Source organism: Oncorhynchus mykiss, chromosome 21, assembly GCF_013265735.2.
Source record: "Oncorhynchus mykiss isolate Arlee chromosome 21, USDA_OmykA_1.1, whole genome shotgun sequence".
Taxonomy (NCBI): domain Eukaryota; kingdom Metazoa; phylum Chordata; class Actinopteri; order Salmoniformes; family Salmonidae; genus Oncorhynchus; species Oncorhynchus mykiss.
Window position 1 is genome coordinate 31,202,387 of NC_048585.1, and position 248,883 is coordinate 31,451,269.

At 43.2% G+C, this 248,883-nt stretch overlaps 3 protein-coding genes across 21 annotated transcripts; 1 reads left to right on the forward strand and 2 right to left on the reverse strand.

Moving 5' to 3' along the window:
• Positions 1 to 45,634: 45,634 nt before the first annotated feature.
• LOC110500238 (myoD family inhibitor domain-containing protein) lies at positions 45,635 to 73,893 on the reverse strand. The gene is made up of 5 exons (XM_021577487.2): positions 73,620 to 73,893; positions 73,174 to 73,336; positions 71,199 to 71,327; positions 54,603 to 54,905; positions 45,635 to 48,391 (listed from the first exon to the last, which is right to left on the reverse strand). The coding sequence occupies exons 2-5, from the start codon at positions 73,265 to 73,267 to the stop codon at positions 48,138 to 48,140; spliced, it is 780 nt and encodes a 259-aa protein (XP_021433162.1). The 5' UTR covers positions 73,268 to 73,336; positions 73,620 to 73,893; the 3' UTR covers positions 45,635 to 48,137.
• Positions 73,894 to 106,634: 32,741 nt separating this feature from the next.
• LOC110501061 (forkhead box protein P2) lies at positions 106,635 to 222,935 on the reverse strand. 18 transcript variants are annotated; one of them, XM_036957644.1, is made up of 20 exons: positions 222,509 to 222,935; positions 212,951 to 213,030; positions 209,309 to 209,362; positions 172,738 to 172,924; positions 154,713 to 154,802; positions 143,663 to 143,800; positions 142,719 to 142,778; positions 142,149 to 142,238; positions 139,357 to 139,540; positions 138,226 to 138,478; positions 136,086 to 136,190; positions 127,630 to 127,717; positions 126,002 to 126,085; positions 122,015 to 122,225; positions 121,324 to 121,400; positions 121,087 to 121,188; positions 118,371 to 118,492; positions 117,894 to 117,963; positions 116,272 to 116,597; positions 106,635 to 110,426 (listed from the first exon to the last, which is right to left on the reverse strand). In XM_036957644.1, the coding sequence occupies exons 4-20, from the start codon at positions 172,912 to 172,914 to the stop codon at positions 110,282 to 110,284; spliced, it is 2,322 nt and encodes a 773-aa protein (XP_036813539.1). In that variant the 5' UTR covers positions 172,915 to 172,924; positions 209,309 to 209,362; positions 212,951 to 213,030; positions 222,509 to 222,935; the 3' UTR covers positions 106,635 to 110,281. The 18 variants fall into 18 exon arrangements, with proteins under 18 accessions (XP_036813539.1, XP_036813533.1, XP_036813535.1 ...); XM_036957638.1 differs by having other exon boundaries at positions 117,894 to 117,969; positions 121,324 to 121,427; positions 138,217 to 138,478; positions 139,357 to 139,534; positions 222,509 to 222,934; XM_036957640.1 differs by having other exon boundaries at positions 117,894 to 117,969; positions 121,324 to 121,427; positions 222,509 to 222,934.
• A 2,505-nt stretch (positions 222,936 to 225,440) lies between these two features.
• LOC110500239 lies at positions 225,441 to 234,453 on the forward strand. 2 transcript variants are annotated; one of them, XM_036957653.1, is made up of 5 exons: positions 225,441 to 225,796; positions 227,580 to 228,591; positions 229,154 to 229,206; positions 229,287 to 229,390; positions 229,929 to 234,453. In XM_036957653.1, exons 2-5 carry the CDS (start codon positions 227,822 to 227,824, stop codon positions 232,968 to 232,970), a joined length of 3,969 nt encoding a protein of 1,322 aa, XP_036813548.1. In that variant the 5' UTR covers positions 225,441 to 225,796; positions 227,580 to 227,821; the 3' UTR covers positions 232,971 to 234,453. The 2 variants fall into 2 exon arrangements, with proteins under 2 accessions (XP_036813548.1, XP_021433163.2); XM_021577488.2 differs by having other exon boundaries at positions 227,761 to 228,591.
• The last annotated feature ends 14,430 nt before the right edge of the window (positions 234,454 to 248,883 follow it).

The following is a 248,883-nucleotide window of genomic DNA, read 5'->3' on the forward strand; positions in this document are numbered from 1 at the left end:
CAATATCCACTTCACAGATGAGTGCACTATTACAATGGAGAGAGAAATAGAGTCTCTCTTACAGTATGTGTCCCCTAGCAGAGAAACTGGCCATAGGGCAATTCTTGCAAATTCCAGATGGGCTGGTCCATCTTTAGCCCAGTGGGCCTGACTAAATTGTGCAAAATGATCATTAATCAGTCCGGGCCATGAGAGGAAAAAAATTGGCCGCTGTGGGGGTCTCTAGGAAAAATATGGGCCGGTGTCTTAGAAATGCCCAGACAGATTTCTGGTTTCAGTCCGTCCCAGGCCCCTAGTATCACTGAGACGTCTGGGATATTCACAGAAGCTAAACTAACATATAAGCTTGAACTCCAGTAAAACTCGACCATCATATTATTCATACAATAACTCCAAAACCACAATATTACATACAGTGCTGAGCAACACGATTTCCCTCTTTTAGTTGGTGAGAAAGCCTTCCTATGAATTCTCAGTTTGACTACCTAACTCTTAGAAACACATCAGAAACAGCACCCTTGATCTCTAGTCTAGACTAAAGTAACACAGGGTCTCTTGCTTCTAGTAACATCTATGTCCATAGGCTCCTCAGGCAATACCCTATTGGTCTTAACTCAATGTCATTCTCATAAATAATTACTTTATTACCCCAGGTAGACCAAAAGAACCCGAGGCGACACATCACACCAAACCACACATACCCATTACATATGACCTGTTGATCAGCTTATACATTCCGAATATACATCTTCTACATCGCAATACTCATTGAGGGACTCATCTTAAAGCGAGATTGAATGAGCTCTCAGTTCACCTCCTGTGTAACTGTGAGAGAGGCGTGTCAGCTCAGCGCTGGACCAGAGAGTGGACATACACAGGGAACACAGACCGGTATAGTACTGTAGTAGCAACTCCTGCTGCTCTATGAAAATACCAATTAACTATAGGAACCATGCTGTGAGGTGTAGATGGATATCCTGTATGAGAACATTTGCATACACTAAGGCCTTAACTATTCCATTAATTGATCATGCAAATACCCTTGAGGGTGCCAAATCGCAGACATAATCTGGCAGAGTTGCTAGCTAGATCGCACTACCCTAGAGTTGTCCTTTCATATGTGACAGAGGAGACACAGAAACCTTACATCCATTCTGTTTCCTCTCCCCGCGACCCCCAGAATGTGAGTGTACACATTTTGGCGTTTCATATGAAACCTCTTTTCTACATTTTCCCATGTTGCATCTGTGACATGCTCGTGAACAGGGTTTATATGAACAGAGGTCACCCTCCCTCTAGGTTATATGCTTCCCCGAACCCCATTGGTCCTATGAAAGCTGGGGAATATGGGGAATATAGGACGGAGCACAGGTGGGTGGATGGTGATATAATCGAAAGAGGACAGGGAGACAGTGTGGTTGACCATCTGCCAATGTCCTATAAGCTAGTCAGTGTATCTCATCTTTATGAATCCCCAGCAATCAAAAGTACCATAACCGTTGTGAACGACATCAACAGTAGTAGTCGATTTCAGGGGCAGTGTAACCTGTCTGTGTTCTAAGTCTGAACTCCCATTTCTCACACCCTTTTAATTGGAAATGTCTTGAGATTTGAAGAATGAAAAACGACATACATCTGAGATTACCTTCAGACTAAAGAAGTGTCAAATCCACAAATGCAATTAGAAACAGACGATTATTTAAGAAACAAAGAGTACACCTGCCAACGGCAGATTTCAAAGACCTTTCTACATACACCCCACAGTGTGCCAGGGCCACATTTTATTTATTTAAGAAACACTGCTACTGAAGAGGATCAAGACGTGGAAAAACAAATCATAGTTTAATAATGCAACTCTTTGCATTTGTACATAATTGTATAAGACTTAATTATTTAGTAAACGAACTGACAAAAAAGTCCATTAGTGTTTTTCAACAAGAAACAAGAAATTACTCCGAGCATATGGGTTAGCTTAGGGGTGATATTTTATTGGTGACGAGTTAAAAAATGTATGAAATAAAAATATTTATATTTTTTTTCAAAGTCGGGGAGAATGCAAATCTTTGATGATGAGGCCTAAATGGATGGTGTCTTTTTAAAAATGGATGTGCTGCACAAAGCATTCCCTTAGCAAGCCTTTGAGAGCTTTTTGTCATGAATTTGTTATGAAAATGTTGGTTGACAAATAGGAAAACATAAATATTAAAAGCATTTACAACATTTTACTTTATGAGTTGACACATTTAATATGCTGACTAAAAGCTTGCCACGATTCTCAATTACTCTCCCTCCCTCGCTGTGTGTTAGCTAGAATCTTAAAGATGCATTCCGCGTGCACAGACTCACTCACTTTGAAAAACATTCTTGTAGCTTAAGGGTTCATAAATACGCTTGCATTACGTAGATAAGATGCTGCTGCTTTGCATAGAATACAGACTCCAAACATGCACTCACTGCGTTCATCAAACTGCACGGCTTATTAGCATGGAAGTAGCATTAAGCTTTAATACAGAAAACCCCTAAGAGGCCTAAACACAAACCAACGTCTAATTCCTCACAAACAGGCACAAAGCAAGACAGCACACAAAAGGCAGCCGACACACAAGATTACCATTCATATGCTCTCAAATGCTACACACACACACATGCTACGCTTCTAACGGAAGAATAAGAAGAAATAAAGAAACTAAGCAGATGTTGACTGAAAATATTGATATGCAAATGTTGGTCTATTATTCTTCTGTACGTGCAATAATAAAAGAAAAACAGACTGAATCTAGAACATTCTACAGTAAAATATGACAAACGTGTTATTTTCTAAGTGTGTACACAAAATTGCTGGGAAGTTCAGCATTATTGTATTATGTCTGAATTAAAATGTTCACTACGTTGCTCGTGTTATACTGGGAATACAGGAGCTTACATCTGAAACAGCAGGGAATTCCACCACCTGACTTTACTCTTTTACATTCTCCACACACTCAAAAACAAGCTACCACTTTACAGAAACAGAGGGCTTGTCAAAAAAGAGAACGGGAACGATAAATAGCGGTGCGACCGCGGTGATTGAACATTGTTTTCTGAAGATCATAGTCCCAAAATCACACCTGACATTTCAAACACTGAAAGCTACCCACATATAGTCAGTCTCTCTCTCTCCTCCATCTCTCTCTCTCCAGGGTGCTGGGTTATTAATGAGTCAGGCACATAAAAAGCATCTGTGTGACTGGGAGTGTCAGCCATCAAAAAGTCTGTTTTGAACCATCTCTGTGCATGTTAGAGAATTATTCTCTTTTATAAGGACAAGAGACAATCAGTGATTGCCAGGGCTTTCAAATGACCAGACCTTGAAGCCTCATTCGCAGACACACTGTATGAATATTGTATGCAAAGTGTAGGAAGTTTGGTTGTCTACTGGGAGAGGCATGAAGACTGGAAGACGTTGGTGCTCGTAATGACTGTTTGCTAAGAAAAGAGTGTGTGTTTTGTGGTACAGAGTGTGTGTGTGTGACATATTTCCTGTAATTAATTGGATAGACTGATACAACAGCCACAGGTGAATTCTTTTTTACGGTTGTTATCATATGCTTACCACCAGATTATACAGTTAAGGAGCTGTCCTTTTCAACGGAGGCCCACACAATAGTAACAGAACCTTACCACAACAGGTGAGACTTTCCCTGCCACCGACACAAACAGAGACACACATTACATTATACACAGAGACCTCTCGCTATGTGATCTTCCCAGTGCCTCCCTGGACTGGTAACAAATAATTGGGGAACTCTGAAAAGGGTTTTGATGCACCTCTCCTGTCAGAGCAACAGTGACAGTGGCAGCCCAGCATCATCTCCCCTCCACCAAACACACAGACCTTTTCACCTCCAACACTCTAAAACAGCATACAGGAAACCCTTTGAATAAGTAATACTCCAGAGTTTCACACAACTTCCAGCAAGGTGTGCCAGCGGAAAAACCCATTGAGCAAACAATGTTGATGTGGGAGAGGATAGATACTATATGTGGAGGATGCCTTAGTGAATAACAGATGGAGCACATCGGCTTCAAGAAGAGAATATGCTGAGGCCTGCAACTCTAGCAGGTCAAATCTGTGTACAGTACTGTCAAGAGGGGTGTCTGCCTATTACACAAACAATGTGAGATGTCCAGGCGGTGGTACAAGTGCCTCAAATTAAATCCAACACCATTTAGTTTCTGTCTTTCCCACTGAACCAATGATAAATCCTCTGTAAGGCCATGCTATCATCTCTAGTCTACAATGACAAAGTAGATCCCACCTTGTCTCGATATATGCATGTTGCCAGAAATCCTCTTTCCCATCGTTAACATTAACATTATACCCTCTTGGAGGATGACCAATGACCAGAATGCGCCAAAAGTACACGAGACGTAGCGCAGGGGAGCAGATATTTCACTCCACTCCGAGACAGCTGTGGGCTTGATGGGCGCCGGGAATGGGGCCATTTTAGTAGTTGATGTGTCCATCGCTGGCCGATATGTAATCCTCGGCTACAGTCGGGGCCCGAACATGACAGAAAATCATTAGCCTCTATAGGCTGTTAACTGTCACATGAATGATTGAAGAAGCAACGAGGCATCCAGTTTTGTGTGGCAGTTAAACGTCTGTCCTTCCAAAAGGGACCCCGCCGAGACCTATGACGAAGCAGCTTGGAGGAGGGCCACTCTCACCTTCAGACAGGGAAACCTGGTCTGCCATACTGCATGGTGATCAGGGGGATCGAGAGGGTCAAGTAGAGCATATGGCATCTGGTTTATACATGAGCTTGAGTCTCTTTAAATACAAGCTGATGGGTAAAGCAAAAGGCCAGCCTGACACAGTGAGACCAGACACCAGTGTCTGTTCAGTGATCAGAAAGCCTGGCCGGGTTGGTTTCTATGTACCATAACTGACATACATAGAACAGTGATTCACCAAACAAACATTTGACTCAATCTGATACCAACTGAACTGTAAAAAAAATATTATAATAAAAAAAGGGGCCCTCAACAGGAAAAACAGAATGTCTCATTTTCCACCTGGAAGGAGATAATAGGTTTGAATCAACGCTAAAAAGCAGAGCCTGTTTTTCTGCACTTGTCTCTATGTCTGAGATGGCAGGGCCAGGTTCCTGGGGTTCCAACCAGATTAAAATCTCCTCTGACATTGAGCACAGCCAGCTATCATTTTAATGCAGTCTCGGCCCTCAATCCAGATGAGCTCCTCTGCTCTCAATGGTTTTATAAACCCCTTCAACTGAGATGACATTCATCACCTTGTTTAGCCACTATGTAACATATACTGTGGCGGACTGGCGGTGGGGCTATTTTCCACAGAGCAGAGTGAAGCACAATCTCCATTGGATTCCCCAGTGTCCTCTCAGCTCTCTGTGAGAAGGGCCTAGCTGCTTCTCAGACATGCAGACTGAGGGTCTCTTGGGGAGGCCCAGCCTGTCAAAGAGGACTGACTACAGAGACCATTATTTAAGATAACTCTGCCTTTCCCTTTTCACCAGGCTCTCTCCATTCATTAAGGTCGTTACTGTTAAATGTTTTTTTTTTCTCACCCAAAGACTAAAAAATACAAGGAAGGGGAAAAGGTAGGAAATTGTCAAATTATAAATTAAGCCTCTGCTGCTTCAATTATTTGCTTCATTTCATAATAACATGTGGTTAATTATTCAAGGAGGTTAATTATAACTAGGTTAATGGCATTCTAATAAAATGGACTGAGACATTTTGCTCTAGTTTATATTACACTTAGATAAATTAACTAAATATTTTCTGCAATTAAATCTCTAATTGTTATAAATATCTTACAACCGTGAAACTTGACAGCATGCATGCTGAAGCCACATGCCTGAAGCCATTTGAAATGCCAATTTAAAAAAAAGATATGTCTCTCAGGCATCTTCTAAAAGCCAACAACAATAGTAACAACAGATGCCTCTCTGGGAGTACAGTATACTCAGTCCCGCTCCCTCTGGTGTGTGGCCAATTCATTTATAGAAGTGGATCTGAAATTACACACAATGCACTTGGGGTGGGTGTGTGTATGTATCTCTGTCTGTGTTACAAACAAGCGCTCGTTCGTTCAGTGTATCCGCTGCAGCCCTACGGGGCATGATTACCAGACCCAGAGTGATCCTTCAGCTCTCTGCCTGACACACTCCTGCCACCCCCCCCTTCCTTCCCAGTTTTTATTTTATTTTATATTGCCAGTATGTTTTATTTACTCCTAGTGGCGCGTCCGTCTCTGTAATGTATCTGCCTGCCAGGCAGATAAATAAAGCTGTTTTTCTTTTTACAGTGCCCGTGCCGTTTACAGCTAATGTGTCTTCATCCCCACTGCTATTTATCAGCATCTCTAGACGTCCGCTGACTGGATGAGAGGAGGCCCAATGCTCTATTTCATCACAACTATTTCTGCACTGAGAATATAGTGGATGTAGTGTTGTAGTGTCAGGGCAGTTTTCACTCTAGATCAGTACCTTCACAACAACGGACCAGGTTTGGAGCATTGGCTGTCAAAGCTTCGGTGGCAAAAAGTTTGGCTTCTCCGCTGTGATAGTGGCTGAAGTTATGAACCAACTTGCTAAATTCAAACGTCTGTCTAAGTCGTATTACGTTATACTGTAAAGTCTAACTTCGTTTCCCCTGATAGAGGCACAGGAGACTAACCACACTGGGTAGAATATTCATAATATATCCCCTCCTGCTGGAGTTCACGCAGACCTGGTTTCAACCACCTTATTAAAACAAAAAATGAGAGAGAGAAAACGTTACGTTGTAATTCATGACACTTGTGCGCGTCCTCGAATTTCTTCTTCAAACACTTGTCTTTCCTTGCCATAATGGATGTCAGATCCTCTGATGTAGCTCGAGTAGGAGCCTCTCACACCGAATAAGGTCTCACTCTTTCCCGCATTTGAAGCTATCACTCAATGCGATTCTGTGTTGTTCGACATCAAAAGGGGGAAGGAAGACACAGTCATCACCTGCCGAGAGCTCCAAACGGTTGAAGCTAAAATATCTTCAAATCACTTGTCCAAGACATTTCCCCCCTATTAAAGCTGACTCCATGCAGGCTTAAAGACTGAGACAGGCCCTTTAGATGAGCTAACCAAGACGCAGTGTTACAGATGGGAGATCATACAGTAGGCCAGGCAATGCTTTAGAACAGCCTGCAGTGGCATGATGCCATTTAAAGAGAAACAGTTACAATGTCAAGAAGAGGACCTGATGCTGTCGATACACAAGATGACAACAGAGCTCCTCATAAAATGCCCCATCACTGGAAAGCTGGGAGATGTCAAACTTAAAGTCAGGGAAATCACTGGCAATCAGGCTAAACCTGGGATAGAGAATTCCTGCTGTGAAATACCACTCTGTCAACCAAAGAGTGTAGATTGTTTGAGAACACAGGCAGATTGAAATATGTTATTGATGTCCAGTACATGGACATTGTGTGATAAGATTAAACAAAATCGTTCTTGGTTTTATCAAGTAGTTCCACAGGAGAGATCAGAGAGATACTGTAGCACCACATACATACACGTACCAGTATTATATCATGTATCACACAGCTCCCAGTAAAAGGATGTGAACGATGATAACCAAGAGAACTCCTGTATATTTTAGTCTTTGTCTCATCTCTTCCCTGAGGTTCCCTCACCACCGTCTACCATGGGACACTGCCTGCTCTGCTCTGTCTCTAGCTCTCCTAATGGAAGAATTAACACTTCTTGTTAAGATTGGCTGTTAACATAACCAGCCGAGGTATTGTCATCTTGTTCCCGAATTAGAGTCAGACAGAAATGCTTCAACATCCCAGCACTCTGAAGAGAGAGAGTGTGTATCTGTGTGTGTGTTATTCCTAACGATGCGGCTGTGGGACCCGGCAGGGGGATGCTGGAGTGCTTGCTAGGTGTTTTTTGGGGGTGAGTTTGTAATCTCGGCAGATCATGTTTTCCACCCCTCAGATGAAGCAAAGCATCTTTGGCAGCCGCGCGTTTCATCTCAGACACTGGGGTCCAAAACAAAGAGAAAGTGATTGATTGGATGATGAATTATTTAGAGACAGAGGGCTGTGGAATGAACAGGCAGGAGTGTAGAGCAGGCAGGCAGACCGGTTCATCTCTCCTTAAAGATTGGATTACAACCAAAAGTTGGCCCTAATTGTACTAATGTGTGTCATCCCAAATTTGCAGAAATCAAATATTGATGTGGACGTGGGGACACAGCTGTGGCTGTGCGGCACTGGGCTGTGACAGGACTAGAGAAGCGTTGTCATAAGGATATGATGTACCACAGAAATAGTGACACGCATGCACACGCACACACCATCTTCTACCAGATATGCACACCTGCCGTCCCTCACTTTCACAACAGCACATAGATACACATATAAACAAATATTTGCCTGTAAACTTTTAGAAAGTGGAACGGAATATAAACCTCAACATTGTTGATGTGGTTTAATAACAGTAGAAAACAACTGACATCAAGCAAACATGAGAAAAGTACCATATCCCCACCACTGTTAATTCCTCGTTCAACCACAGGGGGCGCTGATGTAATGTGTTTGCTAAGAGAGAGAGAGGGAACAAGGACTATGAGGCATGGCTACTGAGATGAGCACAGCTTCCCTTTTTTTCAATATCCTCTCCTCATGAAATTTCATTTTGGATTGTAAATGTACAGTAATTTACTATCATAAATGTGTAATGGGCCCCTGAATCCAATGACATTGTGCTGGCTAATCAACTCATTTGAAAATGAATATAGATCTATTAAGTGGGAAGCTCAGCATTTCTGCGTAGTTAGAGAGAGTGGCGTGCCGTCAAACATGGGCACATTTTTAACTCTAATCTGTGGCCCCAATTCCATTCCTACAGATTTTTTTATACAGATGATGAATGAGATTAAATGTGTTTTAAATACTGATTTGTTTTGTCATTCCGATCTGATCTGTAATTGACTTTAAGAATAGAGGAATTAGATGAGAGTGTAGATGAGGCTCATTTCAGCTCATTTCCACAATATGAATGCAAGGGAAGTTAATGACACTTTTAGGAAAATTCATGTAGAAACAAGCAAGGGGAGGAAATAAATTAAATTGCGCCATGAAATTCAAACAATCTGAACCCGCTGAGCTTCTGAAATCCACAAAAACATACAACACATCACGATGTCTGCGTTTTATCTGTGAGAGACAGGGCCTGAGGCGCTACCTACAAACACTTAATCAAAGTTCAACTCATGTCAGAAAGTGACTCTAAGGGTGGGAAATGGATAGAATACAGCATGCAAATGACAAATGCTGACACTGACTGTGTGTGCTCGCACTTGCCTGAGCACTTGCCTATGTGCGTATGTGTGTGTGTGCTGTGTGTGCACCTGTACTGTCTCCACCTTCTAGATGGTAGCGGGGTGAACATGCCGTGGCTCGGGTGGCTGAGGTCCTTGATGATCTTCTTGGCCCTTGATGATCTTCTTGCCTTCCAGTGACACCGGGTGCTGTAGATGTCCTGGAGGGCAGACAGTGTGGCCCCGGTGATGCGTTCGGCTGACTGCACCACCCTCTGGAGAACCCTGCGGTTGCGGACGGTGCAATTGCCCTACCAGGCGGTGATGCAGCCCAACAGGATGCTCTCAATGGTGCATCTGTAGAAATTTCTGAGGGTCTTAGGGGCCAAGTTGAATTTCTTTAACCTCTTGAGGTAGAAGAGTCGCTGTTGTACCTCCACACTGTCTGTGTGAAGGGACCATTTCATGTTTCGATGTGGATGGACGCATGCTCTCTCTGCTGTCTCCTGTAGTCCACGATCAGCTCCTTCGTTTTGAGGATGTTGAGAAAGAGGTTATTTTCCTGGCACCACTCCGCCAGGGCTCTCACCTCCTCCCTGTAGGGTGTCTCGTCTTTGTTGGTAATCAGACCTACCACTGTTGCGTCGTCAGCTAACTTGATTGAGTTGGAGACGTGTGTGGCCACGCAGTCATGGGTGAACAGGGAGTACAGAAGGGGGCTGACCTCACACCACACACACAGTGGCCTGAGCAGCGTGCTTCGGCTCTGAGAATCACAAGTTCGCACCCAGTGCTGGGCAATCGCTTTATTTCTTCTCTTCTCTACTTCTGCTGCACTCCCCTACATATGTATTTGGACAGTGAAGCTAAAACTTTTAATTTGGCTCTATACTCCGGCATTTTGGATTTGAGAGGGTTTCCATACATATGTTTTACTGTTTAGAAATGAATGCCCTTTATGTATCTAGTCCACCCATTTGAAGGTGTCTTGAGTACTGTATCATTACATTTAGTCAAAAGTGTAGTATTTCGTCCCATATTCGTAGCACACCATTAGGTAACAGTATTTACATGCGAATGTTCTAAAATTCGCATAAAGAAAATATGTGCATTTTCCAACCAGTGGTGTGTTTCCACACGGATAAAACAAAATCAGTCAATGATGAAGTAGTGCACGCAACATTTCCTTTTCCATTGTATTTTCTACTCTACCGATAGTTTTATCACAAAAATGGTTGTGTTAAATAGCAAACGTGCCTACACGTGCGCTTTAGCCAACAGCTCGCAGATACAGTGCAGGTAGGATGCGTGGGTAGGCTAGTTTACATGATGAGCCTATTATGGGTAAGAGTGAGTATATTTGTATTTGTTAAACGGCAGTCAAGCATCGATCACCATGTCACCAGAATAAGACCCTCAATATTTATTGGAAAGGAGCATCAAGACCACAGTGCACTTTCACCACCCTGTAATGTTCATCATAAAGTGCCTTCAGAAAGTATTCACACACCTTGACTTTTACCACATTTTGTTGTGTTACATGGATTCAATTGAGATTGTGTGTAGGCCAGTGACAATACCCCATAATCCCAAAGTCAAATTGTTTTAAGATTTTTTTCTTAAAAATTAATCAAAATGAAAAGTCACATAATAAATTGCATGGACTCACTCTGCACAACATGATTTTTGAAAGACAACTTCATCTCTGTACCCCACACACTTACACCTGTAAAGTCCCTCAGTTGAGCAGCACATTTCAAACACAGATTCAAGCACAAAGACCAGGGAGGTTTCCCAATGCCTCAAAGGGCACCTATTGGTAGATGAAAAAAATAAATAAGCAGACATTGAATATCCCTTTGTACGTGGTGAAGTTATTAATTACACTTTGGATGGTGTATCAAGACCCCAGGTCACTACAAAGATACAAGTGTCCTTCCTAACTCGTTGCCTGACAGGAAGGAATCCCATCAGGGATTTCACCATGAGGCTAATGGTGACTTTAAAACAGTTACATAGTTTAATGGCTGTGATATGAAAAAACTGAGAATGAATCAACAACATTGTAGTTACTCCACAATACTAACCTAAAAGAAGGAAGCCTGTACAGAATCCAAATGTTTCAAAACATACATCCTGTTTGCAATAAGGCACTAAAGTGGAACTGAAACAAATGTGTCAAACTTTATGTCCTGAATACAAAGTGTTATGTTTGGGGCCAAACCAACACAACACATCACTGAGTACCATTCTTCATCATTTCAAGCATGGTGGTGGCTGCATCATAATAATTGTATGCTTTCATCGGCAACGACTAGGACATTTTTTTTTAGAAGAAAAAGAAATGGAATAGAGCTGAGCACAGGCAAAATCCTTGAGGAAAACCTTGTTCTGTCTGCTTTTCCAACAGACACTGAGAGAAAATTCACCTTTACGCAGGACAAAAACCTAAAACACAAGGCTGAGTGACCAAACATTAGAAACGGCTCTTTCCATGACATACTGTAGACTGATCAGGTGAATCCAGGTCAAAGCTATGATCCTGTATTGATGTCACAATCCAAGTGAAGGAGACAGGTTAAAGAAGGATTAAGCCTGGAGACAATAATTGAAACATGGATTGTGTACTGTATGTGTGCCATTCAGAGGGTGAATGGGCAAGCCAAAATCTTGAAGTGCCTTTAAACAGGGTATGGCAGTAGGTGCCAGGCGTACAGGTATGAGTGTGTCAAGAACTGCAACGCTGCAGGGTTTTTCACGCTCAACAGTTTCCTGTGTGTATAAAGAATGGTCTATGACCCCAAAAAACATCCAGTCACAAACACCCACTCAAACTACTCTGCACCTAGAACACCACCAACCCCAGCCCCTAGAACCGAAACACGCGCTGCTTCAGGCTTTGGAGGGACCAAGAGAAGATAGATGTTGAAGATGGCCAGGAAGCTATTGGCAGCTTTCCACAACCCAAAGAACATCCAGCCAACTTGACATGGGCCAGCATCCCTGTGGAATGCTTCGACACCTGTAGAGTCCATGCCTCGACAAATTGAGGCTGTTCTAAGGGAAAAGAGGGGTACAACTCAATATTAGGAAGGTGTTCCTAATATTTTGTACCCTCAGTGTACACTGGAGATGCTTACCAAGACGACATTGAATTACCCCGAGTGACTGAAAATCGGCTTGAAAATCTAGGGCAAGACTTGAAAATGGCTGTCTAGCAATGATCAACAATCAATTTGACAGAGCTTGAAGAATTAAAAAAAGAATCATGTGCAAATATTGTACAATCCAGGTGTGCAAAGCTTTTAAGAGACCTCCCCAGAAAGATGCACAAAGATCACGCCCCAAAAACATGTTAACCACTCACCATTACCAATAACAGGGAGATTAGGATTTTCTTGGGGTGATGATATTTATGCATCTGTAACTTTCTCACGCATCATTATTCACGATTCATTCAGTATTATCCGTAATCATGGTAGCTTCCAAATTAATGTAGACGTGTTCAGAAAATCGTATTTACAATAAAAGTGACTCTAAAATGACATAGTACATTCTTTACCATTCATTTCTATTGGGCACAACATAATCCGAAACACAACCAAAGCAAATGCTTCCAAACCAGTTTGAAGAGTCACAAGCTTTATGTAGTCATTGCATGCTAGGAATATGGCACTAAATACAAAAAAACTTTTGACTAAATTGAATAAACTATAAGTGAATTTTTCCAAACAGTTATGATGCCTTCAAATGGGAAAACGAGATACATAAAGTGCTTTAATTTATAAACGGTAAGACAAATATGTAAAAGGTGACAGTCTGTACTGTCGCCTAATCAAACATTTGATTTCAAATTCAAAACCCTGGAGTATAGAGCAAAATGAAAGGGTTTAGCTTCACTGTCCACATAAATACGTAGGGGAGTGTATGTAATGTGCTGTTGCATGCAGTGGTGGCACTATACATGTCTCTATCTGTCCATCTCTCTCTCTCTGACTGAGGATGAGAGAGAAGTCATTTATCAGGACGAGTGGCAGTGGGGACAGGGAAGGGGCGGAGTGGGTTGCTTGGCAGGGGGGCTGGCTGGCTCTGCCTGAATGGATGGGAGGGAGAGAGGGAGGGAGGCTCAAGTCAAGCTGGATGATGTAAAGTCATTGTAATTAAGTCCAAGCTCCAAGACAAACGTGCCTTTAAGGTTAGAATGTCTTTCCCCGCTTTCTTCAAAAGTCCCTTTCAACTTGATTTGCTTGTGAAATCACATTCTACACCAAATATTAGCCTAGAACTATGAATATGGATTTAACAGTAGACTTAGACACCGGGCAAAGTGTGCTTGCTTCCTGTATAATCTGATCAGTTAAATTCCTTTACGCAAACAAAAAAAGCATTACATTCATAATTGAAGTCCCATCATTTTCGCTCTCTCTCTTCCTCCGTCCCTCCCTCTCTCCCACATGGTATTCCTCTCTGGCCATGATATGAGGTTGAGGTGTTGCGATAGCCTCCACATCGGCCCTTCCACAGAGCTGGAGCAGGCTGGAGGCCCCTCCTCATGGAAACTCTGTCCAGCGCAGGGCGGCCTGGCTTCTGTTGTGTGCGTCATTGTGCTGAGCATTCCCAGGTGTGTGGGGAATTTATACATCTCAACCCTGCTGTGCCCCATCTCTACTGTTCCCCTGCACCTTGTTTCACACTCATGTATTTATTTCTTTATGTTTAATTCGATAGGGACATAACGTCCAACACATTGACACATTGAATAAACAAGAATCTGATGTGTTGCGCTTGCACCATAGTGCATAATCCCCGTGGGTGGAGTTTTTCCTGACCACACTATAGTCACTCAAGTTCTAGGGCCTGTCGTTTCTCCTGGTCTGGTGATGTGTTCAGGGAAAACTCTAGGCTTTGTCCATAAGAAGTGATGTAGCAGGGAAAGAAAAAGAGCGTAGGCACCAGTGAAGATGAACTACAGGAGTTAACCTTCCACTGCAGTGTGAATGACATGTCATCTACTCACCCAGACTGGAATACCGCTGGCCAGATGCGGCAGGGTAGAGTCCCCCATGATCACGCTTGTTAGGAAGTCACTGGTCCCACAGGGAACAAAGACCAACAGATGATACTTGAGGGATGGAAAGCAGCAACCTCTGGGAACGTGTATGGTTCGACAAGCCAGTTGGTAATGGCTAAAGACAGTTTATGTACATGTCACGTAGCCAACATGTTTATGTAATGTTGAATCAATAAAGCTCCTGTTTGAAATGCATATTGCATTGTTTGTTCTCATGACCAGATGTTGATGTTCTCACTGTAGTTATGTGTGCCCTTTGGGTGGCCAGGACTCCTATTGTTTATTAGCTGGTCCAAGTGGAAGGAAACACAAGTAAATGATTAGATGGAAGAAGAGGGAGTGTGTTTGTGTGTGTGTGTGTGTGTGTGTGTGTGTGTGTGTGTGTGTGTGTGTGTGTGTGAGAGTGAGTGAGTGAGTGAGTGAGTGAGTGAGTGAGTGAGTGAGTGAGTGAGTGAGTGAGTGAGTGAGTGAGTGAGTGTTCAGTGAATGAGTGGAGTGAGTGAGTGTTCAGTGAATGAGTGGAGTAAGTGAGTGAGTGTTCAGTAAATGAGTGGAGTGAGTGAGTGAGTGTCTCCGTGTGAGAGAGAGCACGTACAGCTATGTTACAAATGAAAACATTTCAGATATGCCTGTATATCATAAATATAGTAAATATAGCCAGCCTATAAATATGCTTACATAAGAGTAAACCATAGATTTATTTTTTGCTTCAAAATGTTCCTCACAATTGTTACAGCGAAGACTGCATTTCAACTAGGAGGGTACTGTACCATATCTTTGAACAACCAAACAAGTCAAGTGAAGTGCCTGCAGTATTTTAAGTACTTTATCCTTAGAGCTTCATTGGCCTCGAATACAAAAAAAAGCCCTGACGAGAATACAAATGAACTCTTCAACATGCCATTCAAATCACCTCAGAAAAGCAAAATACATTTAGCGGCCTTTTCAAAATGCCAGTCTGGCAGCTGGTGGTTTATAACACTGTTAAAAGATGAAAAAATAATAATAATTTAAAGACAAGAGGGGAGATGTATTTTTTAAGCTCCTTGCCAAGGCACCACGTTGGGATTCCGTGCGCACATCATATTGTTTAGAGTACATTAGCAGCCAGTGACACAGCCTCCTCGCTCTAGTTTTCTTGTTGTCGTGTGGAATGTCCTGAGGCGATAACAGCAGCGATCCCCCCACTCCTCTTCATTCAGCGATACGCGGGGGCCTAATTTTCCATCAGCAAAGCATGAAATCAGGGGAGAATGCCACACGCACACACAACAAGCCGCCTTTCGCAAGAGCCACTTCGCCTTCCTGACACGCACGCACACGCCGTACTCTCTAAATAAACTTGAATTTTTACGTGTGGAAGTCAAGTGGGTGCGCGGCTGACAATCACAGTCTTACTACTGAAGAGCCATGTGTCGGGTCATGAAACAGTCTCTCCAGACTTTCTGTGTAATAGGCAATGCTGTCTCTACTGTATGTCTGTCTGTCGCTAGGTCTAAACAGACACAGTGAAACTACTGTACAACTATAGCATGAAACCTGTGAGTAGATATGATAAGGCCTCATCTGGGGTTTTGAAGATGATAATGTCAGTCAAACAGACGGAATCTGAGGGACTAGCATCTATGGCTTTAATGCACAAACACGCACGCAAGCACACACACTTCTCTTCAATCTAATGACAAACAAGACCTTTTGAGGACAGTTACTCATAACCGACAAACACTGCTGCAAAGAGTTTGGCAAGCACACACACACACACACACACACACAGATCTTACTGCATTGACTGACAAAGACACTCTGCAATATGGATGACAAGAACAAAGCACACATAACAAAACTCACGCCATGGTAAGACGATTTCCTGTTCAATAATGAATCGCCATCAGCATCAACACTCACTGCTGTGTGAAAAAAGAACCACCACGCTCTCTCTCTCTCCGAGAACAAAACTTCTATATTTAATCTGCACTGCGAACAGCACGCATGCAAAGTCAAAACAAAATGGTTGGCCAAGTTCTGTGGCATGCAAATCATCCAGCATCCGGACGACAGATACAAAAAGCTTATCCTCCTAGTCTTTCGTTTTATGATTGACAGGATTTTTAAAATGTGTAGATTATAAATATTTATAATTGAGTTGATATCTGCTGTATTTCTTCTTTTTTGTATTTCTTGTTTGATTGAACATGGAAGAAAAGGCATAGGAAAGCGCTTTAATTTATGGAGCACAATACTGATGCATGCAGTCTGTACTGTCCATCAGCACATAAATAAAACCATCCCTGAGTGCAGCCGTAGCTTAGTTCTTCACCACAGCTAATAAGGGATAGTTTATTTTTAGTTGGTGGAGTTTGGAGTCTTCCCCCCTCCTCCTCCTCTCTCTCTCCATCCCAACAGCCTCCCTCTGTGGTAGTGTCCTGTACACTGAGGAGGTCACAGTGAAGTCACCAGGGGCACTCAAAGTCCCTTTTATGGAAGGAGACAGTTGGGAACACTGGCCGGATCTCAGAGAATTACCCAGGAACACCAGTGAACCCAATCATGTTTGGGACTGCGGCCCAGATACTAAATGGCAAACATGGACAGGACTGTAAAGTATTGTACGGTGAGCTAACTTAGCTATTCAATACCACACACACAGCGAGGCATATTAAACCACCAAGCTGTCCCCTTGGCCAGATGTGTTGCATAACTGGTGTGATTTAACAAGAAAACACACACACACACCATCCAACAACCGTTTCCAGTATCAGCCCCTACGTCCTCTCGCGCTCTACTTCCATTACAGGGGCGTTATTCCCCAACAGTGGGCTCCATTCGTCTGAGAATGCTGCTGTGGGGTGAGGAATTTGGACGTGACCACAATGGCTTCATTATTCTGCTGCTGTGCATTTGGAGGTAGGAGAGGAGAGGCAGGAGTAGAGAGTTAGGAGAGTTGAGGGAGGAGAGGCATGAGCAGGTCTCATGTCAGCTGCTCTGTCTTGTTATACACACCAAGACAGACCTCCAGATTGGGGATAAAATGGTGCCGCATGTCAGATGGAGAGCGTATGTGTGTGTTCGGGGGTGAGAGAGGCACATCCTTGTCTCTTTGCTCAGATGAACAAATGTCACCACAAAAGTGCCCTCCACTTCTAAAAGCCACTACTTTGGGAAATGTCACATTTTGCAGTTATTGGCTTTATTCTGACTACCAGGTAACTATAGAAACTATAGAAATGAAAATAGCACTAACAAAAGACAAAACTATGGTATACTGTTGACTTTTGCTTTTGATCAATCTGTAAGGCTGTGGAGACTGTCATACTGAGACTGTCATACTGAGAGTGCCATACTGAGAGTGCCATACTGAGAGTGCCATACTGAGAGTGCCATACTGAGATTGCCATACTGAGACTGTCATACTGAGAGTGCCATACTGAGAGTGCCATACTGAGAGTGCCATACTGAGAGTGCCATACTGAGACTGCCATACTGAGACTGCCATACTGAGAGTGCCATACTGAGATTGCCATACTGAGATTGCCATACTGAGACTGTCATACTGAGAGTGCCATACTGAGACTGTCATACTGAGAGTGTCATACTGAGAGTGCCATACTGAGACTGTCATACTGAGAGTGCCATACTGAGTGTCATACTGAGAGTGCCATACTGAGAGTGTCATACTGAGAGTGCCATACTGAGAGTGCCATACTGAGAGTGCCATACTGAGACTGTCATACTGAGACTGTCATACTGAGACTGCCATACTGAGACTGTCATACTGAGACTGTCATACTGAGACTGCCATACTGAGACTGCCATACTGAGACTGTCATACTGAGACTGTCATACTGAGATTGCCATACTGAGACTGCCATACTGAGACTGTCATACTGAGACTGTCATACTGAGACTGCCATACTGAGACTGCCATACTGAGACTGTCATACTGAGACTGTCATACTGAGACTGCCATACTGAGAGTGCCATACTGAGAGTGCCATACTGAGATTGCCATACTGAGACTGTCATACTGAGAGTGCCATACTGAGACTGCCATACTGAGAGTGCCATACTGAGAGTGCCATACTGAGACTGCCATACTGAGAGTGCCATACTGAGATTGCCATACTGAGACTGTCATACTGAGAGTGCCATACTGAGACTGTCATACTGAGAGTGCCATACTGAGAGTGTCATACTGAGAGTGTCATACTGAGAGTGCCATATTGAGATTGCCATACTGAGACTGCCATACTGAGACTGCCGTACTGAGACTGCCATACTGAGACTGCCATACTGAGATTGCCATACTGAGACTGCCGTACTGAGACTGCCATACTGAGACTGCCGTACTGAGATTGCCATACTGAGACTGCCATACTGAGACTGCCATACTGAGACTGTCATACTGAGACTGCCATACTGAGGCTGTTTAAGAGACCGTGTGTAGAGTCTAGGACCAACTGGAACCTCTCAGAATGTGAAATAACTTTATTTGGCCTTTGATTGCATTGCAACACATGAGCTCACCTCATTCTGTATCAATGCTGTCCCGTAACCTTCACATCAAAAAGGCCATCTAGAAAGATCAAGCCAGGCGGGCAACATACCATGTGATGCCTTCTAACTCCAAAAAGTCCCTAAAACCTAACCAAGACCAGACCTCCAACACCATCTCATCAATTTTACTCTTTGATATTTCATCGCGGGGCAAAACTGGAGTTGACTACAGACAAAACAAAAAGCATTACAATTGATTGAAGTTCAGTCAGGCATTGTCAACATCATAAACTGCACTCTGATAGTAAAACAAAACAATAAAACAGATCTAGCTTGTGATGCTGACAAGAAGAAGAAAAAATACCATATGATAAACCATGGAAATATAGCACTGCAGGATTTATTTCATAGCCATACTGTAAACTCAATGCAATCCCACAGAGCATTAGAATTTAAAGCAAGCATGAAATACAAACCCTTCAAGCTGATGAAATTCTACAATCAAGCAGGCCAAGTAAATGATGTGGCGACAGGGGGCCCACAGCAATTAGCATGCAAGCTAGTGTTAGTGCAATTATGGAAAACAGACGGTTGGATCACAAGGGCCAGGGACAGGAAGGAAAGGACCACTATTTCCATATTATTCCAGGGGCCACAGTATGTGTAGGGATGTGCGTGTGTGTGTGCGTGTGCGTGTGTGCGTGTGTGTGTGTCTATACGAGGTGGCGGTCATGGAGGTGTCTAGGTGTGTTTTTTACATTCATTTGTAAGTGGGCTTCATGGGATTTCAAGGTTAATAAGAACTCAACTTTGTATTTTGAGAGTGAGCCGTGGTGAGAAGGCTGGTGAGCTAGCCAAACCATTGAGAAGAAAATAAAAAGAAAAACTGCAATGTTCCTCATAAAAACACTCGAGTTGCTTGGGGGAATCACAAAACATTTACGGGTAAACAACCCCAGAGCGAAAACACTTCTGGGAAAATATGAGACGAGACACATTTGGGCAAATCTCTCAGGTGTAGCCAAGCCATCAAAGCCTCCATGCCTGTATGTATGTTAGACATGGCAGAAGGACCACCTGGAGACGAGAAATGACACTCATTTGAGAGTAAATTACCCAAACAAGCATGCCAGGGACTGGCATTTAGTCTCTTGATGTTTCCCAGGGGGGTTAAATGTGAACGCCTCTAATTCAAAACAGGGAGGGAGGCAATACCAACACAGCACAACACAAATACATCAGCAGTACACACCAAGACAAGAAGAGAGGCCTATTGGGATACAGCAGAGAAAACAGCCTTGACTGTCAACTGGCTGCATGCCACACTGCCCTTATATAAAACAGGTATTTTGACATTACACTACAGTAGCTCTATATCAAGCCTAATCCACTTGTCCAGTATGAGTCTCTCCACTTGTACAGAGCTGACAAGGCTTGGGTGACTTCCCCAATAGTAGTACACAACAGCCTACAACCCTGCACTGTTCATACTCATTGTGTCCAGCACATTAAGGTGGACAGGTGGCACATCTAAACTCTACACCCCCAGTTTGCCTGTTACTTGTTCCTTTGTCAGATCTCCCATCTGGCCGTGCGGGTTTAGACCTAGGGCTTCACACACTGTTCGTCTTTCAGCATCCAGCAGCAGCTGGTAGATAGAGGTCTTGTACACTCACACACACTGGCTTTAATGGCATAAGCTGTTACAGAGAAAGGGCCCTACGCATCTAATGTCTAATCTTGTCACTCCTACTGTAGGAAGCCACTCATTTATCAGCTCTCTCACACACACGACAAGACTAGCTCATTGTTATAAAAAGGAACTCATAGAAGGCAGAGCAACAGAGAGGAGGCAAAGCAGGACTGACACCTTGGCATTTTGTCACAGGATCAAATAGAGGAGAGAGATGTGACTGAGTCAGTGGCTCTGTCTGCTTTGAAAAGCTCCCATCAGACACACACAAACACAAGACTACAGTAGATCATTGTTATAAACAGATACCCTGGCAGGGCCACAAAGAAGAGACAGGGGCAAAGCAGGAGTGACACCTTGGCATTCTGTCATAAGATCAAATGGAGGAGAAGGATGGGACTGTGCCTCTTTGAAGACCTCCCATCAGTATTTGAGCACGTAGTCAAGCACGCGCGCACGCACGCACACACACACACAGGTGCGTGCACGCAAACACATACACACTGGAACAGCTTAAGGTGTGTCATCTCGCCTGAACCTCTCCTATTGTCTCCGTTCACAAAAAAAGCAGCAGGCTCTCTGTGTGGAGAACAAACCCAGACAGATGCTTCTCTGTTAGGGTGGATGAGCAATGGTGTCAAGTGGAAGAGAAGGGGAGATTCAGAGAAGTGTAAAAAATAGATGCAGATGCATCATAAATGTACACTCATGTACAGTGCAGAAATAAATACATTACTGTTTTAAAAGCAATTTATTGTCATATGAATGGATTTGCATATCCCTGTCAGATTTGCTAATTGTATCCATTTACATGTATTTCTGGTTTGAGCAACACCTTGTTAAATTGCTCACTTATCAATATTCTGAACACTGAAATCACTGAATTACTGGGTTCAAATTCCAAATCACCATATCAAATGCCTGTATTGGTATGTAATGGTACATACGGACACACCATCACACCACCTCCTCCATGCTTCACGGTGGGAACTACACATGTGGAGATCATCCATTGACCTACTCTGCGTCTCACAAAGATATGCCGGTTGAAACCAAAAAACTCACATTTGGACTCATCAGACCAAAGGAAATATTTCCACCGGTCTAATATCCATTGCTCGTGTTTATGGTCCAAGCAAATCTCTTCTTATTATTGGTTCTCCTTTAGTAGTGGTTTCTTTGCAGCAATTCGACCATGAAGGCCTGATTGACGTAGTCTATTCTGAACAGTTGATGTTGAGATGTGTCTGTTACTTGAACTTTGTGAAGCATTTATTTGGGCTGCAATCTGAGGTGCAGTTAATTCTAATGAACTTATTCTCTGCAGCAGAGGTAACTCTGGGTCTTCATTTCCTGTGGCGGTCCTCATTAGAGACAGTTTCATCATAGCGCTTGATGATTTTTGCGACTGCACTTGAAGAAACTTTCAAAGTTCTTAAAATGTTCCGCATTGACTTAAAGTAATCTTAAAGTAATGATGGACTGTTGTTTCTCTTTGCTTATTTGAGCTGTTCTTGACATAATATGGACTTGGTCTTTTGCAAAATAGGGCTATCTTCTGGCTCCAACGCATTAAGAAATAAATAAATTCCCTAAATGAACTTTTAAAAAGGCTCAAATACATTCCAGGTGGCTACCTCATGAAGCTGGTTGAGAGAATGCTAAGAGTGTGCAAAGCTGTAAAGGCAAAGGGTGGCTACTTTGAAGAATCTCAAATAGAAAATTCATTTGGAATTGTTTAACACTTTTTTGGTTACTACATGATTCCATATGTGTTACTTCATAGTTTTGATGGCTTCACTATTATTCTACAAAGTAGAAAATAGTAAAACTGAGTGAGTAGGTGTGTCCAAACTTTTGACTGGTACTGTATATACACACAGAGACAGAGACACAGAGAGAGAAAAGAGAGAGAGGAGAGAGAGAAGGGGGGAATGGGAGGGTTATTGAGGAAGGACAGGAGGTTCATTAGCCGTAACCTCTCAGAGCCCCTCAGACAGAGATAAGGAAGGAGAGAACAGATGAAGTGTCACAAGATGAAAGAGCCTCCATGTCTCCTCTGACTGAAATAACACTCTTCAAAGTGACACGTTCCAGGGAGAGAGAGCGCGAGTGAGAGAGATGAGCTACAGTACCCACCCCACTGTTCTATTGAGCAATACAATTAAATTAAATTCAAAGGGCTTTATTGGTATGGGAAACATATGTTTACATTGCCAAAGCAAGTGAAATAGATAAACAAAAGTGAAATAAACAATAAACATTACACTCACAAAATTCTCAAAGGAATAGAGACATTTAAAATGTCATTATGTCTATATACAGTGCCGTAACGATGTGCAAATAGTTAAAGTACTGTACAAAAGGGAAAATAAATAAACAAATATGGGTTGTATTTACAATGTTTGTTCTTCACTGGTTGCCCTTTTCTTGTGGCAACAGGTCAGAAATCTTGCTGCTGTGATGGCACACTGTGCTATTTCACTAAATAGATATGGGAGTTTAGCAAAATTGGATTTGTTTTCGAATTTCTTGTGGGTCTGTGTAATCTGAGGGAAATATGTGTCTCTAATATGGTCATACATTTGGCAGGAGGTTAGGAAGTGCAGCTCAGCTTTCACCTCATTTTGTGGGCAGTGTGCACAGCCGGTCTTCTCTTGGGAGCCAGGTCTGCCTACGGCGGCCTCTCTCAATAGCTCACCGAGTCTGTACATAGACAAAGCTTTCCTTAATTTTGGGTCAGTCACAGTGGTCAGCTATTCCGCCACTGTGTACTGTCTGTTTAGGGCCAAATAGCATTCCAGTTTGCTCTGTTTTTTGGTAATTTCTTTCCAATGTGTCAAATAATTATCTTTTTGTTTTCTCATGATTGTTGGGTCTAATTCTGTTGCTGTCCTGGGCTCTGTGGGGTCTGTGTGTTTGTGACAGAGCACCTGGACCAGCTTGGTTAGGGGACTCTTCCCCAGGTTCATCTCTATGTCGGTAATGGCATTGTTAAGGAAGGTTGTAAATCACTTCCTTTTAGGTGGTTGTAGAATTTAACGGCTCTTTTCTGGATTTTAATCATTTAGCCAGCAGCATACCACCCTGCTTGCTTCTGAAGCTAAGCAGGGTTGGTCCTGGTCAGTCCCTGGATGGGAGACCAGATGCTGCTGGAAGTGGTGTTGGAGGGCCAGTAGGAGGCACTCTTTCTTCTGGTCTAAAAAATGACCCTGGCCAGTGATTGGGGACACTGCCCTGTGTAGGGTGCCGTCTTTTGGATGGGATGTTAAACGGGTGTCCTGACTCTCTGCGGTCATTAAAGATCCCATGGCACTTATCGTAAGAGTAGGGGTGTTAACCTCGGTGTCCTGGCTAAATTCCCAATCTGGCCATCAGAGGCTACCCGGTCACCTAATAATCCCCAGTTTACAATTGGCTCATTCGTCCCCTGTAACTATTCCCCAGGTTGTTGCTGCAAATGAGAATGTGTCGTCAGTCAACTTACCTGGTAAAATAATGGATAAATAAAGTGGGTGTTGGCCTAATTCTGCTCCGCATGCATTATTTTGTGTTTTACTGACCATATTGGGGTGGCAGGTAGCCTAGTGGTTAGAGCTTTGGGTCAGTAACCGAAAGGTTGCTAGATTGAATCCCCGAGCTAACAAGGTAAAAATCTGTCTTTCTGCTCCTGAACAAGGCAGTTAAGCCATGGTCCTAGGCCGTCATTAACTGATTTTTTTCCCCTCATCCATCTACACACAAGAACCCATAATGACAAAGCAAACAGGTTGGTAGAAATATTAGCAAATGTATAAAAAACAAAAAACTGAAATAGCACATTTAAATAAGTACACAGACCCTTTACTCAGTACTTTGTTTGAAGCAACTTTGGCAGAGATTACAGCCTTGAGTCTTGGGTATGACACTACAAGCTCGGCACACCTGTATTTGGGGAGTTTCTTCCATTCTTCTCTGCAGATCCCCTCAAGCTCTGTCAGGTATTTTCAGGTCTCTGCAGAGATGTTTGATCAGGTTCAAGTCGGGGCTCTGGCTGGGCCACTGAAGGACATTGAGACTTGTTCCGAAGCCACTCCTGCGTTCTCATGGCTGTGTGTTTAGGGTTGTTGTCCTGTTGGAAGGTGAACCTTCGCCCCAGTCTGAGGTCCTGAGCACACTGGAGCAGGTTTTTATCAAGGATCTCTCTGTATTTGCTCCGTTCATCTTTCCCTCGATCCTGCCGCTGAAAAACATCCCCACAGCATGATGCTGCCCTCACTATGCAACACCATAGGGGTGGTGCCAGGTTTACTCCAGATGTGACGCGTGGCATTCAGGTCAAATAGTTCAATCTTGGTTTTATCAGACCAGAGAATCTTGTTTCTCATGGTCAGAGTCCTTTAGCTGCCTATTGGCAAACTCTTTTACTGAGGAGTGCCTTCCATCTGGCCACTCTACCATAAAGGCATGATTGGTGGAGTGCTGCAAAGATGGTTGTCATTCAGGAAGGTTCTCCCATCTCCACAGAGGAACTCTGGAGCTCTGTCAGAGTGACCATTGGGTTCTTGGTCACCCCTCTGACTCAGACCCTTCTCCCCCGATTGCTCAGTTTGCCAGGGCGGCCAGCTCTAAGAAGAGTCTTGGTGGTTCCACATTTCTTCAATTTAAGAATAATTGAGGCCTCTATGTTCTTGGGGACCTTTAATTTAACACAGGTGGACTCCAATAAAGTTGTAGAAACATCTCAAGGATGATCAATGGAAACAGGATGCAATTGAGCTCAATTTCAATTCTCATAGCAAAGGGTCTGAATACTTATGTAAATAAGGAACCTTTTTTTGCTAACATTTCTAAAAACCTGGTTTGCTTTGTCATTATGTGGAATGAGGAAAAACTATTATTTAATATAGTTTAGAATAAGGCTGTGTCGTGTCTTTACTATCATTAACTGAAGACTTTTTATCAAAGATTCTCTGTAATTAAGTATTACGCGATTAGACTGATTAATCATGTAACTGTAATTACTAGGAAGTCAGGGCACCAAGGAAAAATATTCAGATTACAAAGTTATCATTTCCTAAAATAACTTTTCAGATATTTTATCTGATCAATTAGTCTTCGAATAATGAATTATTTACTTTACCTCACGTTAGTCTCATTCCAAACGTCGTAAATTGTTGGTTATCTGCACGAACCCAGTCATCACTATGAGTCATGCATACATCAATTGTCTTAAATCATTTATTTATTACTAACTAAGTAATTCACAGAAATGCATAAACAAACAAACAAACAAACAAGGTAACTGTGGTTACATGAAATGCTAGGAGAATGTGCCGTAGTGGGCTAAATCGGCATGGCGGCTTGTTAGACAAAAGGGGAAGTGGGGGTCGACTAAGAAGTCACTACAGAGTTAATAATTATAACAATTGAAATGCTAATCCTTTACACATGAACGCTCACTCATTCGAGAACAATTGCAATCAATCAATATATTTATGCTCAGTGTGTCGTCTTGATCGCTGGTGAAAAGTTTGTTTATTTTGTAGAATTGTCCGTCTCTCTCCCTCTCTCTCTCTCGGTTGTGGTTAGAGGGGATTGTTCAGAGTGACATTCGTTATAGAATGGATGTTTCGGCGGTTGTCGTTCTTCGCGTTCAATGACACCGAATTCCTAGCTGCAGACTAGTAATTAATATCAAAGACTTGTTCTTATTCTGTCGTTATCGATAGTCTAAGAGTTTAACCACGTGGTATGGTTAAAAGATTCAGCAATGGTCTACAACCTTTGTCCTCCTCATGGAGAAAAACATGGTCTGCAACCTTTAGCCATCTCATAATTGAGGTAAGCTCAGTCTGCTGATAATATCTCAAAGTTGGCTTTTATTCGGAATGGCAGAAAAGGGGCTGTCCCAGGATGTCTGACCCTAACTGGGCTCAGGGGCGGTCCTCTGATTTAGTTCAAATCAAAAGGGAATTGTATTATTCTTCATTAAACAGTCCAAAATCATATTACACAATTATACAAACAGTATCATACTCACTCATTCATCTTATACTAGATGTAAACCTCATATCTGAGGCTATTATGTAAACAGCGTTATGGTAATGTGGCCACACAGTCTCCCATGAGCTTTCCCAAGTTGTGACAAACGGACCAGTTCGTAGCTGGATTCTTCACCGATCTTTTATACTTTCTCCGGAACATGAAATTTGTTCGTACCTCAAGTTCTGTGAGGTGGAAGGATTTCCTTTGTTCTCCATGAAAATCTACTCTCTCTCTCTACTGTGTGGCCATGTGGCAGGGTCTTCTCAGGAATTTACGACATCTCTCTGACCACAGCAACCTAGTTGAAGGAGGCAAAGGGGGAGCATGGAGAGGGGGATGGGCTTGCTATACCCAAAGAGGCCAACGTCATTACAGCTGTAATGTAACAAAATGTAGAAAAAGTGAATAGGTCTGAATACTTTCCGAATGCACTTTACATAAGTATTCAGGCACTACATGCTAGTTTTTTATGTGCTCTAGGGCAACGGTGGAATTTGTATTTGTGGTCCGGGCAACTGGACCATTTTGTGGAACACCATAGGTTTTGTCTTCCTGAGATTTACTTGGGAGCTTCCGAGTGGTGCAGCGGTCTAAGGCACTGCATCTCAATGCAAGAGGCGTCACTACCATCCCTGGTTTGAATCTAGGCTGAATCACATCCGGCCGTGATTGGGAGTCCCATAGGACGGCGCACGTCCGGGTTGAGGCCAGGGTAAGCCGTCATTGTAAATAAGAATTTGTTCTTAACCAACTTTCTTCGTTAAATAAAAGGTTAAATAAATAAATAAATGTACTGTCAGGGCCCAGGTCTGATATAATCTGTGCAGAAGACCCCACAGGAAAGATTACATTGACCATAAAACTCATCATCACAGAGATAGTCAGTGACCAGGCACAGGGCCTGCTGTTGTAGCATGTATCAAGCAGTCTATTCTCCACTAAAGGAAAGACAACATGTGCAGTACTGTTGGCAGGCAAGGTCTTTGTATCTGGGCTGTATCATACTGTATTGAGGATCTTATTGTTTCAAGTGTTACGTAATATCATTGACAACTCTGTACTGCTTTTTCCAAAATAGGAAACAATTCCCCATGTACACGCATGGGGAAAAACAAAAAAGTTGGTTTGGAGTCGACAACGGCACATGGCTGGTGTATGGATTATTTTGGAGAAATTCAATTGGACTTTGAGCATGAGAAGTCCTATGAAGGTTGTAAACATTAGCGCTTTGGGACGGTAAAGTACATGAGTGTAAACAGATGATCAACTGAAAGCTAATAGGGATTATTTTGTGCCTTGTATCACTGCTTAACTACATGAACTTCCCTTCTTAAAAATGACTTTTTCCGTTTCAGGTTTTGGCCGAGGAAGCAAAGCGGTGAACTGCTCTCGCACATATTCTTCTCCCAGCTAGGATGAAGAAAGCAGCCCATTCACCCACACAGAGTATTTTAATTAGACTAGAGTGCATGTGAACTGGAAAACGTCTAAGGTTACACCACAAACACAATACAGCGGAGTAAACACGGAGACAGGGCCGGACCACAGGGTGCTATTGTCAAATATAATTTGTATGAAATTAAACTATAATCAATATTGGATCAGGTACAGTGGGGTAGACTACTAGACAGTCATAATATGGCTATGTCCTTGAGTCCACATAACAACCCTTGTTTTCTTCCATCCAGACCAGCGTATCATAAACAACGCATGGGCATAGAAACAAAGGGTTTTCCACTAACAAATCTTTCCACCGAGACCTGACACTAGTGTTAGTAGCTATTTACATACTGAGAAAGCACTGGCGGAGATTTGCATAATGTTTTTTGTAGCCGGGTGCTCAGGGGAGCAGCATTGTAACATATTGGTGCTTAATGAACTCTGAATTATTTTTTTCTTCCACAGAGTAAATTAAGAAATGCATTATAGCTGTTAAAGCAATCTGGAGGGAAATCGGAAGCCTTCCACTGCTAAACTACGCTTGATCAGTAATAAATTACATTACACTTATTTGCTTTAATTCATGCTAATTTCACCCAATTAATGTATCACAGTGGTTCTGAGAGAAGGCCGCCACAAGAGGTTTAATTATTTATCCGATTTCTGTATGTTCATGTGTGTGTTTTCCTGTTTGCATATCTGTGTGTGTCTGTATGGCGGCTTCTTTCACTGAGTTTATGCATGACTGTCAGTGTGCTATTATAAATGTATATGTAGAAGTGAGTTTTATCCGTGCACAGGGCGTTTCTAGGATCAGAAGACATTGGGGATTTAGCCCAAAGCCAGTAGGGGGGTCCTGGGGCATTCTCCCACAGTATTTCTACTGCATGAATTTGGTGCACTTTGAGATGAACATTGAGAGACAATATCTACAAAGTTTTTTATCATCATATCTTCAGTTTCAGTTCATATTTCCACAAATATTATAATACAATACATTAAGGTCACTTACACCTTCCACAGCAGACACTACCTGTATGTAATTACAGTAGCTACTGTGGGATACCTAGTCAGTTGTCAACTGAATGTATTCAACTGAATGAAATGTGTCTTCCGCATTTAACCCAACCCCTCTGAATCAGAGAGGTGAGGGGGCTGCCTTAATCGACATCTTCGGCACCCGGGGAACAGTGGGTTAACTGCCTTGCTCAGGGGCAGAACGACAGATTTTTACCTTGTCAGCTTTGGGATTTGATCCAGCAACCTTCCAGTTTCCGGCCCAACGCTCTAACCACTAGGATACCTACCAGGGTCTCTACTCTAAAACACTCCATACTTCTGGAACACATAAATGCAGCAGAAAAAGAAACAGCCCTTTTTCAGGACCCTGTCTTTCAAAGATAATTCGTAAATATCCAAATAACTTCACAGATCTTCATTGTAAAGGGTTTAAACACTGTTTCCCATGCTTGTTCAATGAACCATAAACAATTAATGAACATGCACCTGTGGAACGGTTGTTAAGACACTAACAGCTTACAGACGGTAGGCAATTAAGGTCACAGTTATGAGAACTTAGGACACTGAAGAGGCCTTTCTACTGACTCTGAAAAACACCAAAAGAAAGATGTCCAGGGTCCTTGCTCATCTGCGTGAATGTGCCTTAGGCATGCTGCAAGGAAGCATGAGGACTGAAGATGTGGCCAGGGCAATAAATTGCAATGTCTGTACTGTGAGACGCTGAAGACAGCGCTACAGGGAGACAGGACGGACAGCTGATCGTCCTCGCAGTGGCAGACCACATGTAACAACACCTGCACAGGATTGGTACATCCGAACATCACAACTGCGGGACAGGTACAGGATGGCAAAAACAACTGCCTGAGTTACACCAGGAACGCACAATCCCTCCATCAGTGCTCAGACTGTCTGCAATAGGCTGAGAGAGGCTGGACTGAGGGTTTGAAGGCCTGTTGTTATGCAGGTCCTCACCAGACATCACCGGCACCGGCAACAACGTTGCCTATGGGCATCAACTAACCGTCGCTGGACCAGACAGGACTGGCAAAAAGTGCTCTTCACTGATGAGTCACGGTTTTGTCTCACCAGGTGTGATGGTCAGATTTGTGTTTATCGTCAAAGGAATGAGCATTACACCGAAACCTGTACTCTGGAGCGGAATCGATTTGGAGGAGGGTCCATCATGGTCTGGGGCGGTGTGTCACAGCATCATCGGACTGAGCTTGTTGTCATTGCAGGCAATCTCAACGCTGTGCGTTACAGGGAAGACATCCTCCTCCCTCATGTGTTACCCTTCCTGCAGGCTCATCCTGACATGACTCCAGCATGACAATGCCACCAGCCATACGGCTCGTTCTGTGCGTGATTTCCAGCCAGACAGGAATGTCAGTGTTTTGCCATGGCCAGAGAAGAGCCCGGATCTCAATCCCATTGAGCACGTCTGGGACCTGTTGGATCGGAGGGTGAGGGCTAAGGCCATTCCCCTCCAGTAATGTCCAGGAACTTGCAGGTGCCTTGGTGGAAGAGCGGGGTAACATCCCACATCAAGAACTGGCAAATCTGCTGCAGTTCATGAGCAGGAGATGCACTGCAGTACTTAACGCAGCTGGTGGCCACACTGACTGTTGCTTTTGACGCCCCCCCTTGCTCAGGAACACATTATTCCATTTCTGTTAGTCTGTGGAACTTGTTCAGTTTATGTCTCAGTTGTTGAATCTTATGTTCATACAAATATTTACATGTTAAGTATGCTGAAAATAAACACAGTTGACAGTGAGAGGTTGTTTCTTTTTTTGCTGAGTTTACATCTACAGTGTATTGCCAAAACCCCCCAAACCATTCCACTGCCACTCTACATCACTTTGTGTCGTCTGTTGCGGTCTCTCGTCTGCCTTCTTCTGTTGCGGTCTTTGTTTACCCTCCTCTCTTGTCCTGTCATTGTTGTGCAGTGTAAAAGTAAACAATTGGTTTAATAGCTAATTCACCTCACCTGCAAATTCTATAATTCATTTAATTTCGTCAGTTCTACCAGCTAATGTGAGACTCTGAGATTACATTTGAATGACCAACGTGTTTTCAATGTATTGTTCACCTACAATCTAACCACAAATCCGGCCACTCTCTTTCTGGCTATAGAAAAGAAAACAGCATGACTTATCAAGAACATCCTTAGCTTGCCCTTTCATTAAATATACTGTTAAGTACCTCTGACTGACCCAATAGCTTATGGATGCTGACCGCTAATGCTAGCTTATAATCATTAGCCAACCCTTATGCTGAGGGAGACTAGCTAGCTAGTAAGCTACCACCAACCCTGCACAAACATGTGGTTAAATCTGCTGCTGTTCTGCCCTCTCCACCTCATTCCCTGGTCAACCTGCTCACTTTTTCAGAATATCCATATTTGCTCTGTGGTACCAATATGGAAAAGTAATATATGGCCTTATATATATATATATATATCAAAGAACGTGACATACAGTACAAGTCAAAAGTTTGGACACACCTACTCATTCAAGGGGTTTTCTTTATTTTTACTGTTTTCTACATTGTACAATAATAGTGAAGCCATCAAAACTATGAAATAAAACATATGGAATCATGTAGTAACCAAAAAAATTAACAAACAAATCAAAAAATATTTTAGATTTTAGAATCTTCATGATGAACGTGTATGTCACGTTCTTTGATATATATATATATAAGGCCACAATTTCCCACTGGTCTAATGTCCATTGCTCGTGTTTCTTGGCCCAAGCAAGTCTCTTTTTATTATTGGTGTCCTTTAGTAGTGGTTTCTTTGCAGCAATACGACCACGAGGGCCTGATTCAAGCAGTCGACTCTGAACAGTTGATCTTGAGATGTGTCTGTTACTTGAACTCTGCGAAGCATTTATTTGGCCTGCAATTTCTGAGGCTGGTAACTCTAATGAACTTATCCTCTGTAGCAGAGGTAACTCTGGGTCTTCCTTTCCTGTGGCGGTCCTCATGAGATCCAGTTTAATCATAGTGCTTGATGGTTTTTGCAACTGCATTTGCAGACATTTTCCGGATTGACTGACCTTCATGTCTTAAAGTAATGACGGACTGTCATTTCTCTTTGCTTATTTGAGCTGTTCTTGCCATAATATGTACTTGGTCTTCTACCAAATATAAATATTCTGTATACCTTCCCTACCTTGTCACAACACAACTGATTGGCTCAAATGCAATAAGAAGGAAAGAATTCCACAAATTAACTTTTAACAAGGCACAAGTGTTAATTCAAATGCATTCCAGATGACTACCTCGTGAAGCTGGTTGAGAGAATGCCAAGAGTGTGCAAAGCTGTCATCAAGGCAAAGGGTGGCTATTTGAAGAATCACAAATATAAAATATATTATGATTTGTTTAACACTTTTTTGGTTCCTACATGATTCCATATGTCTTATTTCATAGTTTTGATGTCTTCACTACTATTCTACAATGTAGAAAATAAGTATTATGCATGCACTAGATTACCAAAAGTATGTGGAAACCTGCTCGTCGAACATCTCATTTCAAAATGATGGGCATTAATAAGGAGTTGGTCCCCCTTTGTAGCTATGACAGTCTCCACTTTTCTGGGAAGGCTTTCCACTAGATGTTGGAATATTGTTGCGGGGACTTTCTTCCATTCAGCCACAAGAGCCTTAGTGAGGTCAGGCACTGATGTTGGGCGATCAGGCCTGGCTCGCAGTTGATGTTCCAATTAATCCCAAAGGTGTTCGGTGGGGTTGAGTTCAGGGCTCTGTTCAGGCTCGTCAAGTTCTTCCACATCGATCTCGACAAACCATTTCTGTATGGATCTCGCTTTGTATACTTTTCGAATGCACTGTATGTAGTTATATGTACTTGCACTTAACAAAAATATAAAACGCAAGATGTAAAGTGTTGGTCTCATGTTTCATGAAGTGAAATAAAATATCCCAGAAATGTTCCATATGCACAAAAAGTTGGCATCCAATTGGTTGCGAGCCTGGTTGGACATATTGACAAATTCTCTAAAACAATGTTGGAGGCGGCTTATGGTAGACAAAATACCATAACATTTTCTGGCAACAGCTCTGGAGAACATTCCTGCTGTCAGCATGCCAATTCCACACTCCCTCAAAACTTGAGACATCTGCGGCATTGTTGTGACAAATTGCACATTTTAGAATGGCCTTTTATTGTCCCCAGCATGAGGTGCAACTGTGTAATGCTCTTTAATCAGCTTCTTGATATGCCACACCTGTCAGGCGGACAAATTATCCTGGCAAAGGAGAAATGCTCACTGACAGGGATGTAAATACATTTGTGCCATTTTTAGAAATTAGCATATGGAACATTTCTGGGATCTTTTATTTCCGCTCATGAAACCAACCCTGCGTTTATATTTTCTTCCAGTGTAAATACTGCATTGCATAAGTGATGTGCATGTATGGAAGCTTGCATCAACCTGAAATAAAAACAACTATAATAACTATTGGACCATCAAAACATTCGGGGCTGGACCCGGGAAAGCTTCGGGAAAGCCCAGGCCTAACGACGCCACTGTCAGTGTATGAAAGTGTGTTCATGTGAATGTGTGTGTATGTGTGTGTGAAAGAGACAGCTCAATCCCCTGGGTGACGGAGCCTTGTAAATAGAGTCCTGATTGTCTTTGTGTGGCCTGGCTTTGCTCTCCTGTACTCTTGTGTGAGGACTGGAGGCTGCAGCAGCACAGACAGGAGATCTTCCTTCCTTCCTTCCCCAGCTAGGAGCAGCAGGATGAGTCATTGTTTACAGGCCTTTCCATTCTGCTATCCTATCAAACAACGGTGACGCCACTTTTCCATTGAATCACAACCTTTGCATGTCGCAACATGACACTAAGCCGGACCTACATTTCCTCTATAAAAGGAGACTGTCTCGCTCTCTCACGGGCCTCTCGACAATCCTGCTGTCCGCAGGAATCTGTCATTGGTATATTTACCAGCTGCTGTATAATACAGTAGAAATGTCAATAAAAGGGGAACATGTCAAGCACTTTAGAAGGTGAAGAAGAATATCAACAAAGTGTAAACAATTTTTATTTGACCTTTATTTAACTAGGCAAGTTAGTTAAGATTTTTTTTTTTTCAATGACGGTCTAGGAACAGTGGGTTAACTGCCTTGTTCAGGGGCAGAATGACAGATTTTTACCTTGTCAGCTCGGGGATTTGATCTTGCAACCTTTCGGTTACTAGTCCAACACTCTAACCACTAGGCTACCTGCCGCCCCATAATATTTCAAACGGACAAAAAACATTCAGAAATCAAAACATAGAGCAAAATGTTACAGTTCTTTCAGGACAAAACATTTTTTACCACTTCAAAATGTATCAAGTAAATGAAAACATACACCTCACTGGAACGTTAAATGGAATCGCAGGTTGCCGGGTAATGTTCTCAGAGAATGTTGGCAACACCCCTGGAAAAAGTTACTATTGAATTAGCCTTTTGTTTCACTACCGGCCACAGAGAATACACTTCTACCTCTAAATGCAATCTATGGCCTAATAGACTACAGACATACATAGATAACTGGTAGGGGTAGGGATTTCTTTATTTAAAAAAAAACATTTTTCCTTTTGTTGTAATAGTTATGGGGGAGGGGGAATTGTGGGTGAAAAATGTAAAGTTTGTTTCCTTTTCTATCTTTGTGTGTGAGGTGCGTTTGGGGGGTGTTCCCTCCCCTCACCCCCTGACTTTTTCCGCATTTTGTTGCATTGCAGCCTTGTTCTTGAATGGATTAGGTTGTTTTCTTGGAGTGGGGCTGTGGCGTGGCGAGGTGCAGGCGGGCAGGGAGTCTGGGTGCTTTCCGGGTGCTCTGTATACTCATGTCTGTCAAGTTATTGTTTAATGCCAAATGTAATTCAATTGCATTGTTGTTAAATCGTAAAAGGAAACAAAAACTATAATAAAAACATTTAAATGCAATCCAACAAGGAACTGTATGGCTTAGTAGTGTATATCAGATTTTTGACAAAACCACAACAACAGTGCAATATCAAGAATCTCAAGCACTGCATAGAACATGAAGCTTTTGTTATTAAAAACTGCACAGGCATTTAAGAAAAGATGCCCAACAATCACACCTAGGCCTTGTTAGCGGTCTGTGTCAGAACCAAGAGAGTTTGATAAGGAATTAACTGTACTTTGTTTTCCCCCTGCTACAGTAGGCCTTCCCCTTTGGAGAGGCACCGGTAAGTATCCGTTCCCGTCATGCAGATATTAAAAAGCTTAACCAGAGATAGTTTTCAAGTAAATTAGAAAAAACAAAATCTCCTGATTAGTCAATTAAGTGGCACATTAGCCAGAGAGTTAATTAAAAGATAGGGCCATAGTCTTTAAGGATACGTCGCTATGGCAAGAGGAATGTTTAAACAGGAGATTGAACAAATGCTGCTTATTAAAAACTTACAGTGAATCACTTGACATCTAACACATCTTGCACCTAGAGCTACACAAACAGATTGTCACACGGTGCCAGTCCCTGGATTCCACTATGTAAATCTTTGGGATGGGAGAAAGCGAGGAGATGTAGAAGAGAAGTGCCATGCGTCACACCATGCTGGCACGTCAAAATGTTAAAGCTTCCTACAATCAGGGGCTTAGTGTGGCTGCCACAGCAACCGATGAGGGAAAAACACCCAGCTCTTACTGTTCACTATGCGTTGACTCTTCTAATTGCTGAAATTTACGCTTGTAACGTTAAGGAACACACAAACATATCTCTGGACTGGCAACAAATCTCAGCTGCAGATCCACAAAAGTATTTTGCTTTGCATAAAGGCATAGCTTGTGCATAAACAAGGCTGTGGGATGCTGTTTGTAACCAGACACAAGCATTCATAAGAACATTCAGAGAAAGGGGAATATTACACTCTCATACCTTCTTAAGCAATTCTTAATGCAAAAAGGCAGGAGTTGAGGCAGAGAGCCCCGAGAGTTAACAGTAAGGTACACTAAAACATCACAGTTCAGTGGGTGTGCGTGTCTGTCAGAAAGACTGAGCCCTGAGAGTTAAGAGTTAGGTACACTAAAACATCACAGTTCACTGCACTGTGTTGCCGCCTCAGCATCACGTTCAATCCGGAACAATGCGACAGCTGACAGCTTGCGCCGAGGAGCATCACGCTAAAACTGAATTATTTCTGCCACGTGTTAATTTATTAACAACCACACATGCTCTAATGTAGGCACATTTGAATATACTTTTTAACCTGGAAGTCGAATCATGAATATTCTTGCCAGACAGACATGAGGAATATTTCTCTTTGTTATGTGCGTTTGAATTTTGAAGGATGGGGTGAGGGAAAAAAGGGGAGACAGACACACATTTGTGTGAATGTCCGCAGGGCACATCTTCTTTAAGGGCACATCTTCTTTAAGGGCAGATATCAACACTTCATCACCTGGAACATATCTGAAACCTTCTCTTCCCCACAATACGGTCTCCGTAGCTGCAGCTTGTCATCTAAAAGAAGCATGCACCAGGTTTTAAACTAACTGGTTAGTTTTGAAGGGTCAAGGACTTGACAGCAAACATATAGAATACTTTAAGATGAGGTACTGATTAACAGATGATAAAATACACAATTGAAAAAGAGATGACGGCATGAAAGACCAATATTTGAAGTATCTTGAACGCAGAAATTAGTTTTAACGCTTGCAGAGCACTGACAAACAATCAAGCAAGAGGCTGGGTCACAGAGTTCAGATCAACATAATTTTGACACAGTACTACTAATGGGACCATAGAACACTGTATATATTCATCAAGTATGTTGTGACAAAAAGGTCTGTCCCAAGTGTGAAGGCAGCAGGTGTTTCGATACACATACACCTGCAAAGTATCTCACATATTATTATTCCCCTAGGTTACACATGCATGAAACCTGCAGATTCCTTCTTCAGGTTATGGGGCTGACTTCACCATCACCAACAAAGCCATTGTGTGTAACAGTGACAGGTTGTTACTGAATGGTTGGTAAACAAGGATGTAAACAGAGATAGTTGTTGACTTCGGATGAGACAATTAAGAGGTTGACAAGGAAACAAACACATCAAGGCTATGCATCTGTGAGTTGAGAAAGAGTCTCAGGTGTAGAATGCTACCTGTGTGCCTACAGTAGGTGGTATCTCTGTTACAGCGAGACTGAAAGACTTGAAATGCATTGTTAAAAGTGCTGTACGAAACGACTCAATAGGTATACGCAGATTGATCAATTATCACAATGAATCTCAACTAAAACCATAATAGGCATTTATTCATCTCTGTGTGAATAAATGCAATGTGCAGCCACATTGCTGCGTGTGTGTGTGCTTTCCTCTGTGTATATGAGACTTCACTTGTCAGTCATGTTAACTCAATGCGAAGAGGGCTGCTCCAAGCGGAAATTTGAGTCCTATAGCAGCACAGAGCTGGTAGTATTAAGACCTTCTATCCATCCGGCCATGTTTGTTTCTGCATGGAAGGAGGTAAACTACGCTCTCTTAACTACCAGCCTGTGTATAGTAGCTCCGCTGGGCTTATTCGGGGGGGGGTAACGCCAACCAGGTGTGTATCTACGCAAGCACACACAAATGTTTTTGTTATTATACACCATTAAATATGTTCCACCTCCTATCAGGATAGTCATAGTCATATATGGTAGAAGACATAATTAACATTAATGTTACTATGTAGATTATTCGTAGAATCTACATAGTAACATGAACCTTTAATAATTTCTACATTCTGCCTGTTTACTATTGAATAAAAACGGGAGCAAAGTAATGCGTGATCTGAATAGGCTACGTAATAAAGTGAAGATTGTATTTTTAAGAACAATCTTAAAAAGAAGCCATTGTCTGTGTTTAGTTTAGTTTATTAGGCTCCCCATTAGCTACTGCACATGGAGCAGCTACTTTTCCTCGGGTCCACATAAAATATACAAATACGTGACAAAGTACAGAACAGTTACAGACAAGAACATCGTAAGATATTAAATTCAAAATAAAAAATACGAGTTCTATATTGGAAGGTCACCAAGAAAAACTACTATTTTTTTTACACAATATGCATACACTACATGACCAAAAGTATGTGGACATCTCATTCCAAAATCATGGGCATTAATATGGACTTTGTCCATCCTTTGCTGCTATAACATTCCTCCACTCTTCTGGGAAGGCTTTCCACTAGATGTTGGAACATTGCTGCCGGGACTTGCTTCCATTCAGCCACAAGAGCATTAGTGAGGTCGGGCACTGATGTTGGGCGATTAGGCCTTGCTCGCAGTCAGCGTTCCAATTCATCCCAAAGGTGTTCGATGGGGTTGAAGTCAGGGATCTGTGCAGGCCAGTCAACTTCTTCCACACCTCTCTTGACAACCCATTTTTGTATGGACCTCGCTTTGTACACGAGGGCATTGTCATGAAACAAGAAAGGGCCTTCCCCCGTTGCCACAAAGTTGGAAGCACAGAATCGTCTAGAATGTCATTGTATGCTGTAGCGTTAAATTTCCCTTCACGGGAACTAAGGGGCCTAGCCCGAACCACAAAAAACAGCCCCAGACCATTATTCCTCCTCCGCCAAACGTTACAGTTGCCACTATGCATTGCGGCAGGTAGCGTTCTCCTGGAATCCCCCGGATTAAAAAAAATAAAAAATCATCAGCAATCTACACACAATACAGCATAATGACAAAGCAAAACCAGAAATACCTAAGTATTCAGACCCTTTGCTATGAGACTTACATTGATCATCCTTGAGATGTCTACACAACTTGATTGGAGTCACCTGTGGTAAATTCAATTGATTGGACATGATTTGGAAAGGCACAGAGTGTGTCTATATTAAAGGTGCCCACAGTTGACAGTGCATGTCAGAACAAAAAAACAAGCCATGAGGTTGAAGGAATTGTCTGTAGATCTCAGAGACAGGATTGTTGAGGCACAGATCTGTGGAAGGTACCAAAAAATGTCTGCTGCATTGAAGGTCCCCAAGAACACAGTGGCCTCCATCATTCTTAAATTGAAGAAGTTTGGAACCACCAAGACTCTTCCTAGAGCCAAACTGAGCAATCGGGGGAGAAGGGACTTGGTCAGGGAGGTGACCAAGAAGCCAAAGGCTCTGACAGAGCTCTAGAGGTCCTTTGTGGAGATGGGAGAACCTTCCAGAAAGACAACCATCTCTGTAGCACTCTACCAATCAGGCCTTTATGGTTGAGTGGCCAGATGGAAGCCACTCCTCAGTAAAAGGCACATGACAGCCCGCTTGGAGTTTGCCAAAGTATATATTTAATTACACATTTGCAAAAAAAGTTCAGCTTCTTCAACTTGTTCAATGGTCACACCCTTTACTCAAACCTCCAGGTGAGGTTTAGGTCTAAGAGAATGCATTGAACCAAATACAATGCTTTTGGTTTTAAATGTATTTAAGACCAGTTTATTGTTAATTACCCATTCGGACACTGACTGTAACTCCTTGCTAAGAGTCTCAATGAATTCACTGGCTGTAGGTGCTGATGTGTAGAGTGTGCAATCAGCAGCATCCATACTGTAAAACTTCCATTAATAGCCAAGACATGTATTTGCTTAAATCACTGAACACAACAGGCGCTTAGAGACAGGCTTCTATTTAAGCCAGGCGTCTATTTCCTTAATGCACAAAGCTGTTGCTTATTTGCATAGTTCATTGTTGAATTCCAGCAGTTTTATTTTACCAGGTAAATTGACTGAGAACACAATTTACAGCAACAACCTGGGGCATAGTTACAGCAGAGAGGGGGGAGGGGGGGGGGAGATTAATGAGCCAATTGGAAGCTTAGGTGGCCATTATGGTATGAGGGCTAGATTGGGAATTTAGCCAGGACACTGGGGTTAACATCCCTACTCTTATGTTAAGTGCCATGGGATCGTTAGTGACCACAGTGTCAGGACACCCGTTGAACGTCCTATCCGAAAGATGGCACCTTACAAAGGACAATGTCCCTAATCACACTGTCGTGGGGTATTGGGATATTATTTTAGGAGTAATATCCCACTGGCCAGTAGGAGTGCCTCCTACTGGCCCCCCAACACCACTTCCTGGTCTCCCATCCAGGTACCAACCAGGACCTACCCTGCTTACCTTCAGAGGAAAGCCAGCAGTGGGATGCAGGGTGGTATGCTGCTGACCTGACATCTTTGACTGTGCATTTAAGTTCTTACTTTCGCCACTAGAGGGAGATCTGATGATTTCTAGGAGTCTGTACTCCCCAATTGTTGACTGTTTTTGTGCTTGCCAGTTAGCTAGCAGTTCTCAGCTGTTAGCAGCCAATGGCTAGCAGTTTCTCACTGGCGAGAAACTGATTATTGCTGTCATTACTGAATTATTTAATGTAACAAATCATGGTAACAAATCATGGTAACATCGTAAACAATTCATTTAAACCCAGCGTTTATTTAAAAGTAATTTATTAGCTCAAACGTGGGGCAATACCGAGCTATTAGAAAGGGACTGGCAGCTATTTGAGACTGCGTTTAATTTACGTTTTACAGGTGTCATTTGTAAAAATAGAGAACAGAAACGGCCCAAGGCAACTGTCCTGAGGGATACCGCACTGTACATATCTGATATTAGTGTCTGCATTAGTTACGTACCTTTGACAAGCATGGCAGCATTACCTGGTTGTAAATAACCGGAGTATAATGAAGCAAGCACTCAGCGTTCCAAACAAACTGTCAATCCCAACGAGATGACTGGAGGCCAGTTGGAGCCGTTCATTTAAGTAATGTTAAGAGCAACAAAAAAAAATCTAACCAGCGACCCGGGGAGAAAATACAACACATCCACATCAGTAAATGACAGGTAACAATGGTGACATCTAATTTATAGTTCAAGGACCGTGTACAAGCAAACAAACAGGCAGTTCTGTTCCACACGTCCTTCTCAATTTGCCTCTCCCACGGTCCATTACCTTTGGAAAGGAAAAAAAGTTGAAAGTGTACAACTTTAGTATGATGTCTCACTTGCAGTGCAGAGGCCTGAGCCCGCAGCCCAGTCTTAAACATCCCCCAAACAAAGGAAACAAGCTGACAGGTCTTGATACAAATGGTCCATTTACATGCATGCTTACTTACAGATACAACTCACAGAGGGTGGTGTGGGGGGCTAGAAGGCTGTAACGGGTGGGGAACACTTTGTGCAATCGACCGGAAATTATTTGAAAACATCTCATTGTGTCTACCCTATTTCCTTCCATCCCTCCTTGCTTTCTTTCCTTCATTTCCTCCTTTCAATCTCTCAGGCAGGTGTTGTCAGTCCCCACTTCACAGAGTCAAGTGGCAGAAACTTTGAACCTCTGCTCCCCATTCCTCTGGCAGGTTTGGGCTCAGCTCGTGATCTTCGTAAGCGCATGGCACTTGCTGTCTTTACATGTTGTCTTCAGCGCCTCCAGGTAACATAAAGATTAAGCACAGTGAGATGCCCTCATACAGCAGCAAAGCTTTAGTGAAGGGGATCTTCAAATATTTAGGGTATGAGTAGAACGACACGTTGCTGTGCAAAAGGGGGAAAAAAATACAAATCTAACCATTTACATTTAATTCCTGGGTGTCTGTTTTGTAGTTAACTGTGGTTTAGAAAAAGAGCAAAAATTGCATTTTTGTAAAAGATAATACATTTATTTGTAAACGTGTGATATCCTATGTGAGGTGATGGTGGAATATTTCATGTTAAATATAAGTGTTCATACATCATTAAATGCACATACATCAAATCGCTACTAAAAAATACATCTATTAAAGGTTCAGATATCTAGCCATTTCTATAAATGATCATCCATCAAAATGATAATAAAAAAACAGCAAATTTTCTAATTTAAAATATCCCTTTAACGCGACTTCTCCACAATATTTTCATCAATATAATTTTCATGTGTGCAGACTCAAGCCATATTCTCAAGCATTTTCATAACAAGCAAATAAACATCACATGGTTTCACCATTCTGGCCCTGTGTCAGAGTCAATTAACTTCTCCAGGTAATGACCCCATTTGCATAGTAAACCGGGCCCGTGTGTGAACCCTAATGGGGCCACTACCTGAGGAGATTAATTTAGAGTGACATGACTTGAACTCCATTCCTTTTCCCCCTCCATCTTGCTTACCCCCTCTGAAAGATCTGCCTCATATTATTTTTATACCGCGCTACAAGCCTAAATAGCGGGAGTCCTTCAAACTTTGACACAGGCTCTGAGAAGAAAGGACGTTGCTTGCATTATGCATCATCACATGTGATGTTCGGAGCAGGTGCATCACTGGGCTGCATGGTGTTCCTAGCCATGGCAGAGCATAAAATAATACCCAAGCTTCATAAGTGAAATGGAACATGAGATGTGTCTTTTTACCAAACATGCTGCGTCTCTGTTCTAATTACCAGGTAAAGAGGTTTCATTTGCACGGGCTGAAAGGACAGCAGTACAAAAGCACAAACACACTAACGCTAAACATAATGACGAGTACTATAACTGGACCATTTGGAAGACACGGTCCTATGCGGTAAATTGCCATGTAATGCAACCACCCTCTTGTTCCTATCAAATTACTTGTATTAGTTATAATTATCAGTATGGTTAATCTTATCAATATGTGACTGAAGCCTACCTCTAATGTGAAAATGAGGCAACTAAACACCATTAAAAGCCCCATCCCTTTATGCAATAAAAAGTGACAGTATAAATTTGTTCTCATGGCTAAGGGCAGCAGACATTCATTTTCTGAGTGACAATTCCATCCCACCCAGAAAGAAGAGAGAAAGGAGACAGCGCAAGAGAGAGAGGAAGAGAAAGGAGGGGTGGTAAGGCACTTTTATTTAATATTGAGAGATGACCCCAGGTCCAAGAAGCACCAAATTTCAAGACCGAAAACAGAAACAATGGATGTGTCTTAATTGTGACATTACAGGCACTCGCACAGCCAGGAACAGAGGGGGACTGATTAAAAGGATGGGAAAGGTGGGTGACTTTGTGAAAAGGTCATCGCACACTTACACACCTGGGGTTTTCACATATTTTCCTCTCAAAAAAGAGAGAGGAAAAAAAGAGTGAAAAAAGAACTCCTATGTGATTATAGAGAAAGGAAAGGCGTTTCGGGGGCCGGGGACAATATTTTACAATGCATTAGTGAAATAAGATGGTAATTTCCTGGGCAGTGTGTATCCAGGCAGAAAATGACAAAAGGGAAGGATCCTCCCTATCTCTGTTAGCTTGCAGCAGGTTCGCCTGCCATCATCACCCAATCGCCAGGTGGGCTAGGCGCAGGGGTTAATTGAGAGGTTAACAGGAGGTTGTGTCAGTCAAAGGTCAGGGCATTGCTCTCCATGGTCCCTGCTGACCTCGCCGAGTGTTGGTGGCCGTGTTTCCATGTTCCTCCGCTGCGTCTACGTGAGAAGCTCTCTAATAGAGAGTAGAGCAGAGGGGAACCACACTGAGCCGTACTACATAGACAACCCATTGTCTATGAGTGATGAATTGTGGTGAAGATAAAAGAGGACGGTAGCGTAACAGGCAGTGTATCATTGACCAGAGAACCTGTGCTGTAGTCACACTACTGACCCCCCACATTACACACCGGTGTCATTGTTACACTAAACATTGATAAAAAAATATTATAAAAAAATATGCCATTTGAGGGATTATAGTACCTGCCAATTCATAACTATTTTGGAAAGCGGACAGTACAATTACAGTACACAAGCTAATAGAGTTGGTCAGAGAGCACACACAAAGAGACCACCACACATTGACTGCTGCCCACCAAATAAGGATGTACATATGCCATACAGTACATTCGGAAAGTATTCAGACCTCTTGACTTTTTCCACATTTTGTTACAGCCTTATTCTAAAATGGATTCAATTGTATTTTTCCTCAATCTACACACAATACCACAAAATGGACGTTTTTTTAATGCAAATGTATTTTAAAAATGAAACGCCACATTTACATATGTATTCCGACCCTTTACTCAGTACTTTCTTGAAGCACCTTTGGCAGCGATTACAGCTTCGAGTCTTCTTGGGTATGACGCTACTAGCTGGTACACCTTTATTAGGGGATTTCCCCATTCATCTCTACAGATCCTCTCAAGCTCTGTCAGGTTGGATGGGGAGCGTCGATGCATAGCTATTTTCAGGTCTCTGCAGAGATGTTCAATTGGTTCAAGTCTGGGCTTTGGCTCGGCCACTTCAAGGACATTCAGATACTTGTCCCGAAGTCCCTCCTGCGTTGTCTTGGCTGTGTGCTTAGAATCATTGTCCTGTTGGAAGGTGAACCGTCGCCCCAGTCTGAGGTCCTGAGCGCTCTGAAGCAGGTTTTCATCAAGGATCTCTCTGTACTTTGCTCTGTTCATCTTTGCCTTAATCCTGACTAGTCTCCCAGTCCCTGCTGCTGAAAAACATCCCCACAGCATGATGCTGCCACCATCATGCTTCACCTTAAGGATGGTGCCAGGTTTCCTCCAGATGTGACACTTGGCATTCAGGCCAAAGAGCTCAATCTTGGTTTCATCAGACCAGAGAATCTTGTTTCTCATGGTCCGTGAGTCCTTTAGGTGTCTTTTGGCAAACTCCAAGCAGGCTGTCATGTGCCTTTTAGTGAGGCTTCCTTCTGGTCACTCTACCATAAAGGCCTGCTTGGTGGAATTCTGCAGATATGGTTGTCCTTCTGAAAGGTTCACCCACTGACAGGAACTCTGTAGCTCTGTCAGTGACCATCGGGTTCTTGGTCACCTCCCTGACCAAGGGCCTTCTCCCCCAATTGCTCAGTTTGGCCGGGCGGTTAGTCGTCTTGGTGGCTCCAAAGTCCTTTCATTTAATAATGGAGGTCAATGTAGTCTTGGGGACCTTCAATTCTGCATACATTTCTGTGACAACACACTCCTGTCTCGGAGCTTTACGGACAATGCCTTCGACCTCATGGCTTGGTTTTTGCTCTGACATGCACTGTAAACTGTGGGACCTTATATAGACTGGTGTGTGCCTTTCCAGATCATGTCCAATCAATTGACCATAGGTGAACTCTAATCAAGTTGTAGAAACATCAAGGATAATGGAAACAGGATGCACCTGAGCTCAATTGAAAGTCTCATAGGAAAGGGTCTGAATACGTACGTAAATAAGGTGTTTTGTATTTTTAATACATTTGCAAAAAATTCTAAAACCTGTTTTCGCTTTGTCATTATGAAGTGTTGTGTGTAGATTGATGAGGAACAACATTTAATCAATTTTAGAATAAGGCTATAAAGTAACAAAATGTTAAAAAGTGAAGGTGTCTGAATACTTTCTAAATGCACTGTATGTATAACATACTGGTAGCTTACGAGCAGATCGTTTCGTGCTGTAGCCATGTGTTCATCCTGTTAATCTCATGCCAATGCTATGTATGGCATGAAAAGGAGTGACAAAACAGTTGGCTAAAGTGCCAAGGGATCTGCTTCCATGCCAGGAATTGTTGCAAAATGGCTCAAAGCAAATCTGAAGACAAGCGATAAAAAGTCAAATTTACAATGTTCATTCTTATTTTTATATTTTTTATTATTTCAGACATGATTCTGAATTAATGTACAATAACCTACAAACTGTGTTGTATGCTAAATGCAGTGAAAAGAGGTATTCTAGAAGATGGAAAAGGTGAAGACGGTACAGTATATCATATACACAACTAGTGGACAGAATATAAAAACATACTACAGTTAGAGGGAAAAAAAAGATAAATACATGTAAATACTATGTCTTCACATTATCTAGTGTTGTTCCTGTTCATAGGCCTGTATAGCCAGAAGAAAATATCCAGAGAAAGACCGCGTTAGTTAATCATACAAATGTTAAGAGGTCTGCGGCTTAGTTTCATACAGAGTGCGACTGAACACTATCTGCTGCGGTGGTGTCCTTCCAACTCCTTTAAACATAATGACAATCCACCATTAGAGAAGCAAGCCTAAGATCTGACAGCACATGATCTTTGATGGTGTGAAGTGAAGGAACTTTGCCATTTAGAAAAGCAACACACTAATGAGTCCCTGTGTTAAGTATCACTAAAACAACATCAAAGCAAATCTTTGAGACTGAGAAAGTGATTCACCAAACTCAACTTGATACACAGAAGAAAAAAAAAAATCTGCTGAAAAAAAAATGTTGTTCATTAGTTTAGGATTCTCTTCTCTGAATCTGACAGTCCAGAATATTTTCTTATTGTGTTGCGAGTCATTCACTTGTAATCCAAAAGCCGCTTATGGCAAACAGGGTCAGCCATGTTTTAATTCCTTATCACTTTCTGTTACTAAAGAGTGCATTTGAACAAGTAATACTGAGGCAGTATCCCAAATACATGCTAAATAACATCACAGAACTAACAGTCGTACCGTACAGTATGTAATCAAAGTGGAGCGTAAGACTGAGCAAATAATTGATTGACAACAATATAAAACAATGATTGTAGGGAACAAAATGTTATGACAATGATAAAATGTTGCGCAATTCACCAGTCGTAAAAATTTCTCATCCCTTGTATATTCCAGGAAGCCAGTATTTCCAATGTATATCCAGTAAATTCACGGCTTGAAAGACTGACAGGTGAAAACCATGGTGATGGTCTTCAGGATAGACTAAAACCATTATTTCCAACAATATGGCTTTAACATTGCGTGAGGGCACACGCTACAGTATAACTCAAATGTGCATTAATCATTAGTTATATCAGGCCAACAATCAGACAAGAATACTACTACTCATATCTGGAGTGAACTGCTGACGGTAGGCCTAAATCAAAATCTCCTCTGATCTAATAACAGCAATGGCAGCATACTCCAAAGCCTGACAACCCAGATGTCCTTGAACTCCATGTTAACCCTATGGTTAACCCTGCCTGTCATCCATCAATCCTTCTCAAAAGAGATTTGTTGATACAGGTAGATATTAGCAGAAGTCTCTCGTGGACAGACTACGTAACAGAAATGGTTTCGTAACATCTTCCAAAAGACTCTGGGATGCGACGACAAGCAACAGAGATTTTAGTTGTGGGTGTCGGAGATTAGCATTGGTTATACATAATGGAGCTCCCCATTTGTGCAGTTTTGTAAGTAACTCAAGCACACTTGAATCCGAAAGACAACTAAAACGTGCCCTACAAAGCACGTACATTATTTACATAGTTGAAATGTTACAGAACAAAAACTGATATCTGGATTAAATACATTAACAGAAAAGGTATACACTAATCTACCCGATTTAGTGCTGATCTTCAAACTTTCTTTACATGAAGCTTTCCAATATTTCTTTACATGGAGCTTTTCAATACGTATAATTTTGCACACTACAGTAGATATGGACTATAACTACGGCTGTTCTGTTGTTACACATTGTTCACGAATGTGTCTCGTAGTTTGTATACCTCTAATTGAAGGTGTATTAATATGAGTAGGAAAAACACATCCCAAAAAACAAAAAGTTATTACAGTGTCATACAGTACTGACTAAACACACTAAAAGGCTGCTAAATATCAAGGTAGAACATGTATTCCTTTGGTTTAGTGTCAGGAATTTACATTTTGGTAGTGAAAAAAGAAGAAAACTTTCAAGGCAAAGATGTCAGTCGGACAGTATTCCTGAAATGATAGAGATGATCTTCCTATCCAATAAGGCATCTAAGGTAATACTTTTTAAAGAGCTGATTAACATATTGGTCAAAATTAAACACACACTTTGGTAAATATTTTTTTTTTTCATAAAGCATGTTTATACTTGTGGTACGTAACAAAAAGCATTTATAAAACTATTTTTGGCCCCTGCTTGGCCATGTTGGCAGAGAGGCCCAGTGTAGATTAATAGATCTCTCTGTGTGGGCTTAAATCAAAGGCACGCACTTGTACACACACACATATGCTAAACACACACACCTAATTAGCCCACACACACACACTTTTCCTCTCCCTCCCTCCCTCTCTGCTGGAGCGTAAAGTACAGGTAGCAGTAGCACTACGGCCAACATTCCCAATCCCATCGCCATCATGGTCCTTCCTATGTGGGGAAGCAGATGCCACAGCACTCCATGCAGATCTCCAGGCAGTCGGAGGACTCGCAGCAGGCGTCCATGATGCCACAGTCCATGTCGTCGCAGGGGCAGTTGCAGTCATCTCCCATGTCCTCAGCGCAGCAGCAGCAGCAGCAGGCCTCCGAGGTGCAGGTGCCACAGCTAGCCTGGGCCACCACCATGTTGCACAGGGTCAGGAACTCACAGAACAGACAGGCCAGGATGCAGTGGACACAGCAGTCTGGGTCCAACACACACCATGTCCATAGAGACGGGTGGAGGATTATGAAAAAGGATGAAGGATGGATGAAAAACACAGAAAACCACACAAAGCATGATCAAATACAAAGAAAACAAAAACAAATGTCTTAAAAGCCAGTGGGGGAAAAAAATCTGATTAAAACCCCTGCCTGGAACAGAGCGAGTTAATCCCTGGTCTTTTGTAATCAGAAGCCTTGAGCAGGGCTCAGGCAGTTATACAGTCACAAATCAGACTGGCCAATTACTTTGACACGTACAGTATAATAACGTCCTTACAGTAAATAAGTCAAGATAAGACTATCACTATTGACTGACAAAACAGATGAAACCACAGAATGAACTGGAACAACAGTAGTATATTGTAGTATATAGTGTGTGTGTGTGTGTGTGTGTGTGTATTCAGGTGCATAACAGAGAGTGCAAGCTGAGTAGAAGTTGCTGACTAAGCAGGGAGGAGGAAGTAGAGCCAAATGGAATCAGGGAAAATTCCAAAGGGACTGAATTCCACTTTTGGGTTTTGATTAGCAGCTTTCTAAATAATTGGGGCATTATCATGCAAATGCACAGACTTGATTACGTAAAGCTGATTAGCAAAGTCCGAATTCTTCTCCCTGGCAAATTGTTGTGCTAATGCTGCCGTTTCTCTCATCACTGATTAACATTTAACCTCTGTAGACCTTTTACGTGTCTGGTGATCACTGTTGTTTTCCAATGAACGGATGGAAAACCCTCTTCTCTATTTCACCAATAAAACAGCCGTTTTATTTTGTGGAATTTATTATTCCGTTTTTTTGTTCAGTGGTGTTAAAACATTTTACAGAATGTAAGTGATGTCATGCACTAACATCCGTTACATGAAAGTCAGATGGTACACAGTTAAAAAAAAAATAAAAAGACGGATGGATGGACAGATTTAGGCAAAACAATAAGTAAAGAACAGGTAGAATTCAAATAATCAAAGCACATGCAAGCATTTTAAACAATGTTAGTTGAAATGGAGAGACATCTTTGTAATAAGTCATGGGTACTAAATCACAGATCTACTCTGACATGCTGTTTTCTGTGCCATGCAAGGAGCCGTGAAGGTTCTCCCCGCCACACTAGAGGTGGACCGATTATGACCTTTCAACGAAGATTATTGGAGGACCAAAAAAAGCCGATACCGATTAAATCGGACGATTTCTACATATATATTTGTAATACTGAATGAACAATGAACACTTATTTTAACTTAATATAATACATAAATAAAATCTATTTAGTCTCAAATAAATAATGAAACGCGTTCAATTTGGTTTAAATAATGCAAAAACAGTGTTGGAGAAGTGCAATATGTGCCATGTGTGCCATGTAAAAAAGCTAAACATTAAGTTCCGTGCTCAGAACATATGAAAGCTGGTGGTTCCTTTTAACGTGAGTCTTCAATATTCCCAGTTAAGAAGTTTTAGGTTGTAGTTATTATTGGACTCTCTCTCTCTCTCTATACCATTTGTATTTCATATACCTTTGACTATTGGATGTTCTTATAGGCACTATAGTATTGCCAGCCTAATCTCAGGTGTTGATAGGCTTGATGACATAAACAGAGCTGTGCTTCAAGCATTGCGAAAAGCTGCTGGAAAACAGAGGACAGTGCGGTTTGAATGAATGCTTGAGCCTGCTGCTGCCTACCACCGCTCAGTCAGACTGCTCTATCAAATATAAAATCATAGACTTAATTATAATATAATAAACACACAGAAATACGAGCCTTAAGTCATTAATATGGTCAAATCCGGAAATGATCATTTCGAAAAACAAAACGTTTATTCTTTCAGTGAAGTACAGAACCGTTACGTATTTTATTGAACGGGTGGCAACCCTAAGTCTAAATATTGCCATACTCTGCGTCCAAAAATGCTGATTATCGATTGCTATGAAAATTTGAAAAATCGTCCCTAAATAAAATCGTCCAGAGCATGCACCTCTACCCACACTGTAGTCAAGGCCCAGCAGAGCTTTGGAGATGCAAGACATTGATATGGATAGAAAAATGCCAGTACAATCAGTGTCTTTGCATAACTTTCATCAGACGTTCTCAGCCTGTCAGAAAGACAGGGCTCCTTTTTGACTGCCACAAAGCTTGACCAGTAGCGCTGTACTGGACACAAATCAGAGAATGCCAACATGAAACGATACAAACGGGTTCACCAAGATGTTTGAACGCTGATTATCATAGGCAACTACAACAGAGACACTTTAGAACAAAAGTATCATATTTCCGCATTTGAAATGATTGTTATTGAAAAAAACATTCATAATTATTGTGCACCGTATTCTAGAACTTAAAACTCTGTACTACTAGAGAAAGCGAAAAGCAGAACTTTGCCAATGTCAAATGATGAAACCTCAAAGCATCTAAAACCTTGAAAGACGCTTTACGATAATTAAGCTAGTACCAGCACAGTACACTATGTTCTGATACAAAATGATCTAAATAATGTCCATAGCATCAAGCAGTTGGGGCATCTTAGTTAGCAATTCACTTGGATGTATAATTCAACAGCAGCGATTAGTGAAAACCTTACAGAAGGGGGCGAGGGGGGCTGGGTCATGTACACAAGAACGCCAGACATCTCTCCTACCACAAAGAAAAATACGGCACAAATTGACACCGCCTCAGTGAGAGAGCGTTCATGTTTAATGTCAGGCCGCGGCGAAGATGCCCAGATTCTGGAGGGCCAAAAACAGCGGCGAGCGCCTCAGAGGAAATAGTTTGAGACATCTGGAAAAAACTCCAAAGGGAGCAGCATGACATAAAACAAGCTGGAATGGGTGCACACCATCGAGCCAAGCGAAAACATTCAAATGAAGAGAGACTGTTGGGTGGAGGGCCAGTATACTGCCTAGCTGCCTGCCAGGCACAGGGAGGGAGAGAGGGAGGGTGAGAGATAGCAATTGAGAGGAGAAGCCCACCCCATGCAGTAGTCTTTAGAGTGCAAGTCCATAATGCATGAATGAGGGTCAAACTTGTGGCTACGGGGAATATACAGACAAACCAAGATGTGAACTTGGCGCAAAGAAAGCATTCCAAATTAGTCACCACAAAGGCCTTAAAAAGTATTGAATGTGACTTAAAAAGGAGTTCAAATCATAATTGATTACACAACAAATAAAAACCACACAAGGCCCCAACCGAACCCCGGCCTGACTAAAAGACGAGCGGTAAACGACTCTTCAGTCAGTAGCGTACACAGAACTGTTATCACAGCTTCATTTCAGTGCCAGAGAACATGTGCCAAGAATGCTCTGCTCTAGAATCCCCTGAGCTAGGTTCTCTTCCAGTGGAGCTTTATTCTTCTAGTGTTCATAGGGGCTGTTTAGTAGCTAATTTCACAGGCAAACAGATTATGGTAATCCATGTAAACATTAAAACACAACAGCTTGCTGTTATACGCCGGGAAATAAATACTTGAGTGTGAACATATTGATTTAGAAAACACAAGTCGAAGAATAACCAACACAAAAGCTGTAATGAGACTTATTGAACTGTTGCTGCTATTTTTCTTTGCCAATTAAGACATGGAAGAAAAACATGACGCCTGTGGAATACATCATTGGTGAATATTTAACTTGTATCATACCTTTTATTTATAGGGAACTCTATAACTTGTTAGCCTGCTGCATATTTCAAATAGCTTAACCTTGGTGAAGACAAACGATCTCAAATTCCCCAATTCATTTAAAACAGACTTTACAGTGAGCTCCAAAAGTATTTTGTTGTTTTGGCTCTGTACTCCAGCACTTTGGATTTGAAATTATACAATGACTACAAGGTTAAAGTGCAGACTGTCAACTTTCATTTGAGGGTATCATCCTGGACTATCTATAATCATGGTAGCCTCCACACTAATGAAGACGTGTTTAGAAACATCATAGTCTTATTTACAATAAAAGTGACTCCAAAATGACAAAATCCATTATTTACCATTAATTTCTATTGGGCACAAAACAATCTGAAACACAACCAAAAACAAACAGCAAATGCATCCAGCAAGTCTGTAGGAGTCACAAGCTTGATGTAATCATTGCATGCTATGAATATGGGACCAAATAATAAACTTTTGATTACTTTAATACAGATAGCTGAATTTTGTCCCAATACTTTTGGCCCCCTGTACAAAAGTGCTGTAATTTCTAAACGGTTCACCCAATATGGACGAAAATACCCTAAAATTAAAGCTGGCAGTCTGCACTTTAACCTCTTGAAGCTAGGGGGCACTATTTTTATGTTTGGAAAAATAACGTTCCCAAAGTAAACAGCCTATTTCTCAATACCAGATGCTAGAATATGCATATAATTGACAGATTATGATAGAAAACACTCTAAAAAGTTTCCAAAACTGTCAAAATATTGTATAAAATATTGTATAACAGAACTGATATTGCAAGCGAAACCCTGCGGAAAATCCAATCAGGAAGTGCCTCTTATTTTGAAACCCTTCTGTTCTTATGCATGCCTATCCTCCATTTAAAGGGATATCAACCAGATTCCTTTTTCTCTGGCTTCCCTAAGGTGTCAACAGTCTTTAGACATAGTTTCAGGCTTTTATTTTGAAAAATGAGCGTGAAAGATCACATTGCGTAAGTGGATAGGTGGGGGCTCTCAGAGTGAGTTTTTGCGCTACAGAGTAAAGCCGCCATTGTCCCTCCCGCTGTTATTGAAAAACCTACACACTCGGTTAATATATTATCAAATATATATTTTAAAAACTACCTGAGGAATGATTATAAAAAACGTTTGACATGTTTCTGTGGCCATTATGGAGACTATTTGGAATTTCCGTCTGCGTTGTCGTGACCGCTCTTTCCTGTGGATTTCTGAACACAACGCGACAAACAAACGTCGGCATTTTGGGTATAAAAATCATCTTTATGGAACAAAAGGAACATTTGTTGTGTAACTGGGAGTCTCGTGAGTGAAAACATCCGAAGATCAAAGGTAAACGGTTCATTTGATTGCTTTTCTGATTTTTGTGACCAAGCTTCCTGATGCTAAGTGTACATAATGCTATGCTAGGCTATCGATAAATTTACACAAACACTTGGATTGCTTTCGCTGTAAAGCTTAATTTAAAAATCTGAGACGACAGGTGGATTAACAAAAGGCTAAGCTGTGTTTTGCAATATTGCACTTGTGATTTCATGAATATTAATATTTTTTTGTAATATTATTTGACTGTTGCGCTATGCTATTCAACAGTTGCTGACGAAAATGATCCTGTGAAAGGGATGGGTAGCGTCAAGAAGTTAACCCCAGTCATTATATCATTTGAAATCCAAAGTGCTGGAGTACAGAGCCAACATAATAAAAAATGTGTCACTGTCCCAATACTTTTAGAGCACACTGTATCACATATTTCACCCTTATCTATTATTTTTTCTCCCTCTTCCTCTATAAGACAAAGTAAAAGACAAAGCGAGAGGAGTCAGAGACGAGGCGATGATAAGCAAGGAGCAGCAGGCAGGTTAGATAATGGATAGCAGATAACAGATAGCAGACAGCTGTTACAAGGTAAAAAGAGGATGCGTGTGTGACTCCCAGACAGAGCCAATGTTAATGAGGAGCCACAGTAAGGCTGGAGACTGGAGGACAGACATAGGCCCATGCAGAGGGAGGGAGGGAGGTATGGAAGGAGGGATGACACTTAGCAGGCACCCTGGGCGGCTCATCCTCATTAGAAGGTCACACCTTACTGACCATTAGTCATTCAGAACACCAATTCATTACTGCACTCACCGCCGCACAACACCTGAGAAAATGATGGCTCCCCCTGAATTCTAAAATACATCCTTTCGGTTGTTGTTGAGGAAAATAAAGCCATACGAAGCAGGTCTTGACCAAATGAAAGTACACTTTCATCATTAAAATAAGAGAACCGAGAGAATCTGTCCATTTTTGACCGTCTTTTCTGTCCTCTCGAACAAATGGAATGTTAATGGTGGAAGACCTGCACTAAAGGTGTTGATGAAGTGCTAGCGGAAAGTCAAGCCAAGCAGATGAGGGATGTGTGTTCATTGTGTGATTATTAGTCTGTGAGTGACTCTAATGACCTTAAGTTGGAGCACAGTACTTACCTCCTAGTGAGAGAGTGTGTTCTATATAAGACAGAGTGTGTGTGTACAGTCGGCGCCCAGCACTTATAACTCACCCTCTGGTAACGTCCCAGGCTTGTGAGATCCGGTGGAGCTTCCCTTACTCCGTCTGCTGCTGTCGCTGTTGACCGACAGGCTGGAACGAAGCTGGCTCTGCATCTTCTGGGAGACGCCGGGCGATGGGTGCTGCTTCCTGTGCTGCTCCGCCCCACAGGAACATTGCCGGCGGATTCCATTGCCGTTACTCAGGCCGGTGGAGGATTGGTGGCCATTTTGACTTCTGTCAGAAGCAGCATCTTCTCCCTCGTCGGGCTCTCCCTGCGCAGAGGCGGTTGGCTGGGGCAGCGGCTGAGGTTGAGCTGGATGGGGAAAGTTATTTAAAATGTCACACTCCTCTCTTTTCAGTTAGAGAGCACTTATTGTGCTTTCAGCATGTTTGACTGAGAACATGCCATTTATTCTCTACTAAGGTTTTACAGCTAGATTCTGAGTATGAGAAGGATGTTTAGAACGTTCAAGGTACTGACTGTCTTTGTTATGTTGGGTGCTCATGACAAGTATCAAATAAGTCACTTAAGAACCATTTTTTTGTAACCCTCAAGATTTCTTGTTTTGATACCATCAGAACGGATACCGGAATCCCGAGGGTAAACCTTCAATAACTGTCCTTTTTTTGTACTGCCATCATGGAACCTTAACAAATAAAGGAGAACTGAAGAGGATTTACAACCCTCACACACCCAAATGATCACACAGTACAGTATCCCTGTAGGTGAACAGTGAGTGAACAAGCATTTTCTTGGAGAAGCACCCAGGTGAGTTAAAAGAAAGACTGATCCTGCATTCCTGCCCCTGCTACAGTAGAGTAGTGATTTCCCTTCCCCATTCTCAAAGCTCTGGCTCTTTACATTCTTACAGTCGCTCCACGTGTGACAGGCAGCAGCCAGCCATGAAGAGTCAACCACCGAACGAATGAATGTCGGGCCATCTGATAAAATAAAGGGAGCGGTGACATTTCCAGGGGAAGAAGGAGAAGAGACTCCTGCACATCCAGCTCTACAGGGAGATAACTCCTGCATTACCTTCCATCTGCATCAGAAAGGAGAGAGAAGTAGCAGCACGGTGACTTATTGATCTCTGTTGAATTATTCATCTCTTTTTTTTATTTTTCACTAACTCTGCATTTTAGGGTGCGAGTGCTGCACAAGCGGCGGCCCGTACGGCAATACGACACTCTTAGGGGAACTTTGTTGGTGACAGCCACACGATGTAGTGTTGATTTGTAGAGTGCTACTACTGTACCTGAACTTCTCCAAGTCAAAGTGGATGCGCCAAACAGCGATCTGCATACGCCTGTTCTTTCTTTCCTGTCTGCTCACCAACTAGTGCAATTATTGTTAACAAGAGAAAGGAAAATCGAGTTCTAGCCCACCTCTTTTTTACAACACACTCAGCACCCAGGGAGACCTCTCTGACGAGAATGTAGATGTAAAACAATGCAATTAAAAACAGACACTGCTTTGTCTCCTCATACAGCGGTCCGCACGCCGCCTCTATAAACAAATATAGACTTTTGGGATCAGATTTCTATGCAATTTGAATTAGACAACTGGTTGGCACAAAGGAGAATTCATTATGCTCCGATTTAAACCCAGGTTGATGGATTTGACAGCTTTTTACGTGACATTGTTAGTAAACTACGGATGGCTAACAAGAAGATTCAACAATTGCTTGTTTTCTTTCACAAATATCCACATGGAACTTGTGAGATATCAACTTTGTTTTTATATAGTGAACATCAACAATCTATTCTGTAATAAGACACATTTTAACAATGGAATTCATAATCAGCAACGAACAAACCATACTATAACTAGTACAAAAGTTATCTTAAGCTGGCCTCCCGAGTGGCGCAGCGGTCTAAGGCACTGCACCGCGTCACGACAGCCTCGGGTTCGATCCCAGGCTGTGTCACAGCCAGCCGTGACCGGGAGACCCATGAGGCAGCGCATATTTGGCCCAGCTTCGTCCAGTTTAGGGGTGGGTTTGGCCGGCCGGGATTTCCTTGTCTCATTGTGCTCTAGCAACTCCTTGTGTCAGGCCGGGGGCCTGTAAGCTGACCTCGGTCGTCAGTTGGACGGTGTTTCCTCCGACACATTGGTGCGGCTGGCTTCCGGGTTAAGCGAGCAGTGTGTCAAGAAGCAGTGGGGCTTGGCAGGGTCATGTTTCGGAGGACTCATGGCTCTCGACCTTCGCATCTCCCAAGTCCGTAGGGGAGTTGCAGCAAAGAGACAAGACTAACTAACCATTTTTTTAATCATTAAAAAATATATAATAAGTTCTCTTAAGCTCAATACCCTTTACTGATGTAGCCTACTGGGTAGGTACAAACACAGTATGTAGGCAGGACTATGTGACGCCACACTCTGGTCTAAAAGACGACACTTGCCTATGAAATAAATTACCCATAGCAGCTTGTGTAATAAAGCAGTCTCTTTTCTCATACAGAGGTCATGGAGGCATCCACAAACGACCAACCCACAGTCTGTCTATTCTCTGCCTCAGCCAGCATAATTACCTTTCCCTTTGAAGAAAGTCAAGCTTTCAATTTACAAAGTATAAATAGTTATTAGGAAACCACCACATAAAAAAGCAGCGGTTCGGGTTTCCGACACACTAGAAAGCCTAGAAAGTGGTTCAAGTGCGAGCCTACGAAGACACATTTCCAAGGACAGGTTCCCAGTCTCGTGGAGACCAAGTTTTATTTTTATCCAGTGAAAGCAATGGGAGACAAAGATGAATGGACAGGAACAGGGTAATATTCATAATCATTGATCACGGTAACGATGATCCTGCCAAAGATGATGGCATGATGAACCATGTAACCACACTGAACCAAGCCAGCTAGTAGAATATACTGTAGAACTACTTCTGGTAATAATAGAGAAATAGAACTAGCAGCAATAGATAATAACAGTTAAACATCAACTTGGATAAGAACTGTATACTCTATAGACTGGGTATACAATATAAATGCCTATGTAATATAAATGCACTGCAAAGTCAGTGTTCCTATCCGGACAAGGAAACATATCCCCCATAAAAAAAAAAGGAACAACTCCCGCTAGTTGAAATAATCATAAGCGATTAAAATTGAACAGTTGTGTGGTTTACCACAAAAACTTGTTCGGAGCTGGTGGACATACACAACCTGACAGATCGCATTAAAACACCATGTTTAGGAAAGGAGGGGGGGGAAACACTTCCAATTGGACTTCTAACCACCCTATTTCTAACACATCAACAACTGTTGAGAGTGTACATCTGTAGTTGAATAATACATGGAGTAGTCCTCTACACAGGCTGTCAAACATATCAGATGGAACTGGGGGGTGAGTGGTTCTTGACTGTCTAAGCAGCATCCCAATTTGGTCCCTTGTATCTGACAGGCTCAAATATCTCGGGAGCATTTTTAAAAAGGCCAGTGTTTGATGGATTCATGAAGAACACACAAATATAATTGCCATTTGTCACCAAGTCTTCAGTGAGTAGTACACGACGCCATGGGGACCGCAGCGCCATTGCGCCTAGAGAGCGCTACGGTCTGTGTGCGGGATCACTCTGTATGTAAAACTGTGTATAAACACCTACTTTTTTTTATGTGGCAAAAAAAAAGAGGTCCTATAGGAAGAATTCAAAATTGCACCCAGAAGACAAGGAGCATATCACACAGACCCAACAGGAAGACAGAGGAATATGTATGAACATCAACTCAAATGTGCTGCATAAACAAGAATTCTAAAATAGTTCAGGTACCGGAAATATAACTAAGGAGGTCAAAACAGGGCAGCTTGGAAATTCTAATTTGCACATCACTACACTATAAGTCATAGGTAAGGCAGGAGCTGGATAGGAGTGCAAAAACTAGAGCGGTGTTTCTATGGCTCAATCCTTTTTAATATTAATGGGGGGAGAGAGAACAAGTTCTGTTTGCAGAGACCTATTAGGATGCCTATCATAAGTAACATACAGTTAGTTATTCAAATGTCACATGTCAGCAGGCTAAACAGATCCATCCAGCCCCATCTCCTAATAGCTAGCTAGCTACACCATGCTTGTGGTTAGCGAGTCAAAATGCACTGTGGAAAGTGGAATACTCACAGGAAAAATAATACAAATATGATAAACAAGATGTAAACTAATCCAATTCAAAAACACGAAAGACATTTAAAATGGTAATTCTTCCAGTAACGTGTTTGTTTATCTTTGTACTCTTTACATATGTACATATTATAAACATGTCTTCTGTACATGTTCTGGCCTTATACCTGGTTGATCGAAATGCTAATTTGTGAATGTGCCAATGACCTAGCAGCGGTCTCATCATCCCCTAAACAGCCTGGGGTGGCGTTTCCCCTCCTAACAAACACCCCTGTAATGTCTGGCTAGCTGGGCTGCTCAATCCAAAGGGATATATTTTCTCATTTGAAATTATACATCTCCCATTCCCATATTTATAGACGCAAAACCAGGGGAATTATATGTAGAGAAGGGGGGGGGGACAGCACCATGAACGTTATTACAAAGGCTCCGCTTTAAATTTTCCTTTGGAATATCAAAGCTCATTTACAGTTTGACCTTCCAACTCTGTGACAAGGACTTCCTTTATTGTGTCGAAGGACAGGTTGCTGGAAGGGACAAGCAATGGCAGAATCATCATGATTTGTCCTTTCGACTACCCCAACTCAACACAACCCAGGCTGTGATCAATGTACTTGCGAGTATCTGGCGTAAAATAAAAAGCATTTTAATTGCATTCAAATTGATGAAATAAAACAAAATCTAGCGTGAAAATGTTGGGAGTGTTAGGGTGCTGTAGCTTAGAATAGCCTGGATAAGCTAGTCCAACTAGCCTAGTCAAACTGTAATTAATGGAGACTGACCAGCATTCACCAAAAAAATGTAGTATAGCAGGAAGACATTCAGGCTGTGATCGGCTTGTGTGAACGCATCCGTAGTCGTCACAGCCCAAAGCTTGTAGACTGGATGTGTCTTTTTGAGTGTATTTATATCAGGGACTTCATTGGTTGATTATAATATAATATTTATAAAACAAAAAAACTAAATGAGAAACAATGACAATACTTTTTAGCTAAGAACTAATTAGGGGAAATGTATCTTGCTTCAACAGAATAAAACATGTGACAATCTCAGGATGACTCTGTGGTGGTTGTCGTGGTAATGTCAGATCCCTCCTATACTAAAAAAAAAAGTAACCTTCCAACTGATCACAGCTCTATTCATCTTAGCCTAGTGGCGATGGGCCATCTGTGCCTGTTGAGGGAACTAAATTACCTTCTCTGATAGGATACTCTATCAGCAGGATGTGACATGTGATGTGACAGAAGTATTAACTCTATTAGCCCCCCTATCCTCTATTCTGATGGTATTGTATAATATAGAATCTAATTCCTGGAGAAACACCCATATCTACACTCATGTCTTATTTTCCTGCCGTTTTGAATGAGGAATAAGTCACTATTACTCAGCTCTTTTTCACCGTGGCACACTTAATTCTCTGTGACAAATTATCATTCAAATTTAGGTCTTCAAATGTAACCTGCTGTCGTGATCTGACACTTGGGTGTTTTAATATTCTGAGCCATCCTCTCTTTCCCTTGTTTCCACTCTCTTTCCTTCCTCATTTTAGACTGCCTCGCTCTCACGCTCTTGATAACAATGACAAGAAAGCAGGGCGTCTGGGATTTACTAATTTCAAATTTGGTAATTTCGCCGCTGATTGAGGGGTAAAAAAAATAACCCCTTCGGACCTTGTTCTGCTTAATTACATTTTACAGTGGAGAAGGCAACTTGAAAGACAAGAGCTTGATTCGACGACCTGAACCTTTCAGGCGCTCTTGGGGAAGGTGGAGCCGATCATCAATTATCCTTCGATTTCAAAACGGAACATTTGGTGAGATGAATGTCTGGCTGCTATCTAAATCATTAAAAACACCCAATGAGCTGCCTTTTTCTCTTAAATTAATCACATTCAGAGGAAAATCATTCACATTGTGCAAATGCCAAAAGCGTTGAAGTTCTTCTCTTTCCCCCTCTTGTGTTGTGTAGAATTTAGTGTGCTGCTAATTTGAGTGGTGCTAATGTAGCATAACAGAACAGATCAAGGGCATCCACCACAGCCTTAAAACCTGAGTGCAGCAGAATGACACTTTTCTCCCTCCTTTTCATCTAAGATAGAATCACAGCGCAGGTCTTTTTTTTCTATCTTAAGCTTTATCAAATCCCCATTTTTTTCCCCCAATCTGTTTCCATCTGAGAGCAAAAGAGGAATGTAGTAAAATCAAATGTAAAAATGTCTTCACAAGTTTGAGAAAGTGCACATCTTGCACAGATTTAGGCTTTACACAGGCAGCGACCACATTTTCTAGAAAGAACAATGATGACGTGACTCAGAGCAGGCCTAGGGGAGCTACCAGACTCTATACTCGCAGAATGCTCCACCCTCTCTCTGACGACTCAAAACCAAAACTAAGCAACAGAGAAGTTGAGTGAAGAGAGGGGGGGGGGGGGCATGGGTAAGGAAGTATTTTCAATTTCAGTTGAAATCGATGACTCACAGATTCCACCAATTTCAAAATCTCTTTGCTGAAGTTAGCCACAAGTTCCACAGGAAACTGACTTGTTTGAAATTCAAAACGGGGCACAATGCATCTGGAGGGAGGACATTACTGTACTAACAGCACCTGAGGAGGACAAATCATTTCCAAATTAACACACAGCAACAACAAAAAACGACAAAAGAAACTAGGCAAAACTGAGCCGTCCAAAACAGCCAGCAGGTATAGGGTCTGTATGGGGCAGTCAGTCTATAAAAAATATCTATAGACATGGTTCCTTTATTTGCTCAGTATCAATCTGAGCATTAACCAGAGCTAATGGGACAGCTGTGGGTCAATGGTCTTTGTCTTCATAGGTGCCAATCAGGGCCTTAAGCTGTGTGATCAGACTAGGGGACAGAGGTGCTAGTCTGCCTCTGAGTGGGTTTTTAACGGAGACGGCCGTATTGATTTCAGCTCTAGCCGGAGAGCGCCGTCTGCACTGTGTCTGAATGGAGCCAGCCCAGCCAGGTCCCCAGTCACAGTCCAGTGATCAGAGCCCTGACAGAATGACCTACCAGAGAGGTGGTGAACCTGCAAACACCGTGGGGGCAACATCACTCGAGATCTCTGTAATAGAAAAGGGTTTTAACCTTAATGTCGGAGCCAAAACCCTGTTAGAGGCCAAGTAATCCCCCCTGCACCGCTCTCATTTGAAGTGGGCCCCTATGTGTGTGTGTGTGTGTGTGTGAGAGAGCGAGAGATCTTTCCCTCTCTCTGCTCCAAGGCACTACCCCTGTGCTGTGTTGTGGGGTTGGTTTGGGAGCCAACAGAGTGGAGCTGCACTAGGGCATTACTGTTCAGGGAATGCAGCAGAGCCTTTGTAGTAGAGTTGATACAATGGAGCTCTGTGTACACCTGCTCTGACTGCTCCAAGAAGACAGGTAAACTAGGGAATGCGATCTAGGCCTGTATGTTTTACTATTATTAGAAAAACTGACAATAATTTGAATTTGTTTGAGTTCTCAAATCCTCCCTCCAACAGTGCAAAACAATCGATCTTTGGTTCTCCATAGTCTTTGTTTCTTTTGTTCTCCATAGCCAAAAACCTTGTGTGTTTGAATTATGACAGTGATATCTGATATCCACATATTAGAAATACTTGTGTATGAGATTTCAGTACATAAATGGAGGTGTGCATACACTGCCTTCGGAAAGTATTCAGACCCCTTGACTTTTTCCACTTTGTTACATTACAGCCTTAATCTAAAATGGATTAAATAAAAATCCTCAGCAATCTACACACAATAGCCCATGACGACAAAGCAAAAAGAGGTTGGTAGTATATTTTGATAATTTATTACAAATAAAAACAGAAATAGCTTATTTACATAAGTATTCAGACCCTGTGCTATGAGACTCGAAATTGAGCTCAGGTGCATCCTGTTTACATTGATCATCCTTGAGATGTGTCTACAACTTGGGAGTCCACCTGTGGTAAATTCAATTGATCAGACAAGATTTGGAAAGGCAAACACACACCTGTCGATATAAAAGGTCCCACAGTTGACAGTGCATGTCTTTCGGAGCAAAGTACAGAGAGATCCTTGATGAAAACCTGCTCCAGAGCGCTCAGGACCTCAAGACTGGGACAAATGTTCACCTTCCAACAGGAAAACGACCCTTAGCACACAGCCAAGACAACGCAAGTGGCTTCGGGACAAGTGTCTGAATGTCCTTGAGTGGCCCAGACAGAGCCCGGACTTGAACCTGATCTAACATCTCTGGAGAGACCAGAAAATATCTGTTCAGCAACGCTCCCCATCTAGCCTGATAGCTTGAGAGGATCTGCAGAGAAGAACGGGAGAAACTCCCCAAATACAGGTGTGCCAAGCTTGTAGCGTCATACCCAAAAAGACTTGAGGCTGTAATCGCTGCCAAAGGTGATTCAACAAAGTACTGCATAATGGGTCTGAATACTTATGTAAATTTGATATATTTTTCATTTTATTATTAGCAAAAATTTCTACAAACCTGTTTTTGCTTTGTCATTATGGGGTATTGTGTGTAGATTGATGAGGGGAAAAAAACAATGTACGCATTTTAGAATAAGGCTGTAACCTAACAAAATGTGGAAAAAGTCAAGGGGTCTGAATACTTTCCGAATGCACTGTATCTAATCTCTTTTTTTGTTTAAAACATCCACAATGAATAGGCTTCAACACTTCTGGAAAAGCTAATTGGAATGCTTGAAATTTCCCAGATGAAATCCATCTACAGCAAGACAATGAGGAAATAATTACCACAGAGGTAGAATTACAATGGCCATTTTAATCAACCCCTGTGCTACCATTTCACCCTATTTATACTGTTTTTGATTCCATGACCCACTGGTAAGTAATCACTTGAAAATTACACCTCTGTTTTTAAATGGGCCCTTGCTTTAGACATTTTTTTCAGTATAGACGGGGGTCTACTGGATTACAATAAAGATTTAGCTCTTGGATAACAACAACCACCATGCTGTTCTTTTTGGCAGAAATACTAGCACAAAAAAAAAAACAGACATTTTTTTTTTATTATATATATATATATATATATAATAAAAAAAAAATATATATATATATATATATAAATAAAAAAGTTTCTGAAGTTCACAGGACCTTACCCTGTATACTAACTAGGATGTCACATTTTGCATTTGGGTCTAACTGATCTTTACACAACACTATTCAAAACAATGACGATACCTGCATGTCCCACTATTCTGCATTCATTTCATAGATGCTATATTGAGGCATCAATAAGCAAGAAGAAAGCTCTTCTGCAACATCCACCAGCGGAGCAATAATTCATCGACATACATCTACCATTGGAAGTGTCAAATATTAAACTTCCTAAAGGTCATTTCTACACCCGGGTAATAACCTTGAAGCTTCCCGAGTAAAAGCACAATCAGGGATTCACACAAAGGCCACACTAATGTCTTTCTTTTCAAGGCGACAGCCATGTCATTTGACCTCACGTCTCTTTATCCACGGAGAGAGCACTTCCAACTATTTGACAATCACAGTGAATAATGTGGCGATTAAACACCTAAAACTGGCGTTAGATCATGCCAATTTATTTAAGGCCCGGACCTGCAGAGCCAAATCCGCCTGGAGAAGATATCAGCTGAGTGTATTCCCCTAGGGGCCGAGCCACACAAGACCCTGCTAGCTGCCACATACTGGGGCCTTATAGTTGAAGGGCTCTAACAAGAAACAGTGACCTGAAGATACATGCCCTTTACACTTTGCATATTAAAAAAGGTCAGAAATAACTTGAGCTAAATAAACAAGTTTAACTGTTAAAGAGTAACTAATTAAATAACTTTTTTTCAGCGAAAACCAGATGTTTTCGGCTAAGTTGTAGTGAAACTCGTCAATTCCGGTATTCATTTTAACAGTGATATTTTGGTCTTTTAGTAGAAAATCTAGCTCTTTTTGACTTTAGAGGATTAACTCTACCTTGAGAGGGTTCCTCTATGTCATCTCAATGGACGGGTTCAGTATGAAATACACTCCCTTCTAGATGTGCTGAGTGGTACCACCTCAAGGCTTCCCAATCTCTATAACTGGCAGTCTGCTTAAACAGCTCATAGTTAGTTCACTGGTTGTGAGTTCTAATCCCACAAAGGGCAGATATTTTTCCTGTGCCCATACACTTTTAATTCTGAAAAGTGAAACCATACCTGTGAGGGGTCGCCCTGATTGTAGATTTTCATACAGTACCCAAGAACGATCTGAGAGTTAATTTGACCATTGGAAAAAGAGCTACTTCAATACTGCAAATTTAATTGAGACCCTAATTTTCATTTTGAAGGTGAGAACTTTTTTCTTTCCAAAGCAAGAACGCAATAAATGTGAGTCCACATTTCATAGGTTTTTTTTGTGCCCCATGGGGGATTTGAACTTACACCGCAGGTGGCAATAGATAAAGAACTCAGCGCCTTACCACTGTGAGCCAACTGTCTAGAGCCTAATATACTCGCAATGCACAGAATTGTATTATCAGTTTGCCAGTGGACTTCTGGTAAGTATGTTTTAGTGAGAAAGTGTTGGGATCAGGTACAACTAAGTTTACCCACCCACAAAATTAATATTTAGGAGCATCCCCCCCCCCCCCCCAACCACAACTTCTCACCTGAATGCATTATTTTTGGGGGGAAGGGTTTGGGCAAAGGTTGAAATTGGGGTCAAAGTTACCATTTAAGACAAAGACAACATGTTCAAGTAACAAGCGCCAGCTTTTCTGTTTGATTCAGGCTAATAAAAACAACAGACCAAGACAAATCACATGCAGCCTAGGGTACCCAACAAGTTGGAAATCGGACAGAGGGATGAAAGAAAAAAAGGAATAAATTGGCACTATGTGGTCAGTCAGATGATTTCCTGTTTCAGTAAGTCAGGGCTTCATTAGAATCAACCAGACCAGTTTAGTGTTCATCAGCTCCTCGCCCTGGATATCCAACATTGCATTCTGTAAGCTAACTGTATATTCAAAAGATTTTTATTTCCATTCAATTTGCTAAACAGAACCTCTATACACAGATTAGGTTATCATCATTATTTGAAGTGACTAAAACATGTTCCTGTACCTTTCCCTCAAAAGGAGATTTGTCTTCTCCCTCACTTTCATATTCCCCAAACACTCAGTCTGTGGGGGGTGACTGCAACTACTACATTAAAACTGTTATTTTTAGATGAAAGTGATGCATTTTACTTGCCAGTAGTGCATTACATACATTACATTTTTTTCACCTTTATTTAACCAGGTAGGCCAGTTGAGAACAAGTTCTAATTTACAACTGCGCACTGGCCAAGATAAATCAAAGACAAAAAACAACACCGAGTTACACATAGGATAAACAAAAGTAGTCAATAACACAATATACAAATCTATATAGTGTGTGCAAATGGACTAAGGAGGTGAGGCAATAAATAGGCCATAGTAGCGAAATATTTACAATTTAGCAAATGAACACTGGAGTAATAGATGTGCAAGTAGAAATACTGGTGTGCAAAAGAGCAAAAAAAGTAAATAAAAACAACATGGGGATGAGGTAGGTAGTTTGGTGGGCTATTTACAGATGGGCTATGTACAGCTGCAGCGATCGGTAAGCTGCTCAGATAGCTGATGCTTAAAGTTAGTGAGGGAGATGTAAGTCTAACTTCAGCGATTTTTGCAAATCGTTCCAGTCATTGGCAGCAGAGAACTGGAATGGAAGGCGGCCAAATGTGGTGTTGGCTTTGGGGATGACCAGTGAGATATACCTGCTGGATTGTGTGTTACGGGTGGTTGTTATGGTGACCAGCGAGCTGAAATAAGGCAGAGCTTTACCTAGCAAAGACAGATGACCTGGAGCAGGTGGGTCTGACGATGAATATGTAGAGGGGGCCAGCTGACGAGAGCATGCAGGCCGCAGTGGTGGGTGGTACATGGGGCTTTGGTGACAAAGCGGATGGCACTGTGATAGACTGCATCCAATTTGTTGAGTAGAGTGTTGGAGGCTATTTTGTAAATTACATAAATGAAGTCGAGGATCGGTAGGGTGCGGGCAGCATTCGGTTGAAGAGCATGCATTTAGTTTCACTAGCGTTTAAGAGCAGTTGGAGGCCACGGAAGGAGTGCTGTATGACATTGAAGCTCGTTTGGAAGTTTGTTAACGTTTTTGGGATAGGGGGCAGCATTCGGAATTTTGGATGAAAAGAGTGCCCAAAGCCTGCCTGCTACTCCGGCCCAGAAGCTAGGATATGCATATAATTATAGATAGATTGGAATAGAAAACACAACACTCTAAAGTCTCCAAACTGTTAAAATAATATCTGTGAGTAGAACAGAACTTAAATGGCAGGCGAAAACCTGTGGAAAATCCATCCAGGAAGTGCTATTATTTTGAAATGGGTGTTTTTCCATTGAAAGCCTATCCACCATTTAAAGGGATGGGACCCTGTTTCCGTTCCCCATGGCTTCCACTAGCTGTGAACAGTCTTTAGACATTGTTTCAGGCCTTTATTCTGTAAAATGAGGGAGAATGATCAGTTTCAATGAGAGGCCAGTGGAATTTCCCCAACTTGTTTGGTGCGCAATCCCAAGAGCATGCCTCTTGTTTTTCTTTAATATTGACGACGCTATTGTCCGGTTGAAATATTATCGATTATGTAGGCTAAAAACAACCTGAGGATTGATTAGAAACATCGTTTGACATGTTTCTACGAACTTTACGGATACTATTTGGAATTTGTCTGCCTCGTGACCGCATTTGAGCCATTGGATTACTGAACAAAATGCGCCAACAAATGGAGGTTTTTGGATATAAAGAGGGACTTTCGAACAAAACAAACATTTATTGTGTTACTGGGAGTCTTGTGAGTGCAACCATACGAAGATCAAATGTAAGTGATTAATTTTATTGATATTTCTGACTTTCATGACTAATCTACTTGGCTGCTAACTGTTTGTAATGTTTTGTGTGCTGAGCGCTGTCCTTAGATAATCTCATGGTTTGCTTTCGCCGTAAAGCCTTTTTCAAATCTGACACGGCGGCTGGATTAACAAGTTAAGCTTTATTTTATGTATTGCACTTGTGATTTCATGAAAGTTAAATATTTATAGGAATATTTATAGTTAATTTGAATTTGGCGCTCTGCAATTTCACCGGAAGTTGTCGAGGTGGGACGCTAGTGGGCCAGATGTATACAGAATGGTGTCGTCTGCGTAGAGGTGGATCAAGGAATCACCCGCAGCAAGAGCGACATCATTGATATATACAGAGAAAAGAGAGTCGGCCCGAGAATTGAACCCTGTGGTACCCCCATAGAAACTGCCAGAGGTCCGGACAACAGGCCCTCTGATTTGACACACTGAACTCTGTCTGAGAAGTAATTGGTGAACCAGGCAAGGCAGTCATTTGAGAAACCAAGGCTATTGAGTCTGCCGATAAGAATACGGTGATTGACAAGAGTAGAAAGCCTTGGCCAGGTCGATGAAGACGGCTGCACAGTACTGTCTTTTATCGATGGCGGTTATGATACGTTTAGTACCTTGAGCGAGGCTGAGGGGCACCCGTGACCAGCTCGGAAACCAGATTGCACAGCGGAGAAGGTAGGGTGGGATTCGAAATGGTCAGTGATCTGTTTGTTAACTTTCAAAGACTTTAGAAAGGCAGGGCAGGATGGATATAGGTCTGTAACAGTTTGGGTTTAGAGTGTCTACCCCTTTGAAGAGGGGGATAACCACGGCCGCAATCCAATCTTTAGGAATCTCAGACAATACGAAAGAGGTTGAACAGACTAGTAATAGGGGTTGCGACAATGGCAGAGGATAATTTTAGGAAGAGAGGGTCCAGATTGTCTAGCCCAGCTGATTTGTATGGATCCAGATTCTGCAACTCTTTCAGGACATCAGTTGTCTGGATTTGGGTGAAAGAGAAGCAGGGGGGGCTTAGGCCAGTTGCTGCACGGGGTGGCAGAGCTGCTTGCCAGGGTTGGGGTAGCCAGGTGGAAAGTGTGGCCAACCATCCTCCAAAATTCCATGACCATCACAACCCTACCTACACCAGCTAGCTACAGTAGCTACCTTGGTTTGACAAGTTCTTGCTTCGAAATCCTTTTTCGAAGCTGCTCCGGTAAACAAACCAATGGCAAGTCATTAGCGTAAGACCGAAAAGGCGCCCAGGAAAAGTTGAACATTCTAGAAACAAAGAGCTACTGTGTCAGAATGTAAACAATCCTCTAACCACAACTATATGGATGGAAGCAATCGGGTTGTTGTTGCTATTAGCATTGCCGGAAACCACACTCTCCTTATGGAGTGGCAAACAACAGGGGTTTAGAGGAGTTGGATTTGCTGCTTTTTCTGATTCTACTGCTGTACTATTCGGACCTGTAACGTGGATAATCAAGTCTGTTTCAAAAGGGTAAATCTTGAGGTAATGAGATTTACTTTTGCCAAGAGGCTAAAGCAGTGTGATTTAAGTGTAAAATATTGATTTGGCAAACTTTGCAGGTTAAATGACAAGCAGTAAGAGTCATTGTGAGTGGGTTAATAGTGACACTTGAAGACAAGAGATTGGTTAGTAGTGAATTGGCAGAACATTCTGGATAGAACAGAACAGGTTGTTTCTATTATCACAGTTCTAACTCAGTGGGACTCAGAGTTGTAAATAGGGTGTGACATGTACTTTCCATTCAAAAAAAAAAAAGTGAGAACTTTCCAATCAATTTATTTTAGTTTCCCCTATTATTTCTGCTGAAGAAAAGGGCACAATGATGCATGAGGAAGCATTTACATTGCTTAATACTTTACACTTGTGGGAATTGAAATGTTTTACAGAAGAAATATGAAATGCATAACCATTGTAGCAGTTGAAAGGGAAGAGTTTGGCGATAATGGGACAATTATTACACTAAAGGTAAGGATACAACAGTTCACCAGACAAGACTGAATCCAACCATTACACTTGATTTTCTATACATGTTGCCGCATTTGTTGATAACGAAATCTGAAAATACACGGGAGACATTCAGTAACATGATAAGACTATTCCTGGAAAATGTGGGGTCGGTGCATCATAAGACAAACAAATGACAGGGGTTTGGTTGAGGACTAACTGGTGACCCCAAGTGGCCACACACACCTCTCCAAAGTGTGCACAATTCCTAAGCAATTTCAATGCACTTCTAATGATTCAAAGAACAGCCTTCAACTCTTCTTGTCGAGCACGGTGCTCAAGTTCAGAATGCCCGCCAGTCGAAATCCATACAGCGCTGTGAAGAACATAGCCAGAGCTCTGACGTCATGTATAGCATGTTACTGTACAGCCACTATGTTCCAATTTAGACGCTTATTAGTGACATTTTCAACCCATATACTGGTATGAGTGTAAAGGGTTTGGAAACAACCAAGTGTGTATCACCTTAACTGCAAAATAACCACAGATTGCTTTGCTGTTGCTATGGCCCCTTCTCTCCTTTCATTAGTAACTGAATATTTCAACCAGGTAGCATATTTACATTTTAGTCACTTAGTACAGGGTTTCCCAAACTCGGTCCTGGGGGCCCCCCTGGGTGCACATTTAGGTTTTTCCCTAGCACTACACAGTTGATTCAAATAACCAACTCATCATCAAGCTTGGATTATTTGAATCAGGGCCCCCACCAGAGAGTTTGGGAAACCCTGATTTAGCAGACGCTCTTATCCAGAGCGACTTACAGTTAGTGCACTCATCTTAAGATAGCTAGGTGGGACAAACACATATCAGTCAATAGTATATATTTTTTCCACAAAGTAGCTATCAGCAAAGTCAGCGCTAGTAAGGGAGATTTCTTTTCACAAATAAGGAGAACTAAGCATGTTATCTGCTTCACTCTAAATATGGCTACAGTGCAAACACACTAAAACACTATACGTGCCTTCTAAAATGATTTAAGTGCACTGAAAGGTGAAACAAGTGGGCCTAGACAGTCAAAGCCAAACCACAACAGGATTTCCTCACTCACACTACAGAAAGCTGAAGGGTTGGAAGAGCAACCAGTGGGAAACATGCCAACTATTCGTCATTATGGCAGAATGAGAGAACGTGCATGTTACTTCATCCCATGTTATTTATTTAGACTTCAATACCATCTTGCCATTTCTCTCTGAAACTGGGAGGGTGACTTTTCAGAGGGACCATCTGTCAACAGGCATACGTCACTCTGCCACAGGGCCTAGCAGTGACAAGTGTTGATTGATGATGCCAGTTTATGACAAGTCCGAAGGTTCTGACAGAACATGGTCATGACAAAAACATTACTCAGGTAAGATAGCTGGGCTTGGCTACTGCACAAGGCTATACATGTTTAGAGTATTTCTGTCATTGTTTCTGTCAATGTGTACAGTACAATTGTTAGGTATTGTGTTTTGTGTGGATCCCATTAAAGTAACAGATGAGGATCTGGGCAAACACGTAATAGCAGGATTTCCTGAGGTGCCCCTCATTGTAACACTTACTTCGAACAGGGTCACAATAGGTAGGGTTTTCCCCCGTCACGTGACTTTGTACTTCAATGGACGTGCCTCTGGGACACGATGTTCTGGATGGGTTTGTAGTTTCAGATGATTCGTTACTGCCACAAGCATCTAGGATCAAAGCACACAACATAAGAAATTGAACAACTGTTTAGCCTAAAAAGAAGGGGGGAGGGAGAGCACGACAAACAGATTGTTTGCATGCCCTCCGTTGAACAACTCAACTGGTCAAAATAAAGATGCATTATGTACTTCTATTCAGAAACAGATGTAAAAGGTGATGAGAAGGTCAACTTCGGTGGACGTAATACTAATTCCAGAGACAGAAGGACAAGCCAAGCCAAGCCAGGGCTGCCTTATTTTTGCCAGAGAAAACATTGTCCCTTTCCGTTCCTTTGTCGAAAGGTTACACAACAGAGTTGGGAGCAAGGCGGTTCAGGTAAAAGCCAATGCCAGATTTCTGGATCTAATTTTCTCTACTCCCGGCTATGCACTACCTGCCAAGGTTGTTAGAGCCATAAAAACAGCATTCATCTACATTGAAAAACGTATGTAGGTAAAAACCTGCTCCAATAACTATGCAAAAGGTCAGCCCGTCTCTCTGAGTGACGTTATTAGTACTGTGTGTTCCCTCATCAAATACTGTACATTAAATGATCATTGCAAGAGTGCCATCTCCATTCCTGCTGTGTTTAGCCAATAGGCTACAACAACAAAAAACATCTACAATGCCTTTATGACATACAAAAAGAAAGGAGAACCAAGGCACTCTTCATACAATTAATTAAAATGCCTTTATTTGTATGGCATACTCAATGGAAACAAAGTTCTACATTTCTCATGCGTTTAGGCTGCATGGCTTTCGTCAGGGAATCTTTATGGCATAGTTGAAAAAACAAATTCCCGGTTGCTTCAGACCAGATCCTGTTTTTTGTTTTCTTCTTCATTTTATGTTTTGGGTGTAACCATAGCCCTTTTCATGTTGTTTTGTTCTGGAAATGAAGGTGATGAATGGCTCAGCACAACATGGCAAATGTTATTTTCCTTAGCCGGATGATGTATTTGTTGCAGGCCTGTAATGCTGTCGCTCTGTTTAGTAAGCAATGGAAGATAGATAAATGAGCCACAGTGGCTCTAGAGATACGGCCCAATCTTAGCCAGAGGCAGGGGCTGATAGATGGCAAGTCTTTAGTCTTGGTGTGACTCCCTCCCTCTCAGATCGATGCACACTTACAGTAGCAGTGTGTGATGCATCGCTGTATTTAGTGATTACAGTTAGAAATAAATTAGCCTATTCTCAGAACATCTACAGCCTCCTGAGAGAGGGGAAATCCAGTCTTAACTGAGAAAGGCTTTGAAGGTCCAGCGAAAATCCATTTGCCACCCGTCCCTGTGATTGCTTACTCTGTCCTACTTTGCTATTTTTGACAGTGCTGTAATGATGCTTGGTATAAATAGGATGGGTAACGGTTCAGTGGCTGTTTGAAAGAAGAAGGGGGAAAAAAAACGGGGCCAAGCTTATTTTACATGTGATAATCTTACGGGCAACTAGAAAGTTAATTAAAAACTATAATTGGCTGTGGTTCCTGCTAATAGTCACCAAGGCGTTCCTTCAATCTTTATTGTGAAATAATGAAAACATTATCATGCCTAATGCTGGTGTATAGCTACTGATGTCTGGCAAAACGACAGGAATATAATTTAGAGGGAATGGGTTCATGTTGGTTGTTATTATTGTTCTGAGTGAACTGATGGATTCTGACATGGAAGGAAAACAAGATCATGATTTCAATGATGACTAATTTCCCATCTTGACCAAGTTATTATTGATGGAATATCCCAGCAATGGTAAATTGACAACAGTGTTAATTGAAAGTGGAAGAGATGTAGAGCACAAGTACAACACCAGTCACCAACTAAATAAACAACAGCCCTTATATGCAGTATAATATCATACCGTGAGAGTTTGGAAGAAGAGGACTTGTCTCCTGTTGAAGGTCCTTCCCTGGCCCAGCAGGCCCTTCCAGAGGTAAGACGGTCTCAGTGGACATGAGACAGTCCTCTTGGAGTGATACGCGACAGATAAAGATGAGCCTCCTTTTCCTCCTTAGTCTTCAACCCTGGGAATTTGAATGTAGACTTGAGTAACAAACCACTACTCAAGTAAACGAAAATGAGCAAGTTACTGGTTCTCTCTCATTGAGAGCAGAGTATGAGTGACGTCAAACCACAATGTCGTTAAAAGTAAGTGGAATTTTCCCACTTTACTGCATTACATAAACTATAGAAACGGAAAGTAAATCTTAAACTAAGTCGTTTAAATGTATAAATATGGTTATTTATTATCGAATAAATCATAAGCCATACTATGTAAACATGTATAATAAGTTTGTTGATAAGTACCTTACAAACATGACAACTCCCTGTCTCAAGTTTGACTCACTCCCATCCCTCCTCCACAGTGAAACGCCTTTTCGTTGGAAAATTCCGCACGAGTTGTAAATTCAAATATCTCCAAAGTTATCAAAACGTTTCCAATGATTCCGTTTATCGCGCTATTCGCGCGGGAAAAGTTGAAATATTACTCCTAATGTCATCGACATTCTGCTGGTTCGCTTGAAAAAAGTTTGGACTAAAACATTTTCATCATATCCGGATTCCCGAAAGCCACTCGCGCATGCTCGGCCAGCTGCAGAAATTAAGAGAGTTCGTGTGCAGTGTGTCTAAGGACCATGGGAAAATGTTGGAGAAGTAAACTTTGACGTGGTAACTATTGCCACTTGACTGTATCCTTAACAAAGTGTCCTCGAAGTATAGCTGCTGCTCTTTTGCTCTGAATAGTATTACCTATCTTGATATCCATCGATGCACCTTGTCCAATCATGTGGCAGAGCATCCTCCAAGTCATCACACAACTCAAATAGTTTTTATCTAACTATTAGGCTGATCACTACTGAAGTTTAAAACTTATTGAAGAGTACTTTTTTTTTAAATAATAAGTTGCATGGACTCTGTGCAATAATAATGTTTAAGATGATTTTTGAATTACTACCTAATCTCTGTAACTCACACAAACAGGTATCTTGTAAGGTGCCTCAATCAAGCAGGGAATTTCCAATACAGATTCAACCAGAAAGACCTGGGAGATTTTCCAATGACTCACAAAGAAGGTAGATAAATTGATAGATAAATATACAGTACCAGTCAAAAGTTTGGACACACCTACTTATTCCAGGGTTTTTCTTTATTTTTACTATTTTCTACATTGCAGAATAATAGTGAAGACATCAAAACTATGAAAAAACACATATGGAATAATGTATTAACCAAAAAAGTGTTAAACAAATCTAAATATTATATATTTGAGATTTTTCAAAGTAGGCATCCTTTGCCTTGAGGACAGCTTTGCACACTCTTGGCATTCTCTCAACCAGCTTCATGAGGTAGTCACCTGAAATACATTTCAATTAACAGGTGTGCCTTGTTAAAAGTTAAATAGTGGAATTTCTTTCCTTCTTAATGCATTTGAGCCAATCAGTTGTGTTGTGACTAGGTAGGGGTGGTATATAGAAGATGGTATTTTACCAAATAGGGCTAAGTCCATATTATGGCAACAACAGCTCAAATAAGCAAAGAGAAATGACACTCCATCATTACTTTAAGACATCAAGGTCAGTCAATGCGGAAAATTTCAAGAAAGTTTCAAGTGCTGTCGCAAAAACGGTCAAGTGCTATGATGAGACTGGTTCTCAAGAGGACCGCCACAGGAAAGGAAGACCCAGAGTTACCTCTGCTACAGAGGATACGTTCATTAGAGTTACCAGCCTCAGAAATTGCTGCCCAAATAAATGCTTCACAGAGTTTAAGTAACAGACACATCTCAAGATCAACTGTTCAGAAAAGACTGCATGAATCAGGCCTTCATGGTCGAATTGCTTCAATGAAACCACTGCTAAAGGACACCAATAATAAGAAGAGATTTGCTTGGGCCAAGAAACTCAAGCAATGGACATTAGACCGGTGGAAATCTGTCCTTTGGTCTGATGAGTCCAAATTTGAGATTTTTGGTTCCAACCGCCATGTCTTTGTGAGACACAGAGAAGGTGAACGGATGATCCCCGCATGTGTGGTTCCCACTGTGAAACATGGAGGAGTTGGTGTGATGGTGCTTTGCTGGTGACACTGTCGTGATTTATTTAGAATTCAAGGCACACTTAACCAACATGGCTACCACAGCATTCTGCCGTGATACGCCATCCCAGTTTGTGCCATCCCAGTTTGTACTATCATTTGTTTTTCAACAGTACTATGACCCAACACACCTCCAAGCTTTTTAAGGGATATTTGGCCAAGAAGGGGAGTGGTGGAGTGCTGCATCAGATGACCTGGCCTCCACAATCACCCAACCTCAACCCAATTGAGATTGTTTGGGATGAGTTGGACCGCAAAGTGAAGGAAATGTGCTCAGCATATGAGGGAACTCCTTCAAGACTGTTGGAAAAGCATTCCAGATGAAGCTGGTTGAGAGAATGCCAAGAGTGTGCAAAGCTGTCATTTTTTATTTTTTCACCTTTATTTAACCAGGTAAGCTAGTTGAGAACAAGTTCTCATTTACAGCTGCGACCTGGCCAAGAATAAAGCAAAGCAGTTCGACACATACAACAACATAGAGTTAAGCATGGAATAAACAAAACATACAGTCAATAACAGAGTTGAAGAGAATCTATATACAGTGTGTGCAAATGAGGTAAGATAAGGGAGGTAAGGCAATAAATAGGCCATGGTGGCGAAGTAATTACAATATACCAATTAGACACTGGAGTGATTGATGTGCAGAAGATGAATGTGCAAGTAGAGATACTGGGGTGCAAAGGAGCAAAATAAATAAATACAGTATGGAGATGAGGTAGTTGGATGGGCTATTTGCAGATGGGCTATGTACAGGTGCAGTGATCTGTGAGCTTAAAGCTAGTGAGGGGGATATGAGTCTCCAGCTTCAGTGATTTTTGCAGTTTGTTCCAGTGATTGGCAGCAGAGAACTGGAAGGAAATTTGTTGAGTAGAGTCATTTTGTAAATGACATTGCCGAAGTCGAGGATCGGTAGGATGGTCAGTTTTACAAGGGTATGTTTGGCAGCATGAGTGAAGGATGCTTTGTTTTGCGAAATAGGAAGCCGATTCTAGATTTAATTTTGGATTGGAGATGCTTAATGTGAGTCTGGAAGGAGAGTTTACAGTCTAACCAGACACTTAGCTATTTGTAGTTTTCCACATATTCTAAGTCAGAACCGTCCAGAGTAGTGATGCTGGACAGGCAGGCAGGTGCGGGCAGCGACCGGTTGAAAAGCATGCATTTAGATTTACTTGCATTTAAGAGCAGTTGGAGGCCACGGAAGGAGAGTTGTATGGCACTGAAGCTCGTCTGGAGGTTAGTTAACACAGGGTCCAAAGAAGGGCCAGAAGTATACAGAATGGTGTCGTCTGCGTAGAGGTGGATCAGAGAATTACCAGCAGCATCAAGGCAAAGGGTGGCTACTTTGAAGAATCTCAAATATATATTTTGATTAACAATTTTTTAGTTACTTCATGATTCCTTATGTGTTATTTCATTGTCTTCACTATTACTCTACAATGTAGAAAATAGTACAAAATAAAGAAAAACCCTGGAATGAGTAGGTGTGTCCAAACTTTTGACTGGTACTGTATATATATTTTTTAAGCAGATATTGAATATCACTTTGAGCATGGTGAAGTTCTTAATTTATACACTTTGGATGGTGCACCAATACACCCAGTCACTACTAAGATAAAGGCGTCCTTCCTAACTCAGTTGCTGGAGAGGAAGGAAACCGTCTATCGGTTGGGACGTTAAACGAGTGTCCTGACTCTCTGTGGTCAATAAAGAACCCATGGTAGTTGTCGTAAGAGTAGGGCATAGGAGGCTGCTGAGGAGAGAACGGATCATAATAATGGCCAGAACGGAGCAAATGACTTTTTAAAAATATATTTGATACCATTCCACCCATTCCACTTCAGTCATTACCACTAGCCCTTTCAACCCAATTATGGTGCCCCCAACCTTCCCAATCTGGCCCTCATACCATCATGGCCACCTAATCGTCCCCAGCATCCAATTTGCTCATTCATCCCCCTACTCTTCCCTGTAACTATTCCCCATGTCATTCCTGTAAATGAGAATGTGTTCTCAGTCTACTTACCTGGTAAAATATGGATACTTTTTTTTTTAAACGCTCAGGGATTTCACCATGAGGCCAATGGTGACGTTAAAACAGTTACATGTTTAATGGCTGTGATAGGAGAAAACTGAGGTTGGATCAACATCATTGTACTTACTCCACAATACTAACCTAAATGACTGAGTGAAAAGACGGAAGCTTGTACAGAATAAAATATTTCAAAACGTATCCTGTTTGCAACAAGGCAGTATAGTAAAACTGCAAAAAAATGTGGCAAAAAAAAACACTTTTTGTCCTGGATACAAAGCGTTATGTTTAGGACAAATCCAACACAACACGTCCCTGAGTAAAACTATTGATATTTTCAAGCATGATGGTGGCTGCATCATGTTATGGGTATGCTTGTCATCGGCAAGGACTAGGGAGTTTTTTAGGATAAAAAAAAAAAACGGAAATAGAGCTAAGCACAGGCAAAATCCTAGAGGAAAGCCTAGTTCAGTCTGCTTTCCAACAGACACTGGGAGACAAATTCACCTTTTAGCAGGACAATAACCAAAAAAACAAGGCCAAATATACACTGGAGTTGCTTACCAAGATGACATTGAATATCCCTGAGTGGCCTAGATACAGTTTTGACTTAAATTGGAATGAACTGGCTGTCTATCAATTATCAACAACCAACTTGAAAGAGCTTGAAGAATTAAAAAAATAATAATGTGCAAATATTGTACAATCCAGGTGTGCAAAGCTCTTAGAGACTTACCCAGAAATACTCAGAGCTGTAATCGCTGCCAAAGGTGATTCTAACATGTATCGAATACATATCTAATCAAGCTATATTAGTTACATAAAAATATATATATATTTTTTTACAAATGTTATAATTTATCTTCCACTTTGACAGAGTATTTTGTGTAGCTTGTTGAAGAAAAAAAAAGTCAAAAAAAAACTATTCTAATCCCACCTGGTAACACAGCAAAATGTGGAAAAAGTGAAGGGGTGTGAATACATTCTGAAGGTGCTGTATTCTCCTACTTTGAAGCCTGCCCCTAAATATGTATGTACAAGCACAACTACAATAACATTCTCAATAACGGTTACAGAAAAAAAAAAAAATATTGCTATGACTTTGATGTCTTGTTGTTTATCTACCTTGAACACACTGTATGTCGCTCTGGATATGTTTGCCTGTTGAACGACCAAATGTAAATGGAAAACAAAAACACTTGTAAAGCATGTTGGGTATTATGCTAATAAGCCCCGCCCCCAAACAAGTCCACATTTTGTTTCTGATCAGGCCAAATCTGAACGAATCATAGACGTCTAGGCTACGTTTCACAAGTTTGAACAGTAGAGTACAGTACTGTATGGTATGGTACAGTATAGTAGAGTTTTATCACTGGAGCCGATATCCCTGCTTTCCAGGACCTCTATGCCAGGCAGAGTCAGAGAAAGGCCTAAAAAATTGTCAAAGACTCCAGCCGCCCAAGCTATAGACTGTTCTCTCTGCTACCACACTGCAAGCTGTACCAGTGCACCAAGTCTGAACCCAACAGGAACCTGAACAGCTTCTACAGTCAAGCCATATGACTGCTAAACAAGACTTCTAAATAGCTAATCAAATGGATACGCGGACCACCTGCACTAACTCCCCTGCCCTCCAGGACAACTCCAGGACGCCCTCCAGGACACCTACACCACCCGATGTCACAGGAAGGCCATAAAGATCCTCAAGGACAACAACCACCCGAGCCACTGCCTGTTCACCCCGCTATCATCCAGAAGGCGAGGTCAGTACAGGTGCATCAAAGCTGGGACCGAGAGACTGAAAAACAGCTTTTATCTCAAGGCCATCAGACTGTTAAACAGCCACCACTAACATTGAATGGCTGCTGCCAACACACTGACTCAACTCCAGCCACTTTAATAATGGAAATGGATGGAAATTGATGTAAAAATATATCACTAGCCACTTTAAACAATGCTACTTAATATAATGTTTACATACCCTATATTTCTCATCTCATATGTATATACTGTACTCTATATCATCTACTGCATCTTTATGGAATACATGTATCACTAGCCACTTTAAACTATGCCACTTTGTTTACATACCCTACATTACTCATCTCATATGTATATACTGTACTCGATACCATCTACTGCATCTTGCCTATGCCGTTCTGTACCATCACGCAGTCATATATCTTTATGTACATATTCTTTATCCCTTTACACTTGTGTGTATAAGGTAGTAGTTTTGGAATTGTTAGGTTAGATTACTCATTGGTTATTACTGCATTGTCGGAACTAGAAGCACAAGCATTTCGCTACACTCGCATTAACATCTACTAACCATGTGTATGTCACAAATAAAATTGGATTTGATTTGAACTCTCTTGCACTGACTCTATGCACACACTGGACTCTACCCATACACTCAAACATACTTACACTGACACCCCAACACACACATACACCCACTACAAACGGCCACACACAACATGTGCACACACGCATACTTACAAACATACACACACACACACACACACACACACACACACTGCTGCTACTATCTATTATCTATCCTGTTGCTTAGTCACTTTACCCCTACCCACAGTGCATTTGAAAAGTATTCAGACTTTTTTCACATTGTTACGTTACAGCCTTATTCTAAATCGTTTTTTCACTCATCAATCTACAAACAATGCCCTATATTGACAAAGCAAAACAGGTTTAGACATTTTTGCACATTTATTAAAAATAAAAAACTGAAATATCAAGTTTATCTGCTTGAGTATGACACTACAATCTTGGCACACCTGTGCTCTGGCTGGGCCACTCAAGGACATTCAAAGCCACTCCTGCGTTGTCTTGGCTGTGTGCTGAGGGTCGTTGTCCTGTTGGAAGGTGAACCTTAACGCCAGTCTGATGTCCTGAACACCCTGGAGCAGATTTTCATCAAGGATCTCTCTGTACTTTTCTCCATTCATCTTTCCCTCAATCCTGACTAGTCTCCCAGTCTTCTTTTACGGACTCTGAACCAATTGTGCTATTGTGTGTGTTTTTTCGCATTATTTGTAACTTATTTTTGTACATAATGTTTCTGCCACCGTCTCTTATGATGAAAATAGCTTCTGGATATCAGGACAAAGATGTTTTCTTTAACAAGTGGGACGCAAAGGATTTTCTTCAGACACCCTACAAGGCCCACATCCCCGTCATTCTCAGGAGAAAGTGACGGAGAAATTAGGAACGTAGGTCGGGGTGCCTTGTAAGGATCCGACGGCAAGTGTGTAACCTGCCTCTACCAAAAGTCCTATTAGCCAAAGTTCAATAATTAGATAACAAAATAGACAAATTACGATCATGAATATCCTACCAACTGTACATTTAAAAACTGTAATATCTTATATTTCACAGTGTAGTGGCTGAACGACGACTTGGATAAAATATAGCTGGCAGGGTTTACTCTGCATCGGCAAGCTAGAACAGTTACCGTCGGTAAGACAAGGGGTGTCGGTCTGTGTATATTTGTAAACAACAGCTGGTGCACAAAATCTAATATTTAAGGAAGTCTCAAGGTTTTGCTCGCCTGAGGTAGAGTATCTCATGATAAGCTGTAGACTACACTATTTACCAAGAGAGTTTTCATCTATATTCTTCGGAGCTGTCTATTTACCACCACAAATCGATGCTGGCACTAAGTCCATACTCAGTGAGCTGTATAAGGCCATAAGCAAACAGGAAAAGCCTCATCCAAAGGCAGCATGCCTATTGGCCGGGGACTTTAATGCAGGGAAACATAAATTCGTAATACCATTTTTTTAATACCTAATCCCTCTGCCTCTATGTGGCAAATCTGACTATAATTCCATCCTCCTCATTCCTGCTAACAAGCAAAAACTAAAGCAGGAAGCACCAGTGACTCGGTCAATAAAGAAGTGGTCAGATGACCTAGATGCTAAGCTACAGGACTGTTTTGCTAGCACAGACTGGAATAGGTTCCGGGATTCTTCCGATGGCATTGAGGAGTACACCACATCAGTCACTGGTTTCATCAACATGTGCATCGATGACGTCGTCCCCACAATGACTGTAAGTACATACCCCAACCAGAAGCCATGGATTACAGTGCCTTGCGAAAGTATTCGGCCCCCTTGAACTTTGCGACCTTTTGCCACATTTCAGACTTCAAACATAAAGATATAAAACTGTATTTTTTTGTGAAGAATCAACAACAAGTGGGACACAATCATGAAGTGGAACAACATTTATTGGATATTTCAAACCTTTTTAACAAATCAAAAACTGAAAAATTGGGCGTGCAAAATTATTCCGCCCCTTTACTTTCAGTGCAGCAAACTCTCTCCAGAAGTTCAGTGAGGATCTCTGAATGATCCAATGTTGACCTAAATGACTAATGATGATAAATACAATCCACCTGTGTGTAATCAAGTCTCCGTATAAATGCACCTGCACTGTGATAGTCTCAGAGGTCCGTTAAAAGCGCAGAGAGCATCATGAAGTACAAGGAACACACCAGGCAGGTCCGAGATACTGTTGTGAAGAAGTTTAAAGCCGGATTTGGATACAAAAATATTTCCCAAGCTTTAAACATCCCAAGGAGCACTGTGCAAGCGATAATATTGAAATGGAAGGAGTATCAGACCACTGCAAATCTACCAAGACCTGGCCGTCCCTCTAAACTTTCAGCTCATACAAGGAGAAGACTGATCAGAGATGCAGCCAAGAGGCCCATGATCACTCTGGATGAACTGCAGAGATCTACAGCTGAGGTGGGAGACTCTGTCCATAGGACAACAATCAGTCGTATATTGCACAAATCTGGCCTTTATGGAAGAGTGGCAAGAAGAAAGCCATTTCTTAAAGATATCCATAAAAAGTGTTGTTTAAAGTTTGCCACAAGCCACCTGGGAGACACACCAAACATGTGGAAGAAGGTGCTCTGGTCAGATGAAACGAAAATTGAACTTTTTGGCAACAATGCAAAACTTTATGTTTGGCGTAAAAGCAACACAGCTGAACACACCATCCCCACTGTCAAACATGGTGGTGGCAGCATCATGGTTTGGGCCTGCTTTTCTTCAGCAGGGACAGGGAAGATGGTTAAAATTGATGGGAAGATGGATGGAGCCAAATACAGGACCATTCTGGAAGAAAACCTGATGGAGTCTGCAAAAGGCCTGAGACTGGGACGGAGATTTGTCTTCCAACAAGACAATGATCCAAAACATAAAGCAAAATCTACAATGGAATGGTTCAAAAATAAACATATCCAGGTGTTAGAATGGCCAAGTCCAGACCTGAATCCAATCGAGAATCTGTGGAAAGAACTGAAAACTGCTGTTCACAAATGCTCTCCATCCAACCTCACTGAGCTCGAGCTGTTTTGCAAGGAGGAATGGGAAAAAATGTCAGTCTCTCGATGTGCAAAACTGATAGAGACATACCCCAAGCGACTTGCAGCTGTAATCGCAGCAAAAGGTGGCGCTACAAAGTATTAACTTAAGGGGGCTGAATAATTTGCACGCCCCATTTTTCAGTTTTTGATTTGTTAAAAAAGTTTGAAATATCCAATAAATGTCGTTCCACTTCATGATTGTGTCCCACTTGTTGTTGATTCTTCACAAAAAATACAGTTTTATATCGTTATGTTTGAAGCCTGAAATGTGGCAAAAGGTCGCAAAGTTCAAGGGGGCCGAATACTTTCGCACGGCACTGTAGATCCGCATTGAGCTAAAGGGTAGAGCTGCCGCTTTCAAGGAGAGTGACTCTAACCCGGACCCTTATAAGAAATCCTGCTATGCCATAAGACAAACAAACAGTCAAAGCGTCAATACAGGACTAAGATTGAATCATACTACACTGGTTCCAATGCTCTTCGGGTGGGCAGGGCTTGCTAACTATTACAGACTACAAAGGGAAGCACAGCCGCGAGCTGCCTAGTGACACGAGCCTACCAGACGAGCTAAATTACTTCTACGCTCGCTTCAAGGCAAGCAACAATGAAGCATACATCAACTGTTCCGGACGACTGTGTGATCACACTCACCGTAGCCGATATGAGTAAGACCTTTAAACAGGTCAACATTCACAAGGCCGCGGGGCCAGACGGATTACCTGGACGTGTACTCCGAGCATGCGCTGACCAACTGGCAAGTGTCTTCACTGACATTTTCAAACTGTGAAACATTTTCAATCAACATGTTTCAAGCAGACCACCATAGTCCCTGTGCCCAAGAACACTAAAGTAACCTGCCTAAATGACTACCGATTTGTAGCACTCACATCTGGGAACATGAATTGCTTTGAAAGGCTGGTCATGGCTCACATCAACACCATTATCCCAGAAACCCTAGACCCACTCCAATTTGTATACCACCCCAGCAAATCCACAAATGATGCAATCTCTATTGCACTCTGCCCGTTCCCACCTGGACAAAAAGAACACCTACGTGAGAACGCTATTCATTGACTGCAGCTCAGCATTCAACACCATAAGTGCCCTCAAAGCTCATCAATAAGCTAAGGACCCTGGGACTAAACACCTCCCTCTGCAACTGGATCCTGGACTTCCTGACGGAACACCCCCAGGTGGTAAAGTTAGGTGACAACACAGTTACCACACTGATCCTCAACAGGGGGCCCCTCAGGGGTGCGTGCTCAGCCCCCTTCTGTACTCCCTGTTCACCCATGACTGCCTGGCCAGTCACGACTCCAACACCATCATTAAGTTTGCCAACACAACAACAGTGGTAGGCCTGATCACCAACAATGATAGACAACCTATAGGGAGGAGGTCAGAGACTTGACAGTGTGGTGCCAGGACAACAACCTCTCTCTCAACGTGATCAAGTTGTAGTGGAGCAGGATGAGAGCTTCAACATCGTTGGTGTCCACATCAACAACAAACTATCATGGTCCAAACACACCAAGACAGTCGTGAAGAGGGCATGACAAAGCCTATGCCCCCTCAGGAGACTGAAAAGATTTGGCATGGGTCCTCAGGAAAAAAGTTATACAGCTACACCATTGAGAGCATTCTGACTGGTTGCATAACTGCTCTGCCTCCGACCACAAGGCACTACAGAGGGTAGTGCGTACGGCCCAGTACGTCACTGGGGCCAAGCTTCCTGCCATCCTGGACCTCTATACCAGGCGGTGTCAGAGGAAGGCCCTAAAAATTGTGAAAGACTCCATAGACACCCTAGTCATAGACTCTCTGCTACCGCATGGCAAGCGGTACCGGAGCACCAAGTCTAGGTCCAAGAGGCTTCTAAACAGCTTCTACCCCCAAGCCATAAGACTTCTGAACAGCTAATCAAATGGCTACCCAGACTATTTGCATTGCCCCCCCCCACACTCATGCTACTCTCTTATTATCTATGCATAGCCACTTTAATAACTCTACCTGCATGTACATAATTACCTAAATTTCCTCGACACCGGTGCCCCGCACAGACACATTGACTCTGTACCAGTACCCCCTGTGTATAGCCCGCTATTGTTATTTACTGCTGCTCTTTAATTATTTGTTATTTTCTTTCTTTCTTTTTAGGGGGGGGGGGGTTCTTAAAACTGCATTGTTGAATAAGGGCTTGAAAGTAAGCATTTCACTGTAAGGTTGTATTCGGCGCATGTGACAAATAAAACTTGATTTGATTTCTGCCGCTGAAAAACATTCCCACTGTGTGATGCTGCCGCCACCATGCTTCACTGTAGGGATGGGGCCAGGTTTTCTCCAGACGTGACGCTTGGCATTCAGGCCAAAGTGTTCAATCTTGGTTTAATCAGACCAGAGAATCTTGTTTCTCATGGTCGGAGTCCTTTAGCTGCCTTTGGCAAACTCCAAATGGGCTGTCATGTGCCTTTTACTGAGGAGTGGCTTCCGCCTGGCCACGCTACCATAAAGTCCTGATTGGTGGAGAGCTGCCTTCTGGAAGGTTCTCCCATCTCCACAGAGGAACTCCTAAGCTCTTTCAGAGTGACCATTGGGTTCTTGGTCACATCCATGACCAAGGCTCTTCTCCCCCGTTGCTCAGTTTGGCCAGGTAGCCAGCTCTAGGAAGAGTCTTGGTGGTTCAAAACGTCTTTCATTTAAGAATGATTGAAGCCCCTGTGTTCTTGGGGACCGTCAATGCCGCAGACATTTTTTTGTACCCTTTTTGGTGCCTCAACACAATCCTGTCTCGGCGCTCTAAGGACAATTACTTCGACCTCATGGCTTGGTTTTTGCTCTGACATGCGCTGTCAACTGTGGAACCTTTTATAGACAGGTGTGTGCCTTTCCAAATGTCCAATCAATTGAATTTACCACAGGTGGACTCCAATCAAGTTGTAGAAACATCTCAAGGACAATCAATCTAATCAGGATGCACCTGAGCTCAATTCCGAGTCACATAGCAAAGGGTAGTTATTTAAATAAGGTATTTCTGTTTTACATTTTTACAAAATTTGCATTTCAAAAAAATCTGTTTTCACTTTGTCATTATGAGGTATTGTGTGTAGTTTGATGAGGATTCTTTTTTTAAAATCAATTTTAGAAAAAGGCTGTAACGTAACAAAATATGGAAAATGTCAAGGGGTTTGAAAACTTTCCGAATGCACTGTATATGTAGATACAATATCTACCTCAATTACCTCGTACCCCTGCACATCATCTCGATACTGGTACTCCCTGTATATAGCCATGTTATTTTTACTCTTTATTGTTATTCATTATTCACTGTATATTTATTCCTTGTGTCACTATTTCTATTATTATATATATTTTTTATCTTTATCTTTAATTATGCGCTGTTGGAAAAGGACCTGTAAACATTTCCCTGTTAGTCTACACCTGTTGTTTATGAAGCATGTGACAAATAACATTTGATTTGATATTGATTTGATTTTTATTTGTATTTGTATTCATTAGAGTAGAGTACAGTACAATACGGTACAGTACAGTAGATTTTAGTTCAGTAGAGTACAGTATGGTACAGTAGTACAGACTAGTTTAATTCAGTAGAGTAGAGTACAGTACAGTTTAATTCAGTAGAGTACATTATAATAATATACTGTACTTTATTCTACTGTACTGTACTCTAATGTACTGTACTGTGTCATACTCTACTTTTTGTAACTGTACTTTCCTATAGTGTACTGTAATGAACTGTACTCTGCTGTGCTCTACTGTACTGTACTGTGATGTCCAAACTTGTGAAGCAAATCTGAATCAATTATAGACGTCTATGTTTGGGCCAAATATAGGCTAGTCTGGACGAGATCAGACGTCTATAGATGTTGAAATCAAGGCCAGTCCAGACCAAATCTGAATCTGAACAACGTCTAAGATTGGTTCGGATATGATCCGGACCGCACCAAAAAGTAACAGCCGTGGACATTGGAATCAAGGCCTGTCCAGACCACACCAAAAAAAGACCTCCCAAAAAAATGGCAAGTCCGGACAGGACCAAAAAAAGACGTCCAAAAGTCGTTCCGTGCTTAGTGGGAACTGTCCTCACAGCTCTGTGCCAAATGTCTTAAAGAGACAACACGCTGTTTTCAAAACTTTTACATTGGACATGCATTTATTCAGTTCAACATTAGTTTTGAACTTTGTCTTCTTTTTAAACACAGATAGCACCCCATGCCGTGGCCTCTGTGCAGGATCCGTATAGGGCCTTTTGTTAGCGCAGTATCTTGCTGATTGCTATTATCTACCATGAACCATTTTGGTAACAGAAGTGAAATGTAACATGAGAATGGGATGACTGATGTGAAATATGCCCTCCTCATTGACTGGGTGAACTCCATTTTCTGCTCCTAATGCAGAAATCACTCCGGGTCTCTGGCATAATGATTTACGATGAATCTGTGTCAATGTTGAACTCACAAACCCCACATAATCCATCTTGCAGATATCTACCCACCTTGCAGTCGGACTGGTGGAACGCAGCATTCCCTGTTTCTAAGTGTTGAATCTATTACTGGGCTCATCTGTAATCACAGTGGGCCTTCGTGCCCCACAGATGGTAATTACCTGGATACAGATACTCTGTTAAAGGTAAAAACTCGGCAAACCACGGTTGCTGTGCTTCCAAGCTATTGCCCCTGTCTGTTTGGGGTGTTTCAATGGATGGTAACTGGGAACGGAAATGGCAAAAATTGCATTAAAGTAATAGGCCACAGATCTTGGTGGAATGGATATTGTACAAGTCAAAGATTGAATGCTGTGCACTGCAAATAACTCAAATACTGTATCTCGGATGTATATCTTCTTGCGCAAGTTCAGCTTCTTCTTTGAGACAGTGATTTTTCACGCATTCAGACTACACTGCAAAATCTATTCTCCCCTGCCTTTTTTAGAGAGTGACACACACTATCTTGTGTGTGATCATGTGCGGTATCAGCGCCTAAATAAGTCGAGGTGGAATCCTCTGTGTACACACTACATCACAGCAGGTTGTCACATTGTGTCAGTGTCGTGTCAGCGCCGTGTCAGCATTGTGCATCTGTTGCAGTCACATCTCAGAAGACACAGGAAATGTCTCTATTGACTTCATCTGTTTGTTTGGCAGCCTGCCTGATTGCTGGAGTAGAAAGGATCCAGACAAAGCCAGTCAGTAATCCCTATTCAGTGAGTCCACTGTCCAAAACACATTACTTTACAGTGCAAAAAATGAAGCAAAACTATCTGTCACCACCGCTGCTACTCTAGTGATAAAAGGACATCCATCCGGTGTTATAATGTTGTAAACATTGCAACATACATACTGTGCAGCCCAGACACACTGTTTAGAGAAAGTTATAGAGTCCTGATATAGAAATGCAGTACCAGTCAAATGTTTGCACACAGCTACTCATTCCAGTTGTTTTTTATTTGTTATATTTTCTACATTGTAGAGTAATAGTGAAGACATCAAAACTATGAAATAACACACACGGATTCATGTAGTAACCAAAAAAAAGTGTTAAACAAATCTAAATAGATTTTAGATTCTTCAAAGTAGCCACCCTTAGCCTTGATGACAGCTTTGCACACTCTTGGCATTCTCTCAACCAGCTTCATGAGGTAGTCACCTGGAATGCAATCAGTTATGTTGTGACAAGGTAGGGGTGGTACAGAAGATATCCCTATTTGGTTAAAAAACAAAGTCCATATTATGGCAAGAACAGCTCAAATAAGCAAAGAGAAATGACAGTCCATCATTACAGTAAGACATGAAGGTCAGTCAATAAGGAAAATGTGAAGAACTTTGAAAGTTTCTTCAAGTGCAGTCGCACAAACCATCAAGCGCTGTGTTGAAACTGGCTCTCATGAGGACCGCCACAGGAAAGAAGATCCAGAGTTTAAGTTCATTAAAGTTAACTGCACCTCAGATGGCTGCCAAAATATGTCACGCCTACTCCCACAAGCTCCCACATCGACAAGCTTTCACACCTCAGCCAGATCGTCAGGCTCCTATGCCTCAGCCGGTTCACTGGGATTTTACACCCAGCCGGCTTGTCCAGTGCCTGTGCCTCGGCCGACCCGTCAGGCTGGCACAGGTGGGACGGTGGGTGGCGCCCCTAGAGGGGGGTACTGTCACGCCTGCTCCCGCTCTTTCTCCATGGCGCTCGAGGGTGCCAGGCTGCCCTGCATTATGTACTCCTGCCACCATCATTACGCACAGCTGCCTTCCTTTGTCACGCGCATCAGCGATATTGGACTCACCTGGACTCAATCACCTGTTTATTACCTCCCCTATATTTGTTTCCCAGCTCTGTTCCCCGCTGCTGTATTGATTGTCGTCTGTCTTTGTGTCTCCCAGTTCTGACTCTGTCACGATCGTCGTAAGGAGCGGAACAAAATGCAGCGTGGTATGTGTTCATGATTATATTTGAATTAAAGAAAGCACTGAACACTGAATACAAACTATACAAAACAATAAACAAATAACGACCGTGACGTTATCATAAGATCTGTGCTGACACAAGCAACTAACATAGACAATCACCCACAACCCACAATGACAAAACAGGCTACCTAAATATGACTCCCAATCAGAAACAATGACTAACACCTGCCTCTGATTGAGAACCATATCAGGCCAAACACAGAAACAGACAAACAAGACATCCAACATAGAATTCCCACTCAGATCACACCCTGACCAAACAAAACATAGAAACATGCAAAGCAAACTATGGTCAGGGTGTGACACTGTTCCTGTCCTGTTGCATGTCCTTTCCAAATTAAATGTCAACTCCCCGTACCTGCTGCTCTTCTGCAGCGTCGTTCCTTACAAAATAAATGCTTCACAAGTTCAAGTAACAGACTCATCTCAAGATCAACTGTTCAGAGGAGACTGTGTGAATCAGGCATTCATGGTCGAATTGCTGCAAAGAAACCACTACTAAAGGACACCAATAATAAGAAGAGACTTGCTTGGGCCAAGAAACACGAGCAAAGGACCGGTGGAAAATCTGTCCTTTGGTCTGAAGAGTTCAAATGTGAGATTCTTGGTTCCAACCGCTGTGTCTTTGTGGGACGCAGAGTAGGTGAACGGATGATCTCCGCATGTGTGGTTCCCACCGTGAAGCATAGAGGAGGAGGTGTGATGGTGTGGGGGTGCTTTGCTGGTTACGCTGTCAGTGATTTATTTAGAATTCAAGGCACATTTAACCAGCATTCTGCAGCGATACGCCATCACATCTGGTTTGCTCTTAGTGGGACTATCATTTGTTTTTCTAGAGTGTGCAAAGCTGTCATCAAGGCAAAGGGTGGCGACTTTGAAGAATCTAAAATATCAAATATATTTGGATTTGTTTAACACTTTTTTGGTAACTACATGATTCCATATGTGTTATTTCGTAGTTGTGATGTCTTCACTATTATTAAACAATGCAGAAAATAGTACAAATTAAGAAAAAGTCTTGAATGATAAGGTGTGGCCAAACCTTTGACTGGTACTACATGTATACATTGTATTTGCCACAGAGGCCCACTCTGTCTGAGAGTCAAGGCACGTGCTTTGCAACTTGTTCCTAACTGATAATCAATGACAATACAAGCCAAATGAGAAAAGTGTCACTTAATTACAGTAGGCTATGTGGGTGCTCCTAGGTAAGAACAAACTGTTCAAAGCTAGGGGATGGAAATATGTCAGTGGTATTCAGATCTGGGCCTCATGCTGTTTTTTTCTCTTCCTGGAAGTTCATGATTGGTTGATTAATGGATTAATGTCATTGATTGCCCAGAAAGTCCACTCATTCTCAGCTCTGAATCAGTCCCTGATTAGAGGGAAAGAAAGGAAACCCTGCAGTGCTGAGGAGAACTTCAAGGCCCAGAGTTGAATAGCCCTAAACTAGGACCTGCTGATGTACTTCTAGTTAACTAAGAGGTACACCATGGTCCTTATGCATCGCTCTCACCAGCGGCCTGTGGTGGAAGCATTTGGTTTTTGTTATGGAATTAAAGTTTCACACCAAACGGTGTAAAAGAAAAGCGGTAGAACTGGAAACCTGTAATTATGCCTAATGAGCTTATTCTTCGGCGCTGTGATTGGAATCGAAATGTGAAACTTACCGACGGACCCAGGTCCTCGTCTTGACTTTAATGGCCAAGCGAAATGAGAAGGTGACACTTTGAACCACAACACCACGGCACAGCCACAATACACACCCGTAACTGATCAAACCTTCAAAGAAACTCACAAGGAAGTCAATGGTTAGAATGAGAGGAACTTAATACGTCGAGCTTTGATGCTAACAGAGGACAAAATGCCAGCCATCCACAGACCAAGCTGACCGTGACATTGGGTGACCCTTGACGCCCTGCGTGATTAACAGCATTATGGTCATTTCTGACGGCTTTTGAAATGCTCTCTGATCAACACTCTGCACCCTTTTATTGGTCTCACTGTCAGACACTGAGACGTACTTTGTTTTCACAGAGCAAGCCTAGTCTGGAGCTGTCTGCTTGAAACAAATGTGACATGAACAGACATGAGACTCATTAAAAAAACAAGTTTCCTGGTGATCAGCACTGTTGGGTAATTACTATAATTGATTGGTGATTCAAATGCAAACAAACACCAGCTGCCTCAAGGGAAGGTAGAGAGGAAGAAGAAGAAGAAGAAGAAGAAGAAGAAGAAGAAGAAGAAGAAGAAGAAGAAGAAGAAGAAGAAGAAGAAGTGAGCAGCTGAGTAATATTGCTCCTCCGCTTGCCTTGGACACATCTGGACTCAAAATTTGGAATGAGTGAAGAATGCACATAATCAGTAGCAAATGTTCACACCGGGTCAGACTAGCCATGAGTTCATGAATATGTATCCCTCTCTCCAATAAAAAAACAAAAGAATGGCCCTTGGTCTGAGCAAAAGAGAGGTTGATGGAAAACCAATGTTTAAAAAACAAAAGACAGCTCGGCAGGTTTTCATGATGATAACGAAGGCCAGACGACTCATAGTCCACATGTACAGCAGCAGGACAACGTGACAGTTAGGCTATAACAATATGGCTGACAGCTCCTGATGATGGGATCCAAAGATCAAAGTCGAGGCCCATCTGCTGCTAATTTAACCTTGTTGACATTCTACTCCAAGCCACAGATACATGTGTCATATAATCCAATCCATCGCAGTCCTGCACTAATTTTCTGCTGTTGATACAGATGAGCAGAGACTAAGAGTGAATAAGAAGTTAATCTGAGTCAGAATTAGTTAGTTTTAAAAGTGGAACTGGACCCCCTGGCCCTGGGGATCATTGCAACACTCATCAGCACCCCCAAACACAGATACAAACACACAAGCACATACACACACATGCAAATGCACACTCACACACACACACACACACACACACGCACGCACACACACTTAACCAACCTCGCTAACCCCTACTACCAGCAGCCTGTAGCTCTCATGCCAGTTCCTCCACTTTCACAGCTTGCAGCAGAGTTATACCAGCAGAGTGAGACCAGCAACATGTCAAATGACACCACAGTAAGAGAGGAATGTATGACTACGTGCTAAATACATGTCATTCTAGGTTACGGAAAGTTTGACATGTGAGGGTTTGTGTTGCTAATTCCTCTTCGTGTTAACATTCTTTGATGAGCTACAGCTTGCATGTTGATGTGGACAGTGTGTCGCAGCTGATGTGGTACGTGATGAAGGTACAGTACATCTAGTCTATGTTCGGTATGACTGTTGCGATGCAAACCAAAGATATGTAAAAACTCTTCTCGGCTTTTGTTCAAATAAAATATACGATTTGTTAACTTGAAGGGGCAATCTGCAATTCAAACAACAACAAAGCGACCTCACCACCACTGTTTTGGTAAAGGGATGAGGGATGGGGCTGAGGAGATGTGAACACTTTCAAATGAATTGACAGAACTATGGATGTAAGGACAGACCATCCATGATATCAAATGTATAGTTTTAACCATGTTGTGTATATTTACTGTACGGTATATTATTTACAAACAACGGAGTAAAAAAAGCTTGTATTTTGGGTTCTGATGGGGTATAACAGTTGAACTGAGCTCATTAGGCATTCATAAGTTAGATTTTTCAAGAATCAGTGGGTTTATATAAAAAAAGTCAAAAAATGGATGTGGCAATCACAGATTGCCCCTTTAAAGTTTTGAGCAGGTTTTTTTCTATTTCTTGTCCTTGGCTGGATCTGATTGACTTTGTTTTCAAAGCTGAACACCATCACAATATTTGGATCTTTCTGATTCATCAGAGACATATCATTAGCATAAACCTAAGCCAAAGATATACAGTGGAGACACTGGCTAAAAAAATCACAGTAGGTTACTTATTTGGGAAGGCGTGACGCCACACAGCCTGTGTGTCCAGCTTTGAGCCGTCTCACACAGTGCCAAACACATACCCCAGAGTCCTGTTAGTGTACCCCCCTGAGTGCAGCAGGGCAAGACTAGAGGCGTATCATCACACACACACACGCATTCGTGCACACACACACATACACAACGCTGTGAAGCCGCCATAATATTCCACAAAACTACAATTTTGCCTATTTTTGATTAATTGAATGGCCCTGCATAAGCCTCAGATTAGACTTTGACATATATTATAATTAAATAAGGCAAATCTGGAAGTGAAGAAATATCACATTTTTAATAAATGTGGGTTTTAATTTACCTCATGTGGAGGACTGTGGTCACCTGCAAAGAAGCCAATCCACAGTGTCTAGCTTTGGCTGGCTGTGCAGATATAAAATAAACCCAATGCAATTTGTATGGAACAGCAGTCAAATATTTATCCAGTTGATGAGGTCTGGCTCTGTGTGCGGCTCTGACAATAATTAAAGACAAACCAAGCTAAAGGCGAGACACAATGACATCAATGTTGAAATGGTGTAACATCCAGATGGCTTGGTACGAATAGCTGGCACAATAGTGGACAGTGTAACAGTATTAGGGAATTTCTAATTAGCTACCTCCTGTTTAGACTGTTTGATGTGTTCTGCCGAGACATTTTAAGTGCCCCGGATGGCTGTCTACCTTGATTGTAGAATCAGGTCAAGCACTTTGTTTAGACTAGAATTCTAAAATCCCAAATAAACCTTTAAGCACCTATAGGTTCATCCAAATTCCCCAACCATGTCTTCCTTCTCAACTCATTATCGGCCATTACTACGCACGCCGGTCAAATACACCTTGCCGTAGTTTGCCATTGAAAAATATCAGTTGCCTTTGACGTTCAGTGCTGTATATTATTGACAAACAGGTAGAATGGGTATTGTTAGAATAGTAAAGGGTGGCCTGTTGAGAAGGCATTGGTCTCACTGACATGGGATCAGTCTGAGGTAGGTGTCCGATGAGCACCACTCAGCACCCTCTGGGAAGAATAAGAGGAGTGCACCTAAAAATCAATAAAGTACTGGAGCTCTCTGTGGTCTCCTTCCTCGAGTAGAAATGTATGTGTATGTTTGTGTGTGTGTGTTCTCTCTCTATGGCTCATAGAGGACCCTGCTCCCAACATAGACTGACAACTCAGTTAAAGGGGAAATACGTCCACAGGCATCTTTATACCATTTAAAGCCGTCAGGCCCAGTGTTGTGATTATATGTCTATAGTACGTATTTTTTTACGTGTGCTTGCGTGCGATTGAGTGTGTGCCTGTGCCACCTCATGTAAATACAAGCCTGAGTTGCCCTGTATCCATTCAGAATGTGATGATGCTATTTTTCTATTTTCATACAGTCAAACATGCCTTTTCAAATGTCAAATCTAAGCCAAGGACTCACAGAATTAATGTGAAGGTTGTGAGATGTGGAAGGAAACAAGGCAGGATGGGAGAAAGAGGGGATTTCACAAATCTCAGATCAAAGATGTCTAATTATGTAAATCAAGAATTCTCCAAATGTCAGCATTACTAAAGAGGATTAGGATTTGAGAAGGTAAACGATAAATCACCAATCAGCTTGCCAAATCAATACAATAAATATGATATTAACCATAATTAAAAAATACACTTGCAAAATAACTTTGAGGTTTAATCATACATTCTTATTTCAGTGCGAACTGAAAAATGTATTAATATTAAGGGAACAACTCAATAAGGTAAACATGAATATCCTCGGCTGATTCAGCAAAACCATGTTTTTTGTTAATTACAGTACCTTTGCTCACGTGTTCCTAGAAATGGAAGGACGTTAAACAGAACAGAACTGAAAAACAGTCTGGACAAATCTTATCAGAAAGCAGAGGAGGCTCTTTGGAAAACATCCTCAATGACCACGTTGACATTACAAATGACTGCTGGCTGATGCTATCTGCAGTGCTGCCGCCATTCACACAGCTCAGAGAGCAGAGTCTGTTCCAGGTTGTGTCTGATACTCCCTGTATCAGGGATGGGCAACTCCAGTCCTCGGGGGCCAGAGTGGTGTCACACTTTTTCCCATCACTAGCCAACACAGCTCATTAAACTAACTGCATTCTAAAATGGAATATCACGATTAGTTGATTATTGGAGTCAGGTGTGGTAGCTGGGGCTGGGCCAAAAGTGTGACACAAATTAGGCCCCCGAATACTGGGGTTTAGTGCACTACTTTTGAGTCTGTTCCAGCTCTGTTTCTGTTCGGCGCTTATCTCCTGCCAGTGTCATGGCGACAGAGGAATGTAGATGTGGCTAACCTGTTCTTCAGTAAAATAATCTGTTTCCAGATCTGTTTGTGCTGTTTTGTCAACTTTTATGGCCTTTTATTGGTCAGACAGCACGAACAGATCTGGGACCAGGCTGGGGAGCCAACATGGTGACCTGTTCTCACCTTGTCACATACTGTAGCTACTGTACTGTACACTAACACTACAACAGCTCAGTCTCACCAAGAGGACATTCATCACGGGCAGCACTCTAAGACGATACTGTGTCCCACAAACTAATACCTATTCAACGTTGACAGTTCTAAACCCCTTTGATATTTTGATGTTTGACTTTGGAGCCAATAGCTTATTTTTTAAATGATTATTATAATAACCCCCTATGAAATTTGGATTTGAGAGCCTTGCATTTTAAAACGAACAACAACAACCTTAATTCACCAGGCGATGAATGCAGCATTACCTGTCTGAGACCCCTGTGGTTTCCAGTTAAATGAAGATTAGATCCGATTAATTATATCTCCCTATGTGGCTAACCTGGGAGGGTTTGCTTCAGCATCCTGATGAGGCTGTGCGTGTGTGCGCGTGCGAGCGCGCGTGTGCGTGTGTTATGACGCGGTTTCATATTAAAGGAGATAAGACAACCCATCGATAAGAGACTTAATTACAGTCAATATAAAACACATTTAACTCACAAATTACAGTTCAATATGTTCTTACTATAACTTTGCATTAGAAATGGTTGTTTTGCTATTTGCTTTGGGGAAGCTCCTTTGTGATTTCTAACTACCCATTGCATCAAGTGTTCGTGGCGTTATTGGATAGGCCAGTCATCTAGTCGTCTTCTGTCTGCTGTCTACCGTGTCACTCACAACCCCATTGAACACATTGGGATGAACTTGAGACAGAACAAAACATTAAGGATTACACTCCATTTGCATATCATTAGGAAGATGGGAGGCCACCACCCCTATGGGTTACTCCCGTATAAATATATTTAAATATATAAATATCATGAATACATTAATTGATCTTGCCCTCATATCATCTCTAAAAGCAAGCAGGCCTCCCGTCTGTGGTGCAAGGCCGCCTTGTTTCTCTGGGGAGAGGACTCGCATGACACATAGAGACAGAAACACACAAATAACACACACAGGCACGGAAACAAACAGACGCAGGCATGAACAGATGCAGACACACACACACACACACACGCACGCACAGTTCTGTGTCTATCTGACTTTTCATTTTTTACAGTTCAACGAAAAGAGCAATTACATCAGCGTCTGCAAGCCTGAAGACGTGAGCGTCGCTGTGGGCCAACACCTGGCCGCGTTTAGTGGTGCAGGAGCCGCGCTGCAGCCAGATGTGAGCTGCAGGTCTGGGGCACACGGAGACTGTGATCCAGCCCTGACAATGAACCCTGGGTCCGAGCGGCGAGAGGAACCAGTGAAACCCTGAAAACACTTCCATCACAACCAGTTAATATTATTATCCTTCACGAGCGTAGAGTCCAGCCATCAGTGTTTAAGACTTCAACCATCCGTCAGCTATCCATTTAGCATGTGTCCGTGTTTTCCTATTGAATCAGTGAGATTAGCATTACAAAGCAAAGGGTTTTGAAATGTTGTCAAAACATATCACCACTGATATTGCTTCAAACAGGCCAAGTGTAAGAAGTACACTGCACAACACACAACACATAATGTAAGACGTTTGGGCAGGAATGAGCGGACGGTGTGATCTGCAGAGAGAGAGAGAGGAAGAGGCACAAACAGAGAGAGAGAAACACAAACAGAGAGAGAGGGGGAGAGGGAGAGAGATACATTGGAATTAAAACATGTAATTCCCTGAAGTATTTACATTGCATATAACTTACAAGTAATGCATAGTGCAACCATCATCCATGTTCATTTTGTTGTTAACCTCATTGCATTGTACTGTATTTACTGAAATGCTGTACCACTATACTGCTTTGGCAATATCTACAAATTGTACATTATGCCGAAAAAGCTATCTGAATCTGATAGAGAGAGAGAGAGAGAGAGAGAGAGAAGAAGAAGAAGAAAGAGAGAGCCGTTATGGCATTTGACCCTCATGTGACCTGCATGCCAACCCCTCACATGTGGTTCACATCTGTCCTCCCACTGCAATGCCTCTTCTGGCTCTAGCTTCTGGCTCTGAGCCACTTGTTGCAGCAGCAGGCATGGAACATGGAGCCCCAGTCAGCCTCCATACGCCTGCTAGCCAATTAACAGCAAAATAAACCCAAACAGATTTCAATTGATAAATCTTTAATGATACGAGGGATTTTACACAAATTCACACTTGACAGTGTTAATTTAAAGCAAATACCGAAGCTTGATTAAAAATTCCCCAAGCAAGGGAGAAGATAAATGTTTTAATAATTTATCAGATTTAATTGACACGACCGTGATGCTGTAAACAGAAATGTTTTGGTGTTCGTAATGCATTTTGACACGGAAGGAGTTTTTGGGACGAATCCAAAAAAGAGCACAACGGGAAATGTGGGCCAGGCAAGAGAAAGGGGGTGGGGGGTCACAAGAGGAGGCCAACAAGGGGAGGCTCCCCTTCCTGATTTAGTAAGCCGTCTGCGAATGCACTAAATGAACTTTCAGTACTCTCTATTTACATATTATTCCAGATCTGCTCAGGCTGCAAGTGAGACCGCCATCGGGTATCTTATAATAACTCATTTGAAAAAAAATGACAGGATAGGAACCAGGCTGTGCGAACGTTCAGCAAACACAGTGGTACACAAACCTCGGAGCCAGCCCCGGGCAAAAGCACTTTATTTTGACCCTGGGAAGATGACACTAAACAAGGATGTAAATACACTGAGAGAGAAGGAAAGGAGGAGAGGGAGCCAATAATTCTCACACCGGGCACATCTGGTGTTTGTGACAGCCGTGCGTTTGGGCTATATTGTGGCTCTTGACACCGCGACACACACACCAGCCTTTATGTGTTCAACCTGGCGCTACTGTCATGGCCTCTCTCAGGTGTGTGTGTGCTGATAGACAGACCGCCACACAGATGGAGAGGGACAGACAGAGGGAGGGAGGGAGGGAGGGAGGGAGGGAGAGAGAGAGAGGGGGAGAGAGATAAAGAGAGGTAGAGAGCGAGAGAAAGAGAGCTAGAGAGAGAGAGAGAGAGAGAGAGAGGAGGGAGGGAGGGAGAGCTAGAGAGAGGGTGGTGAGAGCTAGAGAGAGCGAGGGAGAGCAAGAGAGAGAGTTAGAGAGAGAGAGGTGGGGGGAGAGAGAGAGAGAGAGAGAGAGAGAAGAAGAGAGACGAAGGAGAGCATTTGGAGAATGAGAATGTAGGAGTTGTGGAGACATACATACCGTACATAGGAGACTCGCCAGAAGATATATGACCTGCAGGTGTGTATATAGGCGACCACTTGTACGATAAGACACCTATTTGCATGTGTGTTGTCACTCCTTCCTGGCAGGTCTGGACCTGGTAAACATCACCGTTATCTGTAAACAAACAGACTTACTAGTGACTATAAATGAATACATCAAATTTTGATGGGAATCGCCATGTTCGTCTCCCGAGCAACAGAACGGCCTGCACCATGATACAATGTACACCTGAATATATGAATACAAAACCAGGAGCCTTGCTGTTTGTAGGGCTATGTTGACTGGATTTTTCAAGATGTTACTTTGATTTGACACGAGTCTGGGCTCAGCGGAGTGGAGAGACAGACAGACACAGGGACAGAGAGGATCGTATACAGTACAGGGCCATTGTCTGTGGAGGCAGAGAGAGACGGAGGCACAAGCATGTCACTAAGGAGGAAACCAAGGGGAAGACACACAACAAGATCATTTGTTGACAGACAGTTTGGCTCAAGACACACACACGCACACGCACGCACGCACGCACGCACACACACACACACACACACACACACACACACACACACACACACACGCACACACACACACACACAGAGACAGGGTTTTGCCCCATTGATATTTTTGTTCATACAGTTGAAATGAGATCAGTCTGCAGTCCGAGAAAAAGCCTCTGTTGTGTGTCTGTACCCCACCAGCAGTGAACGATCGCTCATTTCCAAGGTATAACACCAATCTCGGCATGGGGGGGGGGGGCCTTGAAGCACAGCTGACATTATAACACACACCAGACGTTTACTTGCCGGGACAATGTATCACTTTCACATCAAAGGAAACGTCTCCTTTAAAACGAAGCCGTGGTGGAAGTCAGCTCGCTTGTGCTTTATTCACTTCCATCAATAAACATGCAGTCGGGGTATACGGTAATCAGGAAACATGGCCAAATAGGGCTGACAATGTATCAAAGCCTGCGCTCGGAGGCAACAGCAAAACCCTAACAAGCCAGTTTATTACCGGTAGCTGTTACTGACATTAGTCAAAACCAAAAGAAAGATAAAATAGAATAAGGAATGAACGCGATGCTGGAATAGCCCTCGGCAGCCTGTTCTCCTCGCGCTTTTGATAACCACACGCCTCCTTCTTTGATATGATAACAAATATAAATTGTTTAAAAACATCAAATGCAACGAGGGCTGTAGCTAGACCCGGACTGCTATGGTGTTAATCTAGAAGAGGTGTGACATACAGACACACAGAGCCAGGGCTGGATACAAAGACAGCAGGAGACACATACTCATTCATACCGAGAGACCTCGGCTCAGCTCGGCTCTGCCGGGCCCATTCTGCTGTAAAAAAAAGAGAAGAGGCAGTGCAGGCTTCCATAACCTCTATACCTGAATCACTCAGCCAAGGGTTGCCCTCCTCCTCCCCTCCTCAGGGGGATCCATGTTGTCAGACTCACTCTGGTCGTGCACTGCTGTCTGGGAGGCTTGTACAGGATGCTCCGGGGTTCATGGAAGGTGAAGAGGGAAGATTGAATCCCTGCCTCCTCTCGCCCCTGGATTTGTTTGTTTCGATCCCGGGCTAAACTGAGAAAGTAGCCATTAAAGGGCGGGTGGGGAGGGAGGAGAGAGAGAGAGAAGTAGGGAGAAGGGGGATGACTACAAGCCCCAGCAGGTACGCTGGGTGTGTTGAGGGTAAAGAAGAAAATCTCCTCCAAATAATATTTGCCCCATGGGCAGTAAAATGCAAATAACAGATCAAAGGGGTTTGGAATGGAAAACTGGAGAGATTGGAGTGAATATCATCACTGCTCCTCGCCATGACACTTCACTGTATAATGGGTATGGGAGAGATACCTCAAACTCATAACTGACCTGTGCTGGACTGGCGCTCCTTCTCCCTTCCTCTCTTTCTTTCTCTACCCGTCTCTCTCTCGTCACTGTGGTAAAAGCACTCCCCCTTTCATCACTCAGTACACACAGATAGTTTGCTTAGGTACAAGAGCTCTTCACAAAGGAATGCCAAATTCCCCTGTTACTTGTTGGCATGACGATGATGTTTGATATTGGCAGCCTGATTCAATTGTACAGTACTCTACACCGTCTTCCCAACTTACTGTAGATAAAACATCAGAGTTCCTATCCGGTCATGAACACATGAACGTCACATAGGAACCTCATGTTCTAAATAATCAATGGCACTTTTTAACACATAAAGGATGTGCTTCTCTTTTAAAGTCACTGTCCAGTTTTTCCAGATTTCTTTCAACTATGACCTGTAATTAATTACAATATGAGTGAATTTGTAATTAAGTATGTAAACTTCTTAAAGCAGCTTTTCTGTGTTGGAATGGTTTGGGCGTACCCTAACAACAGAATGGTTTGGGCATATACCGGTCATCAAAAATATTCATGCAAGTAGACCGCTGATTGGCCAGCTTGTCCTCCTCAGGAGGATGACACCATGCTCTATGAGGAAATAGCAAACATTTGTTAAAATGTAGATACAAGTTTAGGGTGGGGTTTCTAAAGTGTTTTTTTCCCCCTCTAATTTATGCTTTGGCCACAAACACAACTATAAGATGAGTCAACAACATTATTTGGGTATGAGTTAACAGAATATGAACTTTTACAAGTGAGATTTTGACTGGACAGTTACTTTAACACTCACTGTGTTCAATGTATAGGCCTATAGTCCATGAAACTAGCCTAGCAGTGCATTTCTCAAGTTTGGACCTCAAGGTCAGAAACACTGCAGATTTTTATACCCTCTAATCAGGAGCTGATTCAGACCTGGGACACCAGGTGAGTGGAAAATATGGCCAATCAGTGGCGTGATTAATCAATCTATTATAATGACCAGGGAGAAAAAAAATCCAGCAATACTTCAGAATTCAGATCCTGCTAACCATCCCTGGTGTGTGTGTGTAGAGGTGAGATGAGCAGGTGAGAAGCCTCCTAGGTCTAAGTAGCAGACGAAGAACAGCTGAGAATGTGGCTCTGATTGGCTCAGCGTTGCCATGGCTACTGTTAATGACCCGTGCCATCTGACCTGGAGGAGAAGCCAATCATATTGCTTTATAAAGGTGACATGACAAACGCAACTGTGAAGTGTAGATAAGGGAAGTGTAGATCAGTGACAATACTGTCAATATTTTGCACGTAAATACTTTGTTGTTTAAGAAATAGGAGTAACAAAATCATAAGAATTACTAAAGACAATTATTGGTGAGGCTTTTTGATAAGATTGCATTTAGAATTGCTTAGATCTGAAAAATGGTAATGTGAATTATTCCAAAATAAGCATAATTTCCAATCTGAGGATATCTGCCAAACGCATACAAAGCATTTTTATTGATGTGGATGACAAATAATAATGAGGGGTTAATCTCTCCAAAAATGCCTCTTTCTCTAATCTTCATAGTTCAGTCACAATAACCTGCCATTTCAAATCCTCCTCTGATTCACCCTGTGTGCCATCCAGATCAGCAGTGTTCTTCACTAATATAAAAGGCTTTGGCCCATCTGGATAACACTTGAACAGGATGCATGACTGACAGAAGAATCTAAACACAGCTAGCTGTATTTTATGGTTGGTCAGCAGAACCTGTGTGGGGGGGTTGACACAGTCTTCATCCCACCTCAAAGCCACTGTTTCTTCCTTCCCAGGACAAAAGTATTTGCCATTAAATGTAAATCCTTAATCTTCCCTCTTTTCTTCTCTTCCTCCTCTCCTGTCCGTCCCACATCCCTCCCATTTTCTTAACCCCTTTCCTTGCCCCATCCCTTCGTATTTTCTCCATGCATGCACCCTTCTCATTCTCTTATTGCCAATCATTTGAATTCCAATGCCCAATGTCACCTACTTTGTAATTTGATTACTTCATGTGAGGAATTAGTATGTGTATTTAATGCAATTTTTCCCCCCTTTTTTCGTTCTCAATTTTTTTTTTGGGGGGGGGGGGGGGATAAATGTTGCAGAGGGAGGAACAGAGAGAAAGATAGAAGGGTTAGAGTTAGCATGTCTAGCGGATATGCCAGCATTGTGCTAATAAATGACAGCTGATTTATGCATCTGTATTCTTTTATTTATAAAAAATTGCAAGCAGGCCGATTTCTGATATGAATAATACAAGTGGATCCACTTTGATTAGGGCTTCAGTGGAGAGCTGTGCATATTCAGCATTACAATTAAATCTTCTGATGTGAAATGGGAATGACACGCTAATGAAGCGAGCCAGCGAGCCTGAACCGAGACTGTCCAACATCGTTATGGGATATCTTAGATGAAGAGTAATTATACGAGGAACACTGAAATGTCATTAAAAATCTTCAGTAAGTGATTTAACCCACTTTTCCCCACTAATGCTAGATTTGTCTTTTTTTACTCCTCTCCTCAGGTTTTTTTCATCCCCCTTTTCATCCATTTTTTTTCAGGGGGCCAAGACCGATCAGAAAGTTCCTCCTCAGAAGTTCCAGCAGAAAAATGCCAGACTTAAATAGGCTTGGTTTTAAAGACGGAGATACAATCGAGTGTCCTAATTTAATTTGGTGCATCAGAACTCAATGGCGGTGGTATGTAATTGAAATCGTTCCTTAATAAATTCATATGAATTGGCAATTAGGTCTTGATCTGATTTCCACCGAATGGATTGAAATTGATAGTGGAGGTCCTTGAGCCATATCACTCCAGCCACTTTCACATTATCAGGCTCAAATGTTGATATATTATAAGTAATAACGTGCAGTAAAATACTTATGTGGAAGGGATTGGATGTTGTTGATAAGCGGATTTAGTTCATCTGATTCTCATTCATTCATGTTTGATGTGTTCTCATTTTACAGTCTGAGATTTACCCACTGCCTCAATGTGTTGTTGTTGTCTGAATAACCAGCTGTAAAACAATTACTGAACGATATCATGTTACCATATAATATTCATTACTGTCATTATGGAGTCTCACTATTTGTGCTTTGAGCATGTGTGTGTGTGTGTGTGTGTGTGTGTGTGTGTGTGTGCGTGTGCGTGTGCGTATGCGTGTGTGCGTGTGCGTATGCGTGTGTGCGTGTGCGTATGTGTGTGTGTGTGTGTGTGTGCGTGTGCGTGTGTGTGTGTGTGTGTGCGTGCGTGTGCGCGTGCGTGTGTGTGCATGTGTGTGTGTGGTAGGTGCTGGATATGCCACAGGCAAGAATTCATGAATATCAGCAGTTTCTCACCACTTTGTTCGGTTAATCCCTTGTTTCAGTGGGAGAAATATGCATTTTTCCAGCATGCATTACTTCATTTACAGCCCATTATATCCACAGGAAGTAAAATGTACCTTTACCCCAGGACCCACTGATGTCATGATTTGTGAATGTCTATGGGCCACATAGTTTTTGGCCCCACAGAGGCAACGCTGTATAACATTACGAGCAAATACGATAAAATTGAAAACTGTTAATTTAATTGTCATAAACAGTGAAACAAGAAGGGGTGAAAACTGTTATTTTTAAAGGGTATCTTATCAGTCTCAACTAAACTGATACCATTTTATACTGTTATCACATAATACTGCATCATGGCAAGACATTGTATCATTTGTATAGACTTCATTAATAAAAGCATTTGTCAGCCTAATATAACTGAAACAGTGCAGAGCTCTGTCTGGCTCTGTGCTGCTGATAGGACAAACATGTGAGTGGCGTGACCGCGTCCGTTACGGAACATGGAGTCATGGCATAAAACTGGCACCGCTAGAAAAACGAGTGCCGAACCCAAACGTGCCTCGGAGCTATGCAATTATTTTTGCACTGAGTCCAATATCAACTCGAGAGCAATGCAAATTATTTAAGACGCGCTTTTCAGGGCCCGCAATTATAATAATGATGATCTCAATTAGCGTCGCCATTGCCTCTGACTATTTAGCAGGCAATTTTGCAGCCTGGGGGTGAGGGTATTCTGGAGAGCTGACACACACTGTCAGACCAGGAGGAGGAGAGGAGGAGAGGAAGACGAGTCCTCGGACGGACGCTCAATCAATAAACGTGTGACTGGAGATATTTACTGCAACGTCCCAGGAGGAGACGGCCTAAATTGACCTAATTGGTCAGTGTTAGAAATTAAATTAAATGTAGCTGGATGGAGTTCATTTGCTAGGCCTAATACCGAAGCTCAAATGACACACAATCACTTGAAGGATAAAGTCAGTATCCTACAAGCACTAAAAGGATCAAGTAACTTTTGAATTCACAATTAACAATGTTAACTGTTCTAATCTATTTTTTAGTCAAAAATGTACTGTAGTTCTATAGTAGGTACGCCTCCAGTGTGTGGCTATAAAGGTGTTGCTACATTCACCCAGTGCACCGCTCCTTCTAAAGGAGTTTAGAAATGAACTCTGACCTATTTAAGAGAGAATTCTCTCCTTTTCCTCTGGATATAAAAAGGGACTTCTCTTCCCAGCGTTCATGTGGAAAAGGTTTGCACCACTACCTCGTTCTTTTATTCATCGCACTGTAAATAACTCCACTTTATGAAAAGCAGCCAGTGTGACTCACGGATACCTCTCTAACCACAACACATTATTATTTCATGGTCTTTGAAAGAGGGGTCTGTAACGTTGCCTTACACTTTAATGCGGGAGCTCTCTCTGATGTTGTGTAGTACACAGGCCCCGTCCTTGTTGCAACTCCTCACTTGAATTCGCAGACACTTCCAAGTGCATAAATAGCACGAGAGACGAGTGTGCCTCGCGAGGTAATGCTCTGGAACGCCGTTGAGGGAGATAACAGCAGGCATGGTTGCGGCTCAGGCTGTCATGGGGGGGGGGGGGGGGGGGGGGGGGGGACTGTGTGTGTGTTCTCCAATTGACTTCTCATGGGACATCACATAGAGAAAATAACATACGGGGTTGGAGTTGTCATTAAATGACCAGCGGACATGATTCAAAGCATCCCAGATAGAATGTCCCTGGCCACTCTTTGGAACGTGAACGAGCCCTTAGAATACAGAGGAGCTAATGGGGACATATTGGTCATGGTGGACTCAGTGTGAATCTCAATGAGCGTGTCAGTAAGAGCGCTCCATGACCGACAAGGTGTAACCTAGCTGGGATGAGTTGAGCTATCCACTGTTTGTCATCCATACTGTTCTTTATTCTATAGCATCAGTCAACACATCTCCATCGAGAATTGGTTTGAAAAATGAGAAGGAACAGCAACATTGGAATATAACCATAAACAGCCATTTATAAAAAGCATGTTATATGCCCTTTCTCTTCTGAGTCTCTGTTGATCCCTACCGTATGCTATTCCCTGGATAAACTACCCCCAGTCAAGGCTTATGATAAACTCTCCAGTAACTACAGGCCTAATAGTGTACTGGGCCATGGTTGTACTTGATCAAAGGGTGGCTTGAACACGTGGCCCCTGAGCCATTACTGGTCCAGGGGGTGGGCTCCAGAGGGCTCTGCCTATGGATCCACATGTCCCAGTCCTCTAAACAAGACTCTCGGTGCTAGAATCTGGAACAAAGCCTTGTAACACACACATTAAAATGGAATTGTTTTTTTCCCCCCTTGTCATTCTCAGAAGTAGCAGAGTCCTGAAACGTTAAAAGAGTAATGCCAGCTCGATCTTTCATGGTTGCGCCTTTGTAGAATATAAAATGTATATGTGTACAAAAAAAGTAAGAACTCCCTGAAGTTGGAGGTAGACAGTTGCTTTTCAAATCCTAGTTTTGGTCCTTTATTTTAGTCAGCAGTGAAAAGCCATGAATACAGAAAATAATAACGACTGTTACAATTCTCAACCATGACCTTCTAGTGTCAGAGAATCTTTAACGCATGGACACAGTACACGGTAATGAAGGTATCAAAAATGAGTTCACCTCGATCATAAAGGAATACAACAAAAACAAAAAAAAACATAAAAGGTATTCACTAATTACATAAACATATGTGTTTGCTACAGTCCCAATTTACTGTATACATAGGGGGATCATATTCCCAATTATTAGAGAATGATAGTAGTAGAAAGTATACATGACTCAACTGCCAGACATAATGCTTCATAAAGTATGCACAGAGGTACAAGCAATAAATACACACATTAGGTTAAGCCTTACAGCTACGCAAAGCAGATGCAGAAGAAGCAGGTTTGCTATTCTTAGCGAGCAATGAGAGAACAGTAAAAAAAAAATCATGAAATTCAGAAAAGAAACACCGATTTTTTTTTTCTTTTTCTTCGCTTAGAAAAAAGTCTGGTAAATTTTATGGGTCCACCAACATTTTTACATAGTATGCACAGTTATCAAAATACAGACAAAATCATCCCAGAATATCCAGACAATCCTAAAATCTAGTGGAGGAGCAGATTGCAGTTCTGGGATCTTTCTGGTATTATGTGCAAGCAACTATTTCAGACATTGTTATTTTTACAAAACCCATGCAAAATCTACAGGTAATATGCATTCTGTGGCTGACAGTTTTTCCTTCCCAAACAGTATAGTTGAGGTACGCATTCTTATGCATTGTACTTACATTTAGGTCATCCTCCTGATCATTTGTATGTCTTACAGTATCTTTTATTTGTTAATGATTGTTTTCCAGTCCACCAAATTATTTTAGACATGCATTTTAAAACACAATATTCCCTTAAAGGTATTTTTACATTATCATTCTACAAATGTTTGAGGACAACCTATGACAATACTAATCTTCTTCCGTGTCTGACGTCAGGAATGTAAACTGTCCGTCGAGCCGTGTCCGTTGAGTAAAGTGTAACAGCTCTTGTGGCTCTCTAATAACTCGACGTGCAATCTGCCATTTAATTGTTCAGAATTGGTTGTGCAGAGGTAGAACCTTTTTTATTTTTATAGAAAGCCTTCGTTTTTGGGGTTAAGTGGGAGAATCCTTTTTTTTTGTTGTTGTTGAAAGACGCCGTGTCCTTTATATTTGGTGTGATAAGATTATTATGAACGTCGTCTTCCAAGTCATTTTTTGCTGACTCCGTCAAAGTACATAAGGGAGAAGCCTTTGTTCCTGGGCCCAGCACCCTCTTGAAGTGGAACTGGCATGACTGTGTGTGTAACGTGTGTTTGGGTTATGCATGTGTGTTTGGTTATGTACGTAGTAGTGCGCTAAGCTCTAGAAGCCAACTTTTTGGGCTTGGCACAACACTTGAAAACAACATATATGCACAGTATGTTTCCATACATACGCACAAAGCAGACACACACTGATAGTTAAAATACAATACAACTCAGTCAGTTATTTGACAGTATCTGTTTTTCTGCATCTGAAGGTTACCATAACAAGGACCAGGAAAGCTGGCAGACCAAACACACAGGACTGCGCGCGCGTGTGTGTGTGTGCGTGTGCGTGTGTGTGTGTGCCTTTGAAAGGGTTTGTGTGTGTCATTTCTAGAGTGTCTATCCCATAACCAGAGGCAGAATTTTGTGTAACTTTGGTTTGACTGAAAACGGAAATGACCATTAAAGCAACAACATCCACTTTTCTAGATGACATTTAGCTGAGAGAAATGAAATATATTTTTTGACAATCACTAACTTCTGTTCCCGCCACTAGAATCCCAAATGTGATATACAAGTTGCCTACCCTATACAGAATGCAGTGCAGTTAAAGATAGCTTCTCCTGTGCTACCACACTGACTGTATCTATATAGTTAAGAAGCTATGGATTAGACAATGAAGTATTTAAACTATAGAATAAAGCAAATATCACCTAGAAAATGTTTCTTTTCACCTTTGATATCCCTCTTCTACAATGGCTATATTATTTGCTTTTATGTGATAACCAAGCCACATCATTTCATATCAACTTGAAATTATGACTTATTTGGCTTTACTAGATATTTTAAATGTTTGGTTACTATGTTTCCAGTTTCGGTTTTAAACGCGGCTCTAAAGAAACCGCACGGAAATAAGACATGACATATTTGACAGTCCCACTAAACATGACATATTCACTAGATTAGAGAAAACTATGACATGATGGGTGACGGAAAGACAAAAACAAAAGAAATCAAAAATCAAAAAAGAATCTTTCACAACAACACAATTTTCTGCACTTCCATTGAACACACAAATGTTCATTTTGGTCATGATCCACTTTTACAGTAGAGCTGCTCTCTACCAGTCCCTATCACATCGCCTGTAGTCACATGTCACATCTCCTCTCCTCTCTCGCCCTAAACTCCAAGTGGACACTACAAGTTATCAAATTACACATCAAAATCTTGTATTTTTTTTTCTTGAATCATCTTTGTACAGGGCTAAATGAAACGATCCCAGAGGTTATTTAGAAGGTAGTTCGCGGAAAGCTTCTCTTTATACTAGTTAAAGTCACAGAAGGCTGACCAAAGAGTCTGGTGGCTTCTGTCTAAGCTATTGGCCATTGATAGTGTTGGCTTTGGTTTCTAGCTGTTGCCTGTGACTGTTTGCAGGTAGACAAAGCTTTAGAACAAGGAGGTAAAAGAGAACAGCAGAAGAATATGCAGAAATGCATTTTTTCCCCCGTATTGGTTGGTGCTTACACAAACAGTTACGTTTTTCAAACTTAATGTCACTTAATTACTTTTCATCACAAACAGGTTCAGACTGGAAGCCTACTTTTTTGACAGCTGCAACAGTCTTGATACCGTGCTTCTGTTACTGTTGGGAAATAGGAAATGGCATTTACAGTCGGTGGTGCCAGAAATCAGAATACAAAAAGTAGAACGCAAAAAGAAGAAAAAAACAACAACCGTTTTTTAGAATTTTTGCAACATACAACAGTGACACTAATTTCTGATACTACTCCTGTGCAAATGATGGACAGAGCAACAACGTTTGAATTGAACCAGCAATTGTTTCTAACATCAACAACTACTGTGAGGGTTTTTTGATATTCACAAAATTAAACATCTTTTTTTTGGCAGTATATGAGGCCGTTAGCTTTCTACAGAACGGGTTCCCAGACTCGTGTTTTTGTCGTTTTCCGTCCATGAGCCTCTGTGTGTGTCTGTGTGTATGTAGTGGCCAAGCCATCTTAATGAAACAGGTCTGAAAGTCGTTTTAAAAACCAGACATCTCATGCCTGTCATGTTCAGTCAGGGATCCCATAGGGCTGCAACAAAGAGTTCCTTTGGGCCTCGTCTTCCGGATGCATGCTCAATAAATACTCCAGTCCGCGGGTCGGGAGGGAGGAGAGTCAGCTGTGGTCTGTTCTGTTGGTTCTGTTTGGTTCTGGGTGAGGAGTGGTTCTGATTCTAGCAGGTTCTAGGAGGACAGCCTGTGAGGAAACAGGTAGGAGGACAGTGTGACGGAGGTGGAGGGAGGGGCCTGTAGTAGTGGGAGGGACTCCAGTAGTCACTCCAGGTCATCTGATAGGTTTCCCTCCTCCAGCTCCCGGTCGTCGTCTAGCTCTGGGCTGTGGTTGGCTGTCGTCACCAGTGACATCGGACAGTCATCGTCGTCCATGTTCAACGGCTCCTCCTTGACGTGGATCGCTGGCCTGGAAAGGAATTTATGAAATATGTTGTATATAATTGTATACATAAAGACATATGATAACCGAGTAGGAAATTGATACAGTGATACAGTTCCACCAACGTGCCTTAGTCCCATAGTTCACCCATAGGTAGAAGCCACTGCTATACAGTGGTGAATGTGTGAACTCCCATACAATTAAACACAAAAACTATGATTGAAGTGAGAAGTTAGGCTGGGTTCAAATTAAAATGAGTGCCACAAGCCTGGATTTCACCCATGCACTACCAAGGTGTTTGAGCACACAGCTATGAACTAAACCTGTCTCTCTGCCTGTCCGGTGGTTGGTCATCAGTGAGCTGCAGACAGGGGTCTACAGCGGCAGTGAAGTCAAAGAGATCCTCTTATGAATATCTGAGTTGTTTGTGTACAAGGCTCTAGGGTATCAACTCTTCACCCTGGTCACATATTTTATCATGCTGCTATTTGTTAAAGGTAATTAGAAAGATTGTGAGGGAGAAGCCCCTCAGCACAATTAACAGGGGAAGGAACCAGAAAAAAACGACTAATAAATCACTCAAATAAGCCTCCCTCTTCTACAGAATGTATCTTCAATATTTATTTGTATTTTATTTAACCTTTATTTAACTAGGCAAGTCAGGTAAGAACAAATTCTTATTTACAATGACGGCCTAACCCTCCCCTAACCCGGACGACGCTGGGTTAATTGCGCGCCGACCTATGGGACTCTCGATCGCGGCCGGTTGTGATACAGCCCGGGATCGTACCCGGGTCCCCCAAAGATATTCCACATAATAAACCTACAGTATGTCTTTTTCAGAGAAAACATAAAACATTTTGAATGCAATAATTGAAATCAGCCTGAATTATCATAAACATATCAAAGCTGGCATTACATTGCTGAACACCGTGTAACAACAACCATGGTATTTGTGAAACGATAGTTCAACATGAAACATCACTTCCACTGTAAGCAATTGCATCAACATTTTTATGACAAAAATTTGAAAATGGCTTACACCCAGACATGGTTGGCCATCAAGAGTTTACTGATGACACCTGGTTGACTTAAAATATATATATATATAAAACACACTGCATACTAAATAATGGAGAATTTATCATCCCCTCTAGTCCCCTGGAGCAAGGGGAGTCAAGCTTTTTTTTTATCTGGTTAATAGAAAGTGCAATGCGTCGTTAATATGCAGGGGCGTGCGTGTCGCTCCTCCAGAGGGAAAAACCTGCAGCTAGTCTCCGCCATTAATCAGCTTCAGCCCGGCAGTTCAGTCGGACATACATGATACATGTTTTTAACTCTAAATGAATGAATATCTTTAGCCACTGTCAATAAAGGCAGTGTGAAAACACTGAAACACCGGACCGAGTGGGGAAGTGGGGACGTTTCCCCTCCAGTACAACAGAGAGAGGATGGGCGGAAGTGCTGGGCTACTAACAAGAATAATAACGCTGTCACACACAAACAAGGCTTAACATGATCCGGGGCCCTACTCAGGGAAAGGGTTTGTGGCGCGATGATAAATCTGACAAAACCTAATTATTTTTGACACGTCAGATGCATCAGGGAATGGACTAAGAGGGGGGAGAGAGAGAGAGTGAGTGAGAGAGAGAGAGAGAGAGAGAGAGAGAGAGAGAGAGAGAGAGAGGGAGGGAGAGAGAGAGAGAGAGAGAGAGAGAGAGAGAGAGAGAGAGAGAGAGAGAGAGAGCAAGAAAAATCCTTATCAAGTATTAGAATGTGTCTGGCAGCCATCTCCTGGGTTGCCTTCATCAATGGCAGGAGGAACTTTGAATTTGAAAATAATTTTAAAAGGTACAGATTACTTTAATATTTATAGCAAAATAAATTCATATTCAGATGTGGTAGCTAGAAGGAGATGCTTTGCCTTTCGAGGATGCTAGGCGGCGTGATGAATATTTCTGTTTCCTTCTCAACCCACACACTCAAGAGGAGAAACCAGAATAAACAGAACTCTCCCCTCCAGGTGAGAAGAGGGGGATGAAACGATTATCTGGGATTCATTTCTATTCACTCTTTCTAGTTATCTGGTAACACATTTATTGAATTTAATTTGTTGTCGTAAATAAAAAACAATGAACAATATTCATATTCAGAGCTACCACTCTAATCAATAGACATATGTTTTGATATTAAGTATTTGATATCTCTCCCAATTCATGTTTTTACAAAAAAAACTATACAGTGCCATCAGAAAGTATTCACACCCCTTAACTTTTTCCACATTTTGTTGTGTTACAGCCTGAATTTAAAATTGGCCTACATACAACACCCCATCATTTCAAAGTGGAATAATGTTTTTAGAATAACAATTTTAAAAATAAAGAATAAAAAGCTGAAATGTCTTGAGTCAACACCTTTCTTATGGTAAGCCAAAATAAGTTCAGGAGTAAAAATGTGTTTATCAAGTCACACAATAAGTTGCATGGACTCACTCTGTGTGCAATAATAGTGTTTAACATGCTTTTTGAATGACGAGTTCATCTTTGTACCCCACATATTCAATTATCTGTAAGGTCCCTCAGTCGAGCAGTGAATTTCAAACACAGATTCAACCACAAAGACCAGGGAGGTTTTCCAATGCCTCGTAAAGAAGGCCACCTATTGGTAGATGGGTATAAAAAAAGCAGACATTGAATGTCCCTTTGAACATGGTGAATTTATTCATTCAACTTTGGATGGTGTAACTACACCCAGTCATTACAAAGATACAGGCGTCCTTCCTAACTTAGTTGTCGGAGAGGAACGAAACCGCTCAGGGATTTCACCATGAGGCCAATGGTGACTTTAAAACAGTTACAGAGTTTAATGCCTGTGACATGAGAAAACTGAGGATGGATCAACAACTTTTTAATTACTCCACAATACTAACCTAAATGACTGAGAGAAAAGAAGAAAGCCTGTACAGAATAACAATATTCCAAAACATGCATCCTGTTTGCAATAAGGCACTAAAGTAAAACAAAAATGTGGCAAAGGAATTAACTTTATGTCCTGAATACAAAGCGTTATGTTTGGGGAAAATCCAACACAACACATCACTGAGTACCGCTCTTCATATTCAAGCATGGTGGTGGCTGCATCATGTTATGGGTATGCTTGTCATCGGCAAGGACTAGGGAGTGTTTAAGGATAAAAAGAAACAGAATAAAACTAAGCACAGGCAAAATCTTCTTCCACTTTGACATTACAGAGTATTTTGTGTAGATCGTTGACAAGAAATGACAATGAAATCCATTTTAATCCCTCCTGGTAACACAACAAAGTGTGGAAAAAGTCAAGGGGTGTGAATACTTTCTGAAGTATATTGAAATCCTTGGTGATCTCCCTCAAGCTTTGTAATAAATCATTTGTATTTAACATGTTACAACAAACATGCTACATTGACGATATTCATCTTAACGGGAGACAAATGAGGCAGGACCAGATGGTGGTCAGTAGCACAGCCATTTTTTAAATATATATATATTTTTTTAAATGTAAGCTTTATTTAACTAGGCAAGTCAATTAAGAACAAATTCTTATTTACAATGACGGCCTACCCTGGCCAAGCCCGGACGACGCTGGGCCAATTGTGCGCCGCGCTATGGGACTCCCAATCACGGCCGGATGTGATACAGCCATTAGACACCCAGCAGCACAACCCTTTCTCCTCATCATCACAGGCATAGCTCATAGCTTTCATTTGTATTCATTATAAACCACTAACATGCTTGTGTGGTTGGAGAATGAAAAAAAGAAAAATGATTAGTCCTCGTTGTGGCTTTACACTGTATTAGAGAACCATTGGATGAGTCATTTATTCGTTAATGGCTAGCTGGCATTATGAAGTCTGGACTAAATGCCTAGGCTCTGTGTCTGATAAATACCAGCTATGTGTGTGTGCGTGAAGTTCATGTGTGTGTGTTGTGTGTGTGTGTGTGTGTGGTTCATAAGTGCATCTTGGACAGAGACTCATCACCATCACTGGCAGATTATGATCACTGGTAATCACGCTCTGCATGAGGCATGGCAGGGATGCAAATAACATCATTAGCTATGTGTCGTATGTTAACGAGGGGCGGGGGACGATCAGAGGACAGAGTGACACACATGATAGCATCTGAACATGGATCATTTACGGTTATCAAGGAGTGTGGAGTGATATAAAGTACATACAACAACTTAATGGCCTTACATAACAATGCAGCATAAAAAAAACAAAGGATTGTGGGTACATTTTTTCACAAATTTTACAATGTGATACTGTGGTCAATATGCGTACATTTTTGAAAATCTAAATCTCTTTTATTCTAAGTGAAACTGTTTTTACTGAAGTCCTTAAGCAGCATCCAACTGTACTGTAATTCTAGCTAGCACATCTAGTTCCTGTCTTTTTTAGTCCTTTCTTCCTCTTAAGCATACCCTTGAGGGGACACACACACACATAAATGGTAACATGCCTGGAGCTATCTGAGTCGCTGTTTGGCTGATAGCATTAACCTCCAGAAGTGGGGGAAAAAGGTTTGTCTAATTGTTCGATTCACTTGGTTTGTGAAGTTTCCCCGCTCTCTCCTGAGGACCGGCTGGTACGCCATGTACTCTTTAGTTAGTGTTACTCTCCCTTCATTATTAAGTGCATCCCAGAGAACCCACTCATAAAAACACATTTCTTCCATTTTGAGGATGTTGTGGCCGTGTAAAGGCGGAGAGCGGTAGTGGAGGCAGCCTCCACAGCACCCCCTCACACTGAGGCGAGGCCGTCGGAGAGAGAGAGTCTCCTGTTCTGTCCGTTATTAAAAGTTAAACAGCCTGGGGGAGTGGATACACAGGGATTCTGTCTGGCACTGCAGATATGCCCCACTTAACCCCCCCCCAATCTGGCCCATTTCCGAAAGGAATAAACACATCCAAACAAATTAATGTATGGGTTAGGCCAGTTCCTCTCAGAACAGTCAGTCCCCTTCTTCGATACGGAACTGGCTTAATTCCCGGTGCTACTCCAGAGATGGCTAGCAAGTTAGCTACTGTGGCTGGGCTTGCATCATTGATTTCAAATGGGGGGGGGGGGGGGGGGGGGTGGAAGTATGTGGGAGATGGAGGAAGTAGTAGCTTCACATACAACGCCCTTGGTGTTCCATTTCCTATCTTTGGCTAGGTAAACATGGACTACAGTGACACGTGTGACATCACTGGTTAGGAGGGAGAGCACATTTGTAACATACACATTCCTGAAATCCACATGACATACATTTTTAATGGCCCTCTTTCTCTCTCTGGGCTCCATTAAAAAAGATAGAGAAGGCAAAGATTTTTAAGTAATTAATGATACAGTTAGCTGCTAAATATTAATATGGACGGTCTTGAATAAAATATGACTTCTAAACCCCTACAATGCAGACATTGGAGTAATTCAAACCGAATGTGTAATCATCGTCTTTTTATAGGTTATAACTGTTACAACTGACAGCCATGTATGTAAAGCTCACCTCAGGTGTGGCATAATGTGTCGTTGAAATGAAGATTTCTTTGAACCGCCAAAATACTCTGTTAATTTAGCACTAAAATCAAATTAGTCCCCAAAAACCTCCCACTATGTTATAATCTAGTAAAGACTTTTAACAAACTATGATGCTAACAAAAGACAGCTATGGGGAGAGTGGGGATCCCCTGTTGCCACTGTATCATCTGGTACATGGAACAGAGGGGGAGGTCTGTCACCAACTCTCTCTCTGTGTTACAGTGAACACACTGAGGTAGGTGTGTGTGTGCATGCGTTAATGTGTGTGTGTGTGCGTGCATCCCCACCAACGAGAAGCCACTGAGTGCTACTTACATGTGTGCCTGTGGGGAGTATCCTCCAGGGCTGCTGTGGCCGTTGGTGTCCAGGTGATCCAGCGATCCGTTCAAGTCGGACTGGAGCAGGCTTGGGGGGCTGCTACCCATCATTCCTGGGGGGCTGCCACCCATCAACCCATGGGGGCTCCCGCCCATGAATCCATGTGGGCTACCACCCATCAATCCATGGGGGCTACCGCCCAGCATACCAGGGGGGCTCCCGCCCATTAGACCATGAGGACTGCCTCCCATCAAGCCAGACGAACTGCTGTTCATCAGACCAGGGTTCCCCAGCAGAGGCAGGGAGGTCTCAGCCAGCGCCGCCTGGGAGAGAGGGAGGGAGGAAGAGAGAGGGAGACGAAGGGGAGAGGAAGGAAAAGAGTGGGAGAGAAAAGGGGGGTGGTTGATAGAGAGAGAGGGAGGGAGTGAGCGAAGGGAGAAAAAGGAAGAGAGAGAGAGAGAGAGAGAGAGAGAGAGAGAGAGAGAGAGAGAGGGAGAAAGTGATGGAAGTTAAGAGACAAAAAGGTATTCAGATCATAGGCCATCATTGAGATAAACCTCACACAAACTATCTTTTCGTATTTGTTTCAATAGTCCATTGTTGATATTGTCCCAAAATGTTTTGCATGTCAGCAATCAAATTTATAGGTAGGTATATCACTTTCAAAATACAGATAATACTAGTAAAGACTGTTAACAAGCTATCATGCTAAACAGGGGAGCTCTATGGGGAGCTGTATTTTGAAAGTTGTATATCTTGAAAACTTGACTTGCTGACATGCAAAACATTTTTGGGATAATATCAACAATGAACTAATGAAACAAATACCAAAAGAGAGTTTTTGGGTGGAGTTTTCCTTTACGACAATTACCGGATGCTTTCTATAGGCTGTAAATGACTAATGATTGGATCGTTTGCAACCATCACTGAACAGTTTTCGCTGATGGTTTATTCGACTCAATATAACTCCACATAATGAAATATTTTGGATTTCACTGATATCACCACGTTGGCTTTCGATGACCATTAAACAGACAAAAAAACGTTACCTCCATAATAAGATAGAACTCCTGACACTTTTGCCTCCTGCGCATTAAAGTTACATTTGCGATTAAAATGGTACGTTTTGGCTATGAGCACCTTGCTGGCTGGCCCGACAGTATGAAGCCAAATCATTTATGACGGCTTGGATAAATATTCATGCAAATGCCTTGGCATTTGCTGCGGCTGCTATCAATCTGAGCCTGTATTCAAGCTGGAGAGAAAGAAAGAGCTGGTGCCTGCTCTAACCACAGGGTGGCCTCCATTCTCACTGATCTCAACCAGAGGAAAGAGGAGGAAAGAGATGTAGGGAGAGAGAGGAGGGAGGAGAGAGGGAGGAGAGTGAGACCCTCCACTCAACTTTAGCCACTTTCTCCTGCATCTTCCCTTGCTGACTAATGAACATACAATACAGTCGGCTGAGGTCTTAAGAACTACTTCCATTTAACCACACAGAAACCACACACATAGACAGCTGTAGGCTATAGTACCCACGATACAATGGAGGGGAATCAGTCACATGTTGTCTAGCGCACAGGATCTGACAGAGCAATCGCAGGTTAATACTGTGTGTTTACCTGTAAGCTGGCGTTTAAAGCAGCTCCATAGCCCAGGCTGGAGGGAAGGTTCTTCACAAGCGTCGGGCTTCTACACCAGGAAACACAAATACACAAAACAGTTTGAAATAAACATTCTTATTTTTACAAAATGGCATATTCCAACATAAACAAATAAGTATCTAACATCATGGTAAAATACCTATTTCTCCTAATAGCTGTGACATTAAATCACTTTAGAATGAACGGCAGGCCTTGGAACAGACACTGTGTACTGTACTACAGTGCTGTTTAAAAATGTCTGATTATTAGTGGTAGTACGGTACAGGCCCTAGGACTAGGTGGGGAGTTAGAGTGACAGCTCTGCTCTAACGTACCCTGTTATCTTCTGAGACCTGTATTACAGGGATATTTAAAAATGGCTGATTATTAGTGGTAATACGGTACAGGCCCTAGGACTAGGTGGGGAGTTAGAGTGACAGCTCTGCTCTAACGTACCCTGTTATCTTCTGAGACCTGCGTTTCTGGTACTCCATCTCATCCACCGTCCACACGGCCCCCTTCACGTTCTCCACGCGCACAAAGCACTTGTGCAGACTGAGGTTGTGGCGAACGGCGTTCTACAGATGGAAACAAGGAGGGAAAGGTTATGGAAAGAGTCCATTTGATTTCTTTTTTTACTATCCACCTAAGAAAGGAAGGAAAGAAGCGAAGGGAAATAGATTTTTTTTTTTGTTGAAATTCTTAACATTCACGCACCATTGATTTAATTAGTAAAAGCGAGTACGAGTACGAATGCACTTACAAGTCACACACAGTACATATCAATCAGAGTAAGTAGGCTGAGAGGAGGTAATCAGCATAGCGAATGGCTTTTGGTGACAGAAGTGGTAATGCTGTGGTGATAATGGTGATGTCAGTAGCAGCAGCAGCAGCAGCAGCAGCCCTCAACCCTCTGCTCTGGTCTTAATGGCAGTATCTCAAGATGATGACAGTATCACAGATTTGAGGCCCTTCCCATCCGGTGGCTAACCACTAACCCCGGTGACAATATGAGGTGTGGGGGATAAGAGGAGGAGGGGGGGTTGGTGTGAGAAGGTACGACTTGTGGGTGTGAGGTGGTTTTGGGGTAGGCTGACGAGGATGTCTACTATATTGAAATAGTCTGTGCATGCTGTTAAGATAGGAGTCAAACGAATGATCAGATCTGGACACCTTTTTGTTGTAATATTGTCACATACCCTTAAAGCAAAGTGTTGCTATCAAAATGACCTGAGATGTGCATGCATTAACACATGTATGCATTAACACATGCATGCATTACTGCATGCATGTGCAAACATGAAATATATACAAAAAAGAAAATCAACAAAAGAAATACAATATTCTTCCCCGACATTCCAGATAAATCAATATTAAAACATGCGTCAGAAAGCCTACAAATAATAACCTTTGCTTTAATATCGTCCGCTTTCACAAGCATTACTCTCCCAACGAGGTATACAGTTTTTTCCCTTTAAGAAAAGAGGTTCTCTAAAGAAAAGGGGAAAAAAAACAGCCCAGAAGCAGATCTTCGCATCTGACCTGAAAATCCCAGGATTTGATTGATCTTAATGCCCATGGCTTTGAATATGATCATTTTAATATTAATGAGAAAATGAGCAGTTTTATTATGCATGCTTTACAGTTAGATCTAATAAGCTGCTGGGGAGTGAGGAGCAGAGTGGAGGCTGGATCCTCCAGTCTCAGAGCTGATGAGACCAAGCTCAGATATTAAATCACCTTTCATTTATTTTTCTTAAAAAAAAAAGAAGTTCTCTCAGTTAATCAAATGACAAGCCCGTCACAGATCATCTCTCTAACGCCTTACAAAAGAAATGTGGGAGCTCAAAATGTAAATATATCACCTAGGTTATTGTGAAAGAGAGAGGGACTGAGATATTTCTAATGCCCATTGTGCCCACTTCTCTATATCATGACCGGGCCACCCAAAAAATCTAATGTGTGTGTGTGTCAGAGAGAGAGAGAGAGAGAGACCAGTTAGTGATAAAACAATTGACTAAACAAGTTTAAAAAAAACACACAGGACTGTGTGACAATCCGGAAGAGTCCGGAGTCTTTTGCAGCACACCCTTGTGGATCAGTAATCACACGCCGACATCATTTGCATCCCAAATCCAAATTAATTCACTTTGCTAAATCTAGTTCTCTGAAATGCTTTGCATGCTGATGAGAGGTGGATGTATCCTGATCCCCCCCCCCCCCCCCCATCCTCTCCTCCTCCTGAGTATCCACAATGGCCACTGGCTCTTACTGGCTAACGAATTATGCTTAAGGTGGGTGAGAATAAAACACAGATACGTGTAGTGTTGGGGTAGAGGGAGGGAATATACTTATCAGCAACATACACACACACTTCCCCCAAAAACAGATGCATCAAGAAGACATTTTTAACTGTGTTAGAGAGGCAGGCAATGATAGTTGTATAGGACAGAGATACAAATGAGTCCTTTTGTCCTGGTAAATGAAGTGTGTTCTCTCCCTGACAGGCTAATTCTCACTTTGGGTCTCCTTTAGTTCCGGCTGAACGGCCATAACCCCTCAGTCGGACACGCGGCCACCAGCCCGCCACTATGAGCTATGGTGTGTGTATAGGAGCACACGGGCCAGACACTAAACACAAAACCCCCTGCCACAGCCCAAGCCTCCCTAGGCAAACAGCCATCTTTCAGACTAATTAACCAATGATATGCAAGAGAGGCTGGGTGTGTGTAGGAGGAGGGATGGAGAGGGAGAGAGAGGAAGAGAGAGAGGAGAGAGAAAGATAGAGAAAGAAGAGAGCGAGATAGATATAGAGTGAGGGGAGGGACAGGAAGAGAAGTAATACGGTGCATGGTAACAAAAGGTGCTGATGATTGAGTGGCTGTATTGTAATTAGCGTGCCAGGCCCCACTCCTCCCCACTGCACCAAATTAGAAAACGATATCAGAGGCAGAATTATTCTTTCACTTGTCATCCGAGAGAAAGAGGTTGGAAAAATTCACTCTATTCAAGAGGTCAGGTTAAAGAGAGGGGAGTGGGATACTAATCTGTTGGTGTCAAGTAAATAAATGTTCCTCCAAGCTTTTCTTACTGCAGGTATGGCACAAAGAGGTGTCTCTGAATGAGGAAGTAGTGTACTCTAAGGCTGTAAGAGTAGGTTTAGGGTAGGTACCTTCCAAGTAGCTGCGTTGCGTCTGAAGTAAGCGAATGTGCGCGTGAACCAGCTGTAGATTTCATTAAGCGTTAACTGCATGTCGCCTGACTCCATGATACCCTGAAATGAGACGACATCAAATAATGGTTTACTAACTAGGCGGCATGACACACACTCTCAGAGCTGACTGCGATTCAAGCAGCAATTAATTTACATCTAATCAGGCAAAGTTAATTTATTTTTTCTCCCACTCACCTGCCTTATGAGGGTTGCATAAGTAAATGGCGGTCTGACATCGGCATTCTTATAAAACTCATAGTTTGGGGCAATCTCTGGAAAAATAAATACTGTGTCACCACCTGAAATAATTGGTAAATTTTATTCTTCAAGGTATTGGAATTAGTGCAGGGTTTCATCAAATGAAAAGCGGGAGAGAAAGAGAAGAGAAGAGGGAGGGGAGGGCAGCACATATCAAATCAGCATTTTCCATGTCTAACAAAATATAATTTTTATTAATCTCTCTCATGAGAAATCTTAAACACTAATTCATCCATATGAAATTAGATCAATGTAGATATTTTGTATGAACATGAATAATTCATGCATATTTGATACTAAATAGCAGAGAGTAAATATAAACATCAAAGACAGATGCAAAGAGCTTAATACATAGAACATCTTACGTTCAAACTTAATTAACATTCATGTAATAATTACGTTCAGGAAAAGTTCTGGTGTATTTACATATAGATTGATTATACAGAGGCTTTTTTTTTGCTTTTAAATATAACATTCCATATTGGAATAAACACTGTGCCGTTGTACAACAACAACCAATAGTGACAATGCATTGAATGTCCAACACAGCATTCAATTAAACTCAATGAACCCAACTTTATTAATGATCATAACTCTAGGTGACTGGGCTTAGTGTAGAGGTTCTTACCTGAAGACAGTTGCATGGAGTACTTGTCGGAGTGACGTCTGCGCATGGCGCCCATGCTGGGGACGTTGGCGGAGCTGAGCAGGGAGGGCACCTGGGGCACCTGGGACATGGGTGTCACGGGGGCGCTGGGCGTGGTGGGGGTCTGAGGTACGTTCGGAGGGGACACCGACAGCAGGTTCTTCGACATGGTGACGCTCGATACCAAGTTCAGCTGAGTAAGGAGGAAAGGGGTGAGGGAGCGAGGAAAGGAAGGAGAGGGAGTGAAGGAGGGTGAGACAGGGTGGAGTGGGAGAGAGAGAAAGGGGGGGGAGGAAGAGAGAACATGGGAAAGAGAGCGAGGGAGAGAAAGACGAGAGAAATATGATTGAGGGCGAGAAGAAGGAAGTAGAGGCAGGAGGGAGAAAGAAAGACGGTTTTACATCAGAAGGGGCTCTCTGACAAATGAGAGTGGATTCGCTCTACAGTTCTACAGCTGTGGTTCCACTAATAAGCTGCGTTAGAGGAAGCAGCCAATCTCCACAAATTAAAGGATACAATTGTATCATAAGAATTCTTATTCGAACACGCTGTTAAAAGATGATCTCATGATCAGCCCTCCGTGTTATCCCAACCACCATCTCTAGCCCACATAGAGACAACTCACTATGTAGTGTGTACTAAACTGTGGTAGGGAGAGAGCCAGAGACAGCCACCTCCACCACCTGGCTACAGATGGCTACAGCTGGCCGGGCCACAGCACAGGCAACCCTGACCTTTCCTGGATACAAAACAAAAGCGATGCGCCTGGTGGCCGCGGCTTCTTTCCTCTTTGAAACCCGACCAGAGAGTGTCACTTTACCTCGCCGCTAACGCTAACTGAAACCCATCACTAATCCACATAGCTTTTCTCCCTCTTTTTGTATTTCCTTTTTTTACTTGGGCTCATGTGATGTGATTGTAGGGGTTCCAACCAACCGAGTGGAAAGTTCCACACTGACCTTTGCGTCTCTGTGCTAATTTAGGTGGAATGGAAATGACATCATTACATATTCAAACCAAATTGGCTTAATTGCGAATGGGGTGAGTGGAATGCTTGTGAGCGTTGTGAATTAAAGTGTACAGAGATCACTTTGAAAGGGGAGCAGGGTTGTAAGAGAGAGAGAGAGAGAGAGAGAGCGAGAGGCCTCAACAATAATTTGCGACAGCGTGTGTTGATAAATGCAATGAGATCAGATTGGAAAGACTATTGTGCATCTATGGTTTTCAGCTGATCATTATAGCACCACTTAAAGCTAATGAGCTGATACTGGGAGGGACTGTCTGGGCTGAGATGACTGGCAGCTAGTTAACAGTATGGCCTGTCATACTGACATCAGTACTTCTGTATCTCAGTTGGTAGAGCATGGTGCTTGCGACGGCAGGATGGTGGGTTTGATTCCCGGGACCACCCGTTAAAAAAATATATGGCTGCAAGTCACTTTGGATAGAAGCCTCCGCTAAGTGATATTTATTGTTATGTATTAGATCAACTCAAACTAGTCAGAAGAGAGAAGAACTTTCCATAGGACTGCAGAGTTACTGCATAGGCTAGCTGTGGCCTTAGTACAAGTTTACTCTACCGCACAGTGGAAGGAGGAATGAATCTAAGACTGACGAGTGTAAGTTTCAAAAACATGCACATCAGCTGATAATGAATTCAAATGTTCACGTGCTAATTAAGTAATTGAATTATGGAATAATAATGATGATGGACAAGTCATAACCATCCTTGTCTGAGACAGAAAGGCTTTACTACTTTTGGGAGGAAGGTAGACTAGACTACAGCAACTGTCACTGTGGAACACAGTACAGCCAGTAAACTAGCATGACAATTGAAAAGGAAAATGTATATTGCCCCCCCCCCCCCCCCCCCCCCCCCCCCCCCTACAACAGCTTACAAAAGAGTGTGTTGGATGTGTATAATACAGAAATCTCCATATAATTCATAACAGGTCAAGGCACCAAACCAACCAGGTCTTTAAAGTGTGTTCCTACTTAATCCCCCATTCATTCACAGCATCAGACACACACACACACACACATACGCACACACACCACACAGCCCCAGCAACACTGTGAACAGTCATTATGTGTTACATGTTCAACACAGGGACCCACAAAGGGTTTGGATACGCTGTCAAACATAGCAAAAATGCACTCCATAATAAATCCTATCAAGTGTGTGTGTGTGTGTGTGTGTAATCACATGTATATTTATAGTGTTAAGATTCCCTCTTTTTTTCCCCCCTCCGCTCCCCCCACCAGGTACGGCAACAAGCGTAACATGTTTGCAGGCATACAATCCTAGTATTTGCAAAATGGAATTTATTAAAGCCCTAACTGAGAGGAAGAGTGAATGAGAGGCAGGGATGAGCACTTTGCCACCTCTCTGCTCATCTGAATATATATATTCAAGGTTGGGTCTGGGAGAGAGAGAGAGAGAGAGAAAAAAAAACCTCATTATTCAGGGACCTGCAGCCTTGGTAACTTTGATTTTCATCCATCCATGGCATGGCCAAAAGGTAACATTTAATGAAGTGCCATTCAGAGAGTAAATGGGGTCATATAATAGACAGTGCGCCCAGCGCGAGGAACACCTTGTGTTGGGCTACTGATAGCTGTTAAGGGTTGCAGTGATGAACCAACAAGACTCATTTCAGCAGCCGGCAATACATTCACACTATTAATATTTATCAAATATGTGGGCTGTTTCAACCCCAACCATGTTCGGGCTGTAAACCCATGCTATGATGATATCTATTACCCATCTCCTATTGCGGTGGAACTATGCATTTTTTCACATATAACACGTATTATACACATGTAGCCATTTTCACATGCCAAAATCTACAGTATAACTACGCTCCTCTCTAGTTCTCCAAAGGGGGGAGCCTTAAAACTGAAGCTGGAGAGAGTTTGTTCATTTAAGGATCTCTGTATGAATTACGCATCATCAAATGCAATTAGCAGTTCTTTCATGTGCGGTTTATGTAATGCAGTACTTCATTAACATTATTCATTCATATGCAGTCTTGGATTACAGTCCTGAACATTCTTTATTAGACTAGATGTAACCAAGCTGCTGGAGTTTTGAAGATAAAAAAAAAATGGGGGGAAAAAGTGATTGAATAATAAATTGGAGGAAAGCAGACGATTCCTGACGGGTTTGCAGGATAATTATTCTATCTTGTGATTCTACTTTATATGATGAGAGGTGATGAGCAGGAATATTATCCCATTGAAATGAGACACTTTACTAAGCAGCAACAACATACTCACAATGTTTCTACTGGCAATTTTTTTAAACTGCTTTAAAAATGAGGCCAACAATACTAACAAAAATGATGCATTGTTTTTGCAAATGCAATATTTAAAATTGGGTGTATAATTTAAATATATTTGCATTGTGAGTGTATCCATATTCAAAGCAAATATATATTAAAGTGAAATAGTGTCAAATAGATTTTAGGCAATTTTTACCCATATTTGTAGGATTTTATATCCATTATAAGCCCATTTTATTGCATACTTATTACTGGGCTATTTCATTGCTCATCATCTTTAACAGTACAGCTATCAGTTGAGATGTTTGTTGTCCAAATGAAACATCTTCTCATTTCTCTCACTCGACTTTAAGTGCTGCTTTGGACTGTGGTGCTAACAGGTTGTTTTGACCATTATATCTATCACAATGAAATGGCCCAGCGTTTTGGCAAAGGACTCGAGCCTGTGATTTAATACACGCCCGGCTCTATTGTCCTCTCTGTCATAGACTGAGATGTATCTGATGGGAGATGTGTAACCTGGTATTGCCTTTCCATCCCACTATCATCCCTCTATCATCCCACTATCATCCCTCTATCATCCCTCCATCCATTTTAACTGCTGACGGTTAAACTGTTTCATTTCATCTGCTGGGGCTCATTCAGCCAAACCCTGTTTACTGTATATAGAGCAATATGCACTCACAGGTTTTGGAGATGGCTTGGGCTCCGAGGGCCGCATGTGCAAGTGGGCCATCATCGCCTGAAGACGCTCACGTTCTTTAGAAAGCTGTTAGCGGAGAGAGGGAGAGAAAATAAAACAGTTTTAGAAACGAGCGATTTTCCCCAGACTGCAACAGTAATACATCTTGTTATCGAGCTTGTCTCTCTTGTAATGAATCCTGCATATGCCCAGTCTGGGGCTCCTAGCTAAGTCTGCCTTGAAGACACAGACTTAAACCAAACCAGCGGAGGAGAGGAAGAGGAGAAGAGAAGAGAGCGACAAAACATTTCTGCTCCTGGTGGTGGTGGTGTCGGGCAAGGGGAAGTTAGAGGAAGAGGTCAGGGAAAACAAATAGCGCTTCATCTTTTTGTCAATAGCAGAATTTAGGTCACGGATGCTTTGACAGCAAAAAAGCTATTCAGGCTCTAAATTAGAGGGTCTTGAGTGCCTCCTCAAAGTCATGTGGACACGGTTAGAGAGATGGACCCTAGCCAACAGCTGCCAAGAGGTGAAGGGGTCCTTCAAACAGAGTGCCAGCCAGGCCCGCCTCCATGCTCCCCCCTGTTCCCTTGGAGGTCCAGTTAGTGGCCCTGCAATCTGCTATCATCAATCTAACTCACTGGGAGTGACAGGGACCAGGCAGTGTGAACAGACTGAACTACACTCCTCCTGCGCTAGCTACAACACGAAGACAGCGGCAGCAGCATCCAGCAACACTGGACTAGACTGAACTGGGCCTCATTACCAGTGACGGCTCTCAGGGATGGAGTGAAGGGAAAAAAGGAGGCGAGGAAGGACGTAAAAGAGCACACGCCGACTGGTAATTGGTCACACTGTAAACACGAGGTTCGGCGGCTTTGGGTGTCAGCAACAACAAAAAAAGAAAAGAAAAAAACCCAATACTTTTTAGTTTTCTTTTACATATAAATAATAATTATTATTTTTTTGTTGTTCTAAGACCCTCCAAAACCCCAACAACATAAAAACTGGATGTTTTGTCGGAGTGGAACGCTTGGGCAACATTCAGATCAGCATCAAGCCAGCTTAGTGTGTGAGAGAGAGAGAGAGAGAGAGAGAGAGAGGGCGAGAGTGTGTGGGAACTTAGAACTCGAAGAGTTCAGGCCTGACTGTCAGCACCACAGTGTAAATGCAGTACAGAAAATAGACAGCTGTGGTGTAAATCCAGTGCAATGTGGGAATGCTGTGGATGCTGAGTAATAATGTCGTTCAATCACCGGACTCATTATCTCGACAGAGTGACACGCTAATAAGGTCACGCTCCACCTACTAAAAATAGTTCCCTTCTTCAGGAGATTTCGTCAGGTGCAAAGTGCATTTAATTAACATGCAGGGAAAGGGGAGAGATGCACTCCGTTATTAATTGGAAAGGAGAGAAAATAAGCACATCCTTAATTCAATTAAAACAGTCACAATGGGTTTGGTGCGGGCCCAAGGATTCCTTTGTTTAGGTCTCGCTATATAAGCTTCTGGTAGGTGTGCTTGTGTCCACCTCTTAGTGGGCTGCATTTTGTCCTAGCCGGCCACACAAACAGGCACGTAGAAATGAATTAGAAATCAATGGCAATGTAATAATGCTAAAAGAGCCGTGCCTGTATCTCTAGCTGCTGTACCACCTGCATCTGGACTCGACACTGGGCCGTGCTCCTGTCGTCTAGAGCATGCTCATTGTTAAGGTGCCTGGAGACAGGGAGAGAGACAGGGAGAGAGAGAGAGACAGGGAGGGAGAGAGGGAGGGAGGGAGGGAGGGAGGGAGGGAGGGAGGGAGGGAGGGAGGGAGGGAGGGAGGGAGGGAGGGAAGTCGTTAATGATGTTATATGCATACAAATTCATAAAATCAGGCATTGTAATTTAAATTATTAAAATGCAAAAATGTGATTATTTATTATGATCATTTATTAAATGATGTATTATCATAAATTATTATTATTATGATGTTGTTGTTGTCAACATCATTCTGAAATGATATGTAATACTGGTGCATGTGGTTCTGATATAAAACAGTGAAAGCATCTCCAATATGACAATAGGCCCTCTGTAGTGTGGATGGGAGTCAGTGACTACCCAGAGCACTACTCTATGGAGGATAAAAGATGCTGGTCTGGCACAATGGGTTTGTATCCAATTCATTTACAGAAAACAATAAAGGCAATTTAACGTTGAGAACATTTTAAAAATGCTCCCCTTCCAAAGTGGGCATTTATTCAGCATTTATTCAGCGGCAGACTGTATCTCCTTCATTAGAATTTTTTTTAAAGCAGACAGCCATAACAGTTGATGACGGTTCGTCTTGATTGGATTTTGTCTGCAGGACACAAAAGAACCTCGCCATTAAAATAGACCTTTATTCCCTGCACCACGCTACAAAGGCGAAAAAGGTTTTTTAAAGTGTTGTGATGTTCGGTAATGAGCCTCTATCTGAATTATCATTGGTGACAAACTCACAAAGCGGGCTTTGAGAAGACATGGTTATGAAATGCCAGAGCTGCCACATTCTTTCCTGTAATTATAGGTTAGCTTGCAGACCCTTCAATGATCATTTACAGCACTGCCTCCAGTGCATTAGTGGGAGCTTAAATCGCTCTCTCTGACACACACACGCACACCACACACACACATACACATACACACACACATACATGCACACACACACGTTTCACCATATATTATATTTATAGTCTTTTCCTATTTACTGTTTAACAGCAAAATGCTAAACAATACAAACGTAGTCGCCAGCCTGCCTTAGTATGCCAATCAAAGCATGGAATGGGACATTTGTAATCACAATAGCCCAGTACCTTTCAATTATGGCCGGGCACATTTAAAACCATTCCAATTTCATTCCTGTTTTATGCTTTTGTAACCATTTCAGGTCTAATGCTCAGATATGTTCCATTATGAATCAGGAATGAGATAGCATTAAAAGGAGGGGGAGAGGCTGGACTGGTGGGTTTCTCCAGCCCGTGTCTAATTGCTGTTTCAGAATGCGCATGCAAAGGGGCATTTCATTAATCATTTAATCACGTCCCTCGCAGGAAGAGGGAACTAATGCTGCAAATACCCTTTTCATTTCAATGCTCATAATGCTATCTTATGCACTTGATGTATGGCGTGTGTCATAAATTACAGCTACTTCAAAAGCACCAAGTGGGCTGGCCCACTATCCCTGAAGATCCTTCATTACCAAATACAAAAAAATACAACAAATCTTTATTAAGTTTCCCTCTCATCGACAGACAAGCAGCCTGTGTTTTTTCTCTCTCTCCTGTTGGAGGGGAGAGGTTGTGAATTAGCTGCAGAAGGCCTCTCGATATTCCTCCGACCATTTTTTTTCCTCAAATGATCCCTTTTTTGTCTTCGTCTTCTTCTCCTACTGGCCAGTTAGCAAGGCGATTACAAACAGATTATGGCCTGCAGTTGAAATATTCAAATGGCAAGCTCTGCTATTATGCATTAATAAGAAAGAGGGAAATAGAGAAAGAGTGTAAGAGAGAGAGAGAGAGAGCGAGAGAGAGAGAGAGAGAGAGAGAGAGAGAGAGAGAGAGAGAGAGAGACAGAGAGAGAGAGAGAGAGAGAGAGAGAGAGAGAGAGAGACATAGAGACAGAAAGAGAGAGAGAGAGAAAGAGAGAGATGGTGTGACGGAGAGAGATTGACAGCGAGAGATGCAGAAAGAGTGAGAGAGGGAGTGAGAGACAACAAGGAATAAAAAGAGAAGGAGGGAGAGAGAGAGAGAGAGAGAGAGAGAGAGAGAGAGAGAGAGAGCGAGAGAGAGAGAGACAGGTTATCCGTCATCGTCACCAGAATATCCCCTAATGAGCCGGGCCCAGTCAGACTCAGAGCAGTACAAACAGAGAGGTGAGCGAGGGAAGAGAGGCCGGACGCCTTCACAAAGACAGCTCTGAACAAACATTTCTGGAGCCACCACATAATTTATGGGTCACTTTACAGGCATATTGATTTTTGTTTTGAGAGGGGAATAACCAATGTGATGGGTCCAATAGCACAGGAAGGCAGAAAGAAAGAGGGAGAGCTGGGGAGATTGACAGATGCAGGGATTCAGGGACAGAGAGGCCACACTAATACAGTATAGCAGTATAGCAGGGTTTTCTAGACAAAAACAAAGCAAAGGTTCCTAGTTTATGAGAAGTGGCTGTTATACACTTTGGGATAGTTATTCCTATGGAGTATCATATTATGTTGTCCATTTTGTATCCTCACTGACCACTAAGACAAATATACACACAATATACTGAAGTTATACACTGAGAGTTCTAAGAGCCTGCTAATATACCTTCAAGCACACAGTATGGTGTGCCTAATTGTCCATGTGTCCTATCACAGCTTCGTCGACCCAGACCCTTCATGCTAGCTAGGCCGGGGCCTCCATCCTCCCTGGCTGTCTAGCATGGCGCAGAGTAACACAAACACACATTGCAGACCCACACCAGACCAGACAGCGGCATATGCATAACTAATGTAATGCCCTCAGTTTTAAAGGTCTTGTCACACCCAGCCAGACGTCTGGCAGAGTAGCGCTAAGGGGGCCTATCCGGGGGCTTCTTACTGCCTTGTGGGTTTAATTAAGCAACGGTTAGAGACACTCGCGGTCAGGTTAACGTCTCTCTCTCTCTCTCCCCCTCTCTCTCTCTCTCTCTCCGCTTGCCATGTCTCTCTCTGACGCTACTGCCTGCTGGGTAAGGGGGAAGAGGGGGACATGGCGTCGGAGGGGGAGAGGGGAAGAGTTAAGTGAGGAGGCAGATAAATTGTCTGTGTAGACGGCAAGGTGCATCGATTTAGGGAGACCCTGCTCTGAGGGGTTGGCGGTCGGGGCATGCTGGTGGTTAGGATGGTGGGTATGAATATACATGGGCTGACGGGTTGAAGGATGTTTAATTGGAGATGATAATCAAACGGTGACTAACTCTTCTCGGGTGTGTGTGTGTGTGTGTGTGTGTGTGTGTGTGTGTGTGTGTGTGTGTGTGTGTGAGAGATCACAGATGGGAGAGCAAATCAATAATCAATAATAGTAAACAAAATGGAGTATTAAAAGGTATGTGATGTGAATGAATCAAATATTTCTGCATTGATTGCACTGTAGAGTACTGTACCATGCCCGCAAATGTATACATATCACTGTAAGACTAATCTAAAAGAACAAATCTGTGTGTGAAGTTAGTTATTCTCATTCCTGCCAAACCTTGAAAATACACGCGCCTCAAAACTATTTCGAAGCACATACATTTACATGCATCAACATGCACGCACAGGCCCCCACACACGCCCCCGACATCCCCCCCCCCCGCCCCCGAACACTCCCACGCTAATATTACATTTGAACTACAGAGCTAACACAACGTGCCAGCCAACCTCTAGGCTAGCTCTCCAGGTGAACACACATAAAAGAGACACTGAAGAGCTATTAAATGCTGATCTTGACAAGTTTCCTACCCGCAACACAACAAAAGATGACTAAACGCGCCCGCTGCATGATATTGTGTTTCATACCTCCCAGCAACCAACCATCAGGTTACCTAGGTTTCCCCCCTTCCTCGCGTTCTCGTCTTAAAGTGCCATTTGATTCTGACACCTATTTTATGTAAACCTTTTTAAAGTGTGTGTGTACCTGGCTGTTGCCGAGGAGATGAGTGGCATCTCCGAAAACATTAAAAGGCTCTCCCTGACACAGACGATAGCTCCTCCAAGGCAAGGCAGACAAGCAGCCATCTTTGTTCTGCCAGGATCACGCTGTCTTTTTGTTGCTGTCTGTTTCCATGTGCCGGTTACAGTACATGAACCTGACTCCTCGCAGGCTGGATGCAACGACGTGGAGTCTCACCCAGAATCTTTAAGGCTGTTTTGTAAAGACAGTTGTTTTAAGCAGGGTCCCTTAAAATACTATACCGGCTGTCAGAGAATTGCCTGCAACGCCTCTTTCTAGTCTACTAGTGTAAAGTATATGCCTACTGTAAAGTATATCTGTGCAATCCTTTTTTCTACACGGTTCTTAAATAATATATACAGTCACATGTGTTATAGCCTACTGTGTACCTATGCCCTAACCTAAATGAGAAACTAAGCTATAAAGATGTCCATACTGTAACGATCTTCGTCTTCATCGGATGAGGAGTAGGAAGGATCGGACCAAAACGCAGCGTGGTAAGTGTCCATGATCATTTATTAACACAGAACACGAAAATACAAAATAACAAAGTGAATGTAAGAAATGAAAATCGAAACAGTCCTGAAAGGTGAAAACACAAGACAGGAAACAACTACCCACAAACACCAGGTGGGAAAAGGCTACCTAAGTATGGATCTCAATCAGAGACAACGATAGACTGATTGGGAACCATACCAGGCCAAACACATAGAAACACATAGAAAAGAAAACATAGAAAAACAACATAGAATGCCCACCCCAACTCACGCCCCGACCAAACCAAAATAGAGACATAAAAAAGGAACTAAGGTCAGGGCGTGACACTCCCCCCCCCCAAAGGTGCGTACTCCGACCGCAAAACCTAAACCCATAGGGGATGGTCTGGGTGGGCATCTATCCGCGTTGGCCGCTCTGGCGCGGGACGTGGACTCCACTCCTCCTTAGTCTTGGCCCACTTAGGTGGCGCCTCTAGAGCGGCGACCCTTGCCGCCGCCCCGGACTGGGGACCCTTGCAGCGGGCCCCGAATAGGAGGGCGACTCTGGCAGCGGCGGATAGGCGGGAGACTCTGGCGGCGCTGGACAGGAGGGCGGCTCTGGCGGCTCCGGACTGTCGGACGGCTCTGGCGGCTCCGGACTGACGGACGGCTCTGGACTGCCGGGCAGCTCTGGCGGCTCCGGACAGGAGGGAGACTCTGGAAGGAGAAGACGTAGAGACAGCCTGGTGCGTGGGGCTGCCACAGGGCCCTCCTGGGGAGACGTACAGAAGGCCTGGTGCATAGAAGAGGCACCGGATAAACTGGGCTGTGGGGGAGCACTGGAGCTCTGGTGCGCAGCCTTGGCACCACTCCTCCAGGCTGAATGCCCACTTTAGCCCGGCCCCTCCAGAGTGCAGGCACAGGTCGAACCGGGCTGTGGGGGAGCACTGGAGATCTGGTGCTTACCACTCGCACCTCTCCATTAGGCTCAATGCCCACATTCGCCCGGCACGGGCGGATCGCAGGCATAGGACGAACAGCATCCTCCCAGCGCCCCGGAGACATGGTACGCAGAGCCGGCGCAGGATACCGTGGGCCGAAACGGCGCACCGGAGACCAAACACGCTTTGCTGGCACAATCCGCCCTGGCTGGATGCCTACTCTCGCATGGCACTTGCGGGGGGCTGGCCTATAGCGCTCCGTGCTATGAGCGCGCACTGGAGACACCGTGCGCTTCACCGCATAACACGGTGCCTGACCAGTACTACGCTGCTTCCGGTAAGCACAGGGAGTTGACTCAGGTCTATCACCTGACTCCGCCAATCTCCTCGTGTGGGGCTGCCTCTCGTGCCTGCTGCGCTGCCTTCCCTCATATCGCCGCCTCTCTGCTTTCGCCGCCTCCAGTTCAGCTTTCGGGCGGCGATATTCCCAGCCTGACTCCAGGCTCCCTTACCGTCCAATATCTCCTCCCAAGTCCAGGAGTCCCGAACCCTCTGCTCCTCCTTACCACGCTGCTTGGTCCGTTGGTGGTGAGTAGTTCTGTAACGATCTTCGTCTTCATCGGATGAGGAGTAGGAAGGATCGGACCAAAACGCAGCGTGGTAAGTGTCCATGATCATTTATTAACACAGAACACGAAAATACAAAATAACAAAGTGAATGTAAGAAATGAAAATCGAAACAGTCCTGAAAGGTGAAAACACAAGACAGGAAACAACTACCCACAAACACCAGGTGGGAAAAGGCTACCTAAGTATGGATCTCAATCAGAGACAACGATAGACAGCTGCCTCTGGCCAAACGCATAGAAAAGTAAACATAGAAAAACAACCCGCGCCCCGACCAAACCAAAATAGAGACATAAAAAAGGAACTGAGGTCAGAGCGTGACACATACAGTAAACATACTTAGCCGTCTTTACATGGAAGGCAATGTACAGTAGCGGGTGGATTCAATAAGACAAAGTGAACTGAGTGCATGACTATAGACCACTAATCTGCTATAGCCATGCAGTCTCACACACAGCCAACATCTTTCTCAAGCTGCAAGGTACACTTCTCCTCTGCTCCAGGGTCTCCACCAGAATATACTTAAGCAATAAGGGAGGTGTGGTATATGGCCAGTATACCAAGGCTAAAGGCTGTTCTAACGCACGACACAACGCGGAGTGCCTGGACACAGCCCTTGTACCACAGCCGTGGTATATTGGCCATATATCACAAACACCCGAGGTGCCTTACTGCGATCATATACTGATTACCAACATAATTGCAGCACTAAAAATAAATGTTTTGTCATACCCATGGTATACGGTCTGATGTACCACGGCTGTCAGACAATCAGCATTGAGGGCTCAATCCACCCAGTTTATAATGTAACCTTATAGTATTGACTATACTGCCTTTCCCCGAGCAAATCTTTGCTCGCGACATCCACCATGCTGCTCCACGTAGTGCATCTTCCCCTGGGGAGAAGCACATCATATCCATATAAATACACCTGGAAATAATGAATTCAAAGGTGCGTCTATTGTTGGCCTGTCCGTTGAACAGAGGCGTTGATATAATGCACATTAAATGTCTTGTCTGTCTCACTTGTGGGGTCTGTAGAGGTTTTGTATATTAAGCCAGTCTGGCTTTCAGTCATTTCTCTTTGCACAGACACACATTAGCCCTAATGCACATGCTGGTGCTACAGACGGCTGTATAATTAACCAAGCTACTGCCTTTGGTTTTGCCTGACCTAAATCCTACAACTCTGGTTTGGCCCTAGTGGGCTTCCATGTCATCACAGAACCACTGTTATGGAGTTACAGCACTGTAATGTAAAGGAAGAATCCGCCTCCCCAAAATAGAACAATATCCCAATTTCAAAAGAGTTTGTGTGGGATTTACATGAACATTTACACCCGTGAAAACGCTCCACGCGATCATTATTTCTCAGTTAATTACAAATCTAATTAGAATATTCCAATGAACGCTTCGGCCCCCTTTTCTCTCTTTTCGAATGAAGAGAGAGAGAAAGAGCCTCGCTCCTCCAGAGTGGCAACGTGATAACCTGTAATCTATGGCACTAGCGAACACCTTCCCCTTTTGATGTCCCCCACTAACATCCCAGACAACAAAGCAGACCAATTACAAATGAGCTAATTAACTAAATTGTTGATGGAGCATGAAGAGTTCATTCAGTCCATCCGCTGGCGCCATGACAACACTGAATGCAGCCATTGTGGGGCCCCCTGCGCGTCCTTACAAGTTGCCATTCGTTTTTGAGGCCATCAGGCACACCAGTCTATCAGGCTGAACACCAGCCTATCAGGCAACTCGCGCTGAAGAGGAGATTTGGGTGTAAATCGGAGATCAATTACATCTAGAGTTAATGTAGCCAGCCGCCTGACAGTCTATACAATCTACACGTTCAAATATCCCAACTGAGATGCAAGCGTGTTTATCTCTTTGTTGGGCCCCCCCTCGATTAAGCTCGCAAAGAGCCGCTCTGGTACTGTGGAAAATAACCCAGAATAGGCCTCTGCGGCTTCATTACTGAGAAACAAAATATGTACAGCAGCTAAGCTCATCTTAGTTGATGAATGGCAACTTTTATACCATGGAACATAAGACAACGTTTCTGCTGTGGGAAAGAGGCACGAGAGGCGCTTGGCTGGGCGACATAAAGCTTCATCGGATATCACGGGGGCCGTTGTCTTGGCCCGTGGTTGTTAAATGCACCTGTCATCGAGCTTGTCGTTTTTTTTTATTTGTTGTATTAACATAGGAGACTGTAACGTAATGCACAGTCATGAAGTAAATTCACGGTGTAAGCTAAGACATGATGATATATGAGGTCGGTGAGTACAGGAAAGGTGAGGTGAGTAAGACACATCGTAGAGTACATTCTCAGAATAAGACCTACTTCAAAAACTGTCCGAAGTCCTCACAGACGCTCTCGCAGCCGGGCCACTTGCACACCCCGTGACCATAGAGGGAGTGGGAGGCTCCGCTTTCCTCATGTAATGAGCTGAGGAGAGAAGGGCGAGAGAGAGAGAGAGAGAGAGAGAGAGAGAGGGAGAGAGACAGCGGGAGAAAAGGAGAGAGAAGGAGGGAGCGATGGATAGAGAGAGTGAGATGAGAGAGAGAGAGAGAGAGAGAGAGAGAGGTGAGGAGAGGGAAAGAGAACGGGGAGAAAGAGAGAGGGGGGATGAATAGAGAGAGAGAGAGAGAGAGAGAGAGAGAGAGAGAGAGACAAAGGCAGAGAGGGAGAAAGAGACAGAGAGAGACAGAGAGAGAAAAAAATGAAGGATTCGGAGGTAGAGAGAAGGAGAGAGAGAAGGGTAGACTGGCGTCAGATTCATCAAAAAAGCCATAATGGCTTGAGGCTGCTGGTGGCTGTCAGGTTACAATCAGTGACAAGCAGGTCAAAGCAGGTCAATTCAGCCCTGTTCTATTGAATAGTTCACCTGCCAAGGATGCTAGGAGGAGGAGGAGGGAAGGAGCCTAATTAAGCCAAGGATGGAAGTTACTGTCTGCATCTGAAATAGCACCCTACTCCCTATATATAGTGCACTACTTTTGGACACCCATGAGGCTCTTGCTACTCTGGCTAAATGTAGTGCACTATAAAGGGACTAAGGTGTTCCTAATAACAGAAGGGAGAAAAGATGAGGGCGGGTGGCCAAACAATATGGTTAACATCTGATTATTGATCCAGTGTTATTGCAAACCCCTAAGCAACGCGTGAAAAACCATCCAGCTAACCCATTCATAGAGGGACCAATTTCCTTTTCTTTTTCCCCCCCGACCCCTATTTCTTCATCTTGTAAAGCGATCAACGGAGGGCTTTCAAGTAAACATGAAAAATCCAGACGGCCATATAATTTTCATCACGAGATTAATAATATTCTCCGTAATTTATGTTATTTTGAGGACAAGAGGGGGTTCTGCTTGGATAATGGCACCCAAATAAGTTATGACCCCGAATAGACAGCACATCCTATTAAAAGTGACGGTTTAACCTTTCGGCTCCACTTGTTTCTGTATTTGGCGGGTTGGAGGGTGTGTGTGTGTGTGTCTGTGTGTGTGTGTGAGAGCTCACACACGGTTTCTACAGGCAGGCTTTCCCTCCATCGATCCACTGTGTGTTAGTAAGCATCTCTCCTTGACAATACTCCATGTTCGATCATTACGAGACGCCACACCCCCCCTCGGGGGACACTAACAGATAAAAAAGTGTTTTCTCTTTCCCCTCCCTCCTCCTCCTGTTTTTGTTTCTCTTCTAGGGGAACATCTGCCTTCTAAAGATATATTTTTCAAGCCCCCTTTTAGTGGCGGTAGCAGATAGCATCTACTTTAAACCAATTATGCAACACATCCAGCTCCACCGAAGTCTCCCCACACCGCTACACTGCGCCACATTCTTAATATATCGCAGGAAAGAGCCTTGAATAATGCATAGAACCAGATAGACATGTGTGAACAGTGTTTTCTTCCAGTCGGAACCACATACAAAGGCGGCATCACAAGGACAAACATTCTAAAATACCACCTTGGCGTCACGTGTTTTGTTTACATGACAAGCGGAGCAGCAAGGTAATTTCAAAAGATGGAGCCACTAAATACTTAATGTACGAGGTGGTTGCCTTCGCTTTCTGCTCGCACAGCTGTGTATTGCTGCCGGTGTCTTCGTCTCCTTGCTTTTGATATGGTGTAAGTAACTGTGTTCAATAGCATCCTACGCTGTCCCTAGGGAGGCCGAGGCTGCTTTTTGAATATTACCAAGACACTAATAAACTATTGAACAAACAAACAAAACATCACGTTCAACCCGGCAGGAACAAATACGTTTTTTTTTTTTTTTTTCGTTTTCTAAACGGGGGGGGCCAAATACTTTGATCAGGAGTTTCTACAGACAGATATAAAATGTATTTGTACATTATTAAAAGCCATTGAAACAACAAACAGCTACCAGCCGACAACAAGCTTTTTTGTGCGTCCTAACTTTTGTGTCTACAATGTGTTGTGTAGTGGGTGGCGGACGAGTAGCTCACTTTCCGTACCTCTCCCGTTCCCGTTCCCTCTCTCGCTCCCTCTCCCTTCTGGAATTGAGTGCGGGAGACTGGCCGTTGGCGATGGAGTGGTGGGAGATGGGAGGTGACGCTTTGGAAGGGGTAGAGGAGGTAGTCGAGGAAGAGTTGGTAGTGGTCAGGTCCAGGCCGCCGCCGCCGTGTTTGATGCCGTTGTCCTCCATGTTGTGGCCGCCGCCGGTCACGTCCTTCCACAACTGTTGGAGCTCCGCTGGGCTCAGTCCAGCTGGCAGAGGGGAGAAACAGAGGACCAACACAGTTACAATCCATTTACACAATCACTACTAGGCCCGGAGATGATGTACTGTAGACTACGTAAACACAGAGTCATCGCAAACCAACACAAATTACTTCCTCCCGTTTACTGCCTACAAGTACTAACTTACTTGTTGACACACCGCTCAGGCTTAGTCTTTTAACCAAATGGCACACGGCTACACTGAGAGATTAACTGGGATGATCTCTTGTCAGCGGTTCTGCTTAATAAGAATGCAGTGTTACAATGAAATCTACAGGGGATCCACGGGCATCGATCCACACTGGCTGCCACTGGATTACATTCATAGAGGAAGCAGAATTCAGTTAGCACAAATGATATTATCTAGCTAGATAAACGGAGCATTGTTCTTTTGTTTCAGCCCCACACTGGTAATTAAACCCCCTTCGTTTTGTTTCTTGTTGTTGTTGTTGTTGTTGTTTTTATCCCCTGCCATTTTGGTAAACGTGTTTACTTTTTGGCGAGGCGAGAGAAAATGGAAGCGGCTCCTCTTGTCTCTTTTCTTCGCTGCCTACTGTGAGACAGGCAGTAAACAACAACAACAACAACAACCCAGAGAGGGAGGGGTGAGCAGGGAGCGAGGGAATAGAGGGAGAGAAAAAAAAAACACTCACAGACAACGGGAAGAGACAGAGAGACAGGCAGAGCTGAGGGAGAGCGAAAGAGGTAGAAACAAAAAGGGAAGAGAGCGAGAGAGATAGATAGAGTGGTGTGGCCGCCGGCAGTCACGTGCGCTACAGCCCCCCAGCCCCAGAAGCCCCTGAAGCCACAGGCTCTCTCCCTTTCCCCTTCCTCTCCCACTTCACTCCCTTCAGCCACCCCTTTACCTGGTGGCATGGTCTGCCCGGGGAGGGCTGCCTGTCCTGGGGCCGGGGGCAGGGAGAGCAGGCCCTGGCGCTGCATGTTGAGCAGGTGCTGCTGCTGCTGGAGCTGTTGCATCTGGAGGAGTTGCTGCTGGAAGACGAGCTGCTGGGCGGCGAGCTGCTGCTGATGCTGCTGCTGCTGCTGTTGCTATAGTGAATAGGAGCAGGAGGAGGAGGAGGAGTGGAGGAGGAAAGGAGCACAAATTACACAAATTAACAAGAAAGTGGGCGCCCAACACCGACGACGAGGATACTTGCATTGCCGATGCTCCTTCCATGATCTTAACTACTGCCTGTCTCTCTTCCTCTCTCCTCTCTCTCTTTTTCCTCGCCTCCTTTTAATGCCTAGTTCCTGTTCTATTATGTCTCCTCCTCTTGCTGAACGAGGCATAGCTAGGCACACTGGGCTGATAGACTGCACTCTCCCCTCCAGACTGCGATGAGATGAGTTTTCTGTATGATATTAAGCCCTGGGTAATCCCCCCCCCCCCCCCCCCCCCCCCCACAGTTGATAGTTAATTGTCTTGCATTTTCTGATGGTCTATTACAGCTTATGGGGCCGAGATTTACAGATTTTCGCTGGGAGATTTACAGCAACTGAGTACACCAGCATTACCCCCCCAGCCCCACGCTCCCAACCCTGTTTACCACTGGGCCAGCCAGACAGCCCGAGCTAAACAATAACATCAACAACAACAACAAGAAACAACTGCCAAAGCAACCACAGAAAAACAGGGGGGGGGGGGAAACGCCCAGACTTTTGTGGCTTAATCATGACAGTACTATCCCACAGCAGACACAAATACAACAGTAAATCAGAGCTAGAAGCTGATGTTATTGCAGATGTCGATCAAGACAGGTAACTGTGTATCACCATGGTATAATCCGTTTCTATAACAGTAAACATGCCAAGAACTGAGCATGACTTCATTACCAGTTTAATGGCACCTCTTTTTCACAGCTAAACATGTTTAGTCCTCAGTGGGCTGTTGATGAGATCTCTGGTGGTCTATTAGGAAACATGGGAGGTACTGGAGCTATCATACAACTGGCTCTGTTACCTCCACATCGCTCTCTCCCTGCTCTCTTTATCTCTTTCTCCCTCTCTCTGTCCGCCTCTCTTTTTCCTCCACTATCTTTCTGCTATCAGATTCCATTGCAATTTGTTTTAATTCGCTCAAGGAAAGGCTTGTTATTACAGGAGAGTCTAGGATAAATGTTTTGCTTTTCTTGACAAGAATCACAAGACCAAGGTGGCCATCGAGTTGTGGAGAGACACTCCTGAGGATATATGTGGAGGAAGTCACACTTCACAGAGAGACAAGCTGCAGTGGAAGACCCTTTCCTTTCTAGCCTGGGGGGTGGGATGGGGGGGGGGGGGGGGGGGCAGGCGAAACTTGTGATGCGCTCACTGGAAAACAGACTGCATAATGGAGCAAGTCATGTGGATTGGACCCGCCGTCTCTGGAGAAATAAGGGAGCGATTTCTATTCCATATTTGATGGCGACGGAGGGCTGAAAATTCTATTCACAAATCCAAACAGAAACAAAGCCTCCGGGAGGTCAGCAGCAGCTTCCTGTACGGTCCACATAATGGGCCGCTTGAAGGGACAGAGAGAGAGAGAGATGGAGGGAGGGAGGAGGGGATAGAGTGAGAGGGAGAGAGGGAGGAGGGGATAGAGTGAGAGGGAGAGAGGGAGGAGGGGATAGAGTGAGAGGGAGAGAGGGAGAGAGGGAGAGGGAGAGAGGGAGAGAGGGAGAGGGAGGGAGCGGGAGAGAGGGAGGGAGGGAGGAGGGGATAGAGTGAGAGGGAGAGAGGGAGGAGGGGATAGAGTGAGAGGGAGAGAGGGAGAGAGTGAGAGGGAGAGAGGGAGGGAGAGGGAGAGAGAGAGAGGGAGGGAGGAGGGGATAGAGTGAGAGGGAGAGAGGGAGGAGGGGATAGAGTGAGAGGGAGAGAGGGAGAGAGTGAGAGGGAGAGAGGGAGAGCGAGATGGAGGGAGGGAGGAGGGGATAGAATGAGAGGGAGAGAGGTAGAGAGTGAGAGGGAGAGAGGGAGAGAGTGAGAGGGAGAGAGGGAGAGAGGGAGAGAGATGTGTCTGGGAAAAGGTGCCTGCGATACCGTTTCCTGGTCAATTTAACTGCTTCCCCAAGTGTTGTTTAGATTTGGCCCCGGCACGGCGCGCGGCGTGCTACGATGTTCGGCTCCTGTGACAGACTGCGAGCCTCGCCCGGTAGACTGGCGGGCTGTCAGTGTGATTTATGAGCGCGTCACACTCTAACTTTTCTGCTCCTCGCACTCGGCCCAAACCCACAGAAGCAGTTCATTAATCAGCAGACCCTGTGACTCGGTCCTCTCTCTCGGCTCAAACCGGGCTTTTGAGCTATTTAACGTCACGTCCATCCATTTACATGTTTTAGGAGGAGGGAGAGAACCCCCCCCCCCCCCCCCCTCGTCATTTCTCCCCAAGTCTCCCCCAGCGGCAGGTAACAAGTGTCAGTGCTTTGTCCATCAAAGGCACATACGGTAACACTGGGTGAACCATTAGCTAACATTAGAGAACACTGGCTTTGGATTAGCTAGCTTGGTCTGTGGAATCCCAGGAACACGGGAAGGTTTCCCCCAAACCACGGCTGCTAACCTGAAGACCGAACTGAGTGAGACAGCCAGAACAGACATCATCTAGACTTCTTCCCTGTACACACATTCCCTCCCACTTCCACTGTCAGGCCATTACGGGTCTGAAACAGATACCCACCTCTTTTGCTTGCTTTCCAGGGTGCTGCTGTTGTAAAAGCTGCAGGTGTAGTTGCTCCTGCTGTTTCTTATAAAACTCCTGCAGATGTTGCTGGGAGGGGAAGAAAGAGAGATAGATGATTAAAAAAATATTCCAGGTAACCTAGGAGAATGTCCATATTATATTCTGGCTATGTAAATAGACATTGGCAAATGCTCTTTTTTTTGCTGTTGGTTTCATTGGTACGGTGTGTGTCGTTTTGGGCAGTGGAAAGCGTCGATTTACTGAGACAGAGTATATTGATCATATGGCATGATACTGTAGCAATGTGTTTGTAAAGCTAACGAGGAATCTGTTTCTATACTAGAGCAGCAAAAAGAGCACTCGCCGAGGTTCTGACACATTGTAAATTCATTTTGTTTGTCGTTGTTTTTTTTTTGTGTGGTTTTTGTTGTTGCTGCTGTTGTTGAAAATGAGGTGCCACGACAACACCGACACATGTTGGTTACGTACAACACATATTTGAAGTGCCATACATAATCTGATTCATTTTCTAGCAGGGGGGGGGGGGGGGAGGGGGGGGACACATACTGTAGTCTCGCTCTCCCGCCATGTCTTCTCCATATGGACTTTAAATGGCCTCGCACAGTACTGGAGGGGGCACAATTAATCATATTAACTAGTATACAGTTTTTTGGTCTAATGTCTTGACAGGCACTGAAATGCTTTAAAGTGAATGCAGCACACTCAAAGGAACGGATTCATCACTCTAAACGAAAGGCGTTTAACACACATCACACATAACATCCACTCTCTGCTGTCTATGCGACTCTCAGTGACTCCTGAAGATAGAGGAGGTACAGTAGAGCAAATGAAAGTCTTATAAAGAATATAAAAGAGCCTGCATGGGACATCTTCCTGAAACTTAATTCATTCATAAATTCCACTAAAGAGGGTAGTTAATGAAACAGTAATTCCCTACTTAAAGCTTTCCTCGCTGTCGTCTATCTAGGAAGTAATGATGAAATTACAAGTCAGCTCCTTCCACATATAACCCAGCCTGTCTCACTTCCTGTACTGGCTCCACCCCTCTTTCATTGACTTCCTCATAACTACAGTAACTATGTCTCTATCCTGACACCTTTTACCTTTCCCGAGGGCTCACAGGAAATAGACCCTCGGAGGGATACAGGTAATTGGTTGTGACGTGGTCAAGTGCGTCACTTCTAGTCTCTCTTTTATAACTGTGTCAAGGGCGCAGCGAGCGTAGATGTACTGTACATTAAGTGTTTTGTGAATACAGTGCTACACAGGCAGTGTGTGTGTGTGTGTGTGTGTGTGTGTGTGTGTGTGTGTGTGTGTGCAGGCATTATGTGACCATATGCATGTAACTGTGCGCATATGACTATGTAACTATGTGTGTGTGTATGTCTAGGTGAATGTCTCTCTGTGTGTATGTGATTGTGTTGGTGGGTGTGTTACTGTGCGTGTCTCCCTGTGTGTATCTACTAGGTGTGTGTGTATATGTTAGGTACCTGCTGCAGCATCACAGCCTGCTGCTGTTGGAGCAGAGCCTGGAGCTGCTGAGGGGATAGGACCTGCTGCTGGAGGATCTGCTGCATCTGCTGGGGGGTGATCACCTGGGGACTCATCATGGCCACCGACACCGGCACCTGGAGGGTGGGTGAGAGAGAGAGAGAGAGAGAGAGAGAGAAGGGGGGAGCAACGGAGGTACATTGAGAGAGAAAGAGAGGGAGTAAAGGACAGAGACCAAGAGAGCGAGAGAGAGAGAGAGAGAGAGAGAGAGAGAGAGAGAGAGAGAGGGAGAGAGAGAGAGAGAGAGAGAGAGGGAGAGAGGGAGAGAGAGAGAGGGAGAGAGAGAGAGAGAATTCATCAGGTCTGGCCTCAGAGCCCACTGGGAGCATGGTAATTGGGGACCAAAAGGTAGAGAAAGCATGTCTCCCGTCACCCTTGTGCTGAGGCACTCTGTGCTGAAGGATGGATGGGTGCTGTGCCTTTGTGTTTCCTTGCCTTATTTTTGACAGTCCGCCCGCTGGGAGAAGAGAGGGATTTAAATAGACGTATACCCTAATTAGCTGAACCCTCGAACCGCCTTAGGCATGCCTATCAGTGGCGGCCATTGCGAAACAGCAGGAAAATGCACAACTCCAAAGTTGATTAAAATAACACAGTTGAAGTGGACACTTGGTATGCACAATCAGCATGCAAGCACCCAGACAGACCCTGGGGTTGGAGATCACTCAGAAAGAGCCTTGGAGAGACAGAGAGGGAGATGATTCTTAGAGAAGCTTTCTTCGAGAGGAAAAGAGCGATTGGTGCTAGTAGACAATTCTGTTTATAGAGTGGAATTACCAGCTGCCTTTCTGCAGAGCACAGAACTTCTGCTACTTCTTCATTCTCAGGAAAAAGCAGCCAGAGGTTCAATTCTTTCTCCTGACTGACGTGTCCTTTTGAAAAACGTGTGACATTTTTTTTCAGGTGATAAGAAACATTCGACTACTAGCTGCTGTCAAGACTGCTAGAGAGAACTTCCCCAAAACAAAACAAAGACAGATTGTTCTCAGCCAAAGTCTTGTAAGACAGCAGAGAGTGACTTTCTAACACCACAGATCAATAACAAAGCAAGAAAGAGCCAACTTTTCATTGCTTCTCACTTTGATTGCCTGCATGAGCACATAGCAACGGGGGAATGTAGCTCTATTGTTTATATCACTTTTTATTTTTTTTATTCTTCATGCCTGGTATTTAATTCATTTTTATTTTTTACAATGACTGGAATGAAAACAAACGCTGGAACGAGTTTGTTTACTCTTCCACGCTGCAGTGAAGTTTGGAACAAAAACTCAAAGCGGGTGAACCGAGGAATTTGAAACTCTCCCCAGAGTCTTTCACTTTCACCTGTTGGGGCCACGGTTTAATCTGAAAGTGTTATTTGACTGTAAGGGCTTTGAGCATTTTAATATTCTATTACACAGGCTGTGATATGACACATCCAACCATTGCAGATGCAGAATAGTCTACCAAACAGTATCTTACGCTAAGATAAGACTGATTAAACCTCTTGCGGGCATCTTTAAAGAATGGGACTATAATGAATCTTTTAGGAAGTAGTCGTGGCCATTCCATAGCCCTCGCTAATTGCGACATCGTTTAGCACATAGTCGCTATGACAGTATACTACGACGGCATGACAAAAAGGGCCAATAAGACCCTCCTGTCCCCCTAACGTGAAACGCTGCTGTCTAATCAAGCTGCTTGATTACTTTCCATACATCTCTCCTTGTAACCCCCCCCCCCCCCCCCCCCCCATCTCTCAGGCCTTGACACGTCCTTGTTTTGCTCTTCCCTCCTCTCCTCGGCCCAGGTTCCCCTCTTTGATTAGCTGAGACATTTGCATGGTCACTACACATTTTTCATTTTAGAAGTCATTATGCATTAGCGCTCCTGATCGCCCAGCTTGACTAATCCTGATGAACTGAAAATCACAGCTGAAGGTCAAACTCCATCCCCAGCCCCATCCTCCTCCTCCTCCTCCTACTCCCCGCCGCACCGCCACATTCGTATTCAAACAAATCCTAGACTGGACACCATTGTTCATTAGGGTCTTAGAGAGAGTGTGTGTGTGTGTGTGTGTGTGTGTGTGTGTGTGTGTGTGTGTGTGTGTGTGTGTGTGTGTGTGTGTGTGTGTGTGTGTGCGTGCGTGCGTGTTTGTGTGTGTGTGTGTGCGTGCGTGCGTGTGTGTGTGTGTGTGTGAAGGCTGTTGTGGTATAGCAGTAGCCTCACTCTCTTCCGCACTTCGTTAAGCAGACACAAAAGAAAGGGGCCGAACAAAGCAACACAAGTCACAAATGAAACATCTGCACGTAACTAAACGCGCTGTGCTTCCACCTTCAGTGTTATTAAACCTTAAGATACATCGGAGACTTGCAATTACCCTGGGGGCCACCCCGTTGAATTGTGGTGGACAGGATGACAATGCTTTCATTAAAACCCATTAATTGGCTGCTTGAATGAGGATCCTGCGGTTAATGGGGTTGACGAAAGGGGAACCTGGTGTGAGTCTGTTAAAAAAAAAAAATGTAAACATGTAAATAGTGAAAAGACATAACCATACAATATCATATAATGAATCACTACACCACTAAACACCATGTGTTCTGTAAGGAGTGCATATACATGCATTACTAGCCCAGTTGTACAGGATGGGGATAATACTGTATCTGAACAACAAGCCAGGGAAAAAGCCTACACATCCTGACAAGGAAAACGAGGGGATTCAAAACCGAAAATTGAAAAAGAGGCAACAAATGAAGTCACGGAAGTGGCTTTCCCGCTTTCATTAGCTTTTTAGCTAGCGAGTGATGGATGATAATCATCTTCATTTCATCGCTCTTCCCCAAACAAAAAGAGAGGCAGGCGAGGCGGAGGAGAGGAAGGCCCCGGCCCTCGGTTCATTGTTGAAGCCCCAGCACAATGCTAATTCCAGGCATTTAACTGCACGCTTTTCTGCTTGACGTATCAGAGCCTCCAAGATGAAAGACGATAAGTAATTGCTCTCCTGGTTCTTATTCTTCACTGACAACCCATAAATTTAATTTTACACACGTTCATTTACATTTTCGAGTATATGACATGATAATTGCCGGAATATAACACCTCCATTCCGCAGGATACCGCAGCCCGGGCCGCTTGATTGACAAGAGCAGTGAATTGAAAGGAACAGAGGCTGAATTGCTTCTCCTCGAAATGATTTTGCCACGAAGGGACAAAATTAATGAGCATTTACAGGGACTGTCGCCGTCATAAACACGGGCAGACAATGAACGGTCCTCTCACACACAGGATCAGACAACCACCATGATATCCAACAACGCTAGGCTAGCTAGCTACAGTAGCTCCTCTGTCTGCCAAAGGAACTACATTACCAATCTATTCTTAAATGATTTGAAAATTGGCTACATTTGAGGTTGGTAACTGGGGAGGACGGAAATAACAGAAATGGATGTTTCAAAATATATATATTTGGAGTTTTGAGGGACAGTGCACATTAATCAACGCTTCAGCAAAAGTGTCGGTTTTAGCCAGCCGGCTAATTTTCAACCGCAGTCCCTGGGCAGGTTATTGAAAACAATTACAATAACAATACAGACAAACAATGAGCAACACGTAGTATGCAGACAGAGAAACATATAACAAGCAACACGTAGCATCCAGACAGAGAACATAGAACAAGCAACACGTAGCATGCAGACAGAGAAACATAGAACAAGCAACACGTAGCATGCAGACAGAGAAACATAGAACAAGCAACACGTAGCATGCAGACAGAGAAACATAGAACAAGCAACACGTAGCACGCAGACAGAGAAACATAGAACAAGCAACACGTAGCACGCAGACAGAGAAACATAGAACAAGCAACACGTAGCACGCAGACAGAGAAACATAGAACAAGCAACACGTAGCACGCAGACAGAGAAACATAGAACAAGCAACACGTAGCATGCAGACAGAGAAACATAGAACAAGCAACACGTAGCATGCAGACAGAGAAACATAGAACAAGCAACACGTAGCACGCAGACAGAGAAACATAGAACAAGCAACACGTAGCACGCAGACAGAGAAACATAGAACAAGCAACACGTAGCACGCAGACAGAGAAACATAGAACAAGCAACACGTAGCACGCAGACAGAGCAATAGCGCAAAAAGCAACAAAACAAAATACATAAAAGCAACAGTGTTTCCGCACCTCACGAGCTACAGAAAACATGGAAAGCGGCAATACACACCTAGGGATTTTGTTCACGAGTCTGATTGGCCTTTGTGATGATGGCTATTGGGCTTTCCATCAAGCACTTTGAGAGCCAGTTTGTAGACAGACTGAATGGGTTTTAATGTTGTAAAGCAAGCTTGGGCCCAACTAGTCAAGCAGTATGTTAAGTGGGAGAGTATCATAGATTTGAAGTGCAGTTTTGCTACCTCTGTGGTATGTGCAAATTGTTCCCAAATGGGCATGTTCCAAAATGATCCTACTCCAAATCCTCAAAAAGTAACACAACATGTCATTGGTATGTGGGTTAACATGATAATAAACAAAACAATACACAGTATGGCAATCAAAGTGGGTCTCGGGCGCTCTCTGTTTGCTCCCTATTTCTTTATTTCCTTTCCTTTAAGAAAGCTGAGGAAGGCACACAGGAAAGACGACGACTATCAACTTGAACTTTGGAGGGCGTGTGGTTTGCTGCTTAGGTCCAAAGTCTGAGTGCAGAACAAAGGACCTTTAAATTGGATCCTGATGAGAAAACATTGGCTGCCCCTCACAAGAACAAGCACATCATTAAGGTGCTCTCTCTCGCTCGTCACACTCCGTGCCAGAGAACGAAACAAACCTCTTCACGGCTGCAAAAGGTCAACTTCTTCTCCGGAGAGGAGTGATCAGGTACCTCTAGACTCCGCCAAGGCAGCAGTTGCGGTTTATTTCCGGTGAGAGGCCTCGTATTTTGTTTGATTTGACTGAGAATTGTGCGATTAAAAACGCACCGCCGCTCGGTGGCTCTCTGCATCGAACCGGACCAATGGGCAGATGAATGCACATTATACGCAATTGGGCTTATCTTTAGGACAATGGATTTATGACCAAATCAAATTACACTAAAGGCCGGAGTAGGAGATATCCCACAGTGTCAGAGTTAAAACTTAAACAATTAAGGGGTGAAAAAAAAGACGTGAATTTCTCTCAATTTCGGTAGAATTCACTTAGCGGTAATAAGTGGGGGAAGTTCCCGATTAGATGTGGGACTGAGGCATAAACAGGGCCGGAGATGGGAGAGTGAATGGAGTGAATAACGTTAGGGTCTCTTCAGCACGAGCTAAACGGTCTCAGTGCTGCCACAGATACTGTTAAGATAAATAAAATGAGAAATGGAGGGGCGTAAGGTGGTAATTACTTGAGCTGCTTGGCAGAGACAAGCTTCAGTGTTAATTAAGGTGTTAGACCCATTTCAGCCCAGAGAAGAGAGATAGAGAGAGGATCGAGAGAGAGAGAGAGAGAGAGAGAGAGAGAGAGGATGAAATTCCTCCAGTGTCCCCCACTAATTCATCTCAATCCCGGGCTCCCCAGGGGCCATGGGCCCCAAACTACAGACTCCCTCTGAGCTGCTGAACTTCTGACCCCTCCAGTCCCTTTCAGCTGACACTGCTCATTTACTAACCAATTACTGCCAATGGTGGCAAGGCTCTTATTGATAGGGGGCTACTTCACAGCCAGACCACCAAGGCTTCCTCCCAGGCCTCCTTCCCTACCTGCAAGCATTGCTAACTTTTCAGAACTTCTCAGAGAAGTGGACATAGTGTTACACACACACTCACACACACACACACACACACACACGCACACACACACACACACACACACACACACACACACACACACACACACACACACACACACACACACACTTCGGATTAGGAGATCACTACTCCAGATTGTCAGGACTAGAGCTAAGTAAATTAGAAAATGTTTTCCCAAATCAGCACAGTATGGGACATGCAATCTATCAAAACATAAAGACACCAATGGCATGAAGTAATCTAATAAAACAGTTGGGGGGGGGGGGGTTTATGGTAGGCTCAGGGGTCCTTCAAAACATATCTTAGAATCTCTGTATAGATAACCCTGATTCCCTTTTCATTGATAAAGCGGAGGACATGTACTGTGCAACTGTAATATGTCATTACAACAGTGTCTATAATAGTGTTTATAGCCTCCAGTGGCTAGTGGAGAGGAGCAGACACACTGTACACTAGCACACTAGCACACTGTACTGTCTTTCCCAGTTGGTTTTTCCGAACGGGTCTCCTACCAGTTGTCTTGGTGTGCCGTAGTAGCTGGTACTCTTGGAGGGAACAGCAAGTCTGCCTTGTGATGTCCCAGGTACTACAGAGACCACTGGATCAGCCGCTTCATCAAATGACACGCTCTAAATTACAAGTGCTTCAAGCAGCTCAGTGAATTATAGTTCATCACTTGGAAAGGCTTCCCACCACCAGGGCTGCTACTCGTATCAGATCTGCCAGGTAGTATCCAATTAACACCCGGGCCAGAATAATCAGATTGCATGTGTAAGGGTCTGGTATAACTCGCTTATTGCTTCCATGCATCTTCTGTCAGAAGGTACATTTGTTGCTGCTACATCAAAGGTCTGGGGATGTAGCACTTTCTTCATGTTTTTCTACTCTGCCGCCGCTCGCCTTGGGGTTATATTTCAACTTCTTTTGCATCACAATGATGAACCTCCTCTGTCCTCGCAATTTAGCAATCTTGTCCTGTAGGTGTGTGTAACTAACACAGATGGGGGGGGGGGGGGGGGGGAGGAATAAAATCTTGTTTTCTTGTTACAAAAGCATGCAGTCACCGAGGGTGTTTGAGTAAAAATGTGCTGACACTTTTTTTTCTCCTCCTTCTCCAAGAGTCAACAGAAGGTTTCTTCATGAATAATAACAAAATGTTTTTCCGCTGTGATAATTTTTTCTCTCTCCTATTTTGAGATCCTACCACTACCAGGGGGAATGCAGAGCAGATAGATATTAATACATGTAAATGTAAAAATACAATCCTCAGCCTGCGTTTCCTACCTTATCCACCAATGTCTCTGTAGCCTTTTCTCAGTGTTCCGTGTTCCAGATGGGGGACTATAGTCAGATGAATGTTAAGGAATGTGGCGTAGGGATATTTCACTGTGATGAGATGTATGGCGGCGACCTTTAAAACAGTGACACCCTCAGGATGGCCCAGTGCCCACGGTCTGATTGGGAGGCAGATCTGGAGTCACTAAACCACGTAGAAAGGCAAGAGCCAACATCATATTTATAATACAGCTCCTCTCATCCATAAAACCAACCAACAGCCAACCTGGAACAGTCAGTCATTTTACACGGTTCAGAGTTCAACCACTGTACTGTATGTTCGCACCAGGTGGATTTGGTGGCATGATACTTGGTGTCATTACCGTTAAACTGCCTTAAAAACACGACATAGTGTTGGTTGACGCACTCCTTGGCAACATTGCATTAAAGAGAAACTGCTTTTCGAAAACACCTGTCACGGCTCGGGTTCTGCATGGCTGATGGTTAACCGTCAACTACTAGAGAGTCAGGGAAAGTCAACGGGGGAGGGGCTAGAGAGTCTTCCGATGTCTTTTATGCTAATAGAGCTGAGGGGCAAATCCAATTTTAACCTCTGGCACTGATCTATTGTCTGGGTTGCATAATCTGAAGAGGCATGGAGGGCCTAGCTAGCTACTCCACCACGGGGTGTCTTTGACACACAGAGTGAAGACCTCCTTTGTTAATCTACAGTGCGGTGCGATCACCTCGTTAATGCGCCTCTCACACCGTGTGTGTGTGTGTGTGTGTGTGTGTGTGTGTGTGTGTGTGTGTGTGTGTGTGTGTGTGTGTGTGTTGGGCTTGGTCAACCCTTTCCAACGGTCTTCAGAGGAGGTCAGCGGATCACCCCCCATCTTCTTTATGCTGTGTTCATCAATGTGACATGTCCTAGCCCCTCACTCCCTGACATGTACACGCTGATCCAGCCCATATACAGCTGTTTACTCAACCCTTCCCCCCCGAAAACACCTAACGTGCCTACCACACGGCGCGGCGCCATCGTTGTTCAGCGCACACGTGTGTCACCGTGCCAGGCTTTGTGGTGTACCCAGCGTGTTAAAGGCACATACGTCCCAGGTGGATCGCTAAGGCGGCCAGGGCCCAGCCCACATCAAGGGAGGAGGGAATCAGACAAAAGAAAACAAACAAACTAACAAGGGCCTTATCGACGGCGTCTGACAACTTGAGATGGTGATTTGGTTCGGGAGAACAATTGTCAGACTGCAAAGGCCTCGGTAATCCTCCTTTCCCTATTCGTCATCTCGCCCGTCTCTTTATTTGTATTCCAAATGTCAGTGTATAAATGCGTTCGGGGAGATAGATATTGCCACAGTGAGAGGGAGGGTATAACAGTAGAACAGAGACGAGAGGGTGTTGTGTGCCTTGGGAAATCCTTGTAAGCAGCATGGTGAAGGCGAGGGGATTTACTGGGAGAAATAGGTGTTTATTGAGCGCTCCCATGGGCTTACTGGGTAATGATAGACCTGTCACATTACGCAAATGTGGAAAAGCAGCTTGTGTCGCCGCGTCAACACCGCGATGAACCACCGGATAGAATTAGTCAGGCGCGAGCCTTTAGCCGTTAATACAAGTAATTAAAATAGCGAGCTGATGCATTTATATGCTTGTGTACTAAATAATCTACAGTGTATTTGTCTTCCCTGCTCTTAAATACTGGAAAACGCTGGGATTTATCAGTGACTTAGAAGCGTATAAGCAGTAAGCAGGCCTGTCACACTCATATTAATCCATTCCATGTTTCTAGCTGCTTTAATAAGACAAGGGGATCAATTTCTCTGATACCTGCAGAGGAACACATGCAGTTAGTTTCGCTGGTGACTCAATCAAGACAGGTACTATTGAAGCGTGGAAGACATGGAGCTTTTTGGCCTTGTTAATCCAGGTAAATAAAGCTAGATTGTTGGGTAAACTCAATTGGAAGATCGGCGAAACAGTCCCACAAAAGCGTTCCATATGAACATTTGACAGTGTTATTACGAATCTCTTGGGTGATGTGGGCCCTGAATAGTTGCATTATCGCGTACAGCATACATACGGCACTACTTATCGTGCGTTTTGAAACAATCCAAATATTCATCATTAACAATAGAAAGACAAGTCAAAATGGCGGACTCGGGAAATAAAAGCGCACAGCTAAAGCAACAATCAAAGCAACGTGGTGTCGAGTTGATACACACCTGAACACAACGGGCTAGCCTACTGCCGCTCTACAAAGACTTTCCGTCCGGACAACTTAAAACAAAGAGGTGACGACGTCAATAAAGGCCCCGATCAACAGCTGGATTTAACTAGAGTCACTACACGCTGCTCACACGGCCCCCGATTCATATTGATTCATATCGCTAACATGAGGAGAGGATGGGAGTAAGCAAATGTAAATATTCAATATTTACCATTCTCTGCTGTTATTAGAGCCCGTGGATCGGTCATGGACCTGCTGCTGGCGCTATCACAGAGACTCACCCCCCCCCCCCCCCCCCCCCCCCCCCCCCCCCCCCCCCCCCCCATCCAATACTATTCCCCACTCCTCACAAGTATTGCACAATTTGCAATTTGCAGATCACTCACTGGGTTGTGAAACCCATTATTTTCTGTATGCAGTACGCCCAACTGGTGAAACGCTATGGACCTAACAATACTGTATAGAAGTAGAGAATAGACTGCTTTTGTTTGATAAACAATTCATATCTTCAAACTGCCAGTAATGCTAATTTCTTTGCGTGAAACACGAAAGAAAAATGATCCTTGAATGAACGAGCCTGATAATATTAACACTTCTCGACACGGGCACATGTCCTCGACTTGAATTATCTCAATGAAAAAGAAAGTGTGACGACGGGCGTTGCTTGCACCTTATCTTTTCGCCACCATGTAATGAGGTACACAGGAGTGTGACTCCAATCGAAGGTGTCGCCATTGTTAAGACTCTGCGAAAAATGTTAACGATGAGGTTAAAGCCAATTTTCCCCATCTCTCATTAAATGCACAGGGGTAGTAATGAGGTAAACCAGTGCTCCTTGATAGCACTTATTAGCCGAGTGGAGGGCACACACACTCTCGCACTTCAATTTTAACCCTTAAAAAACGAAAACTTGAGAAGCAGTCGCAGATGTCAAGGGGGTTTACGTAACCATGAAGCTAGCAGAGCAAATAACCGTCTCATTGTTGACTAAATGAGCGGAGTGATAGATCCCCGTGTGACTGTGGATGGAGAGAAGGAATAAACCGGGATAAAGGAGAGAATAAAGGGAGGAGGGAAGGAAGAAAGGAGCAGACTGTGCCCTTCTGTGACTGTGACTGTGCCCTTCATGGAAATCGCCGACAACCAAAACAGACCGTGGCTATAAGGCAAAATGACAGCTAGTTAAAAGGAGTTGCCTTTAACAACCCCTGGATTCAATCGGACGTGTTGTGCAAGCAAGTCACCTCTGAACCTGGTGGCGTTGCAATAGTGTGGGTCAATTGTGGAAAAGTGTTGCGTTTCATATCGTTGCGTTTCATATCGTTGCGTTTCATTCCATACAATAACTTTGATATTCACACAAAGAAAAAATGCTTCAGGATACTTTATCGTCTTTAACCCCCACCCTAATTATATTACATCTGGTGAAAGATATAAAAATAAGACAATGTGTGGAGATTTGACCACCGACAGTTGGTAAAACAGAGGCTGACAAATCGATTTGTTTCCTTGTGTATAAAACAGCTCGCTTTGCTTTGAGGACAGGCTGTCCCAGGTTTGCGAATTCCAATGACAGGTTCCAGAATTGCATTGCCAAATCAAACACACTTGTGGAGCAGAGGAAATCTTCTTTCCGAGACAGCATGTATTATGGATGGATTTAAGAGATTAGTGACCATGCTGCTCACCTGCAGTGGACGCTGTTTGTCGTTGTTCTTTGGAGATTTCAGGCCACTGCCTGGCTGTTGTAAGAGTAATTGCCTCGCTGCTTGTAGGGCCTGGAGAGGAAGAGAGAGAAGAGAACATGGATAGGGAGAGAGAGACAAGGGGGAGAGAGCAGGGAGAGATAGGGGATGGGGGAGAGACAGAGGGGGAGACAAAGAGAGGGGGAGAAAAACAGAAGAGAGAGACAGAGAAAAAAGCGAAACATTAGATTTATTTGGGATGACAACCAACCATAACATCTGAAAATATTCATAAAAGCTATTAAATTAGCCAAAATCTGTCAAGAAATATTATCCAATATTTTCAGCGACACTCTCTGACATGGCTTACAGTACGCCAGAGATCCATTTTTGTGATAATTCACACAGAGCCATGATCAAGGATAAATACAGTTTGTCTAAAGCACCCTTGAAGAGGCAGTTGGAGAAAAAAAAAAGCAAGGCGTCAGTAGAATTGACCTGTCTAGTGTGTGCTCAACTGAAATACCCACTTCTCGGCAAATTACTAGTCCATTTGCATATTCATAATATCAATCTGAAGTAGAGGCAGGCGATGTGGAGTGTTCCTAGAAGCCGTAATTAAAGTTGACAAAATCAACATCAGATTACCTTTGGAGTGAATTAACTAGGAGGCCAGGTTTAACACTATGCATTAACGCTGCTTATGCGCATGAAGGGAGAGAGAGAGAGAGAGAGAGAGAGAGAGAGAGACAGGGAGTGAGGGAGAGAGGAAGGGAGAGAGAGAGAGGGGGGGGGGGAGAGAGAGCGGGGGGGGGGGGGGGGAGAGAGAGAGAGAGAGAGAGAGAGAGAGAGAGAGAGAGAGAGAGAGAGAGAGAGAGAGAGAAGCCCTTTCTCTGCCAGATGAAATTGGCTCACATGCTGTTTACATATGGCAGAAAGAATTATAAAATCACACTCCGGAAATGTTAAACATTTATCATCAACACCTAGACATGACTGATAGATTTATAGACAGGCTTGATTTCCCAGACACTTTCAGGGTGCGATGAGAAGATACAACCGAAGCCCATGTAGTGTATTGTATGTCTGACAAGTACAAAACTCATAGGGTATGATGGCTACCTACTCCTCCACTGCTTCAAGGCTACATCTGACGAAAGTCAATATGCCAGAAAGGCCATTGAGAGCAGATGGCAGCAGCATACTGTAGAATAAATATCCTTCCAAAAATAAAACAGAAGCATACCGTTAAAAACACAAAAACAACACAACACCTTCACAGGTGTTTATTTTTGAGTGAAGGAGAAGAAGAAGAAGAAGAAGAAGAAGGGAAAAAACAAATCTCCTTCAGATGGAGAGTGACACTTCTTCCTCCCTGAGAATCATGGGGCCTTGTTTTATTTTCCTGGTGCTTGCCAGTATCCATGACAACAGCTGCTTTGACAGGATGTGCATATGGCACTGCACTGCCAGCTGGTGTGAACAATGTTTGAACTAGTACATTGAGATGCTGAGCAAACAGGGGAGAGAAGAGAGAGGGAGAGAGACAGATGAGAGAGAGAGAGGGACAAGAGTGAGATGGAGAGAGAGAGAGAGAGAGAGAGAGAGAGAGAGAGAGAGAGAGAGAGAGAGAGAGAAAGAGAGAGAGATAAAGAGAGAGCGAGGGAAGAGCCAGAGAGCGAGAAAGAGAGAGGGAGCAAGGGTTGCCACGTCTTAACCCTCTGGGACGGCAGCCATCCATCCCCCTGATCAATTATGAAAAGACAGAGCAAGGGGGCTGGGGCCGGGGAGGGCTGGGGCTGCCAGTCTGTCTGCTGGAGGCTCACAGGAGCCAGACGCGCTGAACCAAGGTAAACAAACACAATGCAGTGGCGCTGGGTTCTAACTTGCATTGATCCGTCTACCTCAGAAGGACGAGCCTCAGATTCAGCCTCAGCCTCAGCTGAAACCCACCAGTGTGATGAGCCATGGCCTTTTACTTCACAAGAAACTCAAAAAAATCACCAACATCTACCAGGGTTGGCAGTACTACCTCTGTCACTGTTTGTCGGTCTTTCTACGCTTTGCTTGGGCTTTTAGAATGAGGAGAAATTCAAATTTGGTTTCCGATTTTAAATGATGATGATCGCATTTGTGTGACGGAGCAAATGTGAACACTATAAACAACTTTCCCCGGCTTCGAGACTTCCCAAGAAATCAGTGTAGTACTAAAATGTGGCTCCAACGAATCTACATTTGACAGTGAATTGGGCTACTTTCTGAAACCCAAGTCCAGCACTGATGCCTGATTCAAAATACAGTGCCAAACAGAACCACTACCGAGTGGCTTGGGTTGGTTTGCCCTCTGCAGTGTGAATCAGCAGGAGGAAATGCTTCTCTGTCCTTGGCATCAACATGGACTGTTTTCTGCTGAACTGTTGAAAAACAGAGACAAGAAAGTCACTCAATACAAGACAAGGGTCAGAGGTGAAGAGGAGGAGAACAGGACAGGGAATGAGACATTTTAATGGTGCTTCCGATATCGGCCCTGACAGCGTTGCGACTGGGAGTGTACAGCTCAACTCGATTCAAGCTTATTAGAGGAGAACTCTGGTCACAATCTAGAATTGTACTTTTCTCACGCACTCCGCATCAACACAGCCCCGCTTTCGGGAAGCAGCGCGGGAGTTTGCGAGGCCTTAAAACTGACAGGAAAGTCATTGGCGTTACCGAGGTTACGTTTCTCCTACTGTCAGAATTTCTGAATATTCAGTCGTTACTGGGGGAAAGCAGCCATCCGTTTTCACCATCCATATAGACTTGGCCTAACTCCACACACACAGAGCTCTCTCCCCCCTCTCTTCTCTTCTCTTCTCCGCCTGACTATACAAAGCAGGCATGCCAAGAAAAGTCATCAAAAGTTTTTGCTGAAGACTCGCGACGGCGCACAGACAAAACATACAGAGCTGTCCTCCTATTTAACCTGGGTTGCTATGCACGGAAAATGACATCTCCTGTCTGTTAATGCACACACTGTATAAACAGAACAATGTCGCGCATTCTTGAGACGGCTGTAAGGGGCCCGCGAAAGAGCTCTGGCTCTAACATAAATAACAAGGCACTCAGAACAGCATATTTGATGTTGATATCCATCGCTGGGGATAGAAGACAAAAAAAATAAACACACACACACATACAGAGACACACACACACACACAGAGAAAAGGCTACGGCTCCACCGACTGATCCTTAGGAAAATAAGATTCAGCCCAAATGGATGTGGTGTAATTGGTTTCAGATAGCCAGGTCAGGAGAAATGAATTCAGGCAACTATTATGCGAAACGGAGGGAGAAACTAGAATGTTTACACAGGCACTCCCCCTTGCTACATGAATAGGCGTGCAGAGATCACTGCAAAGAGGAGAGAGACAGCCTAAAGAAACACATGTCAGCCATACCCCCACCCCCCCCCCCCCCCCCCCCCCCTCAGTCCACAGCCTGTGTTTAGACTTAATGCAGAGAGGTAATAAGGAGCACATCACAATGCACCTTTGTGGGGGGAATGTGTGTGTGTGGGGGGGGGGGGGGGGGGGGGGGGGGATTCCAACATCTTAAACAAGCATGAAATACATTAGCGGCTCGTCATGACTGGCCACACCATTACAAATCTACAGATTGCTTATGGTGGCTGGCTTTTATCTTAGGCCAGGGAGAAATAAGTCATCTGAAGGAATGCCACTCGTTCCAATACGTATACTAGTGACTGTATGAAATGCACCCTGAAATCAGAATTACGGTATATCAAAAGGAACCGTGACATTGTGTTTGGATTGGGTATGTCACTTCCTGAACTGCACAGGTGGTGGACGTTCTAGTCATTAAAGAATGTAGAGTACCTGTATGATGCTACTTCCTTACTGTGTGTGTGTGTGTGTGTGTGTGTGTGTGTGTGTGTGTGTGTGTGTGTGTGTGTGTGTGTGTGTGTGTGTGTGTGTGTGTGTGTGTGTGTGTGTGTGTGTGTGTGTGTGTTAACAGTAGTCCCCATCCTCTGTGCAGCCTCTGTGCAGAGCAGAGGGCTGCTGTTCAACAAGACTCTGTCATCCAGAACATCTCCAAGCAGACATGTCCTACTAGACACCAGACCCTGGGCTTATCTCCACTTACCCTCCCTTCACTGCTACCGGGAAACACAGCTAGACAACAGACAGAGGGGGAGGACAAAAAAAGACGAGTGCAACACTTTTTCAAGCCAGGGGAGAGAGGGGAGTCGCATGCCATGGAAAACAAGGCACAAACAGTTTAAGCTGAACAAACAAACAGGGGCTGATTGGATTGTGGCCTGCTGGCGGTACGGCTGCAGGAGATAGCATAGGAGGGCCTGACACTACACAGCAAAATATTGACACCACATTGCGTTATGTAAGTGGATTCAGGATAGAACAGAGGCTAAGGCTTCCTTGGAGGGGCTGGCGGGATGAAGAGGGGGATAAAAACATTCTACACAGTTCATGAATGCAGAAGTGGATGGACTTTCATGAAAACAAGCAAAGTGTGACCTGGTGCCGTCGTAACGATGGAATTGGAATCCTGTTGAAGTCTTTCACTGGATCAAACAGGAAAACAGACACATGAATGACATCTGCATACAAAGTGTGTTGTATATTCTGTACACAAAATCGTCCAATTAGTCTGACACAGGACCAAAGCCTCTGTCTGGTTGTCTGGTGTATCCTCGTATTGATTCCCCTAACTGAAGTGACTTACTAGCAGGAGTAGAAAGATTTGTATCCCTTTCATAAAAGGTCACCCAGAACAGTAATGCACCAGTGGCTTCAACAATACCTGGCAGTGGTTCCCTTATCACCCCCAGCTCCACAAAGCCCATTCCAACACAATACAGGGGGATTCGCCTGCACTCTGCTTGACTGGCTCCTCAGAATAGAAACCATTACGGGAAAATAACGACACCTTTCAGACTGGAGTTACAGGAACAAATTGTAGCAGAGTCGGAGGACACAGATGCATGGAGCGGAGAGCTTGACTAAGGCCCAACAAACAAGAGGTAAACAAAAGTCAGTGAGTTGGTGGATCAGCATCGGAGGGAGGGGAGAGAGAGTTCACACAAATAAATCATGCCATTGTCTCATACTTGGGAGAAAAAAAACAGCTTGTTGTGGAATCAGAGGATAGTGTTTTTCTACGGTTGTTGTGGAGAGAGGGACACACACACACACACACACACACACACACACACACACACACACACACACACACACACACACACACACACACACACACCTGAGCAGTAGAGGTGGGGGAGAGGATGTGGGAGTAATGAGCATTTGTATGTATGAGTCAATAAATCAACAGAGTCTGCAAAGGTGGAAAGAGCAAGAGAGCGAGGGAGCAGTCCGTTGAGAATCTGCTTCAGCCACAGGACGGAGAGGCGAGCTAAACAGCAGAACAATGGGCTTCTGTGTGCTGCTCTGCTCTGCTTCCTCCGTCTGGTGCCACGACTCACTACTAACAGAGCAAAAGTCTCTCTCTCTCTCTATTTCTACGTCCGTTTCTCTCTCTCTCGTTCTGTCTGTTTCTTCCTCTCCCTCCCTCTCTATCTTTATCCCCCCTCTATCTCTCACTCAGTAATTCTCTCTATAAGAATTCCTTCAATTTCTTTCTTCTTTCTTTCTTCCCTTCTTTCTCTCTCCTCCTCCCTCTCTCTCCTTGTTTATTGATCCTCTAGATTAAGAATCCCAGGGCGAGGGATTGTAACACACAAACAATGGAAATGATTTTGGGGTGTGCTTATTTGCCTTCCCCTTGCATCTATTTGGCCTGTGTCTGTAGACAATTATGCTTCCCCAGCCCCAGACTCAGGTGCTAATAACGAAGGACAAATAGAATCATATGTGTAAACTTCCCCCTCTGATGAAAATTTATATTAACTTTCTGCCACTGTAAACAGAGCCGGCATAGCTCAGCCCTCCCCAGTGAATTGGAAGATGAATTCAGTCATTGCTACCCCAGGAAGCTGTGCACTTATAGGGGAAGGGAGGGGGGGGGGGGGGGGGTAGAAAATATGGAATCCTGCTCCATTGTGCAACCTCACACTTATTTTCCCAGCTCGGGAGAGAGACAAAACATGGGTCTGCTCAGCCCATCAGGGGAGGGAGGGAGGGAGGGAGGGAGAGAGAGAGAGAGAGAGAGAGAGAGAGAGAGAGAGAGAGAGAGAGAGAGAGACAGGGAGTGAGGGAGGGAGGAAGGAAGGGAGAGAGAGAGAGAGAGAGAGAGAGAGAGAGAGAGAGAGAGTATTCTATCCATCCGCCCTGGCGGAGAGAGAAACGGTGCCAGCAATAACACACCAAACAAAGCGAGCCTGCCATCGTTCACTGCAACCACAAACATTCATACACTTCCCACCTCCTGCAGATACTGTCATGGATATTCTGTGCAAATACAAGGAAATCGTGTCTATGGAGCGCGCATAATAGTTTACAGTTTGCCAGCAACCTGTGAGGTGAACTTATACACCACATAAAACACACTGCTGGGAGCGAGTCAGAGAACCACCTGACATCGTCTCGATGCATCTCTTCCCTGTTTCTTCCCTTATGAAATTCTATTTATCCCGCTTCTCTTCTGGTGGTTCTAGTAAAGCCTTCACTTTCAACTGCAGTATATATCACTGGGTTTAGATAAGGTGACTCACGGGCCATTGACAGCTCTTTTATCTGCTCGTCTTAGGGAAGTCCTTTAAAGCTGAACAACTGAAAGCTACCACAATCTACTATGAAAAAGAGAAGAGACTGCCTTTCACTTACACCTGAGGGAGGTGTGTGGAGAGAGAGTGTATGTGTGAGTGTACGTGCGTACGTGCATGCTTAGTGTGTGTGTACACAGCAGGGGTGGGCAAACCTTTTGGCTTGAGGGCCACATCGGGATTTTGAAATTCAACGGAGGGCTGCATTTTTGGGGGGACCAATTGTTGGTTAAAATCAATTAAAATCACAGCGGTCTAAGACACTCCATCCCATTGCTTGAAGCTTCACTACAGACCCGGGTTCAATCCCAGGCTGTGTCACAGCTGGCCGTGACCCATGAGGTGGCGCACAATTGGCCCAGCGTCGTCCGGGTTAGGAGAGGGTTTGGCAGGCCGAGATTTCCTTGTCCCATCGAGCTCTAGAGCACGCAGACACGGTCACCAGGTGTATGGTGTTTCCTCTGACACATTGGTGCGTATGGCTTCCGGGTTAAGCGAGCATTGTCTCAAGATGCAGTGCGGCTTGGCTGGGTTTGGCTGTTTCGGAGGACACACGGCTCTCGACCTTTGCCTCTCGACCACGGCTCTCGACCTTTGCGATGGGACAAGACTGTAACTACCAATTGGATACCTAGAAATTGGGGGAAATTTTTTATGTCTTGCAAGCTGTACTTTGCCCCCCCCTTGGTATACAGTATATGTGTTGGGGTGTGTGTGTATGTGCATGCCTGTGTTTGTCTGCACCCTACCACTTCTTAATGGTTCAGGCACACACTTGATTCACTTGATTCCCCCTTCAAGTGATTATGATCCATCTCCTTTTCACAGTTCCAGATGGCTGAACATCACACAGTTGGAAGAATACTTACTATTGAACGTTGCATTAAAAGCATCTACAGTTCATTTAGAGCAGGGCCGGCCAGTGGAAACAGCAATGCTTGGAAAGCAATGGATTGTAGCTAAAACGTGTGTGTTTCTGAGCGCTAGGGGAAGACAGAATTAAGTTGTTTTCCTCCATCAGTGTTCTGTTTGTGTCTGTCTTTAATGACGGGGAGTTACTAAGAGGCTCCCACGCCAAAGTGGACGGCCGGAGGCTACGAGCGTTCTGACTACGGCACAGGAGTGCAGGGAACCTTTCAACAGCATCGACGGAAGATGATGTGTTTGTGCAGGATGTCAATAAGAATACACATGCCTAAAATGATAAACACACACACAGACATGCATGCACACACAGACACAGACACAGAGACACACATGCGGACACGCACACGCACACGCACACACACACACACACACACACACTACACTGCCAAAAACCTTGAGTCATAATAGGACTGTAAACAAAATCTAACTGAAATGAAAATATGAAATATGAGAGTAAAGCTTCACCACATCCAACTCATTGTTACCAATGCCAACAACAGGCCTGGGCCCATATCTGACTGTTTTATTAACTAACTATCCTTGTGCTTGTTTGCGGGTTTAATCCCCCCCATTAACACCCATCATTACCAAATCACCTTGACACAACCCTATGGCTTATCATTGGGTATCAACCAAAGTGGACTTAACCAGGAATCATATACTGTCCATGAATGACAAGAGCATCTTTCGTTGGCATTAAGTAGATTGAAACCTTGCCTCTTCCTTTCCACAGAAATTGAGCTTTTAGACAACGGGGATAATCAGCTCCAGTGTGCTTTGCTGTAGCCAGTTGATCACACCCCCTCGGAGGCTCTCATGCTGCAGGTCAATAGAGTGAGTCTGGACCTGGCTGGGGCTCAGGTTGTGTGGTAAGTGTTACCTCCAGGGTCGATTAAATGCAACTCTGACCTTAGCTGTAAATGACTTAACCTTAATGACTGCATGACTAACCCAATAGCCATTGGGCTGAGTGTGGAGCTAGGCTAGTACTGTGTATGGGCTAGAATATAGAGTGCACACAGCAGTTGTATTGGGCTAGGCTGTTTCTCATGTTTGTAGCCAATTCACCAACAATGGCGGCACAAACAACAAGGAAAGAATTAGTAAGACAACACTGTGCACTGATTCGCTCAGCACACCTTCACCTACTGTAGGTGGCCAGAAAGTGGTTGTTTTCTGTTCGATTACCTGGGTCCTGTGGGAAGAGCCTCGGGCCCATCCGAGATGCCAGAGTGATGGATCTCCGGGGCCCAATCTCAATGAACGCCCGGTTCCACCAAAGATCACTGAAGTTAATGGCCACTACATCTAGCCGTGGAGGGCCAATGCATCTCCGTCAACTGTTTCCCTGCTTATGGAGTTACGCTTTCCAACACCTCCTTCTCTTCACGTACCATCCCCAGCACTCTATCTCATCCAGTTGTCTTGTGAATATTCCAATTACTCCGTGTGTCTGACCTTTAAGTGAGCTGCGATAGATACAGTTATCTTCTCCTCTCTGACACACCGCGTCTATCAATCAGCGTCTTGCCTGCCTGCCTGCCTGCCTGCCTGCCTGCCTGCCTGCCTGCCTGCCTGCCTGCCTGCCCGCCCGCGGTAGAGGGAGGCTGGGAAGTGGAGGAAGGCTGGGAGGGAGAGAGGAGGAGAGGAACTATGGCTCTGGAAGCGCTATCATCACACTGCTCCGTCTAGAGAGTTGTGCATGGTTAAGGTGGGAAATGAGAGGAGCACAAGCCCCATTGATAAAGACGTACACACACACACCAGTGAACACATCTGCAGGCCTAGACACAAGCAGTCACAAACACACATGCGCGTACGCAAACACACACACACTGGTGGAAAAAAAACAACATGAAATATATTTGTTTCGGACCACTACCTGGCTGACGATACCCCTGCTCCCATAAACAAAAAGCCCCTTTTCCACCGGCATCCTATAACACGCTCATAAGAATAACCTCCTAGCGTGAAAAAAGTCATACTTCTTTAGTTTCATTCTTTTCCTCCCCTATCCAACGGGTCTAATCTACATCTTTCATTGAATCAAGAATGGAAATTCAGGAGCAATGCTTCTTTTTCAATTTCATGCTGAAGTAACTCAAGTCAGTGGATGTAATTTCTCCTAACAAGAAAATGTATCACTGTGTCGCTCACTTAGTGTGTCCATGTGAGAAGCGGGGGCTTTTTGCATTTTTTTTTTTTTTTTTTTTAAGGCTTTGATAAATGTGCCAAAAGCATGATCACTCCCTCCACAGCACTCCACACAAGGCCGGCACAATTACACTGGTTATTAAAAAAACCTCTGACTTGAATCTACATCAAAAAGAAATGACAGATAATTTATAGCGAAGGAAGGAGCTACTGCATAGAAATATAGAAAAAGGGGAAGGGGGATGATTTCATACTGTAAGAGTCTCAATCCTCAACATTGTTCAGATGATCATGCATTGTATATCTTTGATGCTATTGAACCTATAATGTAGTTAAAGTTCGTACAGAAAGTGATAAACACACTGCGATGTTGAAGTCTGAAATATAGGAAATCAACTGTGAAATTATGAGGATGATAAAAACTTGTACCAAAGAAGCAATATTTCTGCACTCTAACAACATTGACAAAAGCCCATGGCTGACAAACGACAGAAACTCGTTTGGGGTACAAAAATTTGACATTTGTGCAAATGACGATTATCATTTTCATAGGGAATTGGATGATGAAGTCCAAACAGGTGAAAGTGAACGCATAAAGCAGCAATATCACTGAAACAATCCCACGCATGGCCAAGTCACTCAGCTAATGTATATTTATCATGTAAACTTCTGATAAATGCATATGCAGAAACAATCAAATCGTCCCATTTTCATTGGTGCCTCGTGCACAAAGACTCAAGCGTGAAACCCAATATCAGCTTAGTGTCTACTCGAGCTTGAAACGCTGCTACGCATACCACAAAGCATGTTCTGCATATGCTCATAGCCTTCCCTTATCAGGCTGAAACAACGAAGCAGCTTCCCACTGCTCTCACTGATCAATTCAACCCCAGTTAAGTTGTCCCAGTGCGGGTAAATAACCAGTGATTAGGGCCTTGATGAGGACTGGCAGGCTGCTGGGGATGGGGGAACAGAGAACAGCTTCATTTAGAGGGTCTGGCTGGTCTGCAAGGCTGGGGTCCTTTGCTGTGGGTCTTCTACTCTTACCTCCATATGGCCTCCCTTAAACTGGGGCGAGACCAGACGAGAGGAGACGAAAGAGACACCCAGAATGGCTGACGAAGTGATGAAGACGTCCGGGCCAGAATGACAGGAGAGGAAATGGATCGGGAACGTCAGCGGCTAAGGCCTCTGGACCAACAAGGGGCGCTTCAAACGAAAGCCCGCTAGTGAGAAAGGCAGACCGTAAAGCCAGAGCTAAGTGACATGTATGTCTGTTTGAAAAGCCTCTTGGGTATTTGGTCGAGGTGAGGCCCGGGCTTATTTACTGCGTTTGTTCGAAAAGCCCTGAAGAGGAGAAGAGCAGCCGGCTGAGAGAGGAAAAAGGCCCCTACTACATATGTATACAGCGTTGGTTGGGAGGCTGTGGGTGGATGATGAGCATCCCTTCCCTTAGCAGGCTTCCAGCCACAGCTTTCAGGGGGGAACAGACCATTCACATATTCAGGAGGAAGATTCTGTTTGGAGTCACCTGATAGTGTTCGTACATAAGAAGCAGAGACTGCTAGCTGACATCTGGTGTTTGGTCAACGGATTGTGGAAACTGTTGGGGTTAAGAAAAGGGCTAAGGACCGCGGACACTGGAGCTGCCTACTTCTAGTCATCCCTTTAACAAGATTTGGATCATTTTAATATTTGTTACAGGAGGGAAGGAAAAACAACAACTGCAAGGCAGGCGTTTCGGAGGCTGATTTGTGACTATTCATGGCCAAAGCGGAGAGAAACTGTAATACCAGACATGCTTGTTAAATTCACAACGCTCCAAAGCTGCCTTCTAGCAAATCCTGCCTCTTGGTTGTCAGCTTAAGACGTAGGGCATATGCATATGTGTTATTTTTAAGCTCTGTTAAATGGATAGCGGTGTCGCAGGCTATCAAACGTCTAAGCCACTTGCTTTGGGGAATCGCTTGTGTGAGGCAAGCGGCAATGCATTACTCTCTACAACTGCATCTTTAAGGACGTAGTTTTTTTTTTAACTTCCTTCCCCCCAGCATACTCTACATCACGAACCCAGGCATTATGTATGCACCTTCAGTGACTGGCCACTCCACCTCGCCGTATTAACGACCTGCTAGTCTATTGTTAGTCAATGACAGGGGAGTGGGCAACAAACAATGACAGAATGCCTGTTTCAATACAATTATTGTTAAGGGGTGAAAAATCTGCGATGCATTCTTAGAGAGACGAAAAAAAGCCATCTGCAAATAAATTATTGTTGGGCATTGAGCTGTAGCAATAGCCGGGGGCTTTACGGATCCAGGACTATGGATCGAGCACTATTTATTTCCCGGTCGTAGGGAGCGGAGCAGGGCGGTTTAGGAGGCATAAAAGGAAATGAGTTGTGAAGTGGCCATTGATCCTGACCTGCACTGGCTGGCTGGGTCTTATTTATAAAGAGAGGTTAACCCTGGCTCTAATCACTGGCTCTAACCTACAGCAGTCCTAGCAGTATTCTAGCACTATGGAGTAAGATGAATGCTGCACTACTACTGTTTTGGATGTAGCCTACACTTACTCTCATCTTGCTAATGCTAAGTACCATAACATCACGTAATAATATGGCACCTTCAGAAATATAATGCTAACTACTTTTCTGGACCTTATCACCACATGTTCTCTGAGAGAGTGGCAGCTTGTCATGAGCGTGTGTGTGGGCAGTGACACCGTCGGTGACACGGTGAACACACTCTCCTGCCACCAGGCCCCCCCGTCCTCCCCCCTGCCCTTGACCTGCTGTGTTCCACCCATGGTGCACCTCAACCCACACGCGCAGCGCTCACACGCGCAGCGCTCACACGCGCACCTCTCACAATTGCACCCAGCTGCTCAAGCATAAAATGCTCATAAGTGTTTGTTTCCAGCAGATTTCACTCCTCTCCCTTTCTGTCTCTCTCCTCTCCCCCGCTCCTCCATCCCCATTCCTCTCTCCTCCTCGTCTCTCTTTCAAAGCCTTGCAGCTTGACATTTCCGTGGGTCTCAGGAGACCAGGACGTGAAATGGAGTTACTGCGGGAGCCACACTGTAAATTCCATGAAGCCACATGTAACGTGTCTTAAACACAGATGGACACTCCAGGTTTAAAGCAGGGAAAAAAAAGAAGAAGAAGCGAGGGGTGACGAGAAAGATAAAAGAATAATACACCTGTTTTGTCTGGGGAGGGGAGCAAACAGCAGCAACGTCGTCCTGTCTGTCATTCACATCCTATATCTTGAGTGTCATCGACATAGAGGGGAGAAGGACGAGTCTATATGTCAGGCTGTATGTGCAGTACTTAAGGGACCGTCTGGGAGATAGTAGTGAAATATTCTAAATGAAATGTATAGCTATACCCACTATAAATAAGTGGGGCATGGAGCAGGGAGGCACGGGCCATCCTTCGACTGTGGAAACAGTGATGGAGAGAAAAAAAAAGAAATACGTAAGACATAAACTGTGGGTTCCTGTCACTTTCTGCCTTTCAAACCGACACTCTTATCTCCATTTAGAACGATGACTACAGACAACAGCCTTCTCTTTCCAACTGTCCATTTTCAAGAAGAAACCCTTTATCATAACCTGGGGGAAAACACAGTGTAGTCTGTGGTAGACTGACGGTGAGGTGTGTTATTTACACACTCGAGTCGGGCCAGTCTGTAAAGATAAACCTAATGAGGTTCTTTGTGTAAGAGTGCAAATGAGAGTCACCTCCCTCACCGGGCTCCAGAGGGGAGAGAACCAGGGTGATTAGGCCTTTCAATTATGCTCAAGGGCAAAGCCCAGATTTGCATCTGAAGGGGGGGGGGGGGGGGATCCTTCTTTTTGTTTGTCCTGATGAGCTGGGATGGAGCAGATATATACAGCATCCAGCATCACATCACAGTGACTTTTTAATGTATCACTGCCACCTCCACCTCCACCATTTTCCCTATAGGCAAAGACCCAGAATATGGATTGTGAGGAAAACAGAAGCCCTGGCAAGCTGTTGTGTACAAGCGTCTCGAGCCTGCATCCTCCTGACTGACAGTAATTAAAACTCCCAGTGGCCCCCTGCACACCTGATACGCACGCACACACGCGCGCGCACACACACACACACACACACACACACACACGCACACGCACACGCACACGCACACGCGCACACACACACACACACACACACACACACACACACACACACACACACACACACACACACACACACACACACATAGAGAGAGGTCTGTTTGTTAGGTGCTGATGGGGGAGCTCTCTGTCATTAGTATTGCAGCAGTAGATGGAGAGTGTTTACTTGTGAAAACCAACAAGCCGAGGCCAGACACACTAAGTGACTGTTTAAACTCTGTTCTCAGTAAGGAACGTGCTGATGTTCCCATAATGTATATAACACACATACACATGTTCACAAACACAGTGGCACTGGAGCCGCAGATGGAACCACAGATGTGAAAAGACACCTTGTGTTATGGGATTTGTTTTTATATATATATTTTTTTTTACAATTGGCCAAATAAACATTTCGCAAATATGGAAATGCACAATTTTAAATAGCTCAAACAAGAGTGATTTATTTCAAATAAGCCAGTAAATCCATTCAGAAAGTGTGGAATCCTTAAATTGGCAGAGCATCAGGTACTGGTGACAGATAAACTGGTATGGGACAGCCTGGGGACTAGAGCTGAGGTGAATGGTCCTGGCCTCCGTACATAACAGGACAGTTCATCTGAATATAATAAATATTCCTTTCCTTCCTCTACAGTCATCCATTTTCCTGATAAGGTCCATATAGATTATAGGCCACTGCAATCAACTAACAGCTCCATTAAAGTACATTATGGTATGGATCCAGCAGATCAATGCAGAGCACTGATGTACACTCATTTTTATCGCATATTAATACATTTGTACGACCACAGCCTCATAGGTTGATTTAATTAATTTAAAAAAACACGCGAGCAACATTTCTGAGTGCTTTTATCATCATGGTTTTGCATAGTAATTAGGCTGAATGTAACATGTATCAGTGTGTGGCTACCTGGGCCTAACTGGCAAATTGCAATCAGATACACAGAACATCTCATCTACAATCTGAAATCAAATTAGGCCTATTTAGGGGAGACCTTGGGAATATGGTGATGAGAGGATGACATAATGTGTGATTGAAATTCAGCTGTGACACGGACTTATTTATTATTCAGAAAGGCTTATTACTTGGCAATGACATTGACCTTAGCGATCCACCTGTTTAGTGAAATGTTTTTTAATCCCTTCCTATTAATGCAAACGCAAGCATGGAAACCATCTCAAGGCTATCTTGTTTTTGATTGGGGAAGAAAAGTTTAAAAATAAAAAAAATAAAAAATGTACACATATAAATACAATTTGTTTTCTTCTCCCCCCTCCTTTTGGCCAAAAAGTTTTAAAAAAGCTGATTTGCGTCCTTCAAGAAAATCAACACAAAAAAAAGAGAAAATGCTAAAATACTGTCTTTCTAATTATAGCTGTCGGTGGTGTGTTTGCGATGACCGTGGAACAGCTGAACCCAAAGGAACAGTGGGGAATTCATCAGTGCTTATTAATCCTCCTCTCTAGCACCATGATGAGAGACTGGAGATTCTATCAGCTCCCTTTATGCCCACTGGAACACTCAATGTCATTCCCAATACAGTATGTCAGAGAATTAAACTCAGGCTCTCTTCAAAAGTGCTGGAATACACTTAGATAAGCATTTTCATGCACACATGGTATAGTACAATCTGTGCTGTATGTACGGATAAAAATCAGCACATACCTAAATCACGTTAAAACACACACACACACGCACACGCACACACACACGCACACGCACACACACACACAAACAACTGTAAGCTTATGCTAACCAATACTAACCAAGGTAGAAGTATCCTCTCCATACAGACAGACCAGACCAGAGGGAGAGCGATGTGAGCCCAGCGCCCAGAACAGGAAGTGTGTGAAGTTAACAGCACAAGGGACTCTGTTTAAAAAAGGCCTCGGGAGACCTGTTAGCTGGACCACTCATTTCAATGTGTCTGTCTCTCCACAGAAATAAAGCTGCTCTTTACAGGAGAAGATTGTCACATCGCTCCACATTTCGCCTTCACAACGTGTCCGTCTCGACGACTTAACTGGATACTTTATGCTTGCGTTGCTCTTTCCCTCCGTGGCTCTCTTTTATGGCTTCTGACTTCCTCTGTCAGTAAATGAGTTTCTGACTAAAGTTAGAAGATCTGTTCTCGCGTTTTAGACTGAAGCGATTTTAAGCGCTAGAAGAAAATCATCATAGTGAAATAATAACATGAAACATCATTATAATATGATAATATATTTTAGAAAATAATAACAGTACGTCTGTAAAATGGCAGTGAAATAAAAACATTTTTACAAATAGATGACTATTGTTTCTACTCTTTTGACTTATTTTTTTTATATAAATGTGTCCCAGCACCTCCATTCTACTCCACACACCCGCCACTAGTGAATGAGCGCAGATAGATTTCCAGCCCTTGGCACACAGGGCCCTATGGCACAATATAGGCCTATGGTGAGATATACGGTCAGTGTGTATCTGCAGTCCTCCACAGTAGGACAGGTTAAAACATAAAAGAATAATGAGAGAAGGAGAGAACTGACCCCAATCAGCCGTCTGCAGGGAGAGAGACAGGCAGTGTGATGATGAATAGGGGGTGAGGCGATGGTGTCGTGATGCTGTTGTAATCACCAGCTGGGGCAGGGGGGTTAGGCGTGGTGTAGGGAGGGGGGGGGGGGGGGGGGGAGGACTGCAGGACATGCCTCATTCTGCTACACTGGCTGCACCCCCCCCCCCCCTCCCCACACACACACACCATCAGACACACACACACCGGCACAACTTAACCACAGGGCTTCAGCTGCCTCCACCAGCATGCGCGTACACACACAGTAACACGGACACACACACTAACACGGACACACACACTAACACGGACACACACACTGACACGGACGGACACACTAACACGGACACACACACTACCACGGACACACACAGACACAAACTCACACATGTAAAAATATAGAAACATTCTCACAGCAAAAAAAACGAACACCGTTACAAGTAGACAACACACACAAACACACACTCGCAGGGTTCCAAACACAAAAGCAAACACGCATTGTTCCAAACCCGCGGCGTTGGCCTCCTTAAGCACAGCCCGACCTCTACCGCTGCTCTTTTGGCAAACTGTCAAAGCCATCATTCACCATGAAAAGACACGAGCACTTGACTCCTCTCCCCAACAGCGCCTGACTCTCCCAGCTCCCACACAACAGCCCCAGTCAACATCTAAATATCACACAGCAACCAATAAAGTCAACCCCATCAACAGAAAATTAAATAAAAACACACATACATTTACACAACAAAAATGTATGAATTCTTTGTTAATTCCACAGGCCAGATGAGAGACAGCAGTCAGAACAGAGATCATGCAGATTGGTTCTTTTAAAGAAGTGTGTCCTGGTCAAAGGCCTCCCGGGGATGTGGCAGAGTAGAGTGGGCGGCTTTAGGACCGAGTTAGGAGGCCCTCTGGTGGCTACAGCTGCGCCACGGCTCTCACAACCACACACAGGGCTCTCACACACAACGGCAGCGGCAGCCGGCTCTGTACGTCGCTCCCTCTCTCTCTCTCTCTCTCTCTCTCTCGATCACACACACACACACACACACACACACACACACACACACACACACACACACACACACACACACACACACACACACACACACACACACACACACACACACACACACACACACACACACACGGCCTCAGCTGAAGTGAGCTCTCAACACACACACACACACACACACAAATATCAATAAAAACAGCAGAAAACACAATAAAACACCAGCAACAACTACACTACACGACCTCCAGACAAGTACTCCTCAACAGCAACATGACAAAAATCAAACGCATAAATGCCCAACCACACAATCAACAACTATCAATAAAAACAGTCGTAAACACGCCCCAAAAAAATGCATAAAAATAAAAACACAACCTTATTTCTATACTAAACACACAGTGTCATCTCCATAAAAAGAGTGCCTGTCCCCTGTGCTAGCAGTAGGGCATTGTGACGTGCAGGAGAAACACAACTTACCTGCTGTTGTTGGAGATGCAGCAGCTCGACTGTGCTTACTTCGCTGCTCGTGTCACCGCTTGATCTTCCATCTCTACTGCCAGCATCTAATTGGCTGCATAGGCTGCTCAGGCTGCTCATTCCATTTTGACTCATTGAACTGTTGCTTATTGTCTCTGTGGCCGACTCCTGCATCATGACTTAAAACCTAGAAGTGATTAAGAGGCACCAGTTAAGGCTCTTGTTACAACCCTTTTTTCTTCTCTTTTCATCCCCCCCCCCTTTTTTTTTTTTAAGCTCCCATTATTATCAACGCCGGTCCCTCTGCAAATTAAAGCATTTAAGAGGGGGAGGGGGTGATGCAGGAGGAATTATGCATTCATTGTGTAAATGAAGCAATACAAAGAGATGCACGTCCTCTTGGTCTCTTTGTAAAGGAGGTGTAGAGTCTAAACGTGATAAGTGTTTTAATCACTAGAATTTAGGCACAAATAGGGCCTCTGCTGCATTACGCGCATGTTGGGAATATATGTGTATGGGACACTTAATGTATGACTGTATTATATATTTTTTTAAATACAGAAATACTTTTTCTAAGGGAAGCATAAAAATATATACAAATACACACGCAGTCAGACACACACACACACATGCCCGCACACGCACACTTCTTTCTTTTTTACATGCTCACTCACTTGATATATCCTCACCCTGTCTAGGCACACACAGACACAGACCCTCCTAAACTATTCCCCGTCTTGATTCTGTCAGGATTTTAGTGCGAGTCTCGTCTGAACGAAGTTGCTTAATGACGCACAGCTAATCATGCAAAATTAAAATGTGGTAGAGGAGGAGGAGGAGGAGGAGGTGGGATCCAAATCACATGGTATCACCCGGTGATAAATGATATAATAGGCTTCCTCTCCCTTAGCTGTGTCTAAATAAAATGTGCCTCCGAGGCTTCCATAGAGAAAAAGCTCATATGTCACATATTGGCTAGATTTTTTTTCTTTCTTTTTTAATCAAACCTCAAATATTAATTTATTTTGGTGACATTTAAAACATTTACTGCTGTTCTCCACGGGACACAATTAAACTGGTCCGTGCACTGCAATCAAACCATACAGTGGGAGATGACGAGACGAAGACTTAAGCCTGCAATGTGAACATGGGCAAATAAATTTAAGATATTGAACTAATTTCACCGGCAATCTATTAGATATGAAAAGCTAAGATGAAGGCGAGAAAAAAAATAATATATATCACGAATATCACTAATGATTGTGCTAAAAACAGCATCAATTATGCATACTACCTCCTCTCCTGTAATACATTTTTTTTAAATATAATTTAAAATAATTTTCCCTGCATAAATGCTTGGTTGGAGCAATGTGGAATCTTGCCCAGGATCAGTGGAAATCCTCACAATAAATAAAATAAGTCACACTGACTGACCCAACACAAACACACTGTTCGAGGTGTGTTCTGCATCTCTAATGCCACTCTGACGGGGCCCCGCTACTTGACAGCCTCTCCCTAATTAGCATATTAATTAAGGTAGTACCTAATCATTCAAATGTATCATTTTTGCGGATTAATATTTCAGTTTCGCTTCAATAAAATATCATGTCTATACCATTAATGTAGTCCGTATGCAATAATTATATTTCAAATTGTTATGTATGGTTATTCATATTCAAATAATATCCATTTTTATATCTGCGGTGGTACAGTACTGCCCTCCTTCCCTTTCTGAAATTAAATACACCAATTGTGTCACATGCTTAGGCTGAGCAATTAATACAAAGTTTTGATTCAGAACATCCTGTACCATGACTGATTTTAGATTGAGAGATAATGCTGATAAAGAAATGCTATACATCCTCACTCACTCAATCACTCACTCACAAGCACATACATGTACATCCTCACACAAGCACATACTCACACATGCCTGCACATGCACAAACGTACGTGCACAGTGCACACACACACATGCATACGCGCGCGCGCGCGCACACACACACACACACACACACACACACACACACACACACACACACACACACACACACACACACACACACACACACACACACACACACACACACACACACACACACTACACATTGACCTTAGAAGGGATACTCTAACAGCCCCTAATGTTTCCTCATTAACTAGCATGTCTCCCTCTTCATCATGCAGCAAACACACAACACTGGCCATCTCTATCTGGTGGGATACAGATTTCCTCTGTTATACTGTCAATAACGGGACACATACAGGTTCAAATGCCCACAAACGGACTACTGAGGAGGCACGGTGGGGTGTCATTTGAGATTTGCCCATAGACTGTACGCCACTCTGCAGTGTGTCTTTCTTGAGTCGAAACACAGATCCCATCTCCATGTATGATACAGTGAGTTCCAAAAGTATTGGGACAGTGGTGTGGTTTTGGCTCTGTACTCCAGCACTTGGGATTTGAAATGATTCAATGACGATGAGGTTAAAGTGCAGACTGTCAACTTTAATTTGAGGGTATTTTTATCCATATTGGGTGAACCATTTCAAAGTTTAAGGAAACCAAAAGTATTGGGACAAATTCACTTATATGTGTATTAAAGTAGTTAAAAGTGTAGTAGTTGGTCGAATATTCCTAGCATGCAATGATTACATCAAGCTTGTGGGATGCATTTGCTGTTTGTTTTGGTTGTGTTTCAGATTATTTTGTGCCCAATAGAAATTAATGGTAAATAATGTATTGTGTCATTTTGGAGTCACTTTTATTGTAAAAAAGAATAGAATATGTTTCTAAACACTTCTACATTAATGTGGATACTACCATGACTAAGGATAATCCTGAATGAATCGTGAATAATGACGAGAGGTTAGCATGTCTTGGGGAATGATATTTGTGTGTCTCTGTATCATTTCAAATCCAAAGTACTGGAGAACAAAAAAATGTGTCACTGTCCCAATACTTTTGGAGCTCGCTGTATATACAACAGCAGCACACTAGTCTTCAAAAGCCTGATAACTATTTCAGAAACCAAACATTATCAATTCACAGTTCAGGTAACAAAACAGATTCTGCTTCTAACATAACCACCTTCCCACATCAGTAAATGCCATTCGAATGACAGGGCCAGGCTGTGTAACTGTGTGATGAGGGGCAGACCCAGCCACAAAGCCAGCTAACAGCAGACAGTCTTTAAAGGATGTCCAGGGTGCAGGATAAACAGGATACGGGCAGAACAAACAGGAGCAGGAGTTACACAGAGCAGGGTGACAGCTGCTCCGGCCACAGTAAATAAGCAGTGAACAAGACGTGCTTATGAACAAACACTCCCTGTTAAAACAGGGCACAGCCACATTAGTGGTGTGAGAGAGAGAGACAGAGGGAGGGAGAGATGGGGGGACAGAGAGAGAGACAGGGGGGGAGGGAGAGAGGGATAGATGGGGGGACAGAGGGAGAGACAGGGGGAGGGAGAGAGGGAGAGATAGGGGGACAGAGAGAGACAGGGGGGAGGGAGAGAGGGAGAGATGGGGGGACAGAGAGAGACATAAAAGGAGAGACCATGAAATGGGGGCAGATAGAGGGGGAGAGAGAGAAAGAGTGTTAGAGAGAGCGCATCGTGAGAGAGAGAAGGACATAGCGGAGAGGGTAAGACTGGCACAATGTGTGACACCCAAACCAGTGATGAATCTCAGCCCAAGAAACACAAAGCAGCAGCCGAGATCAGGCGGCTAATAAGTATTCAAATTAGGCATACATTTTACATGCCCAATGTTTCAAATATTCAGAGAAAGACTGCCTGATTGCCTTTACTAGGGTTTTATGAACATTCGAATGGAGATTTTTTTGGGAAGGGCGATGGATGCGAGGAAAACTTGAAGATATATGAGGGAAAAATAAGGATATGTTAATGACATGTTAATACAATGAGAAGCATTACCTAACTCAACTCAAAATTGGGGAATTTGAAATTAAACCGATTCGATTTTTATTAACTCACAAGACAGGTTCAATTTACTATGTGTAATTTACTTGAAAATGATTCATAAATCATAAGAGAAACTGAACTGGAATGAGAAATAGGGTTAAAAGCAAGTGAATCCACCTATCAAATGTTGCTGAAACGAGAAACAAGGGAGAATCATATTATCATTTCAATCAAGGAAATGCAAAACATTAATACAATAACCATCTTAATCATGAAAATGGTAGAATTTCCCCCTCCTCCACAAAAATCTGTGCATGTGTCTAACCGATGATAATGATAATAATGACAATGCAGATATATGCTAATCATATTCTGAGAGATCAGATGGTGCTTTAACCTTAATGACAGCGGTGAGACAAATTAATTAGCCATCTAAAGGCAGCATTCAAATCTGCCAATTAGAATGTCAATTAGATCCACCCTGGCTGCAGACCACAGAGAGAGGATCGGACTGTGGTGGTGACTGCAGGAGTGTCAGGGCTCACTGTACACACTGAGGGAGATGGATAGTGACAACGTACGGCACCAGAGGGTAAGTGTGTATCGGTGTGTGCGTGTCTGTGTGCATTAGGCGTACATGTGTGTATGTGAGTGTATGTCTATCGCAGGTCTTCTCCCATGTTCCATACCCCTCGGGGGTACCAACCAGTCTGCCCTGGGATCAGCCTGTCCTAGAATCAACTAGACCGGAAGCATCTAGTCCTCCACCCAGAGTAACAATATTTACTGGACTAGCGCTATCCAGAGTCTATGGGCTATGGAGGAGTTGAACAGTGCATGAGTGAGTGAATAAGGCTCGGGGATGTCTGCCTTGCCTGTGTGTTTGACATCCCTTAAATTGGTAGTGTCCTGCATTTTAACACACCAGCTATTTGATGCCATTTCCTCAAGCCATAATCTTCCAATGAGGAGTACCAGACCACATATTATATGAATCAGTTACACAGACACAGACTGTTATTGCCAGCGCAATTCACTGGTAATACTATAGGTGTACAGCTAGGGAGGGAAAATAATAGTCATACAAAGTGTTTAAGGGGAGATGGTGAGAGAAAACGGAACTCTTTATTTTATCCGTCTGCAGGTCAAAGATCACGGATGACTTCAACGTTCCTATTACGGGGTCTGATAGAAAGAGAATCATTTGAGATACAGTGAGAGAGACACACTATTTGCGAATCTTTAAAGTCACTTCTCTTTTCTTGTCTATTTCCCCCTGTAACAGTGACTTGCTTGCTACTCCTCTCCGGCTGAGTAAATGTTTGCTCTTGAATTTTACGCCGTGCAAATCTGTCTTTTCCATCAGGTAAAGAATCACAGACAGAATCCTGACAACGCATTCCGGGCTGAGATTGTGAATTTGTAGTGAGACTACTGATGTGGGAGGACAGAGACAATTCACACACACACACACACACACACACACGCACACGCAGGCATGCGCGCACGCACACACACACACACACACACACACACACACACACACACACACACACACACACACACACACACACACACACTCACACTCACACACACACACACACACACACACACACACACACATTCACCATGCTTTAACCTCTAATGTTTCCTCATTAACTAACATGTCTCCCTCTTCATCAGGTACCAAACACACAACACTGGCCATCTATCTATCTGTGCTGTGTTATACTGTCCCCTATTTGACACATAAAGGTCTCCATCTGCCCCAAAACTGAACTGAGGTGGCAGGGTGTCACATAGGCCTCATCTCTTATGAAATCCTGTTCCTTATATAGTGCACTACTTTGTAGTGGACTTTGTCGTGCACTATAGGGAATAGGGTGTCATTTGAGATTTGCCCAGGATTCAAATAGCCTGAGTGTTCAGGATTCCACTCTGCAGTGTCTTTCTGCAGTCAGGAACACTGATCCATTCTCATTGTGCCTTCATGATACTGTATATGAAACAGCACTCCAGTCTAAAGAAGCCTGATGACCATTTCAGAAACCAAATTGACCACTAACTCCGTGATCCAAGAAGTCTATTCATTATCAGTTCACAGTTCAGGTAGTAGGAATTCCTAACGTTACATTCACTGGAAAAATAATACAAAAATGACATTTCACCGTCTGTTGGCTCCTTCAGTTCAGATCAAGTCAAGACATGGATACCGTTTTAAATAATCACATATTCTGTGCTCCAGTGAAATTAATTAATCATTGCCATAAGTTACAACGCATTCAAAATAAAGAAGTGCCGGGCCCTGGCTACGCTCAAATATTTAACACTTAAGATTGCTTAATAAATCAAAATGACAGATATCAACCACTTAAAACACTGGCTTTGAGCTGGCACTTAGAAAATGATAACACCAACCCCGAGCTGAAATAACAATCTAAAGAAATAAGTTTAAAAAAAAACATTTTTATTTCATTTGAATGTTACCACTCAGCTAGTTGCTTACATAAACTCTTACACGTGACCAAGATGCTTGTTTGTACTTGAGGTGTAATTCGCTAGCGAAGCTCCTCGCCCCTCGCAGCCCAAGGAAGTCACTGTGGTTTATTGCTACCTCTGCCGGAGCCCTAAGCATTGAGCCAGGATCAGGGAGAGAACAGCCACTGCTGAAGTTCTGTTCAACACAGCTACACTAGTGGAGATTAAGTATAGGCAAGTCAGAGCAGACCTAGCCGCTTCAGAAAATAAAAGCTTCCTTTTTGGCACTGAAGGGACACCATAAAGAGCATTAATGACTATTTCTAAAAACCTGTGTATAATGGTAAGGGTTTCTCTTTCAGATAAAGGGATTTCAAAGTGACTCACAACGGAACGAGAAGATGAGATTGCTTTGGGGGGAGAAATCATATTTACAAAATCAGGGGTTGGGAAAAAAAAATGGGAAAAGGGATGAATATGAATGAATAATAGACTTAGCTTTTTTAGGATTAACATTATTCTCCCGAAACGGTATCACACGTCATTATCGGCAGCACAATGAGACCATGCTCAGAAAACCTCAGTCATATTTCAATTCATCATTTTAGCTGACGATAAATAGTCGTTCCCAGTCATTCTGTGGAGAGAATGTTCCGAACTTAATTCTATTCTGTTTACATTAAGAAGACGAGACAGAAAGAATGAGATAAAGGGGAGAGTACGCAAGTATGTGTAAGTGTCTGGGAGCATGTGTGTGTGTTTTGTGTGTGTGTGTGTGTGTGTGTGTGTGTGTGTGTGTGTGTGTGTGTGTGTGTGTGTGTGTGTGTGTGTGTGTGTGTGCGCATGTATGTATTGTGCCAATGTAACCAAGGAGGTCTGCACTGTACTAAATGTCCTAAAGTACATTTAAATAATTCAGTCTTACTCCATTAAGACAGTGTGTTTTAATATACAAAACAATGGCTAACTGTTCCAGTTAATTAACCAATTGGTTACAAATCACCTTAAATATGAAAACACTCAATATAAATCAATGATAATAAATAAAAAAGTTCCCGGGGAAATAAATATTCAACTTGGTCTTTAATGATATCTGCGATGAAAATCCACGACGTTCTTTAGGTTTCCGGACGTCAATGGAGATTTACACCTGTCTGTGTATGGAGAGTGTTTTCTCTCTCTATCTCCCTCTGGGTCTGTACTACACAGTAGCAGAGCACTGACGGGAGGAGGAGATTCTAAGTCCTCATGTGTGGTTAGTGCGTAAGTTCTCCTCTTAAGCTTTTCCCATATCATTTACATTTTTACCCATCAAGCACCTCCTTCTGTGAGGAGGAGGAGATGGCACGAAAGTGGGCGACCACAAGCAGACAGTGACGAAAGCTCATCAAGCTAGGCCCTCGTTTGCATTTTGGGAAATTCCCATTAATTAACATAGCCCGCTTAATCACGAGTAATTGACCTATAAAATAGAAGGCCCCATTGTCTGCTCCAATCATATCTACAGAGAGGACGCAGCAGCGTTATGAAGCAGGGAAGAAAGAACTTTCACCGGTGGCTGGAAACCTGTACGTCCATCTTTCTACCAGGGACTATTTACCCAAATCCTCCGACGCATATTTCATCTCTCATTGCATTTTTCTGATGTAATTATCTGTCGTGACATGGTCTGCTTTTGTTGCTGGGGCCTGAGACAAAACAAGCTGTGAGGTGAGATGGGACTTCCTGACTGATGCAAGCAACAGAGAGGTGCTTACGGCTTCTTCTGAGGGGAGGTGAGGGGGGGGGGCAGAGGAGTGAATGACGGCAAAGCGGACGGAGGGACAGCAGGCAGAGCCGCAGCGAGGAGAGAGGGATCCAGCCAGAGCGATACAGAGACATAGCTCATTGTGACGTTTCCAGTTATTTCTGGCTGATTAGGGTCATTATGTCCACGGCCTGATTTATGTTGTCATTCCCCCTCACCAGTCCTGCATCGATAGATCTTAATGAATTGGTAAATAAGGGTGAAGATTACACTTGACAAGACCCCAACATTTCTCATTCATACCGAGACAAGATTTATGTAACCAATTAGGTCCATAACAGGGGAAATTGGTCAGGAGAAAAATCATCTTTTCAGAAGAAAATGACCAGAGTCTAACCCTGGACAAACCCAGATAAAAGGGAGTCTTTAACAGTGGCTTAGTCACACACCAAACAGCCAGCTGGAGGTTTTCAAACGGAGATCACTCCTGCCTCTCTCAGGATTTTTAGGAATTGATTTAAAAATACTACCAGCTATAGCTACCCGCCCCACTACAGTACCAGCTACAACAGCTACTTTACATTTTAAACACAGCCAGCTAATCACTCTAGACCCCATCTGCATAATGTCCAAACCATGGATGATGGAATCAATAGATACAAAATTAAGCTCTCGCCCAACAAAGGATCCACTTTGATGTGCAAATGTGAATTCAAGGAGGTACTCCCCCCCCCCCCCATTCCCTCCCTCTGCCCCCCCCCCCCCCAAAAAAAAAGAAGAAGAAGAAAAAATATATACAAATCAATCATTTCTATGGAGACTTCACTTAACGTTTGATACGTCGATTTAGGAATCATTTGCATTTTCTCAATTATTTAATTTCCACATCCTACAATTCTAGGAATCAGTTGGCACCCTCTTTTGCCATAAAACAAAATATATAAATCTGATAATGGTGCTGATCATCAATAGCCAACGACAGCCCGGGACGATCCAAAGGGCGGGAGTGAACAGAGGTGGAAAATTACAGCAAAGTGATACCGGAGCCGCCTCGTTTCAGCTCTCCCCTTCAAGCACATGCAAATGAGCGTGGTGCTGCTTAACTGCATCATTTATGTGGATAATAGCGGCATCATCATTACGGGACTCAAATTAAATTACATCACAATTAGCATAACAAAGTGATTGGTTAAACTTTCAAAACAAATACTCAGTTCTGCTAATGAACAGTGTTAATTGGCCACGGTGCATTCTAAATAAAACATGTAGGTAAACATGTGTTTTATTTAAACAATTTCAAAATTCATTGTTTCTGAGAGACACAAAGAGAGAGAGAGAGAGAGAGATAGACAGATAGAAATAAAGAATAAGGAGAGGGGGGGAAAAAAATCTCCAAAACAGAATATCGCCATGGGGATTTGTAAGCTGAAATATAAAATGTGTAGCATTTAATTTTATTGCACTAAATAACCTATTATATTCAGGACTCTGGAGAACAATGTAAATTATCTGCCTTCAAAATGGAGTTGGGCCAATTCTCCACGTGAACTAATCACATAGCTCATTATGCATCTGGGTATTAAATTATGAAGAGGAAGCCTATCCGCATTCCAGCACAAAGACCTATGAAATGTTAATAATATACTCACAATAGCCCAATACCATGCTTTACTCCATGTCATGAATATTTAAGTAAACAAATTATTCACACGCCTTTGATAAAGATAATTATATTTCGCCCGCTTATAATTTCAGTGACCCTCCCTCTCTCTCCTGTCTTATAGGACTGGATCTGTACAGATATGCTGTTCTGAGATATACCCTATAAAGTTTAGGATCCTTCCTTGCACATTTTTTTTTTTATCTAGCTAAATAAATCCAAATAAAAGACCCCCCCCCCCTAGTAAAACAAATATCTGCAACTCGTTCACATTTGATCTTTATTAGCTTATAAAGAATCCCGGTGACGGGGAAGCCCTTTCTATTTAATCACCACAAGACCAGTAAAATCTCATCCGAAAAAAAAAACATTACTTTCACCTCTTGATTTTAATTGTCAATCATCTGCCCATTAGTAACGCAGTAAACTCCACATCAACACAACATCCTAAACAGCAGCCCAAACGGCACACGTCAAAGAAAGAGGCAGACACAAAGCTAAGACGGCTAAGAGCTCCGAAAAGCAGCATGTTCGGGTCCACAGTCAAACACTAATCACCAGCCCGACCATTCACTCATCAAGAGCAATTAACCACCAGCACATGAGCGCACAACCCACGGAAACACACAGAGCACAACCCGAGCCACAGTACAGCAGCTAAATACTAGACGAGCAGCCCGCCTTCCTACCGATAAAACATAGCATAGAGAGAGAGAGAGAGAGAGGTGCGTGGAGAGGAGGATGAGAAAGGATGGATGAAGATGGAGTTCCTTGGTTTTATTACCTGGAGGTGAGGAGTAGTGTCAGAGACAGTGTCTGGTGGCCAGAGAAGGAAAGCTGTTGGTGTTGTTTGCAGTGGTGAGGAGCAGACTGGGGTGTCACAGGGGGAGAGGGGCTTCTATCTGTGTCATCACTCCAACTGTGTTTATAGAGGCTCGCATCATAAACAAGACAACGCCGCCACTGCTCTTCCCTGCCTCTCTCGAAGCCCTGTTCATGCATACTTAAATCGCCCCCGTCGCCCATTAAAAAACGGCCCTCCTGACAATTATTCTATCATTTCCAGTTGTCACCGGGCAATTACCAACAGGCAGCCCCTCTCAGACAGGCCCAATAGGAGCTGATCAGAAGGAGAGCGAGAGAGAGGAGAGAGGGGGGCTGCTGCCTGCCTTCTCAGGCAGAGAGAGAGAGAGGAGAGAGAGGGAGTGAAAAAAGTGCACAACATGGAAATGTATAGCCTAGACACAGTGCCTTCTCTCTCCTGACACACAGGACATAATTAGACCATCATACACCTGGCCTGCCGACCGCTGATGAAATATATCACAATTACTTGAAAACACTACTTATCATTTCGCTCTCCTTTTTTATTGCCTTTGAAGACATTACAATTATTACGGCTTGGTCTCTGATCTGAGAGTGACCTTCAAAAACAATTAAAAAAAATATAATAATAATTTTTACTACTGCTTTTGGCTAGTGAGTGAGAGGGTAAGCGAGTGAGTGTGTGAGAGTGAGTGCAGCGTGTGTGTGTGTGTGCGTGTGTATGTGTGTGTGTGTGTGTGTGTGTGTGTGTGTGTGTGTGTGTGTGTGTGTGTGTGTGTGTGTGTGTGTGTGTGTGTGTGTGTGTGTGTGTGTGTGTGGGGACCTTTACACGCGTACATGTAGAGCGTCTGACTCCTCACAGGATGCGAGCCGGGTCTCCCCTCGTGCCTCGTCTGCACGCTTGCGAGGCGACTCTTTCTCACACCGCTCGCTCTCAACGCACATCTGCTACTTGCAGGAGCTCTCCTTCTCTTTCTCTCTCTCGCTCTCTCTCTCACACGCACACACACACCCACACACACACACACACACAAACACACACACGCACACACGAGCGAGCTGCCTCAGCTCTCGCCGGCACAGCCTGCATCCCTACCTGGCGGCGCGTCGAGGGGAACTAACTAACCGGCTGAGGGAGAACCGCAGCTGAAATGGAGCGTTTTCGGACACCCTGGGAGAGAGGTATGTGTGCCTGGCTTTATTTCTAACACAGCTCAGTGCCTTTCTCAGCGTCTCTGTCTCTGTGTCGCTGTCTAAACAGGCAGAATAGGATTAGTGGGAGAGAGCGAGTGTAGCAGAGCAGCCTGTAGCCTCGGCTCTGTGCACTGTGCTCCGGGAGAGAGAGAGAGTAGGAGAGCTCTTAAAAACAATTAGACCCGTCGCTCTATCTATTACTGGATAACTGCCCTCAGACCACACCACACAGATGTACGAATACACACAGATATGTTCACAAACACAAATCATCGAGACAAACTGCTAATAAAGTAGAGAGAGAAAGTAACCAACCTTTGAAACAATGACAAGAGAGAACTCCACTCCCCCGCGTAAGAGTCATTTGAAGATATTCTTAGACGCCTCGGAGCATTAACAACGGCGCATCAAGGGGGGAAAAATGCCACTGGTAGAAAACAGCTTCAGGGAGAGGGGGAAAGAGAGAGAAAAAAAAGGAGGAAAGAAAAACTAGCTGACGCTAACTGTCAAAGACATCATCAAAAAGGTATTTCCAGCAGTATTGACACTACTGTGAGAGAGCACCTCTGCCTGCTCACGTCCAAGACCCATTGCACTTCAAAATCTGGTAATTAAAACCCGTCAAGCATCCCCTCTGATTGTTTTGGCACCCGAGGACCAATCGTACACAAAAATCAGCGGTTTGATTGCAAGGGTAGGGGGAAGTAGGGGGTGGTAGGAGTTGGCAGGGGGGTGGGAGGGGGTAAGTGGGGGGTGGGGGGGGTATTTTTCTTTCTGCGTAGCATGCGTGAGGAGTGGCAAAGGTTCAGCAGCGGACCAGGCGTGATCTCCAAACAGTGAGTGACTTTTTCACTTATTTCCTCAGGAAAACACCAGTTACAGAAGAGTGTCGGCCTCTTCTGCCATGCAGCTCTCACGACTCCGATTAATATGCCTCTGCCTTCCCTTTTCAGGGCAAGCCTGCAACAATGTGCTGCAAGCCTGGCGAAACTCAAAAAAATGCCTCTTTTCAGATGAAGTATTCGAGCGGAGGGGAGAGAGACAAGGGGAGAAAAGAACAGCAGACAAGTTTTTCACAGCTTTTCCTCCGCCCGCATCAGATAAAGCTTCGCAACCACTCCACAAAAGACACATTTGTCTTTACAGATGCTCATCAAGCCTCGAGTCTTTTGCACAGTGCATTTCATCATTTAGCGATGGTTAATCGGAGCCAAAGAACAACCGTCCTCTCTGTCTGCCAGCTACAGCGTTGCCACATATTTGTTGTACTATAAACAACACACACCGGCAGAAACGAGACGGAATATTTTGAACTAATGCTGTTTGTTAATTTTCTATTTCTCTCCCTCTCCCTCTCTCTCTCTCTCTCTCTCTCTCTCCCTCTCTCTCTCTCTCTCTCTCTCTCTCTCTCCCTCTCTCTCTCTCTCTCTCTCTCTCTCTATCTCTCTCTCCCTCTCTCTCTCTCTCTCTCTCTCTCTCTCTCTCTCTCTCTCTCTCTCTCTCTCTCTCTCTCTCTCTCTCTCCCTCTCTCTCCTGCATGCCACAGATGTTTTCCTTAGCTACTCCAGCAGACAGGAATCTACTAGCAGAGAAGAAAGTCTCGGTATCCCCCAAGAGAGCAGTACAAAGCCCAGTTTGCACACAGCAGATGCAAAAGCAAGTCCATCTGCTACCAGCTCACAACACCACATGGACTTGGGAGATTTAATCCTAGGCTTCGTCTGGCTGGCTGTGTTTGTGTAGACACCACTGAAACAAGAGGAGGGGAGGCTGATGTGGAGGAAAGGGTTGGTACAACTCACACAGGCTTCCCCAGACCAGAAACACACGTGTCCCCACAAGTGTGTGTGATAGTGTGTGTGCTAGTGTGTGTGTGTGTGTGTGCGCGCACAGGCGTACGTGCGTGTGTGTTTAAGTCTGGTGAAACTCTCCTTACAGCATAAACAAAGATAAACAGGCACAAATTCACACGCACGCGTGCAAACATGCACGCCTAGACAGTGAGAGTAGGCAGAGCAAGAACTTTCATGTTCCGAGAGATGCACCCAAGGCAGGCATGACAGATTTATTTAGTTAAAGATCCAGCCTCTAACTCAGGGTATAAGACCACTTGAACTCACAGCTCGGAGCAGTGCAGTTGGCATGATTTAACAGGCTCTGAGTAGCACATTATATACCAACCGGCAAGATTTGAGCTGTATGATATCATTATTAAAACAGAAACAGCGGCCAAAAAGATTTAACATTTTCATTTGCCTTCACTGTCTGAAGCAGCGTGGTAAACACTTAACAAGATCAAGAGGGAGCTGTGCCTGAGAAACGGCTAGCGACACACAACTGTCTCAATGCTCTAAATTGCTTTAAGCGCAAACATTAGGCCGAGCAATTACACCCATTTTACTTTCAACACGCTGAGCCACGTGGCTACGATGCTCCTTCAACACCCCATAAACCACTTGGAGGGCCATCCTTAAAAAGACAAAACACAAGACAGTGCTCTGGGCGTTGAAAAGCCACCCAGCCACCCTCCTTGACATTGTCAGCCAGAGAACAACAAGACACTGTGCATCACTAACACTTCACTGTGTGTTTTCTGCCTGTATTTCTTCCAGTCCTTCACACCACCAAGGTCAATAAGGACAAACAACGCCACCAGCGTCCCTTCACCGTGGCAGAAGAAGAGACGTGGGTAGCAGGGGGGTAGTGAGGAGGGTAGTGCCTGGGTGGGGGATGGTAATAACTATGGCAGTTGCAGTGGTGGTGTAGGTTTCTATCTCGGAGCGATGGCATCATTTCCATAGCAACCCTTAATTTTCAATTAAAGCAGACACAAAGCTCGTTGCCCGGGGCCATCAGACAGTGTCAAGAGCCTCACGTTCCACACTTCCACGCTGGAGACTGAGACCATGGCCGCTGCCACCACCACCACCATCACCACCAGCGCCATTGGGCTAGTCAATCTCACAGGCAGCTGCCTGGGCTCAGGGCTGACACAGAGATACACAAAGCCTATTTCACCTTACCCACCATTAGAATGATTTATTGTGGCCAAAACACTTCAACGCTGAAACAAATGGAAATTAAAAGGGAAGGGGAAAACACTGGTGTGGAACTGCCACTTAGAGGTGCTGCGTTTGAAAAAAATGCATTAAAAAGGGGCCCAGCGACGGAATGAGTCTGGAGTAGAGAGAGAGTGAGAGAGAGAGAGAAAGAGAGAGAGAGAGAGAGCGAGAGAAAGGAAGATGGAGAGAGTGAGAAAGGGAAAGATAGAAAAAAAAGACCCTATGGCAAGGTTCCCCAACTGGCGGCCCATGGGCCGAATTTGGCCTGTGGGTGGTTTTATTTGGCCCTCCAAGTTTTCTGACTAAAAAAATATTTATATAAAAAGAAAATTGTTGTTAGAATTTTCATTGTTGGAGTGTAAAAACAACAGGAACACAGCTGACTTGTGATTTTAATTTTGGAAATCCGTTCCCAAGTATTCCCACGCATAATAGAGAGACACGTGATCATATACAAATGTAAGCAAGGTTTGAAATGATTATGTTGTAGTCAAATATTATATCTGTTTGGGCTTCTTGCAGTCTACAAATGATTTGTAATTATATTCCGCCTCCCCCGACCATCCACTCAAGAATAAAATCAGCCGGCGGTTGAATCTATTTTATGACCCCTGCCCTACGGCTTGTGTGTGCAGTGACTGAGAGAGTGTGTATTTGTTTCAGCCCTTTGCCCAAACGCCATGATGTTCACTTTGCATGGAGGGTTATCCACATGAATTCACTCCTCCTCTCCCCTCCCCTTTAAACCAGACCAGACCAGACCAGAGCTACAATATGCAGTGATCAGCTGAATGTACGGTGCCTCTCCTGAACACCAAACACACTGCACTGGTACTGACAGTTGGACTTCATGCATACAGACAGACACCTGCAGTATTTTTATTTTGCAGTATAGAATGAGCATCCCTATTAGTATATCTACCAACAGACCACCTTCATGTCACTATGATACGTTTCCAAAAGCAAAACTGAAAAACACAGTTATACTGCATGTATACACAAACACATTAACAAGACATAATGATCTTAAGCCTTTTATCCCCCCCCACAACAAGTTGAATGCGGCCAAAATGGACCATTAGAGCTCAGTGATTATATTAGAGGAGGCTGAATATTTTTAATATACTGTACTTAAGCACTGGAGTATCCATGGCAACTTCCCTGTGCCTTGCTAAGAACGATCCCTAATGAAATCCATATTAAGTAGCCTATAATGATAGTGTCCAAACATATTTGCATAGATATTTCAGATGAAGGGAGAAGTGGGAGAAAGGGAGAGACAGAGAGCAGCTGCCACAGTCACAACAGCAAGAATATGTTTTTAATCAGTCATTCATCTAAAAAGAGAAGCAGGAGCCGGCCCCGACTGAGCCAAGCAGCTGTATTGAGGAAAAAAAAGACATTCAGATTCACAGAGACGTAGCCTAACAGATCGAGACAGCAACTCAGTGTATTAATCAAGATTTACAGTATGCCACTTCCATCCAGTGGCTAAAAATGAGCTGTTAAGTGAATAGTTTAAACTGGTGGTCACTGGGCAGCTCACCAACCCTAACCTTCTAGGCTGGCCGCTTGCCTCTCTTTAGGCTCCCTCCCTCCCCTATATTGGAGTCTCACATTCGACTTCCATTTGCGACTTTGGCCCGGTGCCCAACAGGACATCCCAGAGTGAGTGTTTGCTTGACTCAATATCAACAGGCCGAAAAAGCAGCTTGAGGTGGAACTGCCCAGCCTTCAGTTCCTATTGAAAATAAACCCGGCTGCACATTCATAAGGACAGAAATATCAACATGCTCCGAGAGGAGCCACGTACAGCACTCACTCAGCGCCGTTCCACTGGCTTCAGCTCTCTCTCTCTCTCCTCTAGCTGCTTAATGATACCTGCCTGCCTAGCTGCACCCCTTCCCTTCTCTTCTCTTCCACCAGCCCCCAGCTTGCAGGCAGGGGAACCGAAGTCTATATGTTACTGCTGCAGCGGAGGAAAATAAAAGAGATAGAAATGACAGAAGTCAGACAGTTCAAGCTGACCGGGCACTTCAAACAGAAAAACTGGGGGAGAATGCGACAGACACTCCAGGTTAAATTGGCTCTTCTGCGCTCCGCTCTCCTCTCTCCCTTTAAAATGTAGGTTTTCTTCAAAAGGACGTATTTGAATTAGACGCGTTGATGAAATCAAAGGCTCGGCTGTGTGGGTAAATTTAAACAAGCAAGTGCACCTCACAGCAGTTTACCTATTATACAGCAGATTGGAGACAGATGAAAGTCTAGGAGCATAGCAGACAACTTCCCCTTTTCTCACCGTAGATATTATCATATTGTAAAGGCTGCAATTTGAATTCGATTCGTACTCGCATTGAAAAATACATGGATATTGGGTTTTAATGTTCCTGGCCTGGCAAGGTGTCATCAGATGAAAGAGAACGGTTAAGGATTCACACAATAGCCCGCTTCCCCAGATGTATTTCCCGTTAGAGATAAATAGGAAAGCCATTTCTGACCTTCACACACCGTGTGCTGAGGATCCCACGGCTTCCCATAGTCTTCACATAACCGTAGCTACGCTGTTAAACGAGAGTTGAAGACTAAGTCCAGTGAAAATCAAAAGGCCGCAGCACCTGCATTTTAACACACCACAAACTGCCTCTACTTTGTCAACTTAGTAGAAGCAGTTTGTAGATTCCATATAGTGGAGTTAGTTTGGTAACATAGATACACACTGAGTGCTCTTTCCATGACATAGACTCACCAGGTGAATCCAGGTGAAAGCTATGATCCCTTATTGATGTCACTTGTTAAATCCACTTCAATCAGTGTAGATGAAGTGGAGGAGACGGGTTAAAGACGGATTTTTAAGCCTTGAGACCATTAAGACATGGATTGTGTATGTGTGCCATTCAGAGGGTGGATGGGCATGAGTAAAGATTGAAGTGCCTTTGAACGGGGTATGGTAGTAGGTATGTGCCAGGCGCACCGGTTTGAGTGTGTCAAGAACTGCAATGCTGCTGGGTTTTTCACACCTTCAGTTTCGCATGTGTATCAAGAATGGTCCAACACCCAAAAGACATCCAGCCAACTTGACACAACTTTGGGAAGCATTTGACTCAACATGGGCCAGCATCCCTGCGGAACACTTTTCTACACCTTGTAGAGTCCATGTCCCAATGAATTGAAGCTGTTCTGAGGGCAAAACAGAGTGCAAATCAAAATGAAGAAGGTGTTCCTATTGTTTTGTACACTCAGTGTATATAGACGGTAGATTAGATGGTGTTTAACAGGTCAGTGCTATCAGCAGCAGTTCAGTGGTACATAGATCTGTCCTGTCTGGTACTGGAGCTCCACTCACCTCACTGTTCTGAACTACCACTGACACACAGAGGCCATCCATTCATGACAGTAATACCATTCAACCGGACACCAATTACATAAAAGAAAACTTAAATTAATTCCGGAAAAATGGCATCTCACCAAAGAATAATAAAGTCATTATATGGACATTTCTAACTGAACCGTTTTCCACACCGCCGCTAATTTAAACCTAATTTTTACTAGCCACTAATTCGGCGAGGGCGGGATAGGAATTACATCTGGAGGTAATTCTCAGAATGGAGCGGAGCCCAGTGGAGGCTACCCAAATAAAAAAGGGGAACTATTCAGGAGAGTGGGAGTTCCGGGCTCTGAAACTGCACTTCTCGCAAAAAAACTGTTTTCATCGTGCTGTCATCAGTCTGGGCTTAAAGAAGACGTAGGTGTTGCAGGTGGAGAAAGATGATTTCTGGAGATGGAGGTGTGGAAGGGAAGAAGGGAATGAGAGAGAGGGAGGGAGGGACAGAGAGTGAGCGAGAGAGAGAAAGAGAGAGAGAGATAGAGAGAGAAGGAGAGAGAGGCAGGAAAGGGAGGAGAGCTACTCCAGCTGGACATCTGTAGAGACCCAAGGCGGGGGGGTTTGTGAAAAAGGCCAGGGGGTCAGAGAGGACCTGCAAGCTGGTGGGATGCCAGCTCTGTTAAGTCTTGGTTTATAATAAGCTCTACACTCAGGCTGGTGGCAAACACACACCTGAGGTTCTGGAACTGAGATGCTGGACCAGCTCTCTCTATTTTACCGCACCTGGCGGTCAACTTTTGGTCAACAGTCTCAAAGAATTTACTCAGTGAAGGTACAGTGGTTGCTTGTCTGGAAACTTTTGCGGAATGTCATTTTTTGAATCCTGAAGTGGAGGTGGACTCCTAAAACTCTGCATTCACAAGGGAGGAAGTGAGGGAGGGGAAGAAGGAGGAGATAGGGATTCAATTGTGAGCGTGGCAAAACACACCAATCAAGCTTCTTTCTCCGTCTGGTTTGGTTTCCAACAATCCAATAGCGTGAAAAGTCGCTCTGTAAACGGGACGTTTACATTCGATACAGGAACGTGCAGTTCCCAGATATACGCCACAACCACCTCCTCCACCTCCTCTTCAGCAGAAAATTTGTTTTCCAAATGAAAATAAACTGAGGCCGGCTGGTTTGAGGCAGTTAAACTCAGGAATATGAGATCAAATAAAGGCTCCCGTGGAGGCTGAAAGGAGAAATGAAATCACTTCTGAGAGGGAGATGTACCTCGTAATAAAATGACTTCTTTATATCTTTCTAAACGGCACATTTTCCTCAGGAGTGGTTAAGGCTTTCCTCGGTCAAAGACAGTATATGCAAGTGGCAATTTTTACTTCTGGTAGATGATTCTGTGGCACACTTCTCGAGACTCGGTGTGATGCTCTGCAATTTGCCTCGGAAAATGAAAAAAGTCTTTCAAGCAACAAGTTTTTGGCTGAACTTTGGTGGAGTTTAGAAGTCACTTTGATGGTTTTCCCGGAAACATGTCAATGTCAATGAAAACTCCAATGTTCCATCCAATTGAAAATACCGGGAATGGCAATAAGCTCCACATTGCTTTTCAATGACTACCTGTTTCGTTCCAGTGCACTCTTGTATGGTGGGCTCAAGTATGTGGTAGATTGCCAACCATCCATGGGCATACACCACAAACAAATAGAGACTCATCTTGCAGGGTGGGACAGTGAATGAAGAAGAACGTCACTTTGAAAATAGTCACCTACTGCAATTATTACACGGACATTTCATTTGGCATTGGGACAATTGCCTGAACACAGAGTGACCGAGCGGGTGTAACTAGCTAAACAACATGTCATTGATTTTGTGTTTTTTTTAAAAAAAGGTACAGTCACAATGACTTTCAGACCACATTTTAGCCATAGCCAGGCGGCCAACGTATGAAGAGGACAGTTGGAGGAACACATGATAGTTTATTATAAAGAGGCTATTAAAGTTGCAATAAAAAGACATTAGCTGGAGAAATGAGCCACTTACCAGTTCTCTTCCTCACTACCTTAAAAGCTGTCCACATTCAGGGCTTTGAGTGGAGGGAAAAGCAGACGGCGATGGCATTAAAAGTGGGACTAGGCGCACAATTTTATCAAGACAGAAATTGATGGTGGGCTTGAGAGCGGCGTGCACGCCGTAACATGGTTGGTTTCAAAATGACAAGGAGAAAGGTCATATTTTCGAAATTTGTCGGAGAAAATTTGAGTGGCTTAAACTCAAGGAGTTTTTTTTTTTTAAGTGCAGTGTACGCTACAATGGACATAACTCAGTGAACACCCTCATTTTGTAGAAATTGCCCACAAACGAAAGCAACCCTCTCTTGTAGTCAACTCTTGACTCATGTAGAGAACACGTGTTTTTCTATCACTTTTGATGTATTTTTAAATGGGGTGCTGTGAAGGTTAATCCAAGAAAACCCAACACTTAATTAAAGCAATTAACTTAAGTCGTTCCCAAGTCCCCAACAGTTACAACAAACGTGTGATGCGTTCTGTGTTTCTCCACAGGCTTGTTTTTACTCTCTTGGCATGCAATTAAATGGTTTACGACAAGCTGATGATATTTTGCTGAGACAGACTTCATCTCTGCGTAATAGGGAACATCGTTTTCGGTGACAATCGAAAATGTTTGTGTTTACAAACATTAGATTAATGAGTTAGTTTACATGCATTTAGAGACCATTCTCACTACAGATCCTCTCGCATCAGATCCCAAAATAGTTATTGGATTGTGCATCTCACGCAGTTTACAGTCATATACTGGGACGATGTTGTGAAGTTATTATCTGGGTGGGTTTTAATTTACAACACAGACACCCAATTATACTGTATTTAGAGGGTGTACTAACTTGAGGAGAACATTCTGACATCATTAAACTTTCTATCCCCTTTCTATTTTGCCCTGCCCCGTCGAAGCCTGTTCCTATCTATTGAGAAAGATGGATGGCAGATGGGGCTGTTTCTGACAGCTTAAAAGTGCCCATCAGCTGCTGCAGAGATGTTTCACAGCACATCCCACCATCCCATCCACCCTGCACCTCCCCAAACAAACAGCAGACTCAGACTTCAAATACATAGCAGGACTATTAGGTAATCCCTCCTTTGTTCAGACCCACTGAGCCTCACTGACTAACCAACCTCCCTCCATCTTCTGGGGATGCCTCTCAAATGGCACCCTATTCCCTTTATAGTGCCCTAGCTTTGGCCAGGGCCAATGCGGTCTCTGGGAGTAGTGTGCTATAAAAAAAGGAATAGGGTGCCATTTGGTACGCAGCCTTCTTTGCTGTTCCAAACTCCTTCCCCTGTTCCAAACTGACAACGGAACACTTCACGCTGACACACACACACACATAGGGGGAGTGTTTGATGATGAATGATAGTAGGAATTATCTGGGAAAATATGCACATGGTATCTAATGGCAGTGAGGTAAAGCATTTGTTGTGTCACGATGATGATGACAGTTCTCTGGTTTAAAGAGAGGATGGGGAGGTGACACAAGGGCTCTTTGTTCGGACCGGACAAATCTGGGGTTTCTTTTTGGATATTCAATATCCTGCAAGGTACCCAACAGAGTTACAGTAGTCTAGTGTCTGGAAGTTTGGCTAGGACGAGAGAGCACAGAGGGCAGAGGTTCACTAAGTGAGTCTGTTGTATTGTCGAATGGCTTTTTAGAGCAATTGCTGAGTGGTTTGCGTGAGTCGCTTCCAACAAAGCCTGGCAAATCAATCTGTGAAGAAATGCTACACAAGCCAGATGTGGCACTACTGCACAAAAAGAAACAAAACAACCCACTTGTACAAGAAGACCACGCAGAGCCTAAAGTACTTAAAGTACACAAAATGATACGGTTCAATGCCAAAATGCTGACAGCCCAGTTTCTGTTGAAAACCTGCTTGTTATTTTAGGTGGCTTCTCTGAAGTCCAATACGTCAAAGTGTGCGTGGAAACATCTTACTTTGAAAGGCATCTTCTTCCCTATTGACTTGACAAGATGCCGGGAAGAAATGAAAGACAAATGAGTCATTAATAGACGCCTTTTTATTTACAGTAGTTCTGTTTCTGAAAACACACCGCACACTTATAAATGCAAGGCTGGCTTTAGGGAGGTGAACTTTTCACACCTTTCAAAGCCACAAAATGTGATGTTTTTGGGGGGGGGGTTCTGCAGCTGCTGCTCTGCACTAATGCAAGACGGTGTCATATGAAAGATTTTCCTCTCCTCCCAAACCACAGGCCTGGTCATTAATGAAATACAGGCCGTGCAGTGAGGTCATACAAAGTCTAGATTTCAGCAGCCACACTTAAAAACCGCTCAGAAAGAATAGAGAAACATGAACACAAATCAGATTTCCAAGCTCCAAGGACAGGGAAAAATAAATAACTAGAAGAGAAAGCGCAGCACAGCCCCTGCCCTCCTCTCACATTTTCCTAGCACTTTGCAAACAACCGTCAACTGCTGCTCAGAAACAGTTCACAATGAGAGCAGACTAAACAATCAGATCCCAGCCAAGGAAAATGCTAAGCAACTCTGCACACAGGATGTCTCACCCTAATTGCCAACTATCAAATCTCACAATGGAATCTGTCCATTTGGCAAAAACCTTATAGCAAAACCTGGTGAAATGTCGTTTTAAAAAGTGTCAACTTTTTACCGGAAAAAAAGGGAGACGAACAGTTTTGAAAGGAATTTGATTTTTTACATTTGGCTTTGTATGATTTATTTTTCAGGGGGTTTATAAGGCTTACAGGAAGCTACGCAGACTGTGTGAGTGTTACAAAGAAAGCATTATTAGACAAAGGGTGTTTGGGGTCTTGTAAACTAATGATTAAAATCCCAAGCAGTTAGATAAACACATTAAATGGGTCCCTGAAGACACTAAGACTCAGAGAGAAAGAGAGAAGAGAGAGAGTGGTAAGAGAGAGAAAAGGGAGGAGAAAGGGAGAGAGAGACGGGGGGGGGTTACTGGGGAGGAGAGACAGTGTAACTGGGATCAGGGGACAGACAGGTAGGAGGGAGACTGGGAGGAGGCACTGGGACTTGAGAAAGAGGGCTAATCGGACTGTCACTCCATGTGGCGCTCTGTTTTTTACCCGTTTTTTTCTTCCTCTTCAGTCAGAGTCGTGCTCTGAGATCCCCAAACTTCAAACATCCAGAATACCAGCACATTCATAAAACAGAACAGAACTACTGGGAATTAAAGAAGGCGGGGGGGGGGGGGGGGGGGGGGGGGGAACACCAAACAGGTAGCAGGCCTCAACAGCAGATGGTAAAATTAACATTTCAACAGTTCCTTCCTTTCATGTAGGTCTCGGCAGTGCTGCCGCTGTTTTTTTCTGGGGAAAATGTAAGGGCTCGGTTTGGAAAGATGCAGGGTTGGAAAAAGCATCTGGAAAAAAGGGGGGAAGAGGAATATTGGCTTATTGCTCCTGATGGTCCTCTTCTATGAAAAATTAAATAGGTCTGTTTTGCAGGTTTCCCTCTCCGGAGTGCTCTAAGCTGTGCTATGGAAACATCATCTTGGTAATTTATACGCAAAAGAACACCTGGCGATGAAAGAAAATCCACTCAAACCCAATACGTTGACTCTTTCACCTCTCTTTTAATCGCATTCAATTCACGGTTCCCAATGAGTGGCGATCATCGAGATGGAGACACATACAACACAGCTTCATGGAGTTCACGTTTGATTTCGCGCAAATAAATATCGAGGCGTACTTGTCAAAAGATGCCCCTGAGACACTTATATTACAGCGAAGCATCTCTAAATAAAATGAACAGCCGGTCTCATTTCAGCCCATTCCAACGGAACGGCTCTGTAGTGCCCATTAATTTGGACACAGTTATGGCTAAATTACATGTGTTCCACCTCTGTGACATTTGAAATGCAATTAAAAGCTGGTTATGAAAGTGTGCGGACTTCCTCGCGATGAAGGGAAAGGGAATCACTCCCGTGATTAACATGCAAACGAGCTCACGCTGGCAGAGTAGATTGGGGTTTGAAAACCTCAATTACTTTTGTGTGATTATCTATTTACCAGTACACAGATCCCCATTTTTCATCTCCACCATGGGGAGACCCCTCCCCCCTCCCTCCCCCCCACGCAATGATTTGGGCTCAATTATACTCCCGCCTTTATTTATGATGCAGATATTACCGACATACCTGGTTATTTTTCACTATGGTATATCGCCTTGATGCAGGGTATTCATACACATGGAGGAGCATTATGAGGAGGAGCACCTATGAATGCTATGCTTAACCATTTAGTTTGGAGCACATGATATCTTCTTCCCCCCCCCCACCCCGGTCCCAAACCACCACCCCATATTTAAACTCAGTTTGGTTCATACTGGAAAACGAGGTGCCCTCACTTTATTTCTGACAGGATCAGGAGTAAAAGGGGGGAAAAAAGGTCAATAGCTCTCTTCTTGAACACTTACTCTTTCTCAGCCATTGTGCGTTTAGCATTTTATACTTTTAAGTTAGAGAAAGAACAAAGAATTAGAGGCTTTCAAAATGCGTGGAGGCCATTACTGAAACACTACCGACAGATAGTTGCCAGTATATCAAGTGTGGCGGCGACGGTAGGTAAGATGTGGTTTTAAATGAACTGCTGCAGCCATAGAAACACTCTCAGCCTTATGATCTACCGCCTGGTTGATGCAATTATCAACGGAACGCCTGGCAGCGTCAGAGGAATCTAATTTAATTAATTTAAACGGGTGAATAACTACGGAATTCCTGTTGTAAAAGATTTATATTGAAAATGAACATTCCTGGAATTCAGGAATTGGCAATGCTTGGGAAATACCAAACAATTGGGAAGTGTAACAGGCTATGCTTCATCTTTGAAGAGGTGCAGACGGATAAGAGGTCCGCTAAGGAAACAATGTTCATATCAGCGTTTAAGATACATCATTAACACTTTTTAAGAACATTATGTCGAAAATATCATCCAATAAATAAACAAATTGTTCCTTTACACTCAGTGAGGCACCTGAAATAAGACAAGCCTGAGGCCAGAACTATACTGTATATGTCACACTAATACTCAACTATCAGGTTTGTAGTAATATAATAACCTACCTTTTAACAAGTTCAATTATTGTTTTGTTTGTGAGAGTTCCTCCTTAACTTGTTTCCCTGAGCCATAGATAAAGATAGGGAAAGCCACTCTGCCTCAGGAGTAGAAGAGGGATCCCGGCTCTTTTGGAGCGTGCGGAACATACATAAAAAAAATCCCCTGTTGCTTTGGCCGGGGGCGCAGAGGAGGAAAAAGGAAACAGTGCCATCAAGTGAAATTTCTGAGGATTCCTCAAGTGCTAAGACAGACAGATCCCCCCCCCCCCCCCCTTCTGATTAGGGCTCTGACAGTAACAGTAATAGATACTTAAGCCTTCACTGTAGTGATCAGTGTTTGTGTTAACAACAATAGATATTTACCACTGACTGACTTGCACATATTTACAGGTATTCAGAGGTTTTTGAAATAGACATCTTCATAAATCTGACGAAAGATAGAAGACAGATATAGCCGGTACAGATGGGTTGTTCAGTAGACCGTGAAGGTGTTAATACAGTCCAGTGGAAGTTGAAGGCACAAGATATTTCTACTCAATGGATTGTCAATGAGCGCTGTTGAAGATTTCATCAGAAGTGCATAACAGTGGCTGGGAAATACAATGACATTTCAAACGGAGGAAAATCATTTTTGGAGAAACCTTTTGTCTCACGTTTATGTCGGCAGATTGACTTTAGATGCAGTATAATGTGAGGCCATCGGATTTTAGTTAGCTAACGTTAGCATTGCTAGCAATTTTTTTTTACAAACTTTGCTAGCTAATGACAAGCGTCAAGTCTAGGTCCGAAAAGCCCTTTTAACCAGCTACTACCCCCAAGCCATAAGACTCCTGAACAGCTAATCAAATGGATACCCAGGCTATTTGCATTGTCCCCACCCCCCATTTTTACGCTGCTTCTACTCTCTGTTTATTATCCATGCAGAGTCACTTGACCTCTACCTACATATTACCTCAATTACCTCAACTAACCGGTGCCCCCGCACATTGACTCTGTACCGGTACACCCTGCATATAGCCTCGCCATTGTTATTTTATTGTTGCTCCTTAATTATTTGTTATTTAAAAAAATATATCTTTACTTCAGTTAATTTGAATAAATACTTTCGTAACACTTGTTTTTTTCTTAAAACTGCATTGTTGGTTAAGCATTTCACCGTAAGGTGCCTGTTGTATTCGGCGCACGTGATAAATAACATTTGATTTGATTGACATCTGTCTAAAGTACATTTTGACGACATGATAATGACGGCGAAGTTGTTTCCTACTAAATATTTTGCCTACTTCAGCAATGTCATCGTATTTCCAAGCACTATAGTGTGATTTAGATGAAACAGTCATCGGCCTGGGCTTATTACGATTCTTGAGCACCACTATGGTGGAGGGCGGCTTAAGAACGCTCATAACCACGGCATGGCGCAACCAAGTGCCGGAGGTGCAACCAATGAATAGGTCCCCAGTCTACCAAGGTCCCCAATCTACCAGATTCACACTGGTTTATGCTCACTATCTAACAGTAAGCGTTTCTTAGCACCTCTTGGGGACACAGATAATTAAGAATCATGAAATGCCTTCAAAACAATGCTCATATCAATTGTATTGTGTGTACAGTGCAACGTAAGAATTCCAACTAACAAGAGAATCAAATGTTTTATATGAAAATCCATAACCTTGCCCATTGTTACACGTCCTTACACCCGGAAAAATATGCACTCCAGGATGTATAGACCATGGAAAACGAGGTGTAGACACTGCCGCCATCCCCGAGTGTGGAATGACAATTTGCATAATTAAACCTATATAAAAGCTAATTACATAAATAAATGAGTGAGGGTATCACAGAGAGAAAGAGTGTCTGTTCATATCCAGTGTTTAAACCTCCCCCTTCCTTCCAGCCCTGTCTAAATCTATTGATCTGTGAAACACAGTACTCAGGGGAGGCGATTCAGTTAATATCATACATCTAATGATGAGATGAATAACGATTATACCATTTGGTAATTAAACGTCTTACAAACCATTTAACTGACTGTGCGTCACAAAGGGGTCGCCAGAGGTCAGAATGATTGTTTTTCATTTTCCCTGCTTCGGCGCGAAGGAAGGGGTGGGGGGGGGGTGGGGGGGTGGAGAGAAACACTGAGAAACACTGTGTGACACAATGGTGAAAATACTTAATGGTTGTTAGCAGCTATACTGTAGTGCTAATCTTTAATGCTGTCAAGACTCTTGAAGGGAAAACAATTTATGAAAAAAAAGAGAGAAAAAAGAACACGCCAAGACAAACATCTGGCCTTCATCACACTGTAGGAGTCTGAACAAATCGTTATATTTAGAAACCTCATTAGCTCACTTATAATGCACAATCTCACAAACAGAAAGAGACACGACAACGCGGCAGGCGGGAAACATAAAGACATATGTGATCTGTAAAAACGGAGGAAGGGGCGGGAGGGGAGGGACACTGGTGGTGAGGCTTACTCTAGTATGTGCCTGCAGACACTTTGGCCTGTGTGCCTTAGTGTGTCTGATCCATACAAAGGTGCATTAAACACACATGCGGAGGGCCAATTAACTGTCAACATCTACAATCTAATCCCTACTTACAGGCAATAATCACCTGATGTTGTGATGTCCGTTTGTTGTTCCGTAGACAGACAACTTTCCAAAGGGCCTGTACAGGTTAATCTCTAGCTAATGCCAGAAACATATGCTGCTGTCTAGCCTACGTGGAACTACACACTCTTAGAAAAAAAAGGTGCTATCTAGAACCAAAAAGGGTTCTTTCGCTGTCCCCATAGGAGAACCCTTTGAAGAACGCTTTTTTTGGTTCCAGGTAGAACGTTTTCAACAGAGAGCTCTACCTTCAACCAAAAAGGGTTCTCCTATGAGGACAGCTGCAGAACCCTTGTGGAGCCCTCTTCTTGAAGAGTTCTAGGCCTTTTAACGGTTTAAGGGTTAACACATGTGAGGGGTTAACACACACACACACACACACGAGCACGCACACACACACACACACACACACACACATACACACACACACACACACCAAACTAACCTTTCCTTTCAACCTTATCCTCATACCGCTAACAATCCCTTTCTTCTGTGGCTGGCTCGGGTGCATTCATGTAGCATTTACTTACAAAGGCAATTGTGCTCTTCTCGGTCTCTTATTGAATGATAGGTGGTAAACATTGTCATTGGAAAGGCAGGTTGGATTAAAGCCTGGTACAGCCATTGAGAGGAACAGTAAGAGGGGTGAAATGCGAACAATGGTAAAAATGGAGGGCAGTATCACAGGGTCCAATGTCTGCTATGCTGAATACATGTGAGATTATGAGACCCATTCCATCATTTACATAATGTAAAAACTATTTCTCTCTCTCTCCATCCACCCCCAACTATTCACTAAATAAATGAGAAAACTATCACAGCACAGAAATATTTGACAAAAGCAAGAGAGACTGAATTCCCAATGACCCCGGCGCCTTGCGACAATGCACACACAGCCCAAACGCTCTTTCGTGAGCAGCCAACTGAGTAAGACCTGGAAGAATATTTATTATTGAGCACAATGGCAAAAGTATTACCTTGTCACCTATACCACTTTACAGTGCAGAAAGGAATCGTATCAAACACAAGGGGAATTGGACATCATTCTGGTTGAGAATATGAAAGGTAGCTAGCTTCTTTAAACGAGGGGTCCATAGTGGTCTACAAGAAGTTTAAGAAATGAACACAATGATCATTTTGATGTGATTTGGTTAAGCCTGAAGTAACAATGACTGGGTCAGGGATTCAACCGACACACTTAGTCCATCTATTCAGAAAATATATTGAAATATTAATGGGAAAGAAAAGGCAAAGGAGGTTTAAAGTTCAACAGGAAAAAAAATGATATGAACTTCTTTGGCTGACGTGCAGCCTTCGGGCTGTTTGTGTAGGCACAAGTTGAAGAGTAATGGAAAAACTCTGTATTTACAGTCAATAAGAGTTTTACGACACAGTTGAGACTGTCGTCAGGGGCTATTTGGTTTGGGACAGTTTCCTGCCACTAACCAACAAAATACAAATAGATGAGAGCCCTGAGGACATTCTCCTTTTTCATGCAAATACTTCTGCATGCTAGCAATACACGTGTCATCCACCCTAAGCATACAATGATTTAGGATAGTCATTCATCCACATACCATACATTCATACGTATGTACAGTACCTCATCGCAAAAGTATGGGCTAGACAAGGACGCTGTACCGTACAATCTATAGTTTGTGAATGTATAGGTGGCATTCCCTGGAACTGGCTTTAAATCAAACTGTTAGCTTTCTGCAAAGCTTCTTAAAAAACATTGGACTTGTGAAATTCCTGAGCCATAGAAAATACCTCTCTCTCCCTCAAACCTCCTGATCACCACCCCGCCTCCACCACCCAGTCCATCAACAAAACTCCATGAGCCAATAGTACCTCTTCACACTCCGTGCGTGTGAGTGTTTGTGTGCGCGTACGCGTATGCGGTCGTGTGTGCATCCGTGCGTGTGAGCCTGTCTGCCGGCCTGCCTGTGAGTGAGTGTGTTTTACCTGCCAGATCATTCCAGTCTATTCCAGAGAATTCTCATATGGCAACCTATTTTATTTACTTTATCTTCAATAAAATGGTTCAGTGAGCATTAGCAACTTTGAGACACGAATTTCAATCAGTCCTATGGCAGCGGCGTCAGTCTGCGTTAAAGCCAGCGCAGCAGTGTGTGTGCTCTGCGAGGTGCAGCGGAGGGAGCAACGCTGCAGACAGGCTGAGCTGCAAGCAACCGAGTGCAGTGAGAGGGCTCTAATAACACAAAGGGAGGGAGAGCGGGAGGGAGGGAGAAGGGGACAGAGGGAGGAGAGTGAAGGGAAGAAGGGAGACTAGAGATCGTTAGAGGGAGGGAGAGGGAGGGAAGAGAGAAAGAGTGGGTAAAATGGAGAGAGAGGATGAGATAAGCGTGGGAGAGAGAGCGAGAGAGAGAGAGAAAGAAAGGAACAAACAAGTAAGGTCGAGAAAGTGTACAATAAACACAGGCGAGCAGCTCTACACCCCAGGACCTCTTCAGGATGACTGACAAGTGAAAGCTCTCACTGACCGGGACCTTCATTTTACATGACATGAGAAGGAGTGGAACTCAACTGCTGCGGCAGAGTATAACTGAGAGGCTCTCTAGGGGGGAAAGTTGGAAAAACACACAAGTACACGCACGCACACACACACACACACACACACACACACACACACACACACACACACACACACACACACACACACACACACACACACACACACACACACACACACACACTCACACACACACACACACACACCATTTCCCTTCACAGGTGAGCAGGACCAACAGACAGCCTGGTGCTTCATTCACTTAACTGGAGAGGTGCTGCAGACAGGATGTATGTATGCAGACTGAATCTTTTCCACATGATGTGCCTCAGGCTGTTTTTGTCAACTGCACTCTGAGCAGCACAGAGTCAGGTAGTATGACCACATGATTGCCCGAGAGGCACCTCTCGGAGAGGGCTGGGGACACGCTGAAATTCCCACGCATGATGAGGTGTAATCAGAAACCCCATTCAGAGGGGTAGCCAAGTTTGTCAACATATATAGATTCCACATTCCAACTCCTGTCGGGGTTCTGACCCAAATCAAGCGAGTTGTCGGCTTGTCGTCTCGACACAGAGACAGACGCTTTCTTCCCATCCTGGGAAAAGCAAGGTAGCACGTGACATTTTGTCTTGGATTGTGGTTTGTGGACAGGGAAGTGGGATTCGAGGCGCTTGTAGTATTTCCTCCCCTCTGCATCTCTTTTCAAGCCCCGATCAAATGATCGTAATGAACAAAGCAGTTGGCTTGTTGCCTCTGAGGTCAAAGCTTTTGCAACGGCTGTGACTGGGGCTCGATTTGAAGCAAGGAGAAACAGCTTGTGAAATAAGAGTTATCTACAGGATCTTAACTTGAAGAGCCAACACAACGCTACAGTTTGATGCCAAATTTGTAATCTTAATGTTGGTGCCAGGAGTTCCTCTGTAGGAACACCCTCCCCCCCGTTCAGCTCAAACGGTGGCGCATGGAACGCAAAAATATTCTTAAAAATATTTAACCTCCACACATTATTAAGTCCAATAGCTCAAATGAAAGATAAACACCTTGTTCATCTACCCAGCATGTCAGATTTTTAAAATGTTTTACGGCGAAAACACACCACACATTTATATTAGACCACCACCGAAACAAAGACAAGCGGCAGCCATTTTGTCCCAGAAAATATAAAATTATAAAAGCAGGATTAAAAAATAAATCGCTCACTAACCTTTTGAAAATCTTCATCAGATGACAGTGATAGGACATGTTACACAGTACATTTTTTTTTTTTCAATAATATGCCATATATATCCATAAATGTCCATTTACAGTGTACTCATGTTCAGAAATTACTCAAAAATGCCCGCAGGAAACCTAGGTAGCTCGGCAAGATAACGTAAATAGACATCATAAACTTTGGCTAAATATACATGTTCTACATATAGTTAGAAAGATACACTGCTTCTTTATGCAACCGCTGTGTTAGATTTATTTTTAACGTTACAGAAATCGCACACTATTTCATATGCTGAGGCAGCGCTCAGTTCCAAGCTACATTTCCACGTAATGTTGGAGTCAACAGAAACACAGATTTAAGCATAAATATTCCCTTACCTTCGATGGTCTTCGTTCAGAATGTTCTGGAAGGGTTCATACTTACCCAATACATCGTTTGGTTTCAAGTCTTGCGTCTTTGTATTAGCTACTGCTAATAACATCAGCTGAAATGCACCCAAAACGTCCTCCGGTCCGGATAAGTTGCGCATCAAAACTTCAAAATTACACATTATATGTCGACTAAACAGGTCAAACTAAGTGCAGAAGCAAGCTTTATGATGTTTTAGACGTGCAAAACAAACTTCAATTCAACCGGGCATCGTTTGCTCTTCCCAGGAGTGCTGGCACAAAGGAATGGCTGTGACCGATTCGCGCCCTGACGCACAGGTTTTTTTATCGCGACACTTACTCCAACCACTCCTGTAGGGCCAATTCTCGCGCGATTTGAACGATTGAACGCTCCAAAGAAAGAGGACATCTAGTGGAAGAGATGGAAATTGTCCCCAGATCCATAAGTGGTCGGGAAGGGTGGGGGCATGACGTCAAAGTTGCTCCAACTTTCATGGCCACAAAAACTAGTTTGGAAGAATGCATGCCCTGTGAGTTCTGCTATACTTACAGACATAATTCCAACGGTTTTAGAAGCTTTAGAGTGTTTTCTATCCAATAATAATTATTATATGCATATATTAGCAATTTTTAATATTTTTTTTTTTCAGTTTACTAGGGGTACCCAATTTCTCCAAAGGGGGCGTAAATCTGCCTGGCATCAACAGGTTAATCATCTTAAGCTTTCTTTATTGTTTCAAAACAAAAAGGTGTTACACTTTGGACAACTACTGACGTATAAGATCAAAATGAAAGATGTAAACCTGGTGGTGTTGGTGAATAATTACTCAATTTGGATTAGTATAAAAAAAAAAAAAAGTTTGCATAATATACAAAATGTGAAACTGAACACACGTATTATCGTGTACATTTATATGAACCTTCTTTGTGGCCAATTATTCCAATAATCTGAGAGTCTTATAACACCACAGGAGGCCGGAATCCTTCAGACTCCATTGCTTCAAAGCTATAAAAATGTATGACTCTTAGAAACCAACTGCTGTTAATAGTGTATTTATTTTATGACATCATTTACACAATGTTTTCACTTTGGTTCAACTTCCACATAGGATTCAGCCACAGTTCATTCAAAATGGGTCATGGGTATTCTTTTCTGCGCTGCACATATATTGATTTATGACTATATTTAAGGAGCTAGGAGGAGCACATGTATTCATAAAACACATACATTCTATCAACCTGATTGGTCAACATTGTGTTGACAAATCCCCACCTATCGTAATTCAAAGGAAGCAGATAGCAAAAGATAACAACAGAGGCTTTGTATACGTTTGGGAAAAATGACTGTGTTTCCTGAATGCTGCGGCGATTAACACACAGGTTCAAACTGTCGAGATAATCAACATTAGACCTGCCACAAAGAACGTGCAACTATGTGAAACCAATTCACTGGACACGATCACCTGCAACTGAAGCGACTCGTAATTCTTCCCACCTGAAATAACGAGTTCAAACCGATGTCAAGCCGCTCTGATGTCATGCATTTTGAGGGTTTTGTTTCACAATAATCTCAGGCACTTGGAAACATGCCATCAGTCTGGGCTTCCGCACCAAGGCTCTTTCCAAACGAGGTCAGAGGGAAAGAATGACATGTGAAACACTAGATGTGTCTCGTTTATTTAAAAAAATGACGATTGTGCGTACAATATCCGCCATCAGTCATGTCCAAAGTACTTAGCAAGCAGGGACCCAATGCATGCTGAATGGGGAGGTGGACTTAAGTCCTATAGTTTTTCCTATGAGTAGTCTATAAGGGGCCACAACCCCCAGTGTGATCTGCTCAGCCTTTGAGACATTTAGAGAGACACAGACTGGCTGACTGACCAGCCGCCCGCCAAGACTGCATCCACGGCCATTCACACTGTTGATTAGCATACCCCCTTCCTTTCCTCTCTGGATCAATAATCTCATTGAGTCAGTGTGTCTTCTCCATCAGGAGTGATGGCAGCTAGGTAGAGACACCCCCTTTTGTAACTCTATTCTCATGGCAACTGTCCACTCCAGACAAACACTCCTCTACTCTCTATCTATTCTGGACTCCTCTTCTCCTTTTCATTCTGGGTCCTCATTACTCCTCTTCTGAACAGGCAGGAGGAGAGGCAAATAAACCTTGGAACAAGCAAAATGGATCGAAAAGGTAAGGAGATAACATATCAGCGCCAAGGTCTTTCTTGATAAAGCAGATTTGAATGTTTTTATTTTATTTTTAAAGTCTACCTTGTTAGGCTTTTGAAACTGAAGGAACATACTGTAGAGAAGCAATAGGTTACACATGGTGTGCTTGCACCAAGTGAAGGACAAGGGGAAGGTTGAAAATAGATGTATCAGGTGTGAATATATATTTCCTGTGAGGCAAAGTACAATTCCAGAATCTTATTTTAAAAAACTCCCAACTCCTAATCCAACCAAAGAGTTGTAAAGAGTAGGACGTGGGTCCACTCTTGGTCCAATTTGCTCACGGCATGACACTATCAGACCCCAAACCAAACCTCATTAAACTGGAATATGGAAACTTGGGGAAGTTCCAAAACTTTTTCCCCCTCCAAGTGGGAAGACAAAACAGTGAACCATAAAGAGAGGAATATAAGAAGGAAGGGAAGAACGAGAGGCAGGCAGATCCTTGGAAGGACTGGAGAGTGAGAAAGTGAACGTTTGATGAGTAATACTTTTTTTGTTGTAGACGGGGCTTAACTTTGAAATATTCCGGAGTGTTTCTGAATGGGGGATTGACCAATGACCTGATCCCAGCCGCACACTGGGCGCCGGGGTTAATGGTGGATAAAGATTAAAAAAACGGGCGCTAGCCTGATCTCCATCCCCATCCCCTCCAATCCCAAATCAGACCCACAATGGAGCCTGCCAACAGGGACGACTCAAGTCCCTTTGATTCTTCTCCCTCCCCAGTAGCCAGGGTGTCCAGGGTAAAGACCCGTGGAGGTTACCCTCTCCTACTCAGGGGGAAGCCAGCCGGGCTCCTTGGCTCAGAAAACCCTTTAGGGTTTTGGAAATGAAATGACAGAAGCTCTGATCTATAACAAGAAATCAATTCCAAATTGGAAGTCTGAGGAAAAGCCATCCGTCTGTGGCCTGCTTCTTTAAACTAGCCAGAGATATGCTTTAATTGCTGTAGATTGTATATATGTGTACATTTACAGTCATGCGAAAGTTAGGTCAATTATACTTCTTTGGGATGATTAGAGTACTTCTGTTCCAGAACAGATATACTTCAAAGTTTTTCATCTTTGAAGATTTAAATGGGATACTCAACAAATTAAAAACTAATATTCAAATCTCTTTTAGGCAGAAGAGGGAAGGGAATCTCGGTTCTGCTTAGTCTTGTGAAGATGACTCTTGGGATGTGGGCTAAGGCCTACAGCTGAGCTGAGCCACCCTAACCCAGCCTCTCGCCCCGCTTGGCTCCTAGCTGCCTCGCTTGAATCATACTTGGACCTCAAAAGGCAAAACTCTGCAGCTGAATACGGAGATAAATAGACTTTATGGGGTGACTTCTATAATATATGCAACATACATTTAATTACACTAATAATTGATAGTGGAGAAGTTATGGAGGACTACTTGATTTTACCTGCAAAGCAATTCACTTCAACTGTTCTGTGCTCACTGAACAATCACCCATTGTCAAGTTAGCATTCGATATCTATCTCCCAACCAATTACAGCTAAAATTCCATTCCCTCATTCCCCTCACGATGATGAGGCTTCTCCTCCCCATCGCTACTGCAGTTTACCGTCTGGCAATGTTCTGTTCAGTCTGAGACACCACCTGTGTGTCTGTCTCAGTCTGGCTGCTGTGGGGACACATTAGTAATGACGGCAGGCCTCCGCCGTAGTAGCAGTCACATAATCAGTGTGTGTCACACTTACTGTGCTGGCTGGGATTCTTTAGGCTCGTTTTGTACTGACTTGGTGACGACAAACTGCCTCAGTTATCACCGTTGGATGTCTCGTAGAGCATCTCATTGGGAATCTAAAGGGGCTTCAGATACAGAAGCTGAGCGTCTCATAGAGGGGAATCGAAGGGGACTACAGAAGCTCTGAGTTGTGCAAACTGTGTGTGTGTGTTGCCACTGGGTGACGTTACAGTACTGTAGCATGCACACGCACCTCTCACTTACTACTGTATGTCGAATTGTGCACGGAGGATTGACTTATAAACAGTGTCTCCCGGTGATTCATGCATCGACACTTCTCAGTTTGAAGTTCTGAGTGAGCTTCGTCACTTCACAGGAGTTGTCTCGTCTTGTACCTCAAGCCTCAAAAGACCAGTGTACGTGAATCCCTCGAGCTGATCTCATTATGAATTGGCAGTGGATGTGACTGTTCTGATCGGATAATAACCAGAGCAAACACACAACGCAGGGGCATGCAGGAGATTTGAGCAAAAGACTGTGACTCACCACTTTGGACTTCAGAATGTGGGTGCTCTTCTCACAGCCGATGCATATTTCATCCTAAACAAATGAACATGTGTTATGAGCTAACATTCTGGTGCATGTTCAACACCACCTTCATGCATGTACACATAATACATTCCAACACTTCAAGCTTCTTAGTGTTAATGATCTCTGTTTATTGTGATGTGTTAGGACAGGTCATTCTCAATTAAACATGGGTGTCTAGAAAACTTTCCCAACATTCACGAAGAAGACTTTCCGATATCCTTCCTCCCAGTCCACATTGGTTGAATCTAATACATATCATAACTTCAAAGCTACAGTAGATTGGAAGGCTATGAAGTGTGAAGACCAAACAGGCACAACCTGAAAGGTTTCATTGCAGAGGTGGAATTCTATCATGGTGGATAGATGAAGATTTGTTATATTCTACGGTGGTAACTGTGCCTCAGCTGGGCTGTAGCAGTAACACTCCTACCCAGGTACAAGTTTTTTTAAAACCACAGCAAAATTAAACACCTTTGTCCTTAAGATTAAGGATGTCATGCCCATTGAAAATGAGGAGGCAGAGGCAAGTTTCATCCATTTGTACACTGAAAACTGAGAAATTATAGTTTATTTTATGTTTATTTTTTTATTTTAAATCAAAGATTTGGCCATCAGTGCCCACTCGCAAAAAAAGCAATGCATGACGCCTCTGAGATTAATGGAAATATTAAGTATAGTTACTAGGGATGCACGATATAAATCGATGAACATATCGGAATCGGCCTATATTAGCTAAATATGCCAACATCGGTATCGGCCCGATGTCTAGTTTAATGCCGATGTCAAAAACCGATGTGAAAGGTGACGTGCATACCTATATAACGTAGGTACATGACGTACAATTTTGCTCTACAACTGCAATACAGCATTCCTAACCTAGCCCACAACGTCTGCTGTGTAGATCGAGCAGTCAACAAGTCGAGCAGCCATTTGAAAGAGTAAAAACGCCAAGATAATGGAATTCATTGCCCTTGACAATCAACCGTTCTCTGTCGTGGGTGATGTTGGCTTTCGCGACTGGTCAAGCACCGGTACACACTAACGTTGCCAAGTGCGCTATTGTTCAGATGTTGCCCTACCGGAGTTACACAGTAATAGCGTCACTGCTATTAGCTTCACAACATACTATGGAACATTGTTTGGGTCTTTGCGAGTCAAAAAAGATACACGTCAAATAACATTATTTGACAATAACACTATTTGACCCGTTAAATAAGCTTTTAATTTGACAAGTCAAATAACACAGTTCTATTTTAGAATGTTGTGTGTTCTGAATTTGCACGTGCAAACCAAGCGCCACCACTACTATAAGTAGCACTGTCAAGCTGTACAAAAAAGTCTGCAAACAAGCAAACACCAGCCACGAATGATGTGTTTTCAATACTGTAATAAAGCGTTATTTGTTTGACCGCAACTTCTGGGGTAGCTAGCTAGCTTTAGCTTGGTACCTAGTTAGCCCCAATACAACCAGCCTGAAAACAATGACCAGTAGAAACTGCAGTCAATTTCACTACTCTTAGCAATGATTTAGGAATCCTTGTGTGTGTTAGCTAGGTAGCCACTTGATTTTTGCCTATTGAAATTGAACTTCAGTTCATGTAAATAAATAGCTAGCCAGCTACACTGTTGCCCAAAGCTAATGTTATAAGCAGCCAGCTAGCTTCATCTGTCTAGGTAGGCTCGACCTGACCAGGTTATGTGTTGCGAAGCTAGCCACAATAAGGATTAGGCACAATAGTGGAATTTGCGGTTTGCCTTCAAAATAAAAGTACATTTTTGAAAGTGATGCAGAAGGTTACAATTTTTGGAATTATGCCATATTTAGACTAGATAATGTTAAACAAGGTTGGAATGTGAAGCAATGAAACAGGGTATCAGTCTACTCGGTGACACCCACAGAACACAACTGTGAAGAGTTTATGCAAATATTAGCGTTGTAGCTCTTATCGCGGGACTGTGACTGTGTGAAATTACCTCCCCAGTCAGCCTATTGTGTGTATTGACATTCATATTGCACTGTACAGCTTTACCTAAGGATTGGGGCTCAATGAAATGGGGTAACAGTCTACTCAATACTCAAGATATTTTACCCCAACGTCCTCCTCAGAGTTATCAGACTCCAAAACATCCACACAGTATTGTTTTTCCTTGAGAATAGTGTTCAATACACATAGGTCGACAATAAATGTGGCTCAATTCACAGTTGTTTCAGAGACTCGCAATAAGAGCTACGATGCTAATGTTCTCTTGGTGTCACTGAGTAGACTGAGACCCCATGTCATTGATCCACAATCCATAGGTAAGGCTGTACAGTGACATAAGAATGCCCCCAAAGCAATTCTAAAGTATAATACATCCAGTGTGATTTCAACAGATTTTTGTCAAGTTAACAAATTATTGTCTTTTGTTAATTTTATATAACAACATTCCAACCTCGTTTAGCATGATCTATTCAATTATGGCATAATTCTACTATTTGTATGCATTTGCATCGCTGCCAATGACATACTTTTATTTTGAAGGGTAACCGCAAAGTCCACTATTGTGGCTAATCCTTATTGTGGCTAGCTTCACATAGATGGGTCCGACCACCATTAATCAAATAAGAACTGTCTTATAAATTAGGGTTATTTTAGATGATGACACCTAGCTACAGTATATAGTTAGCTAGCTATCTATGTTTGTGGGGAAGAACATTGTTTGCATCCATGAGCTAGCTAGCTTTTTTTATGACCATCACTGTAGGTGCGCGAGACAACTTTACCAGCATCATAGCATACGTATCGATGAATCGTTGTGACATAGGAAATACGAGTGATAGTGTAATCAATGTGTAATAACTACGTAAAAAATGAATGAACTCGTTAAATTATTATGTGACGGTCATATTCAGGTCCTGATTGGTCAACAAGCTTATAAGACACGTCAAATAGTGTTATTTGACATGCAAAGACCCAAACGGCATTCCATAGAAACCCTGGTTGAGAATGAAACAACTGAACAAATGAACAACGAACCAGCACAGCAAGTAAGTGAAAGAAATAGGTTTCGATGATCTTTTACTGGTAATGGGGACAGACGTAAATGCCAACTAAATAATAACTTTTTGGTCAGTGTGGTGTGTGTGTGTGTGTAACCTTTATTTAAATAGACAAGTCAGTTAAGAACAAATTCTTATTTACAATGACAGCCTACCCCGGCCAAACCTGGACGACGCTGGGCCAATTGTGCGCAACCCTATGGGTCTCCCAATCAAGGCCGGATGTGATACAGCCTGGATTCGAACCAGGGACCGTAGTGACGCCTCTTGCACTGAGATGCAGTGCCTTAGACCGCTGCGTCCATGTGTGTGTGTTAACTATTTAACTGTACTAGAATGCTTAAAAGGCCGCAAAACTTTTGAATATCGGTTATCGGTATCAGGTTTTATCGGCAAGGAAAATATCAGATATCGGTATCGGCCAAAAATGTAAAATCGGTGCATCACTAATAGTTACACAGTTACCCACAGCACGTTACAATTGTCCAATTCTGCCTCATCAGTCCAAAGGCAGAAAACCTTTGACAGGACATGAAAGGTTGTGCTATAGTACTTACCCTGAGGGTGAAAACGTGTGGTTGTTGTCCGTCTGTCTCAGGATGGGAAGGACTCCAGTCCAGAGATGTCTGTAGAGGATCTGCAGAGGGAGAGCAGATTAGAGAGAAATCATTACTCAAAAGCATGTTCCCATACAGTAAAACATTATCAACCAAGTTTCCAATTCACATAGTAAATTGTAAATGGTGTTGCCTCAAACATGTACAGGATAAATGTGGGTAGGTTTTCTTTCACATGAGTGTTATTAGCATGGCTTTTAGGGGAAAGCAATAAACTTGGGAACAACAAAGTACAACTGGATTTGCCTGTTAGATGACTATATGCATGTGAGTGAATATGTACCTGTGTGTACATGTTAGAGCTGGGACGATAAACCAAAAATTATCAACACCGACCATACCTATAACTTATCGCAGGCCTTTTGCAGATATTGTTCATTATGATAAGTAGCCTATATTAGGGAAATGTGAAGTTTGCAAAAAAAAGGAGGGGTGTACTTGTGGGTGCATGCGAGTGTATGTGTGTGTGTGTGTGTGCGTGTGTGTGTGTGTGTGTGTGGGTGTGTGGCTGTGCAAGAAAGATGAGGGGTGATCTTCTGAATTTAGGTAATGTACAGCACACATTAAAGAAATATATGTGAAGTGTTTCTTCCCCAAACAAAAGGTAGCAGTGTCTTGAAGGATCAAATGATCAACCAGTAATACAGGTTTTAATGACAATAATGACATGTTCCATGTCCCTATAATACACCTAACTGCAATTCTGTATCAAACAATCCTCAATCATCAATCTGTTATTTTCACATGCATCTTTCGAAAGTTTGCTATATTTGATTACATTACCGTATAAATTACAAACTGCAGCCACATAACCTCCCAGAAGCTTTTAATGCCTATACATCGTGCTTAAGCGCTTGACCCCTCGCAACATTTCAATTCCCCTCGTCGTTGAGCGAGCGTTTTACAAGCAGCCTCTCTCTCTCTGATACTTAAGACACATGGACCAATGGCCTAGCCTGGACGTTCCTGTAGATTTTTCTTTCTTTTTTTTCCTTCCCAAATTCCAATTGACCCCTGTAGGCAACCAGCAACTGCTGAATCCAGTAGAATGTGCTCTCTGAACTGTACAAAAAAAGCCCTCAGCCCGAAGAGCACCGTGGAAAACAAAGCCTGCCAAGTGTCATTATTTTTACTGTTTGAGTTTGGGGAAAGAAGTGTTGCACAGTGCACACACAGATTGCCGTGTAACACTTATGCAGTGGGAAGAGGATACAAATCTCCCCTTCCATCTACTGTACTGTCTATTGCGAAAATAGGCATGGTGATGTTTCTGTTACCGTACACAATCATCTATTCTAGTACTGATGTATTTCAAAAGAAAATACTATACTGTTTAGTACTAGCATGAAGGCGAAGTAAACATGTAATAAAAGACTAATAACACACCACCAAATCTGCATCAAACTACTTAACACTTAGCTATATTTGTGTGAATAAACGTTCAAGTAAAATGCAACATCCTTATAAGTTGGATAAAAACATAATTTTGAGTTAATGTTCCATTCATCCAAAATGACTTGCTGAGTTTACTTCAATACCGCGGTGGTCTGTGAAGATGTAATACTCTATTCAGAGGAAAAGCAACAAGAATGCTATTAGTCTATGTGACCTCCAATTCAAGAGATTTACAAATATCACACATATCTTTATGCTTAGCCTAAATGCAAAAAAATGATCTTTAAATTCTATCAACGTATAAATACAGTCTGCATTCAAGCATTCAAAGGGCCTAATAATACCATTGGCTACTTACATAAAGCGCTGCACTTAGTCAAGATAAACTATTTAAAATGGAGGGCAGAAATACCTCCACAGCAGCTATAGAAGGGTCTGGGGATGAAAGAGGGACATTATGCTAACAAGTCAGATTACTGTACACAATAATTTTATCTTTAACGTAAATACCATCCTTGTGTTACGGCGGTGGGGGGGGGGGGGGGGGGGGGGGGGGTCATTATGGAAAAGTCACCGGCAATAATATTTTCTACAGGGAACCAAATGGTCCTTATCGGTGTTAGGCGAGCAATTCAGGCCCCCGAACAAAGATGAGTCCTCAAACTCATTCCATTCATCACCGGACGTGTAATTACCCTGGGCTCGCAGTCTAGACGTTACCGCTTTCACAGAATTTAAGACCCCATCTCTCTGCAACGCCACCGCCACAGCGCACGCCGCTCTCTCTTCTCTCCTCCCCGAGCACCGGCGAGCGTTAAATCTGCCAGCAGATAAATTAACGAAGAACGCAATAAAACGGACACAATGAGAAGAACTTTATCCTCCCCGCTGCTAAATGAGATTTCTTTGAAATGCAGATCAGTGGAGCTAGATTAGTGAGTTTTAGCTGCTGTCAACATCATAACAAAATACAAATGTGATTGTTCGGCCGGGGCCTTATCTCCTTGCTTCCATCTGCTGCCTCGTTATTTACTCTCCTTGATTTACTATGCAGATCTAAATAAGTCGCATCAAAAGGAAGGCTTACAGCACAATGGATTCTTAAGCTTCTACATCAAGGTATTTGAAACCGTAGTCACATAAAAAGGCTGCCCATCAAAGACCCATCTCTAATGAACTCCTGTATCAGAGGGGGTTTGTGCCTGTTTTTAATGCTGCCTGTCTGGCTGCTTGTGTGAAGGGAAAGAGGAAGTGCTACAAATCAGAACAACCCACAGCTATTGGAGGAGTGGCTCTATAGGGCCACATTAGACCAGCTCACTGCATGGGGCCAATACAACCCCAGGTCTGTCAAGAATACTGAAGACAGTGGAATAGAGTGGGATGGAATAGAATATATTCTATTACACATTGGCTTCACAGCATCAACATCAGCAACACTTCAACATTAAGTGCCTCAAATACCTCATTATCACCAGAGGATGGAGGACCGATGGAAAGACAAGGCAATAAACATTGTTTCTGGACGCATGTCAGTCCATTTCTCTCAAGGAGCATAACATCCAAATGCAAGAATGAGCCATATCAAGTTCCCTGCTCTAATTCTGCACAGAGAAACACTAATCTTCCAAGCTTTCGAACAACGTTCAGGCAATAACCTTTAATTTCATGGTGCATTTGTTACATTCAGCTACACAGACCAGATTATAAACGAAAGCTTCAAGACTTCATGACAAATAACTGCATTAAAAAGATCACGATCTTCATTCCCGTCTCGGTTTTAATGTCGGGATCCAACAAGCATGCCGTTAGGTTTACCAAAGAACAATTAGCCCCCCTGAGTCCAAGCAGACCCTGGCACATGTGGTTGAGAGGCAAGAGCCACAGGGGCACACCAGATGATGGGTGGGTCGGGAGGGAAGCGTGTGGCGCGTGGCAGCCACGCGTGTGCCAGTCATTGGCTCCTGGGCATGTCCTGCCTCATCGCTACTCTCACAGGGAGAGAGAGCGACAGAGACAGAGACAGAGAGAACGCCTTCTCTTCCTTGTCCAGTAGTCTCTGGGACCCACTCCATTCTCCTCAGAATTGCAGGCAACCTTCCAGATAGAGAGCTTACAACAGAGGAGGCATCCTATGGCTTCCCTACAGAAACCCTCCATCCCTCGTTCTCTCTCTTGGTATGTTCCCTTTTGTCTTTGTACCGTGCCAAGTGGGCCCAGTGCCAGTCGCGTTTGCAACCACGAGGGACCTCTACCTTTTTTTCTTGTCTAATGAAATGACAAAACAACAGATTTACATATGCAGAAACAGGTGTTGTAACAGGTTTGACTCCTCTTGACCTAAACCATGTTAGAAGGAATAAAATGCACACAAAAAAAAGTTTATTAGCAACAGCTGCCCGAAGGTATTTAGGCTCTGATGGGCACTCAAGTCTACACCATCTGCCTTGCTGGTTGCCAGAAGTGACAATCTAAATCAAAAACCACCCATCAAATATCATAAAAATAAACCATTGTGTTGCCCATATGTTGTGGCCATTTCTTTTATAAAAGTGGCTGAATGAAGGCTCATGGCCCTGTCATCCAGGGGAAACCCTACAAGCAACACAGTAGCCTGTAATTACTCTCTACCAATCCCCTCTGTTCTAATCAGAGCACTGCGTCAGCATCTCACTTCATCATGCCCAAGTACATCCCTCTGAAATTACAGGAAATAAAACTATGGCCCTATGACAAAAGGACTAGGCCTACTGTCCAAGTACACGTTTGAGGAAACTCTATAGCGGGCAAAATGTTGGTACGAAGTGTTACTAATAGCTAGTAAATAGCTTATAAGCTTGTAATGTCACCTCTGTGTTATTCATTGGCAATCATTAAAGTATTAAAAGTATTAGAATGTGCTAATAGGACTCTTAGAGACATTTATGATCTAATCAACTAGCCAACATGCAGTAGATATTATAATGTGGCCATGATATCAAAAACACAACAACAAATAGCTAGGGCATATTTCAGAAAATTGCCTCCCTTTTATATCACTGTAAAATATCATAGCCAAGAATGTCATGTTTGTCCTTTAAAGCGTGTCCACGTATTTCTGAAAGACAAAAGCTGTAAAGGCCTTATTGTTTTTTCCCTGGCTGTTTTTATTTTGACGAGCCAGCGAGACAGAAGGAACAAACCTGAGACAGTCGTGACCCTGCCAGAGTGTTGTAACTTGTTGTAGAGCAACGCCGGCAGAAGGCAGCACCATATGCCCCCAGCCCCGAGCTCGATGCTCTTTCTGCAGCCTAATGTGCCTGTCAAAAAGCATTACCCTCACAAATCCTGTGTTTTTACAACATGTTTGAAATAAACCGTTTTTTTGTTGTTGCCATCTCTCTCTCTCTCCCCAACAGAATTGTCCACAGAGACACACAGCACCAGTGAGAGGAAGGTCCGTGTTTGTTTGTGTTCCTGCTGTTTGAGCAGCACATGCCTGCTTCAAATCAATACTAGCCATTCCCTCCCTTTTCCCTAGAACTTCAATGAGCCCCAGATGTTTAAAAAGCCATGTTCATTTTACCAACAATATAATCAGATTGTAAGGTGAAGCTAGCACTCAGATCTAGACATGACTTATTCCACCATTTTGTGAGCGTGACCTGTTTCTTAATTAACCGTTTAACAATTGTAGAGTTAGTGGAGTCAATCTGTCTGATGTGAGTAGTTGTTTACAGTGACACAGACAGGCTTGTGGCAGATTTCGCCTGAGTGATGGCGACCTTGCCGTTCACTATGAGTGACCATCCATCTTTGATTCAGGGCAAGACCCTGCAAACAACACATTCTTTCACACCAGCCCAATACACTGTCCCTTCTTTCTCCATCCTACCGTGGCTTAAAGAAACGCAAAAGCTGTCATTCTTTTACACCGCTGTGTCCATAGCATAGAGCAGGGGTGGGCATCTCCAGTCCTCGGGAGCCTGATTGGTGTCACACTTTTGCCCCAGCCCCCGCTAACACACCTGACTCCGGTAATCAACTAATCATGATCTTCCGTTTTAAATGAAATTCCTTTAATCAGTTGTGTTTGCTAGGGATGGGGAAAAGGTGTGACACCACTCCAGGCCACTGAGGACTGTCATCCCTGTCATGTAGAGTAAACAAGTGTTGGCTGCACAAAACAGGGGAAAATGTGAACAAGAAGTGATCCAATATTCTCGTTTGGCAATCAAACCACTAAAAGAGAGATCGCACAATTTCATAGATAATGCAGGTTGAAACGCAGCAAGTGCACGTAACAGGTAGAACTAATGGCCTTTTAAAGGGTCAACTGGTGGTTCAATTGTCAAGGTCATGATCAAGCATCTACTGCTAGACCTTTGCCGATACGGCAGGACTGCATTGGTAGACTGCAATGGTAACAATGCTTTGTTGGTTAGTGGTAAAGCAAGTTTGTTTACATCAGTCACAAGTCTGGCTGCAGTTTGCAGGTTCTATTCTTTGTCAAAGTACAGGAGTCATAATGAGGTTTTGGGAACCCGCTGAACCTGCAGTTCACATGTTTTGGGTCATTTGTTTGTAGAGCAACAACCCTGAGATCGTGGCATGGTGACGTACAAGGTGATATTTAGAAGCCTATCTTAGAAACACGGCATTTAGGACTGTGATACATAAATATAAATATTGGCAAGTGTTTCAAACTGACAAGTGAGAACGGTTATCAGCATCCCATCGTTCTAAAATGAATCATAACGCAACGAGCAATAAGACACTCCTTCAAACTTGTCCGGAAAGTCAAACAAACGCTCAGTGGAAAATAAACACGTCGGGGTTGAGACTTGTTTCAAAGACAACACTTAACACAGCCTTAAGTCTTGAGTCAGACTGCAATCTCAGTTTAATCCATATCCTCAGACCCCACCCAATAAAGCTTTTCTTGGCCAAAAGTCACAGTGTTTCTTACCCACAACAGCAGAAAGTCCAGCTTATAGAAGTGACCCAGAGGGTAACTAAAAAAGTCTGAGCTCTCGGCCTCTTAGTTACTGGGGCACACAAAACACCATTACCATTATGGGGATTATTACAGTGCCTGGGGGCCTCTTAAGCATGTTATATACTCTTTTATCTTAAGAAGTCAATCTCTTCTAGGCTGACAGCTAGCAGCACATGATCCAGGTAAACAAATACTTTCACGCAGCACAAAAGTGCCATTAAAGGCCAAAACTGTCAAAACAAATTCCATTCTTACTGAAGGGAGGGAGGGAGGGAGACAAAAAAGACTTGATCACCTCTGGTTGCTTTAACTTGCATGGAGGTTGTCATGGAAACATTTCTATGGAGTTAACAGGATAAAAACAGAGAGCTTTCCAGTTTAATTGCCATTAGACTTAGAGAGCAGAGTTGACATGCCCATACATTAAAACACAGACAGGGTACAGGGCTCATATTTAGACAAATGAAACTATGGTGCTCCACCCTTTTGTTGTTCCATTTCCCCCCAAAACAGAGCAACACCTCTAAGGTTGAGCAAGCTGCCAGTTTTATAACAAATAAGATGTTGGGGGATGGGTGGTGGTATGATACAAAAGCTAAGAGAGAGGCTAGAGTTCAGTTAAAGGAAAAAGTAGGTATTTGTTTTTAAATGAAAAGAAGACAATGTGTACTTTATTCAAAATACAGATTGCACTACATGACATGTCCTTTGATTATTTAAATTAAGACTCAATATATATGCAAAACAGTACAAGTCATTACTATTTCTCAGTTACTAGCATACATCTTGCATTAACCTGTGACTGGTTGGCTGAAATCTTAAACTTAAAGGTGCAATATGCAGAAATCACTCCACAATTTCCTGTTTGCTAAAATTCTAATAGTTTGCCTAAATAGAGCTTATGTGACAAAACAACAATGTATACTTTAGATTGTAGAGAATCCTTGTACCATCTAAACAGCTGTGGAAAATATTTTCAATAACCAAAAATATTGTATTTTCAGCTGTTTGAAGTTGGTGTACAAAACCGGAACTAAAAGATGCAAACACGAAATTTAAGAACGGAAGCATAGAATTGGTGCACATAGAACAGATCTACCGCTTTTTAGACTTGCTTTCAATGAGAATGACAGATCTATAACTCAAATTTCTATGTGATTTTTTGTCAGGTTGCCCAAAAAGATATATATGGCAGCTTCAATTTTGATAAATGATTAAAAGGTATGATAAATGTATACTTATCAATCCTTGGGAGGACATTCATTTTCATATTACCATAATGTAGCAGCAAACCGCAAAATGATAAATGCAGCAATCAGAAAATGGATGCAGAGTGGCACAATAATAAGTGGCCCGCGCTACTAATGCTGGCCAGATACCCTTTGTCCACATTCAACCATATAGCCTTGATGCAGACAGCAGAGTGAAATATTAGGTTACTTTCCCAAAAGTAAACTTCAACAACAAACTAAAAAGCACTGAAACAGGGCCTCTATAGCTACATACTTATATAGTTCCTACCAGGCAATGATTACAGAGGTTCCAAACAAGGGGCTGATAGGGTATGGTCCTAAAACATTTCACAACATGCGTTGAAGGGCAAAAGTGTTGAGTGATGAAACAGTGGAGCACACCTGCATTTCAGGCTGGGGAACACCTGTGCACCCACGGCTTGAACAAATGGGTCCAGTCCTGCTAAGCCACCAGGGGTGAAAACTGATCCAAGGGCATGCGTAGGGGTGCAGCACTGAGGGCACCTTGTTAGCGTTTCTAGAAGAAGAAAAAAAGCTACACCTAGGCTATCGATTTAGGTGCAGTGCTAACTAAAGTAGTGAGGTACTTTCCAGTGTTTTTAGGGAGGCCCATAACCGATGTGTAGAAACCCATCGTCCAAACTACAAGTCCATCATGCTCATTAAGAACTATGAGGATAATGCTGAAACTGGTCTCTCATGTTATACCTGGGCTATGAAGATATGGAATATGCTGTAGCTAGGAATGGAGCAAGAATGTAAACGGTAAGGTGTTAACCATTGATCTTCATCATCATCCCCATCAACAACTAGTTATACTATTATACGTTTGCCTTCATTTTAAGCATTGGTAGTCTGAGCAGCAACAGTAGTAATGTAGTAGCTGTAGTGTAAAAGGAACATTGGTTAATAGTAAACTAGTACAGTAAGTTACTGTAATAGTACTATAGTAGTATTAGGCATAGGTGATGATAATAGTAAGAATTGTGGCACAACTGATAACGACACTACAAAATAATTCTCATTACCACAGATAGTAAACTAGATTGCAATACATTATTATCAATGAATCAGTTATAATAGAATAACGTTCAGTTTGAGAGAAAATACTTTTCCAATAATTGCATATTAATATGATAGTGGTGAATGCAGTACTTTCAAAATTATAATTGGAACAATGGCCAAAAATAAATGTATCTGCATTTCAAACTTTCATTGTTACATTTAAATGAGAATACTTTGAGATTCAATTCCAGTGAATGAATGACATTTTTTATTTTTTATTACTACGCCTAACCAATATGATATTTTATGAGTAGATCAAAAACATCAGAATAAGTTAATGCATCTCTGAATTTGGTAGGCTACTTTCAACTAGTTGCCCACAACTATTCTATCTGACTTTTCAACTTACGCAAAAATGTTTTTCATAACGTTTTATTGTATTTAGTGCTAATGGCAATACGTAGTTCCATCTCTGATATACTGAAATGAAAGATGCATAGGATACAATGCTGCATGTCGGCTTCAGCGAGTCAGTGGTCATCTATAGAAGAGTTCTATCCTCCCTATTGGCTGCACACGCCGGACAGTGTTGCATGAGGGTCCTTGGCAACGAAAAAGCACAGCAGACTATTGTGTGACGTACACGGCAAGAAACAAACATGAAATATGTAATATATATATATATATATATATATTGCACTCATATACATATGCAATATATAGTTGTTGGGAGGATTTGAAGTTGTTCACAATCATCCGCACAAACTATGGCTTCATATTTTCAGTTAGTAGACAGCAATAATCGATAAAGAGAATCAGTGACACTCAAGAGGGTGGAAAGAAATAAACACTTTGGTTCAAACTTACCAAAACGCAGCGTTATTTCCAATAGGAAAACAAGAGCCTCCAGGTGAGAAGAAGTCGGTGTACGTTCAGCTTCAAGAAATCGTCACACGTGACTGTACAAGTAACCATAAAGCAGAAAAAAATGAACAACAAGCCGTTGAGTAAATACAAGCTCAAATATTCCTCCGTTGGCGCTGCACTCAGAGATACAAGGGTTGTCTTTGCGCTCCTGCTGTCTTCAGTCAATGCTGCTGTTATTACTAATGTAACAGAAAAAGCTGTACACTGAGTCCTGTTTGAATGCGCTCGCATGACGCGTAATGCGAAGAAGTAGCTTGTTTTTGCAACGCGATTCAATACATCAAGATGTATTCCACGAACTATTTTGGACTAGCTTATTAGAATGCAGCCCCAGGGGTAGGCACTTACCCGGAGTTGAATCTTGTTATTTTTCGGAGTGCTACGACCCCATGTGACGTCATGTCCACCTGCTATGTAAACAAAAAACTATTTGCAAGTTATGTGTATGTTCCTTTTTGGAAGTCAAAGATAAGCAAACAGTCACATTTCCATGTAAATCGTGTTTCCAGATGAAGCCAGCTCCGAGATCTATACAGTTGGCCACTGGAGAAAGACAATAGTGTGAAAAAGGAAGTATTTAAATATCCTAATAAGGTGTAATATATTCTATAATAAACATATGCATTGTTACTTGTAGACTAACCTACTGATCTTAAACAGATATTAATCAATGTGAGCATCAACACGGATGTTTATTTGGAAGGAATGTGCACACCATGGAAATAAATTATGTAGACAACAAAACAGCAATTACTAAAACGTTTGGTGCACATTTACAAACTAATCAGTCCCAAAATAAGGGTGCATATTGGTAATGTCAGCGCAAAGAAAATGCATTAGCAAAAATATATAGCCTAACGGTTTGTTAATATATTTTTGTTCATTTAACTCTTTTGAAAGGAGAATTTATATAGGCCCACTGTTTACTATATTTTCATGTGCAGAATAAATATGTTACAAACTCACACAAACTCATCAGAATAAGCTATACATATGGCTAATGTTGGAATGTAAATGGTGATGACGTTTGATCGTTTGATCTATTGATGTGTGATCAATCTACTTAATAGTCATCATTGTGCCATTGCAGTTTGATCAGTCTTGTTTGTAAACATTTAAAATTGGACCAATGCTAGACATCAATATATTAAGAAATATCTTATTGTTTTAAACCTTTATAAATGTTAAAGCTATTTGCTATAACGCATTGTCTGCTCCTCACTGCAATGAACCTACATTGACCGGTGTGGACCGAAGAGATTGACGTTCAAGGTCTGTCCTGCTGTATGTTACGTTTATTTACTCTTCCTATAGAAAAAATATTGGGTGAAAATTGTTTGTTTTACCTTCACAGGAAAAACACGTTTTTCCTAATGCACGTCTATATATTTTAAATTATAAAGTCGGCGTAATGAAACTGAAACAAATTTGTGTTGATTTAAAGCTTGATTGAAATAATTTGCATCCGTTTTTATGTGTAAAAAGAAGGTACATTATTTTCAATGTGACGTTCAAACATCTGCTTTGTTTAAATGTTAAATGTTAGGGATATGCTTTTAGTATTTTATTGTTCCGTTTTGTTATGCACAACAAATGAACAATACTCTTCCTTTAAAAACAAATTACATATCATTGTCAAACTTGTAAACAATTTCAAACTTGCAATTCACACTAGTTAATCTGTATGTGCAGATATGATAAATATATAAAAGGGAATAGTGTACATTCAAAATTAAATAAATTCTTATAGATTTTATAAACGGTATCAACGAGTACGATTTAAATCTTTAAAGTGTTTAAAATACAATATATTTTTCGTAAAAGATCCAATTCCATGACATTTTTGAAGATTCTAAGTGAGATTGAGCATTCCATCATAATTTCTATAAATAGGAGGAAAGATCATTTTGGATGTCATGAAGTATATAAAAAAAACGTATACGTTTATGTGTGGAAAATGGTGCTTTGCTGCCACTTACTGGTAGTTTAGTGTATTCCATTCACACGGGTCACAGGTATGTACTGCATGTCTTATAACAGGTTAATAAATGTGTGTTGTTTATCTAGCTATTATTGACTTTACCTAACCTAATGCATTTGATGATGTTGAAATGCATATAAGCGATAAAAAGTAATATATGTTGAGGGCAAACATGGTGTGCTGAATAGATGACCTCATGCCGTATCAAAGTACTTGGGCATGGATGAAATCAGGCTTTAGTCATACACTGCCATCTACTGATCTGATTATTCAGTACAGTAAATATCATACTCATGTCAGTTTCATGACATTTTATGTAGAAATACCAATTCACTGCTTTGTTGTAATGTTGAAAACAAAACCTGCAAATTCAAGACTAAAAAAATCCATCTAGCCCCAGTAACAACCTTGCACAAAGAATCCATTGAGAGTGAAACCGGTCTACATACCTGGGCTGTATTGTATAACTAGGCCTACAGCCTATTGAAAGGGGTATGTTAGATTTACAGGTATACTTACATCTCCTATCTGACCAGATTCAAGGAATGAAAATGTCATTTTACAAAGTGTCACGTTCTGACCTTAGTTCTTTTGTTATGTCTTTGTTTTAGTATGGTCAGGGCGTGAGTTGGGTGGGTTGTCTATGTTAGTTTTTCTATGATTTGGTATTTCTGTGTTTGGCCTGGTATGGTTCTCAATCAGAGGCAGTTGTCAATCGTTGTCCCTGATTGAGAACCATACTTAGGTAGCCTGTTTTTCACCCTTGAGTTGTGGGTGATTGTTTTCTGTTTTGTGTCTACACCAGACAGGACTGTTTCGTTCATTCTCCTTTGTTGTTTAGTGTTCTCGTGATAATAAATGATCAATATGGACACTTACCACGCTGCGCATTGGTCCTCACCTTCTTCCACCAACGGCCGTTACACAAAGTAGATGTTACTCTTACATCAAAATCAGAGAGGTGATTGCTTGAGAGCCAGGGAGAGCTTGGCTACTATACAATAATTTACCCTGAATTTGCTTTATTTTCCAAGTCCTATCTCCTTGTCCTCACTAACCTGAGACTTGGGGAATTATAGTAATACGATGACAAGAGGGTATTGGACAGATGAGGAATCCATTGTTGAGGATTGAGACTTGGCCCTGGCTCCACTTTTGATCCATGACTGAAGGACTTCATCGACACTTGCAAGTGACCTGCACGCAACATTTGCGGTCTGAGGAAGCATAAACACCGTCCACCATCGGTAATTGAAAGCAAATGTATCTTATTCTGTTATTTAATATATCTGCACAGATGAGTTCAATATACAGTCGTATGAAAAAGTTTGGGCACCCCTGACAATTTCCATTATTTCCATTCATAAATAATTGGGTGTTTGGATCAGCAATTTAATTTGGATCTATCAAATAACTGATGGACACAGTGATATTTCAGTAGTGAAATGAGGTTTATTGGATTAACAGAATGTGCAATATGCATCAAATCAAAATTAGACAGGTGCATAAATTTGGGTACCCCAATAGAAAAATAATATCAATATTTAGTAGAGCCTCCTTTAGCTAAAATAACAGCCTCTAGACGCTTCCCATAGCCTCTAATGAGCGTCTGGATTCTGGATGAAGGTATTTTGGACCATTCCTCCTTACAAAACATCTCCAGTTCAGTTAGGTTTGATGGTTGCCGAGCATGAACAGCCCGCTTCAAATCATCCCACAGATTCTCAATGATATTCAGGTCTGGGGACTGGGATGGCCATTCCAGAACATTGTACTTGTTCCTATGCATAAATGCCAGGGTAGATTTTGAGCAGTGTTTTGGGTCGTTGTCTTGTTGAAATATCCAGCCCCGGCATAACTTCAACTTTGTGACTGATTCTTCAACATTATTCCCAAGAAACTGCTGATATTGAGAGGAATCCATGCGACCCTCAACTTTAACAAGATTCCCAGTACCGGCACTGGCCACACAGCCCCACAGCATGATGGAACCCCCACCAAATTCTACTGTGGGTAGCAAGTGTTTTTCTTGGAACTCTGTGTTCTTTTGCCGCCATGCATAACGTCCTTTGTTACGACCAAATAAACTCAATCTTTGTTTCATCAGTCCACAGCATCTTATTCCAAAATGAAGCTGGCTTGTCCAAATGTGCGTTTACATACCTCAAGTGACTCTGTTTGTGACGTGTGTGCAGAAAAGGCTTCTTCCGCATCACTCTCCCATACAGCTTCTCCTTGTGCAAAGTGCACTGAATTGTTGAACGATGCACAGTGTCACCATCTGCAGCAAGATGATGTTGTAGGTCTTTGGAGGTGGTCTGTGGGCTGTTTTTGACCGTTCACACCATCCCTTCGCCTTTGCCTCTCCGATATTTTACTTGGCCTGTCACTTCTGGCCTTAACAAGAACTGTGCCTGTGGTCTTCCATTTCCTCACTGTGTTCCTCACAGTGGACACTGACAGCTTAAATCTCTGCGATAGCTTTTTGTAGCCTTCCTCTAAACCATAATGTTGAACAATCTTTGTTTTCAGGTCATTTGAGAGTTGTTTTGAGGCCCCCATGTTGCAACTCTTCAGAGGAGAGTCAAAGAGAATAACAACTTGCAATTGGCCACCTTAAATACCTTTTCTCATGATTGGATGCACTTGTCTAAGAAGTTCAAGGCTTAATGAGCTCACCAAACCAATTGTGTGTTCCAATTAATCAGTGCTAAGTAGTTATAGGTATTCAAATCAACAGAATGACAAGGGTGCCCACATTTTTGCATAGCCTATTTTTCACATCTGATTTAATTTCATACAACTTAATATTGCTACACTAAAAATCATTGTCTGGACAATACCCCAGTACTCAGCTTTTATTAGAAAATGAATGGCATGCCACTGTGGTCATTTTCTGTGATGACAGAGTAAATTATTATGCAGCCTCAGGAGGGGTGCCCAAACTTTTTCATACGACTGTACATGTTTGCCTCTGTCTTAAATTTGTTATATTTTATAATATACTGGTATATTTCTTTATTGCAACAGATATGAGAGACGTTATGTTGTGACAGATGACTGCAGGGGCCAGACTAGCATATTATATGAGACCTATTAATAGGCCTGGCTTACACCACAATATTCAGCTGTAATTGGACCCCATATGTCAAGTCACGTCCTCTCGAGTGTCGTCACAGCGCTCTGGCTCTGTCCTCCCTTCCCAATGTAGACAGACAGTCAGCCCACTGTTGTCTGCAGACGATCCAAGGCCTCTCGGGCCCTCAAACTTCATGGAGGCTCCAGACACCAGAACCTGGGGCAGCAGGGATATTAAAGAGGGGGGAGTGAGGGAGGAAGAGGAGCGAGGAAGCCTCCCCCCACAGAAAAACGCCATGAACGAGTCGGACGAGTCAGATGGTTCGGAGCCCGAGCCCCCGGCCGTCATCTGTAGGAAGGTGTCCTTTGCTGACGCCTTCGGTCTAGATCTGGTGTACGTCAAGGAGTTTGACAGTACAGACCTGACGGGGGCAGAGGTCGTTGACCCCCCGGAGCCCGAGGTCAAAGTTAAAGAACCGGACGAGTATTACCTGTCATCTTTGTTTACCGTGCCCTCGTCTCCGGAGGAACTCGAACAGAGACTCCAGGATCAGAAGCTGGAGCTGGAGAGTATTGAGTTACTTCCTGGCACCACCGCGCTCAGGGGAATTATCAGGGTGGTGAACCTGTGCTACAATAAATCCCTTTATATCCGGATCACTCTGGATAGCTGGAAGACCAGCTTTGACCTGCTGGCTGAGTACGTCCCGGGCTCCAGCGATGGAACGACGGACAGGTTTGCGTTCAGGCTTACCCTCGTGCCTCCCTTTGCGATGGAGGGCACCAAAGTGGAGTTCTGCCTCAGATACGAGACATCGATGGGAACTTTTTGGGCAAACAACAGGGACATGAACTACGTGCTGTTCTGCCACAAAAAGGGAGGCAGAGGCCTGACAGCGATGGAGGCTCAGCTAGAGGAAGTAAATAACTGGAGAGAGAAGAGAAGCTGTCTGAAAGTCAACAGGTGAGGAGTCATCCCGGTCCTATTCTTGTTCCCGCTGCTGACAGTAAACGGTAGAAACACACTATCACTGAAGTATTAAAGAACTAAGTATTAATCACTATACCATAAGATTACAAACAAGTCGTAGTTCTGCCAGCAAATTGAGTAATAGCCTTAAAGCATATTATTATCTCTTAGTGAAATAGGAAAACATTTGATTATTAGTGTGACATTCATTTATATATAAGTATTCTCTATCATTCTAGATGGATCACCTGTGCATGATTGTTGGATTGTTGGAGTTAGCTTTATCAGAGATTTCCATTGTGCTAGAATACCGTATCAAATAGCTCCCCATGTGATCTAGTGTCGGGGATCTACTGTCACTCCATCTTTCCATTACGTCTGATATTGACTGGGGATATAAAAAAAACAGGTTTCCTTTTTTACTTTAGGACCAAAAGCTTAACAACCTGTGTTTTGATTCTTGAGGAACACTATTCCTTTTTTTTTTTTTACCCCATAACAGTATTGTTTTGCCCTATAAATTACACATGTAATTTGATCTCTCCTCTGTTGACAGTAAGATGAACAGCGCTGAGGAGAACCCCTTGGAGACCACTACAGACGCACCAGGTGTGCATCGCTCATATTATGTCTGTGAAATCTGAACACCATGCTTGTGGATCTGAGTCTTTGAGCCATTTCTTTTCCAGATTCAGCTACACATAGAGCAGAGGGGGCTGGCAGGAAAACGGTGGACAACGCAGAGCATCTGCTCCCTAATTTGCATCGTGAGGATTACCATCTCAAACATTTGGTGAGGTCAATCATTTGTACTAAAGGGCTGACAAACATTTTGATATGTCCTGGGTGGGGTGCTATGCTACTTTCTCATACACATTTTTACAGAAAATAGTATTTAACACATTTCTCACCATAAAATACAGATAGTTAATACGTGTTTGAGTATCATTACCAACCATGCTCTTTCTGCAGTAAGGTATGTCTGTACAGCTAGTTACGCGTGAGTCGGTGTAACCTACTGTACGTGAGGAGGCTGTGAGGCATTTTACATGATACTTGAGAGCATACCATACGTTCTTTTATTGCAGTCATGTGTACCACTGGTAAATGCTGAGGGCAAGTATGTAAAAAAAAAAAAAAATGGTATTGCACCCTAAGTTCCAATCTCATTGCAATATTCTACAACATTTACATATTTGATTTATTGCAATAAGTTTAAATATGTTTTATATTAGTCCTTGTTAGATCAGATGTTAAAACACACTTTAGTGTAGGCAACTAAGTAAGTCCAAACCTAAATATGACCTTTTCCTTCTCTTGTTGACTGACAGGGGGATAGTCAGAGGAGCAGGCGAAGGGCGGCCCGTTCAGCACGAGTGCAGGAATGCTTTTCTCAGCGAGAGCAGGCAGCAAGACGGGAACACATTTCCAATGGGCTACCACATAATGGACTGGAGAAACCACCTTTACTGCCTGACATCAGAATCAAACCCCTAGGGGACAGCGCCTCCAGTCTCCTACGATCACGCCAGCAGAAACAAACCAATGATACCCCTCAAATAATGACATACCACCAGATACCCCTACTATCCCTGGACTGGGGCAAAGATAACGTGCGTGTGGGGACTCCAGATGAGGATGACTGGATTAGAACAAGGACCACAGCTCAGCTCACATCAGACAAGTCAGAGGACAATCTGGGAGAGCAAACCTCTGTTTGTGATCTGTGGGAAGCCTTTCTCAATGGCACAGATCCCAAAGATACCACCAGTGTGCCAGAGTCTGAATGGCTACAGTCAGCAACTTCAGTTTGCCCGTCAATTGAAACGGAGGATTTTGAGACATCCTCAAATGTCGAGAACCAGCTGGAGGATGACTTGGACTCAAATACACGAAGGTACACAGACTGCACAGTAGATGAACTGACGTTGGGAGCTCACGATCATGTGATGCCTGTGGTCATTGCCAAGGAGCCACTGTCAAGCTCGGGTGTCACCATCCCCAGAGACGACAAAGCGTTGGTTTATGATCCTTCCCAAAGGTCAGAGGCTATCCCTGTAACATACACTCTACAGGAATCCATTCCCTCGGGTGCTGCAAGGGTGGTCGGGGGCTCTGTTGACAGCACGGCTCAGTGCTACGAGCATGTGGAGGGGGGGAGAAGAAGAGAAGAGGAGCCTTTCACACCATATAAAGCAGAGCCGGTAACAAGCTCTGGGGAGACTGAGACAACAGATATGACAGCAATGGCAGAATCTCAGAATGCCAATGCAGTAGATAGAATCTGGCAGGGAGAAAGGCAAGACAAGACGCTTTCTTCCGACGTGGAAGCAGAGGTTAAAGGCAATGTGCACAAAGCAGCTGATGATACTGTGACATTTAGGGAGACAGTCGGAGAGAGGACAGAGGATAAAACAAACACACAGAGCTATGGAGTGGAGGAGGGATTCACACAGGCCTACAAAGAGGATGAGCTATTCAGGCCGAACCAACCAGAGGAAAAAGAATTCACACAAGACCTCACAGGAGACGTTTTGCATAAACAGAGTGAGACAGTGGAAGATGAATTCAGAATGAACCAAAGAGAGAGAATGTATTTAGAACTGAACCTAACACAGTTTGAAGAATTCAGGCCGAGTCGAACGTATGAAGATGAATTCAGGCTCAATCAAACAGAAAAAGAAGAATCAAGCCTGAAACAAACACACAAAGAGGAACTCAGTCCAAACAAATCAGACAAAGTTGGAATCAGACCATTTAATACAGTGGAAGATGAATTAAAACCAAAACAATCAGAGGCAGAGAAATTCAGATCAAATCAAAAAGATGAAGAGGAATCGAGACTGAACCAAACATTCGATGATGAATTCAGCTGGAACCAAACTGAGGTAGAGGAATTAAGACCGAACAAAATTGAGATGGAAGAGGAATTCTCCCCAAACCATCAGGGCGAAGAAGATGACAGACGGAGCGATACAGACAAAGAATTGCGCCTGAATCATAAGGATGAAGAGATAGACAGAGCGAACCGGACATTTGCTGAAAAATTCAGACCGAACCAAGCACTCAATGAAGAATTCAGATCAAATGAATTGGAGGAATTCAGACGGAGTCAGTTTGATGAAGAACTGAGAGACAGAGACAACCTAGAAGAGGTTGAAGAATTCAGATCCAACCAAACACACGAAGTGGGATTCTGGTCAAATACAAGGCAAGAAGAAGATATCTATCAGAGCCTAAATGAAGAGGAGCTATACAGAGACATTGATATGGATGAAGAATCATCAACAAACAACCTAACAGAGCCTGAAGTATATAGGGAAAAGACCACAGGAGAAGTGGAAAAGACAGACAATGTCATTCCCGAAATGTCCAGACAGAGAGACACCGAACAGATACATGAAGAAATACGTTTCAAAACTCCAGCGAAGGAGGAAGAGGAGGACTTAACGGACGATACAGCAAACACTGGAAATGAGAGTGAGGACGTGTCAACGGAAAAGGAAGGAGAGCATGAGGTGACAATGGAAAACGTTGAATGTCCAAGACAAGATGAAAATGGAAAGTTGTCAGAAGGGTCAAAAGAACTTATTGTGAAGGATGATAAAGAATGGTTGGGAAAAGAGGTAGAGTTGGGCGAAGATGAATATTTCAGAGAACAGAAAGGTTTGAATGAGGAAACGTTAGAAGAGGTGCTATATTTGCAGTCGGTTGATAATTGTCCTTTAGCCGAACAAGACAATGAGGAAGAGGAGAAACTGTCAGACGTGCCTGAAGTCGTTCAAAATGTGCCGATCCATCAGCCAAAACGCTTCACTCAGAAAGTGGTGACAGACATAGACTCCGAGGTAGATTCTCTCATGAAGGCACGTACAGCTCCCAATTTGACCTTTCCACCGAGACCAGGCCGTAGCCAAACTACACCCAGTAGCAATGCAGAGCCCTCTATGGGAGATGTACCTCTTTCAAACAGAGGTACAACTGTCTTCTCTCGTTCATCATCTCTAAGCACAAGATTTAACACAGTGGTCAGTGAAGGGAGTGAGTCAGGATTCAGTAAGGGGTCAACCCAAAACCTATCGTCATTAGGGGAGGATCAGGAGACCCTCAGCAGCCGTACGAGCCCTCCTCCCTCAGAGAAAGTGGAGGATGCTGCCAGCAGCGTCTTGGCATGGCTGAGGGTGTTCTTCTCTCTCAGTAGCGTAACCAGAGCATTGGTTTATGCCCTTTTGGTAGCAGTGTTTGTCTTTACCACTCTTGTGTATAATTTCCCAGTGTGCTTTGGCCTCTACTTGTTTTCACTGTATTGGTGGTGCTGTGTGGCAGATAGGCAACGCGTGACAGGGACTGACAGAATAGATGGGGAGAGATGAAGTGCTTGTGTGTATAAAATAATAATGTTGTGCACGTGCGCATGTGTGTGTATGATTTGGGTAACACTTTACATGAAGTTGCTCTTATACCTGTGTAGTAACACTGTCATTTCTACTGTGGCAACATCATTGTTACCGTACATAGTACTTCAGTATTAGCTATTGTAATTATAATGCAGTTGTTTATACAATGTTGTTACCAGCATAATGACAGTGTTTCAACAGAGGTATGAGAGCAACTCAATATAGAGTTACCATGATTTGTTTAAGTTTGTTGCAGTGTTTTATGGGCCCAATATCAAACGTGAAAATGTACCAAAGTATTAAAGGGGAATGAAATCCATTATTCCAATAGAGGACAAAAAGGGTTAGCTAAACCGAGTGGGGCATTGGAGATTTGAAAGTGAAGTTTCTTTCTTTCTTTATTTATTTAAAGTTTTTTTTTCTTTCTCAACAACGATAACATACGAGCTTCAAGAAAAAGCTGTCCAGATTTTCCTCAGCTCTAGAAGCTGACTAAAGAGTGCCTTGCATAGTCATTGCTGCACAGTAGTTCAAATGTTTTCATTTAGACTAGCTGATCTGTATGGTCATCATGTCGCTCCTCTGTAGTGAACTTGAAATGTATAAGTCACACATCCGTGTTGGCAGCAGTTGACTGGGCTGGAGTATACTTTAGGCAGACATAATATTACAATATCTCTCTGATCCTGGGAGATCACTTACTGGCCCCTATCTGACCTATCTTTCTCAGACTTGTAGCCTACAGACAGTAAGGTCAAATGGACTGCACTTTTTCACCATTTAATCATTGTAAGGATTGGAGATGATGATGATGATGATGATGATGATATAATAAGTTGTGTGATTTCTGTGGCTTTGTCTTTCCATTAAAAGTCCTGTATTTGACTTTGACAGACTACATTTTTCCTGCAAATGTTTTCAGAAATTCCACTAAAGTTTCACAAAAACGTTTTCCTGAGTATTATTAATCATGATATGAAGAAACAGAAAGTCCACTGCAATAGCTTCTTGTAAAGTGGTGGACGTGATATGTCTTCCGTTGCCCAAGTCCCAAAGTGCTTGCTGTCCTCAGACGAACCATAGAGGGCCGCTAGTGCTAAATCACAGGAGAGTTGGCAGGTGATGTACTGTGAGTGGGTTCATCGTGACTTACTTGAGGGTTGGGTTTTGATTTCGAAATAATGCTCACTTGCCCACTAACACGGGATACACAGCTGCGCTTTAACCAATCGTACTGCAGACAATGGCCACAATCCCCTGCTCAGACATTGCATGCACCAACCAATGGTTGCGTGCCACGTCATCAACTGTGTCATCAACTGACAGATTGCTATAAAATACATTATGATGTGGTTATCTGATACGTAAATATACCTATCAAGGCGTTGAAAGATCTGGCAGGCATGGCTTTACTTGAGAAATACTGCACCAAACACCTTAGCTAGATGTAAGATAGCGTGAATAAATCCTCCTCTTCAAAAACCTAAAAATGTATTACAGATTTTTTTTATTATCTTAGATTCTTTCTATTTTGAGGAAGTAATTCTGACTTTGTTCCTATGGTGTCTCATGGGGGACAAACATCAGTAACTGCCAGATAGAACCACATCCCAAAGACTGGAATCTTGTCACATGCAAGATTCCAATTCCGAATTCAGAAATTTCAGATTCCGTCTGAAATTTCAGATTCCCCGTCGGAATCGGGGTGTGTTCAGTCGCTTTTTAAAATGCATGCAGGTCATGCACATACAATTAGGTATTCCTATTGTTGACTCAGCATTCCCATCATCCACCTTCGTGACCTCATTTAATAAACTGATAAAGCACACTGACATCCTTCAGAGTTCAGAAGGAAGTATTCTATGTGCAACTATGTGAATGTAGGTGTGTGTGTGTGTGTGAGAGAGAGAGAAATGCACGTACTCACCTTTGAGTGTTAAATAAAGCAGTGGTTTGACTGATACTGCAGTAAGGAGAGTCACTTGATCCAGTCTGCTGCATTGTGACTGCTGACCTTTGGTGGGCTGGCGTTGATCCGAGTCCAGGGCTGGCATAGTTGGAGCTGCTCGTCAGGAAACTGCTTGGAGCAATCACAGAGTTGCCCGAGTCCGGCTAGTCCAACCCAGCCTGGTTCTGCCTACAGGAGAACAAGGAGGACAGATTCAGAATCTGGAAAGCACAGTGGCACTGGCTGCAACGGGTTCACACAGCACAGCTGACCAGAGCACATGTGACTACAGCACATCTGACTACACTCTACACACACAGCTAACTACACTCTACACACATAGCTGACTACACTCTACACACACAGCTGACTACACTCTAACCCGGAAGCCAGCCGCACCAACGTGTCGGAGGAAACACAATCAAACTGATGACCGAAGTCGGCCTGCAGGCTCCCGGCCCGCCACAAGGAGTAGCATGAGACTCCCGGCCGGCCAAACCCTCCCCCAACCCAAACGATGCTTGGCCATTGGTGCGCCGTCCCATAAGTTTCCTGGTCACAGCCGGCTGTGACACAGCCTGGGATCGAGCCCGAGGCTTCAGTTGCGCCTGAGCACTCATTGTTGGATTTACGATTTACAACTTGTTGTGTAATGTTTATGTCCAATGGCCGATGAGTACCGATATGTTTTATCTATAATTTATCTTCACATGACAAGGATTGAAAAGGATTTGTCAGTAGATTGTCGACTTGATGATGACTGCTTTTGTCTAGCTTGCTAGCTAAGATTTTGAAAGTATGATGTTAACATGATCAGTCCAATCAAAGCTACAGAAGATATAGCGTGATTTGACATATTTTTTTATCTGTGGCCAAAGACCTCGAGCCTTCTTGGATGGGCACTTCTAATGTAAGTCTATGGCAGCACCCAAGGGGCTTGAATTTCCGAGCTCTACCCGTAGATTTTGAGGTGACGTAGTGTCCCCATGAGGTCTGGATTTGCAGTCACACTCAAAATTAAAGTGGAAAACCACACTACAGGCTGATCCAACTTTGATGTAATGTCCTTAAAACAAGTCAAAATGAGGCTCAGTAGTGTGTGTGGCCTCCACGTGCCTGTATGACCTCCCTACAACGCCTGGGCATGCTCTTGATGAGGTGGCGGATGGTCTCCTGAGGGATCTCCTCCCAGACCTGGACTAAAACATCCGCCAACTCCTGGACAGTCTGTGGTGCAACGTGGCGTTGGTGGATGGAGCGAGACATGATGTCCCAGATGTGCTCAATTGGATTCAGGTCTGGGGAACGGGCAGGCCAGTCTATAGCATCAATGCCTTCCTCTTGCAGGAACTGCTGACATACTCCAGCCACATGAGGTCCAGCATTGTCTTGCATTAGGAGGAACCCAGGGCCAACCACACCAGCATATGGTCTCACAAGGGGTCTGAGGATCTCATCTCGGTACCTAATGGCAGTCAGGCTACCTCTGGAAAGCACATGGAGGGCTGTGCGGCCCCCCAAAGAAATGCCACCCCACACCATGACTGACCCACTGCCAAACCGGTCATGCTGGAGGATGTTGCAGGCAGCAGAACATTCTCCACGGCGTCTCCAGACTCTGTCACGTCTGTCACATGTGCTCAGTGTGAACCTGCTTTCATCTGTGAAGAGCACAGGGCGCCAGTGGTGAATTTGCCAATCTTGGTGTTCTCTGGCAAATGCCAAACGTCCTGCACGGTGTTGGGCTGTAAGCCCAACCCCCACCTGTGGACGTCGGGCCCTCATACCACCCTCATAGAGTCTGTTTCTGACCATTTGAGCAGACACATGCACATTTGTGGCCTGCTGGAGGTCATTTTGCAGGGCTCTGGCAGTGCTCCTCCTTGCACAAAGGCGGAGGTAGCGGTCCTGCTGCTGGGTTGTTGCCCTCCTACGGCCTCCTCCACATCTCCTGATGTACTGGTCTGTCTCCTGGTAGCTTCTCCATGCTCTGGACACTAACGCTGACAGACACAGCAAACCTTCTTGCCACAGCTCGCATTGATGTGTCATCCTGGAAGAGCTGCACTACCTGAGCCACCTGTGTGGGTTGTAGACTCCGTCTCATGCTACCACTAGAGTGAAAGCACCGCCAGCATTCAAAAGTGACCAAAACATCAGCCAGGAAGCATAGGAACTGAGAAGTGGTCTGTGGTCACCACCTGCAGAACCACTCCTTTATTGGGGGTGTCTTGCTAATTGCCTATAATTTCCACCTGTTGTCTATTCCATTTGCACAACAGCATGTGAAATGTATTGTCAATCAGTGTTGCTTCCTAAGTGGACAGTTTAATTTCACAGAGGTGTTATTGACTTGGAGTTACGATGTGTTGTTTAAGTGTTCCCTTTATTTTTTTGAGCAGTGTACATTTTTAGCTCACTAGGCTACAACCATAGCCATGGGAAGTAGTTTAAGGTTGGGGGTGCCGCAATTTTTTTGTAGAGTTAAAAAAGTTACTGAAATTGAGGGAGAGGTTGTTGTCCTGGCACCAAACAGTAGGTCACTGATCTCCTTCCTGTAGGCTGTCTCATGGTCACCGGTGATCAGGCCTACCACCGTCATGTCGTAAGAAAACTTAATGATGGTTTTGGAGTCGTGTGTGGCCATGCAGTTGTGGGTGAACAGGGAGTTCAGGAGGGGACGAAGCACACACCTCTGTGGGGCTGAGCTGTAGTCAACGAACAGCGTTCGCACATAGGTATTCCTCTTATCTAGGTGAGTGAGGGCAGTGTGGAGTGCAATTGAGATTGCATCGTCTACGGATCTGTTGAGCGGTGTGCAAATTGTGGGTCTAGGGTGTCTGGAATGATGGAGTTGATGTGTGCCATAACCAGCCTCTCATAGCACTTAACGATTACAGATGTGAGTGCTACAGGGTGGTAGTCATTGTGGCAGGTAGCCTAAGAGTTCTTGGGAACAGGAATGATGGTGGTCAGCTTGAGACATGTGGGGATTACAGACTGGGTCAAGGAGAGGTTGAAAATGACCATGAATATGCCTGCCAGCTGTTATGCGTATGCTCTGAGAACGTGTTCAAGAATATCGCTCGACCCCGCGGCCTTATGGGTGTTGACCTGATTAAGGTTCACGTCGGCCTCGGAGAGCGAGATCACCCAGTCCCATGGGTCAATTGAGGCTCCCGTGCACGGCTCTGTGTTCTTATTATCGAAGCGTGCATAAAATGCATTCAGTTTGTCTGGTAGAGAGGCATCGTTGAGTAGATCATGGCTGGGTCTTCCTTTGTTATCCGGAATGGACTATAGCCCCTGCCACATGCGACGGGCGTCCGAGCCTGTGCAATATGATTCCACCTTGTTCCTATATTGTCCTTTTGATTGTTTGATGGCTCTGCAGAGGTCACAGTCCAAATGCATGTTTGATTACCTTGACCCAAGCTTGGATGCCATTTTGGCCACACACAGAGACACCAAAAGATGAGCCACCATAGGAAGAAAAATGGTCTTTGACCAAAGGTTGTTGGCTTTGACCCAAATCATATGATAGATATAATGACTAGGCTGAAATACAGTGTAAAATGTGGATCGATGCTGTTGTTAATCTGAAGTGCTTTTAATGATTATAATGATTGAAAAGTACGGTTTGCTTCATTCAACCTATTCTATAACATTTGTCTGAAATCAAATAAATTCGAAACATCAATGTGATTTTTTAAATTGAATGAAAGCTTCTGAATTGCTTTCAACACCCTTTTGTGCATTGAATAGTGGTGGGGGCAATGTAGTGACAGCAGCCTATCAGAAGTGTTGGGGACGTGACTTAATGGAGCGTGGCTTTCAGTTTGTTATTTTTACCCACCCCTGAGAGTGATTGTGGTCTATTGTCTTCCTTATTCAAATTTTAAACTATATTGACCATTTCATAAGTGCATGTGATACTAATTAGCCTTATAAACTTTCTATGTTAAGCTAGCCAGTGCTTGGTTTCAATATTGTGGCTACTAAACGTCTTATGTTTGGAAACATTATTTCAAGTTATTGAACCAACTTCATTTCTTGATCTACAGGGAATGTATTTAATTGTTTGTTACCAAATTTAAAAAACGTGGATAGGTAATTACAAATTAAAAGTGAACTTGAAACAATATAAAAAAATGGGTTGTATTTACATTAAATATGACTTTATATTTGTTGTTTATTAGGTTTAACCAAAGGAGAAAAGTAAGTTGAGTGTTGAAAGAAATAGGTTGCATCTTCAAATATAGGTTTGGTAATAATCAAATAAAACAGTTGAATTTAATAATATATTTGTTTTCAAAATATTCCGATTTTTTTCAATTGAATATAGCTAATACTTGTAACCAGTTGAATATCTATATTTTTAGGTTGATCCAAAGAGTCATTTTTTACAGAACCATCCCACCTCACACGCTGTCACGGTCGTCATAAAGAGGAGACCAAGGTGCAGCGATGTAGGCGTACATACTTCTTTTAATGGAAGAACGAACACTGAACAAAACTTATACAAAACGAACCGTGACGCTATATGACTATTGCAAACAGGCAACTAAACATAGACTAACAACCCACAAAATACCCAAGGAATGTGGCTACCTAAATATGATCCCCAATCAGAGACAACGATAAACAGCTGCCTCTGATTGAGAACCAATCTAGGCAACCATATATACCCGTAGACATACAAAAACCCCTAGACAATACAAAAACCCCTAGACATACAAAACCCCCTAGACAATACAAAAACCCCTAGACATACAAAACCCCCTAGACAATACAAAAACCCCTAGACATACAAAACCCCCTAGACATACAAAAACCCCTAGACATACAAAACCCCCTAGACAATACAAAAACCCCTAGACATACAAAACCCCCTAGACAATACAAAAACCCCTAGACATACAAAACCCCCTAGACATACAAAAACCCCTAGACATACAAAACCCCCTAGACAATACAAAAACCCCTAGACAATACAAAAACCCCTAGACAATACAAAAACCCCTAGACAATACAAAAACCCCTAGACAATACAAAACCCCTAGACATACAAAACCCCCTAGACAATACAAAAACTAAACAAACCACCCTCGTCACACCCTGACCTAACCAAAATAATAAAGAAAACAAAGATAACTAAGGTCAGGGCGTGACACACGCCCCTCAGCAGCAGCTATAAAAAGGACATGTGTGAGTGAAAGAGAGTGGCCTATAATTGGACAGTAGTAGCCATCATGTGAGAGATATTTTCAGGGATACGTTTCTGTACAGATTTGGCGAAGGCTTCTTGTCTTGACCCCAAATGCTCTCTCGTTCTCTCTTGCTCTCATGTCTGTGTCACGAGGAATTTTCTCAAAAGGATCCTAGAGTAAATTCATGGTTTTGGGTCATCCATTCCTGCTAAGTTGTTCCCCTAGTCAAGGTTTTGTATGATATTTTTAGATCGATCATGTCCGGTTTTGCCATTTATAGGACTAGGCCTACTTCACACAGCTTTAAGTGGATTTATTGAGTTTATAGTACACAAGCGTAATTACAATTATATATATATATATATATATATATTTACTCTAGGATCCTTTCTTGTAAAAAAAAAACTATCGTTTTGGCAAGTCGTTTAGGACATCTACTTTGTGCATGACCCAGATATTTTTTCCAACAATTGTTTACAGACAGATTAATTAACTTATAATTTCACTGTATCACAATTCCAGTGGGTCAGAAGTTTACAAACACTAAGTTGACTGTGCCTTTAAACAGCTTGGAAAATTCCAGAAATGATGTCATGGCTTTAGAAGCTTCTGATAGGCTAATTGACATAATTTGAGTCAATTGGAGGTGTACCTGTGGATGTATTTCAAGGCCTACCTTCAAACTCAGTGCCTCTTTGCTTGACATCATGGGAAAATCAAAAGAAATCAGTCAAGACCTCAGAAAAAAAATTGCGGACTTCCACATGTCTGGTTCATCCTTGGGAGCAATTTCCAAATGCCTGAAGGTACCATCTGTACAAACAATAGTACACAAGTATAAACACCATGGGACCACGCAGCTGTCATACCGCTCAGGAAGGAGAAGCGTTCTGTCTCCTAGAGATTAACGTACTTTGGTGCAAAAAGTGCAAATCATCCCCAGAACAACAGCAAAGGACTGTGTGAAGATGCTGAAGGAAACGGGTACAAAAGTATCTATATCCACAGTAAAACGAATCCTATATCAACATAACCTGAAAGCAAGCAAGGAAGAAGCCACTGCTCCAAAACCGCCATAAAAAAGCAAGACTACGGTTTGCAACTGCACCTTGGGGACAAAGATCGTACTTTTTGGAGAAATGTCCTTTGGTCTAATGAAAGAAAAATACAACTGATTGACCATAATGACCATTGTTACATTAGGAGGATAAAGGGGGAGGCTTGCAAGCCGAAGAACACATCCTAACCGTGAAGCACGGGGTGGCAACATCATGTCGTGGGGGTGCTTTTCTGCAGGAAGGACTGGTGCACTTCACAAAATAGATGGAATCATGAATCATTATGCGGATATATTGAAGCAACATCTCAAGACCTCAGTCAGGAAGTTAAATCTTGGTCGCAAATGGGTCTTCCAAATGGACAATGACCCCAAGCATACTTCCAAAGTTGTAGCAAAACAAGTCAAGGTATTGGAGTGGCCATCACAAAGCCCTGACCTCAATCCTATAGAACATTTGCGGGAAGAATAAAAAAACATGTGTGAGCAAGGAGGCCTACAAACCTGACTCGGTTATACCAGCTCTGTAAGGAGGAATCGTGGGAAGCCTGTGGAAGGCTACCCGAAACATTTGACCCAAGTTAAACAATGTAAAGGCAATGCTACCAAATACTATACATACTATTGAGTGTATGTAAACTTCTGACCCACTGGGAATGTGATGAAAGAAACAAAAGCTGAAATAATTCATTCTCTCTACTATTGTTCTGACATTTCACATTCTTAAAATTAAGTGGTGATCCTAACTGACTTAAGACAGGGAATTTTTACTGGGATTAAATGTTAGGAATTGTGAAAAACTAAGTTTAAATGTATTTGGCTAAGGTGTATGTAAACTTCTGACTTCAACTGTATAAACTCAGCAAAAAAAAGAAACTGACCTTTTTCAGGACCGTGTCTTTCAAAGATCATAAAAAAAATCCAAATAACTTCACATATCTTCAATGTAAAGGGTTTAAACACTGTTTCCCATGCTTGTTCAATGAACCATAAACAGTTAATGAACATGCACCTGTGGAACGGTCGTTAAGACACTAACAGCTTACAGACGGTAGGCAATTAAGGTCACAGATATGAAAACTTAGGACACCAAAGAGGCTTTTCTACTGCCCAGCGTCCCTGCTCATCTGCGTGCAAGGAGGCATGAGGACTGCAGATGTGGCCAGGGCAATAAATTGCAATGTCCGTACTGTGAGACGCCTAAGACAGCGCTACAGGGAGATACAGCTGATCATCCTCACAGTGGCAGACCACGTGTAACAGCACCTGCACAGGATTGGTACATCCGAACATCACACCTGCGGGACAGGTACAGGATGGCAACAACAACTGCCCGAGTTACACCAGGAACGCACAATCCCTCCATCAGTGCTCAGACGGTCCACAATAGGCTGAGAGAGGCTGGACTGAGGGCTTGTAGGCCTGTTGTAAGGCAGGTCCTCACCATACATCACCGGCAACAACGTCGCCTATGGGTACAAACACACCGTCGCTGGACCAGACAGGACTGGCAAAAAGTGCTCTTCACTGATGAATCACGGTTTTGTCTCACAAGGGGTGATGGTTGGATTCACGTTTATCGTTGATGGAATGAGCATTACACCGAGGCCTGTACTCTGGAGCGGGATTAATTTGTAGATAGATGGTCCGTCATGGTCTGGGGCGGTGTGTCACAGCATCATCGGACTGAGCTTGTTGTCATTGCAGGCAATCTCAACACTGTGCATTACAGGGAAGACATCCTCCTCCCTCATGTGGTACCATTCCTGCAGGCTCATCCTGACATGACCCTCCAGCATGACAATGCCACTAGCCATACTGCTCGTTCTGTGCGTGATTTCCTGCAAGACAGGAATGTCAGTGTTCTGCCATGTCCAGCGAAGAGCCCGGATCTCAGTCCCATTGAGCACGTCTGGGACCTGTTGGATCACTGGGTGAGGGTGAGGGCCATTCCCCCCAGAAATATTGGGAAACTTGCAGGTGCCTTGGTGGAAGAGCGGGGTAACATCTCACAGTAAGAACTGGCAAATCTGGTGCAGTCCATGAGGAGGAGATGCACTGCAGTACTTAATGTAGCTGGTGTCCACACCAGATAATGGCTGTTACTTTTGATTTTGACCCCCCCCCCCATTATTCAATTTCTGTTAGTCACATGTCTGTGGAACTTGTTCAGTTTATGTCTCAGTTGTTGAATCTTGTTATGTTCATACAAACATATACACACGTTAAGTTTGCTGGAAATAAATGTAGTTGACAGTGAAAGGACGTTTCTTTTTTTGCTTTTTTTAAATATATATATATTAATATATATACAGAAATATCTGAATTAGTGACATCTGCACACAATTATTTATTTTATTACCTGGTTTATGCCTAGTTAAATATAGGTTACATTTTTTAACAAATATGCCTAAATTACCACAATGCACCCAAAAGCCATAATCCTCCAAATAAAAGTGCAATTCACCCTTACCACCAGCAGATGGAACTGCAGCACAAGTTTTTAATCAGCGGTGAAGTAACAAAGCGTCAGAAACCTTCCCAATGCAAATATATATTATGTAATATGAGCATAACACACTAACCTCATGTGAACTGAAATCCTTGACACGAATAATCATGAGGCTTATTTAAAGACATAAAGACCTATTTGAACTATAATATAACTATCTGGCGTGTTGTTAGGTATATGTGAGTAATCAAGTACTTTTGAGGACACGAGGTTGCATAAGAGACAGACAGAGGCTTGTTTGTCAAGCTCTCTGGGCAGACCGATGATCTCCTGACAGACTGGGGACCAAGCTGGCCCACACACCTCTCTCTCTCTCTCTTTATCCCCCCTCTCTCCCTCTACAGTATCTTTCTTCATCTCTCTCTCTCTCTCTCTCTCTCTCTCTCTCTCTCTCTCTCTCTCTCTCTCTCTCTCTCTCGTCTCACTTTGTCCCCCTCTGAATCAACACTGCACAGGATTTGGCTGCACATCAGAGAAACAGCTAGTGCTTCTGCTTTTGCTTTTGCCACTTGGCATTTAATACTGTTTGCGTGGGACCACTTTCACTGATAATTAGCCTAAGCCAACACCGTGTGAGATGATTTGTCTAAAAATATGCTTGTGGACAAAGCGCATAGGACCAGTATGTTTTGAAAGCCCAGGGTATACCCCAGAAGACTGTATGTGTGTGTGTGTGTGTGTGTGTGTGTGTGTGTGTGTGTGTGTGTGTGTGTGTGTGTGTGTGTGTATGTGTGTATGTCAAATCAAATCAAATCAAATTTTATTTGTCACATACACATGGTTAGCAGATGTTAATGCGAGTGTAGCTAAATGCTTGTGCTTCTAGTTCCGACAATGCAGTAATAACCAACAAGTAATCTAACTAACAATTCCAAAACTACTCTCTTATACACAGTGTAAGGGGATAAAGAATATGTACATAAGGATATATGAATGAGTGATGGTACAGAGCAGCATAGGCAGGATACAGTAGATGGTATCGAGTACAGTATATACATGAGGTGAGTATGTAAACAAAGTGGCATAGTTAAAGTGGCTAGTGATACATGTATTACATAAGGATGCAGTCGATGATATAGAGTACAGTATATACGTATGCATATGAGATGAATAATGTAGGGTAAGTCACATTATATAAGGTAGCATTGTTTAAAGTGGCTAGTGATATATTTACATCATTTCCCATCAATTCCCATTATTAAAGTGGCTGGAGTTGAGTCAGTGTCAGTGTCAGTGTGTTGGCAGCAGCCACTCAATGTTAGTGGTGGCTGTTTAACAGTCTGATGGCCTTGAGATAGAAGCTGTTTTTCAGTCTCTCGGTCCCAGCTTTGATGCACCTGTACTGACCTCGCCTTCTGGATGATAGCGGGGTGAACAGGCAGTGGCTCGGGTGGTTGATGTCCTTGATGATCTTTATGGCCTTCCTGTAACATCGGGTGGTGTAGGTGTCCTAGAGTGCAGGTAGTTTGCCCCCGGTGATGCGTTGTGCAGACCTCACTACCATCTGGAGAGCCTTACGGTTGTGGGCGAAGCAGTTGCCGTACCAGGCGGTGATACAGCCCGCCAGGATGCTCTCGATTGTGCATCTGTAGAAGTTTGTGAGTGCTTTTGGTGACAAACCAAATTTCTTCAGCCTCCTGAGGTTGAAGAGGCGCTGCTGCGCCTTCTTCACGATGCTGTCTGTGTGAGTGGACCAATTCAGTTTGTCTGTGATGTCTATGCCGAGGAACTTAAAACTTGTTACCCTCTCCACTACTGTTCCATCCATGTGGATAGGGGGGTGTACCCTCTGCTGTTTCCTGAAGTCCACAATCATCTCCTTAGTTTTGTTGACGTTGAGTGTGAGGTTATTTTCCTGACACCACACTCCGAGGGCCCTCACCTCCTCCCTGTAGGCTGTCTCGTCGTTGTTGGTAATCAAGCCTACCACTGTTGTGTCGTCCGCAAACTTGATGATTGAGTTGGAGGCGTGCGTGGCAACGCAGTCGTGGGTGAACAGGGAGTACAGGAGAGGGCTCAGAACGCACCCTTGTGGGGCCCCAGTGTTGAGGATCAGCGGGGTGGAGATGTTGTTGCCTACCCTCACCACCTGGGGGCGGCCCGTCAGGAAGTCCAGTACCCAGTTGCACAGGGCGGGGTCGAGACCCAGGGTCTCGAGCTTGATGACGAGCTTGGAGGGTACTATGGTGTTGAATGCCGAGCTGTAGTCGATGAACAGCATTCTCACATAGGTATTCCTCTTGTCCAGATGGGTTAGGGCAGTGTGCAGTGTGGTTGAGATTGCATCGTCTGTGGACCTATTTGGGCGGTAAGCAAATTGGAGTGGGTCTAGGGTGTCGGGTAGGGTGGAGGTGATATGGTCCTTGACTAGTCTCTCAAAGCACTTCATGATGACGGAAGTGAGTGCTACGGGGCGGTAGTCGTTTAGCTCAGTTACCTTAGCTTTCTTGGGAACAGGAACAATGGTGGCCCTCTTGAAGCATGTGGGAACAGCAGACTGGTATAGGGATTGATTGAATATGTCCGTAAACACACCGGCCAGCTGGTCTGCGCATGCTCTGAGTGCGCGGCTGGGGATGCCGTCTGGGCCTGCATTCTTGCGAGGGTTAACACGTTTAAATGTCTTACTCACCTCGGCTGCAGTGAAGGAGAGTCCGCATGTTTTCGTTGCAGGCCGTGTCAGTGGCACTGTATTGTCCTCAAAGCGGGCAAAAAGTTATTTAGTCTGCCTGGGAGCAGGACATCCTGGTCCGTGACTGGGCTGGATTTCTTCTTGTAGTCCGTGATTGACTGTAGACCCTGCCACATGCCTCTTGTGTCTGAGCCGTTGAATTGAGATTCTACTTTGTCTCTGTATTGACGCTTAGCTTGTTTGATAGCCTTGCGGAGGGAATAGCTGCACTGTTTGTATTCGGTCATGTTACCAGTCACCTTGCCCTGATTAAAAGCAGTGGTTTGCGCTTTCAGTTTCATGCGAATGCTGCCATCAATCCACGGTTTCTGGTTAGGGAATGTTTTAATCGTTGCTATGGGAACGACATCTTCAACGCACGTTCTAATGAACTCGCACACATAATCAGCGTATTCGTCAATATTGTTATCTGACGCAATACGAAACATGTCCCAGTCCACGTGATGGAAGCAGTCTTGGAGTGTGGAGTCAGCTTGGTCGGACCAGCGTTGGACAGACCTCAGCGTGGGAGCCTCTTGTTTTAGTTTCTGTCTGTAGGCAGGGATCAACAAAATGGAGTCGTGGTCAGCTTTTCTGAAAGGAGGGCGGGGCAAGGCCTTATATGCGTCGCGGAAGTTAGAGTAACAATGATCCAAGGTTTTTCCACCCCTGGTTGCGCAATCGATATGCTGATAAAATTTAGGGAGTCTTGTTTTCAGATTAGCCTTGTTAAAATCCCCAGCTACAATGAATGCAGCCTCCGGATAAATGGATTCCAGTTTGCAAAGAGTCAAATAAAGTTCGTTCAGAGCCATCGATGTGTCTGCTTGGGGGGGATATATACGGCTGTGATTATAATCGAAGAGAATTCTCTTGGTAGATAATGCGGTCTACATTTGATTGTGAGGAATTCTAAATCGGGTGAACAGAAGGATTTGAGTTCCTGTATGTTTCTTTCATCACACCATGTCTCGTTAGCCATAAGGCATACGCCCCCGCCCCTCTTCTTACCAGAAAGATGTTTGTTTCTGTCGGCGCGATGCGTGGAGAAACCCGCTGGCTGCACCGCCTCCGATAGCGTCTCTCCAGTGAGCCATGTTTCCGTGAAGCAAAGAACGTTACAGTCTCTGATGTCCCTCTGGAATGCTACCCTTGCTCGGATTTCATCAACCTTGTTGTCAAGAGACTGGACATTGGCGAGAAGAATGCTAGGGAGTGGTGCACGATGTGCCCGTCTCCGGAGTCTGACCAGAAGACCGCCTCATTTCCCTCTTTTTAGGAGTCGTTTTTTGGGTCGCTGCATGGGATCCATTCCGTTGTCCTGGGTGAAAGGCAGAACACAGGATCCGCGTCGCAAAAAACATATTCTTGGTCGTACTGATGGTGAGTTGACGCTGATCTTATATTCAGTAGTTCTTCTCGACTCTATGTAATGAAACCTAAGATGACCTGGGGTACTAATGTAAGAAATAACACGTAAAAAAACAAAACACTGCATAGTTTCCTAGGAACGCGAAGCGAGGCGGCCATCTCTGTCGGCGCCGGAAGTACATGTGTGTGTGCGTGTGTGTATGTATGTGTGTATGTGTGTGTGCGTGTGTGTGTGTGTGTGTGTGTGTGTGTGTGTGTGTGTGTGCGTGTGCGTGTGCGTGTGTGTGTGTGTGTGTGTGTGTGTGTGTGTGTGTGTGTGTGTGTGTGTGTGTGTATGTATGTATGTATGTATGTATGTATGCCTGGACAGTGGGGTATTAGACTATAGCACTCATCATGATGCTTCAAGCTGCTTTGCATTTATCTTCAGCAGGCATCAAAGTGATCCAATGTTGTTTATGTCATCCTTAGTAGTGTCAAGTGTGTTTGTTTCATGTCACGACGATAAGGTATAAGAAGGAGAGGAAACAGAGGGACGAGGGGATGAGGTGGAGGATGTGTGAGGGGGAAATGAGGTGGGTTTGTTGGTGAGCAGCATTTTCGATGAGCTTCGAGGAAGCAGGGCGGTAGGGAGGGAGGCAGGAGAGGAAGGGTTTGAGCCGAGGTCCCCCGAGGTTCTCAATGGCAGCAACGGCTCTAGCAAGTGAGTGAATCATGATAAGTTGTTTTTGTGAGCCACGGCTTAGCCAGGGCTCCTAATGCAAGGAGACAAGCCGTTCCTGAGGAAATGTCCCGCGGGGCACTTGCCCTGGCCCGGCCTGAACTCTTCATAAAACCCCTGTACGGCCCTGGCTATCCTGTCTGTCCCTTTGTCATCAAGTCCACTGTGACAGCCACAGAGCCACCATAGATCACCCAGGCCCTAGATTAATCAGAGATCCACAAGGACCGCACGACTCCAACACCATCATCAAGTTTGCTGACGACACGACACCGGCGATGATGAGACAGCCTACATGAAGGTGGTCAGTGATGTTACAGTGTGGTGCTGGGACAACAACCTACCCCTTAACGTGAGTAAGACCAGGGAGGGGGGGGGGGCGAGCCCCCATCCACATAA

Excerpts from the sequence above, each read along its gene's own strand:
- LOC110500238 (XM_021577487.2), bottom strand. The coding sequence starts at position 73,267 with ATGTCCACTGAGACCGTCTTACCTCTGGAAGGGCCTGCTGGGCCAGGG. Across the intron at positions 71,328-73,173 it reads TCTTCTTCCAAACTCTCACG|ATGCTTGTGGCAGTAACGAA; the intron begins GTATGATATTAT and ends CTTTGATCCTAG. Across the intron at positions 48,392-54,602 it reads GCCTGGGACGTTACCAGAGG|ACTGCTGTGTCCACTGCATC; the intron begins GTGAGTTATAAG and ends TGTTGGACCCAG.
- LOC110501061 (XM_036957635.1), bottom strand. The coding sequence starts at position 172,914 with ATGATGCAGGAGTCGGCCACAGAGACAATAAGCAACAGTTCAATGAGT. Across the intron at positions 154,803-172,737 it reads TGCATCTCCAACAACAGCAG|GCCCTACAAGCAGCGAGGCA; the intron begins GTAAGTTGTGTT and ends CTTCCTCTCCAG. Across the intron at positions 127,718-136,085 it reads GACTTCGGACAGTTTTTGAA|GCACCTTAACAATGAGCATG; the intron begins GTAGGTCTTATT and ends CCCTGTCTCCAG.
- LOC110500239 (XM_036957653.1), top strand. The coding sequence starts at position 227,822 with ATGGAGGCTCCAGACACCAGAACCTGGGGCAGCAGGGATATTAAAGAG. Across the intron at positions 228,592-229,153 it reads AGCTGTCTGAAAGTCAACAG|TAAGATGAACAGCGCTGAGG; the intron begins GTGAGGAGTCAT and ends CTCTGTTGACAG. Across the intron at positions 229,391-229,928 it reads ATTACCATCTCAAACATTTG|GGGGATAGTCAGAGGAGCAG; the intron begins GTGAGGTCAATC and ends GTTGACTGACAG.